The 286,060-nt window shown below is 43.6% G+C and overlaps 10 protein-coding genes, 1 long non-coding RNA gene and 1 other non-coding gene across 28 annotated transcripts; 4 read left to right on the forward strand and 8 right to left on the reverse strand.

The window, feature by feature from the left end:
• Positions 1-8,097: 8,097 nt before the first annotated feature.
• NELFCD (negative elongation factor complex member C/D) lies at positions 8,098-27,169 on the forward strand. Of its 2 annotated transcripts, none has more exons than XM_028735313.2 (15): positions 8,098-8,212; positions 11,613-11,725; positions 11,874-11,983; positions 12,486-12,595; positions 14,104-14,211; positions 15,383-15,535; positions 15,970-16,100; positions 17,230-17,395; positions 18,719-18,853; positions 19,509-19,648; positions 20,736-20,850; positions 22,467-22,562; positions 24,036-24,176; positions 25,390-25,519; positions 26,033-27,169. In XM_028735313.2, the coding sequence occupies exons 1-15, from the start codon at positions 8,150-8,152 to the stop codon at positions 26,065-26,067; spliced, it is 1,746 nt and encodes a 581-aa protein (XP_028591146.2). In that variant the 5' UTR covers positions 8,098-8,149; the 3' UTR covers positions 26,068-27,169. The 2 variants fall into 2 exon arrangements, with proteins under 2 accessions (XP_028591146.2, XP_028591145.2); XM_028735312.2 differs by lacking the exon at positions 8,098-8,212 and adding an exon at positions 10,230-10,386.
• A 1,268-nt stretch (positions 27,170-28,437) lies between these two features.
• CTSZ (cathepsin Z) lies at positions 28,438-56,157 on the reverse strand. Of its 3 annotated transcripts, none has more exons than XM_077929322.1 (6): positions 55,782-56,157; positions 34,929-35,092; positions 33,660-33,839; positions 32,736-32,886; positions 30,899-31,061; positions 28,438-28,930 (listed from the first exon to the last, which is right to left on the reverse strand). In XM_077929322.1, exons 1-6 carry the CDS (start codon positions 55,916-55,918, stop codon positions 28,817-28,819), a joined length of 909 nt encoding a protein of 302 aa, XP_077785448.1. In that variant the 5' UTR covers positions 55,919-56,157; the 3' UTR covers positions 28,438-28,816. The 3 variants fall into 3 exon arrangements, with proteins under 3 accessions (XP_077785448.1, XP_028591148.1, XP_028591152.2); XM_028735315.2 differs by lacking the exon at positions 55,782-56,157 and adding an exon at positions 39,634-40,020; XM_028735319.2 differs by lacking the exons at positions 28,438-28,930; positions 30,899-31,061; positions 32,736-32,886; positions 33,660-33,839; positions 34,929-35,092 and adding exons at positions 43,858-46,755; positions 47,594-47,756; positions 48,680-48,830; positions 51,687-51,866; positions 53,678-53,841.
• Positions 56,158-56,168: 11 nt separating this feature from the next.
• TUBB1 (tubulin beta 1 class VI) lies at positions 56,169-70,472 on the forward strand. Of its 2 annotated transcripts, none has more exons than XM_028735318.2 (4): positions 56,169-56,386; positions 64,554-64,662; positions 66,763-66,873; positions 68,221-70,472. In XM_028735318.2, exons 3-4 carry the CDS (start codon positions 66,813-66,815, stop codon positions 69,306-69,308), a joined length of 1,149 nt encoding a protein of 382 aa, XP_028591151.2. In that variant the 5' UTR covers positions 56,169-56,386; positions 64,554-64,662; positions 66,763-66,812; the 3' UTR covers positions 69,309-70,472. The 2 variants fall into 2 exon arrangements, with proteins under 2 accessions (XP_028591151.2, XP_028591150.2); XM_028735317.2 differs by lacking the exon at positions 56,169-56,386 and adding an exon at positions 61,243-61,704.
• A 2,386-nt stretch (positions 70,473-72,858) lies between these two features.
• ATP5F1E (ATP synthase F1 subunit epsilon) lies at positions 72,859-77,071 on the reverse strand. Of its 2 annotated transcripts, XM_028735320.2 has the most exons (3): positions 76,907-77,062; positions 76,663-76,793; positions 72,859-73,158 (listed from the first exon to the last, which is right to left on the reverse strand). In XM_028735320.2, exons 1-2 carry the CDS (start codon positions 76,936-76,938, stop codon positions 76,670-76,672), a joined length of 156 nt encoding a protein of 51 aa, XP_028591153.1. In that variant the 5' UTR covers positions 76,939-77,062; the 3' UTR covers positions 72,859-73,158; positions 76,663-76,669. The 2 variants fall into 2 exon arrangements, with proteins under 2 accessions (XP_028591153.1, XP_077785449.1); XM_077929323.1 differs by lacking the exon at positions 72,859-73,158 and having other exon boundaries at positions 76,659-76,793; positions 76,907-77,071.
• A 10,081-nt stretch (positions 77,072-87,152) lies between these two features.
• On the reverse strand, positions 87,153-96,008 carry PRELID3B (PRELI domain containing 3B). Its single transcript, XM_028735321.2, has 6 exons — positions 95,660-96,008; positions 94,024-94,192; positions 93,049-93,138; positions 92,469-92,539; positions 90,523-90,625; positions 87,153-88,912 (listed from the first exon to the last, which is right to left on the reverse strand). The coding sequence occupies exons 1-6, from the start codon at positions 95,689-95,691 to the stop codon at positions 88,793-88,795; spliced, it is 585 nt and encodes a 194-aa protein (XP_028591154.1). The 5' UTR covers positions 95,692-96,008; the 3' UTR covers positions 87,153-88,792.
• Positions 96,009-98,158: 2,150 nt separating this feature from the next.
• Positions 98,159-114,097, reverse strand: LOC114599693 (aurora kinase C-like). 2 transcript variants are annotated; one of them, XM_077929325.1, is made up of 8 exons: positions 113,006-114,097; positions 112,105-112,180; positions 107,791-107,860; positions 107,036-107,227; positions 101,899-102,037; positions 100,163-100,311; positions 99,753-99,927; positions 98,159-98,534 (listed from the first exon to the last, which is right to left on the reverse strand). In XM_077929325.1, the coding sequence occupies exons 1-8, from the start codon at positions 113,192-113,194 to the stop codon at positions 98,439-98,441; spliced, it is 1,086 nt and encodes a 361-aa protein (XP_077785451.1). In that variant the 5' UTR covers positions 113,195-114,097; the 3' UTR covers positions 98,159-98,438. The 2 variants fall into 2 exon arrangements, with proteins under 2 accessions (XP_077785451.1, XP_077785450.1); XM_077929324.1 differs by having other exon boundaries at positions 98,159-98,766.
• A 14,909-nt stretch (positions 114,098-129,006) lies between these two features.
• Positions 129,007-140,593, reverse strand: LOC114599695 (androgen-induced gene 1 protein-like). Of its 2 annotated transcripts, none has more exons than XM_028735345.2 (6): positions 140,291-140,593; positions 139,313-139,456; positions 136,308-136,409; positions 134,409-134,524; positions 132,022-132,173; positions 129,007-131,154 (listed from the first exon to the last, which is right to left on the reverse strand). In XM_028735345.2, the coding sequence occupies exons 1-6, from the start codon at positions 140,456-140,458 to the stop codon at positions 131,129-131,131; spliced, it is 708 nt and encodes a 235-aa protein (XP_028591178.2). In that variant the 5' UTR covers positions 140,459-140,593; the 3' UTR covers positions 129,007-131,128. The 2 variants fall into 2 exon arrangements, with proteins under 2 accessions (XP_028591178.2, XP_028591177.2); XM_028735344.2 differs by having other exon boundaries at positions 140,288-140,593.
• A 68-nt stretch (positions 140,594-140,661) lies between these two features.
• ZNF831 (zinc finger protein 831) lies at positions 140,662-186,165 on the forward strand. 5 transcript variants are annotated; one of them, XM_077929327.1, is made up of 9 exons: positions 140,801-140,884; positions 147,141-147,222; positions 148,528-149,545; positions 151,732-151,816; positions 171,831-176,051; positions 176,668-176,819; positions 179,043-179,215; positions 182,786-182,871; positions 184,237-186,165. In XM_077929327.1, the coding sequence occupies exons 4-9, from the start codon at positions 151,799-151,801 to the stop codon at positions 185,029-185,031; spliced, it is 5,445 nt and encodes a 1,814-aa protein (XP_077785453.1). In that variant the 5' UTR covers positions 140,801-140,884; positions 147,141-147,222; positions 148,528-149,545; positions 151,732-151,798; the 3' UTR covers positions 185,032-186,165. The 5 variants fall into 5 exon arrangements, with proteins under 5 accessions (XP_028591175.2, XP_077785453.1, XP_077785454.1 ...); XM_077929328.1 differs by lacking the exon at positions 151,732-151,816 and adding an exon at positions 156,298-156,354; XM_028735339.2 differs by lacking the exons at positions 147,141-147,222; positions 148,528-149,545; positions 151,732-151,816 and adding an exon at positions 156,298-156,354.
• Positions 186,166-187,322: 1,157 nt separating this feature from the next.
• Positions 187,323-194,856, reverse strand: LOC114599696 (large ribosomal subunit protein uL15-like). Of its 4 annotated transcripts, none has more exons than XM_028735347.2 (5): positions 194,743-194,856; positions 192,083-192,146; positions 190,410-190,485; positions 188,575-188,749; positions 187,323-187,496 (listed from the first exon to the last, which is right to left on the reverse strand). In XM_028735347.2, the coding sequence occupies exons 1-5, from the start codon at positions 194,743-194,745 to the stop codon at positions 187,368-187,370; spliced, it is 447 nt and encodes a 148-aa protein (XP_028591180.1). In that variant the 5' UTR covers positions 194,746-194,856; the 3' UTR covers positions 187,323-187,367. The 4 variants fall into 4 exon arrangements, with proteins under 4 accessions (XP_028591180.1, XP_028591182.2, XP_028591181.1 ...); XM_028735349.2 differs by lacking the exon at positions 194,743-194,856 and adding an exon at positions 194,398-194,643; XM_028735348.2 differs by lacking the exon at positions 194,743-194,856 and adding an exon at positions 194,093-194,115.
• LOC114599976 (small nucleolar RNA SNORA3/SNORA45 family) lies at positions 189,073-189,203 on the reverse strand. Its single transcript, XR_003707396.1, has one exon. It is a non-coding gene; the product is annotated as a small nucleolar RNA SNORA3/SNORA45 family (small nucleolar RNA).
• Positions 194,857-239,096: 44,240 nt separating the features above from the next.
• EDN3 (endothelin 3) lies at positions 239,097-278,161 on the forward strand. Of its 3 annotated transcripts, none has more exons than XM_028735350.2 (5): positions 239,099-240,013; positions 243,257-243,530; positions 270,831-271,007; positions 273,132-273,271; positions 275,306-278,161. In XM_028735350.2, the coding sequence occupies exons 1-4, from the start codon at positions 239,962-239,964 to the stop codon at positions 273,256-273,258; spliced, it is 630 nt and encodes a 209-aa protein (XP_028591183.2). In that variant the 5' UTR covers positions 239,099-239,961; the 3' UTR covers positions 273,259-273,271; positions 275,306-278,161. The 3 variants fall into 3 exon arrangements, with proteins under 3 accessions (XP_028591185.2, XP_028591183.2, XP_028591184.2); XM_028735351.2 differs by having other exon boundaries at positions 239,110-240,013; positions 273,132-273,240; XM_028735352.2 differs by lacking the exon at positions 273,132-273,271 and having other exon boundaries at positions 239,097-240,013.
• Positions 247,094-255,957, reverse strand: LOC114599699 (uncharacterized). Its single transcript, XR_013393026.1, has 4 exons — positions 255,854-255,957; positions 255,000-255,076; positions 250,851-250,969; positions 247,094-247,182 (listed from the first exon to the last, which is right to left on the reverse strand). It is a non-coding gene; the product is annotated as an uncharacterized LOC114599699 (long non-coding RNA).
• Positions 278,162-286,060: the final 7,899 nt, after the last annotated feature.

Below are 286,060 nucleotides of genomic sequence, written 5' to 3' on the forward strand. Positions count from 1 at the left end.
AGAAGCCGTGCCTCGGTTTCCAAACGTTTCGGAAGTTGGATGGATTTACGGAACGGATTCTGTTCGACTTCTGAGGTACAACTGTATTTCATCAGGCCTTTCAAATCAGGAAAATCACCATTCATTGATTTTTTTTAAAGGGAAAATAATGCTATCAAGCATTTAAATTAATTAAAATACTCCATTTGATCAAATTTACATTAAAGGTTAAAGTACATTTTTAAAAGCCTGAAAATGCAGTTATAGTGATACTGTCTAAAAAGCAGTCTGTTAACACATTCAGTAATAGGTTTTTTAGAAGTCAACAGAGATGGGATAAGTGCGTTGGATTTTTGAGAGCAACTGGTTCCACGGTTAAACATTGTTCCATATGGTGGGATCCTGTTCTACCTGCCATATAAGCACAGCAATTGAAGGAGGAATTCTAATCAGGGCCTTCACTGTTGGCGATTGGTTCTGTACTTCTGGGAGTAATGACAAAAACAGACTTCCATGCTAGCTGGTTGTGTTGCGTTTTCTTTGCCACCTATGATTCCTTTGCTATGATTCCAACATAAGTGCAGAGTCTTCTCAAGCACTCACCTTGCCACATAATACAGACCAGTATCCTAACAGTTTTCATCTTAATTATCCATAAAAGATAAAGGCTTACAAAAGCCCTTAAATTTAAACCACAGATAAAAACAACAGTGGCAACAGACAGTAAGAAAATAATAGAGAACATAAAAGATAACAACGAATACAGTTCACTCAGTTAAATGCCTTGGGAAATAATAATGATCTTGGAATTATAATAATAATTATTAATTATTATTTGTTCCCCGCCCATCTGGCTGGGTATGTCAGTATTGATGCTTCCCTAACCCATGTATGAAAGGATTCCCCAGATGGGGTGTCACCACTGAAAAATGTTTTTTGGGGGGGCTCAACAAGGTACAGTAACATTTGCAAACATCTGTTGGTGATGTTCCATGGAGAAGCTAGTCTTTTTAACAGGTGTTTGTTCATTGGCCCAGTCGGGTTGCATGGTGCTCCTGCCAAATTAATGCTTCAGGTATTGACAGGAGTGATTCCATGTGGATCTCCACGCAAGGTAATCTCAAAAACTAACAAGGAACTAGAGCGGATTGTATTCTGGTGCTTCCCTCTTCAGAGTAAATACTCTGAACCTCTGTAACAAGTTATGTATGGTTGAAACTGCAGTAGTAGTTTCTGCTGCCATTTCCACCATCTGCTTAGCAGCCACCAACAAACATGGCTTAATTCTGACCCTACTTGGATGTGAAATCAGAATGGCAACCATCCTATGCACAATTATTAGGGAATTGAAGTCCCATTTGAGTAAACCTTTTGGATGAGGCATTGGACCGGGCATGTCTGCATTACCTCATGTGGCATGCATGGTCCTCTTAAACCTTTGTTTTGGAAGGAAAAATTAGTACCGGGCTACCAAGAATACTACTTCAGTGATGCATGCATCAGGGATGTTTCTGGGCGGCAAGCCTTGGAATTAATCCAGCAAAAAAATGCTATTGAATACATTTATCAAGCAGAGCCACACACTGAAAGAGAACTGCTAGTAGCATTTCAATATTTGCATTCCTCCTTTCTGTTTAACAAGCATCCAAGGAGGCTAATAAAATGTATAAAATTCCCAAACAGTAAAATATGTCGAAAGAACGGTAGAAACACCCAAAATTAAATATGAAAGGGATATATCCCTACTTATTATATATTTTATCCACCCCCAAAGGCCCTCTAGAAATAAAAAAAATATGTTTTCATGAGTTGAAAGGCAAACGAGTGAGGGGGGGGCTGGGTACAAGTGAAGGTCCTGTTCTGTGTGCCCACATATATCTTTTCCAATTGCAGGGAAACCCCAAGTAAGGTCTCGGTCACTTACCTGAATGAATGGGTAGGTGGAGGAGGTTCTTGAGATAGCCTGGTGCAAGGGAGCTCAGAAACAAATTGGAAATAGAGTTAAGAATGGTGGAATTCTATGTCCCACATAGCAAGTCCCTATGTAATAGTCAAACAGCTGCACTTGGCATCCGTTGATGCTTCTGAACACTCTTCAGGGCAATGCCACATACAGTGGTTCCTCGGTTTACGAACTTAATCCGTTCCGGAAGTCCATTCTTAAACCGAGGCGTGCTTTCCCTAATGAGGCCTCCCGCTGCCTGTGCCCTTCCACCGTTCGGCTTCCATTCTTAGACCGAGGTAAAGTTTGCAAACCGGGACACTACTTCCGGTTTTGCGGAGTTCGTAAACTGAATACAGTGGACGCTCGGGTTGCAAACGTAATGCGTGTGGGAGGCATGTTCACAACCCATAGCGCCGCGTCTGCGCACATGCAGGTTGTGATTCAGGGCTTATGCACATGCGCAACCACTGAAACCTGGAAGTAACCCGTTCCAGTACTTACAGGTTTCGGTGTGTCCGTAATCCAAAAAAACACAACCTGAAGAGTCTGTAACACGAGGTATGACTGTAGTTTGTAAAGAGGGCTGTTCTTAAACCGAGGTACCACTGTAGAGTGTTTTGCTGTCCTCTAAGTTCAGTGTCACAAAGGCCACTGGAAGATCAGACCTCGCCAGGAGTAGGAGCAATTGGCTTGAAATGTGGACAGAACTGTTTGCCCAGTAACAGGCACACGTATAAACATGTTTTTAATGTGCACCTTCCTTGGTTCACTTGGGTGTTGCATCAGAAACGGGGCATAAAAATCTTGAAATTAAGCCGGTGTATTTCTGGTGCTTACTGCCTTGTTGATTTTTCTTAAAAAGGGCATGTGTGTTTTATGCAAACATTTATTGAAACATCCAGGAATTTTTTATATATATAAAAAAACTGAAGGCCAACTCAACACATCAAATCAGAAGCACAATAAAATAATTCAGTACCATAAACACATCAACAAATGTATTGAAATGTTTTAATAGGACCTTTTTTTTATTATTTAAGAAATAAAGTACTGGTATTTTCCCATACTTGATGCTTGTTTAAGATTATTTTGTCCTTCTAAATTAATCCAAGCTCGGTTACCTTGAAAGTGGCCAACAGTTGGTGAGTCCTTGGCAGTAGATTTCTCCTTGAATACATCAGATTAGGTAGCTAGGTAAGGCAGTTCACAGAGCTCCTGATCCGGCACTTTGGGAGCAGCTCCAACCTGACCTGGGATGATCTAGGACTAAAACTGTTTCGGGACCTAGCACAGTGCTTAATCAGGATTTAAAACCGAAATTAAATATGGTTTGGAGGGTGGAAAGCACACAGACTGCATGCATGCACTCCCCCCCCCCCCCATTTTCACAGGCTCATATAAGTTCAGCACAAACAGTTGGGCCTGGTGAACATTTAAGGTCCCCAAACCTAATCTGCAAGTTGCCATCTGATTGGATTTTATTCTGATCCTGATTTGATTTTAGGGTGTGTTTTAATTGATTGCCTGAGTTTATGTTAATGCGTTATACATTTGATGTTAGCCGCTCTGAGTCCGGTTTTGGGTGGGGTATGAATAAAAATTATTATTATTATTATTGCACACACACACACACAAATTCTGGGCAAACAAATGCTTCAGTTAAGTTCTGGAGATTTCTCTCTCTTTCTGGATAGTGTTAACAAAACTCCACTGTTATGTACTAAGCTTGGATCCTAGAACAATAGACAGGTACGATCCTAGAATGCAACAACTGATTGGCTTGCAGGAGAAGACCAATCAGGCTCCCGGAGGAAGTTAATCAGCTTATTAGGCTGGTAGGATCATTGGATGCAACAACTGATTGGCCTGCAGGTAAATACCAATCAGGCTCCAGGAGGGAAAGCAGAATCAGCCAATCAGATGGGACTCATTGTGTAAATAATGTATATAAAGGCCTGAGGTTTGGGAGGAATTCAACACTGTTTTACAAGCTGCAATAAAGAGCATGAAATCACTGCAGGACTCCCAAGTATATTTCATCCACAAAGCCCTTATACATTGATTTATTGAAGATAATCAAGGGGCATGTAGAAATATTACAGCCCAATAGGCTGTTCTATGGCTCTGAGTGAAGATGGTTCAAAGCTTTTTATGAAGTTCTCTGTGGAGCTCTTTAAGGACGAAGTGAGTTCTCCCTTTTTGGGTTTGCCATCACTAGACTGCCATGAGATTACAAAGGAGGAAGGGAGGTGTTTTCCTGCTCTCTGGCAGAGCCAATAGAAAGTAGAATATTGCTGTGCCTACATTTCTCAACCTCCCTTAGGGTCTACAAAGGGGGAAAGGCAGCATTGTTATTCCTTTTACCTAATACTAATACACAGGTTTGCTATCACTAACTGAACCCTGAGGGGGCAGAACAATGGTCCACCCTATCCATTTTCCCTCACGAGAAGAGAAGACTCCCTGATGTTGGGAAAGATGGAGGGCACAAGGAGAAGGGGACGACAGAGGACGAGATGGTTGGACAGTGTTCTCGAAGCTACAAACATGAGCCTGACCAAACTGCGGGAGGCAGTGGAAGACAGGAGTGCCTGGCGTGCTCTGGTCCATGGGGTCACGAAGAGTCGGAAACGACTAAACAACAACAACATCCATTGTCCCAAAACAGGCTATTGAGAAGGTTTAGCTAACCAAAATAGCTGACCCAGTTTCTTATTAATCTTTCCCAGTTCATGGCTTACCTGCAATGATTCGTGTGAATGTATGTGAAGGAGAAGGGGGAGGGGACACTTGTTGGTGAGAATGCCAAAGTTCGCATGCTATACTTCTGATCATTGTAGTTCTCTGTACTTTTATACTTCCACTATATTATTTATATGTGAGCAGGGTAGCCATGATTACCATGGCTTCTGTATTTGCTAGCCTTTCTCTGAACATCTCTAACGTTTTTACTTTTTTATTGCATTTCATAATTTCAGAAACATACATAACAATTTAACAGATTCTGGTGAAGATCCAAAGTACTATGAAGCTAGTTGCATGAGCCCAAGGGAGCTTGAAACAAACTGTGTACACACACCTGCTGTGTGGCAAATGGTGTGCAAAAGCTTTTTGCAATAGTGCATAGGGATCAGACGCTCAAGGGAAACAAAGCTGGTCAATAGCTCCACTGACCTAGCGCAAGCTCCTCACAGAAACCTAAGCAGTTTGGGGGTTGGTCCTTGAATGTTCGTATCTTGACATTCATGGTGGATCTACACACAGGAAAACCCCCACTATAAGAAGTAAGTCAGAAATTAATTTGTTAAAGGGGGGGGAGAGTTATGTCAAAAATGCTTAGTTGTTTTTTGTTTGGGTTGGGGGTTTTTTTGGTGTATTTTATCTGTTCTCTGGAGCCATCCAGTGTTGCATGTTTATAACAAATTCAAAACATTTTTTGACTAATGTAGCTTAGTCCTCATAGGAATCTGCCTTATTCAGAGTCAGACCATTGATCCATCTTTCTCAGTATTGTCTACTCTGACTAGAAGTTGGTCTCCAGGGTTTCGGACAGGATCTCCCCAGCACTGTTTGGAGATACCAGGGATTGAATAGGGGAGCCTTTTGCAGATAAAGCATGTCCTCTACCACTGAGCTGCAGAAGGCAATATTCTATAAATGCAGTTATTTTTGTACACCTTCCTTAGACTATAAGATTTTTAAAGTGTTCAAAATCTGCTTTTAAATTTATCCTAATGCTATTACGTATCTGCATTTAAATATATATATATATATGCCCTTTTCTAGATGAAAAAATATCCCAACAGATCCATACGTCACCCATGTGGGTGTGAATTATTGGATGTACAAAGGGTTCTTGAATCTGTAATAACTTTTGAAGAAAGCCCAGGATGCCTTGGAAAAGTTTGAAAATGAGCCCATGTAGTAGACACAATCTATACGTCGCCTGCAATGATTAGGGAGTAAAGGTATGGATTTCATTTGAGTTAATAAAAGTGTCACGGTGACAAAACCCCAGCTGTGTTGTGTAGATAAACAACAGGTTCAATTTCACAACATTATGCAACCTCCTTATTGTTCCAATGATGTTTTTATTAAGCTGATCCTATCCATCCAAGATAGGGACGCGGGTGGCGCTGTGGGTAAAAGCCTCAGCGCCTAGGACTTGCCGATCGTCAGGTCGGCGGTTCGAATCCCCGCGGCGGGGTGCACTCCCGTTGCTCGGTCCCAGCGCCTGCCAACCTAGCAGTTCGAAAGCACCCCCGGGTGCAAGTAGATAAATAGGGACTGCTTACTGGCGGGAAGGTAAACGGCGTTTCCGTGTGCTGCGCTGGCTCGCCAGATGCAGTTTTGTCACGCTGGCCACGTGACCCGGAAGTGTCTCCGGACAGCGCTGGCCCCCGGCCTCTTAAGTGAGATGGGCGCACAACCCCAGAGTCTGTCAAGACTGGCCCGTACGGGCAGGGGTACCTTTACCTTTTTATCCATCCAAGACAGAAGGCACAGCTGGGAGGAAAACCCAAACAAAATCCAAATGGTACTTTTCAGGAGCAGGAAATGTAAAAGCTGACCCAGTGATCACAACTAATACGCCATCGGTCTTCAGCGTAATCGCAAACTGCGTTCGCAGAACCTTAAGCAACAATTGTCCTGATAGGAGAGACTTGTAGGAAATGGAAATCATCAACTGAGGACTTCCACATACAGTGGTACCTCGGGTTAAGTACTTAATTTGTTCCGGAGGTCCGTACTTATCCTGAAACTGTTCTTAACCTGAAGCACCACTTTTAGCTAATGGGGCCTACTGCTGCCGCCGCGCCGCCGGAGCACAATTTCTGTTCTCATCCTGAAGCAAAGTTCTTAACCTGAAGCACTATTTCTGGGTTAGCGGAGTCTGTAACCTGAAGCGTATGTAACCCGAGGTACCACTGTAATCTCTTTATATATGGATTTTGAAAATAACACAGCACTTAAACCAGTAACAGCTGAGTTTACATACTAAGGCTTTGCCAATATGCTTATTTTGCAGACAGGCTAATATGGAAAGTGTTTCCAGGAGGGCCAAAACTTGAAAACTTCAGCATTAACAGAATGCAGGATATGCTGCATTCTTAATTTCAGAGAAGTGAAATGGCTTGCTCAACTTTTGCCATTTAGTGCAAGGCAAGCTTGGAGCTTTCATCAAAAAGCAAGTGACAAGCTATTTCAATATTCCTTGCTGTTTGGGCACCTTGATTATGGCATGGTCCATTCATTCTTGTTGTTTGGCAATGAAATATTAACAATCTGGATGTTACAAACTAACCTGTTAGCATTATTTAGGCTGTCAGATCCTGTCAGAGACATTGTGAAGCCATAAAGTTTAACTTAATTTTTAACTTAAAATTTTAAAGGGGGAATAAGAATTGTGTGGAAAGTTTTAGGTCCTGTGCCGGTGTTATCTCATTATTAATCATACAGGAAATATGTTGCACCATTTCATGCTTTACTTGTACAACTGAAGTACCAAAAGATTGTTGTTTGAATTGTGCACTCATATGTCCCAAAATAAGTTTGTGCTCAGAGGGGGGGACAGGGAGGAGACCATGGGGTCAGGTTGTTTTGGAGCTGGTGGTTTTTAACGAGAGGAGCCATAATTAGTTTGGGAAATTGGCCATCTGTCATGGATGCTTTAGCTGAGATTCCTGCATTGCAGAGGGTTGAACTAGATGATAAGTAAGTGATGTATATTCTCAGAAAGTAACCATTTAATATATTTTGTTAATTTAACGTAAGCATAACTGCGGAATCATAGAAATGTATAAGTTAAATGTTATGGATGTGCTTTCACTGTGTTATTTCGTACTCTATTTCAGTTTTGCTCTGAAATGTTCTTATTTGTTGTAACTTACATTTCAAAGAGGGTAGACCAAGACCTAGAGGAAAGAGCTTTCTCTGACTTAGCCATGAAGGCTGTGTACTCCCTCTGGTACCAGAGGTGGTGTGCCTCTAAATACCAGTTTCTGGGCAGCACAAGAGGGGAATGTAGGAAGCTGCCAAACACCAAGTCAAACCATTGGTCCATCTAGTTCAGCATTGTCTGCACTGATTGGCAGTGGCTCTCCAGGGTCTCAGGTCTCATTCTTTCCCAGCTAGGGATTTAATCCAAGACCTCCTGCATCCAAAGCTGATGCTCTGTCACTGAGCTATGGTCCTCTCCCCCCACCAAGCAGGAGCTGTGGGTCCATGGATGAGTGCATCCGTTGCAGTGAGAGGTCCCTTGGTCCAGCCCGTGGCATCCATCTCCAGGTAAGGAAGACTCCAACCTAAAATCCTGGAGAGCTGCTGCCAGTCAGTGCAGACAATACTGCCCTTCCTCCGTTGTGTGCTGCTGAGCTCGTGTCCTGCTTTGTAGGCTTGGGTGCTAAGAGAACAGGACAAGGAGCTCCATAAGTCCTTGGGTCGGATCCTGCAGGGCTCCAGTGCTGTTCGAAAAGCACCCAAGCCCAGCGCCTTACACATAGGGTGGGAGCAGCAGGCGTTTTTTTAATTAGGAGCGTTGCATTGCAAACCACGCGCCTGCACGGCAGGCAAACCAGGCTGCATCCATCCTTGACTCCCCTATTGCAATACCCGCTTCTTATCTCTATGGCATCATAGGCGACTCCGGAGAGGGAAGAGCTTCGCTCTACTCCCGGAAGTCTCGCTGGAAGCTCGTAAATGGGGCTAGAGCCCCACGTGGTCCTTACAGGCTTCCCCTCTCCGCCCACCATTACCCACAAACCACCTTGCCGTGGCACAGAGGCACAAATTGAAGAGGGAGCCACCTTAGTTTTGGATCGGGCTATTCTTGGTTCAGATCAAGAAGCCATTTTCAAGTGCCTCCTAGTTTACAGAAGGCAGGAGCGTGATGCAAACAACTTTAACGTGGCTGAGCATAGGAGCCAACTCCTAGGGGATTTATTTTATTTTTGTAGGTATGGACAGATATAGGGCTTTTTTTTCTGTGCTTGTTTTTAAAAGATTCCCCCCCCCCTTATTTTAATCCGATGTTAGCATTTTAACTTTTATATGTTTTTAAGTAGGGCTGTAGTCCCCCCCCCCGCCCTGCATTTTCTTCTTGGTTAAACCCACTTGTTGTCGTTTAGTGTGTCCGACTCTTTGTGACCCCATGGACCAGAGCACGCCAGGCACTCCTGTCTTCCACTGCCTCCCGCAGTTTGGTCAAACTCATGTTGGTAGCTTTGAGAACACTGTCCAACCATCTCGTCCTCTGTCGCCCCCTTCTCCTTGTGCCCTCCATCTTTCCCAACATCAGGGTCTTTTCCAGGGAGTCTTCTCTTCTCATGAGGTGGCCAAAGTATTGGAGCCTCAGCTTCAGGATCTGTCCTTCCAGTGAGCACCCAGGGCTGATTTTCTTAAGAATTGAGAAGTTTGATCTTCTTGCAGTCCATGGGACTCTCAAGAGTCTCCTCCAGCACCATAATTCAAAAGCATCAGTTCTTCAGCGATCAGCCTTCTTTATGGTCCAGCTCTCACTTCCATACATCACTACTGGGAAAACCATAGCTTTAACTATACGGACCTTTGTTGACAAGGTGATGTCTCTGCTTTTTAACATGCTGTCTAGGCTTGTCATTGCTTTTCTCCCAAGAAGCAGGCGTCTTTTAATTTCATGACTGCTAGACGCGGGTGGCACTGTGGGTTAAACCACAGAGCCTAGGACTTGCTGATCAGAAGATTGGCGCTTCGAATCCCCGTGACGGGATGAGCTCCCGTTGCTCAGTCCCAGCTCCTGCCAACCTAGCAGTTCGAAAGCACGTCAAAGTGCAAGTAGATAAATAGGTACTGCTCCAGCGGGAAGGTAAACGCGTTTCCGTGCGCTGCTCTGGTTTGCCAGAAGAGGCTTCGTCATGCTGGCCACATGACCCGGAAGCTGCACGCTGGCTCCTTTGGCCAATAAAGCGAGATGAGCGCCGCAACCCCAGAGTCGGCCACGACTGGACCTAATGGTCAGGGGACCCTTTACCTTTAAACCCACTTAGAGGCTGGTTTTTCGGGGGGGGGGGACACACACCATCAAACGGTGTGCAAAATATTCTGAAACGAAGGAGCGAATAAGCAGCAAGCGAGCAAACAAAACCGTAAGCCACTTTTTTTTTTTTTTTTGTCCCGGGGTATAAATGAGTCTAAGAATAGTAACCGACAATGGAAAAGAAGCCTATAAACCTGTAAGCCGCCCCGGGGGGGAGGGGCGAGGCGAATCAATAAAACCTTCAGAAGAAGCCCGGAATTCGTCCGTGCGCGTGGCCTCTCTTCCCTTTTCGTGCCTCTGCGGCCTCGGCGCCGGAGGTCCCTTCGAGGGAGGAGGAGGGGAGGCGGACGTGGCCTGCGGTCGAGCGGAGCCCATGGAGGAGCCCGACTACCTGGGAGGCAGCGCGGCCGCCGAGTGGGGGGACGACGGCGGCGGCGACGGAGGGGCGGTGAGAGCGGGGCCCTTGAGGGAGAGCTTTCGGGGAGGGTCTTCTTGTTGTTATTGATTATTCCCCAACCCCCCCTTTTTTCCTGAGGCTGTGCACAAGCCGGAAACCTTATTTCCCCCTCCTCCCCGGGGGATTGATTTATTTTCAGAAAAACTGTAGGTAGTAAATTATTATTAAAAAAATTATTCTTTATTGATTAAAAATTTACATATCTATACAAACATTGTATGCTATCACTTTACATACGAAGAAAAAGAAAATTTATAAAGAAGTAAAATAGAAAATAGAAAATTTATAAAGAAGTAAAAAAGAGGAAAAAATATAAAGAAATAACAAAGATACGAAATTTAAAAAATCAAAAGAGGAAAAGAAAAGACAAGACGACATTATTTACACAATGAAAGTGTTCAAAAGCAGCACCAAGAGGGCAACGGGGAAAGTTGCTCCTCATTTTATTGTTGTTGTTGTTGTTGTTGTTGTTGTTGTTGTTGTTATGTTATTGCATGAACACCATTCGGAACTCCCGTCATTCTAGGCGCGTTTTGCAATAGGGAATTTCATTAGGGTGAGAAGTTTCTGAGCTCTGGGCTCAGATTTCAGATTTAAACTGCAGAGTTGGAAGGAAAAGAGGACCTTTTTCTGCCTCCCCACTTCCAAAGACTGGAGAAGAGACTCTCTTAAGAACATTAGGGGAAGGACTACTAGACCATGTGGGAAATGAACATAATATTTTAGCTGCAGTTCATTCATTTTCAGCTTTGTCTTCTTGTCCTTAAAAGGGGGCACCTGGACGTTCTGTTGTTGCTCCCATGGTCTAGCCTCCTGCTAGAGGCTCTGGAGAACTGCTAGTTGCTAGAACTGCTAGGAGTAGCCTAAACATGATGCGGTCTGGATGTTTATTTGCCTCCAACTCCCATCATCCCAGACCATTAGCTTTGTTGTCTGGGTTGCACCCTACGCTGGCTAGGCATTGGTAAAACTGACCTAGACGGACCAATAGTCTTCCCCAATAAAAGACAGCATCCTATGTTCCTGTGCCTGTATGACTGTTAACGTTGTAGCCACAGGATGAAGCAGTGTAATATGTGTTGCTGGGTTTTTTTGGTTTTTTTTCCTAACCACATTCCTCAAAATTGGGGGGGGGGGGCTAACTTTGCCAACAAGTGTATTATAACAGAAATCCAGTGTGGTGGGGAAAATAACTGCTGTTCTGCACTTTCAAACAGCAAGATGATGAATATGGTGAAGAAGATGACGCTGGTGTCCAGCAGGAATGTTTGCAGAAATTTTCCACCCGAGATTACATCATGGAGCCCTCCATATTTAATACTTTGAAAAGGTAATGGCAGGGTGATTGGGGTGGTGTGGGTGGAAGAGGGAATGGTAGGAATGGTACCTGGCTCAGTTAAGGGGCAGTTTACTTCGAAATTTGATACTCCTTGATTTTTTAGAGTTTGGCTCAAAGTGGTGCCTGCATCTTTTAACAGGTATTTCCAAGCAGGTGGCTCTCCAGAGCATGTGATCCAGCTCTTATCAGATAACTATACTGCTGTAGCTCAGACAGTAAACCTTTTGGCTGAGTGGCTCATTCAAACAGGTATGTTCCCAAAAATTGTTGGGGTTTGTGTGTGTATGTGACTGCTACTTTTTTGCACAGCACCTTTATAAAATTGCTGATGGTGCATGCAAAAAAGACATGCCTGCTATAGCAAATTTGTCTCATTTTTTGAAGCATGACTAAAGGGCCTTCAGGTTCCAATCGTTCCTGCCTCTTAGTCACTTAAAAATATTTTGACTACTGCTTTGAGTTATCATTAAGGGGGGAATAGACCTATGATTCAGAATCGGCTGCACTTTAATGGATGAGTTAACTGAATAGCTAACACTTGGGATGCAAATAGATATGTCATATGAAAGCTTGCCGGCAGAATCAGAGTACTGTAAAATTAACATCTGACTGTAATTGCCTCCTGGTTAAGTTTGGTAGAGAGAGGGTGTACTGTATGCGCTCCCTTGTCACGAGGTTTAGTCACAGGAAGCATGAAGGAATTTCTGTTTGACAGACATAGATTCATACACAGGGATCTCTCTCATTGCAGGTGTTGAGCCCATTCAAGTCCAGGAGACAGTGGAAAACCACCTGAAAAGCTTGCTAATTAAGCACTTTGATCCTCGGAAAGCAGATTCAATTTTCACAGAGGAAGGAGAGGTAATTCACATAATGCTGCCAAGTATATCCTTCTCAAAGGCAGCTTAGACGAGTACCGTACTTTTCCATGTATAAGACTAGTTTTTTCCTGTAAAAATAATGCTAAAAAGTGGGGGTCGCCTTATACATGGGTAGTACATTGGGTGGACGTTTGATTGGTTGCTGCCGTGGCTGTCAGTGGCTATTGTGTGTGTTATTGGTTGCTGCGTCAATGGGTGATTGCGTCAGTGGGTGGCATCTTCTGCCACCAATGGGACAGATGAGAGGTGGATTTTGCAACACATGTGGGTGAGCGATTTTTGGCATTCCCCCCTAAAAAAGGCTTGACAACTCTGGGGAATCCTTCCCCAAAGAAGCTCAACAACTTTGTGCCATCTCCCCCCATTTTCTTATATTTTGGTCCCAAAAAATAGGGGGCGTCTTATACACGGAAAAGTACGGAATATCCTCTGTAAATCAGTAGATATAGATCACGAGTGGGATGGTGTTTTCGTGCTCATGCTTCCCAGAGGCATATGCATGTTTTGGAGGAAAACATTCTTTTGGGAGCTCAAGAAGCATGCAAGTCCTTTAAATTTAGAGACACCGCATTCTTAAAGAACCACCTTGAAAAAGTGGTAAAACAAAATTTATTATCATCATCAACTTTAATATTACTTATTAAAGTTGTATACCTCTTTTCATCCATAGATCTCAGGGTGGTTCACAGCATAAAAAATACAAGATAAAAACACAAAAATACATAATACAGTGGTACCTTGGGTTACAAACGCTTCGGGTTACAAACTCTGCTAACCCAGAAGTAGTTGCTCTGGGTTGCAAACTTTGCCCCAGGATGAGAACAGAAATCATGCGGCGGTGGCAGCGGAAGGCCCCATTAGCAAAAGCACGCCTCAGGTTAAGAACGGTTTCAGGTTAAGAGCGGACCTCCAGAACGAATTAAGTTTGTAACCCGAGGTACCCCTGTAATAACAAAACAAAACAATACCCCCCCCCCCCACGTTTATGTTGAACCTCTGCAGGCAAGTTCAAAATAGAGCACCAGAGCCTATTCTCCTTTTTGTTTTCTTGCCTTTCACTGAGCCTTGCCTTGTCTCACTGTGCTGCAGAACAGGATAATTACATAACTCTACCTAGAGCTGCTTCATCCATTACTTTTTCCAACCTGGGATTTTTGTACTAGCTTACATTTGACTAGACACACAAGTCTTGTTTTCTGCCATGGGTTCACAGACCTTGGGAGCCGTTCTCTGCAATGCCAGTTAATCTCAGTAAAAAAAACCCATGCAAGTTGTCTTTCACACTTTTTCTGGCTGCTTTGTAGGTAACTGATAGCAAAGTTGTGGTTGACTAGGCATTCGAGCTCCAAGGTGCAAATGCAACATTTCCCCCTGGTCAGCACTGCTTTTTCTTTAGGAAATTCTAAAGCTGTTTTGCAGCCTCAGGTTGATTTTTCTCAGCCTCTGGGACTGTGTCATTCTGTTGCTCTGCTTTTTTTCCCCTGGCAGACGCCAGCATGGCTTGAGCAAATGATAGCGCACACTACATGGCGGGATCTGTTCTACAAACTAGCCGAAGCTCATCCAGACTGTCTCATGCTGAACTTTACTGTCAAGGTAATTAATAATCTGTTTCAGTCAATTGGAAAACCATGTTATGAGCAAGAGGGGCAGGAAGAGAGTGAAGCAGAGCCATTTGCTGGCTAAACTGTCAGCAAGAATGCTCCTTCATATCAGTGCAGGGTGGTGCTCATAAGGAACAGCAGGGTGGGAAGTAGGGAGGCCAACAGTAGGTGGAGCCAACTAATTCTGCTTTTGCCTCCATCTTCCTCTCTTTTGAGTTCTACAAGGGCATTGCTAAGGAGGAGGAAAAGGATGACAGTCAGTGCCATCCACTAGGGCTGGTTGTAAGGAAGGAGGCCCTAACGGACCAGCCTCCTCTGCTTTAGATGAAAATGGCGTGTGGTGTGTGCTGGATATTAAGATACCAATTAGGGCTTGTTTCCTTTGTAAATCAGAGGTGCAAGCACATTAGCACTCTTTTTCATTTTTATTGGCACATTTTGTGATCAACAAAGATGGACCTAAGATTGTCACGGCGAGCTTTCCTGAAGCCGTGCTGCGAGAATTATTATTATTATTATTATTAATAATAATAATAATAATAATAATAATAATAATAATAAATTAATAAATTAATAATAATAATACCCCACCCATCTTGCTGGGGTTTCCCCAGCCATTAGACTTGAAAGAAGCATTCTGTTGCAGTCAGCAAACTAAGGTCCCATCATCACCATACATTTAATGCACTATTTACCACTTTGAAAATCATGCGAGAATCCTGGGAGCTGTAGTTTAAGGATGCTGGGAATTGTACCTCTGTGAGATCACCACAGTTAACAGCTATAGTTCCCAGGATTCTCTATGACTGTTACACATGTAGAATAGTGCTTAAAATTTATATGGGGTGTGACTTAGGTTGCAGTCCATGCTTGGGTGTGGGAGATGACTATGTGGTGGGCATGAAAGTCTCTCCAGTTTGCGAATATGTCCACAGGCCCCAAAATCATAGAATTGTATAGTTGGAAGGGAACCTGAGTGTCACCTAGTCCAACCCCCTGCAATGCAGGAATCTCAACTAGACCATAGTTTTGTTTCAGCTTCAGCCCAGTGAAAATGTAATGGTATCTGCCGAAATGCATGCATGAGAGGTTCTTCAGAGCGTGAACTTCCCTTTGGCCTTCAAGTGCTGCAGTTGACTCAGCTGCTGATGCTTTTGTTACAGCTTATCTCTGACGCTGGGTACCAAGGGGAGATAACCAGCGTATCAACAGCATGCCAGCAGTTGGAAGTTTTTTCTCGAGTACTGCGTACTTCTCTGGCTACTATCCTAGATGGTGGGGAAGAAAATCTGGAGAAGAATTTACCTGAGTTTGCTGTAAGTCTCTTTCCTACTCTAGTTCTTGTTTTTTATGATGCATCTGATGTCCCAAAGCTCCCTGATTTAGGGAGGATGTGAGGAGCCTTCCACAAATTGTGCTGAGACATGTGACACCTTTTGGATCCTTTCCCAATATGCCAAAGCTGCACGGCCAGATTCCCATTTCCCTGCCGACTACAGAAAATGAGTTCTGTACTCCAGAATATTTTGATGTCCTCCTAGATTCTCTGCTATTGTGCTTCCTCTGGCTGTGCTAAAATTGGAATGATACAGAGAAGATTCTCTCCTATTCCCATCTCAGCTAAGCATGCCAGACCACTTTTTTTGCTTGCCTCTACTTCCATAAATCAGAAGATACTGTTATTGCTACCTTTTGAAAGGGCTGGTCGTTCCTAGAGCAGCTGCTCATCTGTGTCTCGGTGTATTTGCAGAAAATGGTGTGCCATGGTGAACACACGTATCTCTTTGCCCAAGCGATAATGTCCATATTATCTCAAGAAGAGCAAGGTGGCTCTGCTGTACGCAGGATTGCTCAAGAGGTTCAGCGGTTTGCTCACGAGAAGTAAGATCTTGCTGCACTTAAAGCTCTTTTTCTGAATTTATCTGTGGCTCTGCTTGCCCTGTGCTCTCCCAGTTTAGATGTAAGCTTGGTGAAAAAGGAAACCTGGTACAACCCACTTGTGAAGTTCATTTTAGGAAGTTAGTTGAAACTAAAGTATGGCGTGAGAACATAGAGCTGGCAGAATACCTGGCGCCCAGGTTTTCGTGGTTTTTCCCAGAGCAGTTCTTCTCCCTTAGGTGCATCATTGGGCGTACACAAAGCCTTCTGACTCCTGGGAATAGGAGAACTTACAGCTGTGTTTCATGCACAAATCAGCAAATATTTCTGAACTGAAAGACTCCACAGTGTCCTGCAGCAGTGTCTTAAGATAGGCAAAGGAGGACCTTTCCATTCGTGTTTGAATTATGAGGGCATAAAGGAAGGCATTCTTAATAACTGACGCACAGCTGTGCAACTCCCTACTCCTAGAGGGGTCATTGCTGCCCGAACGTCTTTCATACGTTTTGTAAGATTGTTAGCTTGTGTTTTCAGTTAGCTGCTGGGGTTAAGCAGATCTGGGGCTTAGGAAATGGCAGGATAGGGATACAAGTGTGTGAACTATGTATTAATAATGGAAACAATCGTTAAAGTACAGTGGTACCTCGGTTTACAATCTTAGTCCATTCCGGAAGTCCGTTCTTAAACCAAAACTTTCCTTAAATCGAGGCACGCTTTCCCTAATGAGGCTTCCCGCCGCTGGTGCCCTTCCACCATTCAGCTTCCATTCGTAGATCGAGGTAAAGTTTACTAACTGGAACACTACTTCTGGTTTTGCGGAGTTCTTATAACCGAATAGTTCTTAAACAGGGCTGTTCTTAAACCGAGGTACCACTGTATAAGTAAACTTAATAATGCCATGCAGCAATGGGCTAGATGATAAGTAACTCTGGTGTATTTGATGATAAGCCCAAACCCAATCTGAAGGATGCTGCTCTGCATATCTTGATCATGGGGTTCTTTTGGGTCATTTTTAACCTGCTCAGCGCCCTTGGAATTCATTTAGTATTGTCTGCTCCTGTTGGCAGTCTAGGACCTCTTAGTCTACAGATCACCTAAAATTCTCTCTTGTTCTTGTTTTGACCTTCTCAAGAGGCCACGATGCTAGTCAGATCACTTTAGCTCTGGGAACGGCTGCCTCGTACCCTCGAGCCTGCCAAGCGCTTGGTGCCATGTTATCGAAAGGAGCGTTGAACCCAGCAGACATCACAGTCTTGCACAAAATGTTTTCGAGCATGGATCCTCCTCCGGTAGAGTTGGTAAGTATCAGTAGCTTCTTTTGAAGAAGCTTTTTTCCCCCCTGCTACCCTTTCAATGGCATCAAGGACTCTGCAAGTGTGTAAAACACCTCATTGCTCCCACTCCTTCACTGCACAGTTATAGCCTCTTCTTGTGAATTAACATGCTTTTAAGTATCTCATAAGGCACCTTTGCATCTTGGCTTGCTTCCTTTCTCTCTAACCTTTGCTGTTTTCCACCTGAGTTGCTAACAATTGCACAGACACTATGAATGTAAGGAAAAGAGAACTATCCCTTAGCACCTCTAATAGCACAATGCCTAATAATAATTGCTAGCATATTTTAGAAAGTTATTCAAAGTCCACAATGCTTCACATACACTGTCTCATTGCATCCCCTTCTACAGCCATATTAAGGTAGGCTATATACTAGTCGAGAGGCTGAGAGGCAGTGGCTTGCCTTAGATTACCTTCAGAGTTTGTGACTGAGACAAGGTTTCAGCCAGGGATTCATGACTTGCAGTTGTAAACTGCTCTATGAGCTTTCCCCGACTCCAAAAAGATGTTGGCATGTTTACCTTCCTCATCCTTGGTACTATAACACAGCGTGCCTTGGATAACGAGGACAAAAATAAAAACGAGTGTGTTCGCAGTCTACTTATTATCTAGGCCAAGGACAGGGAAATTTGTGGCCCTCGCAAGTGGTGCTGAAGTACAACTCCCATGATCCCAGATCGTTGGCCGTCTGGGCTGTGACTGATGGGAGCGCGAGTCCAACAACACCTTGGAGGACCACAAGTTTGCCCCCCCCCCCCCCCGCTCTAGGCCATCCTGTTGACCAGGCTTTTCGGTGGTTTGGGGGTACTATGTGATTTGGGTAAAATCAACTCTCTTGGTATTTTTAATTGAAGTTGTATTTTGATTATGGCATTAGGACTCTTACCAAACCTTGTCTATGAAATCCTTGTCTACGAAATCCACTTTACTAGAAACATGATCATGATACAGATTCTGCGTTTGGTGACTCTTAAAACCATGGTTTTGCATAAGCTGCCTCTTGTCTTTTTTATTGTCTATTTATTTATCCCAACCATATTGCATTTATATGCTATTTTTCTCCAGGGAGCTCACAGGTGGCCCACATGCTTATCCCCTTTCCTCATTTAATCCCCACAACAACCCTGTGAGGTAGGTTAGGCTGAGGGGCAGTGGCTGGGCCAAGGTCACCCTGTGAGATTCATGGCTGAGTAGAAATTTGAATCCTGGTGTCCCAGGTCCTAGTCTGACACTCTAACCATTACACCACTCTGGCTCATATAGATTTCCTATATTACTGTTTCTCAGATCAGAGTTCCCGCTTTCCTGGATCTCTTCATGCTTTCGCTGTTTAAGCCAGGTGCCAAGATCAATCAGGACCATAAACACAAATATATTCATATTTTGGCATATGCAGCTAGTGTTGTGGAAACCTGGAAAAAGGTAAGCTCAGTTGAGTTCTGTTCTATTGCTTTACGAGTAAACTGGTGCATTAAAGCAGGATAAAGGATGTGCTTGTGTTATGTTTCATCATAATTTAGAATAAAGCTGTAAGCCTGACTCCTGTCTTGCCAGAAGTGATAACTTATAACCAGCTTAAAAACAACAACTTGAGTTTCTTTTACAGAGCATCTTTAAAAATGCTCAAAGTGCTTTTTGTATAGTATCTCAGTATACAACAAGCCTGCAAGGTGGGTTTCTATTGGCATCCTTATATTACAGGTTTGGGGTAGAGGGACTGAGGATGAAAGACAGTAGCCAGCTGATAGCTTGAGCCAGTTTTAAGCTATCAAATGAACCTGTTGACCCATCAGCTATTGCATGCCTTCATGGCTCCTTCCCTTAGGATATAAATGGGTCATCTTCCACTTTGATCAATAAATTGTCCTTGCATATCTTCATGGCATCAGATTGGAAATTCTTCTGCACGTTACTTAATGGTATTATCTTGTTTGTGGAAAGTGAAAGGAAAGGCATGCAGAGAGCACAAAAACATTGACTCTTCAGGAAGGTTGATGAAATTGCAATCTGTACCATGGGCCAGTTCTACACTCATGACTCCTCTTGTCTCCCATACCACATTTTATCACACTTTTAGAACAAAAGAGTGAGCATAAATAAAGATGAACTCAAGTCCACCACAAAAGCGATTGAGACTGTTCACAATCTTTGTTGCAATGAAAATAAAGGCGCCTCTGAACTTGTAGCAGAACTGAGTACCCTCTACCAGTGCATCAGGTAAATCTTGGAAGAAGATTTTGAATAATTTGCTTGAGAGTAAAGCTGGCATTAATGTGGAAACACTTCAGTTTTTTGCTTTTCCTTGGTACAGATATTTATATGCCATATATTGTTTATATGCCAGCTAATAACATTTCTGGACAGCTTACAATAATATTGAAATACAAATGAAAAACATATGTTCACTGCAGCTGTTGATAACCTTAGGATGAAGGTTATTTCCATGGGCTGCTAACTGTTTGGACCTTGATCCTTGCCTGTTGTTTCTTTGTTTATTATTAAGTGGAATCCAACAGAGCAGTGAGTCTCTTGTTCTGTGAGTGAATTTCTCTTTGTGCAACAGAACATTCTTCCCTGCTCTGACCTTGTAACATAACCCCAAAGTTTGTTCTACGAGTTCCCCCAACTCTTTGGAACAAATTTAGAGAAGGTGTGGGGCAAAGTCCTGTTGTGCAAGTGGAGATCATCGTCCTGTTCAAATGCAGGAGTTGAATACCACCTATTAGTATTAATAATATCATTATCATTTTATTATTGTATTAGTTCATAATATACCGCTCAGTGCTGAGCTAGGCTTCTGTGTCATGGGGAGAGACTTTCAGTACCCTTGCTTAAAGCAAATCAGTTTCCTTAAAAGGTTAGGATCTGTTTTTCCAACATTAATTCACAGAAGAAACAACAAGCACCCCTTCCTGTGTGGGGGTCAGTATTGCTCTGCAGCTTAGGCATTTTCCAGATTGGGCCGACAGCTCAGGGTCACATGAGGCAATGTCAGACTGGAAAGACTGCAACAGCAAAAGAGAAATGGTGAGGTCATGGCAGACATTCAGATCTGGAAGCTTCCAATGGACAACAGGTTAAAGCATTCAGCTGTAGCTTGTTCGGGACAGACGGGCCTCTGCAAGATGAATTTTCTTTTTGAAACCAATCAGTATTAATTGATGTTTTCTTGTTTTATGGTTACTTCTGCTGAGTTTACTCTCTTGTGTTGCATACCATCGTGATTTTTTAAAAATAGGGAGTGCATACTGTAAATACATAAATCTTTAAATGCTATTTAGCATAACTTCCCTATATCTTTTAGGTTTCCAGTAGTAGCAATGGGGGTTCTGAAATGGGTTGACTGGACAGTGTCAGAGCCCCGCTATTTCCAGCTTCAGACTGATCATACTCCAGTGCACTTGGCGCTGTTGGATGAGGTAAGGTCAGGGCTGTATGTGTGTCTGTGCGCACGCACACTACATTTAATTCGACATGACAAATAATGTGTTTTGAGTGGTTTACTTCTGCTGGTCCTGGGGGGAAGGGGCAAAGAGTTTTGCAGGGCATTGAAGCTCCACCTCTTAACCACTGGAAATCCCCTCTGGTTGTTGAAAGTTCACCCGGCTTTGCATGCATATGTGTTCAGGTGCCCCATTTTGCCAACCATGAAGATAAAAGCTTTAGTTTGTTCTTAAGTGAAAGCTGGTGTTTGGGGGATGCTGAACATTTGATCCAGTATCAAATTCTTCACTTGCCCAGAATTGTGGGATAACTGCGTAGCCCTGGCTAAGATTGTCAGAAGCAGTATGGTTGAAAGCTCTGTGTGGGGGTTAAGGCCCATGCATTTATTTATTTTAATTTATTTATTGTGGTATTTCTAGACCAGCATATCATAAAATACCAGGCTGGTGATACAGTAATAATAGAGAAAAAAACAATAGAAAACAGTAGACATAATCATTAAAATGATTGGCTAATAATAATACAGTTGGAAGTTGGAATACAGTCTTGGAAGTCGAACAGAATCCGTTCCGGAAGTCTGTTTGACTTCCAAAACGTTCGAAAACCAAAGCATGGCTTTTGATTGGCTGCAATCAGAAGCTGCAGAAGCCCCATTGGACATTCGGCTTCCAAAAATAGTTCGCAAATCAGAACAGTCACTTCTGGGTTTGTGATGTTCGGGAGCCAAAACATTCAGGAACTAAGCTGTTTGACTTCCAAGGTATGACTGAAAGATCAGCTGCAAAGCCCTGTCAGCAGAGAAGAGACATCCTTTTCAGCAGACAGTTCCCATCCTTTTCCATCCCCTACACCCAGATTTTTTTCTACCCCTTGTCCCTGAGCATCGTGGAAGCATGTATTTTAGGAACAGCTTAGAAATGTGGCTTGCATTTACCTCTACAGTCAGCCACTAGCTGGTAACGGTACTGAAATGACTACTGTCTTGTCTGCACCTGCAGCAATTTGAGGTGTTAGGATGGATACCATATCAGACTACAGCAGGTAGGATCGCATTTTTTAACACTGCCCTTTAAACCAAAAACAAAAAAAACCCCAGTGTGTAAAAAAAAAAAAATCTGGCCTAGACTCTTCCTCTCTCATCCTAGTTTAGTCCTTTGTGTGTGTGGGAGCTTTGAAAATGAGGTGCCCTGTGTTCAGGCTGAAGTGGCAGAGCCTATGAGGCCACCTCTTTCTGCTGTGTTGTATGTAGACCTGGACTCTGTGTTTAAGAATTCCAAGTTGGGTATTTCCTAGAAGGTGAAATTTTTTGCAGGTGATCCATCTGGGTTAGTGAAGCTTGGAACTCTGGAATGAGCGGCTGTGATGTATATTAATATGTTTTCATATAATAGAATTGTAGAGATTGAAGGAACCCTGAGGGTCATCGAGTCCAACCCCACAACCAGGCAGGAATATGCAGCTGTCCCAAACCTGCAACCATAGTGTTATCAGCACCACACTCTAACCAACTGAGCTCTCCAGAATGTGTTTTAAGAATGTGTCTCTTAATAGGAGTCTAGAGGACCTTACGTGTTTGCCTTCTGGTTTGCAGATCAGTACATGCCATCAACTCCTTCATCCTCTGGTCCTGCAGCTTCTGGTCAAACTCTTTGAGACGGAGCACTCTCAGCTCGATGTCATGGAACAGGTGATGAAAATTCAGAGGTTTAGATTTTGCTCAGGCCTTTTTTCTCCTTCTCACTTCTGTGCTACAGAACTGAAGCAGGTTGCCCAAGCAATCCTGGGAGCTGTTGTTTTGTGAAGTTGCAGGTGGGGGCGTGTTCAGGGGCTGCAAACCTTTATGCCACTTTTGTAGCATAGGCAGCAATGTCTTCAGAGTGTTGGCCCCTGATCTTGGGGATTCTTCTCTTCTGCAGAATTTAGCAGGCATCTGCAGGAAAGTGAATGAAGGATTCTTGTGGGAAATAACTGTGCCTTGTAGTTGCTGGGCAGAATTCTGCTTTTATTTAAGGGACACTGAACAAATCAGAGTATGGGAGAACCCTGCAGCATTCCCCTTCCAAATGATCTGTTGCCAAATCCTATTCCAGTCATCTCTGATCAGACAATACTGCCTAGGGCTGAGGGAAGTTTTGAGTTCAGCAATAGCTGGAGACTGCTTTCCCCATCCTTGTACTAAGAAATGAAAGTTACATCTCCATATTCTCATTAAAGGAGGATATAATCTTCTTGTGGGGCCAAGAAAAGAGAGAATTTGTTCTTGTACATTCTCCTGTACATGGGTTCAGCTGGCAAGAACTAGACAGATGCATCATGAGTAAGGGATTTTCAGTATTACCTCCCATCACAGCTGATATCCTTGCCAATTGTCCGTTGTGCCAAAAATCAAGAGTTGCGTAACTTCTTCACCCGAGGCTATAAAAGTTTACATAACTTTGCTGGCATAATAGATTTAGGCCTTGAGCTGGCATTGACTGGCAAGTCAGTGGGCAGGCAAAAAATAGTATTTCACAGAACACTTATTCGTGGAATTCATCCTTGCAGTTTAGTGGTGATCCTGGGATTCAGAAGGGAAACAGATACAGGGAAGATAGATCAAGCAAATTGCCATTAGTTACGAGAGCTGAATGTGACCTCAGTGTTCAGCGGGACGCTGCCTCAGAGAACCAGGTGTTTGGAACATAGGAAGTGATTTGTTGCCGCTTGCAAACTCTCCAGAGACATCTGAAAAAGCAGCTAATGGCAGAAGGAGCAGCGAAGGCAGAACTCTCAGAAATGACAACCTGGTAGGACAAAGTGGGGCGTTGCTGAGGGCAGTCAGCAACCCTTTCCTTCTCCAGAGCAAGATCAAGAGGGCTGGATGTGTGTGTGGGGGTTCCATTCCTGGCACAGGCCTGCTGTTGGAACTCATGGCTGCCAAAGGAAGCTTCCTTACATCCTCATTCAGAGGCTACTCTGTGTGAATCAGACCCACGAGCAAGAGCAGCCCTTCTTCTCATTCAGCAAGGCAGGTCTTGTCTTCTTTAAATGGTTAATGCCTATGGTTAATGCAGCTTAGAATCTTTGCTAGGGAATGAACAGATCCCTCAGTTACACTATCTTAAGTTTTTACTTAGGCTGAGTTTCAAAGACAAACGTCCTGCCTTGTTTGTCCTTTCAGCTGGAACTTAAAAAAACCCTTCTGGACAGGATGGTTCACTTGCTCAGTCGAGGATACGTCCTTCCGGTGGTTGGCTACATACGGAAGTGTCTCGAGAAGCTGGACACGGACATTTCCCTGATCAGATACTTTGTGACGGAGGTCAGTGACTACGTGGAACCTGCAAAGCTGTGTTTATGCAGATTAGTTTGCACTTGCTCATTAAATTGGGAGCCTTAAGACTATGTTGTGGCCTTTTGGCTATTTTATTTGCAACACAGGTATCCCACCTTTGTCCTTAACAAGCCTTTCAACCGAGTCAGTAAAAACAAAAGATCCAACCCTATAGTCAAGTCATCCACTAAAAGGCCAGGAAAGCACCTAAATGATAATGTAGCCAAACTTATACTTCTGAGAAGGGAATATAGCCAGAGTGCCATCACAGAAAAGGCTGTTGGTGGTCACCACCCAAGTAACCTCTGAAGGCAAGGCACTTGGAGCAAGGCTTCGAATATCACATGGCTCTCAGGACAGTTTTGTTCTGATATTGTGTTGTTGTTGTTGTTTAGTCGTGTCCGACTCTTCGTGACCCCATGGACCAGAGCACGCCAGGCACTCCTGTCTTCCACTGCCTCCCGCAGTTTGGAACAAATAGAACTTAAACATACAGAAATGATTTGGAATCTATTCATTGCTGCTAGACTTATGGGATTGCGTCCAGTATAACACGAAACAACTGTCCTATCAGTTCAAAGATTTACACTTGTACAATGGAACATTCTCCTCCCCCACCTGCCCACCTGTTTTTGGTTTTTGATGTGGGGGGAGATTGGAGGTCCTGTTGCACAAGGGTAAATCCTTGTGCTGATGGGACAGTTACTTCTTGCTGTGTTGGGTAGAAGGCACAGTTGCCAGAAACTGAAGGAATAATGCTGTCCTCGTTTTGCTTCTCTCTACCTTTCCTGAAACATCAACTGCTATGTTGTATGCTGTGTATGGGATTCAACTAGCACATCCTGCCCATGCAAGCAGACATCATTGCACTATCTGCCTCCCCCCCCTCCCCCGGCAGACACCCTGCACCCTACCCAAAATCTTCCACGGGAGGTTGGGGGAACCCCAGAACAGATTGGTGGAGAGTGGGGGGAAGTCCTGTTGCAACAAGACACATTTGTCAGCACTACACTGCATGCAACTCTGTGTCCGTAGGTGGATGTCATCTGTGTTCAGAATTGCAGAAGCATGTTTATAAGTTTCCGTTAAATGACAAACTACTCTCTGAGATCAGGAGACAATGCATCAACCACTATGTCTTATTTCCACATGTTAGAACAGTGTAAGCCACAGCCTTCTGCTATCTCGGTTATCTCCCCAGGTGCTGGATGTCATTGCTCCTCCGTATACCTCTGACTTTGTGCAGCTTTTTCTTCCGATCTTGGAGAATGACAGCATTGCAGGAACGATTAAGACTGAAGGCGAGCATGACCCCGTCACAGAGTTCATAGGTAAATTGTTTCCCATGCTTTTGAGTTTCCATTTCAGTTTATTCAGCTCTCACCAGAGCTAACAAGTTGATTTAGCTCAGGATTTCTGAACAAAGCTCCTCATGAGTGTTGCAGTGATCTACCTTTCCAGGGCCTTGGCCTGCTCACCAGTGTAGAACAAATGTCACTGGCCAGCAGAAATTTAAGCTTCTGTAGCCTGCTATAATGCAAACCCATAGATGGGCTAGCAATCAACATTGAGGAACTTGAGCGCCAAAGTGCCTCATGGCATCCTAAAGCCCAGGTAATGTTTTGTGGCTTAAGTTTTGGTAACACACGAGAACCTCCTGCTTTATCAGTGTATTGAGTGGATAGCAGAGATGCTGAGTGTTCGTGCATGGGGACTGAAGGGCTATTTTGCAAGGAGAGATTGGCGTATAAATGAATGAATCAGTATTTGTTTTCTGTGTGAATTGATTTTAAAAAATGAGCCATGCAGGTCATCATGTCTTGTTTCATCTGTTTTCTTTAAAGCTCACTGTAAATCGAACTTCATCATGGTCAACTGAACCAGCAGAGACACCCAGTTACAGTTGCTGTGGATGAACTGCAGAGCAACCTAATGCAAATTGCATCAAAGAACTGGGAGAAAGAGCAGTTTGTTGGTGTTTTGCTGTTTTAGGTGGACCAGGAGTTTCACACTGCTGGGCTTCCGAAATGTTGAAACTAGGACAGAGTTTAGCTGAAATTAATTGGTTTCCCAGCCCCCAAACCTTGGAGCATCAGGAAGGACAGAGTACAGTTGCTTGTGACTCCATGTATAGGACTTGTGCTGTTTGTGTAGCAGAAATGAATGTATGTCAGGGGAAAGCTAGCACTAGGTGCTCCTAGCCTTAGTTCCCTGGGGGGAATGCATTCTTCCAGTGTGTGGTTGACGTCTTGCAGCATATAGGGCTAAATCTTGTGTTAATAATTTCCATCAGGGAATGATTCCTTCCCACACTCTTATGCATAAGCGATAGTTGTGCCTAGAAGGGTAGTGTGTGAATACCACACATACAGTTTGATCCTTGACAATCAGATAAACGAGGGATGGGGAACCTGCTGACTGCCAGAGGATGCTGGACTAAAAATCCCATCATCTGTTACCATTGGCCTTGCTGGCTGGGGCTGATGGGAGTTGGAGTCCAGATCTGAAGGGCCACAGGCTCCCCATCCCTGCTGTAAACATCTGCATGGGATGATTGACAAAATTACTTGTCTCCCCCAAGTTATAAATATCTTTGTGTGCATCTCGTCCTGAAAGTCATGGTAGTGTTCAGCCACTTAGTTGCCAGGTAGCTGCAGTATTGCTGATTCCTACTGCATTCCAGAAACCACTTATGAAGCCCTTTCTTCATATATAAATGATACACAATCTTGGCAGAGCTTACTTGTGTGTCACAGTGTTTACATACTACTGCCAGACCCTGGTGAAGAATCACTGGCCTTATTGGAAGGGAAATCTCAACCTTAACTGATAAGTTTCATTACTGTGTAAAAATAGGTCTTGTTAAAGTTATCTGAGTGCATCAAAATCAAAAAAGCACTATTTTTTCTTGTACCTGTAAGAGGGGAAACGACACAAAGTAGGTTAAGTTATATTTTTTATTAAATTCATTTTTTATTAAATGTTGTGTGAGTTTCTTTAAAGACATGGTCACAGACATGGTAGATGCCTTGGCGAAATGTATTTTTCTAAAGTTTTGTGGGTTGTGCTTGTTGGTTTTAAATGGTATTGTACTGATATGTTGCATATAAATCAATTTCATTCACACTTCTGTTTACTGCCCTGGAATCTTTCGATGAAGGGTGGTTAAGGAATATTTTAAATATAAATAAATACTGTGCAAAGTGTAATCATGGAACCTTAGCTAATGAACTAGACAAAATCTCCCTCACAGGTTGTGTGCTACAATCCAGAAAGGATCTGAATACCCAAAGCTCAAGGCTTTTTAGCTTATGAGCCACCAAACTCAACCTGCATTAGCTGTGAATTCTAGCTTACAAGGTACTTGGCAACCCTTGTTTGTGCTGTTCCCCATATGGAGCAAAAACAGGCTGTGATTGGCTGGTGGCGTTGCTGAGCTTGGTCATAGGTTGACAAAATCACACAGCCTGCCCTTCCCCTGACACCCTGGGGAGCTTGTGCAGAAATAGCTTGCAGCCGCTGTTTTACCCTTACTTGAAACAGCGGGTGCCAGAAGCCTAGGGGAACAGGACGATGGGGTGGAGGCAATGCTCAGCTGTAATCTCCCAAGGAGTGCTGGCCTGCTGCTGCTGCTGCTGCTGCTGCTGCTGCTAGTTTTAGCACAACCCTCCATAGTCAACTAGTGGATTCTGATCTGATCTGCAGCTTATGAGAAAGAGAATGGAGACTGCAGAAGGCAAGATAAGTAGCTGTGACCCTGCACTAAGCAGCCTTAAAGGCTGCACCCAGCTCCAGGGGAGAGGAGATAGGTCAGTGTGGGGTAATAACAAGAATGCCATGTGTTCAAAATATGAGCTGATACTGCTAGGAAGCTGCTCCTTAATGCTTACCAGCCAGTTCAGCAGCTTGTAGATGGATGAGTGCAAATCCTGAGCTTGTCCAGGGATGGAAGACCATAATGTCCATCAGCCTGAATGATCTGGGATTATGGGGGGGGGGGATGCAGACCCAGCAGCCTATTGGAAGATAACAGGTTGCCCACTTTGGGGCAAGACTGAAAGGAGGACCATCAATGGCTCGTCACATAACAGCTGGTTCTGTAATACCATCATTGTTACTGAACAGCTCCTGAAGACTTTCAACAAGAAAGCTTAGCCCTATAGAAAGCAAGGAAGCACTCACGTTTCCAAGCTTTTCTGACTCAAATCATCTTCACTATGCCTGTACAGTGAGAAATTTACGACCTGCATAATTTCATACAGAATTTAATTTCAAGTTATTTAAGAGCTCTGCTCCCCTGTATTACATTTTTTCAAAAACAAAAGTCTCTCCCTGCCCAGAAAGCTATAAAATAATTACGATAAAAATTAACTAATTTCCATATGCAAAAGTAATAAAAACTCTTTGCTTTGCTTCTCTCAGTGCAATCAGTGCATGTCATTCTTTGGGTCATTTCATAAACAACATTGAATTCTTTTAAGAGAAAGGTTTAGTTCAAGAAAGAATAAAGGTTCACCGTTCCATGATTAATGACTGCTGCAGAGTATTAACTCATCCCTTTGCGAAGCAGTGGGCTGGGACAGGCCTTGCCTTCTGAACATGTGTTTCCAGATCCTCCTCCAGCAGAGTTAAGGAAGAATTGGGTCTCCGTAAGCACATTGTTCTTCAACGCCAAGGTTGTAGGATGCTCCTTTCCCCCCTTTATATGCACTTGTTACGATTCTAAGCCAGCCCTTCTCGCCCTGGAAAGAGATGAAATTTGCATCAGTACACAGGTGTATCAGGACAACTTCACGTTCAGCCAACTTTTCACCTTACGGTGCTGCCCTGAAACTGCTCATTGCACAACACATGTCAGAAACACCTACAGGTAACTGCATGGGCAGAAACAGATTGTCTTTCCAGATCTGTCATGTGCATGTACAAGAAGGGATCTTAACAAGCAGCAGAAATCACAGGTCTCTGGATCATGGGCCTCTGCCATCTCCAGCCACAAAACACATTGATCTGGTTGGTTGGGTATTGGTTATTACTAACTTGGGCATACACTCCTGCAAATCACACCCTATTTCCTGCTCCAGAGCTCAGGAGAACACTGGCCTGTATCCTTGCTGGAGAAATTATTGCAATAATCAGCTTGAATCCAGTAGTGCCCTGTGTGCAAACAAAAGCAGTTCTTCTCATGCAAAGTGGGAGGGGGATTTCCCAGTTTTCCTGTATATCAGTCCAGAGCATCTCCCCTGCTCAGCTGTAGATACAGTGTGTAGAAGGCATTGCAGCTTGGAAGTGGCAAGGCAGGGAATCCCTGATCCATGAGCGGAACAGAAGGAATCCAAGCTATTGTCCTCATCAACTTTTAAAAATCAAAAGCATCTATTTTGACTGACTACTCATTGGCAAAGTATCTGCTTTGCATCTAAAAGGTGCCAGATTCAATCCCCGGCATCTCCAAGTAGAGAAGGTCTGCTTGAATGATGGTCAGGGGTGTGTGAGCAACCCTGGCCTCTGTCACTCTTCCTTCCCTCCCTCCTCTGATGCCCTCTTGCATCTCTGCCTCCCAAAGGCTTGCACAGCTGTTTGTTGCAGTTGCCCCGGCTATGAGCTCCCCAGGCAAATGGTGCCTCTGGGGCTGGCCAGGGGTGCTTCCCAGGCTCCTGTGGGGCAATGTGAGGAGATACCTATCTTTGGAGCAGCTTAAGAGACCAGGGGTGGTGGCAGTGGCTGCCCAGAGGACTCCCAAGGAGAGGGGAGAGGAGGCTGAGGGAAGTCTCAAGGGTGTTCGAAAAAGGGTGGAGAGGCTGCCAGGTCTGTAGGCAAGGGGTGACAGAACTGAGCTCCTGAGCTCCACAGGGGTGCCATAGAAAGACTGTAGTTGGTCAAGGGAGCCGTGGACCCAAAAAGGTTGAAAACCTCTGATTTAGGGAACGCGAGTGGTTCGGTTGCACTGGGCACAGAACCTTGGGGGCGCCACAACTGCAATATATAATGGAAGGTGAGAGACTTGCCCTGTCCAACGTCCCTCCACATTCTTACTCTTTATTACTTAGGACAGGGAATGTTATTTTTTTTCGGCCAAGGGCCACATTCCTCTCTAGCAAACCTTTCAAGGGCCATAAGCTGCTGGTGGGCGTGGCTAGATGCAAAAGTGGGCGGAGCAATGAATGAAAATTTTGCTTTCGTGTAGCAGGAGGCTCGTTTCCACGCCTGCTTCCCTCTATCCTCCAAGCAAGCAAGAAGCATTGTCAGAGTTTGAGCGCACATTTCACAGAAATGTGGAGTAGGAAGGGACCCACAAGGGTCATCTAGTCCCAACCCCCTGCAATGTAGGAATCTTTTTGCTCAACGTCGAATTTGAACCCACAACCCTGGGGTTTAAAGTCTCATGCTTTATTAACTGAGTTATCCCAGGGATTTGAGCCAGGCAAGAGTACCCAGGGAGAGCACAAAGCAGGGCTGGTGAAGGGTGTGGCCTGAGGAAGAGGGGGTGTGGCTTGGGAGGCCTGGGGACCGTTCTGAGGGCCAGACAGAAGGGTTTCATTTGGCCCCTAGGCACAAGGTTTCCCATCCTTGACTTAGAGGATCAAAGCCATCCTTCACCGTTTACAACTGCACTGCATCAGGGTAGCCACCACTGAGAAGGCCCTGTCTGCAGGACTCTCCAACCTCTCTTTGTGGAGAGATGTTGCTTGCGGTCTTCATCTCCTGCTTACCCATGGCTCGCCCCAAGAGTTCCGGACAACCCAATACTCGGTTCCGTTCTCGACACCCCAGCCAGCGACAGAAACGACATGGTTTATAGACGGCAGCAGACGATATTCAGCATAAAGTCCTCCAGTGTAATTGTGCAGCTTCGGGCTGGCCATGATCCCACAGCTGTATAAATTAAATTACATCCAATTAAAAATGCTAATGCAAACCAACAGCTTTTGAATAGCCACTTTGGGTAAAAACCTGGCAAGGGTCAACGGTTTTCAGTCTGGTTTTTTAAAATAAACAATGTGGCTTCCAGGAAAATGGTGCACGGTCTGAGCAAAGACTGGTTTGGGCGTCAGGCATGAGACAAATTGGCGCTTTCATAAGATAAACAGTACAATCCTATACATATATACTCCAGTGTCAATCCTATTGAGTTCAGTGGGCCTTGCTAACACCATGGGGAAGAGACTCTCAAAAGGCGGCGTCAGGGTCTGCTAGAGACTTCCAGACAGACTAGAGGTCATTGCAGTTTAAGAGAAAACATTTGGTTTTTAAAAGAGCAGTCACAAAGAAGACATGGGGAAGTTGTTGTTAGTCTAATTGCAACTGCAAAAACCGAGTTAGCTCGTAAATAGAAATCTGCCAAAAGGCACACATTAAACACATTTAATGGGCCACGTTAAACAGAGTGAAGTTTACAACGCAGTGTGTAATGTCTGTTCAGATGCAAGTCCCGCAAAGTTCAATGGGGCCTACTCCCAGGTAAATGCAAATAGGACTGAAGTCTTACTCATTTGGTAAGATTCTTCCAAGCATTAAATTGTAATTTTGGAAGCTATTCTGAACATGGGAATACGTCCATAGTTTACTGGAATAGGAGGTTCAACCAAACCGGGTCACTAAAGAAACATCACTTTTGCTTATTACATCAGCCTTCTCCAACCTCAATACCATCCAGGTGTTTTGGATGGCAACTTTCATCCAGCCAGTGGGGTGAAAGGAATTATAAACCAAAACATCTAGAGGGCACCCAGTTGGGGGGCTGAATTACATTATTTTCATACTACAGTGGTATCTCTGGTTATGTACTTAATTTGTTCCGGAGGTCCGTTCTTAACCTGAAACTGTTCTTAACCTGAAGCACCACTTTAGCTAATGGGGTCTCCCGCTGCTGCCGCGCCGCCAGAGCACAATTTCTGTTCTCATCCTGAAGCAAAGTTCTTAACCCAAGGTACTATTTCTGGGTTAGCAGAGTCTGTAACCTGAAGCGTATGTAACCTGAAGTGTATGTAACCCGAGGTACCACTGTACAGAAATTCCTTCCCGCCATGGGTGGGAGGCTTAGATGGCTCCTAAGCAAATTCTTAAGTAGATTTTTAAAACAGATTTATTTCAGGCAGTTTTGCTTCCGTAATTTAGGCCTAACCTCAATTAAGAGAGCTATTTTAGAAAGCGTATGCGGGTTTTCCACAGCACCTGCTAGAATCTATGCTGCCATTTTTACTTCATTAAAGAAATAAAAGCAAAACTGGTCTGTGTTTAAAATTACTTTGTTCTGTTGCCATATAGCTTCTCCAGTTTTGCTTTGAGTTGTGTTTTTACGCTTTGCAAGCAGACTTATGTGGGCTGGCACCTTGTGTGGGCTAAAACAAAGAATAAGTTGCTAACCAATTTGCTTTACAGTATTGCAAGGTTGTTTCACTGGTTTTTGTTTTTTAAAGAATAATACCATCCATACCACCCAAGGAACAGAGATGGGGAAATCTGTAGCCCTCCATTTGTTGATGAACTACAACTCCCATCATCCTTGACCACGGACCATGCTTATTATGCAACCTTGTAGTGCTTTACCTGATAGGACCACTTGCATAGATTTCCGCCATCATTTTTTCCCGCCCGCTGACAGTACCATGATCGGCAACTTTCCAGCGGGTGTAGTTCTTTATCATATGACATTTTCCAAAAGTATCACATGTTCCACACTGGTTAAACGTATCACAATCTGCAAAAACAAGCACCTACATTTGACATCAGGGATCTTGCAGCTAAAAGTACAAGATGAAATTTTGCTGCAGGAGAGCTGGTGCAGCCTAGTTATTTAGTTATTTGCATCTTTTTCTATCCTACTTTCCAAGTAACACAAGTCACTCTGGAATATTTAACAACCAAAATAAAGAAATGTAAAAATCACATTTAAGGCACATATTACTATTAAAAAAAAGCAAAGTGGTAAAAGGTAAAGGGACCCCTGACCATTAGGTCCAGTTGCGGCCGACTCTGGGGTTGCGGCGCTCATCTCGCTTTATTGGCCGAGGGAGCCGGCGTACAGCTTCCGGGTCATGTGGCCAGCATGAGTAAGCCGCTTCTGGTGAACCAGAGCAGCGCACGGAAACGCCGTTTACCTTCCCGCTGGAGCGGTACCTATTTATCTACTTGCACTTTGACGTGATTTCGAGCTGCTAGGTTGGCAGGAGCAGGGACCGAGCAACAGGAGCTCACCCTGTCGCAGGGATTCAAACCGCGACCTTCTGATCGGCAAGCACTAGGCTCTGTGGTTTAACCCACAGCGCCACCTGCATCCCGCAAAGTGGAGGGAAGGGATATTTTTTTAAAATCCTGTTTTCAAGGGCAAGGACAAGCTCTAGTTTTCCACTTTGGATTGCAGTGGGTGGCAGGCTAGTAAAATCTGGAGTTATTTAGCAAGGCTGGTGTAAAAAGAATGCTGTTGTTTTCCCTCTTTTACAGCCAGGTTCACGCAGGAAGGATCTCACACACCTTGGTCTTTAGCTTGGTAGTTGTTGCAGGTCTCGTCGGGGATGCCGTGCTCATGAGCATAACTCCAGACCTGCAAGTCATCCCCTCCGCTGCAGCCGCCAGCGTCGGCACAGTCAATCACATTCTGGACTGAGAGATAGGCAGAAGGCCAAATGCCTTTCCTCTTGATATTGATGCGATCTGGAAAACCAAGAGAAACACATAATTCACCATTCCATGTCACAGACCACATAATACGTGGGAGGAATCCCTCGTTGGCTATCTTAATAGTTTAACTTTGAAGTATTCAAGGGGTGGGGCTTTAGGATTGAATCACAGAAAGGAAGAGGTTAAATGCCTAGCAGGTTAAAAAGCAGCTTCAGGTGGGGGAAAGCTCAGGAAAACAGTGGGGCTGGGGGTTCAGAACCCATCCCTCCATAGGCTTGCTGTTAAAGTAATTTTTTAAAAAGAAAATTGGGAGACCCAATCCTAACACAGTTTATCTTTTTGTATAGAGCCATCAATGTGCACATCACAAGACAGATTACAAGGTGGCAGGCCGCTGCCCCAGAGAGATTACAATCTAAACCTGAACACAGGAGAGAAAGGGAAGGGGAGGCTGGGATTAAACAAGGAAGCAACGAACTCTTGGATAGCTCAGTTGGCAAAACATGAGACTCTTAATCTCAGGGTTGTGGGTTTGAGCCCCAGGTTGGGCAAAAGATTCACAGAATGTACAGTTGGAAGGGACCCCAGGGGTCCTCTAGTCTAACCCCCCTGCAATGCAGGAATCTCAGCTAAAGCATCCATGAGTGTCGGCCATCCAACCTCTGCGTAAAAACCTCCAGTCCACCACCTCTCGTGGGCGTCTGTTCCACTACTGAACAGCTCTTACTGTCACAAAATTCAGAATCTCCTGCATTGCAAGGGGTTGGGCTAGATGACCCTCACAGTCCCTTCCAACTCTACAATTCTATGTGACTGTTTAAGTTACATTTTGACCCCAAAGTTGACTTTTCAACCAATGTAGGTAAGTAATATTGCAAAAAAGAGTGCTCTACCATGGCTTCCCCCTCTGTCAGAGCCAGCAATACTGGACTCGATGGGCAAATGGTGTGAGCCAATAATGGGAATCTCCTTTGTTCTTTATGTACTCCCACCAACAGGACAGATCTCAAGAAGCAATGGTCCAATGCAAAACAAATTATCTGTTGACCAGTCATGGGGAAATGAGCCAAGAATGACAGAGAAGCAAGTCCTACGAAGCAATAATAGCTTACAGCTCCGTACCTGCTAAAGCGCTGGTGCTGCCATGAGCCCAGCAGGATCCGCAATACTGTGGGATGTGCTGGTTGCGTGTGGCACTCACATAGTTGACTCCTTTTATATTCCTCCAGTCCCAGCTCTTGGGCAGTTTTGAGGTGTCCAGATATTCATAAGGACGAGGGTAGGTTCTGTTTGCAAGGGGGGGAAGCAAGTGAATTAACCTATGCCTGGGGAGAAAAAGCTGAAAAACTCTCTCTCTTCTGAAAATATCCTACAGAGAAAATCAAGGCAACATATATTGCCCCTCGCTCTTATCATAAACAACCACCTCGCAAGGTAAGATGGGCTGAGAGGCTGCGTAAACATGGCCTCCCCGAAATCCTGAGAACTGTAGATTGCCTCTCACAGAGCAACAATTCACAGCACCCTTTAAAAAAACTACAGCTCCCAATATTCTTTGTGTGAGCCTAGTTTGTGAGTTGGGGGATCTGAACCTGGAGCAACAATCTAATCAGCAAATCAACCAGGCTTTGTTCAGCCTCCTCTCTTGCTTGGCAATCGCATGACTCATCCAGGCCAAATGACCTTAAAATTCCTCCCGGGCGATCATGTGATTGCCACAAGGCTGACATTTCTTCAGAGCGCTCAGGTGACCACAGCAGCTCTTGAAGTGCAGCTTAAAGTGGGCCTTGACATGCTTTCTGGCCCTTGTTGCAAAATTACCACAGAAAAAACCACTTAAAAGGCACCACAGTACAGTGGTACCTCGGGTTACGAACTTAATTCGTTCTGGAGGTCCGTTCTTAACCCGAAACCGTTCTTAACCTGAGGTGTGCTTTCACTAATGGGGCCTCCTGCTGCCACTGCTTGCGATTTCTGTTCTCATCCTGAGGTAAAGTTCTCAACCCGAGGTACTACTTCCGGGTTAGCGGAGTTTGAAACCCAAAGTGTTTGTAACCCGAAGCACCACTGTACAGTGGTACCTCAGGTTACATACGCTTCAGGTTACAGACTCTGCTAGCCCAGAAATATTACCTCGGGTTAAGAACTTTGCTTCAGGATGAGAACAGAAATCGTGCTCCGGCGGCGCGGCAGCAGCAGGAGGCCCCATTAGCTAAAGTGGTGCTTCAGGTTAAGAACAGTTTCAGGTTAAGAACGGACCTCCGGAACGAATTAAGTACTTAACCCGAGGTACCACTGTACTTGCAAACGCGAATAAAAGGAAGGGATCTGCAGACACTAGAATTCAGTCTTAGTACATAAACCCACAGGAAGCTCATTCTCTGAATGTGGATCTTTATGCAGCCCATCCACACCAGAGTGTATTCTGAAAAAGGGCATTGCTGGCTGGCTGGCATCCTCAAGGTGACATTTTTTCACGCTGCACCACTTCGTTGCAGGTCCCCCTGCCACTCCTTATAACTCACAGGACTAAACCTGGAGGGACTCCTTCTCCCACAGAATCCTAGAGTTGGAAGGGACCCCGAGGGTCATCTAGTCCAACCCCCTGCAATGCAGGAATCTCAGCTAAAGGCATCCATGACAGATGGCCATCCAACCTCTGCTTCAAAACCTCCGAGGAAGGAAACCTCCAAGGAACAGTTCTTCCTGATATTTAGTCAGAATCTCCCTTTTTGTAACTTGAAGCCATTTGGTTTGGATGCCATTCTCTGCGGCAGGAGAAAACAAGCTTGCTCCACCTTTCACGTGACAGCCCTTTAGATAGACTCACAAAACACACAAGCTGATTTAGAAAGCCCCACCCTTGCCATAAGGGTGTGTTGAAAGGGGGGGGAATAATCCTGTCCCCCATTGCCCCACAAGCACACTGGAGTCTGGAGCAGAGGCTCCAATGCCATCTCTCTGAAAAGTACGCCTCTATTTCTGCACTCATAAATGTTTCTGCTGCTCAATACTGCGATTCATAGGGGAGGCTGCCCTTTCCCGTAGGCCAGCATTTTCCAACCTGCAGGTCAGTGGTTCTCAAAATGTTTTTCTCTGAGCCACACTTTCGGAATAAAAATTTGCTCACGCCACACCGAAATTTTTTTATTGACAGGACTGGAAAACGAAAACAAAATAACACCTAGCAGTGCTTGATTTATAACAAAGCACAACAACTTTATAAGGTGATCATGGGACATCCAGAAAACATAAAATGACGCAACTCCATAGGAATATGAATCACTCCCAAAATATAATTATAAAGGAGCCTCTTGCATATGTTCCTTAAGTATGCATACAAACTCATGGAGAGGCGTGAGCTTGCTTTTGCAAAGGTAATCCCATTTATATTAGGACTAATTTGAGACCAAAAACAAACCTCTCCTCATCAACACATCCTTCCTGATCTTCGCTGTTCACAATATCCCATGGTGATCTGTAGGAGAGCAGCCAATACTATCAAAGAGACGCATGCATACTGTTTCTAGTTGCATATCCACAAATAATAATTTAGATACTATAATCTACTGTGCTACACCGAAATGTTTAGATGTGTCTTTGACCGTCCGTGAATCCTCTCCTGACACACCCTCTGAGAACCACAGCTGTAGGCTGCAAGCTACGAGTGGATTGTGAAGTCTATGCAACAGGCTTGATAAGTAAACCCAAAATAATTACTGTTTTTGATCCTTCACTGGTATGATTAATACCTCTTACAACTTTTGTTTTGTTGGCGTATTCTAATGAGACTTGCAACTGAGCATTGCAAAAGCCGAAGCCTTACATTTTAACCCTCGGGAACTGGCCTCTGATGGAGATCTGGTGATGGTTTGCCACAAGGTACTCGTAAGTGCTAAGTGAATTTATTTATTTTTGTTGGTTTCTTTATTAGATTTATATACTGCCCTTCTTCATAAGATCTCAGGGCAGTTCACAGAATAAAATACGGGATAAAAACAAGTAAATAAGTAAGACAAAAACAGCAAAACAATACCCACCCTCCTTCCCAAAAAATGCATTTAAAAAGGCTGCAGAATATTGATCAGCCCAAGGCCTATTCGAAGAGGAATGTTTCCGCCTGGCGCCAAAAAATATATATAATGAAGGCACCAGGCGAATTTCCCTGGGGAGAGCATTCCACAAAGAGGGAGCCACTACAGAGAAGGCCCTTTCTCATGTTGCCACCCTCCAGACTTCATATGGAAGAGGCCCACGTAGAAGGGCCTCAGAGGATGAAAGCAGAGTCATATGGGGTTTATATGGGGAGAGGCGGTCCTCCAGGCATTGCAGTCCTGAGCCCTTTCAGGCTATATTTTACTGTATCTTTGGTTTTTATGGAAGCCGCCCAGAGTGGCTGGGGAAACCCAGCCAGGTGGGCGGGGTACAAATAAATTATTATTATTATTATTATAGGTCAAAACCAGCACTTTAAATTGGGCCCAGAAACTACAGTAATGGACAGCCAGCGCAGTCGAGCCAAGATCACAGTAATATGCTCAACCGTAATATGCCTGGATGTCTCAAATCAAGGTACTTAGCTACCTTGGCAGTTAAAATCCACCAAGCCCAAAGCTGAGCCCCCCACTCGTGGGACAAAAACAATCAATGGGATCACCACACCAAGTGAATTTGGATGTGTGGGTTGCCATGGCAAAAAGGCCTTGGGCAAAGTGAGGTGGCCATCTTGGGAAGGAGATGCTGGAGTGGGGAGGGCAGTGGCAGCCCCCTGGCATTTCCTCCTGAACCCCCTTGCCCTGCCTCTCTGCAGGAGTTGTGAGTCTCTGGTCTGCTGCCCTCAAGTGGAGTGGAGGGCACACTGCCCCCACTCCCAATCCAGGTCATATTCACTCTGGCATTTCCAGCCAGGGTTGGGAGAGACCTCAGTCTGAACCCCTGGAGAGCTGCTGCCAGCCAGTGCAGGCAACCCTGATGGCCCAATGGTCTGACTCAGCACGTCAGCTTTCTATAAAGTTATCTTACACAGTGAGATCATTGCTTCATCTGGGTTTCAAGTTTCACCCAGGGATCTTTCTGAGCCCTGCCTAGAGAAAACAGAGACTTTCTGCATGTGCTCCTCCACTGAGCAACACCAGGCTAAAAAACCCAAACATGTTAGCCACCAAAGCTATGCCTCCCCCCCCCCGGAAATAGGGTGCTATTTCTGCTTTGCACCCTCCTTCAGCAGCTCAGGGTGGCTTGCAAGAATTTAATTTCATCCTCCAAACAGCCCTGCGAGGTAGCCTCGCACCCCAAGGCCGTGCTTGTGGGGCAAGCAGGAAAATCTCGGCCCAGCTTTTCCCTCTCCGGGTCCAAACACGCCGCTTCTGCCTGTGCCACCAACTTGCACGGACCTTGGGCCGTCTTTGGACGACCCTCCGCGCTGCGGGGCGCCGCCGAGATCTGCTCCTGCCGCGGTTGCAGCTCGCCTGCTGCCGGCCGGTTGTTTTTCAAGCGGCGTCCGGGAAACCAAACCACGCCTGCAGAAAGAGGAGGAGGAAAATCCCCGGGGAGAACGCGACAAATCCCCGCAGGGCTCTCGGGGTCTCCCCACAACAATCCGGCCGCCGGCCGGGTTCGTTTGGGGCAGCAGAAAGGAGAGCCGTCGGAGATCCCGGGCTGCAGCGGACGGCTGTCTGTAGGGAATCGCCGGGGGGGGGGGGAGCAGCTCCCCCAATTCTGGATGCTTAGCGAAGGCCATGCACTTTTCGCATGCTCAGGCCACCTCCCCTCCTGATGCGCATCCATGCTCCCACCCCGCCACTCCCAGGGACGAGAGCGCCCTTACCGGACGGCGTAGGGCCTGGGAATCCTCGGCTTGTAGCAACTCTGCCCGGCCTTGGCGTCGAGGAGCGGCAGCAGGAGGAGAAGCGCCAGGCGGAGGCAGCGCCCGGCCATGGTCCCGGCTCGACGGCGGCTCTTTGCGCTTCGTCCCGCTCCGTCGAACGAAAGCTGCGCCCCGGCCGGCCAGACGGCTGCTGCGGATGGCGGTGGGAGCCGGAAACGCGCGGGGCCGGTTGGGTGGAGGAGCTGCGGCGAAGTTCGCGCCTTATAACCCGCTTCGGCGCCGCCCCGGCGCGGGAAGGGCGACTGGTTCGCCCAGGGTTACGAAACGAGGGGTTGGCCATCTGATAAGAGCGGCCGTCGAGGGAGGCAGGAAGAGTTAAACGCCGCCGCCCTCGGGAGGTTCACCTGCGCGTCTCGGGGCTTTCATCACCGCCAGACGCACCATCAAATCACGGCTGGCATCAGCTCATTCATGCCCGCGGGTTGCAGGGGGTTGGGCTAGATGACCCGCGGGGTCCCTCCCAACTCTGCAACTTGGCAAGTTTAAGAAACAAACACACACAAACCCGGAATGCCCAAGCGCCTCTCCAGTGCAGAACACACAGAGCATGGTTTCGAGGCATGGGCACATTGCATAGTGCGGTGCGCACTGCTGCCTTTGAAAAACTGTGACTCCAGGAAGGCCGGGCCTTGAGGTCTGGGTTTGGCTTTGTTTTTCGCAGCACGGCTTGCTGCATGTTAATTTACCCGCACGTCCCTCTGGATCTAAACACCCGACAGTGGGCATCTTTGATCCTGGCAAGTGCCTGGGAGGCGAGGCGGAGCAATAGAAAACAAGACACAGCCGCCTACGCACCATGCTTTTAAAGGGCGCGCACACGTCCCGGTTCAGTAATCCTGAGAACTGTAGTTAAAGGGGCCACGAATTGCTTCCCAGTGACGGATAAGGTGTGGCTGCCATCATGTGTGTGTTTCTTTTAAATACTGTATATGCCGCCTGTGCAGAAAAAAAAAATTGCTGCTGGAGGCGTTTGGTGATTTGGTTTCTAATCATTTATGTATTTCCGGAGCATTAACAACACTGCTAAATTTATCAATCCACCCTGGGCCAAGCAGTGAATCAAAGCATTCTTCTGCAAATGCTCCCGTGCCCTTGCAGCACAGAACCCATCTGGGTCAGGCACCCAGAGTTTGTGTGGGCGATAATTGACAAATGCCCTCATGTTTCCTTAGTACATAGAATTGTGGACTTGGAAGGGGTTCCAAGGGTCATCTAGTCCAGCCCCCTGCAATGCAGGAATATTTTTGCCCATGCTGCCAACTACCGTTGTTTGCTGTGTGTTCATATCTGGTTTACTACACTAAAGGGTATATATTATGCCGAAAAGAATGCGTTTTCATGTTATGTTTCATTTGGAGAGCCAGGTGTAAATGGTTTGATCGGCCCAAGGCCTGGTGAATTGGGAACATCTTTGCCTGGTGCCTAAAGATAAGCAATGGGGAGCCACCACGGAAAAGGCCAGTTCATGTGTTGCCACCTTCCGGAGTTCACGTGGAGGCAGCACACAAATGATGGTCACAGGGTCCAGGTTGGTCCATATGGGGAGAGGCAGTCCTTGGGTAGCAGCCCTGGAGTGGGGCTGCTGTAGGAAAGCTGACATTTAAAAGCAGTCATTTGGGTTAGGTATGTGTTGAGCTCCTTGGAAGGACTGCGTGAAATAACGGAAAGCTAATCCAAATTCTGCCACAAGAAAACCGTATTCTGCAGCCTCTATACAATTGTAGGTAACATGCACCTAATTTTCCCTATAATTAAGTCAGCGTAGAGTCATAGAATTGTAGAGGTGGAAGGGATCCCAAGGATCATCTAGTCCAACCCCCTGCAGTGCAGGAATATGCAGCTGTCCCATACAGGGATCAAACCTGCAACCTTGGCATTATTAGCACCACGCTCTAACCAACTGAGCTATCCTGGCCTCAGCATCCAGCAGCATTTACTATTGTCATTATTTAATCTTGAGTTGTCTGTTGAACCTTTATGACTAACCCAGCCAGTGTTGGCCATGCAACATGTCTATTAAACATAGTTTTTATTGCACAAACATAGTACAGACCTGCAAATATTGAGCCCTTCCAAAGGATGTGTTTACGTGTGTATTTATACAGACCTGCTATGTATTCAGAAGACCCTAGAACTTAACTCTACTAACTTTATTTTCAGATGATGATACAGACTTGGAAGATAAACCCATCCTCGTTTGATGATAATAATAATAATTTATTATTTATACCCCGCCCATCTGGCTGAGTTTCCCAAGCCACTCTGGGTGGCTTCAAATCGAGTGTTAAAAACAATACAGCATTAAATATTAAAAACTTCCCTAAACAGGGCTGCCTTAAGATGTCTTTTAAAGATAGTATAGCTACTTGGCAGAAATGACTGGCAGAATCCGAGACCTGGGAGAAGAGTTGGTGGAAGAGGACTGGAAGAAATTTAAAGACTACTTGCAAAAACACTGTAAAATGATTGAATGTTAAAATGATGCAGGATATAAAGATAATATGGCATTAGTGACAAAGCTGAAAGGAATATGCAAAAAATACTCTTTAAGAAATAAGGGTGAAAAGGTTAGAATAACATTATGTCAGATTTAAATAAATGATATCAAGGGAAAAAATGGTGACATAATAGTTGAAATGCATAATATACAATAAGATTTGAAAGAGGGTAAGATATTGCTGAATGTGATTGTGTAAAAGGGAACACAGAAAAGGGAGATGCGAGGAAGTCAGGAAAGAGGGTTATGAAGGTAATAAGTAAGAAACAGGATTTCTATGGTTTTTTTTATTTTTATTTTGTCTTTTTATGTCTTTTTTCTTGTATTTGTTATAACTGTGAAGTTTGTTTAATTGTTTAAAATCTCAATAAATATCTTTTTTTAAAAAATAAAGATAGTATAGCTACTTATTTCCTTCACATCTGAAGAGAGGGCATTCCACAGGGTGGGTGCCACTACCGAGAAGGCCCTCTGTCTGGTTCCCTGTAACCTCACTTCTTGCAATGAGGGAACCGCCAGAAGGCCCTCGGCGCTGGATGTGTCCGGGCTGAACGATGGGGGTGGGGACGCTCCTTCAAGTATACAGGACCGAGGCCGTTTAAGGCTTTAAAGGTCAGCACCAACACTTTGAATTGTGCTTGGAAACATACGGGAGCCAATGCAGATCTCTCAGGACCGGTGTTATGTGGTCCCGGCGGTCACTCCCAGTCACCAGTCTAGCTGCCGCATTCTGGATTAATTGCAGTTTCCGGGTCACCTTCAAAGGTAGCCCCACGTAGAGCACATTGCAGTAGTCCAAGTGGGAGATAACTAGAGCATGCACCACTCTGGCGAGACAGTCTGCAGGCAGGTAGGGTCTCAGCCTGCGTACCAAGTGGAGCTGGTAGACAGCTGCCCTGGACAAAGAATTAACCTGCACCTCCATGGACAGCTGTGAGTCCAAAATGACTCCCAGGCTGTGCACCTGGTCCTTCAGGGGCAGTTACCCCATTCAGGACCAGGGAGTCCCCCACACCCACGCGCCCCATCCCCCCAAAACAGTACTTCTGTCTTGTTAGGATTCAACCTCAATCTGTTGGCCGCCATCCATCCTCCAACCGCCTCCAGGCACTCACACAGGACCTTCACTGGTTCTGATTTAAAAGAGAGGTAGAGCTGGGTGTCATCTGCATACTGATGAACACCCAGCCCAAACCCCCTGATGATCTCTCCCAGTGGCTTCATATAGATATTAAAAAGCATGGGGGAGAGGACAGAACCCTGGGGCACCCCACAAGTGAGAGCCCAGGGGTCTGAACACTCATCCCCCACCACCACTTTCTGAACACGGCCCAGGAGGAAGGAGCGGAACCACTGTATGACAGTGCCCCCAGCTCCCAGCCCCTCTAGACCATCCAGAAGGATGTTATGGTCGATGCTGTCAAAAGCCACTGAGAGATCCAGCAGAACTAGGAAACAGATCTCACCTTTGTCCCTAGCCCGCCAGAGATCATCAACCAGCGCGACCAAGGCAGTTTCAGTCCCATGATGAGGTATGACATTTATTGGTAGCTGCACATATGACTTATTGCCACTTTGGGGAGGAACTTGAAGAGGCTAATTGAAGAATGTGGGAGAGGAACTTAAATGCAGATTAAGTCTAGCTAGAGGAAATACACAGAGATGTGTTTGTGAGAGACTGGCGGAACTTTATTGCTTATGCAAATATTTCAGAGAACAAAGGGAAATTCCCTACTGTGTTTGCCAGTATATAACTTTGTAAAAGGTTGGTTTTTCAGTTGCTGTATGTATCAGGAAAAAAAATTCTGTGGTGTCTGCCTCTTACATTTTTGTTTCTGACTATGTTGGTCTTGGTCTAGATTTTGTAATGCCCTTTTTGTTTTATTTGGTTTTTTGATGGGTTATGTATGTTACACAAGTTTATATATAATATAATATAATTACAGACTTGCAGCAAGATTCCTCCTAGTGCCTGAGGATGTCTGATACGGACATGTATGGTACACACGTGAGGATGCAAAACATGCCCTTTTTAATTTTCAACATCGTCATGAGTGTACCAATTTTTTTATTAGTTACAATTTGTAAAAAAAAATAAAAATAGCACACTGAAAAAAAGAAGACCGTGGACTATATTTTTATATCAGTAGCACAGGCCCCTGGCTATTTCCCCTCCATTCCCACCTCTGGGATGTTTCAACAGAAAAACACTAAGTTTGTCACTTTAAAAAGTCCCTAAGTTTGTCACTTAAAACAAGAGCACCGGCCTCTTATTCATGACATCTACCTTTGTAGGTGCATATGGCTACAATGGCACGGCTGCAGCAACTCACAGAATAGGGAAAGGCTGTAGAGCACCTTGTACACAGAAGAGGGAAAGGTTAGACAGGGGGCAGCAACTTCTTTGGGCCTGGGGGGCACATTTGGAATCTTGATAAAGTTCCGTGGGTGCCCATGGGGCATGGCATGACACAAAAATGGCCACCCCTTCGAAAAGTGCAGGAAGGGGAGTCATGGTGCTGGCCTTTCACCCTCCCCAATCAATTTTTTTTTTTTAAAGGCACCTACATTAGCCATGATGGGACGCAGGTCTAACCTACTGAGCCTAGGGCTTGCTGATCAGAAGGTCGGCGATTTGAATCCCCACGATGGGGTGAGCTCCCGTTGCTCGGTCCCTGCTCCTGCCAACCTAGCAGTTCGAAAGCACGTCAAAGTGCAAGTAGATAAATAGGTACCACTCTGGCTGGAAGGTAAACAGTGTTTCCGTGCGCTGCTCTGGTTCATCAGAAGCGGCTTAGTCATGCTGGCCACATGGCCCGGAAGCTGTCTGTGGACAAACACTGGCTCCCTCGGCCTATAGAGCAAGATGAGCACGCAACCCCAGAGTCGTCCGCAACTGGACCTAACAGTCAGGGGTAACTTTACCTTTACCTTAGCCATCGCCACACTCACTCAGGGTGTCCTTTGCACCTTTCAGGACAGAAGGGATGGAGGGCGGGTGTCCAATCCTAGGACCCCATGAAATGTGGGCATGTTTAAGGGGGCATGCTGAATGTCGCAAAGACTGAGCTAGTGCGAACAGGAGATGAGCGGCAAGAGCGAACAGGCTCTCATCGAGGGGGTTTTAAAGGAATATTTTCCGAGATCTTTTGTGGGCGCTGCAAGAGGCATCATGTTGCCACCTTCCAAATTAGAGGGTGTTGGGACAAGCCAGGTTCAAATCCCCACTCGTGCATGAAGCTCACTGGGCGACTTGAGGCTGGTCACATTTTTCTCAGCCTCGTCTCCCTCACAGGATTGTTGTTGAGCAATTCCTCCCAGCAGTGAGCATTCCTGAAGGAATTATCCCCAAATGTGGAAAAAGCAGATTTCCTATTTAAAAACATGTATATCACACACAGTAAACAGTTCAGTAGCCAAAAATCCTATATTATCTCGCATATAATTCTGCAACTGGTCTGCTCCCAACTGCTGCACAATTTCTCCCTACCCCCGAAAAAAAAGGAAAGCACTAACTTGTATTCACCAATACTTAGCTGTGACTAGATGGGCACTGAGGCTCAAGTTGTGTCCCGTTGGTTTTAATGGGGCTTTGAACTGAACTGTGATACTGGATGCACAATAGCAACCAACCCGTATAGTGGACTGTGTTTAAACTGAATGCATAGATTTCCCTGGGCTGTGCATCTCCATCTCCAGGTATGCCAATGCGACACACAGTCTGATGTGCCATGCTTGCAGAGCCTGAACACAAGGATCAGGGATATTAGCCTCATTCTGAGGTTCTCCAGGGAACAGAATTAAGTATCAGTGAGAGGAGCTGGAAATCAAGGGCTACTTGGCCATACACAGCCTTCCAGAGGCCACAAGTGATGGTTGGGGCCAGAGTCAAAAGTGGCTGGAGCAACAGAGGCAACTCTTGCAATGCGCAGCAAGGAAGGGCACCAAGTAAGCATGCATTGAAGGCAACGAGTAAGGACAGACTCTGCCCCTCAGCTCTTCCCAAACCCTGTGTCCAGAAATAGAGGCAATGTGATTTAAACTAGGCACTGGCTGCATGGAAACACCATTAAGGTATTTTGCATATTTTGCAGGTCCAACATTTTGCTTAACACACAGACTCAGCCCACTTTAGCTGAATGGGGATCCATACGTCACATACACCACAAAGTCCTTTTCACCTACATCATCGTAACCGAGGAAAGCTTCCAAACAAAAAGAAATAAATGCCGTTTCTCTCTCCGTGTGTGCAATCAACAGAGATTCATTTGCTGCAGAAGTTATATGCAAACAAGCAGCCTGATCTTTGCGAATACTTCACCATTAGCATGCGTTGCCAAATATATAGATAGATCTTTCCCTTTCACGAGAAGGAGGGAAATCTTGCTGGGAGATACCTTTCGTTTCAAAATCAGGAGTGCAAATAAGGGGTCTGTGATCCATTGCAGAATTCAAGAAAGTATGACGTCTCCATAAGCACAGTCCTCTTCCACAGCCAGGTTATAGTGCCCTCCGCTGCCTCTTTTATAGGCACTCGTGACAATTCTGAGCCAGCCCTTCTCACCCTGCAAGATGGGAAACTGCATTAGTCATGGGCTCAAGTGACTCTTCTCCTGCTGCTGCTGCCGCCACCCTGGAAACCCTCACCCAACAGATACTGACTGTGTACAAGTTGGAAGGAATAAGGGCAATTGCCCCAGAGCATGCAGGAAGGGGTGATGCAGGATTAGGCAACCTGTGGCTCTCTGGGTGTTGTTGGGATGCCCATCAGCCCCAGTGATCAAGGATGATGGGAGTTGTGATCCAACAACCTTTGGAAAGCCACACCTTTTCGATCCCTGGTGCAGTGGGATATTTGGGTGTTGCATGCAAGGTATTGCACGACAGACACACAACTATTTATGTACCTGCCAGAGAGAAGGAAGGAAAAGGTGGGCTTAAGTCCCAAAATCCACCTCCCGAAATGGCCTGGTCTATTGCTAAAACACCAACACCCTTCTATTGCCTCTGGCTTGCCAGGCATCACACCATTTCCTGATCCCTAAATGGACACAATCCATTGGGGTTTTTATCAGCTCTGGTGGTCTTGCACCCAAACACTCCAGCAAGTGATCCTGTGGCATTCAGAAGATTCTCACACATAGGAGCGGGTGCAGATTTCTGGACCAAGTGCTTATACAGTTGTTGCAAAACACATTCCCGATCTTTGTACATGTAGGGTTTGCACCTACACAGAGTCGTGCAGCTCTTGGGGCCTGCCAGAAAGCTGTAATCAAATATGAAGGGCTAAATTCCTATTAGAGCAGGATTGGTGAATCTTTGGCCCTCTGGATGTTACACACACACACACACACACACACACACACACGAGAGTCTCATTTATGGCTGCTCTGTCCTTCCTACCCATGGCTGTCCCCAAGAGTTCCGGACGATCCAGAATTCAGTTCCATTTTCTACGCCCCAGCCAGCAATGGAGATTATGTGGTTTATCATGGGATGGGCGTCATATTCTTTATAAATTCCTCCAGTGTATGCTTCCAGCTTCGAAGTCGCCATGATCCCACAGCTGTTTTAAAGAATACAGAACAATGACATTAAAGCAGCCTTAAGATGCTATTGATAAGTTGAAACTTTCAACGTCCACTCTAGATAGCACCGCAAAAGTCAAAACCTGATATAAGAGCTTCAAGCTTTATCTCGTGAGCAAAACCCAGCCAGATGGGCAGGGTATAAGTAATAAAGTTATTATTAATAATATTATTAAATAGAAAGCTGCTGCAGAGGTTACTTTAACTTGCCCCTTGGTAGGTTGGAGCCATAATTGCCAAGGCTTTTTCTTGAAGCTTCACCCTTTCCTCCTGCCAGTGAAACAAACTAGCTTTGTGAGTAATATCAAAGCTGCTACCCGGTGCACCCCAAAGTCAGCTTCCACCTTTACCATTCCTTCTAGGAGGACAAAACTTATTGTCCTGTTAGCTAGTCACCTGCTGCCACATAATCAACAAATTGAGGCATTCCTAAGGCCACTAAATCAATTGGACAATGTACTGAATCAATGGACAAATTACTTGGTCCAATCACTTGACAAATCACTGTATCAATGGAACAAATCAAATCCACCCCATACATTTAAAGCACATAGCTTCCTCCAAAGAATCTTAGGAGTGGTAGTTTACTCTTCGCAGGGCTACAATTCACAGCACCCTTAATGAACTACAGTTCCCAGAATTCTTTGGGGGCAAGTCCTGTGCTTTAAATGTATGGGGTAGATGTGCCGGTCTCTTCTGAAGCGTTACGAAAGTTCTCAATTGTCAAATGGCACTGGATTAATAAAGTATAACATAAACGTGGCAAATTCCAAAACCAGATAAACAGAGCCACCGGTCTTTCTCCCACCACTACAATAGGCTATTTGAAATAACTGCAATTACTTGCATGCTTTCATGTGTTACTACCCAGACACTGGCTACAAACATTTAGCTTCTGTACCTGACGGGTCCATTCGCATAGACTTCTGCCATGATTTTCTCTCGCCCACTGACACTTCCATAATCTCCAACTTTCCACAAGGTGTAATTCTTTAGCGCATGGCATTGGCCAAAAGTGATGCATGTGCCACACTGGTTAAACTTCTTGCATTCTGGAAAATGAACAGGTACATTTAACTGAAATAAACTTGCCTTTCATCCAGTGGTTATAAACAAAGAAATGGAGGGTGGACTCGAATGCAGTGCTCAGCAAATGTTCCATCACCACAATGAGTTCTCCTTGCACAATGGAGCATGCTCCCCCTCTCCTCCCCGCCACCCCCCAAAAAAAATATGTACTAGGAGTCGTCCCCCCAATGTCCTGGAGCAGATTTAGGGAGGGCACAGGGTAAGCGCAATGGAGGAGAGGGAAGGAAGTCTTATTTCACAAGCAGAAATCTGTGCACCAACAGTTTGCATTAGCTGAATACTGCTCTAGGTTTCACCATATCCCCTTAACACACTGCTTGCGAGAAAAGGGGAAATGTGTAAAAAAACAAAAACAAAACCCAAACTGGCGCGCCTTTTGATGCTGTGCTTTTTGACCAAGTTGCATACTAGAAGAGATTGGAGGAGACAGCTGGGGGGTTGGGGGGTGAGTGAGAAAAACACTTTTGAAGATAGGGGCATTCCACCATATACCGTATTTTTCGCTCTACAAGATGCACCCGACCATAAGACGCACCTAGTTTTAGAGGAGGAGAACAAGAAAAAAATATATTCTCTCCCTCTCTGCACAGTGCCTCTCTAGCAAAGCGGGAGGAGAAATGGGGTGCTGCGGAGCAAAAGCAGCAATCCCTCTTGCTGTTCTGGCTTCTGGGATAGCCATGCCAAACCTCTTCAAGGCAGGGGGAGCGTTCCTCCCGTTGCCCTGAAGAGGCTTCGCGCTGCTATCCCTGAAGCCAGGAGCACAAGAGGGATCAGTGCGCACCGGTCCCTCTTGCTCTCCTGGCTTCAGGGATAGCTGCGCAGCCTGCATTCACTCCATAAGACGCACACACATTTTCCCCTTACTTTTTAGGAGGGGAAAAGTGTGTCTTATAGAGAGAAAAATACAGTAGCTAGAATTAGTCTTACCCAATATTTCTTGAGTGTGGAGCTTCTTTGGGTCTACTGACTAAAGAGGAAGGAGTCCAAGATTGGAAAGTACAGAGAAGCAGGGAAGGGAATAGGCTGAAATAATTACAACTTGCACTTTGGGAGGGGACGGGATTGATAGCAGAAAACAGGGGCAGGGTCTTTGTCCTCCTGATCCCTTTCCTATAAAAGATAAATTTTCCAGGAGCACCTTTCTTTCTTTCTTTCTTTCTTTCTTTCTTTCTTTCTTTCTTTCTTTCTTTCTTTCTTTTATATATATATATCTACTGTGTCAGACCAACACGGCTATCTACCTGAACCTTTCCTATCTGTGAGACCTTCCCAGTTCCTTTGCTAAACCTTATCTCTACCCAGACCCTTGGTTCTTTTTAAGTGCTAATGGTTTTCATGTGCAAGTCGCTTTGGGATACTTTGTAAGAAAAGCCACCAAGAAATATAATAAGTGAATGAATACTACTAGAGATGAGGGGGGAAAGGGCAATTGCATTTACTCAATAGGAGAACAAGGATAGAAGGGAAGGCCATAAACTGCCTTTCTGCACAGGCTACCTGCTTGAATACAAGCACATTGTAACTGCTGAGAGAAATCTGCTTTTAAAAAAGGAGAATATGGTACTAACCAATCCATCTCTCTCTTGTTTCCCTCTGATGAAGTGTGATTACACCACAGACTGTCCCTCTCTCTTTCTTCCTCTCCTCCTCCTTTTATTAAATGCATTTTCTTCTCCCTGCCATCCTTCCTCCTCTTTCTCATGTGATTAGCTTTGGTGATGGAAGCACAAATGCTGAAATTTATTTTTATCCTTGTGGTCTTGCATGTGTCTTCTTGTAAACAGAGGGCTGTACCCAAAGGTGAGTTCTATTTAGAGGAGACCCACTAAGATCTATTAATTTCAATGGATCTACTCTTGAGTATTCACAAGGAGACAGAAGAGGCTTCCTTCCTCCATAAGGACACATCCCCAGTTATTTTGTACCTTAGTGTGGGTTTTAATCATAACCCTCATCTTGCAATCTCAGCTGACAGGCAGGTTATAAATATTATAGATTAGACAGACCAGTGATTCTCAAAGGGTGTGGCAGTAAGATTCAAGGACACTCAAATTTTTGAACATTTCAGTGCAGTATAGTATAGTAAAAGTATCAGAATATATATTTAATTTGCAGAATATGGATAGATATCTTTTCAAAATTGACCGATCTTCTACAGTTTTACACGACATATTGTTGTGAACAGGGACTTTCAATTCTGACAAATATGAAAGATCAGGAAAGAGAATGACTTATCTGTGTTGATAAGGATATGAAAGTTTGCTTGCTTCAAGCCAGACCTAAGATAAATGAGATGACCTGGCAAAACAAGTGCACACCTTTCATTAAGGTACATATGTAAGAGGCTCGTTTGTAATTATATTTTGGGAATGATTCATGTTCTTATGTAGCTGTATTGTTTTATACTTTCTGGGTGTCCCGTGATCCCAGAACCATGTTATAAAGTTATAAATCAAGCACTGCTAGGAGTTTTTTGTTTTGTTTTCCAGCGTACAGTGGAACCTTGGCTAACGAGCACCTTGGGAGCCAAACATTCTGCCTCTTGAAAGTTCTTTGGAAGCCAAATGTCCGGCGCTGCTTATGCAGCTTCTGATTGGCTGAAGGAAGCGCCTACAGCCAATCGGAAGCCACGCCGCGGTTCCCAAACCGTTTTGTTAGTCGAACGGACTCCCGGAACGGATAAATATTGGGAACCAAGGTTCCACTGTATCAATTTTTAAAATTCGACGTGGCGCAAACAAATGTTTATTCTGAAAGTGTGGCCCAGGGATAAAAGTTTGAGAACCCCTGAGCTAGAGAAGCAGGTAAGATAAACTCACTTTGATCTTTAGCTTGGTAGTTGTTGCAGGTCTCATCTGGGATGCCGTGCTCATTAGCATACTTCCATACTGCATTGTGGTCTCCCCCATGACAGCTGCCAGCATCGGCGCAGTCGAGAACATGCTGGACCGACAGGTATGCAGAGGGCCAAGCAGCTTTCCTCTTTATGTTGATGCGATCTGGGGGATGACAAACCAGCAATTGGTGGAAGACAGCTTTTTTTTTAAAAAAATCAACTACTGTACCTTTTATCGAATTTAAAGAATAAACACATTAGCAATGTTTGGTTCCTCCCACTCCCACCGTAGCGGAACTCGAACATAACCCGTTGATACAAATTACAAAAAAGAAACAAAGTTCACTTGGTTACATTTTTTTAAAAAAATAAATAAATAAACATCATTCCACACTTCCCCATGAGTTTCTGGTGGTTTTGTAAGCGTCCCCCCCCCCTTTTTTTTTTTTGAAGCGCATGTAACAAAATTAAACCTGGTGTTGGAAAAACCCTTAAATGTCTTGTGTCATCTTCTTCTTTAATGCACCTTGCTAGTCAATTTCTCCATTAATATTAAGCCCCAAACATATACAAACTGAAGATCTAAGAGGTTTGTGTCCAGAGATCATCTCCAGTATTTAACCACTATCAGACATGAGTAAGGCATGAGTAAGGCAAGTTTTTTGGGCTTGGGGGCACATAAGGAAATTTTTGCAGCTTGCTGTGGGCAACGCAGAATACTCTTTCGGCGGGGGGGGGGGGGGGGAGGACCTACTCTGAAGGTGCACATTGGGGAGCCCAGATATACCCTGTATATATAGGGACCTGCAGCATTCTATAGTTCAGAGAACGTTTTAAGTTGACGGCTCCAACAGAACAACTGAGCCCTGCGACAAAACGTTGTAGCCTGGAATGTTTATCCTCCAAGTTCCAGCCAGTCAGCTATGGCTGCCCCCCAGAATATTCCATTCAATTCCCCTTCCCAGCTTTTTCTGCTTCATCTCCCTTCCCCAACTTGGGTGTCCTCCTTGACTTTTGGACTACAACACCCATCATCCCTCATCACCGTCTGATCTGCTGATTGAAGGCATAGTCAAAAACAGTGGAAAATATCTGGAAGGTAGCAAGCTGGGGAAGGCTGATCTATAGAGGGGGGGGGCGTATTTTTGACTGCCTCATTGTGGTTTGCAGAAGCGGAACAAACCACAGTTCCTGGTTGAGACACAGCATTGCGCCAGTGATCATGGTTTGTTTTTTCCGCACACTATTGAGGAGGAGACAAACATCTCAGAAGGGGGTTGTTGTTGTTTAGTTGTTTAGTTGTGTCCGACTCTTTGTGACCCCATGGACCAGAGCACGCCAGGCACCTCTGTCCTCCACTACCTCCCGCAGTTTGGTCAAACTCATGCTGGTAACCTCGAAAACACTATCCAACCATCTCGTCCTCTGTCGCCCCCTTCTCCTTGCGCCCTCCATCTTTCCCAACATCAATGTCTTTTCCAAGGAGTCTTCTCTTCTCATGAGGTGTCCAAAGTACTGGAGCCTCAGCTTCACGATCTGTCCTTCCAGTGAGCACTCAGGTCTGATTTCCTTAAGAATGGATGTGTTTGATCTTCTTGCAGTCCATGGGACTCTCAAGAGTCTCCTCCAGCCCCATAATTCAAAAGCATCAATTCTTCAGCGATCAGCCTTCTTTATGGTCCAGCTCTCACTTCCATACATCACTACTGGGAAAACCATAGCTCAGAAGGGGGAATGCATGGTAAATCATTAACTAGGTTAGCAATTAACCATTAAACCTGGATTAAATAAGTGGGATGGGGGGTTAATATGGGCTGGCTTTCTGATGACAGCAATCTCACGTGGATGTTGCACAATACTTTATTGCTCCAAACACCATGATAGATGGTCACGTGAAAGCCTCTGTACTGGATGTGGGAATGGATAAAGGATACCCACCAGATGCATTGCCAACCATCCCACGCATCTCCATACCTGCAAAGGCGCTGGTGCTGCCATGAGCCCAACACGACCCACAGTACTGTGGGATGTGCTGGTTGCGTGTGGTGCTCACATAGTTGACTCCATTTATGTTTCTCCAGTCCCAGCTCTTGGGCAGTTTTGAGGTGTCCATGTTTTCATGGGGACGAGGGGAGGTTCTGTTGGAGAATGGGGAGAGGACAGAAAAAAGCAAGTGGCTGTTTTCCTCCCCTTTATCTGAGAAAAGGTGTCAGGAAAATCCTTCACTGCTTTGTCATGATTCCCTCCAACTTTTTGCTGGGCAGTCACACGGCAAACTTCCTCAAAAGAGACACGCTAACCAGTCTGGAGCACTTAATGCAGCCTCTTGCCATCTCCTTATGGGAGCAACAGCATTAAGAAGTAAACCCTGGAGCAGTGACGTGTGAACTGCAGGGGGGAATTTAAGATACAACTCCCAGGTTTTGCAGTTGGAACATGGGAAGCTGTCAGGCCATCTAGCCCTGTCTGCACAGACTGGCAGCAGCTCTCCAGAGGTTCAGGCAGGACTCAGTTCCCCAGCCCTACCTTGAGATGCCGGGGATTGGAACCCGGGACCCTCTGTCTGCAAAGCAGATAATCTATGGTGCTTCCCCAAAGTTAGGGCACTAAGAAGAGACCCACCAAATTGAAAGCAAGCCCCCACCCCAAACGTGCATTATTGTGTAGCCTGCCCAGGCATTTTAATTTTAATTTATTTCCCACTTTTCCTCCAAAGAGCTCAAGTTGCCCCCATGGGTCTCCCTCTCTCCATTTTATCCTCACAACAACCCTGTGAGGCAGCTCTGCTAGAGACTGTGCCTGGACCAAGGTCACCCAGCAGGATTCATAGTTGTGTGCAGGGACGCGGACTTATAAAAAATATTGGGGGGGCCCGGGAAAGCTCATGAATAATAAATAAGCTCATGAATATGCAAATAAAGTGGCGCCGCCTCCTCGTGAGCGAATAGGGGAGAGCGTGCTGCGCCTATTAATCAGCTCCAAAGGAAATTGGGTGGAGCTTTTGCTCGGGAGGGAGGGCAGGAGGCATGCAGCCCGCCCCTCCCTGTGCATTTTGGGCTGGGGGAGGGGCGGCGATGGCGCTCTGCTGGAGGGGCGCCGGAGATTATTGGGGGGGCAGAGCCCCCCCAAACGAATTTTTGAGGGGGCTCGGGCCCCCTCAAGCCCCATGGAGTCGGCGCCTATGGTTGTGTGGAGACTTGAATCCTGGTTTCCCAAGTACTAGTTGGACACACTTAACCCCTACACCAGTGGTTCCCAATTAGCTAAGTACGGCAGACCCATCGTTTTTCAAAAGCCAAGAAGAAGAAGAGTTTGGATTTGGTATCCCGCTTTATCACTACCCTAAGGAGTCTCAAAGCAGCTAACAATCTCCTTTTCCCTTCCTCCCCCACAACAAACACTCTGTGAGGTGAGTGAGGCTGAGAGACTTCAGAGAAGTGTGACTGGCCCAAGGTCACCCAGCAGCTGCATGTGGAGGAGCGGAGATGCGAACCCAGATTACGAATCTATCGCTCTTAACCACTATACCACACTGGCTCCCCAAGACATGGACTTTTGAAAATTTGGATATCGCTATTGTAGTTTTTCTTATGTGAATGATGCCGCAGACCCCCTGAACATAGCTGTCACTGTTTCCCTTTTTTAAAGGGAAATTCTCTTATTCCGAATAGGATTCCTCGCAAGAAAAGGGAAAAGTTGACAGCTATGCCCCTGAGTGGGTTACATGGACTGCCTGGGGTCTGCGGACCACAAATTGGGAAGTACTGCCCTAAACCACATCTCCTGTCTGTTAAAGCCACAGAGAGGCTGCAGAACCAGGAGACCGCAGGACCTCCGTGGAAAGGAAACAGGACAAATTCGTGGAGGCTATTTGCTTGGCTCTACACGTGACAGCCATATGCTGCCTGCGGGATCAGAGACAGCTGGGAAACCACCACCCCGTAATTCTTTATGTAAGGCCAGACGAAAGAAGGGCGCTCCAAGGCGCGTTTGGCGTCTCCAAATCTGGCCCGCGCCTCTCCAAGCCGGCAGGATGGAGATCCGGGTTCGGAAGACGACTGGGCGCTTGGCGCCTTACCTGATCCCCGGAGGTCTCTTCGCCATCGGCTTGTGGCAGCTCTGCCCTTCCTTGAAGTAGACGCCGGCTGCGGACGCCGCGCACAGGAGGGCACCCGCGGCGAGCGCCAGGAGGAGGAGGCGCCCAGGCGGGGTCATCGTGGCCGGACTCCTGGGTCCTTCTGGGGAGAGGAGCCGAGAGGTGGCTGCTGCTGCTGCTGCTCGCTGCTGTCCCTGCGGTCGCCGGGTCTCAATCTGCGCCGGCAATTTCGAAAGGGGAAGTTTTTGAGGCAAGGCTGCGCAAATCAGAGGAGGAGGCGGAGGCAGCAGGCCGGCCCCTGCGGGAGGGCAGCCTCCGGGCGACTCCCCCGACGGGGTGGGAGGGGGGGAGCGGGACTAGCCGCCTGGGAGAAGCAGCTGCCCCGCTTCCCCCTGGAGGGTCCCCGCAGGGGGCATGGTGGGTGCAGGAGTCGCCCTGCCCTCCGCCTGCGGGAAGCCACACCCTGCAGCTTAGAGCCCAAAGCAGAGAAACTGTACTTTCGACGAGGAAGCCCCGGGAGGGACGGAGCACTGGACGGAGCCTGCGCACGCCCGACGTGGACGCGCAAAGGACCCCGTCGTTCTCACGTACGCAGGCTGCGCGCCCCCGCGGTTGGTTCCTTTCTGTGCGCTAGACGCCTGACTTCATGGGAGTGTCCGGGGCGCCTCCCGCCTTGATCTCCCCGTGCACGTAACGTCTGGAAACGGCAGAGCTGGGAGCTTTTCTGGGTCCGGTTTTAGCTGGAGGGGAAGCCCAGAGGACTGTGGGTCAAGGGAGGAGGGCCCCACACCATGGGCGTAGCCAGCTGACCCCCCTCCTAAATCAAGTGAACAAATAAGCACACTTAACTAAAACTGCGGGAATTGTAGGAAGATTTTGACATATTCTGTAAGTTAAAACAACTGTTGTTGAGATATTTCGGTATACGGAATATTGCGGCGGCGGCAGTGTCCGGGCGGAAGACCGGTCAAATGTCCGGGATGCTGCTACGCCCATGACACACGTTTGGGTTTTTTTTTTTTGAAATCGGAGTAGGGATCAGCAGTTAAGCACCTGCCATATATCTAGTCAGGCTTGTCAACATTGCCGGGCAGTGGATTTCAGACGGGAAGTCCTACTCACCCGTGTCTGTAGACTGAACCTGGGACAGTCTGCATGCAAAGCAGTTGTGCCGGCAGTCATGTGAAGAAATGCACGTGACTGTTTAAAGGGCCGGAGGGCTTCAAGGTCTAAAACAACCCCACGATAACCACAGCACTTCATCCGGATGTTTACTACTTTACTTTGAATTTTGTAATCAACGTGTCGGGAACAGGGGCTATTACTTCATTTTATTTCATATTATTTCCTTCCTTTCCCCCTTCCTTCCTTCCTTCCTTCTCCCTTTTCCTGTTTTGCTCTTCTCTTTTGGTGTGCTCTTTTTTGCGATGTCGCTGCTGAATAAGAAGTTATTTATAAAGGAAAAATAATAACTGTCCCACTGAGAGTTCGTGGTTGCTTCTGCTGTAACAGCACAGATGCTGCCATTTCCAGATGGCGGAACCCTTAGTCTGCTGCTTGTGGCACCTTAAAAGACTTAACACATTTATTATAGGATAAGAAGTTGTGGACTGGGCTCCCCTAGACTCTTGCCCATGGATAAAGGACACTGGCTTGTTGATGGTATTGATGTAAGATTCAACTGTCAATCTGATTCACTTTTCTATTTAGAACCAGAATATTTATGTGAACCAAGTATGGGCAACCTTGACGCACCAGCTGTTGCTGAACTAGAACTCCCCTCATCCCTGGCCCTTGGCCATGCTTTCTAGGGCTGCTGGGAGTTGTAGTTCAGCAACATCTGGAGATCCAAGGTTCCCCACTCCTGTTATGGACGAAGAGTTCAGCCATGTGTGGGTCCCTGAAGGAGTGAATCTTTCAGGAATATCCATACATATCTTCAGGAGTTTTGGGGTGCATGATAGTCTGGGTCCCTTCCAGGCCCACTTAAAATCTAGAAGAGGCTGGGGAACCATTCAAACCGGTCCCTCTGCTAATATCTTTGCTAGTTACCTTATGCAAAGAGGTCATTCTGTTGCCATAGAGAGAAATGGGTGGGCCCTATCCCACCTCACCTGGCTGCAGGGGTGGACTTTGGTCTTGCAAATTTCAGCAGCCCCCTGTGCAAGGTCGAAATTCAGCAACCCGCCCCCCCTTCGCCTTCTGATCTGCTCAATTCATGACATCACAGTTGCAACTCCCTCTAGGCTTGGCACCCAGTGTGGCAGAACCAGACATCCTGCCTTAAATCCACCTTTGCTGGCAGCAGAACAACAACAACAACAACAACAACAGTTTTATTATTTATACCCCACTCATCTTGCTGGGTTTCCCAAGCCACTCTGTCATCCTGGGATGGAGAACATTAGGCCAGGGAGGGCAATATATAGTGTGTGTGAGAGAGTTTTGGCATATGCTGGAATCTGGAGACACAGAGGCATGTATTGCTCTGTGCCGAACCTAAGCTGAGACCTGGAGCTTCCCTGGAAACCTAATGGGGAGGCATTATCTGTTGGGGTGCGAATGCTGTGAGCCGCTCCATCCTATGCTCAGGTTGTATATATGTGTAAGGGAATATAGCGAAACCACCTCTTCAGCCATATCCTTAAACGCACTGTGGTTTTTTGATGATGTGAAGTCCCTGTTCCTTATCAGCTGGCAACACATGGGCAAAGTCTGCATATGGAAAATTTGTGTTACTCAAAAGGGGGTTGCCACTAAGAAATGACAGGGATTAAAAAAAAAGGGAGAGTAAAGAATGTGTTTTGTGTGAGAGTACTAAATAAAAACATAAAAAAGTAAAACCTTTAATTCCTGCGATCCTACACAGCACCCAAACTGAATCATGTTGTACTGCTGACAAGCCTGTATGTTCCAGTTGAACCAGTCCAGATGTTCCAGTCATTACAAACACAAGCCATGATTCTGAATTCCAAATGGAGCAGGGGCACTTTCAAATGTTGGAACACAGCCAGTGCTTGCACCAACAATAGCTCATGGACAGTTCTTACTATTATCAGATAAGTGACTGCAAGGGTGTGTATTTCTTCTTAGATTGTGGGTTTTGGCAGGGGTCAGTCTGGAAGATGCCCTTCCCATTCCTGGGGTCCTGTACTCAGAAGAGGTTGCTATACTAGTCCATTAAGTTTCTTTGTAAGATGACAAGGGGGGGTTAAGCTGGCCCCTTAAGTGCCCTCATCAGCATCCCAAAACAATGAGCTACTTTGCAAGTGCTACAGCTAAGTGATGGTGCCCTCCAGGCTAATGAGTGAGTCTTTCCTCCACCCCGCCCACCTAGCTGCTAGGTGGGAGGAGAACAATAGCCAATGTTCTGTGTGTGAGCTGAGCTGGAATCAGGCTGGAAACCGGGGACACAGAGACATGCTTGATCTGTGCTGGATCTGGGGAAGAAATACCTTCTGGTGTGTTAATGCTGCGAGCCCCCTGACCTCATGCTTATATTGTATATATGTGTCAATAAAGCCATCTATCCTAAAGGGATCACAGCCTTCGTTGACCTTCATTCCAAGGAAACCAAACCCTGGGTAAATGCCTGGAACCCCTGGTCCCCTCCCCGCTTGGATATTGGGGTGGTGTACGACACGCAGCATCTTGGAGCTAATCCTGCACTTATTTTGCATAGCTCATGCTTAATCTGAGTGCCTTGCTTTTATCTATCTGCCTGCCCCATTCCAGCTATAGCCTGAGCCATTGACAGATTTCCCTATTTGTATCAGAATTTGGCCTCAATTTGGGGTATCCATCAAAAATGTGCTTAACCTCTCCTTCACCTAACCAAGCCGCGGCAGGAACAAAAATTTCGCCATTGTGTTGTCACACAGTGCTTTGGACCTGGTGTTCAGAGGCGTCTCCTTCCACCCTTCTGACGGAGAAAGACTGCTGGAGACTTTGGTGCACTCAAAGATACAGAGAAGCTTACCTCTATCAGAAGGAGACATATTTTGCTGTGGCTTCCCCGGCGTCTGTGATGCAACATCCAAGGTCTCAATTAAACTTTGTTTTCAGGACCACATTCAAATGGTGTGGGAAGACAAAGGCTGTAAGGTGAAACTTGTGCAGCTAGAAAGGTTTTTAAAAAGGAAGCACCTGATAGCAGAACTGCTCATATGACTTAGGTTCAGAAGCACATTTCCCGCTCCCTCCCACGGTCCAACAAAGACCCTCTCTCTGAGGACACACCTTACCTTCCAAGCACATTCTATCCCTCAAACAATTCTGGGGACTGCAGTTTGCTATGGGTTGCTGGGAATCGTAACTCTGTGACGGGTTAACTACAGCGCCCATAATTCTTTGAGGGACAGAACATGCTTCGAATGTGCATTAAAGGTATAGCGTGCGCGCAACCTGAGTGTTCACAGCTGGAGAGTGTTCCTCTCCCCAACCCCATCTGCTTGTCTTATAACCACCCAAAAGGGCAGGGGGTGGCACCAGTGGTGGACTTTGGGCCCTCAAATTTCAGCGGCGCCCTGTGCAACGCTAAAATTAAAACACCCCCCTGCCTCTTGCACTCCATTCTACAGCATTGTTGTGGTGTCCGCTGCAGCACAGAGCCTGGAGAAAGATGGAGATAAAACTAGAATTATCTGCCTCCACCTATCATTGACTCTGGCACCACCTACTGTTGGCCTTCCATTCTACCGGTCCAAAATGGGTGCCAGCACCACTCGCTGCTGACCTAACTGCGGCACGGGGCAACCAGCCTTCCTTTGCACGAGTACTTGATTCAACAAGACCGTCAATCACTTATTCTGATACCTGCGGCTTCCCTCCACCCTCACCCCAGCATGTCTGTTTGTGAAATGCCACAACGTAGGTTACTCTGTAAGGAGCCTGTGTTTCACCGCAGGAAGGTGGACCAGATAATCTTCATTCATGTCTCAGCCAACCCTTTGCTTCCCATCTTCTGATATAGTCTATCCATCTGGGCCGCTCCTACCCTGGTTTGTGTTTTGGAGGGGTGTGTGTGTGTATGTGTTGCCCCATAATGCAACTCAAGCATTAAAAACATAACAATAGCAACAAAAGCCAACAAAACAAACTCAAAAGTATTGATAATGAAATATACTCGGAGTCGAGAGTGGATTTCATGCTCTTTATTCAGCTCATAGTGGTGAGGAGGAATGGAAGTTCCCCCAGAATGTCTGCCTTATATACATTATTTATACAGTGGGTCCCACGTGATTGGCTAATTCCGGGATTCTCCTGTAGGCCAATCAGGTTGCGGATTCACTTCCATCTGGAGCAGGATTGGGTGGCTCCTGTGTACCAATCAGACTGCTGCATTCTGGATCCTATTGTTCTAGGACCAATCAGACTGCTGCCTTTTGGATCCTATTCAATTCAGTACATAACAGATAAACTGTGGTTCGTTATCTATATTCCAGAGCCAGATTCGATCCCTGTTTAGGACAACTGCATATTCCTGCATTGCAGGGGGTTGGACTAGATGTTCCTCAGGGTCCCTTCCAAGCCTACGATTCTGTGATTCTATGAAATGCAACCCTTGGGGTGAAAAATGTTCCAGACCCATCGCGTAAAAAGAAGGCTTTAAGGGAGTTGCTTGTCAATGTCCTATCAGAACTCTTGTGAGTCTGCAGGGTGGGAGTTCCAGGAACTCCCTTGGGGAGCTGTGGGGTGGTTGGGTTTATTTGTGTAGCATTCGCCTATACAAGCTGCATTTTGCCAATGATAAGAGCAGCTACAGCTGACAGTACGAGAGCGATCACTTATTCCACAGAGCACATCTGGGAAAGCTGGAATCTACTCTCCCCACCAAATCCTGTTCAAAATGCGTGAAATTGTGCACCTTCAGATTGGCCAGTGTGGAAACCAAATTGGATCGAAGGTAAGAAACTGGTTTTTAATAACGTTTCTAAAAGACAAGGGAATGCTACCTTTAATAACTGGATTTAAAGCGAATTTGGACAAAGCTGAATCGGGATGCTACTGAAATGCCCTCCTTGGGCAAACTTGGTTAAAATAAAATCAAGCCTGAAGTATGTAAGAGATACCTGTCATCTCCTCATACTACTACTAACTTTTATTTATACCCCTCCCTCCCCAGCCAAGACCGGGCTCAGGGCAGCTAACACCAAATATAAAACGATTGAAATACAGCTTGAAAAACAAGGTTAAAATACAACATTAAAATGTAACCTGAAATAGCCATGAGATAGCCAGCCATTTCATCTAGATGCATATCACTGAGTTCAAACAGGAAACAGGTTTTACAGCACCATTTGATACGCTGAAGATCCACAAAGAGTCAGTGGTGTTCATTCCTTTCCTTGTACATATATTTAGGATAACAGCCATTGTGAAAGAACCTGATGTTTTAAAGTTTATATTTCTCTTGTCCACAAACAATTTTACTTGGCAGAAGGGCATTGTGGGGAAGGTGAGTTGGAGAAATACTTTGTGTTGTTAATGTTTCCAGGAAGCGGTCCAGAAAACCTTGTTATGTAAATTACATAAATAAATATGTAAGATGTCAGTAAGATGAGCAGCCAAAGGTCTGGCGGCACTTTTGTTCCACATATTATATACCCTGAGGAACCTTGTTGTTACTACAGCTGGTGGGAAAATGGCAGCGTAGGATTGCACACAGAGGCTGCAGTCTTAAGAATTCTCAATGGAGTAGCAAACAGAGGATTTACATGAAGGGTCTTTCATTCAGTGGTTAGTAGCCATGACAGCTAAATGCAACCTCCACACAGTCAGAGGGAGTGTATACCATGTTTGTGCAGGGGACAAACAGCGGAGCTAGTCTTCCATGACATGCTGGGAGGTTTTGCTCTGTCCCAGCGAGGCTATTTACATGGACATAAATGGAAGCATTCTAAACACAAATGGATTGTGAAGTAAAGACAAGAGGCATTTAAAAGGCCGGTGGCTACAGGAGAAGGGTGTGCCCACATGCATGATGCCTGCTGTTCCAGATAAAGAGACAGCCGGGCTGGATGTGGGGAGTGGGGAGGCTAGATATATGTCTCCTGTTATTCTGGTTTTGTATGTTGCTTCCAGTTAAAAGTCTGCCTGGTTGCTGCCACATACGGATTCTGGGTTGCAGGACTGGCTCACGTGTCATGCTCTCCCTACAAGGATATCTCCTGGTGTAGGAAGAAAATGTGGGACACTACCATCACCTGGGAAGACCTTTCCCATGTTGTTGTTGTTGTTTAGTCGTTTAGTCGTGTCTGACTCTTCGTGACCCCATGGACCAGAGCACGCCAGGCACTCCTGTCTTCTACTGCCTCCCGCAGTTTAGTCAAACTCATGCTGGTAGCTTCAAGAACACTATCCAACCATCTCGTCCTCTGTCGTCCCCTTCTCCTTGTGCCCTCCATCTTTCCCAACATCAGGGTCTTTTCTAGGGAGTCTTCTCTTCTCATGAGGTGGCCAAAGTATTGGAGTCTCAGCTTCAGGATCTGTCCTTCCAGTGAGCACTCAGGGCTGATTTCCTTAAGAATGGATAGGTTTGATCTTCTTGCAGTCCATGGGACTCTCAAGAGTCTCCTCCAGCACCATAATTCAAAAGCATCAATTCTTCGGCGATCAGCCTTCTTTATGGTCCAGCTCTCAATTCCATACATCACTACTGGGAAAACCATAGCTTTTACTATACGGACCTTTGTTGGCAAGGTGATGTCTCTACTTTTTAAGATGCTGTCTAGGTTTGTCATTGCTTTTCTCCCAAGAAGCAGGCGTCTTTTAATTACGTGACTGCTGTCACCATCTGCAGTGATCATGGAGCCCAAGAAAGTAAAATCTCTCACTGCCTCCATTTCTTCCCCTTCTATTTGCCAGGAGGTGATGGGACCATCTTATTTGATTAGGTGGGATTTTTTTTTTTGCCAATTGTGGCACGTGCAGGCTACACCAGAGTTTACACCTGTCTAGAAAGAATGTCATGTGTGTGCTGGGCCAGGAAAAGTTTCAGGAAAGGCCTACCAAGACAATTAAGGGGCTAGAGCATCAGGGAGATTTTAGACATCAGAAAAAGCAAGTAAAAGGAGACATGCTATAGGTGACCAAAAGAATGTGTGGTGAATAGTTATATATCACATACAGAACTTAGGGACTTTATAGGTAAGATAAAGGACCCCTGGACAGTTAGGTCCAGTCAAATTCTACTATGGGGTGTGGCACTCATCTCCGCTTTCAGACCGAGGGAGCCAGCGTTTGTTTGCAAACAGCTTTCCGGGTCATAGGAGCCAACTCCTAGGGGCCATCAGCCCCCGCAATAAAATATTTGAGTGGGCTGGGCCTCCACAAAGTTGATGGGCATTCCCATTCAAATGGTGTGTGTGATCGATTATGTGGGGCGGGGCTTACCTGACCCCCCACAATATTTTATTACAGTTGGCACTCCTATTCCAGGTCATGTGGCCAGCATGATTAAACCACATGTGGCACAATGGGATACCAGAGCGCATGGAAATGCTGTTTACCTTCCCAAGCTTATTACCCGCTTGTGGTAACAAAGAGGCAGGCTTTTTCGAAGGTGGCACCAGTATTGCAGAAATACGATAGAGTCCATAGCTGTCAACTTTTCTCTTTGCTTGCGAGGAATCCTATTCAGAATAAGGGAATTTTCCTTAAAAAGGGGGAAACGTTGACAGCTATGATAGAGTCCCATCAGTATTGTTATTGGCATGTGATTACTATTCTCTGTTTTTAACCTTCCTCTTTCAGTTCTGGGAAGTCATAAGCGATGAGCATGGAATTGATACCACGGGAAACTACCGTGGAGACTCACCACTGCAGCAGGAAAGAATTAATGTTTATTTCAACGAAGCGTATTGTAAGTACATGGGTTGTTGATAACTGGGTGGGGAAATTAGATTACAAGAGCAATAGCAGCGGATGAAAATAGAAAAAGCCTTGTCATCTTTCACTGCCACAAAGTCTCTTAACCATTTATAAAGACTGTTGGCTAGGCTGCAGTATTAACTATCCGATACTGTGTAAGAAACAAGGATATGAGAAATGGTTTCTTCAAGGAAAAATAAAATAGGTATAAAAGGAGCATTCCCGGATGCCAAGATCCAAGCTTGGGGCAAGTACACTTTGGTGAGAGAACCCCAGCAAAGACTGAAAACCACAAAAGATGCAGCAAAGTAAAATGTGGAAATATAGGCTGTTAGACCTTTAAAATATGCCCTTCTAGGTTCCTTCCAAAGTTCCCCTCTCCCCCAACATTGAAAAAGATCACACGTTTGGGAAGTTAAAAATAGTTTATTTACCAACTCTCCAAATGTGCTTCCCCATACAGCATTCAGAAAAAGTTGTTCAGGTGGTGAAACTTGACTTAGTTACTGTCAGGGGCTCAGGGACTGAGCCACAGGAGAAGGAGGAGATGGAGAGCGAAGGGGAACAATCGGAGGGGAGCGCAGGAGGGTGTGACAGTGACCAGAGAGATTCCCTGAGTCTCTCCAGCAAATCAGAAGATTCCCAGAAGGAGGCCCCCAGGGTCAGGGCAAGGGGGGGCAGTGGGGAGTCGCCAAGTGGCAGCTGGAAATCAGGGGCAGCTTCCCCACCAGAGCGCAGCGGGGGGGGGGGGGGAGAATCCCACAGATTAGAACAAAAGCCTCCTCCTGCAGGAGGAGAGAGTGAGGCAGGACTGACCACGCCTCCATCAGAGAGTGGAGGGGCGGAGGAGAGAGCAGGGCCGGCCAGTCTCCCTGAAGGAGAAAGCAGTGAAGGGAGCAGTGTAGCTGTTAGGAGGAAAGTGGGCGGCTGGGCGCGCGCGCCAAGTTCAAATGTAGAGGCGCAAGGGACAGCAGAAAATCCGGATTGGGAGCCAGGTCCCAAAGCCCGCCGGAGACAGGGGGAGGAGTCAGAAGAATCCGCCTCCGAAGAGTCCAGGAGGGTTGGGACCCCAGAGGGCAGGAGGACCCGGAGGCGAAAGGAGCAGAGGGAGGAAAGGAAGAGGTGGAGCAAAGCTCGGGTATTGAACTGGTGTAAAGGAGGGGCGGATTCAGACGGGACTTCGCCGGTCTAAGGACTCAGACGTAGCGCTGCGCGCCACGGATGTCAAACCAACAATGAACCACAATAAAGACTTTTGTTTATAAAGAGCAACTGGCGTTGGTCCTTTGTGAGCTGGGACCTGAGGCAGCCGCTGACAGTTACGCTGGTGAAAGTTCCTAAATTATTGGTATAGTAACTCAAGAGTGGCTTTGAAGAGCCATACGGTCTGAGATGCAGCACCGAGCTCAGACCTCCTCACAATTTACCTTCTCTGGTAGAGTGAGATACAACAACAGCCTTATTTACCTTCCTCCCAAGGTGAGGGGGAGTGACCTAGCTAAGCCTAGCAGGACAGTTTACTCTGTGGCATTAACTCCTTCGTGCATTAAATAGCCTTAAGCATGTTGGTTATATGAGGCTGGTTATAAGATGCAAAAGAGGTTAGTGCTGCAATCCTATCATAATTTTCCTAGGTAGATACTTCTGAGTAGATACTTACAGGATTGCACTCTACATGACATTTTTATTCATATCTGGAGTTGTAACCTGGACACATTTACTCAGGAGTAAACACCATTGAACACAGCAAGATTTCCTTCTGAAGTCCAATAATGGTGAAAGGACAGTGTCTTCTAGTGCACTTGAGGGCAGCAGCCCAGCGTAGGGGGTACAGGGCACACCATGAGGCACTCACAGTTCTGTTCCTTGCCTGTACCTCAGCATCTGCCACCTGAGCTGCCTCATGGTAGAGCCGGCCCTGACTGAGGGTTGTACTCTGGCAATATATTCAAGGACACAGGTTTTTTACTTCTGTGCTATAGTGTTCTAAATGAAATATGTACACCAAAGAAATGATTTGTGAAGGAAATACATGCAGAAGATACTACTTGCCTCAATCATGACCCTCAGCTTTCCCCCTTTTTTGCTGTAGCCCACAAGTATGTTCCTCGTGCTATCTTGGTGGACTTGGAGCCTGGAACGATGGACAGCGTGAGGTCCAGCAAAATAGGCCCACTCTTTCGACCCGATAACTTTATTCATGGTATGTGTGCCGCATTAATAATATGGATATAATTTAATAGATGATGGTCTCATAAGAAATAAAGTTGTTGTGTATCAAATGGGGCCTCTGAGGAGCTAGCCTCTCTATTCATTGCTTCAGAACACTTAAGAAGCCACTCGTATTTATAAAAAAATAAATATTCATAAGTCTCATGATTACAGGGGGGGAAACCTAAAAGATCTAGGATGATTTTTTTAAAAAATAAAATGTTTAAATTGCAGAAGAGTTCTGGAGAAGTGGGATGTCTTCATTGACCACATCTTGTTCACTCAGAGAATCAAGGATTGCTTCAGCTTCCAAATAGTTAGCAATAACCACTTTGCACACTCATTCTAAAGCTTGTTCTAGAAAGACAATTTGGGGTTTGCGGTTGCACATTTCGTCAATGTTTAGCATAAGTTTTGAAACCCTTGATAACATGAAGGCAAGCCTAGATCTGAATTTCCTGAAGATTTCTAAACTAGAATATTTCCCCCCCTAAAATATATAATCTAGCAGCCCACTCCTATGCATGTTTTCTCTATATAAAAAGAGAGAAATTACGCAGCACAGTACATGTCAGCCTTTCTGCATGTTGCAAACACAAGCTGTTCTCAGCACATTTAGGGCAGAGGGACGCCAGCCAGTTGGGGCCTGTTGGCCACATTGAGAATTTTAAGATAACAGGGCAGGTACCAGTCTCAGCAAAATGGCTGCCATGTGAAAACGGCATATTATAAAATGGTTGCCACAAAAAAAGAGACAGGACCACAAAATAATGCAAAAACGGAAAGTTTAAAACAAGAGTATAACAAGCCAAACATGTTTGAGGATCCTCCTTTTCCAAACAAAACAAAACAAAACAAAACAAAACAAAACAAAATTCTGGCACGATTAAGTTTGTAGTGGAGTACCTGCGAAGTTATGCAGAACAATAACATAATACCACAGCCTCCACTCTTAGCTCCATTGAAGACTAGTATCCCTTTGCTTTATATTTAGATCTAGTCATGTCCACTTTTAACCTAAACATGCGCTCAGTGTTTCAGCAGCATTTTCTGTTACAGTTAGCCCTTTCCGTTGTTTCTAGAGAGCCAATGTGGTGTAGTGGTTAAGAGTGGTAGTCTCGTAATCTGGTGAACAGGGTTCGCTTCCCCGCTCCTCCACATGCAGCTGCTGGGTCAGTCTTGGGCCAGTCACACTTCTCTGAAGTGTCTCAGCCCCACTCACCTCACAGAGTGTTTGTTGTGGGGGAGGAAGGGAAAGGAGAATGTTAGCTGCTTTGAGACTCCTTAGGGTAGTGATAAAGCGGGATATCAAATCCAAACTCTTCTTCTCTTCTTCTAGGAAATTCTGGCGCCGGGAACAACTGGGCAAAAGGCCATTACACTGAAGGGGCCGAATTGATTGAAAGTGTGATGGACGTCGTGAGGAATGAGTGTGAGGGCTGCGACTGCCTGCAGGGCTTTCAGCTGACCCATTCCCTTGGTGGTGGGACTGGGTCTGGAATGGGCACCCTTCTGATCAACAAGATCAAAGAAGAATACCCTGACAGGATCATGAACACCTTCAGCGTAGTACCATCCCCCAAAGTTTCGGACACCGTCGTTGAGCCATACAACGCCATATTATCCATCCACCAGCTGATAGAGAACACGGACGAAACCTTCTGCATCGATAATGAAGCCCTCTACGACATATGCTTTAGGACGCTGAAGCTTCCCTCGCCGGCCTATGGGGACCTCAACCACCTGGTGTCCCTCACCATGAGTGGCGTCACCACCTCCCTCCGCTTCCCTGGCCAGCTCAATGCAGACTTGAGGAAGCTGGCAGTCAACATGGTGCCTTTCCCTCGGCTGCATTTCTTCATGCCAGGATTTGCGCCACTTACAGCCCGGGGCAGCCAGCAGTACAGAGCCCTCTCCGTCCCAGAGCTCACCCAACAGATGTTTGATGCAAGGAACATGATGGCGGCCTGTGACCCGCGTCACGGCCGCTACTTGACGGTGGCGTGCATCTTCCGAGGCCAGATGTCTACCAGGGAGGTGGATGAGCAGCTGCTGGCCGTGCAGACGAAGCACAGCAGCCAGTTTGTGGAGTGGATCCCCAACAATGTCAAGGTGGCCGTGTGCGATATTCCGCCCCGTGGCCTCAAGATGGCGGCCACCTTCATAGGGAACAACACAGCCATACAAGAGATCTTCAAGAGGCTGTCCGAGCAGTTCTCAGCCATGTTCAGGAGGAAAGCGTTTCTGCACTGGTATACCGGAGAAGGGATGGATGAGATGGAATTTTCTGAAGCTGAAAGCAACACTAATGACTTGGTGTCTGAGTATCAGCAGTATCAAGATGCCACAGCCGATGTAGAAGAATATGTGGAGGTGGAGGCAGAGGCAAGCCAGGAAGAAGAAGAAGAAGAAAAGGAAGCTCCTTAAAAATAAGAGTGATGATTGAAAGGAATGCTGATTATTACCGTCAGTGAGGTGGCTGGACTTACCGGTACCTATGTTTCTAAAATAACCCTTTAGTCTATTGAATGCAGGAGCAGCCATTTTTGTGCATTGAACCAAAGCATACACAGCCACAATGTTGGCTGCAATCTCTCTCTCTGAGAAAATCCTCCTACTGAAAGCCAGTGCTATTTTTCTAGAAAATATGGTGCTGGAGCTCACCATGAACGCTTCCCTTGTTCTCTTATAATGGTAATGGCGCCCACCTGAGAGGTGCCGGAACTGAGTTCCAGTGAGTTCCAGCTGGAAAAAAAAAAGCCCTGCTGAAATCTGTTTAAATTAAGTATTTCTTCTGAATTAGTGCATCTAATGCAAATAAGACATTTTAGACAAGTGGGGAAAATTATACCAACATGCTGCTTCAAAGGACATATCCCAGGGCTTCAGTTGATGGAACAGATTACAAAGGATGACACGGTGACCGACAGCAGCAAAGTAGTTAAGGACAGACAAAAGGCTTCAATTCCCCTCTGGTCAGATGCAACCATCTATGGTCCTGGAGGAAGTTGCACACCTCTGTCTGCATCATAGACACATCAACCTAGTTTAATGGAGCCTGGATGAGTACCCTGATGAAGATGTTCGGCAGGATCAGGGTGACTGTAATTTTTGCCTTTCTTGTGTGAGCATCCTCTTATGCACATTTGTCAGATGAGTTTGTTAATTACCAAGGAAGGTATTCAAATGTACATGGCTGTTTCTATCATACTTCATTATTCTGACCAGTGTTATGTTCTTACTGGGCATATTTCTACACCAGTGAACTTCAGTACAACAGCATGCTTACATACCTTGTATTTGGAGTTTTGTGATGGGCAACCGAAGGGATGTGGCCTGAGCCCCACAGCAGCACAATGCAGAATGGCATTTGATTCCAAGGAACAAAAATGGCAGCTCCTTAGCTGACTTGCACTTTAGGTGGTATTACAGCTATGTTAATTGGAAAGCTGTTTTTAAATTTCACTGAGAGTCAGGCCTCCAATCTATAATATGAGGAAGTATGTAAAGGGATGAAATTTCTGATGAAACCAGAAAGGTACATCAAGTAGTCCAGCATTGTTTGTTAACCAACTAAATTTATTTAAATCTATTTATTTAAATCTATGTATAAAACATTTCTTTACTGCCTTTTGACTCTAAAAATAAGAGCCTCAAAGGCTGTTTACAACAATCAATAGCAGGCATAGGCAAACTCGGCCCTCTAGATGTTTTGGGACAACTCCCATCATCCCTAGCTAACAGGACCAGTGGTCAGGGATGATGGGAGTTGTAGTCCCAAAACATCTGGAGGGCCAAGTTTGCCTATGCCTTATCAATAGACTCAGCTCCTATTAATTTGTCCAATTCTTTTAAAAGCCATCCAAGCTATTGGCTATTACCATGTTATGATCAGTTAATTTAACATGCTCTGTACTGTGTAAAGAAACACGTCTGTCTACCCTAACTCCAACCACTAATATAAATATGGATTAATATGGCTTCATTCCACCACTGAAATCAAAGAATGAATTACTTCCATGGGATCAAGATTGGCTTACCCTGTAAATGGCAAACAGATATCCATTTGAACTAGGTGCATAAGTGGTTTAAGAAGTAGTTAGCCTGCATGTATTTTAATTATACTTAAATATTACCAGAACATGTATTATTGTAATAGGTTTTAAATAGCTATATCTTTGCTTATTCTTAAATGTACCCTTGCTTTTAATCAAGCTGAGAATCCTATTATACCTGTAAGATTTGAAACACATTTATAGTGCACTCCAGATACCATTTTATGAATCTGATGAAGGCTGCAGTCCTATGCATTTTTACATTACGAGTAAGCTCTACTGAACACACATGGGGACTTACCTCTGAGTAACAGTGACATGGCTGCAGGCAGCAAGTGTATATAAACTTGTGCATGGAAGAAAAGCCAAAAAATGCAAGGAGCAATAGGCTATCCCATTTCCACCCAGAACACAAATGCGCATATGGAAGTCAACAGGGGTGTTTGTGTATCACATTCAACAAGTCAACAATCCACAGATAAAAATAGTTGGCGCTGCATACTCATACAAATATTCACACTCAGTGAGTGTAGTCTGTGTTCACAATGGCTGAGCTGTTACAAACCACAAAGTCCACTGTCTCACAAACATGTGTAGTCAGCCTACACTTGAGTTCACTGTAGCATGTGAACAAGCCAACTGCACCTTAGAAAGCAGTATTAACACACATGGAAAGACAATAGTTCCCTGTAGTAAAAGATTATCCTGCAATTTTTCTGTTAGCCTTAAAGATGCAACTGAACTTGCTTTGCAAAGACTAAACAGTTACCGGTGACTCTTCTGAAATCATTCCTAGTAACGAACCTACATTTATTTAGAAAGTCCCTATGACATAAACAGCAGCACTGAATGAAGCTTTGCTACCACCCATACTATTCTTTCCCAGGAGACATTCAGAGGGTACCAGCTAGACTTCCAGTTTCACTCCACATTATGGAGGATCTTTATTTCAGAGTCTCATTGCTTTGGGGCTGTAAAGTCCAGTATTTACAGAGGATTGTTTTGAGCTTTTTGTGCAAATTTCTCTTGAATGCTTATGCAAAATGTCTAATTCTTTTATTTAACTGGTTTTACTAATGGGGGGGGGGGGGGAGATGCAGAGCTGCGAGCATTTTCTCCAGTGTGAACGAGAACAAGTATTTAACTCAGCTATCATTTTACTCACCATAACATTTTCACTATATATCTATTTGTTCACTGCAAGTACTATGCAGTACCAAATAAAAAGCGAGCTAAAACTTGCATTTTTATCCAGTTTCAACGTTCTATGCAAGGGGAAATAACTCCTTTCACTTTTTTGTGTTCATAACCTTAAAATGCAATTATCAGTTCCTTGTGTTTAAGTTTACTGAGCAGGCCTTAAGCAGTTGTTCACTTGGCTAGCTAGGAAAGTTTATGTCAGTTGGAAGAGAAATTTTATCCCACTTTACCTCCAAGGAGTTCAGGGTGGCAAACATGCTATTTCCCTTCCACTATTGTGTCCTCACAACTAGCCTATGAGGTAGGTTAGTCAGAAATTATGAACAGGCCATGCAGTGAACTTCAGTGTTGAGCAGGGTTTGAATTTGGGGTTCCTTAGTGACAATGATCAGTGAAGGAACTTGAGGATAAAGCTGATGGTGCTCAAGGCTTCTGCTTGTTTTTCAGCAAAGAAAAGCTACTTGATGCTCTAGTAAAGAGATAACTTCTGTAGCTTGTGCATTGCCTTGCTCCAAATGCCTTTTTATTCACATTTGATCAGCAATTCATTTAGCAATCAGCCAGTTTAAAAGAGCATTTACAGTGAAATTCTACACATGCATACTCAGAAGTCCCGAATTCTGGGCAATGTCACAAGGCACCGCATACATATCCCTGTATATTTCCTGTAGGCTCACAGCTTTATTTTCAAAGTATAAGCAATCATTCTTTCCAGAAAAAAACCACTTTATTATTAGTTTATTTTGCTTTTAACACTGATTTGTATTTTGTTACTTTAGGTTGTGAAAGACCAAATTCATTGAGTATTTACTATAACCTAGTAAAACCCAACTGTAGGTGAAAATGCTGTACAAGTTCGCAAAGTGTTTGGTTGTTCTTGCTCAACAAAATAATTAAAGAACATGTTCAACACATTCTGTTTATTGGCATAGTGATTTTACACATATACCGTGAGCAGGAAGCAGTTATGTTGCGTACAAGCACACTCATGAGTCTTCATTTTGCCTGTTATAAATCAAGTCCTGTAAGACAATTAAGACAAGCAGTTAAGTGTCATATTACAATATACAATTTCAATTAAAACTGAGAGCCCCCAAACTAATATTATTCCTCAAACTTCTGAGGTATAACACCTATTCTGGTATGTATTTACAGTGATATGTAAAAGTGGCAAAACAGTTCTCATTCCTGTTTCACAGTTATCAAAGGACTTATCTGGCATTGTTTTAACCACGTGTAAAAGCTAAAGGACACCTGAACAGTTAAGTCCAGTCAAACCTGACTATGGGGTGTGGTGCTCATCTCGCATTTCAGGCCAAGGCAGCCAGTGTTTGTCCACAGACAGCTTTCCGGGTCATGTGGCCAGCATGACTAAACCGCTTCTGGCACAATGGAACACTATGATGGAAGTGAGAGTGTACAAAAACACTGTTTACCTTCCCACCGCAACGGTACCTATTTATCTACTTGCACTGGTGTGCTTTCAAACTGCTAGGTTGGCAGGAGCTGGGACAGAGCTGAGGAGCTCACCCCATCACGTGGATTCCAAACGCCAACCTTCTGATCAGCACATTGGTAGTACATGGCACTACAAAAAAATAGCTTCCTGTTAAATAGCCAGCAATGAGGTTTCAAATGTTATAAGGTCCACTATCTGAAGGTTCTAATTCTGTAGCTGTAGTCACAAGTTGTTAAGTTAGTGTAAAGGGAACAAATTAAGAGTACTTAAATTATCAGGAAATAAATTTAGTAGTTGCTGCCATACAAACATAGCAATTCACAAATAGTACATTCTGTCATAAATGTGACTGAACAAAAGAAAAGCCAGATGGCTGGATGGTTATGTGGGAGCCGGTTGAAGTTAAATCCTTCAAAGACAGAGGTCCTTTGGCTGGGAAGGGACAATATGGGATTGGGGGGGGGGGGAGAGACTCTTGCGGGGGTGCAATTAGTGCCAGCACCGTCCGTTAAGAGTTTGGGTGTAATCTTCGACACCTCCCTTTCCATGGAGGCGCAGATTGCAGCTACAACAAAGGCGGCATTTTTTCATCTCCGCCAAGCTAAACAGTTGGCTCCTTACCTCTCTCGCCCTGACCTAGCCACTGTGATCCACACAACGGTCACCTCCAGACTGCATTGTAACTCGCTCTATGTGGGGCTGCCCTTGAGACTGACCCAGAAACTCCAGCGGGTGCAGAATGCCGTGGTGAGACTCCTTACGGGGTCCTCGCTGCGAGATCACATTCACCCGGTGCTATACCAGCTGCACTGGCTCCCGGTGGAGTACAGGATCAGGTTTAAGGTGCTGGTTTTAACCTTTAAATCCCTTTATGGCCTAGGACCCTCGTACCTAAGGGACTGCCTCTCCTGGTATGCCCCACAGAGGAACTTACGGTCTTCAAATAAAAACATCTTGAAGGTCCCAGGCCACAGAGAGGTTAGGCTGGCCTCAACTAGAGCCAGGGCTTTCTCGGCTGTGGCTCCAATCTGGTGGAACACTCTGTCACAAGAGACTAGGGCCCTGCGGGACTTGACATCTTTCCACAGGGCCTGCAAGATGGAGCTGTTCTGCCAGGCCTTTGGTCGGGGTTCAGTCTGACTCTCTCTCCCCTTTCGTAAGAACTTGCATGAAAGTGGCCTCCCAATTTTTCTCACAGGCCCATATAAGTTCAGCACAAACAGTTGGGCCTGGTGAGCATTTAAGGTCCCCAACCCTAATCTGCGGGTTGCCATCCGATTGGATTTTATTCTGATCCTGATCTGATTTGAGGATGTATTTTAATTGATTGTCTGATTTTATGATAATGTATTATACATTTGATGTTAGCCACTCTGAGCCCGGCTTCGGCTGGGGAGGGGCGGGATATAAATAAAATTTATTATTATTATTATTAATTTCTTAATTAGGGTAAAGGTGGATTTTTTCCCCTAGTACTTTTTTTCTCTGGGATAAATTTCCCTTTTTATAAAGTCATTAGTAACAATGAATGCATGCCAATTACAAATACAGTATTAATCAAGCATGGCATGTTCAAAGCTTCAATTAAAGTCTTTTTGGGTAATTATCTCTAGCATTGTCTTCACATATTTACAATTATTCCAATAAAAATGTCTACAGATGTATAGCTCAGTTGGTTAGAACATGGTGCTGATAATGCCAAGGTCGCAGGTTCGATCCCCATATGCGACAGCTGTATTGTGCGGGGTTCGACTAGATGATCCTCAGGACCTCTTCCAATTCTATAACACTTAAACCACACTGAGTATGCTTCAATTTCCCCTCTCAAATATTTCAGGTCAAATACTTGTGGTACAATGGAAAAAAACATCAGCATGGGGACTTTGTATAGCTTTGTTTACTAAAGCAAGTAAACTCAGCCTGCTAAGTTAGATCACTCTCTGGGCCATAAGAAAAATCTCCAGGCCAAATGTAAATTATCAAATTCAGGATTTCCCAGAAAACCCACACCCACAAATAAGGGAACCAATGAATCTTACTTGTAGAACATTGGCTACTGTTTAGCCTCTTCCAGTCCCATGCCTTCAGTGATATTTAGTTACTTAGCAGAGAATAAATCACATAGGAGCTTACAGGACTGGATATTTGAAGTTGTTAAAGGAAGAAGAGGAAAAATACGCAGCATCAAATATGAAGAAACAAGAAAGAGGCAAGCCTCAAAATAAAGTGTTTAATTCCATAATGTGTTTCAGTAAAAGCTTTCTTCAGGGGTATGAAAAGAACCATCAATAATTGAAACAAAATAAAAATAGAATACAATTACTAGTTTATAAGCAGGCAGGACATTAAAAAAAAATCTTATAAAACATGGAACAGACCTTAAAACAAACCAACGTAATTCATGATTTACATCATCACATGTCTATTTTTCACTGGGAGACAAATACTCCCAAGCTTGCATTTTGAAGCTTGCCTCTTTTGTTAAAGGGGACACCCTACAGAACATAGGCTGCAAAAGCCAGGTGCTTTTACAAGAAGATACGCTCCCTTTAAGAGAGGGCTGGAGTTTAATGGTAGAATAATATGCTTTGCAGGGATGCAGGTGGTGCTGTGGGTTAAACCACAGAGCCTAGGGCTTGCTGATCAGAAGGTTGGCGGTTCAAATCCCTGCGACGGGGTGAGCTCCCGTTGCTCAGTCCCTGCTCCCGCCAACCTAGCAGTTCAAAAGCACGTCAAAGTGCAAGTAGATAAATAGGTACCACTCCGGTGGGAAGGTAAACGGCGTTTCTGTGCGCTGCTCTGGTTCGGCAGAAGCAGCTTAGTCATGCTGGTCACATGACCTGGAAGCTGTACGCCGGTTCCCTTGGCCAATAAAGCGAGATGAGCGCCGCAACCCCAGAGTCGGCCACGACTGGACCTAACGGTCAGGGGTCCTTTTACCTTTAATATGCTTTGCATACATCTCCAGACACTTCCAATTAAAAGGGTACCAGGATTGAGAAAGGCCGCCACCTGATACCGCAGCTTCGTTGCAAAACAACCCAAAACACCAATTATCCCTACTTACTTGCACATCATTCCTTTTTTATTCTGACTATTTTCACGTTCGCTCCCGCCGTTTTCTCTGCCTCCGCTTTAAACTGCGGTTTCAGCGCTGCTCTCACGGCCTGGGCGCAGATCTGGGAATAGCGGATGTAGCTGGAAGGAGAGAGAAAGAGACGCTCAAAAGTCAACGCAAACACCGCGCAGCCGCCCGGAGCCACCAGAGGAGGAAAGAAAGAGGAGGCCCGGCTCGCCTCAGCCAACCCTACCTGAGCCCGGCCTGCCTCCAGTAGGACACCATGTCTGCCCAGCGGGTGGACCGTGACTCGCTCGCTTGCTCCGCTTCAGGCCGCAAGGTCGGCAACCGCACAAGCCCTCAGACAGGCCGGCCTTGGTGTGACCCGGAAGAAGCTGAAGACCCGGAAGCGGAAAAGCCAGTCCGACCAATCGCACGCCGTCCCCCCGAGCCCGTCCGCCAACCGAAGGCAAGTGCTCGCATCACGCCCCGCCCCCTCCACCTCCTCCCGTTCGATCCCCGTCTATTTCCAGTGAGGAGGAAGCGCCCAATCAGAGCACGGGGCGCCGGGACGTCGGGCGCTCCCATTGGCTGCGTGACGCCGCCGCGCTGACTTAAGAGGGTTCCGCACTTTTGCAGCTGGGCAGGTGGATCGGTTGTAGCCGTTCCTTGGTCTCCTGTTCTAGTACACGGCGGATCCGTCCGAGATCCAACAGGCTTCCTGGCACACAATAAGATCAGGGCTCTTGGGCTGCTGGCGCGGGAGGCAGATAACCCAGCGCTGTGGAAGCTGCACCTGTTGGTCCCCCTCCCTCCGCTTGCTGGGATGTGTGGCACGAGGAGGAAATCTTTCTTTCCCCTTGTATAAAGTTACCATATGTCCTCGTTTCCCGGGATCAGTCCCTGGATTTGCAAATCAGTCCCCATACAAAATCCATGGGAATTGAAAAGGTTCCCCAGATCACAGCTGTCAACGTTTCCCTTTTTTAAAGGGAAATTCCCTTATTCCGAATAGGATTCCTCGCAAGAAAAGGGAAAAGTTGACAGAAATGCCCCGGATTCATTGAAAAAAATCTGGTAACCTTACCCTTGTAGGCATCTCATAGGCGTCTGGCTGGCCAATTCTGAGAACGGGCCTTTGGCCTGATCCGGCAAAGATCTCGTGTTCACCATATATGCTGAACGTCCACTGGGTTGCAGATTTACTACGCAGCAGGGATTCTCAGATGGTTACTAGGAAGCCTCCTCCCTCGGAGGGCGGTGGTTGTTGCCAGTGGAGAGCACGTTGATTTGGAGATTGAGGGCACCTCTATTTTAAAAGTAGATGGTCTTGTATCTGGAGTCAGAGGTGCAACTTATCACTTCCTCTAGAGGCAGCATCCATTTCACCCCTGTATTAATAAATAAATAAAATTGTCAAGTAGCACCTTAAAACCAACTAAGTTTGTTCTGGGTATAAGCTTTTGTGAACAAACTTAGGTAGTATCTAAGGTGCTACTGGACAATTTGTTAACTTATTTCAACTGCATCAGACCAACACGGTTACCTACCTGAATCTAGAACCTTGTACGGTATTAACTTTGTGATGGTCCTAGTATGATGGATGCAGTGATGTAAAGGACCTGGGGAAAGCCCTCTTTCTCCTGCCACACACATCCTGCAGGCATAGGCAAACTCCGGCCCTCCAAATGTTTGGGACTGCAATTCCCAACATCCCTAGCTAAGAGGACCAGTGGTCGGAGTTTACCTATGCCTGATTAAAGGCCTTCACATCTCTAGGGGTTTGCATGTGGTGTGTTGAAATCTGAAACAGCTGAAGGTTTTCTTTTACTACATCATGCTTCTGTTAAAGAGCCATATCTCTGATCCATTTCATAGAATTGGAAGTGACCCCAAGTGAATCTAGTGCAACACCCTGCAATGCAGGAATATACCACTGGCCCATGTGGGGATTGTACCTGCAACCTTGATATTATCAGCACCATATTACACATTGTATGTGTTTACTTCAGCAAACACTGGCATAACAACAGCAGCAAACATGACTGTCACATAAATTGTGGTGGATCTGAGTGATCTGTAGATGGGAGCATGGAGTTTTCCTAAGGCATGCCTTTGTCTATATCAGTGCCCTGTTTGCTATCAAATCTTTGCCGTCTCTTTCAGCCCTACCTGTGGGTAAATGTTCAAATGTGTCATTAAAATCTGTACAAACAAGCATAATTTAAAAGCCAAGCTGTGTTTTTTATGAGGCATATGTGGTACAGTATATTGAAACATTTTTTCCAACTCATAAAAGTATTGTACACATTGTTTTTCAGGGTCACACAAGACTTCAGATTCAGAGCCTCAGAAGCAGTCAGTTAGTTGTATCATCACAACACATTCAGTCAACAACATTCAGTTATATTTTATAAATCAGAGAAAACCTTTTAAAACAGGACTTGTGAGAGAAAAGACGAAGGAAGTGGGGTCCTGCAGATAATATTGCAGTGTGGAGTGCTTTTGTTGAGGGTTCTCGCCATTCTCCATTTCATTCCCTCTCTGCCCAGTTTCCTTTTTTCTAACAGTCTGCCAGTATTCTGTGCCCAAAGAGCATGCTAAGACGGTGTACACACTATGCATTTAAATCACATTACTCTCCACAAAGAATCCTGGGAATTGTAGTTTGTTAAGGCTACTGGGAATTGTCTATGTGAGGGGTAAACGATAATTTCCAGTATTCTTTAGGGAAAGCAGTGTGTTTTAAATGTGCTTTGAATGTATAGCGTGTACACAGCCTATATCATCATCATTGGGTAGATTTAGGTTTGCCCTTCCATTTGGGGATTTCCCCAGCTCCCCATTTGGCAATTTATGGGGTGGAGGGGGAGTGCATGTGCCTAAATCTAGCTACATTAAAAGCTTGAATTTCCTCAATGGGCAGCTCCCACTTAAATCCTTGGAACATTGAAAAATAGCTTTGGAACATTGAAAAATAGGCCACATATGTACAATACATTTAAAATTTAAAGCACTGTTATACCGCTATAACAGTCAAGGCTTCCCTTTAAAAATCCTGAGGACTGTAGTTTGTTAAGGTGTTGAGAGTTGTTAGGAGACATCTGTTACCCTCACAGAGTGACTTTCTTTTCAGACACTCTGTTCCATTTCCACTTCCACCCAGATGGATTTCCCCCTCCCTGCTGCCCCAGTCATTCAGCATTTCTTCAACACTGAGTCCTCATTCAGCTGATTGGGACGCTTCTTTCCCCCAATTCATTTTTTATATCCCAATATCTTTTGTATGCCTCCCAACCTCAGGAGTCTGCTAATACCCTGTCTTTGTATATGGTTAGTGTGGTTTTGGCTACACTTGCACGAGTACTCAAAGGCTTGACTTGGAATCAGAGGGAATTGTATCCGGCATTGTTTAAAAAAACAGGACAATGATTCCTGAAAACATGGTCTACTGTATTATAGTTTAACTCATTCCACTGGTTAATTCCAAGTGATTGTGATACTTCAGGAAATAAATAGGGGTTCCATTGTGTTTTTCAAGTTGCAATCCTTTACATGTCTAGTCAGAAGTAAGGCTCACTGGATGCAATAGGTCTTACTCCTGGGTAATTGTGTATAGGATTACAGCCTCAAATTGTACAAGATGAAAAGGAAGCATGAGGTTGAGAACCTTAACATTAACAATAGCCACAAGGAAACCAAACTGTAAGTACCGTAGGTATTGTAATCGCATAAGGTGCCTATATCAAGGCACCTTCATACATTTGTACAAACTGTTGTATAGGGTTGTCAACCTTTTTAAGGGGGTCCTGTGCCTTAAGGTATTAAAATTCAGATGTTGAATTTTCTCCTCCCCTGAGGTCAGGGAAGACACAGGAGCCTTGCCATAAAAAGTTGGTGGCCCTATTATTAATTCTTCCCCATTTCAGTGTACATTTTGTAGTTCTGAAGTTTTCCCGGAGATGGAATGCTTGAAATAATGTTGTCTTTGTTCAGAAAATATGGACATGGAAATAAATAATTATACTACAAATCCCCAAACATCAAGCAAACAATCTGTGGAGCTCTGCATTATAAATATTAGAGAGGGTAAACTGGAGTTGATGGTAAACTGAGATTATTGCAGCAACTGAAAGTTGTAGACGAAGGGCGGCTGGACAAATCCAAAGGGAGATTGGATCGCTGCTGCTCAGCTGAAGATGTGAAGTTTGAAATCTCCAATGATACAGAGGAGGTGCAGTAAGGAGTGTCTTCAACAAAAATATTGGAAGTGTCCAGAGATGTTGGAAAGACGAAATCAGAAGCATCTAAGGAACTAGAAGATGATGAATCAGAGGAGTACTGAGATGTTAACGTGTTGATGTTAGTTAGGTCTAATGAACCAGAAGAGGATGAAGAGGAAAGATCAGAAATATCCAGAGAGGATGAAGAAAATACATAATGGAGATCCGAGTCTGAGAATGCGTGGCTAGAGAGATCCAGGGAGGCTGGTGATGTGGGAAGGTCCAGTGATGCAGAAGAAGAAAAACTGGATAGGTCTACGGAGACTGTAGAGCTCAAACTAGAAAAGTGTGGCGAGTCGGAAGAGGTGAGGCTGGAAATGTCCAATGATATTGAAGAGCTTCGACTAGAGCGCTCCCAGGAACCTGAGGATGCAACGCTGGAGAGGTCCAGAGAAAGAGATGAGATACTGGAGGAGTCCAGAGGGGGTGAAGAACAGGGACTTGAGAGCTCTGGAGAAGACAAGGAGGCACAAACAGAGAGGCCCAGGGAGGATGAAGCAGTATCACTTGAGCAATCCCAAGACTCTCTTGAGCTAGGGCTGGAGAGGTCGAGGGAATCTGAAAAGACAATTTTGGATGCAAATTCCAAGGAGGCCAAAGACTCAAGGCCGGATTGGTCCAGGGAGGCAGAACAGACAAAAGCAGGCTGATCCAGGGGGGCAGGAGGTCCAACTTACAGAACAAGATAAATCCACAAGATTATTTGGCAGTCCAAAGACATTCAGTGTAGTTTCAGCCTTGTCCTTGTTTGAGAACTTTTCTTTAGCTAGAAAAAAATTAAACAAGAACAATTATTTTTTTTAAAAAAAAAATCTTACTATTATTGAAGTGGATACATCCTATTTCTCCTACTGTTTAAACAGGGGGAAAATGGAATTATTACATTGCGGTATGATAGAAACATAATAACAAATAAATAAATATACAGTCATACCTCGGGTTACAGACGCTTCAGATTACGTGTTCTGGGGTTACAGACACGCCAAAACCCGGATGTAGTGGAACTGGTTACTTCTGGGTTTCGGCACTCGTGCATGCGCAGAAACGCTAAATTGAGCTTTGTGCATGTGCAGAAGTGCCGAATCGAAATCCGCGCATGCGCAGCACTGTGGGTTGCGAATGTGCCTCCTGCACGGATCACGTTCGCAACCCAAGCGTCCACTGTACATATTTCAAGGAATACTGTAATTTATTAAAATGGTCAAACAGTTGCAGGTTGGGAAATTGAGTAATATTTCTCACTCAGTCTTATATCCAGAGTCTAGAACAGGCATAGGCAAACTCGGCCCTCCAGATGTTTTGGGACTACAACTCCCATCATCCCTAGCTAACAGGACCAGTGGTCAGGGATGATGGGAATTGTAGTCTCAAAACATCTGGAGGGCCGAGTTTGCATATGCCTGGTCTAGAAGCGGAGTGCTCTGATAAATAAATGCTTTTATTGATTATTTCATTCTTTATTCTTTTGGTAAACCACTTTTGAGGTCCCCCCTGCAATCAAGTTGTAGAAACATTTTATGAAATAAATAAAAGTAAATAAAGTGTGTTGTGAACTGCCCTGTTATCTTCGGATGAAGGGTGGTATACAAATTTAATGAATTAATAACAACAACCATCATCCACCCTTTAAAGCTGCCTACGAAAAGCACTTTCCACATAAGTTTGCTTTTTGAGGAGGAGCCTTGCTCTCCCCAAACATCCCCCTTGGGTACCCAATGTACAGCAGAGGATTCTGGGAGATATTCTATTGCACAGACTCAGCACATGCAAAGTGAAGTACAGTAAATCCTACTGGGCCTCACATTACCCCATGTGAACTGAAAGAGTGTCGTCTGTTTTAAACACACACAGTATTCCCCTGCAGTTATTCATCACAGGAAAAGATTGGGAGTGGTGGTCAGTCTGTCTTTTAGGGAAGCATATCTTTCTGTAAAGATCTTTAAAGATCCCCACCCCCTTGTTATGATAAGTAAAAAGCTGCTATTACTAAGCTTCTCATTGAACGAATAACTCCTGATAAAAACTGTTGAGAAACTATAAGCTTCCCAGGAACGAAGAGAAGAGAGTTAATATATTTTACTGCAATAAGGCACAGGATAAACTATCCCATTTTAAAAACCACTTTAAAGGTGGATTTCTTTATCTGTGTGGTTCAGCAGAAAGGTAGGTCTCAGAGGGCAACACTGCGTACTCTAAGGTGACACTTCTTGTCCTAGGACGTCACCGTTGCATTGTCCTGGCACAGCTCGTGCCCAGATGTATTTATAATCGATTTAACATAATCACCATGGACTGAACTCCCACTGAGGTCACTCTTTATACTAGACAGGTGCCTGCTATCCTTCTGTTGCTGGTTAGAGTTGCCTTCCATCCCTTGATGCCTTGACAACTGTAAGGATTTAGCTTTTGTGTGTTAAAATAGTTTTGCAGTCACGACAGCAAAATTCAAGCCATATCATATGATGGCAAAAGCGTTGAAATTATGTCTGTTTGAGCACATAACACCAATCCTGGCTGCCAATCAGTTTCCAGGTCCAATTCAAAGTGCTGGTTTTGATCTGTAAAGCCTTCAATGGCTCAGGACTGCAATACTTCAAGGTTCACCTCTCTCCATACAAACCAGCCTGGACCTTGCAATCATCATCGGAGGCCCTTCTTCATGTGCCTCCACTGTGAAAAGTGCAGTGTGGCAACAGGAGAACAAGCCTTTTCTGCAGTGACTCCCCACTTGTGGAATGCTCTCCCCAGAGAAACTCACCTTAGTACCATTGTCATATGTCTTTAGGCCTCCAGGTATAGGGTGTTATATAAATTCAATAAATAATAATGATAATAGGCACCAGGAAAAGACATTTCTCTGCTCTCAGGACCTTGGCTAATTAACAATACTTTTAAATTGTGTGTGTTGGGGGTATAGGTTAAATTTTATTCTTCTTTACTATGTTCCTTTTTTTGTTTTTATATTGTAAACTACCCTATGATTCTCAGATGAAGGGCGGTATATAAATTTATTAAATAATAATAATTATAACTTATATTTTGGAAGCAATTTAGTATATTAGGTGCCTGCTATTGTTCCATCCAATTGCCTGTAATTTACACACCTTCTACCCAATATTCTTTAGAGATATTTAGCATTGAACCCGTGACATTCAGCATTGCAAAGCATGTGATAAGACTGTGGAACTATTTCTCTGACCTCTTGTCAAATGTAGGACAGCAGATAAAAGGAACATAATACAAAAAAAGCACTTAAATCGTGCACTGTGATGTTGCATTTATCGTAAGTGATGCATGCCAGTGAATTTTTTTATCCGTTTCTAGAACACACAATCCAGTAAAAGTCAAAAGGCATTTAGGACCCCATTAACTTAAGTGGAAGAGATTTATGAATGGATCATGGCTCTAATACCGACAGCAACCTGAAAGAGTACAAATGGCAAACCATCTTTGCAAGGGCTTTTCCTTCCTGGTGAGAAATAACCTTGGAACGGCTGTTGGAAAGCAGCCACCTTGCTCACGTGCTTAGTAAGATAGAAGAGCGAGTAGCGCCCACCAAATGCATCATTTATTATATACATACTGTACTACACTAGCTGGTAAATAATTACAGTAATCACACACATCACCAAATCTCAGCTCTAACAAGGTGAATATTCCACTGGCTCTTTTCATCCAATTCTCTCAAAGCAGCACATCTGCACAGCTATCTGCTGAAAAATTGCATGCTGTGAAGAGACATGGGATGCAACTGCAGCCATTAATACAAAGCATATATCGAGGTTTAAGAATAGTACATACCTTGGATAGCTGTGGATTTGCTTGCTTTCCCCTCTGAGGCAAGCCATATTCAGCTGGGCTGCTAAAGCTCTTCTGTACTTCTTCCCACTTAATGACCCTAATCTTTCCGCAGCTCCTGGAGTGGAAATTGTTGCATGCTGATTTAAATACAGGTCATCGCCTAGCAAATCTCTAAAGGCTTCAGGACAGCACTCAGCATGGAGCAGTAGTAGAATACTCATTGAAATCAGCTGGAATAAGCACTCTGGCATCTTCTGTTACACAGAGCAATACTTTTGAGGCTTAAATACATGTAAAATGCAGTTCATAAACGTTCTGCAAACCTTATGAACTCAGCTTCCCAATGCCAGGCTGTCATTCTGCCAGATCAGGATGTTAGTTCTCCACAGAAGCATTAAATTGGGGCAGGCAGTACTGCAAATTAGGACACCGACAGCAATGGAAGCTTGTATTATTTATTATCATCATTTAGTATTACTATTAAGAACATTTGTACACCACTCTTTGCAGAGTGGCTTACATAATTAAAACAAGACAGTCCTTGCCTGCAGGTTTACAATCTAGAAGGCATGGCTCAAAAGAAGTGGAGGGAAGAGGGGAAAATGCAAACCCAGCAACCAATCTGAGCTGGAAACAGTTCAGGGTTCCCCTTGCAGTGCTTGCTTAGTAGGTAAAGGCAGGTGGCTCTGTCATTTCTGCTGGCATACACTGAACAGGATGCATTGTATACATTTCAGAAAATCACTAGAGCCTTGAAGCATTGGAAGTTGATTGCACTTGTTTGGAGCTTACAGCAGAAAATAAATTGCCAAGTATTGCTAGGAACCACCTGCTTGGGAAAAGTCTCGGATAACTGCCTCTTTCCCCCCATCCAATAATGCATTATTGCTCCCTGCTCTATAGCTAAGTGGATTCCTCTCTTCTCCTGGTCCTATGTTTTCCATCCCAGCCTGTGACATCTTAATCTTTTCTTCCTGCTCCCACTTTACCTTTTAAAATTAACTGCGTATCTAGGAATGTTGCAGGGCACGTAGAATCCCTAACACAGAGAGATGATTGGGTGTTGCTCTCATCGTCTTTCGACATCAGCTTCTATTTGGAAGTCATTGTAATGAGGACATCAAATTACTTGGTGGAACACCTTACTCTCAAGTAGGACTGCAAATTGTTGGCCTGGATGCAGAGTCCTGAGGTCACCAGTCAGACAACACCAGAGGTAATGTCATGAGGCTGCAGGCAGCAGTGCTCCTGCTGGAGCAGAGGTGGAGAACCTGTGCTCCCCCCCCCCCCCGACGTTGCTGGGCTCGAAATCTCATCAGCCTCAGCCAATATGGCCAATGGTTACAGACAGGAATCATCGCATAAGAACATCTCAAGGGCCACCCCCCCACCTGTGTGCTAGAGCAAAAGCTTTGTCAGCAATGAATCACAACTCTCTCCTATCACTTTCCACCTGCCATAGATTGGCCGAGCTTAGCATGGTGCCCTCATTTTTACAGGTGTGCAAATGTTCTTTTTAAAGTAGAAGCCACAAGGGCTTTGATCCAGATCAGGACCATGACACGGGTGAAGGTTCTCTTCTCTCTCCCCCCCCCCTGCAATGAAATTTTGCTAAAGCTATTAGCATAAAGAGTGAATTACCTGTTATCTCTGAGCAACCATTCATGAATTTTCTATTGTATCCAGGTTATAACAGGAAACATAGAAGATGCTTGTGTGGCTGCCAATTCTCCATACAGTCTTGCCCCCTCCCATTTCCCCCTTCTGTTTCTTTCCAAATTAACCCCTGCCTTACAGAGCATACCTATGTGGCTACCCCACTGCCATAACAAAACATTTTCCTCGTGAGACAAGAAGACTGGGACAGGAATTGCAGTGATGACTGATTCCTGATTGCTCTAATGAAATGTACACTTTGGTAAATTTTAAGAAGGTAGCTTCTGTTGATTTCGGAAATCACAAGGCATGTAAGAGAAACTAATTTGAGCACAGCTGCAACTCTGACACCATCCTCTTTGCGGCTGTGCTTTTTTCTTCCCTAAAATGAAAAAGTAGCACCTACAAAGCAAGAAAGAGGGGATGATCTCCACATAAGCACTTTCCAAGGGCTAAAGGAGGTTGGGGATGACTTTTTAAGGATAAGAATCTTGCATACGCTCAGCATATACTTCAGTAGAAAGAGCGTGCTATACCACAGTTTAGGAACTGCTGCTCTAGAGAGTAAAGTTTGCACAGGCTTTTGCAGGCCTAACACCTAAGAATTCTAATCTCCATTCCCACAATTCCTCTCAAATTATGGAAACGATCATAGCAAATTAAAGATAAAATATACAGGCTTTGAAATAATTACTCAATATTTAAATGCTGTGACTTTTTTTATCAGAACAGTTACTATGCACCAAAATTAAAACACAGTTTTGAATATCAAACATTGACAACGTTTTAATTAAGTTAAGAACATTCTCAAATATATAAAAAAAACTGATATGCTTTTACAAATGCAATAAAGAAAAAGTACAAAAATATTTAAAATTTAAATATGCAAGTAAACATTTGTAACCTTAGGCATATTCACAGGTTTTCTTCCTTCCGCTTTCCCCCATTCGAAGATTCAAGGATACATTTCTATCTAAATAAGCGCTCAAAACTAGTGCTAGTTCTGTATTACTGACATATGCTTACTGGCATAGAAAATTGCATGCGCAAGCAGACTTCTGTAACTGTTCTCAATCTATAAATGAGAAGATCTACAGAATTAGAGATTGCAAAATGAACTTGCAACCCATTAGTTCTGCCAATTACTACTTGGTGTAGTATCTTCAGGGAGATAATAGGCTTCTACCTCGCCAGTCCTTCATATGAAAGGTACCTTATACAGAAATTTTAATGGGCCCTCTTCTACAACAGGATTACTCTGTTTCCACTGCTATTTTTATTTCACACAATATCCATGTTAAAAAGTCTTCCGTTTGGGTTTTATATTCCATTCTCAACTTTCACCTCTAGAAATATTCCCCTGTGAAGAACAGGAAGAATATTGCAATCTCACCATTATTTTAGATATGGAATTAAAGAATACTAAATGACAAGATTAAGCAACCTGTCACATTTTGTTCCTTATTGGAGACAGAAGCACAAATTACTATTTAAGAAATGTTAATAATCCATGATGTCCTGCTGAGCAAGCATATAAATCATTATGCAATTCATTTAACAATGTTACAGTACACTTGAAATGGAACAAATACTTCTGTCTCAGAGTTGACATATTTATATTACTTCCAGTTTCTTGAAACTGCAAAACCAAAGAATGAGCATATAACAAAATTACATTTTGCAACTGTTACAGTACCTTTTTGAAGTCGATCTACAAAACTAAAATAGTGGATTTCTGAACAAATTTACCCCCTTAGTTATATATCATGCAGCTTCTGCCAAACTCATAATTTGCCTAGTACAAATCTTTAGCTGGTTAATCCTTCAAAATTATGAAGCATTTCTTAAACAGAGCAAAGCTTTAAGGGAACAAATGCTATGTACCACACTTTTCATGTTAGCAAATTGTAACACTCATGACAGCAGCATACAAAGCAGCATTTTAATATAAACAATCATATTTCAAGTAATAACCAATGTTCTGCCAACACAAACTACCCAAGCTACTGTGCCCAGGATAATTCATCTTAATTTGGGTCCCAAAAGTAACAGAGTCTATGAATTCTATCAAAGATGGGGTTAACAATAGATTAACCTTCCAGTTTGTTCTATTGGAGGCCTATTATAGGTTGTAACTTTAAGATACTTCCTGTGTTTGCAGGAATTGAAAGTTCAGATTATTTCAGCTGAAAGTAATACAGTTGAATGGAACTGAGTCCTGCATATTACCTTCATGTATGAACGTATGCAACTTTTCTCCAGGTTTTTAATTTAAAAATCTAATCTACAGGTCCTCTTTCTTTTCAACAGATAGAAGAATAAATATTTCCATCTTGAAGGAAGTTTACAACAGCTTGCTTCATATGTTCAGGCCTGATATAGACAAATATAGCTATATTTTATTTCTCCATAAAGGCTGCGGCTGCCATAGAAGACCTCATGTTTCCTCTTGCTGAAGAAGTGAATTCCTCTATTTCGGCATTCAGTTTGTTGATCACCCATTCTAGTGCTTCACGTCCCTGAGAACACACACATCTTGATTAAAAATGTTCTAATTTCCTATCTAGTCAAGAATTGGAGGAGACATGCAATATATCTAGCTTGCATTGCAAAAATGTATCTAACATAAATGAAGTAATAAAATACAAGCAGAGCAATTTTATTCTAACCTAAAGTTAATTGTCTTGCCTAATACTTAATGATTTAGTGCCAGCTAGGCCTTGTAATAAACACACCACACATGGCTTAAGGATTGCATGCTCTAATATTAGACAGCAGCTCTATTCTGTGCCTTTCCACCTAAAGAATAGGGCCTTTTTTGTGGAAGCTACCAGACTTTGGAACACTCTTCCTGGATGCATTAATCAGGTGCAATTTAAGTTTTAGATGCAATTTCAAAAGACTTTCCTGTTTGTGGAGGATTTTTTGGTTGTATTTATCATAGGTCAGGCAGATCAGGTCAAGGAAGAGTTAATATTGTCTTCCTGCAGTTTCCAATGGCTTTTGGATTTATTCCCTGAGCAGAACTCACTTAGGCTACATACTAAATGGTTTTTGAAAGATGGGGGATTAACTCCTATGTGAGGCAATGCACTAAATACACTAGCGCTCAAAAAGCTCTTTGAATTTGAGTTTTTCACCTCCAGCTAAAGAGCTCTTTAGTCTGCAATTCACCTATATACACTTCAGTTAACTATTTAACTGTTAACTACAACACATTATACATGGGGCTGCCCCTGAAGATTGTTTGGAAATTGTAACGGGGGCAGAATTCAGTAGTCAGGTTGGGCAAGATGGTTTCAGCACTTAATACCAACCCTGGCCCAAAGGTAAAGGTAAAGGGACCCCTGACCATTAGGTCCAGTCGTGACCGACTCTGGGGCTGCGATGCTCATCTCGCTTTATTGGCCGAGGGAGCCGGCGTACAGCTTCCAGGTCATGTGGCCAGCATGACTAAGCCGCTTCTGGCGAACCAGAGCAGCGCACGGAAAAGCCGTTTACCTTCCTGCCAGAGCGGTACCTATTTATCTACTTGCACTTTGACATGCTTTTGAACTGCTAGGTTGGCAGGAGCAGGAACCGAGCCACGGGAGCTCACCCTGTTGCGGGGATTCGAACCGCCAACCTTCTGATCGGCAAGTCCTAGGCTCTGTGGTTTAACCCACAGCGCCACCCGCGCTTGCTAATTGCTGCCAATTAGTTTCTGAGCCCAGTTTAAAGTACTGGTTTTGACCTGTAAAGCCTGATTTATTTTTTACCAGAGTCCCTGATATGGCTTAGAACATTCATGGATGTATTAGACCCATTGACAACCCAACACTTTAAACTAGCCAATCAACCCACATTTCTCAATCTAGCTGGAGCTGGAGCCTTCATGCTCCCCACCGTCTATTGGTTCTATCTCCACATGGTAGTTACAGCCAACTAAGGTAGATTAGTATTATCTCCATACTGCATTATCAGGGCCTAAGTGATTGGTTCTTTGTCTACAACTATGTAGTACACTTACTGTCAATTTGTCCTAGGAATTCTGCAAGTTCTCACTCAGCTGCAACAGCACTGCATTGCATGCAAATTCTAAAAGATCTCCATCTCCCTTTTTTATACCTCATAAAAGCTGACTACATACTTTTTTAGCATTAGAAGAGATTGTGTTCTCCATTAGTCCTTCCAGGTAACTGCTGACACTAACACCTTTCACACAAATCGTTGCTTCTTGGGTCAAAATGGTTCTAAGGAAAAAAGAATAATGGTTTACCAACTTACTTCTCAAATTTCTGTTACTGCAGTAAAATCTTCCAAAATAGCACAGGTGCATCAAATTATAGTTAGGTGCTCTGCTATTAACCAATCAACCATTTTAAAAAGGGGCAAATAGTTTTACAACAGCTGGAGCAAACAAAAACGAAGTGGTCATGAGGAGATTAAGCAATAGTTTGCTCCGGAATACTGAAATGCCAATATCCCACAAAAGTACACATTAATGGTAAGAATGGGAATCTGTGGGAGAAATTTAACCACCACTTTTACAGCACCTTTTCTCATTTCCTCCTTTCCATAGAACTGAGCAGTTACACACAACCACGGAACCAGATTGCTGTGCACAGCTCTGCAAGTTTTCAAGGTGAGTAATTGTTTGAAGTCAGTTATAGCAATCAAGAGAAAAATGGAAACAAGGAAATGAGAATGAGGTTCATTTAGGCAGAGGCACCTATATCCTTTAAAACTAGATAGTAGACAATAAAAACAGGAGAACAGTCAAGGGGTGGCACGATAACGTAACAGGTTCTTATCCTACCTAAAGAGACATTTATATGCCATTACTGAAAACACCCAGCGCCAGCAATCCTAGCAAATGGGATTACGTTCATTACAAGAAATCATGGTAGAAAAAAAGCTTGTTTTGGTCATTTTGTTTTTTTGTTTTTTTTATAATAATATTTTATTAGAGTTTTCCAGAAAGTTAACATCAACAAAAATCAACAAAAATCACAAAAAACAAACAACAGACATCGAAAATCCAAACAGAAAAACGAAAAAATAGAAAGGAAAAAATTTAGCATAAAAAAACTCTTTCATATTATAACTTTCAAAACCTTATTCTCTTTGCTTCCACCCGCCTTCCCTTCTTGTATTCTACTTTAAAAATCAGTTCAGCAAGATCGTTCATTATTCATTTTAAACCTTTGTCCCTCCCTTTATAATCTTATTTATCTTAATCGCTAGAACCCCTTCATTTCATTTTCAGAGCCTTCAGCATTCATAAATTTTACAGTATTTTTGTAGATAAACTTTAAACTTCTTCCAGTCCTCTTCCATCTGCTCCTCTCCTTGATCTCGGATTCTGCCAGTCATTTCTGCCAGTTCCATATAGTCTATTACTTGCATCTGCCATTCTTCCAAGGTGGGTAAATCTTGCGTCTTCCATGTTTTGGTCATTTTGAATGTGACTTACAATCCTCAGACTATAAATTTAAATGAATGTCTAGAGCAGTGGTTCTCAAAGGCTGTAGCGTTCCTCACTGGTGTGGCAGGAGAGGATGGCAAGTTTGGCAGGAAGATCAAAGAGCAATCACTACTATATTTTGGGAAAGACTCGTGTTCCTATGTAGCTGCATTGTTTTATACTTTCTGGATGTCCCAGGACCGTATTATAAAGTAGTTGTGTTCTATGTTATAAATCACACATTGTTAATTGTTTCTTTTTGTTTTCCGATGTATTTCTTATCAATTAAAAAACAGTGTGGTGCAAGCAAATTTTTATTCTGAAAGTGTGGCCCAGAGAAAAAGGTTTGAGAACCGCTGGTCTAGAGCAAGAATGGGGAACCAGATCCAGCCAGTGGGATAAAATGGGAGCTCACTTTTAACATTCTGAACTGCGCACTGGCAGGCACATCTCCACTTGTTCCTTACCTGATATCACATATGATGTCAAGAGTGAAGCAGGTAGGTGTGGCTTGGGGAAAATTGCCTCATGGGCCCATCTGGGGCCTGTGCTGGGCCTAATTAGGCTTGTAGACCATAGATTTCCCACCCATGGTTTAAAGTAAAACTCTGAAGAAATCAATTACTTACTTTTCTGGCTTTTCAGGATGTGGTTTATAGATTAATCTCTCATCTACTGACACAAGATTTGTAAATGAAATCTAGAAAAAAATAATAATTTATATAGCAAATCTTCCTGTTATAAAATTCAGTAGGATATGTAAAGGGCTGTGCACTTATGGCATCTGAAGCCACAACAACTGAGGCACAGTATTTTCATGATAGTACAACAGTCTTCTCTAAGGTAGACATTACTACATTCCTCCCAACTCACATATAATGCAGCAGGAACTGGAAACAAATCCCTGATGCTAAATGTTGCCAGTCACAAAAGACTGTCATATTGACAGTCCACAAAATAAGTACAAGTCAGTATAACATGGCACAAAAACATCTGAGGGAAAAGTCGCATTTGTGTGTAGCACTAAGAAGTGTCTCCCTTCTTCATTCAGTTTATGAACAAGAACTGTCAGAACAGCTCCACAAAAATTCTAAGTATGTTTTATATGTTCAAATAAAAGACTACAAAATAAGTCTACAAAAAACTTCCAATAGATTTTTGCATGCATGAACTAAAGTGTAAAGATTACACAGTTTTATTAATACTTACATTAGTAGAATTGAGCTCCAGTACTTTCTCTACTGGGTCAACTATGGAGTGTTCTTGTACATATGTCCTTGTTCTACAAGCACCAATAAGCTAGGAGAGAAACATCAGGCATTATATATTTCAGGACTATTTTCATTATCAACATGAGTACAAGACAGGACAAAAATTAAAGATATCTAGTCAGATCTTGAGATGTATATTCAATAGTTGCCAGTTGTTCCATTTCATGTGCCTGAATCACGATCTGATTTCTGCTCCTTGTATTGTTTTTCCCCTTTACCTTCTTCCCTTTCCTTATTCATGACTAGCTGAAAAAGCCTAAGGCTCATGCAGTCCTTTTCTCATAACAGGAAACTATGGGCTTTCTGTTACATCTGAACAGAGCCATTCACTTAACCCCCCCCCCCCCAAAAAAGCCCCTCAGATATTAAAATGATTTAACCAGCTGAATCTATTTATTTTAATTAAGTGGGAACACTCAGGCTATCTATCAATCAATGCAAATGAAGTGGATAAGTGCTTCCTGAAATATGCTGACTAGAACATGATGGAGTGGATGACACAAAGAGGTTCTGACTTCTGTAGGAGGCAGCAGTTTGGAGTGCTATTGGATTGATGGACTCTCACTTTATTAATTTATTAAATATACACAGATTTATCAAATGCTTCAGCTGCTATTATAAAATGCTAAATAAATGGACAGCACCTTTCAACGAAGCCACCAGTTCCTTCCAGGTCTAAATACAATGTAATTATGGTGTAAATAAACCCAACAGAAATTACTAATTTGCACCCTGAACAGTTCAGGAAAATCCAAATAATGTATTGTGAAAGTGTGAAATGCAAAGTTAACTTGATCCCCAAATACCACTTTCAGAGAAGGTCATTACACTGTATTTTATAAAAACCAAGGTCAAATGCATGTAATTTCAAAGTAAGTCAGATATTTGTCCTGCATCCTGAATGGACACGTACTGATTTTACAATTGATGGCATCCCCCATTCGGTACTGAGCAACCTGTGGCTATGTAACTTTCCATTGGGATCTACATGCCGGTCCAGAACATCTACTCCAACCACACTGGGATTCATGGGATTTGGATATTTCTGCATAGCAGCTGTAGTAACTGTCTCCCAAGGGTGGCTGTCAAATAAAAACAAAAACGAAGATAAGCACTTTTCAGTTAGTTACATAGGAATAAGCTCTGCAGATAGTCTCAGATTTAGCTAAGAACCTGAGCCAACCAACTCGCCACATACTATTGTCACTGAATTCTCAAGGAATTCTCTTTCAAGTACTGTACTATATAATGTAAACTGTGCAAAAAGCATCATAAAAATAAGCAAAAATGAAGAGTCTCAAAAGCAGCTTAAAGACCAGGTTGGTCACAAAAGAAAGAAGAGCACTACAAAGCCTAAGACACAACTCCAAAATCATATACATTCAAATTCTGGGAGAATCAAGACCCAGCCCTGGATCAATTTCAACCCCAAATGCTGCTTGGATCCTTGGACTTTTATAATGAGCAAAAGAAAACGCAATAAAATCAACACATGGCCAAACCCAGCAACTGCAGCAGTCGGTGAAAAACATGTTTTTCAAACAGCAACTGCTGGAACAGAGCATGGCTAAACACGTGCTGCCTGCACAGAATGAAAGGAAGGCCTTTCACTGCTTGCAGAGCGGGGGAGGCGCCTGACGCGGTTCTTCTGCACCCATTTTCTAGCCTGAATTTCCTTACACCAAGGAGCGGGAGAAACCATAAGAACACTGCAGAAGAGGACTTGGCCATGGCAGACCCAAGAAGGCAGCAGGCTACCATCAGCATAGAAAATGTGGACAAGAAAATTGCACTAATCCTCAGGACAGTTGCTTAGCTGCAGCCACATGGGAAGAAAGATACCAGCTATGCACTGCAAAATATGATGTAATGCTTCTTCACTGAAATAAGCATCCAGTGGAGTACCTGTGAAAGAAACAAGAAGGAGCCCACTTTTCTTCTGCATTCAATTCTTCCTCTTAAAACCCACATCGTTGCAGCTTTTTTAAAATAAATAAAATTCCCTAACAGGTTTTTTTTGGGGGGGGGGGGCGGAGTGGAGAGAAGAGAAGGACAAGAGAAACGAGATGGGTGCTGCTGCTACTATACCCTCAAACCAACCTTGGCGATGGAAAAGGTTGTCAGCAGCGCCTGAATACCGACAATAGATTCCCCCCCCTTCTTCTTCTTCATGCCCCATTTGAAAGGTTTCCATAGGTGACCAAAACAGAGCTGGGGACAATCAATTCGCGACGCTGGGGAAATGGGGGCAAGAGAGGGAGAAGAAGCGCATGCACTTCTGTGGGGTAGTAGGAACCTTAACCCCCCCAAAAAAAAGATTATCAGACGCCCCCTTCCCCAAGGCAGGTATTTCGGGGGTGCGTGTGGGATAAATAGGGGATGGAGGGGGAGCCCCTTAAAGGACAGCGCGCCCCTGCGCCTTTCCACCCCCTAAATGAAGCCAAAGCAGCCCGCGCCTTGCCCCAAACGGGCTGCTCCTCGGGGGTCGAGTTCCCGCTGCGCCCGACCCCTCCCCGCTTTAACCCGGCACCTTGCCGCCCGCTACTCACTTGAAGGTGTGCTCAGAGGTCCAGATCTTCATCGCGGCGGCCGGAGAAGGAAGATGGAGGCGTGGGGGGGGTTGCCTCTCGGCAGCCTCGGTTTCCTTCAGACGCCCCCCGCGCCTCGCGACGCCCTTCCGAGCCGCCCGCCCGCCCAGCCTGACTGACGGATCTGAGAAAGGACTGAGGCGGAGGGGGAGGGGACGAAAAGAGCCGGGTGACCGTTCCCCTCCTGCCCTCAAGTGCGCCTGCTCCGCCCGTGAGGGGGGGGGGAGAGTGGGAGGGGCGAAGCACCTAGGGAAACGTCTGATAGGGCGGCGTCCTATTCACCGGCTGGGCGACGTCAGAACTGAAGCCATCCTGCCTTCGGCTACCTTGAGAGCGAAGGGGGCCTCGGGCGCCGGCGGGGCGCGAGCCGCACTAGCGCGCGTGCGCACCATCCCAACGGTTTCTACGCCCGCGCGCCTGCGCGGTGGCAAGATCCTCGATGACGCCCCCCCCCCGCCCCATTTTACTGAGGTCCTCAGTGCTGCATCGGGGCAGGGGGAAGCCTGGCACCACCACGATTATGTCTGCAACTGTAGTATTTTATTTTTATTTTATTTATTATTATATTTATAATATCTGTTTCATTCAAGGAGCTCAAGGTGGCTTCTTTCACCGCTTTTCACCCCCCCCCCCGCCGCAACAACCACCATGTGAGGTAGGTTAGGTTGTGCTACTGTGACTGGAGTGAGGTTTTTAATAAAATTGCAGGTAATGGTGTTTCCCAGTCGGGGAAAAATAAATAGGCCCAGAAGCAAGGGTGGTGCAATGTCAGTTTGATGTCGGGTCTGAGTGTCTGGCAAATGACTTTGAATGGTCGGTGACCCTTTTCTGTGGCACTTAATACCATTTTTGTACCTTATTTTGAAAGAGACCACAATTAGCTTTATTTTGATACCAAAATGAGCCAAATTGGTTGAAAAATAAGAGAAACAGGAGGTTTTTTCTAAACTGATGCAGAAATTGCATTAGCCTAAATCGTGCAAAAACCGACATTAAAAAAAATTTCTCTTGTGCCCAATTTTGGACCAAAAAAATCTTACAAAATTAATTTGAGGTTATCTCAATTTATTTTTTAAAAAACTAGGCCAGTACAACTACCATTTGTTTTTAAGATGATATTCAGGAAGAGATAGCAGACCTTGGCCACTTCTAGCATCTAGTAGAGAGCACTGACAGAAAACCATTTTTACTACCGTAAGTGCTGCAGTCCTTCCAGACTATCATCCGAGGACCACATGCCAGAGGTGCATAGGGCAGGATTCAAAAGTGAATGCAAATTTTTGCCTTTGAGTAGTACACTAGTTTCTACACACATTCCACTCTAGCCTGCACCCAGGCAAGCAAGTAGCATTATCAGAGTTCAGTGAAACATTCCAGGCAGGCAAAACCAGTCAAGGAAGATGCAAAGGACTGGTAAGGAAGATGCAAAGGGTGGTGAGGCTGGAGAGCCTGAATTTTCCCATTCGTATCAGAGGTGTACCTAGGATCTCTTGCACTGGAATGCTGAGCAGTTTGTGTGTGTGCACACTCCAGGTGTTGTGGAAGGACTCAAATGCCTAACAGGGAATTTTTGCATCCACTCTGGCCTGTGCTACCAGCGGGGTCCAGTTTTCTAACCTCTAGGTATGCCTCTGCCTGCTATACAGCACCTTAAGACTCTGAGCAACATAGATGGGTGTCTTCACTTTCCATCTTTTTGACCAGACACCATCCCAGCAGAAAGCTGTCATCATTAGGTCCTAATCGACCAGAGAAGGTGATCATACAAAATGAAAATGACTGAAACACACATCTAGGTTTAGGGAGCCAATAGTTCTTCCTTCTGATTCTTTGCTTCTCACTTTTGTAAATATCCGATTTATTGCTGGCTTTGTATTTTCAAAGAAAGAGTGGCCAATTGTCCCATCGCAGTAGCCCTTGATAGAACCTAAAATCATTTTGCACCTAGTACAACCTGTTCTAACTAGATACACATAACACCTTGTGTCTTCCATCTTAAGACTGTCGCAAAGCAAATGTTTGGCCTTTTCATTATATCTTGAACCCTCCACCTTTCCTTGAAAACCGAACATCTAATTCTGACATAAGTGTTCTGGAGCACTTGAAAGCTTTCTCAATACAGTGGTACCTCAGGTTACATACGCTTCAGGTTACAGATTCTGCTAATCCAGAAATAATAACCTCGGGTTAAGAACTTTGCTTCAGGATGAGAACAGAAATCGTGCTCCGGCGGCAGCAGCAGGAGGCCCCATTAGCTAAAGTGGTGCTTCAGGTTAAGAACAGTTTCAGGTTAAGAACAGACCTCCAGAACGAATTAAGTACTTAACCCGAGGTACCACTGTATTAAAACACTTAAGTTGGCCGCAGTACAATAAGGTACAGTATGTGCTTCGACATCAATTCTTCAACATAGTGATCCTGAGAAAGCTCTGCATACTTAAACATTAGCTCTGGACCATCTTTCCAACTTGCCGCTAGACTGAGATTTATTAGCAAGTGTTTATTTCTTTGAAGTTAAAAATTATACAAAGTTTAGCTTTTTTTCTTCCTCATTACATCAGTTCATAAAAGTTCCACAGTTAACAGTAGATTTAAAAGCTAAGTAGCAACAATAATTCTTTGTGAAAGAGTGGTTTAGGAGGGATGGGAATTTGTGGCCTTCCAGATGTTGTTAGGCTCCACCTCCCATCTCTAGTCAGTATGGCCAATGGTCAGGGAAGATAGGAGATGGATTCCAACATCAGCTGCTGGGGCACTGGCTTCTCACACCTGGTTTAGCAGAAAGCAGAAGCTTGATATTCTGGTTCAGCTGCTGTCTGACATTGCAGCCAACTATCTAAAAAGACAGATGCACATGTGGAGTAATCAACAGCCTTCTGGATATACACAGGCATTTACTCTTCTGTTTCATTGTAGACAGGTGGCAAGATTCTCCTAGAGTTGGTCTTAACCCATGGGTGTGCTATTATTTCTTTCAAGGGAAGCCGCAGGGAAGGTGTACGGTTGAGTACTTTGGATATTAGGTCCTTGGCTCCATCTGACACCCAAGAAGGGAATGAAAAGTTAACCTTGGAAGAAAAGAATGTTTTAAGTTACATTTTCTTATGAAGCTAGTTGTGTCTTCTCCTTTTTTAAAAAAAACAACTTGAATGCATTACCCAAGTGCCAGTTTATCTGCTTCTCCACCCCCATGCAGCTTTCCTATCTGCACATCAGCTTTGCCCTAAGATGCTCATACTGTTGGACAAGGACACTGTCAATTATGTATCTTGTACAGCACCTCTAGAAACAGGGTTATGTTAACTGCCATCCCTCAAAGGGTGACATGTCTGTGGGGCTATGGTCAGGGTATAAAAGGTAAAAAAAGGTAAAGGACCCCATGACAGTTAAGTCCAGTCAAAGGTGATGATGAGGTTGCGGCGCTCATCTTGCTTTCAGGCCGAGGGAGCTTGCCTTTGTCCACAGACAGCTTTCCGGGTCATGTATAGGTACCAGCAGCCACACACTAGGCATGTGCATTCATTAAACAAGCAGTACACAAACACTCACCAGACACGAAGTCTCTCATAACTCTGGTATACACACACATTTCTTGCTCTTTCTACTCCAGTGTTGCGGGTGGGAGGAAACCCTGCCTTTTACTCTTTCAAGAACAGGCAGAGGGCTCATCTTCAGTCTTAGCACTGTGGTACTTAGTGCTAAGATCTGAGATCAAAGAACTTATCTAAAAAGGGGGCTCTCTTATTTCCTAATTGGAAGATTAAGCACTCTGTGTGCCCTTTAAAAATTGTTCTCTGAATAATAGAGGATGTTATCTCCTAACAAGATTTTGAGAAAAAAGCATCAGGGGCTGGCAGCCCACATGACCTGGCAAGATGGGGGCAGATCTTGATTGTGGGTTAGCTACCCTGGCTCATGGCTCTTAAGCTTGATGCTATAACCTAATGTGCCCATTCAAGTCTCAAGGATAAACCATCAAGATTTGGGCCCAAGTTTCAAGCTGTAGATTGCAAATTCCATTTAATCTCAAAGCTTTTTGTTCAGAAGAACATACCTGTTTTATTCTTCTGAAAGTCTCCATCTGTGTTGGTGCTTCAAATGGTGCATATCCTGTAAGACACTCGTAACAAAGGACACCAACGCACCACACATCGACATTCTCACTGTGTGGACTCCCCTCTATCATTTCTGGAGCAAGGTAGTCTGCAGTGCCACAGAACGTTGTCCTCCTATTTTTTATTTTATTTTTAAATAAATGGGTTCAGTTTAAAATTGCCAGTTGAAATCCAGTTTAAAATAGGTTCACTTTTAACAGGACACATTATTCTCCCAACCAAAGCATGAATTTTACTGACCCTATTCTGCATTTCACAGTTGCCAAATAGAAATTTAGCAGGTGAATTTTTTGCTCACATGACTCTTCCCAACAGTATTGAATTCTTAAAAATATATATGTATACATACCTAAGCGATGGAGCATGCACTGACCATCCAAAGTCTGCCAACTTCAGCTCCCCTCTTAATCCTAACAGGAGGTTTTCTGGCTTAATATCTCTATGGATCACTTTTAGAGCATGGCAGTACATCAGAGCATCAGATATTTCTTCCATATACTGTAGATGTATGATGCGCAGAAAATAAAAAAAGAGGTAAGTTAATTCTGGCTGTTAACCAAGACTGCATGCAACTGTACATAAATTTAGCAGTGAGACTGGATTAAAAGTGCACTCACTGCTACTGTAATGCACAATAAGGTTTCCTCTATGAGTCTGGGGAGAAAACTTACGGTTTTCCCACTGTAGAAAGAGTTGGGTTTACAAAGCGCTGATTGGCCAACCATTGTGTCAGTAGCAGAAAAAAATCCCTGGAATAGGGTGTTGCACAGGAGAGTTACAAGGGCAAAATAGGCTTGGAGGGCTATATTTTGTCCCGTGGCGTAAGGTACTTGACCATTGCACGTGATGCTCTGACCCCACCCACTTGTGATTTGTCTCCACCTGCCACTGGTAGGCAGACTCCAACCTCCCCCCCCCCCCCCCCAGCCAAGATAATGTGGCTTTTGGTGATTCTCATCCTTAGGCTAGAACTTCATTTGGAGAACAACTAATGGGGTCTGGAAGTAAATATTAAATTCAATGCACCCCCTCTTCTCAAAAGGAATCTCTTCAGTCCACTTCTTCAACTGAAACAAAGTCATAAGAAACTTAAATCTGTGGTCACAGGGGATGACCTTAAAGTCTGCTGTGTCTGAAGTTTGGGTGCAACTCAGCTTGCAGAAAGAGGTTTGTATGGAGTTTGAACAGATAAAAGGACCTCCAGATTCCCAGACTATCCCTGTACTTTTAACCTCTTTGCTAACCTCCATATCCTTTACAGTTTAGATTGATACATTTTAGGTTGCAACCTGTTTACAACTTCTTTCTCACACTTGCATTGAGTATGAGGCCATCCTTGATGTATCTTCTGAGAGCAAAGGGGCAAGTATGGCTTCTTTGTTTCTCCAACTAGTTATTCTTTGTTTCTCCAACTAGTTAGTTAGCTAGGACTATAGAATTCTTCCCTTTCCAGAATGTCCTTCTGTTAATAAGCATAAGCTTTCTTATTTTATACTCTGTCTCAATCTGATTACCTTCCAATGAAAGGCATGCTCTAGTCAAAGACTCCTCTCACTAAAGGCAACTTCTGCTGTCGCATAAAAACGCCATATGCTAACAGGCTGGACCTTAAGCACTGGTGCAATGGGCTATGCCATCCTTTATGCCCAAATGTCCTTCTCCATCTCTGAAAACCATGGCTTGGTTATTTCACAATGTTTGGGGCCAGTCAAAGCTGCTTCAACATCATAGACGGTATGTTGGTTTGCAGCTGCAGAACCAAATCAGAAGACAACAGACAGACAGACACACATAAACGGGCTTTGCTTTGCTCTCCTCACAATACATTTACCTACCAGGTTTTCTTTAAGGAATATCTACACCCTCTGAGGCACATTAGGCCAACAAACAGGGTTGGTTTACCCATGAGGTGGACTGAAGCAGCCACCTCGGGTGACTGAATCCCCAGGTGGCAAAACGGGAAAGGCTGCCCTGCCAATAAATATTGACTACTCCAAGCTCACCAGCTATATGTTCTATGTTTTGCATTACTTCGTCTCCAGCCAGCTCCTCCCATAGAGCAGTAGCCTTTGCATTTGTACTCACAGTGGCTGTTCTGATGTCATCAAAGTGTGTTTTCTTCTGTAGCTCCTTGTACAGTTCTCCTCCTGGAGCATATTCCAACATGAGAAAAACCCGGGTCTGGTCATGGAAGTAGTTATACATCCTTAAGATATTTGGGTGTCTAGGCAGTTTTTTTGTTTAAAGGAAAAAAGGAGAGGACCTGTGGTTTAGGTCACATAAGAAGTAAGCCCCTGTGATAGGTAGACAAAGTATACAAGGTCTACAAATGAATGTACTAAGCAGATACCCAAATTGCCCCATCCAGGAAGAAGATACTATTGAGATACAAGTTGCATTTGGATCAATCAATGCATGCTCCCTTGGAAGCAAATCTCCATTATGTTCAGTGGGGCTTACTCTTAGGCAGGTGGCGGGCATAAGATTGCAGCGGCAACCATGGGTTGCACCAGGGGTCTGCAACCCGCGGTTCCGGAGCTGCATGTGGCTCTTTTACATCTTTGCCGCGGCTTCGGGGTGGATACTAGCCAGGGGAGGAGGCGCATTGTGCGCCCCGACACTCCTCACTGTGGCAGGCGCTGTACTGGCTGTGATGTCGCATGGGGGCGGTGCGTGCATTAGTCACGCACCGTCCCGACGTCACCTTCCCGCCCGCTGTCAGATTGTGGCTCCGGAGATATATTTGTTTTAAATGTCGCAATGGTTTTGCGGCTCCCAGTTGTTGTTTTTTCTTTGGAAACAGGTCCAAGTGGCTCTTTTTGTCTTAAAGGTTGCAGACCCCTGGGTTGCACCAACCTGGTGTCCTCCAGATGTTTTGGACTACATAACATCTACATAATGTTTAGAGGTGATAATGAGGCTTTCCATGTTTTGACAGATTTAGCATAGAGCAGGTATGCAGACCGCATGGCCCTCTAGATCCTGATGGACTACAATTCTTCAACATGCTCAACCATAGCAAGGTTCCTTAGCTCAGTGATAAGCATCTGCACTGCATGCAGAAGGCCCTACCTTGTAGCTGTTATGATGCTGATGCTGATGATTTAATTACCGTATTTTACGCCCTATAGGACGCACCGGCCCATAGGACGCACCTAGCTTTTTGGGGCGGCAAATCAAGGAAAAAAAATTTCTTTCCCCCCCAGGTTTGCGCAGCCATCCCCAAGCTAGAAGAGGGAGACGGAGCGCTCCGTCTCCCTCTTCTGCCTTCAGGGACAGCCTCTTTAGCCTCCGTGGGGCAGCGGCTTGCCCCACTGTCCCCCAAGCTTATGGGGCGGGCGATGGGGAGAAGCAAGCTTGCTTCTCCCCCCCGCCAGCCGCCAGATCAGGTCGGGGAATAGCGGGGTGGCCTCCCCACTATCCCCCGAGCTTGTGGGGCTGGCGGGGGGGGGGGGGAGAGAAGTAAGCTTGCTTCTCCCCCCCCCCCAGCCTTCAGATCAGGTCGGGGAATAGCGGGGTGGCGGCGTTCCGCCTCCCCGCTATCCCCTGAGCTTATGGGGCTGGCGATGGGGAGAAGCAAGCTTGCCCCCCGCCAGCCTTCAGATCAGGTTGGGGAATAGCGGGGTGGCGGCGCTCCGCCTCCCCGCTATCCCCCGAGCTTATGGGGCTGGCGATGGGGAAAAGCAAGATTGCTTCTCCCCCCCCCCCCGCCAGCCTTCAGATCAGGTCGGGGAATAGCGGGGTGGCGGCGCTCCGCCTCCCCACTATCCCCCGAGCTTGTGGGCTGCAGGCTGCTGCCCGCAAGCTTTGCGAGCCGGCGGGACCTCCCGCCGAGCTTGCAAGGCTTGCGGATAGCTTCCTGAAGCCTGGAGAGCGAGAGGGGTCGGTGCGCACCGACCCCTCTCGCTCTCCAGGCTTCAGGGAAAGCCTGCATTCGCCCCATAGGACGCACACACATTCCCCCTTCATTTTTGGAGGGGAAAAAGTGCGTCCTATAGGGTGAAAAATACGGTAATTAAATTTGTTAGCCACTTTATCTTACCCAAGGAAACACAAAGTGACTTACAACCAACCAACTCACCAAACCACACAGATACATTAAAACAAAAGGGGATGGGGGAGGATACATTAAAAAATCTGCCTAGCATCTTCAGGTGATGCTAGGAAAGACTACTGTCTGAAACTTCAGAGCTGCTGCCAGTTAACACAGACATAGTACTGGATGAACCAATCATAGAGTTGGGAGGGACCCCAAGGGTCACCAACTCCAACCCCCTGCAATGCAAGAATCTCAGCTAAAGCAGTGTTTCCCAACCTTTTTTGGGCAAAGGCACACTTGTTTGATGAAAAAAATCTCGAGGCACACCACCATTACAGCCCCGTGATGTCAGCGCGCAGCGTCACGCCGGGAGGGACGCACGAAAGTGTAAGTTTCAATTTTTTCCCCTCCCCCTTGCCGGGGAACCTCCAAGCAGTGGCGTAGCGTGGGTTGTCAGCACCCGGGGCAAGGCAAGTAATTTGTGCCCCCTAACCCGTGGATTTTAGCACTTGAGTGCGAGCGTGCGCCCCCCAGATGTTGCGCCCGGGTCCCCCTGCACCCCCACGCTACGCCACTGGGGCTGGGGGCGAGCGAAGGAGCCAAGGACCCCCCCCAAAGGCTCAGCATGAATTTATTAAATTTATTATTTGCGGAGCCCCCGCGGGCCGAAGCAGCCGAAGCCCCCTCCCCTCGGGCGCCTCCCCGCCCCCTCCTCTCCTTGGGCTGTAGGTGGAGCTCCAGATCCGGGCTTGGCGAGCGCCTCTCCTCCTCCCGGCCGGTCCGGGGGCTTCCAGCTGTGCTCCGTCCTCCCCCCACCCCTGTGGCTGAGACTTGCGCTGAGAGCCGGAGCCAGCGGCGCCCCCTTCCGCTGGGAGACCCTCGCCCGCCCGCCGGCTTCCTCTCAGAGGGTTTTGGGGAGCGCAGGGCGCGGCGAGGCCCCTCGGAGCTCTCCTCCCTCCCAGTCGGCAGAAGCAGCCGCCGCCTGTGGCTGGGCCGAGGGGATGGCGTTGGCGTCGGGGTGCGGAGGCTGCCTGTGCCCGGCCAGGCGTCGGTGGCGCTACGCCACTGGATGTATGGAAAGAAATCGGTGTCTACATGTATTCACAATCTCCATGTGTTGTTGTTTTTTAATCACTATATGGTGTTTCTCCCTTGCTCCCCTCTAGTTAGTTATTTATCCTCCCAAGCACTTCAAGTTGGCATGCATGGTTCTCCCACGCACACAGCCTGCCCTTGAAGTAGGTTAGGTTTAGCGACTGAGGCTCTGTGTACCATACATGTAAAGCAACATGGCTTCCTCCCCCAAAGCATCCTGGGGGCACAGAGCGACCCCCTCACAGAGCGATCCTTCCCAGAACCCGGCGATTTATATCCCTGTACACGTCTGGCGTCAGGCATGCAACTATCTTTTAACATTTATTTTTTTTAAGCACTCACACTCGCACCCATGCACTTGCTGTCTCTCACACACAAAATTCCTCTCTCCCTCTTTTCACATCCTCTTTGCCAGTTTCAACACACATGCTCTATGTGTGTCTGTGTGAGAAAGAGAGCGAGAGCATGCATGTGCATTGATTATGCTTTCATTTCACAACATACAGACACACATATTTGTAGTGTCCCATCTCATTTCTCTCTCTCTCTCTCTCTCTCTCTCTCTCTCTCTCTCACACACACACACACACACACACACGCTCACACCTGCCCTGCTTCAAGCACACAGCCTGTTTGTCTTGCACTATCAATTTTCCCTAGTGGCTCCCACGCACACACTTGCACTGCCCCAGGCGCTGTTAAAGGTTCACTATTTCCGACACTTCCTCTCTCACACTCACACACTTGTGCTGCCCCCCCCCCCCCGTGGCTCCTTTTCCGCCTGCCTCTTTCTCACCCCCCAACCCCATCCCTGCTCCAAGCCCCCAACTTTGCTGACTCAGCCTATGTCAGCCTTGCGCTGCTGCTGCCTCTCCTGCGCGCTCCCTCGCCACCCTGTTTCCACAAGGCACCCCTTGGCATGTAAACAACATGCTTCGCAACGGCGGCGCCTCGCTCACACACACTTCCCGCTGCCTCGCCCGCTGCCCAGCCTCTCGCTCTCCTTTTTCCGCCTACGCTGCTTTGCAAAAGCAGGAGAAGCCACTCCAGCAGCACAAACCATCCCTGCTTCTGCTTATACACACAGCGTCGGCGCTGCTGCAGCGGCTGCTCCTCCTGCGAGCAGTGAGTGGAGCGCAGCCGCAGCGGCGGCGGGGGGCGCGCACGCGCTAGGGCGCAAGGCTGGTGGCGGCGGCGGGGAGCCCGGCGGAGGAAGGAACTTGTCCCTTCCCTCTGGACTCGCGCCCCCCCCCAGATGTTGCGCCCGGTGCGGCCGGCACCCCTCGCACCCCCCACGCTACGCCACTGCCTCCAAGCTTTGGGGGTGGGGGGGGAGGAGGCAGCAAAGTGAGGGACTGAGGGACTCCTCCAACTCCTCCTCCTGCTCGTCCACGGCCGGGTAGAGCCGCTTGAGCTCCTTCTCCTGCTCGTTCAGGGCCGGGTTGCCGCCGTGAGGGAAGGGCGCCGGGGCGCTGCTGCTGCCGCCGCCGCTCCCGGCAGGCATGGGCCCAGCTGAGGCGGCGGCGATAGCGGGCGGAGGAGGGGGCGGCGGCGGGGCCGAGGTGGCCGGCGGCGGTGGAGGAGGCGGCGGCGGGTGGAGCAGGAGGGCGGCCGAGGCCGGTGAGGGAGTAGGGTTGCCCGGGGCTTGAGGAGCCGTCGCCGGGAGTTGCTGCTGCTGCTGTTGTTGCTGCTGCTGCCCGGACATGCCGGCCTCCTCCTCGTCCGCTGTCTCGCGCTCCTCCCTTTTGCGCGCGCTGCCCCACCGCCGCCCCATTGGCCGGGTCCTGTCAGCTGATCCTGTGTTATTTCCTGTGTGTGTGTGTGTGAGGGGAGAATGGAGAGAGAAACCTCGGCACCACCACCGCGGAGCCGCCCCCGGCTCGACGTGGATCCTCGCCGCCGCCGCCCCGCCTCTCGCCGCCCGACTTGCCCGCCTCCCTCCCACGGCACACCAGGGAACGTCTCGCGGCACACTAGTGTGCCGCGGAACACCAGTTGGGAAACACTGAGCTAAAGCATCCATGACAGATGGCTATCCAATGGTCTGATTCTGTATGAGGCAGCTGCCTCTGCATTCAGTTGCTTTACCTGAGGTGACTTAAGATTTCTATTTCTCTTCTGAGCTGGTGCTCTAGCTGAGATTTTTCCAGCAATGATTTGAAAATGACTTTCAAGGCCAAGATGAAGTGAGTCTTTTTCTCCCGGGCCAAGTACACCGCTCCAAATCTCCCCTTGCCAAGTGGCTTGCCAAATTCAAAGTCTGAGGTGCCCCACATTTTCCTGTGAATCAAAGGCGGCAGTTAAAATCAATTACTAAACCAAGAGAACCATACATTTCCTCTACCAGCATGAAAATATCTGGACAATCCCCATCTCTGATGCAGCACTGCTGCCCTCCAGGATGATGAACCCACGTCAATGTGCTCAGGGGCAGGTTGGCCAATGTGCTCAGTGACCATGCTCGCATCATCTGCACAGGTGCGTAGCATGTAAAGGGGGAGAACTCTGAAGACTTGGGCAGAGGTGTCATAGGTAGTCCAGCAGGACATGCTGGAGTAGACTGACACGTAAATGCAAGGCAGTTTTCTTATGACTGATCAGGAGCATTATGATTCAAATATGTCACTGAGAAAATTAAACAAACATCCATCAAGATATTGCACCTGTAAAGAAACTAGAAGAAAGGCAAAGGTTGACAAAAGGTACAGAACCACAGAAAAAAGCACGATGTGTGTACAAGATACACCTAGTTTCTAATTCAATATCAAAGCCATTCTTAACTGCAACATGGCAGAAGATTCCTCCAGTGTAATAGTCATCACCAGACACTTTTAAATAGTTACCTGGGAAGCAGAGAACCAGAGTCACGTTTGGCATTTGCTTGAGATGCATTTTCTTGAGATGCATTTTCTTCTGCAACAACAATTGCACCAACTTAGAGGCATAATGTGATGGGCAGTAGTTATAGATCTAGTTAAAATAATTTTCATGTAACTGAATTGCTGTACAGTGGACCCTCCAAATACGAATTACAGTGGTACCTTGGGTTACATACGCTTCAGGTTACATACGCTTCAGGTTACATACTCCACTAATCCAGAAATAGTGCTTCAGGTTAAGAACTTTGCTTCAGGATAAGAACAGAAATTGGGCTCCGGCGGCGCAGCGGGAGGCCCCATGAGCTAAAGTGGTGCTTCAGGTTAAGAACGGACCTCCAGAACGAATTACAGTGGTGCCTCGCAAGACAAAATTAATTCGTTCCGCAAGTCTCTTCGTCTTGCGAGTTTTTCGTCTTGCGATGCACGGTTTCCCATAGGAATGCATTGAAAATCAATTAATGCGTTCCTAGGGAAACCGCCTTCAGACCAGGTCCGGGGACAGTCTGTCCCCGGACCTCTTCTGAAGGCTGGGGGGGGGGACAAGGGCTTTTCTTCCCACCCCCAGCATTTTAAAAAACCCCGGGACAGCGGAGGACTTCTCCGCTGTCCGGGGCGATCTTAAAATGCTGGCGGCATTTTAAAATCGCCCCGGGACAGCGGAGGACTTCTCCGCTGTCCGGGGCGATTTAAATGCCCCTGGGAAGGCAGGCAGGGGGGACAAAGACTTTTGCCCCCCGCCAGCCTTCAGAAGAGGTCCTGGACCTCTTCTGAAGGCGGGCGGGGGGCGAAAGTCTTTGCTCCCCCCCCCGCCTGCCTTCAAAAGCCCTCCGGGACAGGCAGGCAGGGGGGAAGCCGGGCGGCGGGAGGAGGTGTTCCTGCCCCGCCGCCCGGCTTCGGAGCATCGTTCCGAAGCCGGGCGGCGGGGGCAGGTGTTCCCTCCCCGCCGCCCGGCTTCGGAGGGCAGGTGTTCCCTCCCCGCCGCCCGGCTTCGGAGCATCGTTCCGAAGCCGGGCGGCGGGGGCAGGTGTTCCCTCCCCGCCGCCCGGCTTCGGAGCATCGTTCCGAAGCCAGGCGGCGGGGGCAGGTGTTCCCGCCCCACCGCCCGGCTTCGGAGGAGGTCCGAGGACAGTGGGGAAGACGTGCTGCGCTTCCCCGCTGTCCCGGATATTTCCCTATGGGCTGTCGTCTTGCGAAGCAAGCCCATAGGGAAATTCGTCTTGCGAAGCGCCTCCAAAACTGAAAACCCTTTCGTCTAGCGGGTTTTCCGTCTTGTGAGGCGTTCGTCTTGCGAGGTACCACTGTAAGTACTTAATCTGAGGTACCACTGTAAATTCATTCTGGGGGTCTGTCCACAACCTGAAAAGTCCATAAGCAGAGGTGCCACTTCTGTGCACACACATGGCATGATTGAGCGTGCATGCGCATGCGGCAAAACCCGGAAGAATACACTTCCTGGTTTGCCGCATTCATAACCCGAAAGTTCCATATCCGGAGCGGTACATAACTAGATGGTCCACTGTATACTTAACAAGTCCTTTTTCAAAAGCTGTTCAGACTATGTAATTGAACTGCTTTTGTTCGTCCTTAACTAGCATAATTTAAGAATTATTTTCCTCCATTTGGGAGGGGGCAAACTTGCTTATATAACTCACTATCATACTGAAAGCTCTATATAACTACAAACAGAAATACACAAAACCAGTCACTAAGAAGAAAACAAGCATGTTTGAAATTATCAGCAGAAAGGTGTGGCGATCTCCACCCATTCCATGACTACCACTCATAGTTGCTCTGCCTACAATAAAAACACATACACGCATAGTGACATAGCTTTATAAAAGAAATCCAAGACTAAAGGTTGCCCATGTTTGCTGCTTCACACTTGGCATCTTTTTTCAGGGTGTTTTTCTACATAAGCAGCTAAGGAGTTCTTGTTTCAATTAGCTTTATCAAGTGAATGCAAAAATCTAAATTACAAATGTTTCTCCTCCACAAACAGTGCAAGAGGCTCCAAGGTGATTTAAGCCTCCCGAGGAAACACTAAATTGCACTGCAGTGGTTTTACAAAAGCATTACAAACCAAACATTACTGTTAATATGCTGGAAGGTATGCCGTTGTTTCTCTGCTTACAGGATTGCTATCGTAAAACACAGCTTAAGAGAGAAGGGAGCAATAAGGAAATCCGTGTACTGGCACATAATTTTGTACTAAAGGAGGAGAGAATTAGAGAAATATAAAAGCAATCAAGACAGAAAAAAGATCTCCAGTTCTGGAAAGAACTAGTAAGTGCAGCACTAAGAACACAAGGAGTACTGGATGAGGCCATCGGTTTCAGCATCTTGTTCTCTATAGGAAGCCTGCAAGCAGGACCCGAGGGCAACAGTACTCTCCCTTCAGCTTCCAGCACCTGGAATTCAGAAGCTTAATGCCTCCGACAGTGGAGATTGAACATAGTCATCAGAGTTAGGAGCCATTGATTGCCTTATCCTCCCTGAATTTGTCTTTTCCTTTGTTAATGCTATCCAAGTTGCTGGCTATCACAGCCTCTTATGGGAGCAGATTCCATAGTTTAACCATGCTCTTGGGAAGCAGGACAGAAGAAAGATATCCTAAAGAAGACATGAAGAAGCAGAAGACAAGGAACAGAGCCAAGAAATGCAAGAGTGGACCTCAAATTTCCTACACAGTCCTCAGGAAAGGAGTAACTAATTCATCTTGCCTCTTGCCCTTGAAGCACAAGGGAAGCCATCTTTTCCTACTAAGTTTGGGGCCTATTGGGATGAGAGGTGGAAGTTGCATCATAAGGGGGAGGAAGCTCAGGCAGAATGAGGCAGTTACCTCAGGAAGCTTATTTTGAGTATCATGAAAAGGCAAATTGCTCATTATTGCATTTATTATTGTTCCCCCAATGAGATAGGTTTATGAGATTCTCTGCCGCAAAGTGCTGAAATAACTTTTTCAGCCACGACATTGATGCAACTGATTAGCACGATGTCTCCATTTTGCTTAACAGATACAAATGTCACTCATTGACAGCCACTCCCTCAGTGAAAGGGGGCAGGACTAGTGGGGGTCTAACATGTTTCATCTCCACAAAGTTGAATGCAACTACAGCAGCCATGATTCCATGCAACCCGTTTGCAACTGCTGTCTTGGTTATAGTTCTGAAAGTATGTTTAATGCTGATTAACATCTACATACCACCTTGTCAACAACAACAAAAAACTACTGTAAATACTATCTGGACAGAACTAGAAAATTAGACAGAATACATCGAATCCCTATATCCTACTGCAGTGTTTATCATTGCAGGGTATTTTAGTGCACACATGGGAGTCAACAATGTAAATTTGTACACCCATTACAATCGGATTCTGGAACCAGATATTTACTTTGCCAGAGGTGCTTCCCGTCTGTCTAAAGATCATAGATGTAATTATTCAGGGCTTTGTTTAGCCCAAGTTGTAAGGTGGAGTGACTTGCTAATATTAAGTGGTATGACAGAGGGAGATTGGCCCGGGGAATATACCCACTTTACAAAGCATGGAAGCAGTGTGATACATTATATTGCAACCTTACAATATGCATATTGGTTTGTCATAGAGTTTGAGGTGGGCCATAATATTGAAAGCGATCATTTACCTCCAACAATGGTACTAGTAGGCCCAGTATTTAATCATTCTTCCCCCAAAACTCAATCTGTAATGCAAACCTAGGTGTGACTGTAGGCAATAGTATTAAGTGGACCCCAGTACTCAATCTAGCACTGACCCACTTTCTTCATACAGATGACTTAAAGGCTATTCATACCGCTATTTTAGCTACCTCTGCTGCTGAGGCTATGGATTTATTTAAGATCTTGAATGACAGGTTGCAAGACCTCTTGAGAACTGAGATCAAGAACAGTGGCTCAAGAAGATCAGTGGGATCTTCCAGGTGGTTCGACAAAGAGTGCAAGCAAGCTAAAAGCCAGCTGAAGAGAGTTTTCAGTAAACATAGGAACTCTAATTTACCCCTCTTAATTAATGAATATGTTTCCCTCAGACAGAAGCATAAACTTCTGCTAAGATGGAAAAAACAGAAAGCCTCTCACGATAAGGCCATCTCCCTCTTCTGGCGTACAACTGATTGGTGGAAGGTTCCATTTGTATTCCACTTCTGACAGCAAAATATCTCAGGCCAGTCCAGAGAGTTTACCAGGATACCCGACGCTGGCTCTGTGTCAAAAGTGAATGGGATGCAGAACAACATACAGTATAAAACGGCAAGCAACGTACCTTTTGGCTCCAATCTTCCTTTGTCATTGTTGAGTTGTTTTCTTACAGGTGTCTGCTGTACCGCTGATCTGGCCATCTTTGTTTTAGGAATAAAAGCATAAAGGGATGAACCAAGAGATTATCTGGCTGCCTATGAAAACAGGATGCTGGACTGGATAGGACTTTGGCTTGATCCAGCAGGGCTCTTAGACACCTTCCCCAGGGGCAATTGAATCTTAAAAAGGTAAAGGTAAAGGTACCCCTGCCCGTACGGGCCAGTCTTGACAGACTCTGGGGTTGTGCGCCCATCTCACTCAAGAGGCCGGGGGCCAGCGCTGTCCGGAGACACTTCCGGGTCACGTGGCCAGCGTGACAAATCTGGCGAGCCAGCGCAGCACACGGAACGCCGTTTACCTTCCCGCTGGTAAGCAGTCCCTATTTATCTACTTGCACCCGGGGGTGCTTTCGAACTGCTAGGTTGGCAGGCGCTGGGACCGAGCAGCGGGAGCGCACCCCGCCGCGGAGATTCGAACCGCCGACCTTTCGATCGGCAAGCCCTAGGCGCTGAGGCTTTTACCCACAGCGCCACCCGCGTCCCTCAATTGAATCTTACTTAAGCACTAATTACAGGATAGTATAATCCACTGCACTTCAGGCAACTGGATGGTTTGGGTGTGGCTAGGCAGGCTGTGTTGCATACAGACAGCTCTGTTCTCCAGACAGGAATATACCCAGGGGGCTTCCTCTGCCTGCTCCCAGCATTTGCCACTGTGGGGGGGGGGGCACTGTCTCAGTTTGCCAAACGGTAGGGATGCCCCTGCACCAACTTGTCTGGAATTTGGGTTGCTATATGTTGGAAGTTTGGTACTTGGGCAAGGCCCGATACACCCCAGAACCTGAGACACAAAGAGCAAAAACTTACGATTTCTTCCTGAGCTGAGCTTTGACTGTCACAACAGGCTATGCTGGGCTTCCAATGCAGGAAGAAGGAGCTACACAAGGAAAAAGTAAACAAGTCTTGTGGCATCTTACAATTAAGCCTTGCTAATTTATTATCACATACGTTTTTGAGGACAGTTTTCGAATCTCCTGATGTCATGTCACTTGACATTAGGTGATTCAGCTTCAAAGGAAAAACTGGGAGCAGCCTCTAAATGCATTCCAAAATCTTCTTTTGTAGCCCTGGCTTTGATTTATGCCCCGCTACCACAATTCCTACTAAATGGAAGCCCCACTTTGGGCAGGGATTAGTTCTGCTTAGTGCAAATGCTGCCAATTCCAGTTTCTATTCCTGCTTGCAGAGACACAATCAGAAGTTCACTCTAAGGCTGCCACTTGTTCATTTGAGCCACACCTTTACCTGCCCTACACTTGAGATCAGAGATATGCGTCAGATGGGGGGGGGGGGAGAAGATGGCCATACATACAAATACCTGAGATTGCCCAGACCCAGTCTACATTGACCAGCAGTGTCTCTGCATGGTTTCAGGTGGAAGTCTTTCCCAGTACTATCTTGGAGATGCCTGGGAGAAAAGCTGATGACTCCTAGGGACTGAAGCAGTTTTGCCCCCCCCCCAAGTATTTTTTGAGGGGGCCAGCCCCTCTCAGTTTTCATAGGATGTTCAGCTCTGCCCCTACCTCTATACAATATCTCACTGGGCCCTCTCAATCCTCTGGAGAAGCTGGTACCTCTGCCTAGGAGAGACTCTCAGACCTCTTACATTCAAAGCAGTTATTCTAACACTGAGCTACAGCCAATCTCCATAACACTTTTATTTTTTTGCTGCATTACATCAACACTGCTATCACTCTGGGAATTGCAACAAAGGAAAGCACCAGGAGTACCTGTATGGAGTTGAAATGCATTGTTGTATGGAACAGGAATCCTTTGATTTACCTTCTCATTTAAATTGGTTGAGGCAGGATGGGGAGTGAGAATCTGGTTAATACCCCCAGCAGCTTATATACCCTCTTTGTTGAACGGGAATTGGTTCAACTAGAGCAGGAGTCAGCAAATTTTTCAGCGGGGGGGGGGGGGCAGTCCACTGTCCCTTAGACCTTGTGGGGGACCAGACTATATTTTGAAAAAATAAATGAACGATTTCCTATGCCCCACAAATAACCCAGAGATGCATTTTAAATAAAAGCACACATTCTACTCATGTAAAAACACCATACAGGCCCCACAAAGAACCTAGAATTGCATTTTAAATAAAAAGACACATTCTACTTATGTAAAAACACGCTGATTCCTGGACTGTCTGTGGGCCAGATTTTGTAGGCGATTGGGCCACATCTGACCCCCGGGCCTTAGTTTACCTACCCATGAACTAGAGCAATGATGTCTAATCCCAGGTAATTGAAAGCCCATCACATAAAACAAGCAATTATGCCAAAATATCAGCCCCAAAAACTTTTCAAAATGCATCATTTAGAAAGCATTCAATTATCTTTAAATTAATGTCCTTCAGAAAGTACTTGTTCTCTTAAAATCTACAGAGCTAGGTTACTTGGCATAGCATCCCACCCACCCTGCAACTCCTATAGTCATAGTTCATTACCTAATAGACCAAACCAATTTGCAGAGTTCTTTGGAACTCCAGAAAAAAAGCAGGAATTCAGTAGCAGCCTTAGTGCAGGCTTTTTCTACAGTCACTGTCCTATCAGCTCAGGCCTTTCTCCTCCTCTGCATTGCAAATGGATTCAGGTGCAAAGACTAGAGCCAAGATCAATTCTTAAAGTCACACAGTTTCTGGGAGTTGAACAACTAGGTGCAAAGGGTTTCACGGCTCCAATACCTTTAATACAGTGGTACCTCGGGTTACATCCGCTTCAGGTTACAGACTCCAATAACCCAGAAATAGTACCTTAGGTTAAGAACTTTGCTTCAGGATGAGAACAGAAATCATGCTCTGGTGGCATGGCGGCAGCGGGAGGCCCCATTAGCTAAAGTGGTGCTTCAGGTTAAGAACAGTTTCAGGTTAAGAACGGACCTCCGGAACGAATTAAGTACTTAACCCGAGGTACCACTGTACAGGGATGGGGAAGCTACAGCTCCCATTGTGCCTGACTGTTGGACATACCTGGCCGGGGCAGAGGGAAGTTGGGAGTCCAACAACATCTGGAGGGGCTGCCCAGCCCTGCCTTAAATAAAACTCATAATATAGCTACCAGTGGCAATTGTACATGAAGCAATTGTGAACAAGCTTACTAGAGAGTAAGTCACGTTGAACTCTATGGGACTCACTTGTAAGAGTAATCAATTGCAGGGCCATGGGAGCACATGTGGTCTAGAGCGGCATTCCAGTATGTAATTTCTCAGGTTTGCAGTTAGAAATTCGTTTTGGTTTGAGACAGCTCAAATTCTTTATGCCCTCTGTTGGTTCTGGTCAAACAGCTTTTGCAGGTTTTTGAAACACTACAAGAAAAAGGTGCAACTCCTGTTTTTTAAGGGCAAAAGTGGAACTGGTATGCATTGTATATGCAACCACCTTTTAAAAGGGCTTCAGCTAAAAGTGTATCCATCCTGTGTTAATTTATGGCTTAATTTGAATGCGGCCTCATGGAGTGTTCTCCACCAGGGGGCAGAACAGTGCTGTGAATGGCGCAGGACGGACATAATTCATTGTGGAAAGCCACTGTTGGACTGATAACTAATGGCTTGCCATTATTTATAGCTGTTCATCAACTATCATACCACATTCTGCCCAGAATGACTCTTCAGTCTTGGCCAACTCGTTTTGTAACGTTGTTGGCTGGGAACGGTTTTATAACAGTTATAAAACAGATATTGGCTAATGCCAGTATCTTCTGGTGTTCTAGATCGAAACAGGCTTTGGCGTCCCAATAAATCCTACATACCCTTAAAAGTAAAACTACACAAAAACATTGTCGAATGCGGCGGGGGAGCGGAGATTTGGATTTTTCTTTCATGGGAAATCCTTTTGGGAACCACCTAATTTCCACCTCTGCTATTTCATTTGCTTTTTTATTTTTGTTTTTAAATAAAGAGCTTTCCTTTTTAGGGCTAATTCAGAGTGCTTGCATGCTTTGGTCCTGTAGGACAAATAGCAAGCTTTTAGGGTGTGTGTGTGAAGGTTAGATTTGGGGGAACTGCACAAGGAAAGCTGCCTCCCCATTTAGTGTCATGGCCCGGATCTAATCTCAGGCCACACTCCTAGAATGGCTGCTTTTAAATTTAAACAAACCAAGAGATCCTATCTTGACTCTCCCACTGTTTCATTTAATATAAGCCCTGAATTATTCAGATATTTACAATGCAATCCTAGGCATATCTGCTCAGAAGCAAATCCTACTGAGTTGAATGGAACTTACTAAGTGTGTAGGGATAGGAATAAACCCTAAAATGGAATCTGGGTAAGGAAGGGATCGTGGCGTTTTAAAACTATTTCTCTTTTCCCCTTATCCCTTGCCTTCTTAATTAATATCTGTGGCATTTCTCATTTGCAGTGCCATTTCCCCATAAAAATAGCTGGAAAACAGCATTTTTTTGGGGGGGAGCAATACTAAAACAAAGTATTTGGCCCCCAAAATCAAAAGGCCCCAAAAGAAAAGCTCAACAGCTTTTCTGTCTGGATTTTCACTGTTTGAAATATGGCTAATAATAATAATAATAATAATATGGTTGTGGGCAAGATTCCTGCATTGCAGTGGGTTGGACTAGATGACCAAAGTGGTCCTCTTCAGCTCTGTAATTCTATGCTTCTATAAGCAACAAAAGCGGTTAAAAAAAAAGGTAGAACTTTTGCGGCATGAAAAATAGCAAGATTTCAACAGGAAGTAACTGGTGGACACTGATTATAAACAAAATAGTATGTCTGCCCTGAAACTTCTGAAGCTGCCAGCTATATTGAAAACAGGACTGTGTATAACTGCCTTGATACCATCATGAGCACAGATCACAATGAATGCACAATAAAAAGGATATCTGGAGGGGCCCTTGGGTGGCTGTATGTCACTGGTCTTCATCTGGTGGGTTGTATCAGGCCTGTAGCCTGATACAAGCTGGGTTGCAACAGGAGCATGACCACCATGCAAAAATGTGGCAAAATATTAAGAAATGGGTCCCCCAAAATGCAGGTTTGGGTTAAAAGTAGGTACTGGTTCTTGAAGAGGTTCAAGATAACCTGCTCTATGCGACCTCATGCCGGACAAGTACAGCGGTTTGAAAAGTGAGATGTTCTTGCAGCGGAAGGAATGTGAAGGAAGATGTGAGAAAACTAACAAGCGTTTTTGGTGCAGTTTTTGGATCATACTTGAGTGGCATATGGAGGTCATTGGGTTCAGTTAGGTCTGCATCCTCATAGACAGGCAGAGTTTTCCATTTAGTCTTTTCTTTGCTCCAGTAAAGTTCCTGTGCTGCTGTTATGAGCTGAATGCACATTCCACGCTGCCAACGATCTGTACAGAAGTTGCTCTTTTATTTGAGTGGAACCTAACAGAAACAGCTGGCTCTGGCTTGGGCTGGGGAATAGAGCCACTCACGGACAGAGGTGCCAGCCTGCTGCTCGAAGTGGCTGTCAGAACGTGTTCGCTACGCCAAGGGCAGCGTCTGGCAACTGCTGAGTTCGCACTGTCACAGCCAATGTTAGAAAAAGGAAGACGAGAGGTAGATCAAGAGGTGCCATGTCTTCTCCCATCCTGTTCCTGCAAGCGGAGATGATCTTTATCCTGGTGCACAAGAAAATAATAGCGAGGACTAGGGAAGCAGCTAGACCCCCACTAGAGCAGCAGCCAAGGAGAACGTGAATTATGTAGTTATGAGAAGGGTAATAGGCTCGATATGGACAGGCCTGGTCCAGCACATCTTTCGTTAGGCATAGATAGCTGTTTTGGACTTAAGTAGTTATCCAAGTACACTACAGTACAGGCAATATGTTGCTATGGGAACTAACCATATTAGGAAACTCTTTTGGAAGGAGAGAGCCTTTTGGGAATCAAGATTTGCCATCCCTCCGCTGAGGCTGATGTCATCAGGCTGTCTGTGGGTGAAAAGGAAGACGGCAGTTTGAGACAGACTAAGAATAAGACTAAGAATAGACTAAGGCAGACTAAGAACAGGGACGCGGGTGGAGCTGTGGGTTAAACCACAGAGCCTAGGGCTTGCTGATCAGAAGGTCGGCAGTTCGAATCCCCACAACAGGGTGATCTCCTGTTGCTTGGTTCCAGCTCCTGCCAACTTTATAAAATTCGAAAGCACTTCAAAGTGGAAGTAGATAAATAAGTACCACTCTGGTAGGAAGGTAAATAATATACAGTAGTACCTCAGGTTACAGACTCTGCTAACCCAGAAATAGTACCTCGGGTTAAGAACTTTGCTTCAGGATGAGAACAGAAATTGTGCGGCAGTGGGAGGCCCCATTAGCTAAAGTGGTACCTCAGATTAAGAACAGTTTCAGGTTAAGAACAAATTAAGTTCTTAACCCGAGGTACCACTGTATAATTCCTGTTGGTCATTTTTTTAATGCCACTCCGAAGACACATTTATTTATACATTGGGCTGAATTGGGCTGTACTTGAAAAATAAAACCTTTAGCTGCTGCAGGATTGCTGTTTTGTGGGGTTTTTTTTGGGTAATTGTGTTTTCATGCTTTGTAAATCACCTTGTGAGGGCAAAGTACTCAGTAAGGCATCATCATCTCTCTCTCTCACACACACAAAATCACATGTGATCTGGAGGGTGGGAAGGAGTAAGGTACGCTCACACTCATTGGGGCAGTTGTGATTGAGCAGAAGGACTGGTATTTTAAAACACATTAATGTTTTGTTTAATAGCAGCAGTAGCAGCAGCAGCAGCAAACCTGCTCTTTCAAAGGCAGGTTTGCGTTTTACTAACTTCTGTTTTACTAACAACTTTCTGTTGGGAAAGATTGAGGACACAAGGCGAAGGGGACGACAGAGGACGAGATGGTTGGACAGTGTTCTCGAAGCTACCAGCATGAGTTTGACCAGACTGCAGGAGGCAGTGGAAGACAGAAGTGCCTGGCGTGCTCTGGTCCATGGGGTCACAAAGAGTTGGACACAACTAAACAACAACAACAACTTCTGTATAGTTTATCATAATATTTTCTCTTCTTGGCAGTTCCACACAATTTTATCTTAAATTTTGTGTAAATGCAAAACCAGCATATAAATCTGTGTCTTTATACAGGATATCATCAGTTGGTTCTGAAGGCTGATGGAAGGCAAGATGGGACAGATGATGATGATGATGATTACCAATCATCAAACAATGTGAAAAAGAACATGATTCAGAAGTCATTATAAAAATACTGGGATGGGTTTGCTTTGGAAAAGTTTGCTTTGGAAAAACATAGCTGTGTGTCTAATCTGTTTCCTTCCCATTTGCTTCAACATTTTTAAAATTGTTTTTAAAAACGCCAATCATGAGCTGTTGGTTTTGTAGCCTGCATTCTTGTAGGCGTGTTTTTCTTCTGTTGCAGGCAATTCAAATAAAAGTAATAAATTACACTTGTTTGGCTGTTGCAATCCTTTCAAGATGTTGCATTTTCTTCAGTAGATGTAAGGAACATATGGTGGAAGAAACATCTGTGGTGAAACATTTTTAATGTTCAAATTCTGCACACAGATGATCCCCAGATGGAGTGATGTGTGTCCTTTTGAAGGCAGAGTCTAGCCCTTTATGGAAGGAAAGCCTGTTTAAAAATGCCCAGTTCTTTCTTCTTCGTGTAGGCCAAAAGAGCAATATTTTCAGTTTATTGAAAGGATGGGGAGCTTGTGACTCCCCAGGTGCGGTTGGACTGCGGTTCTCATCATCTCTGTCCATTGACCACGCTGGTTGGGGTTGATGAGAGACAGAATATTGACTAGATCTGGAGCAGGGGTCAGTAAACTTTTTCAGCAGGGGGCCGGTCCACTGTCCCTCAGACCTTGTGGGGGGGCCGGACTATATGTTGCCATGATTATGACCTGCATTTTTGGCAAAAACCCTTATTGGGACCAACCCCAACGTTGCCCAAATGTGACTTGGGGGTATTATCAGAAATATGAATTTGGAGAACTGTTATATAGGTGATATAATGAAACTCAGTTAGAGAGGATTCGAGGAAGTCAGTTATCAATGTGATGAGAATTAGGTATTTGAAGAAACAATTTTTCTTTGTGTTTAGTTTATTGTAGTGCAATGTGTTTTTCTTTGTTGTGTGTTTTGTTATGTTATTTTTGTGATAAATGTGGAAAATCAATAAAAAAAATTTGGGGGGGAAAGTGATTTTTTTTGGGGGGTGTTCCCTCATACACCCACGCTGCTTCCTTTGCGTTTTACGCGATGACAGTTATTTCTCTCGTAAGGCGGGGTAGGGGGCAGAAGTAAGCGCACCATTCCTGTCAGCCCTGGAGAGTGTGTGCGCATGCATGGGTGAAGGGAAAAGCTGTTGGCCACACTAAGTCAGGCTGGCACCGCTCAAGCAAAAACGTTCTTTTCCCTCGTAAGGGAAGATGAGGCGGTGGCGGCTGTTTACCTTTCCATGGCTCGCACCGTATAGCTAACAAGTGGCCTCCCCAGCAGAGCGCAGAACTGCTTTGGAGTGCAGCCACCCAGGTGCTCCCCGCTTCCCCCTGCAGGGAGCACCACCACAGACACTGGCAGGCGTTGCTCCTGAGGCGCCTCTGAGCTCCTGCCACTGCCCTTCCTGAGGTCAGTCGCCAGCAGCTCCATGGTGGAAATCCGAACTGTGGCTCCCTTCCCTCTTCCCCACTCCCCACCCCGGAAGAAAAGATTGCTGCGTGCACGCAACGGAAGGAGAAGGGGCTTGCCTTGAGCAGCCACCCACCTCACTTTTGATCCCCAAGCCTGCCATCGCGAGCGCGCAATGTTGGCTGCCTGGATTCCTGGACCGTCCGTGGGCCGGATCTAGAAGGCAATTGGGCCTGATCTGGCCAGTGGGCCTTAGTTTGCTGACCCATGATCTGGAGGGTTACACAGGCTCCCCACCCCTTGGTTATTGCCAGTGACTGCTGATGCTACATTGGTAGGGTGGAAGGCAGGGTGACCAAAAGAATAGATGGAATCATCAACTTTGATGGCCAACAAATCAGATGGCTTTAAAAGAGGATGGGATATCATTGGCTGCTAGCAGGGATGGCTATGCTCTGCCTCCAGAGGCAAAAGCTCACCTGAATGCAGAATTGCATGAACTCAAGAGTTTCCATCAATTAATGACATCTGTTAAGTCTAGCCAGGATGTAATGTTTTCAAGTGAACCAATTCTTTCACATTTGGCCTCTGACTTCTTTAAGACATTAAGTGAAGAGACAGCAGATTGTGCTCACATGCATTTATATTCCGTACATTTTTCAGAACACCAAAATGTCCTATGCAGATGGCACACAACTTTCTTAAGTGGAGGTGTTTTTTTAAAAAAATCTGCTCATGATAGATGCATCATTCCAATTTAAAAAGTGATTCACCATGTTTGAAATGAAGCACACATATTGCATGACTCATGCTACCGGCTGCAGCTTTTTCAAAGAAATTTTCCAGAATAACGGAAATTCACTGTTAAGGGATGTATTCCAACCTTCACTTTTCATTCCTGGGGCAGCGGAGAGAGGAGTAAACAACCCTTTTAACAAAAACAATTAGGAGTGCGGTATCTGGTCAATTTGTGCTACAAATGATTGCAGAGATTAATCAGGTGCATTTGCAAGCTGAAACTCTCAATATTCACCCTTCTACTGCAAGATGCACTCCAGTGGTGAGCATCCAAAGGTCTCTGCTTGGCACCCATCCTCTTAAGGGTGGCCCATCACTCGGTCGCTAATGAGCTATGGAAAAAGTGGTGTCTGTGGCAACAGAGCCCACAGGAAGGCCACTGCAGGGGATGAAGCTGAAGTACTAATCTGCCACTTCTCAAAAAGAAGAATTAAAGAAGAACATTGCTTGATCAGATCAATCTAATTCAGCACTGTATTTCCCACGGTAGCTGTAAAGCAAACTATGAATGCAATAGCTTTCCCCTGCTGTTGTTTCCAGGATGTGAGAGTTATCATTATGGCTCTACAGTAACACGGCTACTTATCCTCCATGCATTTATTTAACCCCACTTGAAAGCCGTCCAGTGTAGCGGCTGCTATCACACCTTGTGCAGTGACTTCCAAAACTTAATTATGTGCTTTGTGAAGAAGCACCTCCTTTTGCCTGTTCTGAATTTGCCGCCAATCATTATCATTGGGTGAACCCAAATTCTAGTATTAGAAGAATGCATCTCTTTCCATGTGCCCCCCTCCAGTGTACACTGCATTCTCCTTGGGGCAGGTAACTGAATTTTTGCTTACGCTATTCTATAACGCATCATACACCTTGAAGGCACTGCATAATAACAATCGCTAAATTTCTTGGTCATTAATGAAACACATTCTTGCTGGATATTATTTGGTAATTACCAATACTGCACAGTGGACATAAGCACACATATAGCTTTGACCTGAAAAAGCTTCTTATTCCAACACCAGTTCGTGAAACTGCAGTGGCACAAACAATGACCACTGATAACATATGGAAAATTCCTGGTGTGTGTGAAACTATTTGGCTGTATGCATTTCATACTGTAGATTTGTCAGTACATGTGCTCTTATCTGTGGGTGGACTATTTTTGTCACTCAAGAATGTGATAGTGTGAGCCCCAAGAAATAATATATCAGCTACTGCAGATGACTCACATAATTAGATAATTTTGTATCAGGATGATTGCTTGATCTCTGAATTTACTATGAAATTATACTTTCAACTGAGGGCTTGTCCACATGCTTGTCCCATGTTCGAGTGGTTTCCTGCTTGACCCACAATTTCTAGGCATGGGTCCAAGCCTTTTCCACTTGTCCCGCTCCTTCCCAGGGAAAATCTGCTCTTTGGCGCTATATTGTAGCAAACGTCAACCTAGAGAAAATCCAAATTGCTTTTTGCTCTGAATGAGTGCTAAAGAGCAGTTTCCCCCAGGCGAAAGCATCAGGACAAAAGGGACTGTGGATAAGCCCTGAGTTGAGGAACTTCCACTGATTTAAATATATGAATGTAGAAGAAACCATATAAATAAATAATAGTATTATGAAGTGGTTCTCTGTTAATAGAGGAAAGGCCTACATTTAAAACAATATGACTGGATATGAATAAGAATACATCTGTGTTCTGCCACAACAAAAAATCAGGTTGGCGTTTGTATATCAAAAAACCAATCTAGTTCTATCCATGGCAGAGGAAGATATCGGTATGTACTTGGATGCAGCCATACAAGTTTTCAAAACTGTGCAGCCAGATTTCTTCCCTAAAGCAGATCAAATAAATGTGGCCTTATGCCTCGTTTGTGTCTTATTCTAAAGCCAGATGAGTTTGCATCCCTTCATAAAGGAAAAAAAGAGCTATTTAAAAAGCTATTTAAAAAGCAGTGTCAGCCAGCCAATAATCATCCCAGAGCACTGAGACAACCGACTTAACTAAATATTTATCTGAACAGGATGTGAAGGTGCTCAACTGACAACCCTATAATATACTTTATCTGATCTATGAACAGTGAAGTGAATGGTCTTGACAGGCTGAATCCTGCAAGCCACGACTGAAAAATAGTTGGAGTAGACACTAGAATTTTCAGCTTAAAGGTAAATCAAACATGGTTGAAAATAATGATTGAAAGGGATGTATATTTCTCAGATCATGTATACAATGTACAATAGATAACTAAGAACACCATGTGAATAGCAATCCAGAGTTGTTAGTCTTAAATGTTAGTTTGATGTTCCTGCACAATTCTTGAAGTATACATATGGCTAAAACATCCTGAAGTTCAGAGACAGAAGTCACAAGTAAAACAAAAATGGCTAAGTTTACTGTTCTGAAAGAATAAACGAGAGTGAAATGTAGCTGAAATAAATAATTACGAAGAATACTTTATTATTTATACCCTGCCCATCTGGAATTCAAAACTGACACCTGTAGTTATGTCCTCAACATGCTAGCTCTCTCCACATACTCTGTTTATATCACACAAGATTTCACTTAAAGGAAAATGATTCCCCCTTCCTGGCTGGAGAATATATGGATAAATGGTAGAATGCTGTAATGAAGAAAGATTTCTAACTGATAGTTACAGGGCAACATATTTGCTGTGGAACATTCTCTTAATGATTCATTCTCTCAGGAATGAGTCATAATATCCCTTCCAAAACTCATGTAGTTTATGAAAACATTTTGGATTCTAACAATGGATATCCTTGTACTTATAATCGTTTTTCTGGTAGACTAATCTTAAATATTCATGCAACAGTAATGTATACTTAATATGAAGAATACTGTACCAAGAATCACTGCAGGACTTAACATTTTTATACCTGATGCAAAATGACTGCTCAGGACTGGAATTCATTTAAAACAAAACACCACGATTTAGAGATGGAGGACAATGGAGGCAAGAAAATGAGAACCAGCTGCCTGCACCAAGTACTTCACAATGCTTCATGGTAAGCCTATCATTAACAACAACGTGAAACAATTAGCAAGATGTCAAAAACCTGATGCTGAGCTGAAACTGCCATGCATTATAACAGGGTTGAATGCAGAATGTCCCAATGGTCAGGGTGTTAAATCTATGGCTTTGATCTGAATAATGTGTAAAAATGAGATTTGTTTGCTCATTTGAGAATACTACACTGTAAAATTTTCTGTGAAATGTTAACCTGAAAATAATGTATGATTTTCTTTCTTCTAGTTAATTTATTGAAATAGTGGGTGTGATCCAGACCCAAGTTAAGCTCTTTTAAGTCCAGCTGGTTGAAGCAGGAGAGATGTGATCACTTTCCCTCCTTGGAAATCAATGGAATTTAAAAGTTTTTACTTTGGGGCCAGGCAGGTAACTCCCACACAGTCATCTCATACAGGGCTATGAAGTCAGACTCCTTGCTGAGGGAGTGGATTTGTGTGAATTGCTTCTTCCACCAAAGGTTGTGCCAAGGTTGCTTTTAGAGTGGCAACATTTCTTCAAGCTGCTGCTGTTGCTGTCACACACACATACACCCTCCCCTTCTTCCTATAAATAAAATGTAAGGCTATTATTGTGCAACCCCTTTGGAAGATGTGCGGTGACATTATCCTAGGTTTGCATGAAGTCAAGGTGGGGTAGGAAAGCAAAAGAGAAGGCAGGTTAAACAACAGTGTTGACTATGGCATGGGAATGAGAAAGGAGGGACACAGAGAGGAAACATGGTGGCTTAAAACAATGGAAGTTTGGGCAAAGAAGGGATGGAGAAGAAAATGGCAGTTTTAAACAAGGGCAGATGTTTGGATACAGTACCTTCATGCAAGAGAATATTTTAGAGCTACACATCTCTGTTGTTTAAGGCAGTGTTTCCCAACCGGTGTTCCGCGGCACACTAGTGTGCCGCGAGACGTTGCCTGGTGTGCCGTGGGAGGGAGGCGGGCAAGTCGGGCGGCGAGAGGCGGGGCGGCGGCGGCGAGGAGAGGCCGCCCAGCGCGGGGCTCTCGCCGTCTGCCTGCCTGGCTGCCTGCGTGGCGCTGACGTCACGGGGCTGTAACGTGCCCCACATAGGCACACGCGGGGCGGCGAGCGAGCTCCCTCCCACATCCCATCGCCGGCTCTGCACCAGGCGGTAGAGCTCGGCGAAGTCGCCGCGCTGGAAGGCCAGCAGCGCGCGCGCCTTGGCCAGGCTCTCGCCCGCCTGCGCCTCCAGGCACGGCGCCTCGGCGTCGGGCGGCAGCGAGCCCAGGAAGCGGCCCAGCCGGCCGGGGTCGCCCGCCTGCAGCAGCGCCTCGCACCCGCATGAGACCTGCTCCGCCGAGAAGCGCGGCGAGCGTGGAGGATCGGGCGCGGCGGAGGCCAGCCCCGCGCTTGGAGAGGACGCAGCAGCCGTCGCCAAACCCGATCCTCCTCCTCCTGCTCCGCCGCTGTCCTCTGGCTCTCGGCCGGGAGGAGCCTGCGGCGACGGGGCGGGCGCCGAAGTTGGCAGAAGTTGGCGCGCCTCTTCGGCAGCGCCTTCGTCCTCCTCCTCCTGCCTCTGCTCTCCTCCGGCGGCGGGGGCGCGCCGCCCTCCCCGGCCGGGGGGCTCAGCGGGGCCCGCGGGGAAGGAGGCCATGTTCGCGGCACGCGGGATCGCGGCCCCCCTCGCCCGCCTCCAGCCCGCTCCCCTCCCCCTGCGCGCTGCCCTAGCCGTGCGGGTCTCCTCCCCCTGCGCCGCCGTCCCCTTTCCACATCCTAGGAGCCACGGTCCGCCTACCGCCCCCGGGCCGTGGCGCGGCTCCCAGCCCGGGCTGGCCTCCGCCTCCTGGGACGCGCGCCCACCCCCGCAGCCCCCCAAACTTCGGAGCAACTCTCCAGACGCTTCTCCCCCGCCTCGGTCTCCCTCCTTTCCACTTCTCTTCCCCCCTTCCTTCCCTCTTTCTTTCTCTTTCTCTCCCACCCGCCTTTCCTTCTATTAACTTTCCTTTCCCCTCCCTTCGTCCTTCCTACTTTTACTCCTGGGCTCCTCCCCCCTTTGCGCAGCCACAAATCAATCTCTCTCTCTTTTTTCCCCTCTCTCTCTTCTTTGCTCAGACGCAAAAAAGCGCCGCTTTTTGGAAATCCGGACTGCTGTCCCCGCTGAAACGATACTTTAAAAAAGGAAGAACCCACTGGCTCTTATTTCTGTATAAAGCAGTAGATCCCGAACTCTTTTGGCCCACTGCCCCCTTGGTTCCACATCCCCCAGTGTCCCCTATGCTTACTCTATAGAAAGCATTACAGGGGTTAACGCGGCTCGCTAAGGAAGATATTAATAGAATTCTGCATTTGGGGGGAGACCCTAACAGTCATCTACCATTACCTTCTATGCTGTTACTATTTTTTTATTTTTTTTTACATAAGTAAAAAGTGACCTTTCCCCATCTGGCATGGTGGTGTGCCTCGAGATTTTTTTCATGAAACAAGTGTGCCTTTGCCCAAAAAAGGTTGGGAAACACTGGTTTAAGGCAGCTGAGGAATGGAAAAGGGAGAAGTCTGAGTACAGTGAGGATGAATAAAGAGTTAGAAAGAGGGGAGAGAGAGAATGTGTGTGTCTGATCATCGGCATAGCCGAGGGGGCCAGTTGCCCCCCCCCCCCCCGATCAAGTGAAACCATAGAAATAACTAACTGACCAATCACATCAGTTCTGCCCCCCCAACAAAAATCCTGGCTACGCCCACGTGCATGATTACATCCATCCATATGAGTTGGCAGTTCAGACCAAGTAGGTCTTCCATGTGGGCAGAACCCACCTGGAAATGCACCCAAGGAGAAAAAAGACCAATGGCATGCAAGGCTGTCATCAATACTTTATTTTCGATCTTCTAATGATTGTAAAATCATTATAAAAACCTGATCCAAAACACCCACCCACCCCACTCACACAAAGAAAACAAAGACCACCACAGCCAACCACAAATGAACAACCACACCCTAGGCCAACCCCAACCTCTCTCATCACCAAAGGAACACAAGTGAACAGCAAAGAACCTACACAAGCAACGCTGACACCAAACCCTACACATAGTAAGTAAAATAGAAACATCGCCACCCATCTTTCCCTCCCCTCCACCTCTTTCCCCCTTTTCTTCCCAATGTCTCAACAAATGAAACTGATTTGTAAAAATGTTACATAAATATATATATATAAGAGATATTGCACATACTTTTGTAAATCAAGAAAATCTTTAATAAAAGATGATGATAAAATGAACACTAACATTTGACTTTTAAAATATGAGTTCTTAATATAAGGTCAGAGTTTCTGACAGATAAGACATCACATCAAACAAAGCTTTGGTTATTATATATTAATTAGATGGAACTAAAAGTTCTTTCGGCCCTTTAGTCCAAATCTCAGGAGGCAGCAGGTTCAGCAGGAGTTCTGAAACATTTCAGATATGTTACCACAAAATAGAAGTTCTAGGAGTATTCAGCCTACTGCATGCTCTTAGTGATTTATAGGCTACATTTGGCTAGAAGATTTTTATTACCGCTGGGGAAAAACACAGCAAGATTTTACAACAAGAAATATAATCTGAAAGGCCTGGAAATGGTGCACCGTCAAACATAGAGGAGAATGCTGGCTATGCCTGTACGCTGCCCTGAATTAACAAGTTAAATCCACCACTGTAAGTAGGTCTTTAATTAGTTTGTTCCACCTGCTTTGTACATTCTGGACACTATGCTTGAAAACATTTAAAAACAATGTCCAAAAGATTTGTCATGCAAAGAAAGTAAGAAAAGCCTGCTGGATCAGGCCAATGGTGCATCTAGTCTAGTATCCTGTTCTCACAGTGGCGAGCCAGATGACTGTGGGAAACCCATAAGCAGGACTCAGATACAAGAGCACTCTCCCTCCTGTGGCTTTCAGCAATGGCTATTAAGAACACTACTTCCAACCGCGAAGAGCACAGCCACAATGCCTAGCAGCCACTGACAGACCTTTCCTCCTACACGACTCAGCATATTCACATCCAAGGTTTTAGTTCACAAGACCTGAGATGAAAGGGATATTTGTTGAAATTAAATATTCAAAAGTCTCATTCTGTATTAGTTCTAAGGGAAAGGTTGCCTAGCTTTCATCAAAAAGAAAAGACTTGATTTATCCAACTGGATTTTGTTACATGCCACAACCCTGACAGCCATAATTATTTAAAGAGAGGTAAATTGCATCCTTAGTCCTATACAGATTTGTGATTGATTAAGACTGACACATTTATGGGAACGTTTAGGATTGTATTTTTGGAACATTTAGGATTGTAGTTCACATTCACCAAGATTATTTATGCGAATTTGTATTTGGGTCTTGCTCACAGGCTCAGGGAAAGGAACAGAACATGTCAAAACTTATTAAACTGCAACACATATAAAGACCCACGCACCTTCATTAAGTATAGAGCTGTATTTATTTTAACCTTTTAACTAAGGGCTTGTCCACATTGGACTCTACTGTATGGTTACCAGATTTTTTTTCAAGGAATCAGGGGATACTTTTTAAATTTCATGCTTTATTATTTTAGGAAAGGGTTGCCAAGAGTTCTTCACCTTTTTTAGGGGGGGGGAACCCCAAAGTTGTCAGGCGTGCACCTTGATACAAGGCAGGCGGAGAAGCCCATCTACAAACACGCAAACGCCCCCAAAAAAGAGGTGGTGCTGGGGAGAGAGAGTGAGTAAAGAAAGGGACTCACTGGGCTTGGGAAAACACGCATTAAAACACACACACAAGGCTCCGTCTCTCTCTGTCTTGCAACGCAGCACAGCTCTTTTCTAGGCTTATCCTGTTCTTCACCGCCTCACCCAACTCAGGTGCGCAGAGCCCGCAGCAGAAGAGCACCGCTGGCTCTTCTGCTGCGGGTGGCTCCACGCAATTTCAGGGCGAGCATTGATCAAGGAAGTGAGCTAGAAGGAAGCTCTCTGGCTCGTGCCTTGGTTTAAATAGCCTTCCCCCCAGCCAGTGGATTGGCTGGCTGGAACTTTAACGTGGCTGGGACCTCCAGTGCTGCTCACTGCCATGGCACCCACCATGTTGCCTCGCCGGAAGTCCCCAGGCATAAATCAGGGGACATTAATTAAAATCCGGGGACATTCTGGGGACAGACTTTGTCCGGGGACAGATTGGTGAATCTGGGGACTGTCCCCGGGAACCGGGGACATCTGGTAACCATAGTCTACTGTGTGTTTGCAGCTGTATGCGTTCCAATTTAATTTGCACAGTCCACAGTCAAACAACACAAATCTCAATGCTTTCCCCCTGTAAAAGTGGGTTTACCCAATATGGGGATAATGCAATAGTGGGAAATCAGACTCCACACTGGTGAACTAGATGTCGCAGATGATTTGTTTCAGTGTTTTGAGGTGACTGGATCAATTGCCACTTTCTACTACAGTGGTACCTCGGGTTAAGAACTTAATTCATTCTGGAGGTCTGTTCTTAACCTGAAACTGTTCTTAACCTGAAGCACCACTTTAGCTAATGGGGCCTCCCGCTGCCTCCTCAGCATGATTTCTGTTCTCATTCTGAAGCAAAGTTCTTAATCTGAGGTACTATATCTGGGTTAGCGGAGTCTGTAACCTGAAGCGTATGTAACTCGAGGTACCACTGTACTTCCCTTTCTATGCCCACTACTTTCTCCCCCCTACCCTTATTCTCATAACTATTTCTTGTTATGTATTGAAGTTCTTGCCCTGGCCACCAGGTGTATCGTGTATATAGTTTTCACTCAGGTCCACATCAGTTACTTTAGGCAGGAAACCCTGGGTGGTTGTTGTTACAATGTTGACAGCCGGCTGCCTATAAAAGCAGGCCGGCTGAGCTGTTTGCTGTTCAGTTCTGTTCTGGCCTGTGAATAAACAAGAGCTGTTTGAAGAATCGCTGTGTCGTCTGATATGTTCACCCACAACTTAACATTTCTGGTACACTCTTGCTTTCATTTTTCCTCCAGTATGCTATTAAGGGTGCACCAAGAGCTTCTATATATTTCTTTTGATCTCCTAGAGTTGTAAATAACCAGAAAATTGCACAAGAACATTTACAATTGCCTGACTGTGTACACTTCTTGGGTGGGTATTTAAAATACATACATACATACATACAACAACACGTGCAACTATCTGTGCATATGCTCTGTCTGTACTTAACTGGCCTATCAAAATCAATCAATTACAAGATAGGGAAAAACACAAAAGCACAAGATAGGGAAAAACCTACTGCCTTAAGGTACCAGGTATAATGCACGTATTAAATATGTATGTAATTCACTTATATATATACCCAATTTTCCTATACAAAAATTAGTAATTTTGTTTAAAGCACTGCACTGTTAATCTGATTTGGTACATTTCCCCACTTTCTATTTTGATAGCACTATATATTACGTGTCTGAGAAAAAGCCATTTTCAGTATACTTGATCTTTAAGAAGAGGTTGTTACGAATGCTTTTATCTTGATTAAAGTTTCACTCTGTTCCATCAGTGAGCTTGCACTTTTAATGACCTTATACTTTTCCCAGGTTCTTCTCTATGTGCATTTCCTTTTACGTTTTGCTGGAAGGGAAAGAAAAGAACACTAAACTTTAGAATATTTTCCTACATATGGGAATGTAGAGCCCTCCCACAAATGCTCCCCTGGAGAAGTGCTCCGTGTTTCCAGACCTGGAACTCACTTCCTTTAACATGAATTTAGGGAACCATTTCTTAATTTTTGTACCATATATTTGTATGGTGATAGTGCTGATGTTGTGACCCAACTCAGGCTAAGACCAGGCAGTGTGTCCTGACCCACTAACTGACAACCTATGCTTTTCTGGGTTCTCTGCTTCCCCCACTTGTAACTGCTGATGCTGTGATATTCATGTTAATGTGAGTTCCAGCTGGACCTCACATGCAGCTATGTAGTGACATACTTTTCTCCAAGTCCTCAGTGCACTGAGTATTTCAGATGACTGTGGAAGTGGCTTGTGTGCCGGGCTTCTAGATAACTATGTGTACTGTGGGAGCACCTCATGACGTCTGAAATGGTCAAGCTGTTGCAAAGCATTTAGTACAGTGGCAGAGTGGTTGGCCAAGAATCTTTGGGGTGAAAGGGAAGGCTCAGCAAAATGCCTGTGGGAATCCCTTCAGTGCACAGAAGTGCACCCAGAAGGTACTGTATTTATCACTATAGTCTTCTTACAAGTGAAACAGAACTTGCTTCTGACTGAACACATTCATAGCTCAGTCTTAGACAAGTCATCTCAAAAGTTCATTGAATACATTGAAACTACTCCCAGGTTAAGGGTCTTTATGACTTCAGCCTTTCTTGGGGAACCAACTTAAATGACTCTTCTCCTCACTTATGCATTGAATATTGGGAAAGTCCATTCCTTGTGCCAGCTACAGCACTGAAAATACAAACAAAAAAATCCTACTTACCCCACAAGCGTTTTGTTAGTTGCTCCCCAACGAAGTAGAAGATTACCATTATAAGAAAAGATATGGAGATAAATATTGCTCGTCCTAATGGACTGAGCACTCCTAAAACTGGATATGCCCAAATCCCACTTGCATGGTTTACCCACATTATCCTAGAAACAAGGGGAGACAGAGTCACAAATAGCCATAAATTTTATAGGTAGATAGTTGATTTCTGAAGTTGCATGGAAAAACTATTCTATATTTGCTGATAATTACAAATATAAAACTGTAAGTGCATAAATTTTCATTTCCTTAAAAATATAGAAGTACAATTCATACTTGAAAGCAATATTGATTTAAATGGAGGACCATATGACCTATGAGTATTTTACTTTTGCTAGATCATCTCCGTTTACTTTTGCTAGATCATCTCATTTCCCAAAACAACTAATTTTTCTTCATCAAAAAATAAAGATTATTCAACAGAAATTTCTGAGTGAAATGGGGCTTGGTAAGTATTTGTGAAGACTTTTTAGCATCTAGAAGAGGTATAAAGCATGTGAAATCCAATGTAATGCTTCCCACCATGTATAGTTGGTTTATAATTAATGCTTGACATGGTTAAAAATGGGTTTGCAGGTTGGATTGAGGTAGCTATGGCTATAATCTCTATCAGCATACCAGCCACAGAACCATAAAAACACCAGACAGCAACAAGTACTGTATTTTTCGCTCCATAAGACACACCTTTTCCCTCCTAAAAAGTAAGGGAAAATGTGTGTGCATCTTATGGAGCAAATGCAGGGGGAGGCAGGCAGGAAAAGCCCCCAAGAGCCGCACACAAGCTCCATGCAGCTCCTGCGGGCTTTTCCCAGGAGGGAGAAGGGACTGATGCGGCCAGTCAGTCCCTTCTCCCTCCTCGTAGAAAATGGATAGCGCTCGCTGCCTTGGCTTCCTCTTTAGCCTTGCGCAGCCTCTACCGGCTGGAGAGGCTGTGCAAGGCTAAAGAGGAAGCCAAGGCAGCGAGCGGGATCCATCCAATTTTTCCCCCCTTGATTTCCCCCTCTAAAAACTAGGTGCGTATTGTGGTCCGGTACGTCCTATAGAGTGAAAATACGGTATATAGCTTCCTCTTCAGAGCTCCAGCAACTGCATGCTAAGGAAGCTAATGTAATGGGCACTGAAGGGCAGCTTTATTGAGCCCTCAAGCTTCTATTCTTAGGAACCTAAAGGAATGATATGCAGTTTCTGAACTGTGTATTTACACCAGCTACATGTGGCATCTGTTGTCAAAATTTAAGACTAAAAAAGCTATTTGCCTGTGCGCTGCTCATGATAAATTAATTTACCTAGTCAAAAATACTAACTAAATGGCTGCACTAGAATTAATCTGTGCCTGCTACCACAGAAATGGTATTTTAAGGTCTTGCATAAATGGATCAAAGTAATGATAATAGGACTATGCTTATGGTAATTAAAGAAATGGTAATGGAGCAATAGGCATTAGCAGTGTAATATTTACTTGCAATATTTTATGGCTGCATAAACATTTCAACGAATTACAGAAAATTAGTTCAAAGAAGCCCAAAATTGTTAGAAATGTAATACAGTGGAACCTCGGTTTTCAAATGTAATCTGTTCCAGAAGACCGTTCGACTTCCAAAATGTTCTAAAACTGAAAGCAGAAGCCTCAAAACAATAGGGAAACTCAAAATGGCATGTTCGACTTCCGAAAATTGTTTGAAAACCAAAGCAGTTACTTCTGGGTTTTTGGCATTCGAAAGCCAAAATGTTCGACTTCCAAGACGCTCGAAAACAGAGGTTTCACTGTATAATTACACTGCATCAATTACAAATTCTTTTAGGCTATTTTGAAAATGATGTGTGATCAGATCATCATAATTTATTGAGAAATTTGATAACAGCAAAAATGTTAATAGCTGCTAAATGGCACATTCATAAAATATCAACGAAACAAGAGTTGCTTAATAAGATACCAACACTGCCATAACCTTTAAACTTGTTAAAATTGTATGTTTAAGAGAAAGGAGACGAAACCAATAACAATTTGGTCTAATCTTTTTAATTATATGAAACAAATAGAATATTGAATATAAGCATTTTCATATAGTTTTATACTAGATGAGTTTATCAGACAATTTATGATAAAATGATGTTGTACGTTTAAAGTATCTTGAGATCAACATGATAAATATATTAAAATAGTTATTTTAAAGAAGCCATTAAACATACGGATTCCAATAGGCAGCATGCACAATATGCTTCATATGCTTTTTAAAATTTATTTTAAAAAAGATTTGCTAATATAAAAGGAACAATCCAACTAAAATGATTAAAAATGCTTTATATTTGAAGTGTGTTTGAAAAAGATACTTGATACCTACCATGAGAGGTATACAACTGCAAAGGCGCAAAGTCCCAAAATTCCTCTACATCTACGGGGATACTTATGATCACAAATGAACAATTCTATGAAAAGCAGTGGGAGGATGGTGGTATGCTAAAAAATAAAACACAAACACACACAAATATAAGTGCTGGAAACATATGGCAAATCAAAACAAAGTTTTATTGTTTGTTGTATTGTTTTCAGTAGTTGTATTAAATTACAGTTTTTTGAACTTCTGTTCCATGTTTTATTCCAAGTACATATTTTTATAGTCTAGCTTAGCGGTTCTCAAATTTACTACCCGTAGGGCCCACTTAGGATGGTTGGAAATGACTGAGGTCCACTGTCATATGCAGGGGTAGCAGCAGTTACAAAATAGTAGCAGATGAGAGCATTTTCAAGCAGCTGGCAATTACTAGCATCATTTTCTATGGCTGTCTGATCCATCTTGGGAAATTATTAATTCTTTGCCACAGTGGTTTCCTCCCTGACACAAGCAGTTCCTTAGCTCAGTTTCCTCAAGCTAAGTCTTCTTCTTTGGCAATCACTCGTAATATCACACCCTGAGTGAGGACAAAATTTGGTCCCCCCCCCAACTTTGAATAGGTACCTGTGTAAATATGGGTTAGACCTTATTATTAGTCCCCTCAGCTCAGTAGGGGAAGGATCTGCACTGCCCTAAATCCGCTGCTGTCATGACCTGCTACACCTATTATTCTGCTGTCTCTTTCAAAAACCCAGGAGTTCTGTTGGGGTGACTGGTTGTCAACCACATACATGTGTGTTTTTGCTTTCAGAGCCTATTCTAGCCCTGAGAATGTCCAAAGGAGGTTTTGTTGTTTAGAGTTAGCATATAAAATAACACTTTCCCACACTGTAGTTCAATTTTGCTTTGACTGGTGGAGTGGGTGGGGGTAGTGATCCCTCCACCACTCTCTTTTCATGCAGGCTCTGGGGAATGTCAGGGAATAGTCTCAGCTTGCACAAGTGAGACAAGGGCTGTCATGGTATAAAAGGTAAAAGGTAAAGGACTCCTAGACAGATAAGTCCAGTCAAAGGCGATGATGAGGTTGCGGTGCTCATCTCGCTTTCAGGCCGAGGGAGCCGGTGTTTGTCAGTAGACAGTTTTCCAGGTCATGTGGCCAGAATGAATAAACCGCTTCTGCTGCAACAGAACACCGTGATGGAAACCAGAGCACTTGGAAACACCGTTTACCTTTCTGCCACAGCAGTACCTATTTATCTATTTGCACTGGCGTGCTTTCAAACTGCTAGGTTGGCAGGAGCTGGGACAGACCAACGGAAGCTCACTCTGTTGCGGCGATTCGAACCACCGACCTTCTGATTGGCAAGTCCAAGAGGCTCAGTGGCTATATGAAGCAGCTAGCAGCGGAGGAAGGGTGAGTGGATGATGTTGTCTGTTTATAGTGGGAATAAGGAGCTATACATCTTAAATGGGGCTATCTGAATGATGTGCTACGTGCCCTCTCCTTCCTTCCCTTTGCTGTAGAGTCCAAATAATGTATGAGAGATATGTTTGCATAGTGGTATAAGGGGATTCAAATTCCTGTGTGCAGAGATTCCACAGGATTCAGTGGCAGCATTCTTGCTGTGTACCCCACAGTAGTTTGGACATAACAGGGTGGTCCATTTAATTTAATCCTAGAAGCATGTACTTCTGATCTCATCTTTGGCATGCTCCAGAAGAGGAAATGGGAACACATGACCCAAAGGTTCACTGCAGCTTATGCACACAATGTTAAATAATCATTTCACCTATTACATTTGAACTGACCCTTATACCTAAGTTCTGCAAAATATTATGATCAGATAAACAATAAATGAACTGAACACAGCAAAAGAGATACCTGAAAAACAAATGGTGTACACTTACCATAGTATGATTAAGCCAAATTGGATTAACGTCATCCAGCTGTAAAGGATACACTAGTTCTCTGTCATATAAGTAAAGGCTCCAGAAAGCAACAGGTACAAACTGTCATTAAAACATTTGACAATTAACACTTGTATCCTCAGACAAATAGTAACAATAGACAGTTAATGTTTTTCCAAATCAAAGTATTTGTTAACCTTTCTTCTTACCGCAGCTCGCTTTTTCCAGTGAATAAAACCTGACCATTGTGAAGTTTTATTTTATTTCTCCAGATAAAAATAATAAAAAACCTTAGCATCAAACACTCTGTATTAAGGTTCAAGCTTTCTTGTTTTGCAAATAAATAGCTGTAAGGAAACCTAAGTAGTGAGTTTAAGTGTTTGTCCACATTTGAGCACCATTTAGCCATGAATCCCTTTCCCTCTCACCCCATTTGAATTAGACTGGAGTAGTCCACATCGAAACGTATTTGCATTTGTATATGAGGTACAGCTTCAGACTTTCCCCTTCATACCAGCAGGTGCTCCCTCCTGTGTTTGTCACCTTCTAATTTGTTTATTATGTTATGCCAATTAAGTACTGAAAGGGCCTGTAGGCAGTTAGCTTGGTGTGAACTTTTAAGTTTTTCCCAACCAGGAAGTGGGGGCGGGGGGGGGGGCGGGGAGGGGAGGGGAGCAAGCAGCACAGTCATAACTGTAAATTCTCAAAGCACACTTATCAGATAGCTGTACAATATCTGGTGCAGAATGTTTAATGTACAGTTTTCTGGTTTTGTGCAAATCTTGAGGGAGCAAAAGAAAATATACACACACAGATAAGGCTACAACCCTACATTCAGTAGCATACTGGAAATAGTTGTGAGCACAGCTAGAAAAGAAATTAAAATACAGTCAACAATCTTCAGTAGACAAAATATTGAAATTCCATATAAGGAAATGCTTGCTTTTTTGTTTGTAGCAGCGCATTTGCTAGTTGTGCAATCATGCTGGAAGGACTCATTATCTATTGTTACCTATCATTAGAAGCATAGATAATTATATTGACTAGTCAGAAAAACTACTGTATTTTTTGCTCTATAAGACGCACTAGACCATAAGACGCACCTAATTTTTGGAGGAGGAAAACAAGAAAAAAAATATTCTGAATCTCAGAAGCCAGAACAGCAAGAGGGATCACTGCGCAACGAAAGCAGCAATCCCTCTTGCTGTTCTGGCTTCTGGGATAGCTGCACAGCCTGCATTCACTCCATAAGACGCACACACATTTCCCCTTACTTTTTAGGAGGGAAAAAGTGAGTCTTATAGAGCAAAAAATACGGTAACTAGTCAAGTTCAGGCACAAGGACAACAACAATTTTTTTTTTAAGAAACTTGGTCTGATTTTATTGATTTTATTATTAACAGGATGAGAGGATGAACCCATCAAAGACTCAGAGAATTGTGAAAATATATGTTTCAATAATATATGAACAATAACAATTTAATAATATTCAGTAATATGAATGGCTGTCAAAGTTTTCATTAATGCATTATGGTGATGGAATTGATTGCTTTTACTGCCTGTTGTTCAAATTCTTAATAAATAAATAACATTTTGGAAGCAGTGGATGTGAAAAGGGGAGTAGCAGAAAGTGATGAATGATGCACCCACATTAAAACACAGAAACAAATTGTCTGTAACCCCAAGCAAAGCATCTTGAAGCCCAATTTCCCAATTTACTGGATTATCTCCTTAGCAGATAGACCTAAATTTATAGGGGGAACGTATCAAGATTGGTGTTGTCTGAGAGTAACATGTATGCTTTGCAAATTAAATGGGCAAACAGTTGCAAACAGAACAGTAAACTCATGTGGCCAAGCCCTTATACACACTTTTTCTCCCACACAGTCCTGCCAAAAATGTTCTCTGAAGTTGCCAGAGATGCCAATGCAGACTTTCATTGAAATGCAAATAGTTGCTTTGGACAGTCTATTCTTGTTGAAACCAGGTTTCCCTACTGCTTCTGTTTACCCAGTTTTTCTGCCCCAGGTGAAGCCTCCAGAGGGATGCTATTGAGGCTCCCAGCCTCAATGGTGAGGGGATACCAAACTGGGAACTAGATGCCTGGAGGGAGTCTTGAACCTACTAGCCTTTCTCCAGTGGCATCTATGAATGCTCGTGCTAGACTATCATTAACTATTCTATAGGTCTGTTAACTTCATTATTAAAAACGAACTATCTGGGCTCTTCTTCTCAAAACAAAGTTTCTCCTGATTTAAATGATAATTTGGTAGGTTTTAAGAATGGGATTTGTAAAGCCCCACACTCATCTTAGATTCAAACCATTTGGAGGGAATTCATCCCTTTTTAAATATACCAGGTGACAATCTACTCAGCATCCTTGGAATGCAGCAAGATAATTAAATGAAAACAACACAACAACAACAACAACAACAACAGTTACTTCTTGTACAGTGGTACCTCGCAAGACGAATGCCTCGCAAGACAAAAAACTCGCTAGACGAAAGGGTTTTTTGTTTTTTGAGCTGCTTCGCAAGACGATTTTCCCTATGGGCTTCCTTTGCAAGACGGAAACGTCTTGCAAGTTTGTTTCCTTTTTCTTAACACCGTTAATACAGTTGCGACTTGACTTCGAGGAGCAACTCATAGTGTGGTAGCCCTTTTTGAGGTTTTTAAAGACTTTGGTGATTTTTGAAGCTTTTCCAAAACTTTCCCGACACCGTGCTTCGCAAGACGAAAAAAATCGCAAGACGACAAAACCCGCGGAACGAATTAATTTCGTCTTGCAAGGCACCACTGTATTTTAAGAATGATCAATGCTGTTGGTTTCATTTAGACATGCCAGGCTCTTTGTGACAGTCTTTTAGAAATCTGGAGAACATCGCCCATCAGACCTAGCCAGCAGGGATAATGGAAGTAGTTCCAAACATCAGGATGCATCAGGTATGAGAAGCACTGTTCTATAGTACGCACATATTTCAATAATAGAAACAGTAGTTACTTACTAAGCCAATAGGAAACACATACGAAGAGAAGATGAAATCTCTGAGAGGCACCACCAGTGATGATACTCTTTTTTCTAATGAAGGCATGCACAGAGCTACAGTATCAGATATGACACATAACAGATACAGGATTGTCTGCAGAACCTATGAAATCACAAAGAAGCTATTAGAAATACGCATGGGGCTCAGTATGTATATTTTCTCCTTTTCTGGTTTAGTTTCTTAACAAGGGATGCACACACCATACATTTAAAGCACATTGCTTCTACCCACCCCCTCAAAAAAGAATCCTGGGAACTGTAGCTTACTCCTCACAGAGCTACAATTCCCAACACTCTTAGCAAACTACAGTTCCCAGAATTCATTGGCTGCGCTTTAAATGTTTATTAGGCGTACTCAGCCAAGGAAAATAATTTGAAGCATATTACTGGTTGGTGCAGAGTATCTATTATCTAAAGGCATTTATATTTCCCTCACCAACATTGTATCTTAACGTAAACAAGATTTTATGTATCTATTATCTAAAGGCCTTTATATTTCCCTCACCAACATTGTATCTTAACGTAAACAAGATTTTATGTGTTAAAGTTGCTCTGAGTCCTTTTTGCGGGGGGAAATCATCATTATCTATTTATTTATATCCGCCTTTTCCCCTGACAGGGACTCAACAAATAACAACAACAACAATAATAAACGGGGGCATGCGAGTCATAGCGTACTTAGGAGTAACTGATGCCAGTTAGGGTGATGTATAACTAATTATCACTTTTTGCTATAAAACTCACGGGGGGAAGGGGCACACAAAAGAAACTAAATTTACGTCAGCGGGTTCACCCGCCCTAACCTATTTCAACTCTCTTTCTCCCCCTCCCCCACCTTCCCGCCCTGCACGTGCGGCCAAGGAGCGCTCCGTCTGCGCACGCGCGGCGTCCTCCCGCTCTCCCCTCGTTCCCTTTTCGCAGCCGCCGCCACCACCACCTGGTTGAGGAAGGTCAGGTGCTTCCAGGAGCCCCCGTAGGTGACGTCCGGTTCCTTGCGGACCGACCTGGGAAACCCCGCGTTCTGGCTGACGGCGAAAACCGCCCAGAGGAAGCAGAGGAAATGTAGGAGCGCCGCGGCCCGCTGGCCCCGCAGCGGCACAGCCATTGTGGCTCAGCCAGCGCTGCGCCGGGCGAGGGGACTCGTATGGATTTGGTGGAGAAGCGGCGGCGGCTGCCCATCCGCCCGCGCTGGCTGGAATGGCGGGTCCGGGCCGCAGCCCCTCGAGGCCGAGGCGCCACCAACGGCTGCCGCTCGCGCCGACGGTGCCCACTGCGCAGGCGCTGCAGGAGGTCGTCGGCGCTCAGCCGCCCGCCGCCATCTTTTGGCGCCTTTCTGCCTCCACGGAGGGGAGCCTGACTGGCTCCTCGCGACGCCTCCTCACCTCACAGAGGGTGGACCGTACCATGTCAGCGACTGCTCTGTCTTTTTGCCTGTTTATGCTTGGGTGGGGTAGTGGTAACACAGTGAGGTGGTCAGGGCCGTCCCCCCCCTCCTTCGCCCCGTGTTTTCTTCGAGAAACCTTCATGGCAGGTAGGCAGTCAAAACACTTGATCCGTGGCAGAGGCAGACCTGGGTTTCCCGCCCTGACAGCGCTTCTCGGATCCTCACCCCCACCCCCAAATTGGAAATGGTCCTGACCTCGCCTGGATGCTGTGGGCGGGGCTTGAGCTGTGACGAGGGTGGGCGCGTCGTCATTTGGACCCTGTTTGACATCTGCAGGGAAGGATGGGTTGCTCACGCCAGAGGCTGCCAGTGCAAGGTACCTCTGCTGAAATCGCCTTTTAAATTTTTTTATTTTAAACACAGCTATTAAGTGTCCTGCTTTTTTCCACTTGGACCACGCTACCTCCTAAAGAGTTCTAGAATCTTTCGTCATAAGAAGTTTTAATAAAGTTTCTATACCAGTTTGATTGTAGAAAAAATATATCAAAGCTGTTTACAGAAAAAGATAGCAAAACAATAACATGACTCTAAAATTTTTACAACTGTAATTTTAAAACATACAGAAGGTTAAAACCACAATAAAATAGACTTGAGTTTTATCTTGGTGCAGTATATCTGCAGAAGACCCAGGGGGTATCTCATTGCTGAACATGCTTTCACCTGTCCTGTCCCCAGTACCAAAATTGGCAGCAGTTTCGAATCAAGTTTGAGATGCACATGGCTTTAAATACCACTTATCAACCGTAGATTTTTAAAAAGTGCTTTTGTAATCTGCATTTTTCCTCAGAAGTGGGATGGGCTTCATTTGTTTTCTTAACTATTCCATTTTGTATTTAGCATATAAACTGAATGTATTCACTTCCACAAGACTTATTTATAACACTTGTATCTTATCACTCTTAAGTATAACTGAAGGCAGTGTAGGATGATACACTAGGACGATCCTTCATCCAAGCATTGATTAGACCCACGGATTTAGGTGACTTGAAAAGGGAATTAGACAAATTCTTGAAGGATGACAGGCATTATCAATTAGCATTATTCCAAACCTCCAGTTATTAGTGCAATGACCTAAAGGATGAGCAGTTGCTGCCCGTGATAATCCTATGCTATTGAAGGTGGACAGGTGGGTTGCACTGCCTGCTGATTAAAATGAATGTGTTATGCTGGACAAGGCTTGTTCCAAGCCTTGGCTGAAATCTCATGATGGTTGGGAGCCTTTTCCAGTTTGTAAGAAAGAGACAGACACTGATTTCCTCAGTTGTCTTGTAAAGCAGCCCTAGCTATCCTGTCCCACAGTTTAGTATTAGATCCCACCTTTCAAAATAATGCCTAATAACTTGTCAACAATCTGTAAAAATAATGTTCATAGCAGTATAATTTCTGCTAAATAATGGCTTACATGTTAGGGGTTATAAGAACCAAAATAGCTAAAACACTCTTCACACTCAATCATTTTGATTTAAAACTAAAACAATTAGTTTTTAATTCAGTGGTGTAAGTGTCCAAGTATCTGTCTAATCTCAACCTCTGCATAAGTGATGTTTGCTGGAAATGGACTAACTTTGCAAAATAGCTGTTAACAGGTTCTGTTACTTTGATGCTGTTCTTCACATACAGTTATGATGTATTTAACTATGATCACAAACGTCTGGGTATATTTGTACTTTAAATAATTATCTGTTGTGTTTAAGTCAGAAAAAAGTGATGTGTACAATAATGCTGACTTCAGAACAATAGATATACAAGACTTGTCAGCATTCTTCACTAAAGGACCATCATTCAAAATTTTGAAAATATGGAAGAACTGAAAGTATGGGAAGGTGATGTGAACCATACAGTCGCTGTGGCTACCATGCTGCTTGGCTCTCTTGTTATATAGCTTTTTATAAGAAACAATATATAACTTGTAAAGAAGTAACGAAAGGTGGATTTGTTTTATTTGTCTAATTCAAATGATATTTGCACTACAGGGTATCATGAGCTTTAATTCAAACTTCTGGGGATAACTAGATTTTTACTTTATATTAAATCTTGAGTCTTGTTATTTAGCTACTAATTTTTCCTCTATCTGAACATTCTTGGTGTTAGGTTTTCATCTTTAAAAATATAATGGGCTTGTATCTATATGCAGGAGCTGCTAACATTCTGTGATGCACGTCAGTGTCCCGTGACTTCCAGATACATGTATTTTGTATGAAACTATCAAGCATTAATAATCTCTTGATAAGGCTTTTTTCCTTCTTCTCATGACCCGTGCCTTTTTCCAAATATTGTTACGGTATGCAGATTACCTAAGTGATTTCTTACTGATAAAAGAAATATGCCACATAACAACCGCACACTAGAGGGTGCTAAATAGCAATGCAGAATTGGTTTCCGTGGTGACAGACATAAACGTTTGTGAAATTAATGACAAAGTCAATCTTAACTAGTGTTCTTGTATAACTGACTATGTGCTGATGAGTAATCCATTGCATTTTTGTACATATTTATGGTGCGCTCTGACTGAACTTCCAGAAATGTTTATCTTTCTGAGATTTTTCATACTTTAACTATACCCAACTATTGCAAAGCTGATGGAATAATACCTGCCTTGAGCATTATGCATAATGTAATTCTCCTATTTAAAATTATTTTAAGATTTTACTAATGGAGTGAGTCAATTACCAATTTACACAAGTGTATTTCTGCTGCTGTCAATATAACAAATACACCAATGTAGCTGCCACTGAGTCTTACTAGACTTGTTAGTACTATGTTACCCAAATTTCTTACATTTAAGTTGATTTATGTTGTTGCATTCCCAACTCATATTAGCCCCAGCCAGCATAGCCAATGAGCAGAGATAATGAAAGTTTTAGTCAACCATATTGGTTACCCTTGCTGTGTAAGCCTGCTAAGGAAGCATCATAGCTCTAGGCAAACAGTGAACGGTTGGATAGAGGAGCTTGCAATTGGTGGCAGAGTAGTCTGGCTATTTGAATTGCTCCCATTTAGTTTGCAGTTTTTGTCTCGTGGTTTGGAGCAATGCACTCTATAGAAACACTCCAAATCACCCATATATAGTTTCAAATCGGGGAGTATTGTTGTTCGCTATGAAACAATAAATTGTGTGGAGCCCCCCTTTTTAGCTTACTCTTTAAAAAATAAAAACAAAGATTATGTCTTCTAGAACTATTATTCAAATCTGTTAGTTTATTTCTCATTTCCATATTTTCAGCTGTGAAGATGGGTAAATTTTTCAACATGTGCCTGTAATTTTGTCATTGTTGTAGATTCTGTCAGAGCTTCAAGCTTGGTGTTAAATCCCTGAAATAGCTTCTCCATAGGGCACAGCAGGGTCTTAATTAATTTCTTAAGTGTCTCCTGTTGATTTGCTAATAGACTTGTAAGTTCTGTCCTTGTCATATCCGCAACAGAGTCTCTTGCTGCAGCCTCCTTAGGGCTTCATTGACTTGTGACCCCAAAATTCAGGATTCCCCCAAAACTGATGCCATAGTTTTGTGCTGTGAACCCGTGTTTTGTGTGACTACCCCAGCCAAATAACTTCTTAGAACTTCTTACTAATTGGATGTGTACTGCTTTTGAACAGCTACCTATTAATAACATAAACTTATCCTGTACAAATTAGTCTAATCCTTTTTTAAGGTATCTAAATGATTCATAGTAATGGATTTTGTAAGTTAATTATATACAGTGATACCTCGGGTTACAAACGCTTCGGGTTACAAACTCCGCTAACCTGGAAGTAGTACCTCGGGTTGAGAACTTTGCCCCAGGATGAGAACGGAAATTGCATGCTGGCAGCGTGGCGGCAGCAGGAGGCCCCATTAGCAAAAGCGCACCTCAGGTTAAGAACAGTTTTGGGTTAAGAACGGACCTCCGGAACGAATTAAGTTTGAAACCTGAGGTACCACTGTATTGTACAAATGAATACTTTCTTTGTCCTGAACCTATTTCTGATCATTTGGCTGACAAAGATAACTCATTTTTGGCACATTATACAGTGGTACCTCGGGTTAAGTACTTAATTCGTTCCGGAGGTCTGTTCTTAACCTGAAACTGTTCTTAACTTGAAGCACCACTTTAGCTAATGGGGCTTCCTCCTGCTGCTGCACCGCCGGAGCATGGTTTCTGTTCTCATCCTGAAGCAAAGTTCTTAACCTCAAGCATTATTTCTGGGTTAGTGGAGTTTGTAACCTGAAGCGTATGTAACCGGAGGTGCCACTGTAAATCTCTGTCAAGTTCTTCTAAGTCCCTGCTAAAAGGCCTCATTTTCTTATGCCATTACTTCAAACATAAGACACTGTTGTTTCTTGATCTCACTTTCTCTAAGTATATATGCCATGGTAAGTGTGAGAGCGTTGTATTGGGGTTGGTTTATTTATTTGTATGAATTTCTGTACTGCTCAATATATAAAATACCTTAGCCATGTGCATTTTAAGACCTGAAAGCAACAAGCAGAATAAAATAAACGAACAACTGTAAATCTTCTTTAGTATGTACGTGCTTTCACAAAGTACAGCTGGGTGACACATAGAGAAATACCATGCAGGTATCAGTTCTTGTTTCAGTCTACAGCTGAGTGAACAAGGAGACATAATGCTCCTTGTTGTACTGAGAAGTGCATTGAGTCGTAGTTCCTCCATTTTGCAGCAGCTTGTAGTGCTGCTGTTGGGGGACCGCTCTCTGCCACTTGTGAAGTTATCATGGATTGCCAGATTCTTTAGGAGTTTATGTACCTTGTGTACAGTACCGTCTTTTAAATGATGTTGAACAGTGTAACCCTATACATACCTTTCAAAAATAATTCCCACTGAGTTCAGTGAAGCTTTCTCCCAAATTACTGGGTATAGGGTTGCAACCTAAGCACATCCATTGCTTTTAGTCATGAGGGCCATATACTACCTCCAGAATCAAAGTCATGCCTTTAAGTACTGGTCGCTGGTAAGCAACAATATAAGCATGAGAGAGCTATTATCCTGCCTGTGAATTGGATTGAGCAAGAGGAAATGGAATTCTGGGCTAGGTAGACCTTTGATCTGATTTTGCAGGGCTCTCTTTATGGGCTAATTAGCTGAGTCATGGATCAAATCCTGCAGGGTTCTTCTAATGGCTAATATTTTAAATTTTCAGCTGTGCAATGCTTTAACAGAGGAGGCGAGATTGCCCTTTCCTCATTCTTTAGCTAGTGCTATCAGCTGGCCCCCAAGCTGTTGATGACATCTTTTGTAAAACATACCGTAGCTATTGCTGGTAGTGATAAGTTAAAATAAATGCTGTTATAAATCTCAGCCGAATTACTAAGGTTTCTCTGTAACTATGGAAACATAGTTCTAGACATTAGAGTGCAAAAGGGAGAATCTTAGTGTTACTGTGACAACTGATAAGTACATGAAAGCTAAAAAAGTGACAGAATTTTTACAATATGGTCATATACAAGCCCGGTAAAATTGTGTATGCTTGAGTACTGAGATACTGTACTGCACAATCATGTGTGTATAGGTATCCTTACAAGGGTTTGTTGTTTCACATTTCATCTGATTATATATACAGTTATAATAATATAGCTTGTATTCTTCAAGCATATGTATGTTCCTGGCTGACTGCAAATCCTCCTCAAATTAAGAACCAGGGAGGGACCATCACTCACTACATGCTTTGTGAACAGAAGATCTCAGGTTCAAACCCTGGCATCTCTCCATTTGAGGATTAGGCAATAGGTAATGCAAAGTTCCCTACCTGAGACCCTGACAATCTACTTCTGGTCAGAATAGAGTCACTGGTGGAGGAAGAGGAGTGCAGGGGGAGGTCACCACCCCCGGCAGCGCGATCCCAGCAAGGTACCATTGCAGCTGCCCCCCCCGCAGCCCACGCAAACAGCTCACCACGCCCCCAGGATGTGCGCCAGCCCCGTCCCCACCTGCTCTCCACCCCCCAGTGCTGGAGCATGAAGCTCTGCTACTGAATAGAGTAAAATGGAGCTGGACTGGAGAGATAACTTGTCTGGCAGTGGTATAAGGCAGCTTCCTATGTTCCTAAATACGCAGAAATAATATTCATTGCTGCTGGCTGTTCCACTTCTGACAGTGTTTGAATGTGTAAAAAAATGTCATCCTGTGAAGGAAGCTTTTACACAAGTGGAAAGCAGTTGAACCTCTTTCCTTCCTTCCTTCCTTCCTTCCTTCCTTCCTTCCTTCCTTCCTTCCTTCCTGATCATCTAGTTTTCTGTGTTTGGGGAATTTCTTGATGGATCATTCAAACATGATTCTCAAACCAGCAACCTCAGTTGTACAGTTTAGGAAGTGAAGCACATATTTGCATTTTTTCTGTTTTCAGATATAATGGGCCTTTCTGACCTGGATTTGCTATCGGCATGGAAGTCAAATGGGGCCACCCCAAAATAAGATGGTTTCAAGAGGTACAGAATGTTGAAGGGGTTGGGGTTGAGGAGAGGAGAGGAGAGGAGAAAGAATTAGCCCACTCAAGCCTTCTCAGTCTGGAAGCGTGGGGTTAGGTTGGGGAGAATGTGTGTTGCCCAGAGTGGCTGGGGAAACCCAGCCCAGATGGGCAGGGTACAAATAAATTATTATTATTATTATTATTATTATTATTATTATTATTATTATTATTATTAGACTTCAGGGTTTTACCATGGCTTCTGATCAAGAACAAATCATGGCTTGTTGGTTTGGGTGCAGTGGTAAGCTGGGGTTTGTTTCAAAGCAGGAAAGGAGGGAGAGTATCACTAAACAAGAGTAAGGAGAAAGAGGAGGAGGAATTTGTAATAGTGAACCTTCCAAAATTCCCTGATAATGAGTCAGATTATTATGACTGTATGATACATCACCTTGGTTAGCAGTATGCAGTATGAGACAGCTCTTGACTTAATTTTTACTTATTAAATAAAATGAATCTGCTTTCTGAAATGTGTATGTGTTTGCTTTTGGAAAAGGTAGTTTCATGGTAACATCTTTCATATGTATTATTTGGATTAAATTACAGGCTTAAAATAGACAGCATTGCTTATATGTAAAAAAATTAAAGCTTCATATAGACTGAAACATTCAAACAAATTTTCTGTGAACTTAAGCTCTTTCAACTCTTTAATAATGGAAGAAGATTGCATAGATGTTAGAATGATTCCTGGCCTCTAGGCAAACAGTGAAATTAAATGAGTTATATTTCTAAACCATTTTGTCTGTAGTAATACTGATCTAGATGCTAAGCTGCAACAATAGAAATTGTAGTGTTTCCCTGACAACTGAGAAAAACAGACATGCATAAAAACTGAGGTTGAAGGATGCAGCACTCATAGATAGTGTGGGTTGGGATGGCTTCTTGCCTCGCTTGAGATAGCAAGTAAAGAGTGGGGGAAATATTATGAGAAGAGTAGTTCTAAACTCTTTGGCATCTGGATGGGGCTTCAAGAAAGCAAATGAGAATGCAAGATCCTGGCCAGATTTGACCATAATTTGGTGAGTTCAGGTAAGTTTTCCTTTTTGCACATTATATGTAGAAATAATCATAAGTCAGACTCTTGTCAGTCCATTCCATTCTCAGTGCAAACCCATATTCTTTCTACTCCCAGACCCTTTCCATCCATGCCACTAAAACTGACATCTTAGTCTATAAGCAGCTACTTCCTAAATTTGCAGCAACTAATCATAATTTTTGTTCAGTTCATTTTAGCCTCTCCTATCATCTTTCTCTTACTTATACACAGTTCTCCACTAGCGGATGTGCACTAAAAGCCCAATTGAAGTAAATGAAACAGATGTGTGGCTAGGTACAAAATTGTATTCTTTTAAGTTCAGTTTTTTCTGACCATGGATTGTTGGGAACAAATGAACCCAGTCCAATCATGACTTGTTGGAGCAATGTGAACCTATGTGGCAGGAGGGAGGCACTTTCATGATTAAACCATTATTTTAAATGCCCTGTGACTTATTGTGAATGAAGCCAGTATAGGCCATCTGAGCAGGAATTGTGCCAGTTTTGTGTCTTGTGCAGTATTCTTCACACACTATTAATATGGAACTGGCAATTATTTAAAACGTATACATCACCTTTTCAACCTTGTCTCAGTTTTTAAGTTTTAAAATACTGAAAAATATGTAGTAATTAAAAATTGTGTTGCAGGCTGCTTTGCTGTTTGTTGATTTTTTGTGAATTAAAAATGTAAACCTCAGTGGAAAGAAGAGCTCTGTGAGCGCAGCAAGGTGAGTGATATAGGAAGCACAGAATTACTGTGCTTGCTCTTGAGTTACAGTACTCTAGCTGCCATGAAAAGTCTGTGTGCTGTAAATGGCTACATGCAGAAAAAAAGATTTGCAGATGTGATAAGAGAAGTCATCTGGAAGGAATTAGTCACAGTAGGCTGTTGTGCAGGTGCTGTTACCATAGCAAGGAACGTGTGCACATGTGATCCTTTTTTGAAATGCAGTATAGTTGCTGAGGAACAATTAGCTTCCTGTCTTTACCATAGGGATATAAGTGAAACAGTGGGCAACTCATGAATGTACCTGCTGTACTAATGACTGTTTTCACTATGAAACAAAGTGTTATCTATGAATTTAACTGATGTCAGTTTAGATGTTTTGACTTTGTATGTTTTTAGGTGCACACAAGATGCTCCTGGGTGGGTTTGACTTTCCTGCTAACTTTAAATTAACTTTCCTTTCTCCAGCTGAATGTTGTGTTGCCTGCTCTAGATGGGGATCATACTCCCTCTGAAGGATCAGGTTTGTAGTTTGAGGGTTCACCTCGATCCATTGCTGTCACTTGAGACCCAGGTAGCCTCAGTGGTAGAGTGCCATAAGCTTAGGCTGGTGGCCCAACTATGACCCTATCTGGACAGGGATAACTGGGCTACAATGATAACTGCGCTACAGTCTACTAACCAAGATTGGATTAGTGCAACGTTCTTTATATGGGGCTGCCTTGGAAAACAGTTTGGACGTTTCTGTTAGTGCAGAATGGTGCTGTCTGACTGTTGACTGATTTGAGAGGAACAGTTCATATAGCACCAATTCTGTTACAAGTACACTAGATTGAATGAATGATTATGGAATGAGAAAACTACATGTTTTTGCTGCAGGCAGGGTGTACAGTTTATACATAGTGTATACACAGCTCTGTGTGTGTTTGAATGAACGGTAGGTGTTTGTATGAATTATTTTAATGTTATAATTTATTTATGTTTGTTTTTAAATATATTGTAAGTTGTTTTTAGGCCTTCAAGTAACAAGTGACTAACTAGTCTAAATAAATGCATGTCCAGAGTGGTCACAGATGTTACACTGAATGTGGGACTGTCTGAAAGTTGAGAATGGGCATATTCCATGTGTGTACTGGAGATGCCATGTTTCATTGGAAAGGGGAGACAGAAGAGGAGGTATGGGAAAGCCTGCTTCAGCCACCTGTCTTCCCCACTCAATCTGCTGGCCTACCCATTCATACCTTATCTCGCAAAGCAACCAATGGCAGTGATGGAAAGTAGGATGGGTTGCAAAACACACTGCACACTGATCCGCCTGCCTGCCTCTGGTTACCTCCTCAAGACCAAGGCTACTTGCCTTCTGGGGCAGCTTTCCAGTGACAGGCCTGCTGTAGTGCCACTTTCTTCCTCTCTGACACCTGATGCTGCTGGGGCAGACACTGTGTTGCTGGAACGAGGTATGCAGCAGCAGCAGCAGCAGCAGCGCAGTAAGGTTGCTCAGGGGCTGCCCTGGCTTGCCTTAGCTGTTCCTTTGCAGCTCATCTGGGCCCACTGCTTGCCTGCCTGCCTGCTGCTCTGTCATCATTGGTGTGGCTGCCTACTGGCGACCATGGGAACTGCAGCATTGTGACATTCTTTGATTCAAAAATATAGTACATGTAGGGCCTGCCATCCACATGCTCGTTATATGAAAATTCACTTATCCAAACATGACAGGTGCTGTCTCCAATCCTATTTCAGTAGCTGAAACCTCTGCTTGTGCAACTGCAGCTATATTAGTACCATTGGATCTGGTTTGTCATCATACCATGATTGGAGATCATGGAGCGTTAACAGTGGAGCACCACTTCATCTTCGTGACTTCCAGGAGAGATTGTATGGATGCTGTTCCCTTTTGAGAACTGGCTATAGGTTTTTCAAGATAGGCATGACCTGGAACAAGTTTGGCCACTGCTAAATGTAGATCAGTTCATCTGTATACAGTAATGATATTGTTTCTCCAAATCTTTTTAATACATTCTCCATAACGACATGTTAGAATAGTTGGGCTTATTTGGTGCCAGTGACTTCATTTGTTTCCATGGTGCTTTGAATTTTTGCCAAGCAAAATTCTTAGCAGTATTGAGCAATTTAAGTGTCTTTGCTAGCTGTGTCTTTAATCCTATGTACACAACTATCAGTTTTGCCAGGACTTGTTTATTCTGTTTGCTGGTAGAAAGTTTTTCTGTAGTCCTCTTTGCTAATATATTTTTGATTCTCTAAATGGAAATACAATTATTTATTTTAAAGGTAAAGTGAACTCAAAAGGGAACTATAACCTCATTTCCAGCAAGATTCACAAAGATGCTTCATTTCTGCTGAGCAATTAAAAACTGATCTCCCCCCCGCCCCCGAAGTTAGACTGATGATAATCATGGGAATACCTGATTTTGTGGATATATTTTATGATTACAAGTAGGTAGCCATGTTGGTCTGCCGTAGTCGAAACAAACAAACAAACAAAATTCCTTCCAGTAGCACCTTAGAGACCAACTAAGTTTGTAATTGGTATGAGCTTTCGTGTGCATGCATGGTTATCTGAAGAAGTGTGCATGCACACGAAAGCTTATACCAATAGCAAACTTAGTTGGTCTCTAAGGTGCTACTGGAAGGAATATTTTATGATGCTTTCTTCTTTAATAATAGTTAACAGTGTTTCTATTCTTTCAGATTAACACTCTTATAAACAGATAATAGCAAGGACTCTACTTTTCAAGAACCCATTATTTGATTATGCATGTGCAGAACACAAGTGGTAAAAATTAATCTTTATTCATGAAGTGCTCTGAGACCTTTATTCATGAAGTGCTATGAGCTGTAGGAGTACAAAGAATTATTAGTGTGTCAATGGGAGAGTGAACATACTCAAGATGCCAGTGTAATGGAATTAAGATGCTTCACCTATTAGGTTGCTTTAGATTAGTTAGCAAGAGCCTGAAATTTTCTTTCTTATATTTAATTGCAGTGATTCGTCAAATTGGGGTGGGTGAAGGGAGGGAAAGTGAGTATTTATGATTCCTTGAATCTTAGTGAGCTTGAGAGCAAATCCAAGATAATGGATATTTGTAGCAAAATAATTTGCTCTTTGGGACGCAGGTGGCGCTGTGGGTTAAACCACAGAGCCTAGGACTTGCCGATCAGAAGGTCGGCGGTTCGAATCCCCACGGCGGGGTGGGCTCCCGTTGCTCGGTCCCTGCTCCTGCCAACCTAGCAGTTCGAAAGCATGTCAAAGTGCAAGTAGATAAATAGGTACCGCTCCGGCGGGAAGGTAAATGGCATTTGCGTGCGCTACTCTGGTTCGCCAGAAGCGGCTTAGTCATGCTGGCCACATGACCCGGAAGCTGTACGCCAGCTCCCTCGGCCAATAAAGCGAGATGAGCGCCGCAACCGCAGAGTCGGTCATGACTGGACCTAATGGTCAGGGGTCCCTTTACCCTTTTAATTTGCTCTTTAATGGCAGCTAGCAACTTTTGTTGGTTCCAGTGCTATTAAAACTTATCATCCTTTCATCGTGAGAACTGTTGATTTTATTACTATTCTCTGCTTCCTGTTCTTTGACCAGTTACTGATCCATAAGAGGACCTGTCTTCCTATCCTGTGACTTGCTGAGCTTGATGAATGTTTTCCAAGGGTTGGATCCAGTGGCGTATATGGCCACAACCGCACAATACATTTAAAGCACAGTTTTATCCCTTTAACAGTCATGGCTTCCCCCCAAAGAATCATGAGAACACTTGTTAAGGGTGATGAGTTTTTAAGAGACCCCCATTCATCTCACAGAGCTATAATTCCCAGAATTCCCTGGAAAGGATTGATAAACTATGGAGAGCCACTACCAGTCACTGTATAGTATTGAGCTGGATGGATCTATGGTATAAGGCAGATTCCTATGTCATTCCTAAATCCTGTTTGGATGCCAAATTCCACATACAAACCATTACAACTCTGACTGTGGTTGTGCCAGTCTGGTGGCTATGATAAAGTGGCATGTATGCATTGATTTGATGCAGTAAGAAAGTCTGACAGGTAATTATTTGTGCAGCAGCTGAGCACTAGCAGCATAGTACATGTGAGATTTGCTGCTTTGAATAATAAGGTATCTTGTGGAGTTTCAGCTTCATCACAGGGCTAGGAACCCTGTGTTCCAACCCTGTGTTCCAAGAGTCACATGCAGCTCTTGACCTGATTTCATGTAGATGGAGGAGCTGGAAGGGAAGGAGGAAGAGAAAAATTGGGGTGGGGGGGGGGGGAGAGTGGTTGAGAGGAATAAAGTTGAAGGGGCTATTTGAACAGCGTCTGCTGTAGAGAGCATTTGTATATTGGTTTAGAATAACCAGAAAGTGTAATCATAATAACAAAATGTTTTCCAGAAGACTTTTAAAATGAGGGAATATGATGACTGTGCGCTAAACAGAACCATAAGAAGGAATTTAATTTTTGACTTGACAAGGCCATGTGATAGTCTTAATGAAATTGTACCACCTGAGATATATCAGTGAGAGACTGCATGATGAAATAGATACCTCCCCATTTAAAAAACTCCCACCACGTACAAAGCTAGCACCTTTGGTTGAACACTTCAAGCTTCGTTTGAATTTTCAGGTGCTTTTTTAAACACACAATTCCTCATGTGCAGAATGGAAATGGCATGATTCTCTGTGCACTGCTGAAAGTTGGATTAAGTTATACTCTCAATTAACAAAGATAGTGGAGGAACTTGCCTCTATGTGAGAGGGGGAACAGTCAGTGTCCTCTCAGTCTGAAATCACGTTGAATCATTGCAGTCCTGACATTGGATTAAATATCTCAGAACTCTGAGGCAGTAAAATGCACTTCGGGTTCAGAGACTTGCACACTCGAAATGTTCTCACAATTGTTATAAATGGCCTTGATACACATTTCACCAGTAGAAATTTGAATGAAGAACTCTATAAAGTGTTTTTTTTAAAAAAGAATGGGCTCCATTCCTCATTTATGAAGGTCATTATTTATCTGTAGACACAGCTGCTTTACTTTGGGGAAGCTACTCTTAGTCTGAGAAAATATTTTTTGTGGGATGGGGGGCACACTCTAATCTAGACCTTTGAGGATATTTACATAATTGCATGTTGCGGGCTACCTCCCCCCAATAACGTCCTTATTCTACACCTGTTCTGCACCATTTCCTGGGAGCTTAACATAGAAATTCAGGTTTGGTTTTTGAACTGTTAGTTGCTTCTGTTTCTGATTTCCTTTCATCTTTGTGGTTACAAGCTATTAGCTCTTTTTGATCTCAGGGTGGTTCACAGCATTGAAATACAACATAAAACACATAATAAAAACAAGAACAAAAACAAACCCCAAACCCTCTCACAAACATATTTAAAAGGGTATCAGATGTTAATCAGTCAAAAGCCTTGTTGAAGAATAATATTTTTGCCCGCTGCAGCCATGGAGGAGTGTTGAGGGTTTCATTAATTCAAATTTCAAAAGTATTATTTTATATTATCCAATAAATATTTGTATAGTTCACTTTTGTGCACAAGTGGAAAAACTTCATAATTCTTTAAAAAATATCTTTATGCACATGGGACCTTCAACAAAATGTATTAGTGTGGAACATCCCTGTTCATCGGTGGTTGAAACCCTACCCTCTTCAAGGATACTCAAATTCCATGCCCCGCTCCAGTCCTCAGCATTCAATGACCACTGGGCATGCTCAGTCCTCAGTTGTGGTTTTTTCGGGGGGAAGGGGGATTCTCCCCCCCCCTGAGATTTTTTCCTAAATATTCTTTGTATTTCTGTAAACTTTGAGCTTCTTCCAGTAAGCTAGCTGATACCTCTCTCTGTGTGGATAGTACTGTTTTGGCTACATAAGAACAGGCACTCAGAGAATTAAAATTACTGTTAGCACTGTATATAGCACTGGGACCCTGCAACAAAGGAAGTGTATGTGTATGTGCTGGTGGAGGAGGGGGAAGCCTCCCTTTTCATGTAGGAGACTCTAGGATTGTGAGAAAGTGAGTGGGGGGCACTATATGTGTGTGTGTCTGTGTTTTTGACATCTTCCTACTTTTCCAGCTATTCCATTGCCCATCCCTCCCCTACCTCCCCTAATTGCCAGCATTCTATGAACATTCTATGAGCAATCTATGAGCAGGGACGCGTGTGGCGCTGTGGGTTAAACCACAGAGCCTAGGACTTGCCGATCAGAAGGTCAGCGGTTTGAATCTCCACGACGGGGTGAGCTCCCGTTGCTCAGTCCCTGCTCCTGCCAACCTAGCAGTTGGAAAGCACGTCAAAGTGCAAGTAGATAAATAGGTACCGCTCTGGTGGGAAGGTAAACAGCGTTTCCGTTTGCTCTCTGGTTCTCCAGAAGCGGCTTAGTCATGCTGGCCACATGACCCGGAAGCTGTACGCCGGCTCCCTCGGCCAATAAAGCGAGATGAGCGCCGCAACCCCAGAGTCGGCCATGACTGGACCTAATGGTCAGGGGTCCCTTTACCAGTTAAAGGTAACTGAGCACACTCAGTTCTCACTAGACTCTCTTTGGAGGGGCCCTCTCCCCCAGTTATGCAAACCTTGAGATTACCCTCACTCAGTCTGCCGATGCCTCTCTTTTGTATGGGGCAGTTACTGTTTGGGCTATGTAAGTAAGGGCACTTGGAGATTGGAATTGGAATTAGAACATAGGGCAGTGACTACAGAGAGCATAATGGAACAAATGGCTGAAATGCCATCTGAGACACCTAACAAAGAGCTCACAGAAGTAGTCCATACAACGTTTATTACATGAAAAAGTTCCCAAGTCTATTCCTATGTATTGCAGCTGATGCTTGTGTTTTACACGACCAGAAGGAGGGTTCTGATGGATTGAAAGGGTATTAAGTCCTGCTGTATCTTTAAAGTGAAAAAAAAAGGATTTTTTTTCATTTGTACCTGAAGGTTTTTTTTTATCTGTTTGCAAATGTTGCTCTAATGGTTTGAAACCCAGTCGTGTCATTTCTTTACGCCCACACAGAGCTGCAGTAGTACAGACACTGTAGCAGGAAAACCATATTACCAGCTAGAGCCATTAAAACTCTTCCCACGCCAAATGTGGGTTGAAATCACCCTCTTCTTCCCTCCCCACCCCAAAGCCCACTGCCCACCACCAAACCTTCTGTGCATCGGTTTTTTTTTTAACACATTTTTAAAAAGAGAGCCAGAACAATTGAAAAGAAGACTCTGAATCCTTTGTTGTTGTTGTTGTTCCAGCGCTTTCCCAGAGAAACCTGAAGCACACCTCTGGCCTATGGACTTAGCCATCTAAAGGTTAGCAAGAGCTTTGTTGTTAATTTCTCTGCTTAGCTTTGATGAGAGACTGCAAAGAACGAGAAGGGCTAAGTTGTGGGTATTTTAATGCAGTGACTGTTAGGATGGTTGCTTTTCTCTGACACACACAGCACTTTTTTTTTCCAAAGCAAAGAACCTTAAATAGGGCTTTATTACTGGTATATTTTGCACCTTTTGCTCAAGCATCAGAAACTTTGAAATGTGGACCACGTTTGTTTCTGTGCTTATAGAAAAGCAAGCCTGTTGATGTGTGGTATGCATGCTAAGGACAGTTACCTCTTTTCTGGCACTGTAAAGCACAAGTGATTTTGACCAGAATAACATGAAACTCCCTTTTATGCACATTTGCAGGAAGAATCTTGTTTGTGCAGCTTATTACGAAAATGCTGAACACGTGTAAGATTTGTTTTTCCTTTAAAATAACTGATCTAAATTTAATTGTCATGAAAATAACCTAAATTGTGCATACTTTATGTAATTTAGTTTTCATGAATACTGTTGCTAGAATTAGTATGGGAAATATATTCATATTGAATTAACATTGGTCAAGGAGAAGGCAAGTGCTCTAAACAATATTTGCTTTAATACTTATTGTGCAAAGGGTGTTTTTACTGAGGTCATCTTTTGAAATTTCCAGCTTTGCAAATGATCAGAGTAAAAATAAAGAATGCTTTTTTTTCTTCCATACTGAGATGAATCAGAGATTCTTATTTCCTTTGCTTTGAATTTTTAATGAACGGCTTTAGAATCTGCTCTGTAGCCCTTTGTACTAATTGTAATAATTTGCTCTGTCATCCTATTGCATGCTCTGAAGTGACTTTTATTACTCTAGGATAAGAGTTAAGTAATGGATAAATGCTTTTACTTTAAAATAAGAACTGATGGGACTGTATTGTGGCACTAGCAAAGGTTGTTATCAGATGTTTGCTACAGTATCTATAGAAAGTCTTGCCACTCCCATGACTGAAGCATGTTTTGTAAACTTCCATAAGCATGTATATTTTACTAGAACAAAATACAGTTTCTAGCACATTTTGATATTACAAGCTGTCTCGGGTGAATCATAGGCAAGGCTAATTAATTATTCAAAATGGTTTTAACATTTACAGATATATAAAGTCTGTAACCTAGATTCAAATGCGATAAGGACAATGAGCTTCCTTGGTTACTGGTAATTTACAAATAGAATGCTGGGCTGCCAGGCTTTGTTAGCAAAGGCACTGGAGACAGCCAAACCCAATAATCTCATGGAAGTATGGTTTGTTTAGTACCACAAATCAGGCCCACAGATTGGTCCTGAAAAGAGAATATTATAGCAATTGGTCCATTAATAAGGTTTGGGAGGTATTGTCAACAACTGCACTGAAACTTTTAGCTATATGGTACTGGAGGATGAAACCAGTTTCAACAATGAACAAAAAATGGGAAATGTCAGAAGAAAATTGTTTGTAGTTGAAATAGATAGCAGGGGAAATATTTCTACTCCAGCTTAGAAATCTGCAACTTTATTTTTGAATATTTGCTCTGTAGATTGCTTACTGTGTTGTACCGTATTTACTCGAATATAATGCTCACTTTTTTGGCCAAATGACATTGCAAAAATTAAGGTGCGCATCAGATTCAGTGGGGCATTAGACTAGAGTAAATACGGTACTAAAGACAAAACATACTTCTTGATGCCCTGTTTTTGCAGTGTTCTGGTTGTATCATGGTTCCACTATTGAGGTTGTGCGTTGTGCCTTAGCACTCGTGCCCTGATCCCCTCCTTCGCTTTATAATTTGTAATAACTTGTTTGCTGTTGAATCCAAATCAGACAAACTATGTTTGCTTAGTATTACCACAAACCATAATTTGCGCACCAGAATCCCAAGCCCATTGCAAACTGTACATTCCAACTGTGGCATGGAAACAAACTATGGATTTCAGTAGTGGTAACGATAGTTATTGTAAGTGAAGGAGGAAATTGGAGGGAAGAAACTGGAATGGCTGATCTGTTTGACAATATTATACTTCTTCAGTTGCTCCTTCATGTGTATTAAGAAGCAAGTCACAAAACTGACCTGATGACAATGTATGTAGTTATTCTAGGCTGATTTTGTGGCATCTATAAACAACCTCACAGGACTTCTTTTTTTTTTTTTTTAAATTAAATTTTTATTAGAATTTTAACAAACATCATAACAAAAAAACAGAAAAAAGAAAAACAAAAACAAGAAAAAAGAACATAACATAGAAATACAAAAAATAAAACACATATAAGCTCAATTGTAACTTTCTTTAAGCTTACTTTCGCGACTTCCTCATACCTTCCCTTTCTGTATTCTAATTTCATACTCAATTTTCAGCAAATCTTTTCCCTATTCTTAAAGTAATTTCAATATCAGTTGTTTTCTTCCAATTATCCCTTGCTGCTTTTAACCCCTTAATATCCAATCCAACATTTTTCTAAACTTCAATTATCTTACAATATTTTTTAAGATACTCTTTAAACTTTTTCCAATCTTCCTGCGCCGTATCTTTTCCCTGGTCACGGATTCTGCTCGTCATTTCCGCCAGTCCCATATAATCAATCACCTTCAGTTGCCATTCTTCCACGGTGGGTAGTTCTTGCGTCTTCCAGTGCTTTGCGATGAGTATTCTTGCTGCTGTTGTAGCGTACATAAAAAATGTTCTATCTTTCTTTAACACCAATTGGCCGACAATGCCCAGGAGGAAGGCCTCTGGTTTCTTAGAGAAGGTGTACCTAAGTACTTTCTTCATTTCATTATAGATCATTTCCCAGAAGGCCTTGATCTTTGGGCACGTCCACCAAAGGTGAAAGAATGTTCCTTCAATTTCTTTACATTTCCAGCATTTGTTGTCGGGCAAATGGTAAATTTTTGCAAGCTTGACTGGGGTCATGTACCATCTATATATCATTTTCATAATATTCTCTCTTAAGGCATTACACGCCGTAAATTTCATACCTGTGGTCCACAACCTTTCCCAGTCAGCAAACAAAATATTATGACCAATGTCCTGTGCCCACTTAATCATTGCAGACTTAACCATTTCATCTTGTGTGTTCCATTCCAACAGCAAACTATACATTCTTGACAAATTCTTAGTACTGGGTTCTAACAATTCAGTTTCTAGCTTTGATTTCCCCACCTGGAAGCCAATTTTTCTATCTGTTTTAAACACTTCCATTATTTGATGATAATGAAGCCAATCTCTCACTTTCCCTTCTAATTTTTCAAAACTTTGCAGTTTCCATCTGTCCCCTTCTTGTTCCAAAATTTCTCCATATCTTGGCCATTTAGCCTCCATATTAGATTTTTTGATGGCCTTGGCCTCCATTGGTGACAGCCACCTTGGAGTTTTACTTTCCAACAGATCTTTATATCTAATCCAGACATTATATAATGCTTTCCTGACAATATGGTTTTTGAACCCTTTATGCGCTTTAACCTTGTCGTACCAAAGATATGCATGCCACCCAAACATATTGTTATACCCTTCCAAATCCAAAATGTCAGTGTTCTCAAGAAGCAGCCATTCTTTCAACCAGCAGAAAGCTGCTGATTCATAGTAAAGTTTTAAATCCGGCAGGGCAAACCCCCCTCTATCTTTTGCATCAGTTAAAATCTTAAATTTTATTCTGGGCTTTTTGCCCTGCCAGATAAATTTAGATATGTCTTTCTGCCACTTCTTGAAACAGTCCATCTTGTCCAATATTTGCAAAGTTTGAAACAAAAACAACATTCTAGGCAACACATTCATCTTAATAACTGCTATTCGGCCCAACAAGGAAAGCTTCATGTTTGACCAAATTTCTAGATCTCTTTTGACTTCACTCCAACATTTCTCATAATTATCTTTAAATAAATTCAAATTTTTTGAAGTCATATTAACACCCAGGTATTTCACTTTCTTAACCACCGTTAACCCCGTCTCATTCTGAAACCTTTCTTTTTCCACTGATGTTAGGTTTTTCCCCAATACTTTCGTTTTTAATTTGTTCAGCTTAAATCCTGCAACCTGACCAAAATCTTGAATTAATTCTAAAACTTTCTTTGTACTAGATTCAGGCTCTTGCAAAGTAAGTACCAGGTCATCTGCAAATGCTTTCAGTTTATAATGTTTCGCTCCGACCTGTACACCTTTAACCAACTGGTCCTTCCTAATCATATTTAACAGCACCTCCAGGACCGATATAAAAAGCAATGGAGAGATTGGGCACCCCTGACGTGTCCCTTTTTCTATCTTTAGTTCATCTGTAACCACGTTATTTACAATAAGTTTTGCTTTTTGTTCTGAATATATCGCACCTATACCATTTTCAAACCCTTTGCCTACCCCCATTCCCCGAAGGTTCTTCATCATAAAATTCCAAGAAATGTTGTCGAAGGCTTTCTCGGCATCCACAAATATCAAGACTGCTTTAGTGTTAATGTTCACTTCTAGCATTTCCAAAATGTCTATTATATTCCTTACATTGTCTGATAAATGTCTTTTCGGTAGAAAGCCTGCCTGATCTCTATGAATCTCCTCCATCAACACTATTTTCAACCTTTTTGCTAAAATGTCAGCAAAAATTTTGTAATCCACATTTAATAAGGAGATAGGGCGGTAGTTTTTAAGTTGGGTCTTTTCCGTCTCTATCTTCGGTATAAGGGTGATATATGCTTCTTTCCACGTATCGGGTGCCTTTTTTCCCTCCAAAATCTCATTGCATACTTCCAACAAAGGCTGTAGTAACCCCTCCTTCAAAGTCTTATAGTATCTGGAAGTTAGTCCGTCACAACCTCACAGGACTTCCTGTTGTTCAGGAAATACTGTATACTGTAGTACAAACTTGCTGGAACCCCAACATGCTGGAGAGCTGTATTAATTTTTTATTTCAGATTTTTTAATTTTAATGTTTGTTTATTTATTTTCAACTTTTGACAAGAAAGATGATGAGGACAACAGTATATGCAATGCCAGTAGGTACAAAAAGCAGGACATGTGCTTAAAATATCCCAAAACTTCAAAATTTAACTGTTGCCCCTCCTAAATACCTCAAGTATTACTTCATATATCTCTAGCACTTAGTTTTTGGAAATGGCCTTTACATAGAAATATATAGGAAGCTGCCTTATACCCAGAGTCAGATCTGGCCCATCTAACTTATGGTTACCAGACGTCCCTGTTTCCCGGGGACAGTTCCTGGATTTACAAAGCTGTCCCCGGACAAAATCCGCCTCCGGAATGTCTCCAGTTTTCATTTAATGCCCCTGGATTTATATTTTAAGTGTTATAGATTTATTAGGGAATGAATGTTGCGTTCAGTGGCACAAGACACATCATATGGGGACTTCTGGCGAGGCAAAATGGCGGGTGCCACAGCAGCGAGCAGCTCCTAAAGCCAGCCAGAGCCAACTGTGCTACCAGTCTGGCTACGGGCTGCTGAGACTGCCTCTGCCACCACCACTGCCGAGGGGGAACCGGGCTCGCCTGGCTTGTCAACTGGGGGAACCGCTGATCCCCCCCCCCCCGCAACCCAAATCGAGCTGGGAGCGAGAGCGCCCGGCCGACTGCCCAGCGGCGCTCCTGGCCAGGAAAACCTGGAGCCGACACGAGGAGGAAGAGAGGAGAAGGAGAAGGAAGAGAGAGAAAGAGAAGGAGAAAAAAGAGGAAGGAGAAAAAAGAGGGGAGCCCTGACCTTGCTGCGCCGCCGCCGCTGAGGAGTGGTAGGAGAGCACTGGGAGGGCAAGGACATGTGGCCAAGCCCAGGACCGACCTGAACATACTCCACGGCAGCTAGCACTCCCAAGAGAGCAGGGCGGGGCCCAGAGGAAGGCTGCATGACAGAGGAGATCACAGAAGAGATTACTTTTTAAAAAAAAACTTAAAAAAAAACTTTTTTCTCTCTCTCTTTTTAAAAAAAGTGTCCTCAGATTCTTTGAAAAAAATCTGGTAACCTTAATCTAACTAGCAGTTGCTCTCCAGGGTTCCAGGCAAGAGTTTTTTCTAGCTTTACCTGAGGCTATCGGGGGGGGGGGGGGGTTGAACCAGAGACCTTTTTGCATGTTCTCTGCCACTGAGCTGTGGCTCTTTCCTTTAGTACGCGTGATTGAGTTTCAGAGCATGAAGTCTCCCGTTTCATTTTGAAATGTGATATAGTACTCGTAAAGGAGAAAGTGACTGCAGTACAATACAAAAGGTGCTTATTGTCCAGCTTGGTGGATCCCCATGCATTTTGAATGCTCATTTTTCTATGGCTGCGTTTGAGTGTTAAAACCAAAATCATAAGCTTCAGATGCTTTTAAAAGTTGTGCTCCTAATGAAGAGCACTGCCCATTTGTTTGCCTCCAAGTCTACAGGGCCCTCATCTATACTCCAAGAATTCTCAAAGGTTAGGGGAACATTAAAGAATTCTCAAAGATTAGGGACTTGGTGTGAATGCAATACAAAGTCAAACCATGGCATAGCATGAATGAGTTTGTTCCCAAAGTAAAGACAAACCATGACCCTATGTTCAGCTGTAACCTGGACATTTGGTTGATCATGCTATGGTTTGTCTAAGCATTAAGTCTGAACCTGGTCATAGCTTGTATCACTAAAACTAGGATATGCCACTCACTAAAAGGTATGTTTAGGTTTTATATCTCTTAGTGACAGCTAGAGGTCTTGTTCATGGTTTTGTGCAACCAAAAATGCACAGGTCCCACATGAAATGAAAGTCAGTAGGTTCTTTGCATTGCATTGTTTGAGCAGTGAAAGACAGCAAGCCTGGATTCAGACTTAACAATAAACCATAGTTTATCATGAGGATGAATCTTCATAGGGTTTAGAATCGTGTGTTCCCATTTCCTCTTTGTTTACATTCACGAAGAGGTGATAGCAGTTAGTTACGAAGCAGAAGTTTTCATTTTCCTGCAATGTCCAAACTTGGGGAAGCATAGTTTGTTTTAATTATGATCACCTAAAGGAAGTAAGGATCAGATGACTAAAAATTGACAAGGATTCAGAGGGTTGCATTTTGCCTACTACAGTATATGTACACAAAGGGCTTTTCAGACCTTTTTTGCTGGAGTCTCTTCAGGTGAGGTGCAAGGGAAGTAATAGTACCGTTTTGCTCTGCATTGATCAGACCGTACCTGGAGTACTTTGTCCAGTTCTGGGCACCACAATTTAAGGATATTGACAAGCTGGAATGTGCAGAGGTGGGGGACCCAAGATTTTAAAGGGTCTGGAAATCAAGCCTTATGAGAAACGGTTGAAGGAGCTGGCTATGTTTAGCCTGGAAAAGAGGAAACTCAGAGGAGTAGCATACACATCTTTACCTATCTAAAGAACTCACATGGATGATGGTGCGAACTTGTATTTATCAGGAAGAACTTTCTGACAGTAAGAACTGCCCAACAGTGCAACTGAGTCCCTCGGAAGGTGGTGGTTTTTCCTTCTATTCCATGGAGGTTTTTAAGAAGAGGGTGGATAGTCACCTGACATGGATGCTTTAGTTGAGATTCCTGCATTGCAGAGGGTTGGACTAGATGACCCATTGTGCCCTTGCAACTCTACAATTCTATGATTGTATAAGAAGCCACTCTCCTCTGAGTCCTGGGCTTTATAGACTCGTCTACCCATGCAATTTCTGAAAGCAAAGCGGCACATGGGCTGCCAGATGTGAAATATATTGCCGTTATTTTCAACTCACCCACCCCACTGTGTAACCTTTGTCTCTCTGTGGCCTTATCCACACTTCGTTTGCCCCACCGCTTTCCCCCAGGAAAACCAGCGGTTTAGCTCTGAATCGGAGTAAACGGCAATTGGGTTTTCTGTGGATTGCCGTTGGTTCTGATTTATTGCTAAAGAGTGGGTTTTCCAAGGGAAAGTCGTAAGGCAAAACCAAAACCACTGGGACTCTTGCCTAGAAAGCACAGTACAAGTGGAAAATCCCTTGAACGCATGCTTTCTAGGCATGAGAGAAGCTGGTGTGGATAAGCCCTCTTATCCCTCGCTTTCTCTCTCTCCCTGCCTTCTGTTTTTCTTCATACCCCTCCTTTTCAATTTAAAAAGACATTGTCCTGCATTTAGGATCCCTGCACACCAATTTAGGATCAGTGACGAGACTCACAGAGTATGAGGTGGTTCTTCAGCAGAGGTGTGAGATTTCCCCCAATGTTTTTGTCTCCAACCCATGGCTGTCTTTTACATTTACCACTGTGCAATAGTGTACATATAACCTTTGTGCTGATCTACATCAATATATAAAGCTCTGGTTGTCCAAATAGTTAGGTTGCTTGCTGCCTTCAGATATTCAGCTGTGAGATTTCTCAGTATGTTATTCACAGTGTGTGCTTTTAAAGAGGTATTCAGATATTCAGCTGTGAGATTTCCCAATATGCCATTCACAGTGTGTGTGTATTTAAATGTGAAAAAAGCAGAATGATAGTGTGTGCATGCATGTGCAAAGCACTGAACATGTTTTCTGAACATGAAACTTTGCCAAAAAATGAGGAATCTCAGCTGACTCTAAGATGCCTGGACTAGCTTTTGAAAACAACCACCCAGACACCTGAACATTTAATGTTTGTGTGGGTTGTATTTGCTAAGGCCTGTTGGAACAGTCATTATTATTGTCTGTCAAACAGCTGAAGAGCACTTACTAAGAACATCAAAATAATTCTGCATGCAGCCAAGAATTGACTGTGGACATCCTAGGCTAGAACTTCAACACAGGCATATCTCTTATGCTTATTCATGAAGGACCCTCTACTTATCTGGAATTGCTGGAGAAATAAACACTGGTGCTTTTTGTGCATTATCCAGAGTTTGCAGCACAAGACAACTTCAAATATTTTCACAAGTGCATAGGTAATCCTATTTTCTTGCATTTGATGGGGGTATTTGGTACATTTGTTTCCCACCTTTCTTTTAACTAGTGCAGGGTACAAACATTGTTCTCCCACCTCACTGGGATAGGCATCACCACCTGCCATCATTGTAGGGTGCTAGTGCCCTTGCAGGAGCCTGGTGCTGATTGCACTGTTGATGGTGCTGTTTCTGCTCACCACTGTGGAGGGCGGACATTTTGCCATGGCTCTCTCAAAGTTAGAGCCTACAGTGATCCTAATGTGAAATATGATAGATTTCTTCATGATAGATTTAGGTCACCCAGGGAACTTAATAGGTGAGTGGGGATTTAAATTTGGGTCTCCCCCGTTTGAATCTGACACACAAAGGTCTGACGCAAGTCATATATTTTTATTTTTATTTTAAATTGCCTTTTCACTTTTAGCACAAGCTTCTACTTTCCCTGTGCTGTGGAGCCCAAATAATTTGGTGTTGGTTGGGCTTTCAAAACCTGCTGTTTGCTTTCCAATCCAACCCTGAATGCTTGTGCCCTTTATATTCTGCATTATTATGGTATGCTCTGAAGTGCAAATGCAAGATTTTTCCAGATAAATTCGTCTCAGTGTGGAGCAAAGCTGGAGATGTTGCTGATTAAATTTAGGACAGCAGAACAGAGCACACTGTGGCTGAAAGATCAAATGAAAATGCTCTGTTTGTTGCTTAATGATGCCATTTGCTTGGCTGGTTAAATAAATAAACAAATGGAAGGCCTGGAACGGAGGCGGGAGAAGGAGAAACCACAAGGAAGAATAGATCAGCGAGTGACACTCAGGTCTCAGCAGGGTGTCTTTTTCTCAGCTGTTTGTTCCCCCCCTGTGCCAACCCTGAAATTAAAAGTGCATGTAAACGTGAATGTTTTCCAAACATTCCTTACAGAGAGATTCACTTGGACAAGAAAATAAAGTACCAAGAAAGGCAAAGGCATGATGGAACTAAAGAGGTGCAGTGCTAGGCCAGGCAGCTGGGTCATGGCAGTCCAACTTTTCATATTGGGCTGCCCAGTGCCTTGTCACGCGGTGGGCCAAAATTCGATGCCCCCACCAGTCTTTATGCTGCCTTGCTAAGGCTGGATAAGTGAGGCACTGGGCTTTGGGAAGGAGGTGCAAGGCTCCGGCAGGGGCCTGTAGCCCTCCCAGTTCCTTCCCAAAGCTGGGAAGTACTAACTAGGCTTTGGGAAGGTCTTCAAATAAAAACATCTTGAAGGTCCCAGGCCACAGAGAGGTTAGGCTGGCCTCAACTAGAGCCAGGGCTTTTTCGGCTGTGGCTCCGATCTGGTGGAACACTCTGTCACAAGAGACCAGGGCCCTGCGGGACTTGACATCTTTCCGCAAGACAGAGCTGTTCCACCAGGCCTTTGGCCAGGGCACAGCCTGACTCCCTCCCTCGGCAATCTTCGCGGAGCTCTGGCCCAATGGTTGCCAGTGGCTTGAATTAATTAATTTTATAATGAATGACTTTAGAATGTTGTTTATGCTGTACTTTTGTACTGTTTTATTGTTGTTAGCCGCCCTGAGCCCGGCTTCGGCTGGGGAGGGCGGGATATAAATAAAATTTATTATTATTATTATTATTATGGGAGGACTTTAGGACCTGGTCAGAGCCCCCAGGCCTCCTTCCCAGAGCCCAGCACCTCGCTTACCTGACTTTGGGAAGGCACTGTGAGTGCTTTGGTGGCGGTGGAGCATCAAATGTTGCAGAGGGCCGCCAAAATGGTCTTAAGGGCCACATGTTGGACTGCTCTGAGATAGATTATTAGACCTCCTCCCTGCAAAATATGGAAGCTAATCACTTCCAGTATATCTTTCTGGGCAAAACTACATATGATATTTCAGTTGTAGGACCAGTTTGGAAGTGTTTTACCAAGACTTCTTATCTCCTGAGGCAATTCAAAAATGGTTCTGTGCGTATGCAGGGCAGGTTGCTTTGAACTGGGCAAAAGCTTGCTGCAGAGCACTCTGATGTTTTAAATATGCTCCATTTTCAGTCTTTTTGGTGATGCGTGGAATAGGTTGTATATGAAGTTTCAGCTGACTGGCTTGGAAGTCCCATAAATATTAGAGTACGATTTCACCCTCAGTTTGAGGAAGCTACATTCAGAAAGTTTCCTTTTAAAAACTTTTCCAAAATAAGTAGAGTAGATTGCATTATGTATGTGCAAAATTTATCTTTCCCCCCCAGTGGCCTGAAAATATCTTAAATTTGGGGACATACACTTATTGGCCCCTGTTTTGAAGGATAAGTTTACAAATGCTCTTTTTAAAGACTTACTAGGGTACCAGACTCTGTGTGCACCAAAGCTCAGTTTCCTAGTTACAGTAAGAACTGTTCCGTCATTTTCAAGTTCCTTGCTGCGAGTGGGTGAGATATATACAAATGGCTTATTTTGATTTTTTTCTAGTATTCGGGGCCCATTGGACTATTTTTTAAGGGTCTAGCTCATTGCGAAGAAACAACAATGCCTCCATGAAAATATTATTTGTGCTTTTATATCCATAAGGACACTTCAGCAGCTCCAACGTATACATGAAGCTCAAGGTTGCCAGCTCCTGAAGTGCTAAGATTGGAGTTGGGGCCAGGTTCATACACACCTGCAGAAAGTAATGACTCAGTGGTAGAGCATTTGCTTGGCATGCAGAAGGTCCCAGGTTCGGTCCCTACCATCTCTAGGTAGGGATGTTTGAAATGCTGGAGAACAGCTTCCAGTCAGTGTATACAATACTGAACTAGACGGACCTTTGGTCTTCCCATAAGGCAGCTTTCCATGTTCCTACTGCAGCTGACAAACCCTGGTAGTTCTTGAAAAAAGAAAAGTCTACCAAGCAGGTTTTGCAAGCACACCAGGCTCCAAAACCTCCTGTGCTGTTGGTGTAGGAACATCACATCCCCGAGGCATTTGATTCACAAGTTTAACATGGCTCCACACACTAACCATGATAAGTTCCTTGCAGAACTGAAGCGGGACCAAGCAACAAATAAAAGCGTGTTCCTGGCAGTCCCAAGTTAAGCTAGCCTAAGAGCATCCTGGCTGGATTGATCAGGAAATACCTTCCAATTAACACCCAGCTCCTGAGAATCTTTTTGGTTGTATTAAGTCCTTATTAGTAATTTTCCTAGTAGCAAATAATTTCTGGTCTATAGGTTTTGCAACATCTTGGCTTTGTGAAAAACTCCTAATGTTTGGAAACCAAATGGGTGCATTTAGAACAAACCTTTTTTGTGAAGTTTTCTAGGTTGCATTTTTTGGTCCCATTGAATAAAAATGTTCTGAACAGACCATATATGGTGTATTTGGTTCATCTTTCCAAACAATTAGAAAATCATCCCTTATTCAGTAAATTCTGGGCTTATGGGAAATGTTTAAATGAACGCTTTGCAATTGATTTTAAGGGGTGCATTGCTGATAACTTTAAGCTCGACAGAATTAATGATGTATATGAATGATGTACGTTGGCCATAAGCCCAGCATCCTTCTGTCAAAGAGAAACAAATTCAGCTTCTTGCTGTATGTTCCCATATAGGTACAGTCTGTGCCTGTGCAAGCTTAAAATGTACTTGGGGCACACTTTGGCTGGGATTCAATATGCTGATAATGCATCTTTCTTTAACTGAAGAAACCTTGAAGAAAAAGCATAGGCAATCCCCTTTTTCAGATTTTTTACAGCAATCATGAGGGAAGGAAACTTATTTTAAAATAACATTTGGCCTTTTTCAGCATGCAGATTCTCCACTTGTGCTGCAGAGAAGGGGGAAATTCCAGAGATAATATATCTTACAAAATTACTTTTACTGCCTTTATCTCATAATTCAGGGCCTTTAGCTAAGAGTCATGTTATGCTAAATGGTAAATTACACTTACAGTAGGGCACAAGTGTATTAGGGAGAATCAGTAACTGGACAGAGACCAGTGCCTAGAATAAAAGAATGTACAACTTATTATGAAAGACAACGATAGTTTAAACTATAGGTTGTTGCAGGATAAAAAGGATGGTTCAAGCTGGACTGGCAACTTTGGAATCAAATTTACGAGATGGCAGAAATTGGAGGGATCAGTTTAACAAAATGTTAAACCACTGAGCATTGCTGGGTGGTTTACAGTATAAAAACACAGAAAAGCATAAAGTAACAAACAAAATACGTTCTTGGGTTAAACACATTCTTTGGGAATTAAGTTTTGTTAAGTAAAATAAATGAACAAACGGATATGCTGTACTGTTTTTACATTTTATACATAGAGAATTGGATGAATTGTCAGCCTAGTAGCTCATATGAAACTTACAAGATATCAGAAAAACATACAAGGATTTCTGTGCAAAGTGTTTTCACAGTTGGTTTGGTGTTTTTTTTAAAAAATGTGACACCTATAATGTAATATAAACATTCAGAAATATCATACTCCATTTGCAGCTGGAAGCAGTACAGTCCACTCTTCCCCCTCATTCTGCTGCATATGTAGACCATGCTACAGTTTCCACATGTAAAGGAGCACACTGTGTCTATCCTGTAGAATCTTCAGAACATCGAGAACAACAAAAAGAAACAAAAATGTGAAAAACACCGGATGCCACAAAGCAAGATAACATCAGCTTGTTTTGGAAAACATTGAACTGCTGGCATCAAGTAGGATGGCTGCTTCACGCCATCTGTGTAATATTATATTCTATATTATACTATTACCCTTTGACCTTTAATTAATGCCAGTCCTTCAGGCTGGGAGTCACATTAAAATGCATTTTTCCAGTACATGTGTCGTGTGCATGCAGTGATAGTGGCTCGCTTGAAGCCATTGTTTGAGTACTTTTATTTATTTATTTACATTTCTCTGCCAATATACTCCCAAGTGGTTTGCAAGCCAAAATAATGGTTAGTTTAAAATCTAATAATTGGAGGGTAGGGGGGGGGGGCATGATAAGCAAATGCAGATAGCAACTCATACATAAGACCTCAGATAATATAATCGGGGCAGGAGACAGTTCTGAGTGAAGAAAAGCCAAATGGCAGGTAATATTAGCTAGACTGTTGAAGGGGGTCTTGGTAGAGGGGGCTGTTGATAGAAACAGTTCTGTGAAAACGTTCAGTGCAGTAGCCATGCTTAGGGCCAAAAACTACATGTACACTTGCAGAAGTGACATGGTGTTACATGTATATGTGTTAAATTGCACATAGCAGCTGGCAGGTGCCCTAAGAATTGGGGATACAACCTATGGGGAGGGAGGTGTTAACCAATTATTCCTCTGATACTGTTGAAAAGCCCTTCCCAAGCTGGTCTTTGGCACAGGTAAGGTAAAGGTAAAGAGACCCCTGACTGTTAGGTCCAGTCGTGGCCAATTCTAGGGTTGCGGCGCTCATCTCGCTTTATTGGCCAATGGAGCCGGAGTACAGCTTCCAGGTCATGTAGCCAGCATGACTAAGCCGCTTCTGGCGAACCAGAGCAGCGCATGGTAATGCCGTTTACCTTACCGCCGGAGCAGTACCTATTTACCTACTTGAACTTTGATGTGCTTTTGAACTGCTAGGTGGGCAGGAGCAGGGACTGAGCAACATGAGCTCACCCCGTTGCGGGGATTCGAACCGCCGACCTGATCGGCAAGTCCTAGGCTCTGTGGTTTAACCCACAGCGCCACCCGCGTCCCTCCCCTTTGGCACAGGAGGAAACTCCTATTGGCGACTCCAATAGAAGTTGAGTATCAGAAGCTTCTCACCTCTGTATTCCATGCTTGACAAAGGTTTTCCTTTTCCACTGCTCTTAAAGACACAGGCGCCCTGCCCTTTAACCTGACATTTGTGTTGCAAATTAATTTTAAGGTCAAACACTAGAATATATCTTGTCTACTTAAAATAGTTAAAACTGATGTGTTACCAATTTGTAAGGACACACAGCCATCAGTATTTAATATTATGAGTTTTATGGGGTGGCTAGTGTCCTGCCACTTCCATGTTGATTTTACTTTATGCACTACATTGAGCCTTGGTCCGTGAAAGCTTGATATTTTCTACTTTATTAGTGAGAGTGCATGACAGATTTATAAGCAAAACCAAGTCCCTGAATATCTGTTGGCTCATGTTTCCTGATAATTGAGGCCTGCCTTCATTCAGTTGTTTTTTAAACCAGCAGGTGCTGATTAAAATGTAAGTTTTGTTAGTTCGTTTTCTGTGGGATCGGGACATTTGGCTTTCTTTTTAGGAATGTTTAGAGCATTGTTTCCCAGAGTGACAGCTAAATTAAATATCAAAGTTAACACTCAGCTTTCTTTAAAAAATGACTCTGAATTGTCATAAGAAGAGCCCTGCAATATTAGATCCATCTAGTCCACTGTTCTCTTTACCGCAATGGCCCAGATTCCTATGAGAAGACCAAAAACTACAGTTGACATTTAACTTCAGAGTGTGGGAAATAAACAGGGGGATGGATCCAGACTCAGTTAGCTGTCTCTTAGGTCCCTTTGATATCAGTTGGACTTAAATTTTGACAAGTTTTCAGAATGCTGTCAATGAGATCTAAATTGAACTAATTCTTCTTCCAACCCATAGTGTTGATTTCAATTTAACGGCTTCTGTTTTATTTCTTCTACAGACAATTGAACAGTTGTATAACATAAAGAGAATGGAGGCGCAGAGACTTCCTTGTCCTCCGGCGTCACTAAAAGACCAGCCAGTTCAGCTCTCTTGCCTTCAAGCAGTGCCAGCAGCATCAAATCTCTCACTGAGTCCGGTCGTCCTTCAGCCAGAACAAGGTGTCTCCCAGACTATATATCTGAAAGCCCTTACCATACCACTTTATCAACCTACCCAGGCAGAATGTCATCATCCAAACAACAGGCTGCCCACAGGCCGAACCAGTATCAACTTAGACAGCACTAATATGCCTTTAATCGTAAGCCCAGTTTTACGCTCAGAGGGGACAGATCAACTTCAGGCAGTCATTCAGAAGCAACCTAGGACAATAAATATAATTAGTGGTTTATCGGTTTTGCCACAAAATCCTTCTCCATGCCTGCCACTTGGAAGCCCAGGGAAATCCAAAAGTGCTGGGAAGTACCTCTGTAAGCATTGTGGCCGTGATTGCCTAAAACCAAGTGTTCTTGAGAAACACATGCGCTCACATACAGGTGAGAGACCTTTTCCGTGTACTACGTGTGGCATTGCATTTAAAACTCAAAGCAATCTGTATAAACATAGGAGATCCCAAACACATGTAAACAATGCCAGGCAGCCCTCAGAATCTGACAACAGTAGTACATTAGAAGAGAACGAGAAGGTGTCTGAAAGTGTTGGAGCTCTCCAGACAACAAAAGCCAACGATAGAAACTGTGACCAGCCAAGGACATTGATTAAACAAGCCATTTCAGAGTCCACAGATGTGTTAACTAGGGAGAAGCACCTTCCTGATGCTTCTTTGCCAGCAGTGAATGCTTTATTCCTTGGATCTGAAAACCAGTGGATGACAGCGGACAACTATCACGGAGGGCTAAGTCAGAATGCCCTTGAGAAAGAGACCATGAAAGATCCATTGAATTCGCTCCAGAGAAGAAAGATTCAGGAGCAAAGGTCTCCAACTGTCAGTAAACACAGTCAGCTACAGAGGCAGCAAGCCACGTACTCGGAGAAGCTATGGGACAGCAGGTCTCCAGACTACAAGCTGAAGAAATGTGAAAGCACTGACTCAGGGTACCTGTCACGCTCTGATAGTGTGGAACAGCAGATGCTGTCTCCCAGCCCTCTGCACAGTCTTTGTGAGCACAGCATAGAGTCAGAAAGCGATACAGCCATTAGCAACCTCAGGTACACAGCAGGAAATAGCTCAAAAGTAGATTTGGCTGAGAAAGCACCAGGAGCCTTAACATTTGAGAAAAAGAAATTGGAGGAGCATATCTCAAAGCTAATATCTCAAAATAAAGCTGTGGTGGATGACACCCAACTGGACAATGTTAGACCCAGGAAAACAGTCCTGTCCAAGCAGGGCAGCATTGACTTGCCGATGCCTTATACATATAAAGACTCGTTCCATTTTGACATACGGCCTGTTGACATAAACAGAAAAAAGAACCTTTCTCTGTTCTCAGCCAAGTCTATATTCACACCTGTGGAAAAATCAAAGCCATTGTTTTTTCACTCGGTCCCCACTCAGTTCTCTACGACAATTGATTGCGTGCCTGTTACCAGAAGTAACTCTTTACCTTTTGTTGAGAGTACTAGGAGGGTACAGGATCAAATAGATAGTTCAAAATTAACTTCTTTCACTAGAATGTCCCCAAACACAAGTTTTTCTGGTTTATTGCATAGCAACAACTTTGCTGCAAGTACAGCAGGCTTTCCTAACAGCCACCCCCGAGCACTTGTCAGGCAGGTGGCAGTAGATGACTTACTGCTAAGTAACGTGATTGAATCTTCATCTTCTTCGGAAGAGATGAAAGGCACTAAAAAGCCTGGAGCTGGGGGGGAAGGAGCAAACGCAAAGTATAAGAAACCCAGTCAAAGAAAATTCAAAATGTTCTCTCAGGAAAAATGGCAGGTTTATGGGGATGAGACATTTAAGAAAATCTACCAGAAAATGAAGAGCAGTCAAATGAGCAAGAAACCAAAGGAAAATAAGACAGATACTTCAAGCATCCATTTGGATGCCAAGGAAACAACTAGCCAGGAGGGAGTTACTCTGCCAAGAGAAGGCAGAAGCAACACAATGGCAGCCATTTCTGCAAAACTGAATACTGAAGAACTGAAAGGCCATTCTATCAGTAGTCCTATATTGCAATGTGTTTCCTTACAGGAGAGTTCAAGGAGCTTTGCAGAATCAATGGAAACATCAAGTACTGTCAGTGATTGTGAACACAGTGATATGACTAAAACACTTCTGGAACACAGATGCAAAGAATTGGGTGTTTCAGAGGAAGAATCAAACAGCAACACTCAGGTCCAGCCTTTAAGTTCCAGTTGTGAAGTGAAGTTCCCACTTCAGCAAGCCACAGATCAAGAGACTGTTACCTCATTAAACACTGCTAGCTTGCATAATACTGGCTCAGAGGAGACAATTACACAAGAAGAATTTATTAAACTTTTGCCCCCATTACATGACGATATTTTGACCTGCAAAGGAGAAGATACTGGTGGAAAAGAAAGCTTTCAACTTAAGCAGGGGGGCTTACCACCACACCAGTGCGACAGCAGTGAGCCAATGCAGGCACTTCAAAAGTTACCCTCAGAGAGAAAAAAGTTAAAAGTGGATAAACTGAAGAGCAAAGAAAATACAAAACTAAAAGTCAGTATTGGTCACAGCAGCTCAGAAGAGAGAACTGTGAAACCACTAGACCATTGCAAACTTCTTAATATGGTTGCTCCAGTATCAGTAAGTCACTCAGTTAAAGGAGAAAAGCAGACAGGAACAGTAGGAGCAAATGCATCAGGTGGCAACATGGAATATGAGGAAGCAGTCAAATATCCCATAATGGTTTCTAGTAATAAGGGTGATGTCGCTAATCTCACTGATAAAGCAAGTGTACCAGCATTTTCATTTTCTGAACAACTCAAGGCTGGGATAAAAAAGGAGCACACCTGCAATTCATCTGCTTTGCAAAAACTGACAGAAAACCCATGTCCGATGATAACGGGGACAGAAATGTCATATCAGAGTGGAGATACGGCACCACCCCACACACATCATATAGCAGTTGATCAAACAGCTCCACATCTAAAGAAAAATGAATTTCTCCCAAAGTATATCCTAAAGTGTGCACAAGAAGCGAATAGTACAGACATGCCATTAATTCTAGCAGGAGTGTCAAAGGAAATGCCCTGTTTTTCACTGCCCTGCACGTCAACTGACTCCTCTTCCCTTGCCAGTAACAATAGATCAGTTGGAACCAGCTCCACAGATGTCTTTTTGTGCCCTTTGCAATTGGAACTGAGTCATCCGAACAGAACAAAAGAGCTAAAAGGGGAAGTACATACAACGCTGAAGTCTCTGGTAGTTTGCTCACCAGCTATCGTAGAAACCACCAGCATCACAACCAGGTTAGACAGAAGATGCCATCTTCAGAATGTCAGGCAGAAGGAGAAGACGAAAGATGAGGGGAAAGGAGCCAATAACGGAGACCATTTAGGTGATGAAAAGCTACCACAGGAAGGGGATGGACGTGTGATTGTTTGTACATCACAGATGCCAGGGGGGAAAATATGCTTTACATCTATGTACAGAGGAGGGTTTCTTATATCTTCGGACATGACAGGGCAGAGTCCCGCCCTTCAGTTAATACACTCAGGGAACAGTTCAGTTCTATCTGTGTCTTCATTGGTGGAAAGGGCAGTTTTTTGTGGAAACACAGACACAAAAATCACAGAATGGCAGTCGGCTGTTAACCCTTTTCCAGGATTTCAAGATCTCCCCAGCTGTTCGGTCGATAGTTCCAAATGCCTTTGCCATTCCTCGGACACGCTTTATTGCCATGTGCTCTGCACCCAACAAAAGGAAGTCTGCACTCTTTCCCAATTAAGTGCAGTTTCTCGTGCGGGAAACTTGAAAGTTCCGAGCTTGAATATATCCTTCCCAACTCTAAATGCGGAGCCTCAGCTAACGTGGTGCTGCTTATCTAGAAACCTCCCTCTTCCTGTTGAGCAGATGGAGAAGAAATATTCTGCTTATTCTTCCCTGCATACCTGCAAAAATGAAAGCATGGTGTCAAAATGTAGTCTTTCCTTTTGCCAAATGAAAAGTACCAAGAAGGCTGCTAGCCAAGGCTTGACGGCTGGGACCCCCAAAGCACCAGTCACTTGCTTTTCACAGAAGCAGCAGATAGAGAAGGTAATTCCTTTACTCCCTTCCTTCCCAAATAGAGGAATGTCACATTGTACCTAGAATAAAATGGAAGAATGGTGGTTAAGGAGCAGGCTCATATGTTTTCTTGTTAGTACTTAATACTAGCAGCGTATGATCGATTCATACTCTGATATCCAAGGGCCATGGGGCCATCCATGACAAACATTGGTTGATACCTTCAAAACATGGGGTGATCACCTACCTTAATAGAGCTCTCAGTCACGGTTATGACATGCTTTCCATCGGTTGTAGTATCTAACTAAGAGGTTTTCAACCTTTTTCAGTCCACGGCTCCCTTGACCAACTACATTCTTTCTGCAGCACCCCTGTGGGGCTCAGGAGCCCAGTTGTGTCACCCCTTGCCTGCATAACTGGCAGCCTCTCCCCCTTCTACGAACACCTTCCCTTGTGGAGTATTCCCTCAGTCTGCTCACTTCGCCCCCTCTTCTTGGGAGTCCTCTGGGCAGCTGCTGCTACCGTCCCTGATCTCTGAGCTCTCTCGCTCTCTAGCGCTCTATATATGGGTTAAATTCTTCCATAATTTTGGTGGTTTAAAAAATCACATTTATCTTGCCATTTTGTTTTATTTTTATATTTGCAGCAGTGCTTTACAACAACTGGATTTGATGTGCTGTTAAAAGACATTCCAGAGGCAGAAGGGGCAAAAGAAAAGCTTAACAAAGTGAGAGGACTCGCAACCAGTAAAGGAAAGAGAAGCCGTAAAAGGAAAAAAATGAAGATCAGTCAAAAACGGTGAGAAATATCAGGGTTCAATCTAATAGAAAAATATTTTTCTCTGGATATGTGTAGTATTTACAAACATGGCATGGTGGTAGCTCCAGATGTACTGTTCTTGATGTCTTTTTCTCTTAGAACAAAAGTGCATGTGTGTATCTCTGTGGGTAGAAGTTTCATTGATGGTGTTCTCTTTGCAACAGCAACTAAAATGTTGAAAACCGGACTTTGTACCTGGTCAGGGCTGGTCTGTCCTGATGTGGCTGCCTCAGGTGCCCCCCCCACTGCCACCTCTGGAGAGGTTCCTGTGAGCTTCCTAAGACCATGGTAAATGAGGTGCTTCAGCAACCCCAGTAAGCAAGGGAGCCATGAACAAGGCGGTACATTCCTATTTTGCCTCAGGTGGTGAAACGGGATGGGCTGCCCCTGGTCCTGGCTATTTATGATTATATTTGTCTCCGTAACTATTCTCTACTGGGACACGGGTGGTGCTGTGGGTTAAACCACAGAGCCTAGGACTTGCTGATCAGAAGGTTGGTGGTTCGAATCCCTACGACAGGGTGAGCTCCCTTTGCTCGGTCCCTGCTCCTGCCAACCTAGCAGTTCGAAAGCATGTCAAAGTGCAAGTAGATAAATAGGCGGGAAGGTAAACGGCGTTTCTGTGCACTGCTCTGGTTCATCAGAAGCAGCTTAGTCATGCTGGCCACATGACCCGGAAGCTGTACGCCGGCTCACTCGGCCAATAAAGCAAGATGAGCGCTGCAACCCCAGAGTCGGTCACGACTGGACCTAATGGTCAGGGGTCCCTTTACCTTTAACTATTCTCTGGCTCCCCCGTGAAAACAAAATGATTGAGTTCGTAAAGGAGAGAGAAGAAAGAGAGGTGACAAAGAAGGTGGGAGAGGAGAGCAAATAATAGATGCCAGAGGAAGTACAGATGAAGGTATCTTCTCCCTTTATACCTCAGCATGGCTGATAAATCCTGAAATTTGACAAGCACTGTTTAATTGCAGTGCTCATATAATGTTACATAAGAGCTGCCATAAAACACAATGTGATTAGCATGGGTGTAGTCCTGAATCTCATATCTGTAGTAACATCAGATTAGACCACGCATGAAGTCACCCTTGCCATTTGCAATATGGTTAAAAGAAAACTGAGTTAGGCCAAATGGTTTTTGGAAGAGAATTTGCTTTCTGATCGTAACTGACTGAACTCAGACAAAACAGATGGTATCATCAAGAACACTTAAAGTGAAGAATACATATGGAGCCACATTGTGACTTAGAACACATGTTATGTGGCTACCCTTGTCCCAAGTAGAAGATTAGCTGGCATTTTTGGCGTCATAGGCAACTAAGTTCAAGAAAGAGTTATGTGTGGGTTTGATTGGTCACCAAATTTCAGTTTACAATAATGAAGCAAAACATATGGGTCTTGAGGCCAAGTCTTCAGCAGGGGTAAATTGCCTCTTTGGTGGCATTAACTGGATTAATGTTAAATTGCAGATATGCTTTCATATGCATCATTATTGATTTCAAGATATTGGCAAGCACTACAGAACAAATGATGGCTTCATTACAAAACGGGAAAGGCAATATTTTCAGTATTAGTCATTAAAGCATATTTTATCCTGCTTTTCAGTCATTTTAGAGTCTAAAAGGTGAGAACTGGAATGTTAAGAACCTGTTGTCTCATACAAAAGCCACATAAGACAGATGATCCACAAGATGTATGCTTCCCACTCTTGCTTGATCTGCTTCTGTGAACTGTTGTATATCAGGGGCTGGAATGTTGCTTAGAGCTGGAATCTCCACTTCAGCCACTAGGTTTCGGGGTGAACGTACTGCTGTGTTTCCAATCTGTGCATGTCCCATAACTTCCTGCTGAAATCCAGTAACTTTTTATACCATACATGGTTGGGTTGGGTTTTTAAATTCCTGGTTCTGGGTTTTTTTTTTGTTTTTTTTGCACTTCAGTGCAGGAGTTCCCCTGCAGATGGCAATAATGTGGTAACATTGGAGAAGCACCACAGAACAACTAATGAAGTAGAACCATGTGTGGATGGTCCAGTGTAGATCCATCACTAATGCACAGTTATTGTGTGGCATGTTGCAGAACACACCTGCACAAAAGCACCAATCCGGAAGGGCCCTCCAATGCTTGTGACGAGATGTGGCCCTCGGAAAACAAGGTCATAAAGCATTCTAAAGACATAAACCTGTATATTTTATTTTGTAGATATAAGGGGAGTTATGGACATAGACACATTCTGCTGAAAACCAACAGACTGGGCAAGCAACGCTGGCCAGCAAACAGGCCCCTGGAGACCCCCAAAAGGCGTCCCAATTCCCACACATCTGACAGCCATGAACCTTGTGGGAAATGGTCCTGTCTTCCAACAGCCTCTCAAGGTAAGGTTAGCTCTCCATGGCTTATGCTACTACTTCTTCCTCTTCTTCTTCTTCTTCTTCATTTTATTTCTATGCAGTGGTACCTCGGGTTACAGACGCTTCAGGTGACAGACTCCACTAACCCATAAATAGTACTTTGGGTTAAGAACTTTGCTTCAGGATGAGAACAGAAATCACGCTGCGACTGCGCGGCTGCAGCAGGAGGCCCCATTAGCGAAAGTGGTACCTCAGGTTAAGAACAGTTTCAGGTTAAGAACTGACCTGCAGAATAAATTAAGTTCTTAACCCAAGGTACCACTGTACTGTTTTATATTTTTAAGAATAAACTCAAAGCGGTCTACAGAATATTAAAACATCAATAAAACACCAATAACACAATCAGAAGAAAATCAAATATAGAGTATACAGTCAAAGCGACATAATTAACAGAAAACTAAAATATTAGCTTAAAGATTTCAAAATAAAACATTACAGAGGAGGTCAACTACAGAATACATATTGAACACAAACAAAGTTAACCAAAAAAATAATCTTAAACATTTCCAAAAAAAATTAAAAATTTCTAAGTGAAGTCAAATTTAAAATGCACATTTAAAACAGCATGATTAACAAGAGAATAAAATAAGTGTGACACGGCTCTTTGGCAGGCACAAAAAAATGGGGCAAAATAATCCAGTAGTTACGGTTTGTTGTCAGGCATAGCAATGTCCCTCTGGTCTCACCAGGAGCCTCTTTGGTGGAGCTGGGTGAGTCTGGGCCCCACCCCCTAGGCCAGATGGAAAGGGCCTTGCGGGGAGTGGCCTTCACGACTCACACCCAGGCGATGTCCCTCTGGTCTCACCAGGAGATAATAATTGGAAGCACATCATTACTCCAGTAATGGTGACTGACCCCAGACTATTCTCAGGTCAAGTGCAGCTGCTCCTTACTGCTTCATGGGCTTTTTTTGCAGCTCCCCAGCAAGCATTCATGTGTACTACATGTGCTTGGGAAGGGCTCGGTCAGTGGGAGAGTAGCTGCTTTGAATGCAGAAGTTCAATCTTTCTCACAGACAGAGGTGGGGGGTACTCTGCCAGTGGTGCGTGTCCCAGGGGTGTGTGCCAGCAGCAGGGAGCATCTGGTGGGGTGCCACCTGCAGCGATGTCACCCCCTCAGGTATGGAACCTGGGGCGTACCGCACCCACCTTGCTCTGCCTCTGCTCACAGAGGGATGCTGACTCCTGCTAAATACCTAGGTTCTCTCTTCCTGTCAGCACAAGAATTTTCACTTGTGCAATAGGACTCCCCATGTGTTCCCTACACCCTTCCCAAATAAGTCTTGGAGGCTTGGGGAAACCCCTAGAATAGATTTAGGGGACATTCAATGGCGATAAAAGCCCAATGTGCAAGCTAAAATTGTTGCGCTGGTGGGAGGCTTACATAGCGCTACATAGGTCATGTTCAAGGGGCATTCCTCCACAGCTCCCTTCATGGCAGCTTCACTGTCTTTCCCTCTTAATTCATGGTTCATATGAAAGATAGCCCTGGCACAAATGGTTACATGCCACATTCTTAATTACGTCAAGTAAGCATCTAATAGAAGGGACGCGGGTGGTGCTGTGGGTTAAACCACAGAGCCTAGGGCTTGCCAATCAGAAGGTCGGCCGTTCGAATCCCCACGACGGGGTGAGCTCCCGTTGCTCGGTCCCTGCTCCTGCCAACCTAGCAGTTCGAAAGCATGAAGTGCAAGTAGATAAATAGGTACCGCTCCGGTGGGAAGGTAAATGGCGATTCCGTGCGCTGCTCTGGTTCACCAGAAGCTGCTTAGTCATGCTGGCCACATGACCCGGAAGCTGTACGCCAGCTCCGTCAGCCAGTAAAGCGAGATGAGCGCCACAACCCCAGAGTCGTCCACGACTGGACCTAATGGTCAGGGGTCCCTTTAAGCATCTAATAGAACATTTGCTCTTGGATGCAGGTGAAAATTTTGGAAGATGCCAATTCTTGGCCATGCTGTCTAAGTTGTCAAGTCTTAAGTCTTGTATGTACTTACACTACACTCCTTAAAAGGGATGAACAAGATTTGAAATGGCATGTCAAGGTGTCTGGTACCAGACAACCGATACCAAGACCGTGACAAATGTACTTGCATTAATTTTGAGTCAAGTGCAAAAGTACTTTAGTTCCCATTGGGCCACATATGGTGCTAGTACAGGGATGGGAAACCTGTGGTCCTCCTGCAGTTGGACTACAACCCCCATCATTCCTCATCATTTACTGTGCTGGCTGGAGCTGATGGGAGTTGGGATTCAATAACACCTTGTGGGCCACAGGCTCCCCTTCTCTATAGCAGTGGGACTTCATGTGTCCCAGGGCCCCCACTTAACACTGTCTGTCTTTGAATTAAAGTAGAGGCTTGGGGCAGTTTCCATTTCAGCAGATTCTCCTTGCTTCCACATCTTTCCCTTTTTAATCATCTCTGTTTAGCTCTTTGGTACCGGTTTCCTTGGAGACATGAACTAGTAATTGCTGCACTAAGGAGTGTAAGCTGTTTTTCAAGGGATGAGTATCTACGAGGCCCAGCTTTTCTATTGCTAAAGGATATATCGACGCCAGCATAGCATTTGTTTTCCAGCCTTTCTCTTGATCATTTAGATTGAAACTATAAGGCTGACAGGTATTACACAGGTTGGATTTTACAATAACGTGCTTTCAGCTTCCATGGATGGAAGTATGAAAACATGGACTATAGAGCTGAGAATTATTACACTATTATTTCCATCATGTTAAAAAAAGGGTATTAATAGGTTTAATCATACGTTCCCTGGTTACTTTGTTTCTCTGTGTTATTCCTTTAGGGCATTCCATTTTTCCTTCTCTGACTTCCAACTCATCTGTCATCTGTGAGGGCTAAAAGGTACCATACCCAGATGTGACAACTCTTTTCAAAGCATGAAACATGTTTCTACTCCCCTTGTTCCTAATTCTGGACACTTTCACCCACATTTGCACTCCCCCCTGCCCCCACTTCATTTACCTGTTGGTCTGCAATTCAGAATTCTCATTCCTCTTCAACCAAACTCTTTGGCTGACTGAAATCTGATGCCCTTTTAAATGTGTTGTGGGAGGGGAGATTATTGGTTTGTGTTTGTATTTGTTCTTATTTTTATTATGTATTTTGTGTTTATATATTGTAATTTTAAGTTGTGAACAGCCCTGAGATTTCTGGATGAAAGGTGGTATACAAATTTAATTGATGATGATGATGTTGCCATTGAAGTGCAGATAAATGTTGGCTTTGGGCATGGTAAACTAAATCTGATAGCCCAGCCTGGCTCACAGAGATGTTTAAATACATTGATGTATTTAAAGACATAACAAGCAGTTAAGGTGGCAAAAACATCTACATAAATAAAGGTTTAAAATATTAAGCAACTGCTTGTAAAATTTCATTTGTCAAATGCGTTCTGTATATCACTAACTATGAATTCAAATCTTAAGTGGAACCCACCTGGAACCTATTTGCCCAGAAAAAGTGGAAAACGAAAATCAGCCTGCTAACCACGGTGTCTCTGTTTTCTTTCCAAACAGGGAATGACCAAAATCTACAGCAGGAGACATCTTATGCCCCAACTGACAAAGCTGCTTCCTCTGTGAAAAAGAACCAGATGAAAGAAGTAAGGAGTCATTTGGGAATACCTTTTCAACTCTTGGTAACTCAAGTAACATTGGACTAATTGAAAGCTGAAAGGACAAGTAGTTGATAAACCAGCCATTCCCCCCTGCATAGTTTTAATATTCGCAAAAAGCAATGGGATATTTTGGGCAGTACTCAACTTAATAATACTTAATTAAATCATTAAACAAACAAGTTAAAAGTACAATACAAAAAATAAAACATCAGTTGAAACTATAAAATCAAACTTAAATTAAAATGGCTACTGGAATTTTAAAAAAGTCTTCAGTAAGTACCAGAACTTCAGTAGGGAAGGGGCCTGGCTGACCTCAACTGAGAGTTCCATGAAATTGGTCCCACAGTACTAAACACACTGTTCGTGGTGGAAATGAGTTGTGCATCTGAGCCATGAGTTATAAGAAAGACTTCAGTGATCAGGCAGGGATCCCAGAGTTATCCTCTACCCAAATTGTTAAGCACCTTGTAAAGTAACACCTGAACCTTGGAACTGGCCCTGTAGTGTAGGGCAGCCATATAGACTTGTTAGTGCTAGAACTATCACACAATGGAAGTCCCCCTCTTCTCTCTATGCACCTCCCCTAATTCTGATCCAAAGGGTTGGAGGAACTCCAGAACAGATTTGGGGGGGGGGGGTAGAAGGAGGAGGGGAGAGGGAGAAGTTCATTTGTTCCGTGAAAACTTATTGAACTAACAGAACTGCTTATCTCTTAATATTATGACAAGAAGAGGGGAAACGAAATGGTAGTCGTTTGCGATGGTCAGTGATCTTCCATTTCCAATAAAGATATTTGTATTACAAGATGAATTTTGGCAGGCACCATGGCTATCCATATGAAAACTTATCTCATGAATGTGCCACCCCCCAAATTTAAACATAGATGCCATTTACAAGAACAAGTTGCATGACATTCCTTTTCCAGAAGGTGCCTACTTACTGCAAGCTGTTTTGCAGTGAGAAAATAACCTTCAGCATAGGCCCTTAGTAGACTTCTTGACGAAATAAGACTTTAGCGCAAGTATTTTAATTTGTGCAACTTTCCCTTCCTCTCCTGCTGAATGCTTCACACCAAACTCATAACAGTGAGTTGGGGGAAAGAGGAGAGGGAGGGGAAGTTCCATTACACAGCCAGATGTCCCTGCACTGACAGAAAGAGTGCACTGAATACTGCCCAGCAACAGCAATCCTAACCTCACTTACCTGGGAGTCATCACCATAGAATTCTGCGGGACTAACTTCTGGGTAAGGCTGCAGTGTATGAGTTATTTAATTTACACAATGCACCTGGTGGCTTTGGATTTGAAAGTGAATTCAATGAATTGATAATTTCATCTCCTTCTCTGGTAGGAAGTTCCTGGGTCTGCTAATGAACACTCCAGGGGCAGTCTCTCTCTTCAGATGATGCCTGCAGTTCCAGATGTTTCAAAAGCAACATATTCCTTTACACTGGCCACTGATGCAGTAGAGGAAAAAACAAACACCTTTGATGTCAACGCCTTAGGAATATTTAAGGAAGAACCACAGCCCGATGTTATTTCTGACGATTGTTGGCCTTCCATTGAGCATTGCAACTTTGAACTGATAGTTTCAGGCAAGAGCCATTCACACAGCATTATGGATTCAAAGGTTATTAGTCCTATATTTGTGGGATCAAATGCAGACTGTGATAATGTAGAATCAAAGTATCAAAATTTTACCGACTTAGAGCCCTCTGTCCACGTCACAGGAAGAAAAGAAAAACCCACAGGTGGGGATTTATACCCATCTCTAAAAGAGCAGCTTGCCCACACCTTCCAAACTCCATGTCCTGCTTTGTTCGGATCCAAGTTGCTTACTGGTACATCATTTTCAAGCGATCCTTTACATAGTTCAGGGCTTGTGCAGGAGACCAACAGCTCTCCTGGCCACTGTAGCTGTACAGAGAAGAACGTCCACTCTACAAAACTAGGCAATGATCAAGGAAAGCTTTCTAAGCCTGGATTTCCTCCTTTCAAAAACCCCTCTACTTTCATAGCTAGCTCTGGAACACTATCCAAACCCTACAAAAAACAAAGCTTAGAAGTGATGAGCAAACAAGCTCACGTGGAATATGACGACATAAGCAGCAGTGATGATGAAGACAGGCTGATTATAGAAATATAGTGACACTAGCCCATCTGCTGTTGAAGAGAAGGCAGGAGTGGGAAACCTTTTCTCAGTCAAAGGGCCACATTCTCTCCTGGGCAACCTTCCAGGGGCCACATACTAGTGGTTGGCAGGGCTAGATGCAAAAGGTGAGTGGAAGCAAAGGCTAAATGGGCAGAGAAATGGGTGTACGACACTCACCTCTGTACAGCAAGCGACATTCCAGCCATGCAGAAATCAGGTTTCTACATCCACGCCTCTGTCCTGGCAAGCAAGAAGCATTAACTACCCCACCAAAAGGACTTGACATCAGAGAATAGGGTTGGCAATGGAAGTGGCTTGGGGAAGAGTCCTGAAAGATGGCCTGAAGGCCAAATTCAGAGTCTAGACCTGAGGTTCTCCACCCCTGATATAGGGGCATGATCAATAGGAAGTCCTGCAAGGACCAGACAATTGTCATTCTGCCTTTATCCTCCACCTTAAGCGCAGGGGAAAAAAACACATTCCTGACCTCAGTTGGGTTTCTTTAGATGTGTTAATACTTTTATATGAAGCAAGGAAACAGTTGGTCCCCGCACAGTAAACCAACATTGCCGTAGCTCCTTGCTTCAAGTTTTGTTGTAAGCTCAATGCTATTGGTCAGTCTCTTATGTTGATACAATAGAAGGCAGAGACCATGTGCAATCTGAGGGTTGACACTTGAGTGTCACCAACTCGAGTTGTTTTCCCTGCTGCTGCTTTTCTGCAAGTTTTTCCATCTAGACTTTTGCATGAGATCTGCACCTTTAAGACATCCTACAGCTTTTCCATATTGCATAAATATTCTGTGCTCCCTTGTGACAGACAACACAAGCATGTTTTGCTTTGTGTTTTGTGCCTTCTGAAATAGAATTTAAATATTTTATATCCCCCACTGCTCTGGTAACATGGCTCACCAGTGTTGAACATTTCCTGAGGTTTCTGAAATTGGAATATTTTGAGTTGTTTTCTGGGTTCAACAGGGTTGTTGTTCTTTTGTTTAAGCCCCAGGACTTGAATGCAAAATACCAAAACACATGTCCTTCCCCAGTTTTTGTGCTAGTCCAGTCTTTGAACTAGTGCAGCAGCAAAACACACTTCACTGAAGATTCACCAGCTTCTATGTACAAAGTCCAATTGAATTTTTCTAAACTGAACCCAATTTTGTTATAACACTAATTTGAAGTGATGCCAATTTTAAAATGCAATTGCACTATTGTATTATATTCAGGTTTTATATTTAGCATTTCAAGAGAGTTTTGGAATACTTTTCGATGCTATGTTACAAGGCAATGAATCTTTCATGTGAAACTAACTGCTTGCTGCTTGCTCAAAACAAAATTTGTAAAAATGAAACCTTGTAGGCCACTTATTCCTGCTGGCCCCAAGTCTGCATACCTAGGAAAGGCACGCATTACTGAACAATAAAAAGCAAACCAACACATCCATAAAGATATGTAGGGCTGAAAATGATCAAACTTCTTATTGTTCCTTTCAACTTTGTAAATGCAGACTTTTTATACTTTGCCAAATTGGTAACCACATTGTAAGAGCTTTGTATTGATTATTAGTATACTGAATGTTGCAGGGTGGAAAAAAACCTACCAAACCTAAAATATATTTTTTTTACTACTACTGAAGAACTAGTACAGAATTGCATAAGCTCTGTTGGAAGGTGTGTAACAGAGGTGTGCAGTACCGTCTTAGAAACTTTCTAGTAGGTGTTTCTTGGTGGGTTTTACATATGCTCTGCAAATAGCCTTTCTATCTTCATGAAATCTTGTGCTTATTAAAACATTACCATAATTCCAAGTGAAGACTACAGTCATGGATGTTGGTATTTTTTCAGAGTGACAATAAGAGTCAATTCAGCTCCACTTGTTAATTGTAGGCATTAACGATTATGACTGGATGTGAAATTTGCCCCCTTTATTCTTAAATGACAACTGTGCATCTTGCCGTGATGCATAATGTACAATGGTTGGTCGACAACGTTTGTTGAGCCTTCTGTCCTTTTCTTGCTGAAAGAAAAGAATGCCAGGAGATGCTGCATTTACGCAAATCTAATGCACACCTCAATTTTCAAAACCTTGAAACCCAAAAAGTATTTGCTGGCACCATCAAATCTAATGCACACCCTAATTTTTGTGATGTCATTTGGCCAAAAAAAGGTGTGCAATACATTCAAGTAAATCTGGTACATTAGAAAAGGTTTTGTCTCCTGTAAACAAGCCAGCAGGCACTAGAATCAGCAGTCTTTCTCAACAGCTTATTAAAATGAGAATACAAGGTAGCAGAAATGATGTTTATTTTAATCTGAGCACATAGAGAAGTCCTTATGCTACTAGCACACAAGCTCCACCAACTGCTTTTATTTTTTCTTCTGCTTTTCTGCTGAAGAACTTTGCTTTCACAATTACAGGCTGTTTGGGCAGTTTCCCCTTGCCCAGGACTTTATAATAACCCTAAAAACATAAACAGATAGGAGAATCGTCAGCAAGCCCAGAAGGTACCAAGTTTTTCCCCCAACCATCACTGATCAGTTCTAATAAAACTAAAAAATTATGTACACTTTGTGAAATATTGCAAGTAAACAAACTGTGCCTAGCAGGGAAGTGGTAGAACTAGAGACTACAAGGGAGGGAACAGAAAATAGCAACTTGACAGTATAAAGGAACATGTGCAATTTAAAGTGTGCTTGCTACTTCATGATATTCACTATGCCCATCAGCATGAGTCTCAGCATTCTTTAGCTGTGCATTCCAGCCAACAGAATATTTGGGTAATATGGGGCAATTAAAGTAAAAAAAAAAGTTGTTTGAAAGTGTGTAGTTAATGTAAAGAGACAGAGAGACGTTCCATCTTTTTACCACACCCCCTTTGGATATACAATATAGTGTCTATAGACATACAATGAAGTCTCACCATATTTTCAGTATATGAGTAATAGAAAGAGCCAAGTCTATTGAATGGGCACTGCCTTTGTTTTGTTAATTGGAAAATTAGCTGTTCAAACTCCAGGGTTATAGGGTTACCAGTATCCTACAACTGCATTTTTACAATACGCAAACATATGTCTATTTCACTCATAATGCTGACACAAGCCATGGCTTATTGCAAACAAGCAGGCTCCCAAAGTGGAGACTGTTGTTCCTTGGTCATTTTGCCCCTACACTACATAACACCATGGCTTATCATCCAAACACAGGCTCATGGTTTAGCTCCTTCTGACAAACCAACAAACTGTAAAACTCACAATAAATTTAAGTAATGCAATCACTTTTGAAATGAAATATAAAAATGCCCACTCTACAGACCGTACAAGCCTGGCCTATAGCTTGGTCTCCACAATCTATGCCCCATCAAGCCAGATGCAGCCAACAGGTAGCAAAACCAAGAGGCTGGCAAACTCTGGGCAGACCTACTGCAGTCAAATTATGCAGACCTTCCTTGGTTTTTACACGATAGGAAGCAAATATAAAAGCAATATTTGGAAGCTCTGCATCATTATAAAAAGTTCACCCAAAAGTTTTTGACACTTACTGAGCGCACAACATCAATTACAGGTGATAATCCGGCTGGATTTTTGGCATACTTGAGCCTTGTCTGCTCACTAACAAGTGTCCACAGTTTATCCAGGTTGACTGTGGGACAGAAGTGCTGGTTTTTCTTCAAGTGGTAATGTCTCATACCAACCTTTCCAAAATAACCAGGATGGCTAGAAAGAAAAATCACAAGCTGAAAAATCACTGCATGATGCATTTTTAAATGCATGAGCAACAATACTTGGGTTTATTGGATGACCGTGTCTAGGTTTACTGAGAAAAATATCTGGCACAGGTTAAGAGCAGAAGGTGTGAAGCAAACATTCTTAGTTCAAATCTGAGGGCAGCCATGAGCTCACAGTGCTTTTAAGTAAGCTGCTTTCTTAATACAGGGTACAAAGATGAGGCAAATATTGAGAAAGGAGAAAGCTCTACATGAGACATTGTTGTCTGCACCCTCGTGCTGACCCACATCTCTTACTCTGAGGTAACCTTACTCTGTTACTAACCTGGTGGCTGACTGTACTATGCGGAGCACAGTCAGTGAATAAAAGTCAGTTGTCACTCTCTGAGCACTATAGCACACCATGATAACTGACAATATCTAGATGTGACTCTAGTCTCAGTTATTTGTAAATATGCAACTTCATTGTCTTACCAAATTCTCAGGGGAACAGATAAAAGCATGAAAAAGATTGTGCATGACAGTATATCATGGACTGGAACAGATAGATTATTGCTATTCTACGTGTCTGTGTACATTTGAAATAAGCCAGAATCTAGAAGCTAAAAAAGAAATTTGTGTTGAGCCAGTTTGTTTTATGATACTAAGTGCACCTGAAGTCCAAATACAGTGGTACCTTGGTTCCTGAACAGCTTAGTTGTCAAACAAATCGGCTCCTGAATGCTGCAAACCCAGAAACGTTCTGGTTTGCAAATGTTTTTCGGAAGCCGAACATCCGACGTGGCTTCCACTTGAGTGCAGGAAGCTCCTACAGCCAATCAGAAGCTGCACCTTGGTTTTCGAACCGTTTCAGGAGTCAAACGGATTAAGTTCAACAACCAAGGTACCACTGTAATAAAAAGTGGGCTAGCACTTCCATTTTCTGGAAGGGCCATAGGTAGCTCAGTGGTAGACCATCTGATTTGCACACAGAAGGTCCTAAATTCAATCCCTGACATCTCCAGGTAACACTAGAGGAGACTCCTGCCTGCAACCTTGGAGACTCACTGCCAGTCAGTCAACAGTACTCATCTAGATAGACCAATGGTCTGATTCTGTATAGGGTAGCTTCCTACATTTGAAAACTACCATTGTAACTTCTTTGGAAATTTTTCTAATGCCCCGTATTGACCTGAGGTCCTATTTAGCATATTTTGCTAATATTTACTAAATAAAACAAGGGGGACCATCCAATCGTATTGGCCTCCTGCAGCACACTTCTGATTGTGCAAATTGGGGGGATTCTTCTCCCCTTGCAGCCTACTCCACCAAAAGAATTTGCTCTGAAAGGCTGGGGGGGATCCCACTGTATTCCCCAAAACTATTTGAAATAAAATGCATTAGGAAAGCCAATACTAAATATACTTTACACAGACTTGTACTTACTGGCTTCCATAGAGCTCTGAGAAGCCACAAGTGATGAAAGTTCAAGCTTTCCACAGCTGTTGCGATAAAATGCATGTATACTTTCCTTAAATATGGTTCAGTATTTGAAAACGGTATTTCCTAACTGCTGAATCTATATAGGTAGTTATTTTTTGGTGCCAGTTTGGGGGTGGGGTTGATGAGGGAAGAAATGAAGGGAAGTAAAGAAAAAAGGGCTAGCTTACTATTTATCAAAGTTAATTCTGTGGTGGTGCAGGCCTCCAGCATTACCACGTCCTCCAGGATGCTTTCTATGCTTACCTAAAGAGAAACATCAAACAGAAATATTTTTTAAAAACTTTAAAGCAGAGAAACACAGAAACACGCACACACACTGCCAGCTTAAATGTTTATCATCACCAGTACTTAAAGACCACAATCCAACACAAGATTTAGGCAAGCTTAAGCCTGCAGACACACCCATACTATCATAGAGGAGTTAACTGTCCAAGAATTTAGAGCAAAACTTTAAACATGTTTACTCAGAAGTTCCATCGTGTTTTCCCTCTAGTAAACATTTAGGAGTTCAGCCTTTGTATGAATCATAGTGAACCTGCAAAGGATCAGGCTACAGGTCTGCTGTGTGATTAGCTGCACCCCTACTGGCCTTAACAGTCAAAGTCGACTTCCAGTTTATGGCTTTAAAAAGCTCAATTTTTTTAATCAGGCTAGCAAAGCACTGAGATCTACTTTCTTCAGACCACATTTCTAGGAACTTGGAATTTCCACTTTCTAAAGTTATGTCATCATTCATGCTACACTAGCTCTAAGCAAACTGGAAGTATAATTAGTTACACAAAGCAGGACTTAGGACGGTAGTTCTTTTACCTGTTCATTGTCCCCAATGCCTGCCTAAAAATATATGGTTAGGCTACAACTGCTCCAGAGGCCATGTAGTGGATGCCATTTTGGGTTTAGAACAGGGCCTGAAGGGATGTGGGAAACCTATGCAAGTTTAGGCACCAGGTATGGTAAATTCATTTGAGTCAATGAGTGAAGCAGAACTTGTTAATAAGCAATCATATATTTATTATTGATGCTTTTTATCTCTGCTTCTATACAATAACCATATTGCATTTCATAACAGTTCTGACTCAAGAGCTACGCTAAATACACTTATTAAAACTTCTCTGTTACCTATTTTCCTGCAAAGAGCTTCAACCTCAGATTAGCAAGGGGAAACCTTGGCTGAGATAAAGTAGGTACTAAGGAACTTCTTCCCCATTGCTTGTATTCATTCTGGAATGTGCAAGCTGGACCTCAAAGGCATGCTGGTTGTAGCTATGGAAAGATAGCCTTTGCTAGCAGCTAACACCTCAAGGACAATCTATCCCCATATGAACTGACCCAGATCATCGTTTGAGGTCCTTCTTCGTGTGCATCCTCTGCCAGAGGTCCAGAGGGGAGCAACAAAAGAATAGGCCTTTTCTGCTTGCCTGACGCCTTTGTTACCTGTCTTTAGAAGCCGGGCAAAAACATTTCTCCCAGGCTTTTGGCTAATTAAACCATCTATGGCCTTTTAAACTGTGTGTGTGAAGGGGAGTGTTATTGTTTTAGTTTGTAATTATGCTATATATTTTTGTGTTTTTATATTGTAAACCATCCTGTGATCTTTGGATGAAAAGCGATATAAAAAATAAATAAATCATATGCTTTACTCCCATGCAACTACACTCAGGAGTTTTTTTAAAAAGGGGGGGAGCAAGCAGAAAACTACAAGTGTCAGACACCAAAAAGCCTTTTTCCCCTTTAGGTTTAAGTCACCTGATAACCAGGGGAGAAGATTCCAAAACCCTGTGAAGCAACAATAGATTTAAGTAGCAAAATAGTTCTACATGGAAGCTGCTTCTACACATACCAATACGACCATGGCCGTGGCTGACGTGACCTCGCAGTTTCCTGGTCTTCCTCAGTCTTGAAGGCTTAAGAAAAAGACAATACGACAGCATATGTTATATTAGTGCCCAATGAAAGAAGAACAAATGTAGCATGATGTTTCAAAAATCAACAAATGATTAGAATACACCAGTGGAGGATCTCCAGCTTGGAACAGTTGCTTATGAACCTTAATCAGATTTACAGGCCTGATTAATGTGTGCCTCCCATTTACCTTTCCTGAAGACACTGGCATTTCAATGTTTGGTGTGTTTTGACTGTTTAATTCACTTCAAGTGGTGGTTACCGGTAAATAAGTAATCTCATATTTTTTCCTAATAATAATAATAATAATTTATTATTTATACCCCGCCCATCTGGCTGGGCCTCCCCAGCCACTCTGGGCGGCTTCCATAAAAACCACAAATACAGTAAAATATCACACGTTAAAAACTTCCCTGAACAGGGCTGCCTTAAGATGTCTTCTGAATGTCAGGTAGTTGTTTATCGCCTTGACATCTGCTGGAAGGGCGCTCCACAGGGCGGGCGCCACTACCGAGAAGGCCCTCTGCCTGGTTCCCTGTAGCTTTGCTTCTCGCAATGAGGGAACAGCCAGAAGGCCCTCGGCGCTGGACCTCAGCATCCGGGCAGAATGATGGGGGTGGAGACGCTCCTTCAGGTATACTGGACCGAGGCCGTTTAGGGCTTCTCACCTCAGGATGGCATATACACCATTATCCTCATTTTATCCTCACAAATTCTTGTGTCTACGTTAGGCTGTGATCAGTCCAAGATCACCCTGTGAGCCACAGGGCTGCATGGGGATTTGAACCTTGGTCTCTGCAGCCTGAAACTTTAACCACCATACTAGTACGGATACCATACTGTATATGCATCAATATGCTATAGCGCTAGCCGTACTAAGCTAGCAAGATAAGCCACACTAAAAACTATGTAAATAAAATAAAATAAAATAAAAACACCTATAAATAAAATAAATCCCTTCAGGTCAGCGGTCTTTTCAGGCTATTAAGACTGGATTCAATAATAGTATACAGGCATGTTCAGACATTTATCTGAATATGGGAGTAGAACCCTCTGCAACCCCTAATATTCCCACGTGCACCAGCCCTGCCCGTTCATTTCCTGACCTTCCCATGTTGAGCTGAGGTCTGAAGCAGCCTTTCACTTGAATGTGCAGCTTGGTTTCCCGATTAAAATTGGGTTCCCAATCAAGCAAACATGACTAAAATCCCCCTTCAGACCTTCCTCACTCAACGTAGAAAGGGCCCTAGCTCCATGGTAGAGCACACAGAAATGGCTCTTAGTTCAATCCCTGGCATCTCCACCTCCAGGTAGGGCTGGGAATGATTTCTCCCAGTCCTGGAGAGCCACTGCCTGCCAAAAACCCCAACTGAACTAGATGAACCAACCATCTGACTTGGTGTGTGTTTTCTATCTGGCATGTGGTATATTTCCCAGTATACCTGAAGAAGCGTCTCCACCCCCATTGTTCAGCCCAGACACTGAGGTCCAGTTCCGAGGGCCTTCTGGCGGTTTCCTCACTGCGAGAAATGAGATTACAAGGAACCAGGTAGAGGGCCTTCTGTTAGCGGCACCCACCCTGTGGAACGCCCTCCTATCAGATGTCAAGGAAATAAACAACTAACTTTTAGAAGACATCTGAAGGCAGCCCTGTTCAGGGAAGTTTTTAATGTTTGATCGCATTTTTAATATTCTGTTGGGAGCCGCCCAGAGTGGATGGGGAAACCCAGCCAGATGGGAGGGATATAAATAATAAATTATTATTATTAAAAGCAGGCAAAGCAAAAATTACAGTGCAGCTCTCCCCAGAGGTCAACTAAGCAAGCCTGTTCACCGACACATAGTGGGACACCCATGTATGACACATTGCAAAGAGCAGAAACATAAGGCATTGGAGCAGCCTTCAGAAAGAAAACACTTTTGGACCTGTGCGCAAATATTTTTATACCATGAAACACTCGAAAATTGCTGAGGGATCTTGTCAGACCACTTGATGATGGTCTTTTTCCTCATTGGAGCAATGGTAAAGTGTTGCGGTAGATGCTGTACGATTTAAAAGTTTTATTTCTACAGACGTGCTGCATACAGCAGGCCGCCTGAGTGAACCTCACGAGCCACTTTCTAGTCCGGAGTTTAGGAGCCCCTGATCTAAAGGGCACCCCCCCCCCCAGCTATCCCTTCGACTGAGAAAGGAGATCAGTAACAGATATTTGGGGGGGGGGGGGCGCGGCTCCATACAACACCCAATCTCACCATGGGCCGGGTGGCTTTAAAAAGAAAGCCGTAGGGAGAAGCGCCTGTCCCGATGAGCTGGAGGAGGCAGGGAAGCGTGTCGTGGATGTTGTCTTTCCAACAAGAACCCTGCGAGGTAGGACAGGCCGAGAGCGAAGGGGGGGCTCCGAGTGCAGAGCCCGGCCATGACTTCACTGTTATTAAAAGTCCCCCAGAAACCTCCCCCCCCCCGCCCCGAGAGGCAGCCGCCATTCCCTCGCGGCCAAGTCCCCGGCGGCCACCCTCCGTCGCGAGAAACGGCGTCTGAGGCGCCGGACTACCAGGCCCCGCTCCTCAGGCGGCGCACCCGCCTCACTCGTCACCTACCATCTTGGCGGCTCCAAGAAGATAAAAGGGAAAGAGCGCTCCTCTCGCGAGATTTCAGGGAAAAGAAAAAAGCCCTTCTATCGCGAGGCCTCAAGCCCGCCTCGGGGATGGCCCTTGTAAACGACGCGCGCACGCGGAGAATGAGAGAGAGAGAGAGAGAGAGAGAGGGCGGAGTCTCGCGATATTCGGGGTGCCGGCTTTCGCGCGGCGGCGTTCTGTTGATCACGTGGCCCCAGAAAAAAAAACCAAAAACGCGTCGCGGTCGTCAATAGCAACTGAGAAGACTCAGAAGCGCTTGTTGCATAGATCGTGGTTTTATTAGAGGTGTGGGGGGGGAAAGTTTAGAGCGGCACATGGGGAGGTCTTTCGGTTCTCTATGGTTTACATGGTGCCAGATGCTGAGAACTCTTGTCCCCTCCCCCATAGCGCAGCCCCGTGCACGTCTGCATACGAGTGCAACCTCTGGTCTGTGTGTTCTTACTCCCAGATATGTCCCCGCCGGGGTAAGAATCATCTATCGAGCAGATGGAAAGCTCTTTAATCTGAGCAGGCTGAAAGCAAAGAGTAAGGTAACTTCTGTCATAGAGCTTCAGTATGCTGATGACAACGTAGTGTGTTCCCACACAGATGATGACCTCTTAACCATCCTAAATGTCTTCGCAGAAGCGTACAAAAATCTTGGCCTATCGCCCAGCATCCCCAAAAAACCCAAAGTGCTGCACCAACAAGCACAAACCAACCCCTCTGCAGCGCCACAAATCCAACTCCATGGTGTACTGTTGGCAAGTGCCAATTACTTTGCCTACCCTGGCAGTTATCTTTCCACAGTGCTGAAATCCAGCATTGCCTGAGCTCTGCGAGCGCAGCTTTCTCCTGATTGAAGTGCAGAGTGTTTGAGGACTGGGACATTCGCAGGCAAATAAAAAAGCTTGTTTACAAAGCTATTGTATTACAGTGGTACCTCTGGTTATGAACTTAATTCGTTCTGGAGGTCCATTCTTAAGCTGTAACCGTTCTCATCCTGAGGCGCGCTTTCGCTAGTGGGGTCTCCCGCCGCAGAGGCACGCAATTCCCATTCGCATCCTGGGGCAAAGTTTGCAACCAGGAGCAGCTACTTCCGGGTTAGAAGAGTTCCTAACCCAAAGCGTTCATAACCAGAAGTGTTCATAATTGGAGGTACCACTGTACCAACTTTACTGCATGCTTGTGAAACACGGACCACTTATAAATGTCATTTCCAACTCCTCGCAAGATTCCATCAGCGGTTTCTCTGAAAATTTTTACACATCACTTGGGAAGACAGGCGAACTAATGCCAGTGTACTGGAAGAAGCAGAGATTGCCAGTGTTGAAGCAATGATTCTTCAACATTGTTGAACTGGTCATGTTCGGTTTCCTGATTATTGTCTTCCAAAACGCCTACTCTATTCCGAACTTAAAAATGGAAAGTGTAATGCTAGTGGTCAACAAAAGAGGTTTAAAGAGTCTCTCATGGCAAATCTAAAAAAAGGTAGGATAAAAACCAACAATTAGAAAACATTGGCCTGCATGTGCTCCAGCTGGGGAACAGCCATTACCAAAGGCAGGGGTAGTAAACCTTTTTATACCTAGCACCCACTAATGCATCTTTCTTGATGGTAAAATTTCCTTACCGCCCACCAGTGCTCGATGGAAGGAGGGTTCCACTTGTGCCGTAGAACCCCCTACTGCCCACCTAGAATCCTGAAATGCCCACTAGTGGGCGGTAGGGACCCCTGACCAAAGGTGTCATAGTCTTTGAAGACACTCAAACTCAGGAAGAAAGGGAGAAAAGTGTTAAGAGGAAGGCACTTTTGACAAACCCTCACCATGGTCAACTCCCACCCGGAAACCTATGTCCCCACTGTGGAAGGACAAGTGGATCCAGAATTGGCCTCCACAGTCATCTACGGACACACTGTTAAGACCGTGTTCATGGAAGACAACCTTATTTGGCTTTGAGTGATCACCAAAGAAGAGAAGAAGACTCCCAGGTAAGTGTGTGTAGGGTTGTGTTAGGAAATCGATGCTGTGATAGACAAGCACCCGCAAGGACTGCAGTGGTGTGGCAGGTTCTGCTCTCTGTATCTTCCTCTTTTTTAAAAAATAATAATATTTATTGCTTTTACAACAATTTAAACACTTACAAAGGAAAACACAAAGAAAAAACAATACACAATACATTATAATACACATGTATCTTCCTCTTTTAGGCGGTTGGTAAAAGCTGCTTTTAAAATTTATATACACGCACGAATATTGCCATTATATTGTTTTAATGTGTGCAACTTTCTTCCTTAAAAAAACAAACAAAAACCTTTGGTAATCCACTTTAATTATTATAACAACAAAAGGCAGGCTATGGATAATAAACTGAACTGTTTAAATTCCAAGTATTGCTTCTTTATCCATTGATGTTTCTTTCCCCCTCCATTTTATTTATCTGGGCATACATTAGTCTCAATGTTTTTTCCAACACATTGTAAGAGCTCAACCCTAAGGCATTTAAGATCAGTCTATTTACGCACCTAGAGATATCAGAGTGAATCAGTGCCAGACGGCAGTAGAACCTTTTATTAATTTCCCCAGCATTCTGCCTTCTGGGTAGAAGAATGACATGATTATTAACCTTCCTCATTCAGAATACAAATTCAGCATGCTTCATTTTCATTAAACAAGTTTATATTCTGCATTTCAAGGAGATAAAAAAATATATACAGGGTTCTTCCCTTCACTCCATTTTATCCTCAGAACCGTGTAAGTTTGAATGATAGTGACTTCTCCAATGTGAGTTTCATGGCTGAGTGGGGATTTGAACCTGGGTCTTGATTCCCTACTTTAAGCACTACGCCTCCTCTCATTTATTTACTCTCTATTTCACCCGCGTCTGCAAAAACAAGCTATCATTTTTAAATTGATTTGCTTGATTATATTTCTTTTTTTTTAAAATAATTTTTATTAACCGACCAATCAAATCAAATCAAATCACATCACATAAATTCCGAATTACAAAGCCGAATTTTAAATTTTGTTGAGTGGACCCATATTTCAAGATCCGAAGGGGGATTCTGATCATCTTCTTGCTACTGTGTTAATCTCCAAATCAGTCCAAACAAAGTTCATAATTCTATCCAGTCTTATCTTGCTGTTTCCACATCTCATCTTGTTCGTATATTTTCTCTTTTTTCTTTATGATCTCTTCTGATAATCTCCTTAAGCCGATAAACACCAATAATAATCCTGTGTGAATTTTTCCGTTCGTCCAATCCTCAAATCGAGATGGTTTCCATATATCATCGCATTCACAGATAACATCGCTCTTTCCATCATTAATCACAGAACTGTCGTTTTTAAGTCCCTCAGAGGAGTTTCACCCACAATATAAAAACAGCTCTATTTCTCTATTTCTCCTCCCAGACTTAAGTCCTCCGACAGAACTTCCCAATATGGCGACGGTATTTTTAACTGCATCATTCCAAAGCCCTTATACATTCCACGCTCTTCTTAAAGCATGCTTTGGTTAGAAAGTTTATCTCCACACAGACATAAATCCACAGCTTAAGTCCCTCAAACGACATTTCTGACTTGTGAGGGGGGGGGGGATTCTTGTTTAATCACATAGAGAAAAGAAAGGAAAGTCCCCCCCCTCCCCCATGCAGTCCCTTTGCCATACCGAGTCTTGGTGTATCTTCATCTGGTTAATTCTTGTTCCTCTGACTCGTCTTGTTTATCAGAGATCTCTTCTGTTAGCAGTCTTTACTCCCCCTCCTTCCTTGAAATATGTGCATTCGCTTCATCCTAATCGTTTCTTTTGAAGTTCTTGCAGCTAGAGGCGCAGATCAGAGGCAGCGTCCGGGAGCGTCGAAATCCACAGGAGGGCATTCTGCCTAGTGCCCCCATCCCCACAAATTCGGGGGTGGTATAGGGCACAGCAGGCAAGGGCATCCCCCCCCCCAATCCTGGGGGGGTAGGGAGGCTATTTACTCCCATCACAGCCTCCAAATTACCTCGTGTGGGTCGGAGAGATGTTATTGTCAGCCATCAAGCAAGGGGCCTAGTGGCCCCTTGCTTGATTATATTTCTATGCCACTTTTCATTCACATGAATAAAAAAAAGCTTACAAACAAAAAACAACAACAATGACATAATTTGTTGTTGTTGTTTAGTCATTTAGTCATGTCCGACTCTTCGTAACCCCATGGACCAGAGCACGCCAGGCACTCCTGTCTTCCACTGCCTCCCGCAGTTTGGTCAAACTCATGCTGGTAGCTTCGAGAACACTATCCAACCATCTCGTCCTCTGTCGTCCCCTTCTCCTTGTGCCCTCCATCTTTCCCAACATCAGGGTCTTTTCCAGGGAGTCTTCTCTTCTCATGAGGTGGCCAAAGTATTGGAGCCTCAGCTTCAGGATCTGTCCTTCCAGTGAGCCCTCAGGGCTGATTTCCTTAAGAATGGAGAGGTTTGATCTTCTTGCCGTCCATGGGACTCTCAAGAGTCTCCTCCAGCACCATAATTCAAAAGCATCAATTCTTCGGTGATCAGCCTTCTTTATAGTCCAGATAATAGGACATCACAAATGCAACATAAATCATATAAAATAATTGATAAATCATAAGTGAAACAATTACAAATCATTAGTAAAACAATTACAATCTATAAAACACTATTTACAAAACAACTTAATAAATAAGCTAAACATCACAATTATAACAAAAGTCATAGGATTCACAATTAGCTACAGGGGAGCCTTGAGACTTATCTAAATCCCAGACTCAAAAACTGATTTAATACTTCTTAGGAAGAGTCCCAGCGGAGCAAGCCAATATACGGTCTGGTTTAGTGTCCTGCTTTCAACAGTTGCCAAGCAGTTGCTTTTGGAAAGCCTTTCCCCAACTCAATGCCATCCAGATGTTTTGAACTACAACTTCCAGAAGCCACAGGCACTGTAGCTGATGCTTAGGAGCGACGTAGAGAGCATCAGGTTTGCTCAGAAGCAGGGTGGGAAGGCAGTAACCATAGTTGTCAACCTTCCCTTTTTTTTGCGGGAAATTCCCTTATTCCAGCGCCGTTTCCCGCTGCTTCCCGCTGCTATCCCGGATTGTTAGATATCCTGTAGACTGTCTCCGGGACAGGTGAGGCTGCTGATCCCTTATTTTCAAATCTGGAAGTTGACAGCTATGGCAGTAACATGTCCTTGTAGCACCCGCCCTACAGCAACCTAATGTTCTGTGCCTCTGGCCATGGGTATTGCAGCTGGGGGCCACAGCAAATTGATTTGTCTGATCTACATATAAAGCCATAATTGCATCTTGTGGCCATGGACTTGATCAATCAATTCCCAAATAGTGCAAGGCTTGAAAAAGGAGAATATCCAAATAAAGCTTGTCATGTGTGTCAGAATTCCATAAAATTTCAAAGAAGGAGCAAAGTTCATTCTCTTGCAGCAAAAAAGAAAAATGAAACCGCTGGCATCTTAAAGACTACAGTAAAGGTAAAGGTAAAGGTACCCCTGCCCGTACGGGCCAGTCTTGACAGACTCTAGGGTTGTGCGCTCATCTCACTCAAGAGGCCGGGGGCCAGCGCTGTCCAGAGACACTTCCAGGTCATGTGGCCAGCATGACATCGCTGTTCTGGCGAGCCAGAGCCGCACACAGAAACGCCATTTACCTTCCCGCTAGTAAGCGGTCCCTATTTATCTACTTGCACCTGGGGGTGCTTTCGAACTGCTAGGTTGGCAGGCGCTGGGACCGAACAACGGGAGCGCACCCCGCCACGGGGATTCGAACCGCCGACATTTTGATCGGCAAGCCCTAGGCGCTGAGGCTTTTACCCACAGCGCCACCCGCATCCCAAAGACTACAGTAGGTAAAGGCAAACTTAAAGGAGCCCTGGATGGTTAAGTTTAGTCAAATGTGACTATGGGGTTGTGGCGCTCATCTTGCTTTCAGGCTGAGGGAGCAGGTGTTTGTCCACTAACAGCTTTCCAAGTCATGTGGCCAGCATGACTAAACTGCTTCTGGCACAACGGAACACGTTGACGGAAGCCAGAGCACATGGAAACGCTGTTTACCTTCCTGCCACAGCAGTACCTATTTATCTACTTGCATGGGTGTGCTTTTGAACTGCTAGGTTAGCAGGAGCTAGGGCAGAGCAATGGGAGCTCACCCAGTCACGTGGATTCGAACCGCCAACCTTCTGATCAACAAGCCCAAGAGGCTCAGTGGTTTAGACCACAGCGCCACCCATGTCTTAAAGACTACTGTGACAGGAATCTACTTCATCTCTGTTTGAAACTGTTGAATAGTGGAAAAGATGGACGAAGGACACAGCTCTGTTGGATTCACAGCTCTTTATTGCAGCAGTTAGAACTGCTCCTGGAATCAGACTGGCTGCAACCTAGCTGGCTGCTTTATATAATACTAAGTAACTTGAAACAGCCCCTTCATGGATCACTGCCTTGCCGTGGCGAGAAGCTATGAACTCAGAGAAGCTATGAACTATGCCGTGCAGGACACCCAAGATGAACAGGTCTTGGGCTCCATGATCACTGAAGATGGTGACAGCAGTCACGAAATTAAAAGACGCCTGCTTCTTGGGAGAAAAGCAATGACAAACCTAGACAGCATCTTAAAAAGCAGAGACATCACCTTGCCAACAAAGGTCTGTATAGTAAAAGCTATGGTTTTCCCAGTAGTGATGTATGGAAGTGAGAGCTGGACCAAAAAGAAGGCTGATCACCGAAGAATGGATGCTTTTGAATTATGGTGCTGGAGGAGACTCTTGAGAGTCCCATGGACTGCAAGAAGATCAAACCTATCCATTCTTAAGGAAATCAGCCCTGAGTGCTCACTGGAAGGACAGATCCTGAAGCTGAGGCTCCAATACTTTGGCCACCTCATGAGAAGAGAAGACTCCCTGGAAAAGACCCTGATGTTGGGAAAGATGGAGGGCACAAGGAGAAGGGGACGACAGAGGATGAGATGGTTGGATAGTGTTCTTGAAGCTACCAGCATGAGTTTGACCAAACTGCGGGAGGCAGTGGAAGACAGGAGTGCCTGGAGTGCTCTGGTCCATGGGGTCACGAAGAGGCGGACACGACTAAACAACTAAACAACAACAACAAACTTGAAACAGTAACAACTCACAACTAGCTAACCAATCAGGAACGACAGTTTTCAGTCCTTCATTTACATACTGGTGGCCCTGAGTGAGAACTGCCACCAATCTTAATACATAACAGAAACATAAAAAGAAGAGTGAAGGGCTGGTGCTGCTGTGCCGGGCAGGGACTGGGCACAGAGGCTGCTCTTCGGCCAATGTGCCTGTCTGGCAGTGGCAAGAACTGAGTTAGTACACTCTGTCCCTGCTTGGGGGGTGGGGCGCAGACACCTGCCCCGGGCACCAGCAGACAGCGCTACGCCCCTGCCTAGCAGAACTTTAGCATGTCTTGGACCTGGGAAGCAAGAATCAGCTGCCTGTCCAAAGAACCTGTCTACAGCATCTCTCAGCACTATGACAGACTCCGGCCTTGGCAAGACTAGAAGACAGAAATAGGCTCTTTTATGGCATCTAGTCTGATACTCAGCAGCTTGGTTGGCCCTCCACTACACATTTTTAAGCCAGAATATTATAAAACTATCTGGGCAAGGAACACTGTCATGCTGACTACACTTCTTGCCCTGCCTTTGCAGTGAAAAAGTGTGCACAATTACACAATGAAGATATCTGGATACTTTTCTTTTTTTTTTGAAGGTATGTTATATATCCAAAATGAAACCAGTTTTATTAATAAGTTTAACTACATTTATAGTAACTCTTATTTTCCTGGCAGTGACTGATAAGTGACTGCATTTCAATTTGGGGAATGCAATAATCGGCTTTTGAGGGGTAACCATGTTCCTTAGCTGTAGCAAAAATACAACCCCCCCCATTGTTGGGGAAACCCAGGTTTAAAAACAATATACACACTGTTTCTGACAACCTTAAGGTCAGGAGCAGGTTTCTTCCAGTTCTTTTTGCTACACTATAGAATAAATGGACACAGTGAAAGAACGTTTCAGCTATCAGAACATATTGTCACTGACCTTAATGTGGTCAGTGAAGGAACTTCAAAGAGAAACTCCAGCATGAAACTGCTGAATTACACCTTACCCAGATGTTTAGTTAGATGTGTTTGGGTATAAATAGAGACAATGGTTAGCAATCCCATTGCAGATGCTGATTTACTCAGCAAGGCTGTGATGTACTGCTGTCCTGAAGGGTCAGTGTGCTTACTTTGCATACATTTAAACTCTTAATCGAATAGTTAATGTCTGTACTTTTTGTTTTTCACTGTCATTTATCTCCAACCTCTACATGTTTTCTTACTTTGTACCCATGGGTTAATAAGGATTATACTTTACTCATCTGAAAAAGTGGACTCTAGTCAACAAGGGGTTATGACATGGTAACTATGTTAGTATTGTTTTTAGCCAGGTTGTACACTCAGAATAGACCCACTGAAATTAATTAACCTAAGTTAGTCATGTCCGTTAATTTCAGTGAGTCTGCTCTGAGTGGAACTGACGTTGGATACACAATTCTTAGTATTTAATAATAATAATAATAATAATAATAATAATAATAATAATAATAATAATTTATTTGTACCCTGCCCATCTGGCTGGGTTTCCCCAGCCACTCTGGGCGGCTTCCAACAAAGATTAAAAATACATTAAAATGTCACACATTAAAAACTTCCCTGAACAGGGCTGCCTTCAGATGTCTTCTAAATGCCAGGTGGTTGTTTATCTCTTTGACATCGGGTGGGAGGGCGTTCCACAGGGCGGGCGCCACTACCAAGAGGGTCCTCTGCCTGGTTCCCTGTAGCTTTGCTTCTCACAATGAGGGAACTGCCAGAAGGCCTTCGGCGCTGGACCTCAGTGTCCGGGCAGAACGATGGGGGTGGAGATGCTCCTTCAGGTATACTGGGCTGAGGCCATTTAGGGCTTTAAAGGTCACAAGACTCTTTGTTGCCACAAGATGCCACAAGACTCTTTGTTGCTTTAAATTCAAGCTTCTTAATTTGTGTGCTTGAAAATATGGGAAATAAGCAACAGACTTAAATGACCCTGGTCTAATTTGAAATTAAAACACCCAGATGCCCCCCCCCCAATCCGTTTACTTAAAGTCCAGAGAATGAGGCGCCCTCACGAAGACCCCTTACATCCTCTTCAGATCAGAGAAATTAAAATTTAGTGTATGTACTCACCTCTCAATTTGTAAAGAAATTATTTGTAGCATTGATGATAGAAAGCAGGGTGTGTTATTCTGACTTGTCGACACGTCCTAGCTTATGAAAGAGTTTGCATAAGCATGTTTGATTGAATTGTATAAACTTGTTGGCTCGGAAAGTGAGCGAGGAATTCAAACTGGACAGAGTAAACACAGTTAGGAAAGAAAGCAGCAGAAAAAGAAAAATAGAAGAGGTTTTATCTAGGGAAATAAGCATGACGCTTAAGGGAGTAAAGGAAAAAAGTTGGCGAGCTTTAGCCTGATTGAAGAAACCTGAGTGAAAGGCAAATGATCATTATATTTGCATGTCTGATATGAAGAGCATAAAAATCAGATCTTTTGCTTTTATTCATACCAGATGTGAACTGTGGCGTCATGGGTCAGAAAAAATGGAACTTGAGGAACTATCCATAATTAGCACCATACCTGAGGGGACTTGCAAGTCCTATACTGCAAGAAGAGTCCACATCCTGTCAGAACCGATGCTCCCTTGACCCCACAAAGCTGGCAAATGGTGTGGAAATCAGAGCAGGAGAAACACAGAATGGTTGAGGAGAGGCGTGGTTTAGTCAGAAAGGTTAAAATAACCTATATTCTGAACTCAATTACGAGTCGTGGGTGGGTGTACTTCGTGAAATTCAGTGAAGCAGCCCGAGCATAAATAGTAAGGAAATTTACAAGGCAGCAATTACTTGGCAACGCATTCTAAGGGCTTGAGATAATGTCTATGTTACAGGCACCGAAAAAGGACGTATAACGTTTGAGTCCTCTTGGGAAAGGGATGCAAAACACGGGGGGGGGGGGGGAGAAGAAGAAGAAGAAGAGTTTGGATTTGATATCCCGCTTTATCACTACCCAAAGGAGTCTCAAAGTGACTAACATTCTCCTTTCCCTTCCTCCCCCACAACAAACACTCTGTGAGGTGAGTGGGGCTGAGAGACTTCAGAGAAGTGTGACTGGCCCAAGGTCACCCAGCAGCTGCATGTGGAGGAGCGGGGAAGCGAACCCGGTTCACCAGAGTACGAGTCCACCGCTCTTAACCACTACACCACAGTCACACTGGAACTGGAAGCAGTTGCAGATGAGTCTGGTGTTACGAGTTTGAGGGCGCTAGGCATGTCTAAATTACTGGATTCAGTAAGTGTTAGAATTTAATGAAATTCTGGGTTGTGCCAGACTAATCCCTGGATCTAACAAGTGTTAAAAGCTAATTAAGCCACACTAGCTTCCTCTTGAGGTGATAAGCCCCGGATGATGGGACATTAAAAGAACAAAGCATCAAAGGACTCTGCAGATGGATAGGCCCCTGTCTCAAAGCCAGAGTTTAGAGTAGAGATTTAGGAGCAATGTGAATTAGAAGCTTAGTGATGGCACTGGGGAGGGGGGAGCAATATGAAAAGCTAGAGAGACAGAGCAACGATTGATCTCGGTTTGAACCCAAGGCTGCGACTATGGGAGAAATGACCCCTTTGGGGTGTTAATGCCATGAACCCCTCAATCGCAAGGTCAGGTTGTATATATGTGTAAATAAACTATATATCATAAAGATACCGTAGTCTCTGCTGTGCTTGATTGTTCCAAAAGGAAACACAGACCTTGGGTGAGCTCCTGGGACTCCCAGAATCTTGCACCGCTTGGAGAGTGGGGTCGCATCCATCACTATCTATGACAACAGATACACACAGTGGTGGATGCATTCCACTGCCTAGGGGCCAACCAGGAAGCGAGATTTGTAGGACATGATTTTGCCAACAAACAACACATGCGAGAGTAGAGGATGGTGCACCAAGTCAGATAATGCGTTTAGCATTTATAGAGCACTATTTGAAGGGCAAAAAACTCCAACAACTCTCATAAGCAGTTGGTCCCTTACCTTTCCCGCCCCGACCTGGCCACAGTGATCCATGCGGCGGTCACTTCCAGGCTTGATTACTGTAATTCGCTCTATGTGGGGCTGCCCTTGAAGCTGTCTTAGAAACTCCAGCGGGTGCAGAATGCTGCAGCGAGGCTCCTCACAGGGTCTCTGCCATGGGAGCATATTCACCCAGTGCTTTTCCAGCTGCACTGGCTCCTGGTGGAGTACAGGGTCAGATTTAAGGTGCTGGTTTTGACCTTTAAAGCCCTTCACGGCCTAGGACCCTCGTACCTATGGGACTGCCTCTCCCGGTACGCCCCACGGAGGACCTTAAGGTCCATAAATAGCAACACCCTAGAGGTCCCGGGCCCTAAGGAAGTCAGATCAGCCTCAATCAGAGCCAGAGCTTTTTCAACACTGGCTCCGACCTGGTGGAACGCTCTGTCTCATGAGACCAGGGCTCTGCAGGATCTGATTTCTTTCCACAGGGCTTGTAAGAAAGAGTTGTTCCGTCAGTTTGATTCCCTCCCCCTCTTTATTTTTCCTTTCTCTTACTGTGATGAGGCTGCATTTTAATTGTTTTAATGTTTTAATGTTGTATTTTAATTTTGTTTTTAAGTTGTATTCATTCAACTCGTTTTTATTATTGGTTGTCAGCCGCCCTGAGCCTCACCTTGGCTGGGGAGGGCGGGGTATAAATAAAATTTATTATTATTATTATTATTATTATTATTATTATTATTATTATTATTATTATTACCATGTTTGCAGATCACGGTTAAACTGTAACTCCTGCTTTTGCTCCACCCTGTTTGCACTGGGAAGAAACAAGCCTCAACCTCTGCCTTAGTGTTATGTCTCGGACCAGGAGTTGCGGTTTGTTTCTCTCCAAGCAAACCACACTGATAAAGCCGATGGCTTATTAGTTGTAATTTGTCTGGACAAAACAACCCGCAATCCCTAGTTTGGATGCTATCATCGAGCCTCCATGCGTTAGCGGGCAGGAGCAAAACAGCCCAGATGTTCACTTTCTCAGTGAACTGTTAACTGCTTTGCTGTTAATAACTCTATTCCGAACTTAAAAATGGAAAGCATAATGCTGGTGGTCAACAAAAGAGGTTTAAAGACTGTCTCAAGGCAAATCTAAAAAAAATGTAGTATAAACACCAACAACTGGGAAACACTGGTCTGCGAGCGCTCCAGCTGGAGAACATCCTTTACCAAAGGTGTCATGGACTTTGAAGACACTCGAACTCAGGACACAAAGGAGAAATGTGCTAGGAGGAAGGCATGCTTGGCAAATCCACACCGTGATCATCTCCCACCTGGATACCAATGTCCCCACTGTGGACGGATGTGTGGGTCCAGAATTGGCCTCCACAGTCACTTACGGACTCATTGTTACAACAGTGTTTATGGAAGACAAACTTACTCGGCTATGAGTGATCGCCAAAGAAGAAAGAAGAAGCTTTGCTGTGACATGTGGAACAGGCCATTGTTTCAGTAATCCACTATTCTTTAAATCAGATACTTCTCAACTCAAGACAGCCAAGTTTTCTCAGGCGTCCACTCCTACTGTGGTCCATGGGCTTATTCCCAAGTAAGTGTGCACAGAATGTTACTTCCACAGCTGTGTCACTTGCAGCTCCACTAACCTATATCAGTTGCCCAGAAAAGGATCCTGCACCCCAAGATGCTTCTTTCTCAAATCTTTCTCAGATCTCTCTAAACTGCTATTTTGCCAAACTCTGGTCTAGGAGACCTTACCCTTACAGGCAAAATGCCCACGCAGGAAACAGCCACAGCCATTAAAAGAACATTAAGGTTTCTTTGTGTAGAATCTCTGGCTCCCATCCGAGTCACTCCTCCCCTTAGGGAAATACAGACAATCATTTCCAGCTTCACTTATCCCCAATTTTTGCCAGGCAGTTCCAAAAGTTCAGTTTGCATGTTGTGGAAATATTGTGTATCTTGCTTTCAGTAAGGTCATTGACGAAGTCCCTCATGATACTCTTGCAGAGAAGCTGTAATATGTGAGTTGAACAAGGTAACTGTGAAGTGGCTTTGTAGCTGGTTGGCTGACCACACCCAAAGAATGCTAATGAATGGTTCCTCATCATCCTGGAGTCAAGTGACAAGTGGAGTGCTACAGGGTTCTGTCCTGGGCCTGTTGTTGTATAATGTCTTTATAAAAGACGTGGAGGAAGAAATTGAGGGGATGCTAATCAAATTAGTGGGTGACACCCAACTGGGAGGGGGCGCTAAGGCTACAGAAGAAGGAATTAGGATTCAAGATAACCCTAACAGATTAGAGGACTAGGCCAAAATGAACAAAATGAATTTCAATATAGGCAATTGCAAGGTTCTAGACTTAGGCTAGAATAACCACTGTACCGATATAAGATGAGGGACATCTGACTTGCCCGTAGTACATGTGAAAAGGACCTAGGGGTCTTAGTAGACCACAAGCTCCGCATGAGTGAGCAGTGTGATGCAGCAGCAGCAGCAAAAAAAGCTAACATTCTTCTAGACTGCATCAACAGAATTATGGTGTCCTAATCAAGGGAAGTAATAGTGCCAGTCTATTCTGCCTTGGTCAGACCACACCTGGAGTACTGTGAGTACTGTCCAGTTCCAGGCACCACAATTTAAGAAGGATATTGACAAGAGCTGGACATGTTCAGAGGAGGACAACCAAGGTCTAGAAACCAAGCCTTGTGAGAAATGGTTGGAGGAGTTGGGCATGCTTAGCCTGTCCAGTGTTTCCAAAACTTGGGTCTCGAGCTGGGAGTTGTAGTACAAAAACATTTAATAGAAGAAAAACTCTAGTAGATAATGCTCAAGAGCAGGTAGTGTTGCTGGTGGATTTTGCAGGACCTATGAAATTCCTTTTGCAGGACCTAGATAAAAGCAACCTGGCCTCCTTCTGTTTCTGATATGCAGCAATCAACAGACTTTTTTTTCTCAGTATGAAGGTACATATGCTAATCGCGGCAGAGCAAACTAGTATTAAAGGAACCGTTACAGGATCTAGTTCAAAAGCTGGGCCAGCCTTGTTTCCAGCTCTTGAGTGGGGTTCTAGAATCCTTTGGGAGACGTATAATCAGGACATTGTGGCAATAGCTGCCAACATGGTATTGTCTCTCATCAAGTGTTCATTATGAGAGGCCTAGTTTCTCAGACCCTGAAGGCAATGCATAGTCATCACGGAAGTACTGGTTGCCAATGCTACTGACCCAGTCCAACGAAGACCCTGGAGATCTGGGCTTCTGAAACTCTTCCCAAACCAAGCACAGTACATACCAAATAAATAAAGTATAAAGATACATTTTCTTGTAATTGGCTTCAGGAGGCTGTTGTATGTTTCTGTGCTCTGCTCTTTGTCTCCTCTCCACAAGCAAATATGTGACAATTTAATTAGCTACAAGCTACAATATGAACAAAAGCAAAGCTATATGAAGCATTGCAGCAGTTACTTAAGAGAACACACACACAGAATCCAGTGGCTTGGCAACCATCACAGGCTCATCTATCTTTGGGTTCTAAATCTGGCTGTGAGTGAAAAAGACTAAAATTCAGTGCAGACATACTTTGCAGTAGGACCCATTCACCGCCTTGTACCCAGGTTTGGGTGGGTGGGTGGGGTCCCAGTGCATGTTCTGCGCATGATGTTGTTTGCCTGGCATGCACCATGTGTGTGTGGCGTGTGCACAACATGTATCACACGTGCAACGCTGCATCATCAGGAGGAGACCAAGCGCAGAGCCCAGTATAGCGCCGCTTCCTCTCTTGTGCTCAGGAGGTGTGAGACGCTGAACTGTGCTGCATTTGGCTCTGCCCCTCAGATATTGAGGGGGCCAAAGACACCTCCGCTCCAGGAGTTGGGGTGCCTGGTCCCCTCAATCTTAGAGGCATTTACATACATAAACCTGCATAGCATACGGCAGCAACTGTCCCAGGAACATCCCCCCCCCCCCCCCACTGATGGAAGCTTTTAATTTCATCCATCATAGGCTCTTTGGTAGCAAGCAAAATGCTTTGCATTCTTGAATCTGCATCAGACCAGCGGCCCATCTGTCTGGCCCAGCATTTTACCCTTGTGAAGTCTTTCCTGCTTGTGCTACCTGAGATCAATTAACTGGATATTGAATCTGCAAAGCATGTGCTTTGCAACTGAGCAATTTATCCTGTGATCTTCCTGTGAGTAATGTATTAGTTTAAAGATGAGGATCTGTAGTCAGGCCACCCTATGAGTTTTTGGATGGGCGAAAATTTGAATACAGTGGTTCAACAATCAAAGCCAACATTCTGGCCACCAAATCTCATGCTACCTCTCGTGGTATTACTCTGCTTCTTACATTGGGGTTAAGTGACTTCTTCTTGCTCTTTAGTGGTTCTGGAGTAAGAAAGAGACAAACTCCCACTCCCGCCCCTTATGAATTATGGAGGAAAACGGATCCTTTTTACTTCTCCCTACAAAATGCGCCTGGACTGATTTGTCTGAAATTTGGCAGGCTTAGTCCACTCTAGAGGAAGTGTGTGCCTGTAAATTTTATCCACTTTGGCCCAAAGGGAGAAAAGTTATTGCTTTTATACAGAGTGGCTCAGAACCTACATAGAGACTGAAGCAGAGAGAACAGAGAGCAACTGAGAAATAGATCATATTTTTAAAGGCATAGAGATACAGCAGATTTTGTGCCTTGTGCATACTCCTAACATGTACATCTGAGTAACTTAAAGATCAGGGCTTCAAGGGGGAGGTTGGTTGCTGCCATTGTTAAGCACTTGGGAGTCAGAAACCAACTAGATCCTGATATACGTTCTTCCACCACACATATTAGCTTAATGGTAGCTTGTTAGGGACACGGGTGGCGCTGTGGGTTAAAGCCTCAGCACCTAGGACTTGCCGATCGAAAGGTTGGCGGTTCGAATCCCCGCGGCGGGGTGCGCTCCCGTCGTTCGGTCCCAGCGCCTGCCAACCTAGCAGTTTGAAAGCACCTTCAGATGCAAGTAGATAAATAGGGACTGCTTACCAGCGGGAAGGTAAACGGCGTTCCGTGTGCTGCGCTGGCTCGCCAGATGCAGCTTGTCACGCTGGCCACGTGACCCGGAAGTGTCTGCGGACAGCGCTGGCTCCCGGCCTATAGAGTGAGATGAGTGCTCAACCCTAGAGTCTGGCAAGACTGGCCCGTATAGGCAGGGGTACCTTTACCTTTACCTAGCTTGTCATATGGAAGTGAGAGCTGGACCATAAAGAAGGCTGATCGCCGAAGAATTGATGCTTTTGAATTATGGTGCTGGAGGAGACTCTTGAGAGTCCCATGGACTACAAGAAGATCAAAGCTATCCATTCTGAAGGAAATCGGCCCTGAGTGCTCACTGGAAGGACAGATCCTGAAGCTGAGGCTCCAATACTTTGGCCACCTCATGAGAAGAGAAGACTCCCTGGAAAAGACCCTGATGTTGGGAAAGATGGAGGGCACAAGGAGAAGGGGACGACAGAAAAAGAGATGGTTGGATAGTGTTCTCGAAGCTACAAACATGAGTCTGACCAAACTGCGGGAGGCAGTAGAAGACAGGAGTGCTTGGAGTGCTCTGGTCCACGGGGTCACGAAGAGTCGGACACGACTAAACGACTAAACAACAACAACAAAGCTTGTCATAATAGCATACCATACCATATTCAGCAACTGTACTGTATTTGAGGAGTTGTCTTCAGTGTTGCCTCCTGCAAAAGTCCCAGGCTTCCACAGCTATATGTAATCTGTGGCAAGAAGAATCTGATCAGGTTTATGTTCCCTTGTCTGACACTGCGCGAAGCTGACCCAACTCCAGTCAGCAGACAAGACAAAGAAGGTGCTGTGAAATTGCAGGCTTGTAAGGGAAACCCCCCTGATAAATACCAGCCCCCCCCCTCAGGAAAGGACGGGATAACATTACATACTAAATTAAAACTACGGGAAAGCATATTTAGTCCTGTGGCTAGAGTTTTGCAATAGGCAGACCATATTAAAATAGGAATGGCTCCAAAATATTCAGGAACAAACTTATTGGCTGAACGGGGAGGGGGAGGGATGGGACCAGTCAAAAGAACATTTGTGAGTACAAAGCTCTAATTTTTGGTCACTTTGGTGTGTGCGCTACTTAAAAGTAGAAGAACATTCCTTTTTATCACGAATCAGTGCTGTTTCCTGTTGAAACAGGAAAATGGACATGCTGTACCAAGTAAGAGAAAGGTACGAAAGTCTGCTGTACCATCTGGTTTCACAACACTGCGTATACAGTTGAAGCAATGGCAGTAGCATTTTAGGGTGCGGGGAGAGAAACCCAACCTCTTGCAGCTTCTGCTGTGTCTAATCCCCTCCTTCAAGCACCCACAGTCAGAACAGCACTGTCTAGTAACTGGCTGCACCCCTTCTTTAAATAAACAGATACTTGAGTCCCCATCATAGCACCCATGGGCACCAGTCCCCCCTGCCCCAAGATCTGTCAGGGTGCCTGCCATGCTCCCTAGTCCCTCTCGTGCCAGATTGTGAACTAGAATAACCATATGAATTCCTCGTCACTCTCCCAAGTACAGTGGTACCTTTCTGGAGGTCCGTACTTAACCTGAAACTGTTCTAAACCTAAAGCACCACTTTAGCTAATGGGGCTCCTGCTGCTGCTGCGCCGCCGGAGCACGATTTCTGTTCTCATCCTGAAGCAAAGTTCTTAACCTGAAGCACTACAGTGGTGCCTCGCAAGACGAAATTAATTCGTTCCGCGAGTTTTGTCGTCTTGCGATTTTTTTTCGTCTTGCGAAGCACGGTGTCGGGAAAGTTTTGGAAAAGCTTCAAAAATCACCAAAGTCTTTAAAAACCTCAAAAAAGGCTACCACACCGCATTCTATGAGTTGCTCCTCGAAGTCAAGTCGCAACTGTATTAACGGTGTTAAGAAAAAGGAAACAAACTTGCAAGACGTTTCCGTCTTGCAAAGCAAGCCCATAGGGAAAATCGTCTTGCGAAGCAGCTCAAAAAACAAAAAACCCTTTCGTCTAGCGAGTTTTTTGTCTTGCGAGGCATTCGTCTTGCGAGGTACCACTGTATTTCTGGGTTAGCGGAGTGTGTAACCTGAAGCGTATGTAACCTGAAGCATATGTAACCTGAGGTACCACAGTAGTAGTAGTAGTAGTAGTAGTAATAATAATAATAAATTATTTGTACCCTGCCCATCTGGCTGGGTTTCCCCAGCCACTCTGGGCGGCTTGCGACAAAGATTAAGAATACATTAAAATGTCACACATTAAAAACTTCCCTGAACAAGTACTGAAAATGCTGCCTCCTTATAAGTCTAATTGGCCAGCAGACCAAAAGAGAAGGCAGTTTTCTCTGCTGGTAGCATCCTATTAGAAGAGACAGGACAGTTTTAATTGGATTCTACCAGCAGGAGGGAGCATGGGCTCAGAGAAGAGGAGATAGCAAGGCCTGGCTGCATCTGTGCTTTCATAGTGGAAAGAAAGGTACATAATGGGAGAATGAAAAAAACCAAACAGCCAGGGCCCATGGGAGGGTTAAAAATGGATCAGTAGAGGGGTTGCAGGGGGAGGGAGTAAGAATGGAACAGCTGAGAAAGGGACAAAGGACAGAGCAGTCAAGGCTGGTGAGAAAGATAGAAGTTTGCGTATAAGAATGATCCAGGAGAGAAAGTGTGTGTGATGTTGGCTGTCAGACATAAAGTCGTCCTTGCATGAAGCCGATATTTTATGTTCCGTGAAATGGGCAGTTTGCCTGCCAGACAGAGATGGAGGGGAAATAGTTTATGGCTTGTGTCTGGCCATGCATTTCAGCCTGGATAGCTCAGTTGGTTAGAGCAGGGGTCAGCAACCTTTTTCAGCCATGGGCTTTTTTCAGCCATCCCTCAGACCACGGGTGTCAAACACAAGGCCCGCGGGCCGAATCCAGCCCGCCAGACCTCATCATGTGGCCCGTGTAGCCGCCGCCGGCCGCCGGCCGCCAGCCGCCAGCCTTCACCTTTTATTCTCGCTTTTTTTTTTTTTTTGACACAAGAAAGCCGCCTCTTCGGTGCATGCGCGGTAGCCTACAAACCAGAGAACGTCTGCCCTCTAGTGGCGCCGGCCGTTCTACACAGGAAACCTCCACTTTACATGCATTCAGGAAACCTATGTTTCTGCTTTCAGAGCTAGTTATTACTTACATTATTACAAAAAACAGTAATAATTGAATGCAGTGACAATAATTTATGATAATAAAGAGTGGACACATAGTCCTACAGATACAACCGGCCCTTTGAGGGTGACCAAACTGCTGATGTGGCCCCCGATGAATTTGAGTTTGACACCCCTGCCTCAGACCATGTGGTGGGCCGGACTATATTGGGGGGGGGATGAACAAATTCCTATGCCCCACAAATCACCCAGAGATGCATTTTAAATAAAAGGATACATTCTACCCATGTAAAAACACGCTGATTCCTGGACCGTCTGCAGGCTGGACTGAGAAGGCGATTGGGCTGCATCCAGCCCCCGGGCCTTAGGTTGCCTACCCCTGGGTTAGAGCATGGTGCTGATAATGCCAAGGTTGCAGGTTTGATTTTTTTATGGGACAGCTGCATATTCCTGCATTGCAGGGAGTTGGACTAGATGACCCTCAGGGTCCCTTCCAACTCTATGACCATCTCAGCAGCTGTTGAGTGGCATAAGGACACAGGAGGAACCATGCTGGAACAGATGAGGAGGCCATGGTGTACACCTGGCCTCCCACCAGCGGAAACACCACACTTGCGATGAGGGAGAGGGGCAAGGAGGAGGGGAGTTTGGCGCTGTGCGGACGCACTGGTGGGAATGCAGGACTGGCTCCGCCAGTGCACTTGCACAGCACCAACCTCTCACGCCTGATAAGTGCAGCAACGCTGCTGCTGGTGGGCCAGGTATGCACCAGGATCCGTCCCCTTTGTCTGCTCCTGGATCAGACCAGAGACCTCTCTAGTCCAGTATTCTCACAGTGGCCAGCCAGATGCTCATGGGAAGCCTACAAGCAGGCCATTAGTGCATCAAAACAGTCCACAATTTACAGTATAGTGATGTTGACCACAACAGCATCCAGTATTGTGGACCCTATTTCACAGAACTCTCTTCTAGCTTAGTCAGACAGGCCCCACTCTCTCTTGAACTCCTGGCACGTATGGAATACTTTTTTATTTTAGCAGGCATTTTGTCTTCCGCTATGGGGGATAATGTGGGTGGGAGCTCAGGCACTGAATTCTGGCGTGGGAAGAGATATGTCGCAGGTTTCTAAGAATTTCCTATGTTCATAGAATCATAGAGCTGGAAGAGACCCTGAGGATCATCTACTCCAGTGTTTCCTAAACTTGGGTTGCCAGCTGTTTTTCAACTACAACTCCCATCATCCATAGCTGGCGAGACCAGTGGTCAGGGATCATGGGAATTGTAGTCTGAAAACAGCTGGAGACCCAAGTTTGGGAAACAAACCCTCTGCAATGCAGGAATATGCAGCTGTCCCTTATGGGGATCGAATCTGCAAGCTTGGCATTATCAGCTTTCTTTAGCAAACAATGAATTACTTGGCACATTCTTTATTGCACTTGACCTACCCTTTCTTCTGCCACTCTCCCATGTGAGCCACAGCTAGGGCTTATCCACACTTCCTCTCCTTCTGCTGCTTTCCCCCAGAGGGAAACCGGGCTTTAGTGATCAGTTGGAGTAATTCGGGTTCTCTGTGGCTTGCCATTTGTTCCAATTTAGAGACAGAGAGTGGGTTTTCCATGGGAAAGGAGCAGGGCAAGGGGAAAACTGCTCAGACCTGTGCTTTCTAGGCTTGGGACAAGTGGCAGTGTGGATGAGCCCGTAGTCTGTGTCCCCTTTTCTTCTTGGTTCTTCTGTAGAGGTTTCTCATCCTGGCTGTTGCAAATTCTTCTGCTTCTCTTGCTTAGGAAACACATTATGCGCCCTGCAGTCCCAATGATATCAAATGACTTTCACGTGGCATTGCTTCTGGTGTTGTGAAACTTAATTATAAAGTGACTTGCATAAGCTGCTGCAGACAGAAAAATATGCATGTGCACCAGCCTGCTCTTTTGCAGGGCCTTTAAAAAATAAAAATAAAAAACCCAAGTCCTAGCAATTAGAGTCACTGGAAAACTTCCTAAATAATGAAGTTTGTAAGTGCGACACAAAACGAAATGAATCGGTTGTACACGTGCTGAGGTGTTTCTGGGGTGGGTGTGGGTGAGGGGATAGCTGCTCTGGACTCCTTCTGGCATAACAACAACAACTTTTTTTCCATTAAAAATGAGATGCTGGTATTCTTATAAGCGTCATAGCACAAAACGGCTATGATAGGCAGCAAAAAAAAAAGGAGGATGTGCCCTCCATATCAGTAAGAACTATATAAAAACACACATACACTAATGATAATATTTTGTGCTTCCTCCAAAACAAAAGCACTAAAGATTGAGTAGTAAACACTAGAGTTAATTGGCATTATGTTTAATGCCATTGTCAAGCCTTTCTTTAGGACTAATACTTAAGAGATCTATCTGCACACAGCAGGCCCAGCAGCAAAGCACTTGAGGAGAGGTTTCTCCTGCTAAGTAGATAATTGGCAGGGGAAGCCTGCAGTTTGTCATAACAAAACTGTACCTCAGCAGGAGGCCTTTCCTGTCAAAAAATTTCCTCTGCTTAGCTGTGTGCCTCCCAATCTTTTCTAGTTACTGTTCGGGCTAACAAGTGGGAAAGGGATAGGCTCCTTTTGCTCCTTCCCAGCTGCACAGCATGTTTGCAAATAACAGGGGGCTTTTAATAAAAGCAATCTGGATATAAACACAAAGGCAGCTAGCACACTGGAGATTAAAAGAAAACGAAAGCCACAAGACTGAAAAAGCTGGCCTTCACAGTACCCTAATGATGTATCATTGAAAGGGGTGCATCTCTCACAAGCACTAGGGGACTGTTGCCTGTGTTGTTGTTTTTTTACATGAATTGCTGGATCACACATGCACATGAGGAACAGGGACATGAGCACTATTGGGCTATAAAGGTAAGAGAGTAAAGAAAGGACGCCTGTAACTCACAGGAACAGAAACTGATGAATTAATCCGGATCCAGCTCTGCCATTGGAGGGTCAAGTAGCCTCTCTGGCTAGAAACCTGGAAAGGAGAAAGTCAATGGGAAATAATAACCCATGGATACAGACTCTGTGGAATAAAGGCGAATGAGGGATGTACTGAGAGGTGTAACTCTATATGCGAGAGGGCATAGAAGCTGGGAAGAAAAGAATTGAGAAGGGCACCCTCCTCCTCCACAGAATCACCAGGGTAGTAATTCTGGAACCAAATACATAGTTTGGTACTGTAAACATTGTCCTGAATTTTGAAGGTGTGCTCCTGACAACAGTGTGATGGAAAACAAAAAAAACTATGAAGAAGAAGAAAAAATAATTAAGGCTACAAAACGGTACATGTGGTTCAATGTAAGTATGTGAAGTTGTGTGTGGGGGGGAAAATAAATCCCTATACCACAACTACGGCAGGAATGTTTGTAAAATAAAAAGAAAAAAGGTTTCTCTTGTGTTCTTAAATAATTACCAGGTAAGTTTTTAGCAGGGTCCTCATGTTTGTGTGCATTTTTAATGTTGTTGTTGTTACTGCAGCTGTTTGGAAATTTTCTAGCTCTGCCTAAATTAGATTAAAATAAAGAAACATGGAAATGGGTGGAAAGGTCTCCCTCCCTCCCTCCCTCTCTCCCTCCTCTCTGTGTGTGGACACCTCTTTTCAAGGGGGCACATTTCCATTCCTGAGGCTGAACGGGAAGAATTTTGATGGGGCAAGGAGGAGAAGCGGGTTTTTTCAGTGCCCCATTTCAGAGGCCGGGTGAGAGGAACGTTTAGGTGTGGAGAAAGTATTTCTGAGGGGGTGGAACAGGAATGGTGGTTTATTTGGCCAAGGCATTATAAGGAAAGCATGCGCAAATGACCGAAGAAGAGAGAGCAGCTAGGTTGTATTGTTGAGGGGGAGATGGACTGTGTATACATTGTACATTTAAAGTACAGTATTTCCCCCCCCAAAATCCTGGGAACTGTTGCTTGTTAAGGGTGCTGGGAACTGTAACTCTGTTAGGGGTAAACTGCAGTTCTTATGATTCTTTGGGGGAAAGTCAAGTGCTTTAAATGGGTGGTGTGTATGCAGGCAGGGCCGGCCCTCTCATGAGGCAAGATGAGGTGACCGCCTCAGGTGGCAGCATCCACCAGGACATCAGATCCCGATGTAGATTAGGGTTACATTACTAACAGTGCTCATCCCATGAATAAATATGGAGGGACTGTGGGGGCAAGACAGTCTATTCTGTATCCTGAAGGGTTTTGACTTTTCTAGACGGAGCTACGTCAGCTGAGTTTAAGCAGCTTTGGAGATTGTTATGCTTTTGCATGCTTTGACAGACTACTTGTATTGAATTTGGAAGAACCTGAACATATGTCCTGGAGCAAAATTACCAAGATTATTTACTCAATTTGATGTGGGTCCAATGGGCCCTCTTATAGGTTGCCTCTTGGCTCTTGGCTCTCATTTTGTTTCATTAAAAATCCCACTTGCTTCAAATAAACAGCAAAGTTGCCGGACTGACTGAAGTAAGCAAAGGGTTACTACGGTGACAACAGCACAGCATCCCTCCACCCTCCACTGTTTAGATTTTTGGAATGGGAACAGCTACTTATTAAGGCTGTTTTCATAAGCGATGCTGTCTTTTTGTGAATGCTGTTAGCTTATAACGGAAAGCAGATGAGAACAATACTTAAATTAATGCAGCTATTGCACATTCAATTTGCAAATGCAGGGAACTCATGCGTGGTTTTTAGAGTAAATAATTTGATGATGAGCTGGGGAATGGATGTTGGCTGGGTCTTGCTGGCTCTGTTTTGTTTCAGTTCCTCAGCCCTGTCATTTACTTGAGGACCAGGTTTGTCTCAGCATCTAACCAGTTTCCACAGCAATTCAGATAACATTTTTGCATCAGAACCACCAAGCCTGTAGTAGTTAAAGGGTGTTGGACAAGGTCCTGGGAAACCAGGGCTCAAATCCTTGTTCAGAAATAAAGCTCACTGGATGACCTTGAGACTGTTACAGCATCTCAGCGTAACGAAACACACAGGCTTCTCGTGAGGCTAAAATGGTATCATGATGCTGTCAGCGGCTCCCAGCTGGTTGCCCAGGAAAGTAAGGGAAAACTTCTTACAGTCCTTTTTGTCATACATTCTACTCATATTGATCCAGAGCAGATTCCAACATATAGTTATCAGATTAAAAACCTAAACATGTTGCAGGATCCCGAAAAAATAGACCAGAGGCAATTAATATTTCATCCAGCAGAGCTTTACTGCTACTGAAGGCAAATGAGCAGAATGGTCACAAATCCAATACATTCCAGTTTGGCACTGTCCATAAGAAATCCAGTTGCAGCAGACTTAACTTAAACTTACAATAACTTGTAATAAGACTAAAACCTTAACACTAAGCATACGATGTATAGAACACCACACCAGAAGGAAGAGAGAAAGAGAAAGAGAAACCCAGGCTCCTTCTGACCTTACTATTATAGTCAGCATGACCTGGACAGAAGAAATAACAGAACCAGTTTAAGCCAGCTGTACTCAGCTTCTCTGAAGGAATAACCCAAACATCATGAACCTTCTGCTTGTTTCTAGGCAGAATAGAAACTTACGTGTCAGCTAGAAACTTCCAGCTTGCACCAGATTCTTTCACACAGAGAAGCTTCCAGAACCCTCTTGAATTAATTAGAATAGGAAAGAGCTCTACACATCAGATCAATACTCTCTTCACCCAGAAATGCAAACTAACTCTTTTTTTATTTCAAACTTTACAGAGAGAGGCTATAGAACCCAGCCTCTTGGGCAGGAGCCAGCAAACTTTTTCAGCAGCGGGCTGGTTCACTGTCCCTCAGAACTTGCGGGGGGGCTGGACTATATTTTTTTTTTGGGGGGGAATGAACGAATTCCTATGCCCCACAAATAACCCAGAGATGCATTCTAAATAAAAGGACATATTCTACTCATGTAAAAACACGCTGATTCCCAGACTGTCCGTGGGCCGGATTTAGAAGGTGATTCGGCCGGATCCGGCCCACGGGTCTTAGTTTGCCTACCCATGCTCTTGGATAATGGTGTTGTCCTGAGTGAATCTCCACTCCACTTCTCTCCCACTTCCTCATTCGTCATCATCACCACCTTCTCTATGGGTGCCGCTAAGTGCTCTCGGTTTTTGAGCTCTTTGCTCTCCTACTTTTAAGGCTCGCCAGGTTCTGAGAGGTGGTGGGTCTGGAATGCTTTCTAGTGACAACATGTCAGCCAGCTGCTGCTCTGGCTCTGTCTGCTCTTCCTCTCCCATTATTTCCCAGCTTTCCCCCCTCATCTGCCTCTGATCTGTGACCTCCCGCAAGTCACTTTTGTACATCTATACTGCCTCCCTCTTCCTCCTCCCTGGAAGGGTAAGGATGAGGAGGTGGTCTCCACCATTCTTACTTCTCTGCCCACCTCCTGACATCACCCCCCTCTCCATTGTTCTCCTCCTCTGAGTCCCTGACAAATGGGCAGGAAGAGAACCACATGTGCCACCTTGAGGTCCATGGAGGAAAGGTGAATAATTAAAATGAATAGTGGGGCTGCTGGTTTAAAGTCCAGATTGGTTTTGTGGATTACGTAATCCATGCTGACATGTTCTCTGGAAAATGGCCCCACAGCCAGCCTGCTAGCTCTCAAAAGCTTCCCATTTGGAACCTTGGAATTGTGTTCCTCTTGTGGGGTTTCACACTTACTTTGGTTGCCTTTCTGACTACCACAACTGCAAAGGCTGCAGGATTTGCTGGGGGAACCACCAAATGTGAGCTCATGTTGGGTTTTCTTCCTGAGATTAGCTCTAGTTCATGACTTAAGTCCTGCATGCATGCACCTGGCAATAGGTTGTCTTCAAAGATGTGGTGTAGTGGTTAAGAGCGGTAGACTCGTAATCCGGTGAACCGTGTTCACTTCCCTGTTCCTCCAACTGCAGCTGCTGGGTGATCTTGGGCTAGTCACACTTCTCTCATCCTCATTCACCTCACAGAGTGTTTGTTGTGGGGGAGGAAGGGAAAGGACAATGCTAGCTGCTTTGAGACTCCTTCGGGTAGTGATAAAGCGGGATATCAAATCCAAACTCCTCCTCCTCCTCCTCTTCTTCTTCTTCAGAAAATATAATTTCAGGGGTGGTGGTCTAGCTTTATTAAGAGCATGAGGTATTTCTTTGTTCAACTAAATTACCCAGTGATCCCCATAACCTTCCCCTGCTATTCTGTGCCAGGCTAAATAGAGAGGTTCTAAATAGTGCAGTGCTACCGAGGCTAAAGTCAGGCGGAATATGAAAAGAGAATGCACATCCCTAAGCTGTTTGGTAAGCCTGGCTTCCTTCCAGCCTTGAAACTAAAATGAAAGATCTGCATACCAGCGAATCAAATGTTAGTTTTATTTTGTTTGTTTAATGATCATAGAAAATAAAATCCACTCTTCAGTCCAAAGGCTTGCTGAGCAGCTTACATTCATTAAAACAAAATAGCAATACAATGAAATGAAATTAGTAAAACCAACAGAACGTTAGCATAAACCAGAGGTCGGCAACTTAAGGCCCATGGGCCAGAAGCGGCTCATGAGGGTCGTTTAACCGGCCCATGAGCTGCCCCCAAACCGAGCCGACCGATCGGCAATTCCATGCGCGCTGTGCTAAACTGGTGCAGTGCAGGGACTCTCTTCTGTGGCTCTGGAAATCGCTCCTCTGCACGCCCAGACGCCGAAAACCACTTCTGCGCAGGCACACTTTTCAGTGTCTGGGCATGCGCAGAAGTGATTTCTGGAGCCACAGACATGCGCAGGCGCTATTTCCAGTGTCGCACTGCGCCGGTCTGGCCCACGAAGGATCTCCACGGGAGTGATGTGGCCCATGCCTGGTAAGCCTTGCCGACCCCTGGCATAAACACATAACAAATGCTTAGTGATCTAGAAAGGTCTGAGAAAATTAAAAGGTCTTCAGCTGGTGCTGAGAAGACATCAGAGCTTCAGGTGACCATACTGTACCTGAGGAGAGCATTGCAATGAGATAATTGTATTAGGTAGCAGGAACGTGAGTGCTGAATTGGCAACTCCTAGATCCCTTGCTCATCTCAATTATTCTGCAAGGCTGCCTCCTCCACCGCTCTGTCTCATCTATTCCATTGCGTTACCTGCTACTTCACAAATTCCTCATCCACAAGAGGACCTCTCCTCTTTCCATGACTGCTAAGATTACTCAGGAGAAAATAAAACTGCGAGTATCATGCTGGGATAGAAATCTATGGCCAACCACACTAGATACACAGAGTAGAGTTCTGGTTGCTGCATCTCAAAAAGGATACAGTGGTACCTCGGGTTAAGAACTTAATTCGTTCCAGAGGTCCGTTCTGAACCTGAACCTGTTCTTAACCTGAAGCACCACTTTAACTAATGGGGCCTCCCGCTGCGCAACCACCATTTCTGTTCTCATCCTGAAGCAAAGTTCTTAACCCGAGGCACTATTTCTGGGTTAGCGGAGTCTGTAACCTGAAGCGTCTGTAACCTGAGGTGCCACTGTATTGTTGTGAATTTTGTGGGGTTAGTCGGTATGATGCCTGAATCCCTTCCAGTTCTTGATTTCCTGGGTCCAGCAAGGGTTAAAATATAATGGAGGAGTTACTTGTTGAAATGGCCAGGCTAGCTTCTTGTTGAGTTAATGGGCCTAAGCCCATTAAGAAGTGACTCTGTGGCAGAGAGCAAATGGGTGGAGCCCCTTCCCTCACCTGGCTGGAAGTGAGAAAAGCAAAAGCAGAGTGGTGTGCAAAACCTGGGGTAGAAGCAGGCAGAAGACAGAGAGTGAGAACCATGCTAGATTTCTGTTTGATTCCAAGGCTGTGACTGTGGGAGAAGCAAGACCTCTTGGGGTGTTAGTGCTGTGAGCCCCTCCATCTTAGGCTCAGCTTGTATATATGTGTGAATAAGCCATATATCATAAGGACACCATAGTCTCCACTGTTCCTCATTCCAAGGAAACTGAACCCTGGGTAGGGGCCTACAACACCTGGAATCTCTCACCACTCAGAGATTGGGGTGGCATGCAGCAATATCATACAGCTGTAAACTGTATGACTGCCATCCTATCCAGAGAAAGACTCAGCACCACCTCCAAAGTCATATGAACAATCATTAGTTCTTCTGTGTTGCCAAGACTGAACTTCAGCAAAGGTGAGTCCTGCATGCTGGCTCTCTTGCTAAACTTGCCCCAACCGCTCACAATTTAAGTTGTTTTAAAAAGCATTCCATGAATGTTTTGATGTGTCTACTCAGCTTAATTTTTTAAAGCAAACTTAAACAAACAAAACGGCTCTTGGGATGAGAGAAGAGAATATTTTTTCAGTGGCATGGGACAGCCCATTAGTGCCACAGACAGCTTCCGACCCGTAATATGAATTTTCAGAACTGTTCCTCCTTTTCCCTTGCCCATAAGCTTGACTGCGGAAGAGCAAGGTATGTTTGTACTAAACACGCCAAATGCCCTCTCAGAAAAGCCCTATTGTTCTAAAATTTCGTGGCATTCTTTGCCTTTGGGTGAGCAGATGCCAATTAGGGCATGGCTGCTGTGTCTTCAACAGTTGTGTAGAAAAGGATGTTTTTGTCACATTTTCCTGGCAACTACAGTTTGTGGTTTGGATAGAAAATGCAACTTCAGAAGTGCAATTGATTGTGGTAGTGGTCGGCATTAATATATTCCCCCTAGACAAAGGATTAGAAGAATGAAGTGGTTTGCTGAAGAAGAGCAACCTCTGAGCAGATGGCTCTAGCCAATCCAATTTTCCCTTCAAGGACCCAAGACTTGTGGAAATAATTAATTAAAATGGCACGCATACACAAGCGAGTTCCCCAATGACTTTTGAGAGAGAGTATCCACCCTTTTTTGACTGAGCTATGCTTGTATAGAGGAACAGGCTTCAAGAGCCCTGTGGACTCCTGGGAAGTCTCTGTAGCCACGTGTCAAGCACACATGGTGCTTCTTTGGGTTCTGAATGGGAGGGTGAATAGCTGAGACCTCGTTTGACACAGCTTGTTGTTCTCAATGGGTACAAAGTTTCATTTTTCTGGTTTGGGAAGCCCTGCCAAGTGGTTGGCTAAGTGCAACATTATTATTAAATTTTTTTTAAACTTTCCCTTCCCTTCTCTGCTCCCCCACCCCATTCCGGTCTCTGTGTCATGGAGCTGGAGTTACGACCAAGCTGTTGGTGCTTAAAGTTCTATCTGCATAACTACTCACCTCAAGTCACTCACTTTTTTTTTGTACATGAATATTTATTGAATTTTATAACAAATAATGATACAAATCTCATTCATCATGTTATTTACAATTATTCTCCCTCCCCTCCTCTGGACTTCTCTCAACTCCCCCTCTGCTGAGTTATTTAGTTTTATTTATTGTTTCCTGCTTTTCCTACACAAAAATAAAATCCCTTATCATTTCTCTGAAATATCTGTTACTCAAATGAAATTGTGAACGTTTGTTCAAATCCTGCCAGTGAATCCAGTCCACTCTGTTGTTTCTGAAAATAAACTGTAGATGGTTCCCAGACTCTTTTGAAGTCCTTTTTGTCTTTCTCTCATAGTTTATCTGTTAGCTTAGCCAATTCTGCATAGTCCATCAATTTTTCTTCCTATTGTTCCTTTGATGGTATTTCTTCCGTCTTTCAGTATTGTGCAATCAAGATTCTTGCCGCTGTTGTAACATATATAAATAATGTCCATTTTTCTTTTGGTAGTTCTTGATTTGAGATACCTAACAAAAAGGCTTCAGGGTGTTAAACAAAATTCATTTTAAACATTTTTTTCAATTCATTGTATATCATTTCCCAGTATTTTAAAATGCATTTGCATTTCCACCACATATGATAAAAGGTTCCTTCCTTTTCCTTACATCTCCCACATCTGTTATTTTCTTTCCTAAACATCTTTGCCATTTTCACTGGTGTGATATACCAGCTATACATCATTTTCACGTAATTCTCTCTTAATAGTATGCAATCTGTGAATTTTATATCAACTTTCCACAATTTCCCCCAACTTTCAAACTGAATGTTGTGTCCCTCATCCTGAGCCCATTTAATCATAACTGATTTAACCTCCTCATCTTTGGTTTCCCACTCTAATAAAATACTATATGCTTTTTTTAACACCTGAAGTAACTCACTGAAACTCCTGCTGTTCTGCATACTGGCATGTTACCGGTTGCACCGCTACCCCAATTCAGAAGAAGCTACTCTCCTTGCATTCCAAAAATGTTCCACCCCCAGAACTTTGTGCATTGGGCAAAAGGGGAATCTGCATGATTTGGGTTGTCAGTCATGTGGAGAACCCCATAGGTTGAAAGTACAAAGTTGTCAGTGTCTGTCTGTTAAGGCTTCATAAGACTCTTCCCCCCCCGCCCCCCCCCATTTTTGCTGCAACATACTGACATCGCTGCAGCCTTGGAAATAAATTTTTAATTTGTATAGTACCTTTCTACACCACTCTTTGTCAATTCTATGAGCTGTAAACTGCCCTGAAAATCTGCCCAATGTACAGTGCTGTTAAACTGAAGGATTTATGCGGACTTTTAATTGGAAATAAAGTAGCCACTTGTCTCGCCTTAGAAACATACATTAAGAAGGCAGAAGGAAGATGTGAGAAGCAGAGAGAGAAAAATTAAAAGCAGCTTCATAGAATAGATTCCAGGAAACAGCCATAACAAGATGCTTATGCCTCGAAATTCAAAGGGAAAATAAAAAACTTAGAGCTCATCTTAAGGCTGGATAACTCATTGACTTCAGGAAGAATTACAAACTGGTAATTCATCTGGTTTTGTGACTGGTCCAATGATGCGCCATGAAGTATAAATTAAAGCAATGATATTACTATCAGCCCACATGCTGAGGGGGATTTCACTCCAGTACATGTTATGCATGTGGCTGAGTATCATAGAACCATAGAACTGTAGTAGAGCTGAAAAAGACCCCAAGTGTCATCTAGTTCAACCCAGTCCAGCTAGTGTACTTCTCTAAACAGAATCCAGACATGGGAGATGGCTGCTGAAGACCCAGCCCAAGCACTTAGGGCAATTCCATCCATTTTTCTAAACTACACCAACTTCATATAAAGAAAGCTGCATAAAGATGGCAGCTCACTGGTATTGGACCCCATGGAAAAGCAAACAAATAGGTAGGCAGGTGATGGAAAGGGCTGGCTATGTTGAGAAACCACATGGGAGCTTCATGCTGGGGGCCGAGAGCAGGTGGGGCGGGGCTGGCGCACCTCCCAGGGATGTGGCACGCGCCCTGGGGGCGTGGCATGCCACCCACAGGGGCGTGGCACCCAGCACGGGGGGGGGGGAGCTGCGATGGCACCCCACCGGGATTGCGCTGCCAGGGGCGGTGCGCTCCCCCCGCACTCCTCTTCCTCTACCACTGGGTGGGTATGCTCTAAAATGCAGGGGAATTCTGGGAAATGGTGCTGGAGATGGTGGGTGATACATTTAACATCCAGGTAACTCTTATTGGCCATTTGTTAGGCTTATTAAATTATACACAGGTCCAAGGGAGTGGGGTGAAAAACCCCCACCAGACAGAGATTTTATATATTATGACCATATCCAGGATACTCTACGGCAAAACGTTAAAACATTATAATGAGCCAAAGAAGCTGGATGTGGTTAGGAACATCTGGAAACACTTGGAAATGATTAATCTAACTGCAATGCTGCAGTTAGTTAATTAAACAGTGATTAATTGAAAATCCACAACAATCTCTCCTTGCGCCACAGTTCTTGCCCTAACCATCCAGAGTCGATGCGGAGGGAGAGGAAGGGAGGGGAAGTTCTGTGGCACAAGTCGTCCTACCCTTGTAGTGACTTTGTTGGATTCTGCCCCAAGTGAGGTATGAACAGTTGCAGGAAACTCCCTTTCCCCTTTGTTTTGTTTATTAATAGGCAGGCCCCAGTCCTATGCCCAAAGCCTCTCATTTGTTCCCACAGCAGTGTCCCATCAATCTAGCAATCTAACACTTGAATATACGACCTTTCCTTTCCCACCCACCAAAGAGAGGCCCCCAAAGAGACCTAAACAGCATGTCACCCGAGAGAAGAAATAAAACAGATTGATTGAGCCTCATGCCAAGGGTTTAATTTATAAACAGAAAGTTGTTGCAGGTTGAGAGGCCTGTGTGCAAATGATGCCCACAAACTGGAAAGCTGTGTTTTCGTTCCAAAGGGATGGGAGCTCGCTGTGGCTACTGGATGGTGCTTGTGGGGCGGAGAGCTATTTGCACTGTGTTTTGAAATAACAGGATGGTTTTTGCAAGGTTTATATAATAGAAAGTTGATCAAATATATTCAGTAGTTAAATGGAAAGGGGAAACATTTCGTTAAGCGTTGCAATGGATGTTGCAGAAAGAAACACTCAAACCTGGAAATTTGTCCTTTGATGGGTGTTGTGCATGCTGAGAGAATCACTTTATATGAATGGAGAATGGGGCATTATATATTATAAAAGTAAACAGGCCTGCCTGGTACTTGCAGCAACTTAAGCTGATGAGTGGTTTATTACCAAAAAAGACTAACTGTGAACTGATTGTGGGAGAGTGCTCTAGTCTATAACTATGCATAAAATAATATGGGAAATGTCCTATTCTCCATAATAAAATATTTTGACTCTGTGACCTGAAAATATGAATGAAGGCAGCATAATGAAGACAGGTACAGTTTTCCAGTGTAGGTCTGGCAACAGAAGGGCAGTTATCTTTTATATATATAATTAACACAGAAATAGAGTGACCTGTATTCAGGAAAGAGATGCTTGTGGGACAACTCTGATATAGCAACTTCTGAATCTCTGTTTTGTAAACAAAGGCCAAATTTGACGAATACATTTTAAAGAAATCTGTGGGGATGAATATGCATTGCCATTCTATGATATTCTAAATATAGAAAATGGAATGTGTTGAAGTCACTTGTCTTGGGGAATCCTACTACAAGTTCAGTTTGGGTATTCTGGTATCACCCTTCTCAGCTGTTCCACTTCCCACATTGTTTTGTCCTTGTCTCTGCTTTAAATGGATACTGCTCCCCTCTTCTCATTCCTTTTGCGTTGTTCAGCTGATGGAAAGAGAACAGATTTGTAACTTCTGTCTACAGCTGGGAAAACTTCAGCTGAGTCCTATTCATAGGGTCTGACATTGGCTATCACCCCTAGAGAGAATAGTACCAATACGATTAGCTACTCTGTTACCTGTCAGGTTTAGAATTTGGGGAATGGGCATTGGGCTTAGGGACCTAGCAGGGGAGCAGTTATGGCAAATGTCCCTGCAGAATTCAGAGTTGTACTGAAGATAATAAAAACAAAAAAAATTCCTTCCAGTAGCACCTTAGAGACCAACTAAGTTGTGTGCATGCACACGAAAGCTCATACCAATAACTAACTTAGTTGGTCTCTAAGGTGCTACTGAAAGGAATTTTTTTATTTTGTTTTGACTACGGCAGACCAACACGGCAACCTACCTGTAACTAAGATAATAAAGTTTAACATATGGCAAGTGTTTACAGTACCCTAGAGTTTGCCACAATCCCCCAGGAATTTCTTCCGCATACAGTCATACTTCAGGTTGAATATGCTTTGAGTTGAGCGCGTTCGAGTTGCGCTCAGCGGCAACCCAGAAATAACGGAGTGCGTTACTTCCGGGTTTCGCCGCTTGCGCATGCGCAGACGCTCAAAATGACATCGCGCGCATGCGCAGAAGTGTGTGCAGACATGCCATCGCTAGTTACATTTGCTTCTAGATGTGAACGGGGCTCCAGAACAGATTCCGTTCGTATCTAGAGGTACCACTGTATACCCAATTGAAATGAAAAGTGAGCTGGGCCAAAGAACAAGTGTTCTTGTGTTGCTCCCATTTGTTACAAAGGGGTGTGCAAAGGGAATTTTGTTTCAAACATCAGTTTCAAAATGGGATCTTTTGCTTTGCCTTGTCTTAAGGGAAATTTGATGCCCTCTGGGTACCATTTACATCTTTGAAAAAGCTACCTTTCCAACAACTAACCAAACACATCCAAAGCAAAAACTAGTGACAGTTATAGCAATCTAAGTTTCTGGCTCTAATTATGCTGAACCTTCTCAGTTTTTTCTCCACCATTATGATGTGTATGGGATGGCTTTATTTTGTGAAGGATGCTTGTTTTATTTCTAGATTTCAACCATTAGAACCTCATGCTCTCAAAAGATTTTTTTTTTAAACTACAAAAGTCTTTAATCATATATCAAAAAGCAACCAATCTAAATTTATAAATGATGAAAGAGAGAAGAAATACCACCCATCTCAAAATACTTTAGAAGCTGCTATCACAGTAGAATTGCATGTGGTAACAATATTTCTTTCTGTCTGATTACAAAAAGGGCCTTTTTATCCATGTCACAGAGCATATGAAATTAATCATTAATCTCAGAATTAAATGCGCATGAACAGAAAAGCTTACTGTTAGTCCATTAAAATAAAACAGATTCAGGAAAGTATCAAATACAAAGTATTTGCTTATGTCAAGCTTTACAACTATTTACAAGGCAGATAATTTCCAAGCACTATCTGCAAATTATTGTCATCAGCTAATTTCCAGACTGGATACAATTGATAGTATCTAAAAGTAAGTAAGTAAATTTTTATTTATACCCTGCCCTCCCCAGCCAAGACCAGGCTCAGGGCGGTTAATATCAAATACATTAAAACACAATCAAACAATTGATTAAAATACAGCTTAAAAATTAGAATCAGGATGAAATTAAATGACTGCCCACGAATTACAACCAGAGTTGATGTTGATCCAATTAATAGGTGTAAGTTCTATTCGGGTGTTATTTTTTGCTATGTGCATTGAAAATGGGCCAAGGAGCATGACTGTCCCTTCAGCAAAACCCACATATTCAGCATTAACGTCTATAGAGAAGGGGCCCTTCATGCTTATGGTTATATGCACAAAAGTTTCCTTGGGATCGGTAACACTGAAGAATCCGGGTTCTAGATCCCAGAGAAGTTTTCCCATGTCCCACCATACACACCAAGGTCCCTTCCCTTCAGATATTCATGTTGCAGATGCCGGTGTCAGGTGGGGCTACTTTGCACAATCCCACTCTTTCCTCCCATGTTCATGTACACAGAAAGAAATAATATTGTACAGGGTTATAGTCGCCCTTGGTATGCACACTAATATGTGTTCCTTGAGGTGAATTATTATTATTATTATTATTATTATTATTATTATTATTATTATTATTATGAAGCTCTGTAAACAAAGGTAGAGGCATACCTAGGCTCTCTTGTGCCCTTGGCAAGGAAAATGGGTGGGTTCCTTGCCACTCCGAACCAGAGTGAAGAGGCACAATTTTTGTGGCCTCCTGGGCCTGTGCCCTTGCTGGGAGCCAACCTGATCAACCCCTAGGTACTGTTGGGATACTGCCAGGGAGACAAAGTCCATCATGGCCCCACGTCGCCTCCGGACGTCCATCGATCTCCCGTAGACATGCAGTATCAGCAATTAGCGACACGAGCTCCAGAAATAGCTTGCCACATTCCAGAGCTGATGCACGCTCTTATCAGCAGATAATGCACAGCGAAAGATGCACGCAGGAGAGCATTATTTATAAGTTTATTCTGCGTTAGTCAGAACAGAGAAAAACATGACTGCCTGCTTCAGTGTTTCAGGCACCGAGAGAGAGAAACGAAAGCAACAGAAAACATAAACTTCCTGTGAACAGGAAATATGCAGACTCTGTGACTCACAAAGCCTGCTCCCTTTTAAGGTGGAACGGAAATATCCTAACAGGTACACCCCTGAATAGAAGTGATAGCAAAATGAGCAGGTACGGCATGAACAGGTCTGTTAACTCTCTCTTGCTGTTGAAGCTAGAGTTGCTAGATTGTAATGCAGAAATTCCTCCTGAATTTAAATTTGCTGCTGAGTTGGGTAGATGAGGCATCTAGGCTTTCCTTTTCCCATTCCCCTTTAATTTATTGTTTTTATCTGTTGCTTCCCCTCAGTGGCGTAGCGTGGGTTGTCAGCACCTGGGGCAAGGCAAGTAATTTGCGCCCCCTAACCCATGGATTTGCGCCCCCTAACCCGTCCCGTGGATTTGCGCCCCCTAACCTGTGGATTTGCCCTAACCCCAGATGTTGCGCCCGGTGCGGCCGGCCCCCCCTGCACCCCCCACGCTACGCCACTGCTTCCCCTACAGTAGTATGGCACACTTGGAGTCTGGTTTCTTCTTCTTCTTCTTCTTCTTCTTCTTCTTCTTCTTCTTCTTCTTCTTCTATTAAATAATTCTTGGTTTACAAAAGGATGTGCAATGTCCCTGGCATGAAAGAGGAAGGACAATAGGATTCGGAAACAAAAGTAGATGCTTCCTCAACTTCCTATTAAGAGGCAACGTTAAAGATACAGGGCCCGGGCTTGTTTCCATGCAATAATCCCAAGAACTGGTGAGAGGCTCTTCTAGTAAATGCATTAAAGCAGACAGAGCCTGTAGTCAGGTTTCTCAGAACAAGCCTTTGGGCATCCATGGCTCCATTTTTCAGTTGAGAATCTGAAGTTTAATACTGTAATGGCGACTTGCCTAAGGTGACTAGACGGCTTCATGTCTGAGTCAAAATGTCACAGACATCAGAGAATGACCTATTTACTTTGAGCGATGCCTTTGCACTTTGAGTGATGCATCTGCACATTCAGCATTCTTTATGCCCGTACATTTGCTGATATTGCCTTAATGACTAGAAATAATGGGGAGCATGAACTTTGCACTATTCATTAGCATGGTGCTGAGGAAATGTGGGCTGTTGCTTTCTGATATGTTCAAGGTTATGGGTGTGACCCAATGGTTAAATATTACTTAATATATTTTTAACTTGCCTTTTGAACCAAATACAAAAGTGGCTTACAAAACTAAAATTGTTGTGTTGCAGGGGTATCCTGTTGTCACAACAGAAAAGGCCACAGTTTTTTGTTGTTGTCTTCTCTGCTGCAAATAAGGAAACATCCCTGAACACATGGAGATGGGAATCACTCTTTCTAGGGTATTTAATACTGCACCACTTCTGCCATAGCTGTCAACTTTCAGATTTGAAAATAAGGGATCAGCAGCCTCGAAAATAAAAATAAGCTTGACCTGTCCCAGGGAGTCTCGAAAATAAGGGATCAGCAGCCTCACCTGTCCCGGGGACAGTCTACGGGATATCTAACAATATTGGATAGCAGCGGGAAGCAATGGGAAACGGCGCTGGAATAAGGGAATTTCCCACCAAAAAAGGGAAGGTTGAAAGCTATGCACTTCAGCTATTAGGAACAACTGTTAACAATCAAGGAAACAAAGCACTTACTTGGCTATAGTGATAACTCTTTCCTAGTAGCTCTCAAAGAGAGAGCCCTATGAAACTCTGATAAATTTGGAGAAAGAAAATTGGTTGTTTTTAGAAAACTGTTATTCCTTTTAAAATTTATGCTGTTAAATATTTCAGAACCATTGTTTTATTTTCTGATTGTCTCAAGCATGAGAGACTGCTGGGAGATAACATTAATGCACATGTGTGCATTAGTTCACTGAGCTGTTAAGCGGGCAAGCTGTTTCATTAATTTAAATGGAAGGAGTAGATCCATGTGTGCAAAATTATAATAATAAGCTAATCACCTTTCCCCATTGTGAACATAACAGTGGAATATGTGCACCAGGATGCCCATGCCTATGAAAAGCTTGCTTACAAAAATATATATAAATAAAATGTTTTTGTGGGATTTAAAAAATAAATAAATATTAGGGTCCTATCTCATCGCCCCCCCCTTCATCCTGATCCTATGCAGAACCAGGCATATTGAACAATGTGCTAAGATGTGCCATACTCTATGCAGAATTGGACTGTTGTTGCTATGCTATAAATTGTAACATTTGCACAGAACTAAAAAAATGCACACCCAACCTTTCTTATGACAATAGAAAATGAGAGGCATCGTCCATCGACTTAACCCTCTTGGGGAATTAATGGATGGAACCATTTAATTATGTTTGGAACTCCCAAACCAAGCTCATTTGAATGAACAACGAAGAGTCATGATATCACAACTGTATTCAAGTTATCACTTTAAATGGGATTACTTTGGAAATGTCCCTGATCATTGACATTTGAGAGACTCCTTCTCTTCTCAGAGCTTTTGATGGTCTGATTAACCTAAGCAACCTAACTATATGTAGCATTATGGGTACAATACGGCCAAAATTAAGCATTTTGAAGAGTTAAGTGTATGCATACATCTCTTCCACTGAGATCAATGGGGCTTCAATGGGTGAATTGTGCCTTTTACACACACACACACCTTTTTTGCCTCAGTAAAAAAAGACTGCGTGAAATTCCTGAATTCACTTTAATATTGCTGCTTGTCCAATGAAAGAGAGCATCTATTTTGGGCTTCATGGGATTTTTCCAGCAACAACTATCTGAAACAGAATAAAGATAGATGGCGCAATCTGACAAAATTTAGTTCTTATTTGTGGGGCATTGTCACACATGAGGCTTAAAGCAATTCTTGTTTCAATCAGTAAGGAAAATGTAACAAACAGGCATCTAACTATTCTCAAGTTACAGGTGACATCCATCTCTTGGCAAGTCACCTCACTAATGCATTACAGTCAAAACACAGAAATGTTTAACCCAGCCTTGATTGATAGCAGCCAGTCTTCTAGAATTCAAGCTGTTTTATTCACATATTTAGCTAAGGGCTTCTTTTGGCGTTGGAAATGCCATTTGTATTATATCCCGAAGAAAGCTGCTAGATCAAAGCATTGGCTAAGATGTTCCATTCTGAACTTTAATTGCTGTTAAGTAGGAAATATATTTTATGACTGTAAGCTGACTTTGCACTGGGTGCAATGACCAAGCACTCCTTGGCTCTTCAGCACATGATGAAATGTAAGGGAACATTTATTTTATTTCTCTCTCTCTCTCTCTCTCTCTCTCTTTACAAAATCCTGTCCTTCCTCCAAGGAATCCAGGAGAGGATTCACTCTCATTTCGTTGACTTAATAAGAAATGAATAAGTGGATCATTGTATGAATGTTCATTTAATGTTTTTTTTAAAATAAAAAATTATTAACTTCTTGTTTTTATTATGTATTTTGTGTTTTGATCTTGTATTTTTACGCTGTGAACTACCCTGAGATCTTTGGATGAAGGGCAGTAAATATACAAACTTAATAAATTTAATTAAATTCAGTAAGTTCTATACGGTTCTTCATCTGAGGATCTCAGGGTGGTTTACAATATAAAAACACAAAAATACACAATATAGTAACAAATGAAAACAACACACACACACACACACACACACACACACACAGAGTTTTTTTAAAGCGAAGAGGAAAGGAAATCTGACAGCCCAACCAGTGTTTGATTCTCTGGTATTCATGTCTGATGTCTAAGTTGCACTCTTACACTGCAGCTGAGGAATTAGCTGTCATTTGTCTATTTTCGTTTGAAGACAAAAGAACCAAAGATGGATGTGGAGAAAGAAGTGGATTTTAAAGCCCTGGGCCACCTGTGTCAGGGCCAGAGCTGCTATTCAGCATACTCAAGCAGCAAATTTGGGTATGCCATTAAAAAGCAGCATAGTGCCACCTGCCTAGTTTATTATTTTATTTTTACCACTCTGGGGTGCCATTTAGATGTTCAGCTTCAGACGACAAAATATCCTGGACCACCTCTGTCTGATGCTGCCTCTGAATCAAGGATGGCTAACTGTGAACACTCCAGCATGCTTTCTGGATATATCCTTACATATATTTATTATATCTTATTTTTTAAAAACTTGAGCAATCTGAAAATGGTGATTAGAGTATCTGAGTGAGAATGTCTTCTCAGTACAGTTTACATGATATAATGGTCTCTAGCCTATGAAGGCTTATGTCACAATAAATTAGTTAGCCTTTAGGATGCCACAGGACGCTGTTGTTTTACTACAACAGACTGATGCAACTATTCCTCTGGAACTGAGTCAACAAGAGTCCATAACTACAAAATAAAATTATGATTTGTTCCCTTGTTCTTCCTTATTGCTGTATGAAGATTTCATTGCTTGGGAAAGAGAATGAATTTTGCAACATCTGAACAAAGGAAATGATAAAAACCAAGAACCATAGCCCTCATAAATGTCTCATTGGTTGCAATGATGCGTTGCAACAGGAAACTGTCTTGTTAGTACATTTTAATTTACTATGAATAAGTGAAATACGGTACTTTGTGCCGTGAATCAGTGCAGTATCTAGAACATCCAGATATAAAGCAATGCATTTGTGAGCTGTAAATTATTCTGAATATTTTCCAACAGTAAGTTGTAGTTTGAGGTGTTGGCCTACAGCCTGACAACCGCTAACAGTATTGTGGTTTTCAGAAAAGAAAAGAAGAAAAAGAAACTGTACTCTGACAGAATATGCATAGTGTCAATGATGTGCCAGTACACAGAGGTCAGTTTATTGTATTATGGCTTCAATCACACAGCAATTCCTCCTGTAATGGAGCCATTCCCATGTCAAGGGCACTTAGCCAGACCTGTGAATTATAGCACTCTAGAAGCTGCTCTTCAGTTTATTACAGTTCAGTCAGGGCGTTTCACACACATATTACTTTGCTCACCCAGCAATGGCCCCACCTGTGACTTTTAGCCAGAGTCAACTGTCCCAGGGCATAACATATTGCAGGGTTATAGTCTACCTGTGTAACTCATCTACCGTAAAGAAGAAAAAGGCCACAATAACTGTAAATCTGCAGTGCAGCATATCAGTGAGGAATCTGCAATGTGCTATTGTAATGCAATGAATTTGGTACTTGTGTTGGGAAGTGCTGGGAATATTTTTAGTTGCAGCTGAAATCTGGCTTTCACCTACAATAAGGAGGAATTACCGTAACCTTCCTTCCCAAGTTGTTCTCAAATAAACTTTAATAAGCACAACCAGTACTGAATACCCTTGTAAACTGCACATCATTTCTTTATGGTCTGGAAGCAAGACTGCCTGGACCTTACCCAAAGATAGTACCTCCATCTATAAAAGTTTAGAGGCACGGAGGCTATTGCTGCTGTGGCTTCTGTCCTGTTCCTCAGTTGTTGAGGAAGGAAGTGGGTGGCAGCTGCTTCTAAGCGCCTCCCAGCATTTTGACGTCCCTGAGTACTGAGCTGGCTACCCAACAGGTACCACTGAAATCAAAAGTGATGCTTTCTTAGTAAACTTGTTAGGGTTGGGGTGCTTATCCCCCCCCCAACCTTACTTATAAGTAACAATTAGACAGCTTTAGAGCAACAATTTTCTAACTGTGTTCTGGAGGACCTTTGGAATTCCTTGGAAGGTTATCTGCTTGTTGTGTATTGAGTCAAAGGATTTTATATCTGTATTTTATTATTGTCTGTATTCGCATTAGGGTAAAGTAACTGCCTTTTGGTTCCAGAGGGTACAGCTACTATTGGTTCATTTAAGCTGCTGTATTTGGATCCTCTGTCTTACTGGTTTCCTCCAAAAGGCAGGACTGTGATTGCCTGATATTGTTCCCTCCAAAATGTATCCTTTCTAGCTAGTTCCCTGTCCCTATAAATGTAGCTCTTCCCTCCTCAGGTCTCAGTCTTGTTTGCTTTAATAAAGAAGTGTTACTAGAGAACTGACTCCAGCATAGTATGTCAAGAGAGCTGAAATCACAAACCCCACGTCACAACACTGCTATTGTGGGGATGTTCAGGGATGCAGGAGAGGATATATCATTTGATTATATCCTTTCCAACTTGTGTTAACAAGTTCTACAATTTAGCAGAGTAACATTCCCCTTTTTAAACTTGCACAGTGGATGCGTTTGCTCAGGCTCGCTAAAACCTTTAAAATAAGTTACCTGGTAATTTCCCCTTTGTTGTGGAACACTTAGTCGTGTCCGACTCTTCGTGACCCCCTGGACCAGAGCACGCCAGGCACTCCTGTCCTCCACTGTCTCCCGCAGTTTGGTCAAACTCATGCTGGTAGCTTCAAGAACACTATCCAACTATCTCGTCCTCTGTCGTCCCCTTCTACTTGTGCCCTCCATCTTCCCCAACATCAGGGTCTTTTCCAGGGAGTCTTCTCTTCTTATGAGGTGGCCAAAGTACTGGAGCCTCAGCTTCAGGATCTGTCCTTCCAGTGAGCACCCAGGGCTGATTTCCTTCAGAATGGATAGGTTGGATCTTCTTGCAGTCCATGGGACTCTCAAGAGTCTCCTCCAGCATCATAATTCAAAAGCATCAGTTCTTCGGCGATCAGCCTTCTTTATGGTCCAGCTCTTATTTCCATACATCACTACTGGGAAAACCATGGATTAACTATACAGACCTTCGTTGGCAAGGACCTTTGTTGGCAATTTCCCCTTTAGTCCCTCATAAAAGAAATAGACATGACACAGTCTTCTATAAAAGTATAAAAAGAGTTTACTCACTTATTCTGTTCACAGATGGATCTCAGAAGGCAGACTTAAGTTACAAAAGTAATATACCTGGAATCTATCCCATAAAGAGATAGTCCCTTTGACCTCTCTTGGCTGGAAGCCAAGAGAGCATCTTAGGCTAAGCAGTTGTTGCTTCTTCGACGAATGTAGTCAGAGAGAGAAAGAGAGAGATGGCGGCCAGTCCTATGCTTTTGTTACCTGCACAGGTGAGGCCACGCCCACCTCTGGTCACATGTAGCCTGTCCCAGCCTAGGAGGAAAGAGGAAGTTCTGACTGGCTGGTCCAGACATCCCCTTTCTATGTCCACTCTAGTGATGTTGTACTTGACTGCTCTGTGTTTCACATCCCACAGCTATTCCTTAATGATTAGTGCAGTAACAGCAGACAAACTTCCTGGAAACACAGCTTATCCAACCATAGAAATCTTCTGCAATGTGCAGCTGAAAGAGATGGCTTCTCAGTTGACAGAAGGAGGCCTTCCTCAGTGCCTTCTATGAGCGGAGAGTGTGCCCTATAACATATGTAACCCAGAATCCGCTGTTGTGGTAGATGACATGGGAAGGATTCTATCAAGTTAGGAAGCTGCCAAACCATTGGTCTAGGGCAGGGGTCTGCAACCTTTAAGACCAAAAGAGCCACTTGGACCGAAGAAAAAAAAACTGGGAGCCGCAAAACCATTGTGACATTTAAAACAGTGGGGAGTGTCGGGGCACACAATGCGCCTCCTCCCCTCGCTAGTATCCGCCCTGGAGCCGCGGCAAAGGTGTAAAAGAGCCACATGCAGCTCCGGAGCCACGGGTTGCTGACCCCTGGTCTAGGGGATAGGCTTAGATCTGGGTTCAAGTGCTCTCAGTGCCTGAGAGCGGTCCTCCTTGTTCTTGAACTCTTAACTCCCATCAACTCCAGTCAGCATAGCCAATACTCAGGGATTATGGGAGCTGCTATCCAGTGATATCTGGAGGGCCACAGCTGGTTCCCCATCTTTGATCTATGCCAGAAGTAGGCTACATTTTTCACTCTGAGGATTGCATTCCCTTCTAGACAACCTTCCAAGGAACACAGGCAAAAGTGGCTGGAGCAAGAAATGCAAATTTTGCCTTTGGACAGTAGGCTCTTGCTACTCCCTTGCCCTGAGTCTCAGGTTCACAACCCTGATCTATTTCCTAGTAGTCTTATAGTCTTAGTTTACGACTTTGGCATAGCTGTCAACTTTCAGATTTGAAAATAAGGGATCAACAGCCTCACCAGTCCCGGGGACAGTCTATGGGATATCTAACAATCCGGGATAGCAGCGGGAAACGGCGCTGGAATAAGGGAATTTCCCGCAAAAAAAAGGGAAGGTTGACAGCTATGGACTTTGGTCATACAGCATTCCTGTCTCTCAGCTCCAAACAGGTCAACTGCTGCTTCTGGCCCCGGTCCCTGGGTGTTGTAGGGCGGGGCAGGTACGCTCAGGATAGGATAGCCAGCAAAGATTCAAGATTGCTAAGCACTTTGCACATTAAACCGTTTCTGTATATGATACATGCATGGGCGTAGCCAGGATTTTTGTTGGTGGGGGGAAGGCTTTTGTTAGGGGGGGTAAGAACCTCAGAGTTGTCTTGATTTTTTATTGAGTTAGGGGCTTGGCTACGCCCATATGGCCACATGCTTTTTATACAAGCTGCGTAACACGCAGTGGCTGTGGACGGAGCAGCGCATTGACGACCTCTCCACGACGCAACCTGCGAGCTAATGCCAACTCTCTGCTGCTCCGTATGCAAAACCCGGGCTGGGGCGGAACCAATCAGGACCAGAACCAGCTCCCAGGCCCCGCCTTCATCCCTAAACCCACCCCTCCTCCGACGGCTCGCTTAACAACTCGGCGCAAGTGATGGGATGAGAAACGCGCGCAAAACCCCGTTTTGGCGAGAGGTGGCTCGCCTTGGCGGAGGAGCGTCCGGCGTTGCTGCTTTTCTCGGCGCTTACCTGGGCAAAGCTGCCGTTGCAGCAGGATGCGGGAAACAGGAGGAGACGGAGAAAGACCATAGCAACTCGGCAATCTCGCTTGGAAGCGGTTTGTGCCGGTGCGCGCGTGGGAAGCCCCGAACCCGCGTTTCGGATCGAGAGGTGCTGAGAGAAGGAGGGAGAGGAAAGGAAAGGCGAGCTATGGAGCGCGTCTTGGCTTTGCAACGCTTTCTTCGGGACTAGTTCTGCAAAGAGGGAGCTGGAGGGCAAGCGGGGTAGGGGCGCAACCGGCAATCCAAGACCCCAGGCGCCATTAATTCCTCGGCGCGTGGAGGAAACACGTCCGGGAGGAGAACTTCCATGTAGCCGCGACCCGGGATTTTCCCTTCCGTCAGGGGTATATTTGCACGCGCAAGTCTTACGGGGGTTCCCCGCCCCGCCCCGCCAGCCCCTTCTTCCTCGCCGTCTGTGTTTGCCTGCAAGTTGCGAAGCTTCCCATTGGATTTCATGGAGCTGGGATTCCTGGTACTTGTTGGGCTTACAGTTATCTCGAGTACAGGTAAAAAAACCAAACAAAGGTGGTGAAGAAAGAGATCGATTGTATTGGTTATTTCTGATCGCTTTCTCGGGAGGGATTCCCGGGAGCGGCGATACTGAACAAGAATTCGATTTTGCAGCGATTAGCCGCGCGATCCGTAACTAGTTTACTCAAAACCCAGCCCTTGAATTGGCTTACTTCCCTAGTAAATGTGGATAGGTTGTGAGCTATGCAATTCTATCACGTCTCAGAGGTAAATCTAATTTAGTTCTATGGGTCTTATTCCTAGTCGAGTGTTGGATTGCAGTGGAAGATTGCAATCCTATACCCACATACCTGAACGTTAAGTCCACTGAAGTTTCAAATCCTATGGGCATTAGTGCCTCCTAGTAACTGTAGAGTCAAGATCAAAGATACAGTTCTCTTAATGGCATTAGAGAAATTCTAAACACTGTTTCTTCTGTTTAACAATAACAGCACTATTATTAATAATACAATATAATAATTATAAAACTTAAAGAACAATGTGCTCTATGGAATACCAAACAGAATAAATAGGAACAACAAAATCTTGCCAGAAGCTTCTAACTTCTGAAATGTTAAGTAATTATAAAATTTAAATGGCTACATCAATGACTATTCCCTTGGTGACTTAAAAGCAAGACAGTATTAAAAAATACACTGTACAATAATTAAAAACAACAATTAGCAATAAAAAATAGAAACAAACCAAACACCAAACATGTAAAATTGCTTTTCCACCCCCTTGCTTTTTAAAAATAATGCTATTTGGCAACAAAAAATTATGAACCCACCTTTCCATATTAACTGTTCCTCAAATGAAATATGTAGGACTTTCTGGAACAAGGAAATCTGACAATTTTTCTAAAAAATAAAAAGCAGAGACCTTTCCAAAGTATTATATTGATTATGTGTACTTTGGAGCTATGCACGTTTGCTGCTGAACAAAGAAGAATGTTTTCTCGTGCTGTGGCTGTGATGAACAGGGAGCCTGGGAATAAATCCCTGGCTGAAATCTAACCTCAGTAACACATTCTCTTCATAGCATCAAGGATAGCAAAACCACTGTCTCTTGGCTGCAATGGTGTTGATCATTCTTGCTTGCCTTACCAAGGGGTTGTGAGAATCATCTTAGTAGTCTATCTGAAATGCTTTGAAGACGCAAAAAGTCCGGTATTGTCTCCACCAGGAAGTTCTCTGACGGAAATAATAGTGCATTATTTTGGGCATCTCACATGGTTGTACTGCACTGGTTGCACCTAGGATCTTTTGCTTGTAGAAGTGAGGATGCCTGGAGTGCACTTTTAAGATTGCACTGTCATCCCTGCAGGTATTGCTCTGATCTCCCTTGAAATCCTGCATGCCAGATGACAATAAAATGTGCCTCTAACTTGCATGCTATGGCTTGTTGCAAGGCAGCACGCTTTTGGTGAGAGGTTTTCTCACAGTGTAATATGGCACTAAATTATTCAAGGAATTTTTGGAGTATTTCCTGCATTTCAGGATCTAGAAGTTGCACAACTCCGAGGGATAAATTGCACATTTCTAGTGGCCAAGAGCAAATGTTGAAGCCTGTGGTCCTCCAACATCAATAAAAGACTTCTGATATCTGTATACTGGCAGCTTAGGAGAAATTAGTGCTTGTTATACTTGGCAAAGTAGTGCAGTTTGACAATCAATGTACGACTTTGTATTCTTTTTGTCCATTTGCTCAACTTTTCCCTCATTGGCATTGTTCTCAGGTAAGCCATAGTTGATATTTTACCAGGAATGCATGGATCAGTCTCATTTTGCTCCTCCCCTTGCATGAGCAGGAGCAACAAAACTGCCCTTGGTTTATGGTGTCCAAATTGTTGACTGTGATTTGTTTTTAACAAACAAACTACAAGCAAAATTTGGCTTCAGATCATGGTTTGTTGCATGAGCATAACCAGGACTTTTTTTTGGGGGGGGGCAAGCTTTATATGGGGGGGGCAGAACTGAATTATCTTCAATGCAATTGGTCAATTAGCTAAGTATTTTTATTTACTTGATATTGGGGGAAGCACCCTGGCTACGCCCATGGTTTGTTGGGATTGAATTTAGCCACAATCCCTGGTTTGGATAGTGAGTGGTTCTCACTAAGCCAAGGATTGCGGTTTTATGTTCCCACTAAGAGAGTGCTGTTGTGCTCAGGTCCTGCTTTCAGACTTCCCATAGGCATCTGGTTGGTCACTTTAAGAACAAGATGCTGGACTAGATGGCCCATTGTCCTGAACCAGTAGACTTTTCTTGTGTTCTTTTTAGCAAAGTGGGAGTGATCTGCTCATTAATGCTAGACTGTGGCTTAAAATGCCATGCAAGCCATCCTACTCACTTAGTGTCCTGCTTTGCAGACCATGGTTTATTAAACTATGATTTATTAACCATGGCTAAGTGATATGCGTCCATTGGCCATGTTCAGATGGTATGATAAACTGGTTTATTATGAGATGGATCAGCCTGTGCGAGCTTTCAGCTCGTGAGCTTTCCACTCCTCCAGCGTGACTGTGCGAAGTGGATTGGAAGTTTCACTTGTGTTCCTGATTAATAGCTGTATAGTGTTACACCCTGTGGTTTGAAGCTCTCTTGTTTCAAACAAACCCTAGCTATCATTAAGCATAGTTTTTCTTTGTTCAGATGGCATAACAGGTCATGGTGAATCAAACTGTAAGAGAAAGCTTCTGAGCTCCTCGTGGCCTTGACAGAGGAGGTGAGAGCGGTGTGTGCAAACCAAGGCTCACACAGGCTCATTCCTGTCATAATCACAGACTCATAGAATTGTAGAGTTGGAAGGGACCCTGGAGGATCATCTAGTCCAGCCCCCTGCAATGCAGGAATATGCAGTTGTCCCATACAGGGATTGAACCTGCAACCTTGGCATTATCAGCACCACGCTCTAACCAACTGAGCTATCCAGTGTGTCAATAAGCTGTGGTTTATTATGAGGTCTGAACACATGCAATCATAGGTGGAAGTCTCAGTTGTTGATTAGCATAAATAGATGTTCATGATTTATTGCAGTTTCCATTCCATATGTTAAAAAGTAATCAAAAACAACTATTAACTTAGAGCAAACATGCTAAGGATTGTGACAGTCAATGGTCCTTTAAATCTTGTTCCAGATGTTGCTGTCTTTTTATTGGTCTTAAATGCCTTACTGCAGAAATAGAAGCTTCCCCTTCTGATTAAACTTTGTCTTTTATTTTCTCCCCGACTTTGCAGGCTTCTCACTGCCCGTCTCTCGCCCCCTGCTGCTCTACAGTGGTGGCAGTAGCAGCAACAGTGAGCTGAGGTTTCCAGGGCCCCACGGGAGGGTCAGCAAAGAAAACGAGACAGCAGTAGGAGGGCTGCTTTCAGCCGGCAACGCCACCGTGGGGAAAGTGGCTGGCCCACCGGAGGTACACCACAGAGCCAAGCGCTGCACTTGCTACACCTACAAAGATAAGGAGTGTGTTTATTACTGCCACCTGGACATAATCTGGATCAACACCCCAGAGTGAGTGAGGAGGTTTGCTCTGAATAATGTGTGAAAAGTGAATCTCCCTGCTGTTTTATATACTCCACATGCACTGTTGCATGTGGAGTATACACTTTAATCTGCATAACGGTATAGTCTGGTTATGCTGAATGAATAAGATACGGTATTAGTTTGTATACATGTCTTAGATGTTGTTTATGTAGCTCTTCTGTGGAGTTTGGCTGCGCTTCCAATGGCTGTGTATAACTGACTGTGTGTGCACCTGTTTATACACAGTTTGATTTGTATCGTCTAGCTAGTGTACCAGAAGCTGAAAATAGGATAAGATAAAGTGAATCAAAGTGGAGTAGCCTCCAAGCAAGGAACCAATGAGTAAAACTATTCATATGATAGCCCTAGTGAATTGTGCAAAGGCAACTGTTGGATAGGAAGGCAAAAATGGAACAGGGTCAGTAGCTGATCTTACTGGCATGAAAATTCCTTCCAGCTCTGAGTCTGCAAATAATGGCTTGGCTTTCTTACCAGTCACTACTTATTCTCACCCACAGTGGCATAGCATAGGTTGCTGGTGCCCCAGCAGGGCAAGTGCCCCCCCGGTGGACTGGGCAGCCCAGTGGTGCTGGACCACCATGCAAGGAAGCTGCCTCTGCAGCTCCCTCACATACCAGACTCCAACGAATGAGTGGCGCACCTCCTCTCCTGCCCCTGGGTCAGCCTGAAAGCTCTGGCATGGCAGCGTTGGGCCATTGTGTGAGGAACTTCCTCATGTGCCGGAGCCCAGCAGAGGAGAGGTGTGGTAATGCTGGTTCTTGTCTTCTCTAAGTAGAAATACAAATGCAGTTGGCTGTATTCCAGTGTGGAAGGGAGAGGGATTGTGAGCTGCTGGATGTCCTTTTTCGCCAGAGTGCCTGGGGTATTTAACTGAGCAAGTGGATTTGTAGATGCCTGCTTCCTACCCTAAATATTGCAGTGTCTTCACCAGATCCTGGAGTATGAAGTAAGTAAAGTAAAAGTAACGGACCCCTGGACAGTTAAGTCCAATCAAAGGCGGGTGTGGCACTCATCTTGCTTCTCAGGCCAAGGGAGCCTGTCCACAGACAGTTTCTGGGTCATGTGGCCAGCATGACTAAACCGCTACTGGCTCACGGAAGACCATGATGGAAACGCCGTTTACCTTCCCGCTGCAGCGGCACCTACTTATCTACTTGCACTGGTGTGCTTTCCAACTGCTAGGTTGGCAAAAGCTGGGACAGAGCAATGGGAGTTCACCCTGTTGCACGGATTTGAACTGCTGACCTTCTGATTGGCAAGCCCAAGAGCAGGGGTAGGCAACCAAAGGCCCAAGGGCTGGATGTGGCCCATTCGCTTTCTCAATCCGGCCCAAGAGGCTCAGTGGTTTAGACCACAGTGCCACTGAACCTATAGATGGAATTATTTTTGTAGCTGACAACTAATTTGACAAAAATAATTAAGATGCTGAAGTATTACCCCAATAGTGTTTACATAAAAATGGAAATATTTTTTTATTTTTCATTTTTACAATGAAAGTGAGTGCTGGAAAAGGTTCCCCTTCTCTTTTTTGGAGGAAGCTGCTGAATTTTTGCATCTGGCACATGTTAAAGTTAGGAGTTAATTTTTATATCCCAGTCTTTTCATTAGACATTTCAAGAATTCCACAAAAATCTATGGGCAGCATAGTCTGGCATGCAAGAAATACACACACACACACACACACACACACAATTCCCTTACTCTTTCCCCCCTTCTTATAAATCTGTAATATTACTGCTCAATTCTGCCTTGCTCAGACCACAACTATGTCTAGTTCTGGGTGCCACAATTTAAGAAGGATATAGACATGCTGGAACGTGTGCAGAGAGTAGCCAAGATGATCAAGGGTCTAGAAACAAAGCCTTATGAGGAACGGTTGAGAGTGTTTGGTACGTATAGCCTGGAGAAGAGGAGACTGAGAGATATGATATGCTACATGAAAGATGGAACAAGCTTGTTTTCTCCTGCTCTGGAGGAGCCAAACCAATAGATTCAAGTTATAATAAATATTCTTTGGGGTTTTTAAGCAGAGATTGGATGGTCATTTGTCATTTATGCTTTAGTTGAGATTCTTGTATTGCAGGGGGTTGGACTAGACGACCCTTGGGAATCCTCCCAAATCTACCATTCTGTGATTCTACGATTCTAGAACCTCTATCACAAATACTTTCTACTTGGGATATTCTTTTCTGGTGGTTGGTTCACTGGAGTTACACTGGGCTGCTAATGATATTATTACAGGCTTATAACTAGCCACTTATCTAATCATCTGTGGTGAAGCATTGCCTTCAGGCAACCAGGGAGGGAACACTGTATTTATTTTTCTTTCAACCATCCCTTGGCTGACAGTGGCTGCTTGGAATGTATAATGTTAGCAGGTAGGCTAGAAAAAGGGTTGTAGGTAAGCATCTTTTGTAAATTTATTTGCAGGGCTATATTTATTATTACTTTGACATGTGAATTTGCTAGGTGCTTACTATAGTAGGAATAATAATGTTATGCATTTAACATATTAGGCACTGTATGAAAGAAAAAAGATTCCTTATTCTTATTTCATCATGTGACAAAAGGTAAAAAGATGAGTATATTCAGGTTAATTAAAGTTTTTAATTATTGACATATATTCTCTCCCCTCTCCGAAAGGTTTAGCCTGTCCCCTTCCCCTGTCTTGCCACTCCTGTTTACAATTTTGGACTGAGTTTCTTGGGGCAGGCCTTTGTATTCATACAAATTGTAAAACACCCTGCACTTTGTTTGCATTATTTAAATAAACAAGTGAAACAAACAATGGATGGGCCATATAACAGTTGTTTCCATCTTGGCTTGGACTACATACAGCTTCAGACTGCAAAGGCTGCATAGTGCTCCCTCAAGAGACTAGTTAATCCCTGCCCATAGAAAATGAGCGTGTTGACAAGATTCTAGCATACCCTTCTCTCTTGTGTTTCTACTAGGTTTCTCTGTGTGAAAAGACAGTATGGCTTGGCTTCTTGTTTTAGACTAAGAACGAGTAGCCCTTTATGCATCCTCCAAACTGTTGCCATTCAGTTTGAAGATTTATACCCTACCTTTCAGTCAAAGGTTCCTCAAGATCGCTTAAATCAGATTTCAGTACTATAAAAGATAAAAACCCAAACATACACACATACACACATAAGCCAGCATCCCACAGGCTGAGCCACACCTTGGAAGGGCTTAGAGCTTCAAACTCTGCATTGTATCCTTCAAAATAATAATAGTGCATTTTAGCATGTGCAGAATGCCATTTCCATTGTTGTTAATAGACCACGTTTTCCCCAGACCAGGAATTAATGCGGTTTATAGATAAAGCAGATATTTATCACTGAGTATGAGCTATGCGAACCTCTAAGGTGGGCTGTGGTTTCCAGGTGGTTTCTAAGCAGGGTGTCGTGTCCTAAATTGCACTTCTTTCAGAGCATTAGTTTGGAGTGGCTTAAGCTGTTTTATGTACCTGAGAAACAGGCAAGTGGAAGCAGGAAAGAGGAAGCATTTGATTATTAGATGTTACTTGCCTTGTTTTTTAACAGCATTCCATTCATGGTGATCCGTGGGACAACAATTCGGAAGTGCTAGTGTAGAGCCTCTGCAGTTCAACATGCTGCAAGAAAAATATTGTGTCAAGGCACACTGAAAATGTGTACAAACTGTGTTCTGCTTGAGCAAATGGCTAGAGCATGCTATACAACTGTTGCCTTTCTGAAAAGCTGGATTCCTGAGCTCTTGGGACATAAGACTGCACTACTGAACTTTTATTGAGTTTATATCTGTTTACTAGTCATGATCTTTCCCATTTGATCCCTACAAACTATGATTGTAGTTTGATGGAAAGCAGAGAATTCCCTGTTTGATAGGCCCCTTGGCTATTTCATAGAGCTACAATTCCAAGAGGTGTTTGAGAAGAGGCTATTGCAGTTTTACTTCTTGGAATTTGTAGTATCAATACAAGCTTAGGTTACAAAGATATAAAATCGGAATGTACTTCATGTTTTTGTTGTAGCTTAACACAGATCACAATGCCACCTTGCATTCTAATGCCAAAGCATTGTGGAATAGATCAGTGGTTTCCAAACCGTTTCCCCTATGGACTACTTGAACATGGCTGAGGGTATTAGTGGACTGATTCTTCTGCCTGTTGTAGCAATTGTAATATGCTGTGTTATATGCTATATGATTTTTATTTTGTTTCTTTATTGCTTATAATATTTCTTATATATTGTTTACAATATGAATTCCATAGAATTCAAATTGTAATATGTTAAAATACATTATAAGAAACAAAAGCAGCACTAGAGTTAAACTGGAATACAGATTACTTTGACCCCTCATGAAGATGCCAGTTGCAAAAACACTGCAGTCCTTCAGATCCATCCAACTTTAAAATACACTTGATTTGTGGCTTGAATAGTTAGCATTTAAATTCCATATACACAGAAAATGTATGACACCCAGATGCATGTTTTCCACTTTAGTACCCAGTTCTCACAGATGAACGGCAGGAATTGAAAACAGTGCCCGCTGTGTCATAAAGAACTATATAAGCATACATTTTCAATTAAAAACTCCTGTGTAATAGCAAATAACTTCATAAGAGAAATCCAGATGTTACAGGATTTTTTTTGAAAACTGGAAATTGTATGTTTCTCTGGATCCCATCATGTTGCACATATGGATTTTCTCAACTGCACTTTTTGTCAGATGATAGATTGCTTAGTTTTCCATGTTGCATATCTGAAAAGCTGTAATAGTTGCTCCAGGACACTTATAGTATTTTGCTCCAGTACACTTTTATAGTATTTTGCTTGTACTAGTAAGTGAAGGTTTTTGCTAGATATTTTGATAGGATATGCTTCTATTGGCTTCCATATCACTTTAGTTCTCATATATATATTTTCAAATATTGCTCCAATAACAGCCTCATTATGACAATACCAATTTTATCCAATTGATACAAATATTAATGCCAATAATTCAAATGTCAAATTATAAAGTTTAATTAAACTGGCCCCATTGCATGCTAGAGTTGATAAGCTTATTCTTCTACATTTTTTTCTGTGTTCCAAAATTGTAATAATTTTCATTCCTTTCTATTCAGATATAAATATCCCTTATATAACAGTTACAATTTTGTGATTTCAATTCGTGTTGGTATAATAGGTAATTTATAAAATTTCAAGTGAGGAACTTTAGCTGTAATCGTTATTCTTTCCTGTGTGTGACGATGTCTTTCCATCCATATATGGTGTTGTATCCTTTATTCCTGCAACTGTTGATGGTTCCAGTCATGTCTTGGGAGAAGTTGTTATCTCAGAGTTTTCAAAAGTCACTACATCACTTTGTCCTGTGATTTGGTTTCTAGTAAACAAGCCATCTTTGCCATTTTTCCAGCCTAGAAAGAACGGTTTGTATCCAGACTGCAGATAGTTACCGGTAATCCAGAAACTTCTGTTCTTGCAACTGGCAGACTCCTTTCCTCCCTGCCACTGATTTATGGCCATTTATCCTTATCTCAAACACATTCTTTTGTGGATAATGGAGGTTAGGGTAGATTTTGCTCTATATTTTCAAAGCATAGCCTTTCTTCCCTGGTTCCCGCTCAGTTCCTTTCTCTCTCTCACACAGTTTCAATTTTGTTAAATTCCATATTATATTCCAATGTCTTCCATCCTTACTTGTGCAGATATTTAAAAATAAAACTTCCATTTTGGGGTGGGGTTGGGGTGTGGTTGCTGTATCATAAAAGTAGAGAAAACCCTTAAGTAAGCAAACCGTGGGCTCCCCTCCCTGCATTGTCTCTTTCACTGAATGAAATCTGCTCTCAATCCAAACCTTTCGCATCCTTGTAGCTGGGTTGTTTTCGCAGTTTCTTATCTCATCGTCTCTGGCATATGCCTGTAGTTTTCTCAAATTAAAATCCAATTAACAGCATAACCTGTGTTTCCAGGAACGGGATGGGGGGCGGGTTCGCGGCAGCTGGAGTGCTCCGTGCACCCAATACCTTTGCCTACCCTCGCATTCCATGGGGAAGCGAGTGCCAGACTGCCAGGCAAACTGCGGGTGAGAGCCTGGTTCCTCTTCCAACCAAAGAGGAATGCAGATAATGAAATCCCCTTATCATCATCTGATTATCTCAGTCTGTTTCTCTCTTGCAGTGGTGGGAGAGACCCCATTCCTGGTGCACCGGAATCTGGAAGCTATATCACTGTGATTCTTGATCCTAATGCTCCTCTTTGGCACAGAGATGGAATGCAGAATAATTGCCACACCACATACCACACAGTAATGTACTGAGTGAATTGTTGAAAGATTGGTGCGGCTAATGCTGGCTCTCTAGGTGTACCTGTGCCATACATTAGTACATTTGCCTAATTCACAAATTGCATTTTTTTAGAAGTAAACCTTTAAAATGCTGTGAGTGAAGTGGCTTAATAAAGGAATATGAATTGACATTCTAAACTCTATTTCTCTTTTAAAATGCAGGCTAAATCATGACCCAAATAATAAGACATTATTTCAGTATTCACAATTTTTGTGCATTGAATATGCCACGTTTTGAGCTTCTGTTTATCTTTATTTATCTGCTAAAGGAAGATGACATGGATAAGAATGCATTTGGCGTTCTCATTTTAAAGCAAACTTAGGGTTATTTCAAAGTATTGTGTTTTGAAATTTCTGATACTGCTTTTGTAAGGAACCTACATAAACAAATTGTGGCTGTTCCCTTCAAAACATTAATCAATGCGACCCAGGACATCTGCTGTTTGCCACTTGTAATTTTTCAAAGGAGAAAAGATTAGACATGTGGTTGGTTTTCATACCACATATGATAAGCATGTGTTTCTTTCTTGGGAAACTGTTATTGGAAAACTGTTACTGGCTTGCACACTTCTGTCCTTAGTCTCTGAACCTTTTTTTAGTATATATAAAAAAGAGGTACTGCTAGGGAACTTTTAAGGTGAGGACCTTTTCACACAATATAGATTTCTGTAAGTTATTGCTTTTGTGTAGATGAGCTCCTCAAACACATGATAAATGCACCCTTCTCTTTAATAGGTTGCACATTGCTGCCACATTTCTGTGCAATAAAATACAACTGAATATTAAACTCTTATCAATGTTGTTTTGTACCAAAGCATTATCTGTCTAGATAAACCTTCTTGCCTGAGGCAGCTTAAATTTGAGATCTGAATTTGGGAAATAAACATCTCACATCATAGCATACTATCAATCAATCAATGAGCCAGTTATCCTTGATCAAATTCCGCTCACCTTAGTAGGATTATACGTGCAGAATTGCTGGTTCCAGTCCTTAATGTTGAAAAATGGGCCTTCTGCAATGAATCAGACATATGCTTTCCATTTTTAAATTGGCAGTGCTTTCTAATAAACTTGTGAAAGAGTGTTAAAATAGAAAACACTGTTTTGAATTTGATTTGCCTTTTCTGCTATGCTGAATGACTATTCAGACTCAGGCAGCCAAATTCTCTACTGTAGTTGGTCTAGCCACCAACTACCTCTGGTGTTAAAGATAGGAAGACATGAAGTTCTGCCCCACATGCCATTGTTATTTCCTGCAGATTCCTTACTCCTTCTTTTTGCTAGTGCAACACTGGCAATTTGGTTGACAGTGCAGGCTGCTGAACCTGGGAGGGTGATGCATGGGTTCAAATAGCTGCTTATGCATGAAACTTGCTGGGCAATACTGAGTAAATCATTACCCTACATCAAAGGGTTGTTGTGAGGATAAATTTGGAAAACAGTGGAGACTTGATTCTGTCTCCCTAATATTTACCTACAAATTGACAGGATGTTCAATTTTTCTGAGGATTTATGCACTAAGTAAATCAAACTTAGGCTGATTTCAGAAAGCTTAAGGCACTAGTGGGTCAGAAATACTCAAGAGAAGGGAGTCCTAGATGAATGAGTCAGCTAATGAAGGCACAAAGGCAGACAATTCCAGCAAGAAAGAAAAGGTCGAGGCATCTCTTCTTCCTTCTTCGGCGATCACTCGTAGCCGAGTAAGATTGTCTTTCATAAACACGGTTTTAACAATGAGTCCGTAAGTGACTGCGGAGGCCAATTCTGGATCCACATGTCCTTCCCCAGTGGGGACATTGGTTTCTGGGAGGGAGCTGATCACGGTGTGGATTTGCCAAGCATGCCTTCCTCCTAGCACATTTCTCCTTTGTGTCCTGAGTTCGAGTGTCTTCAAAGCCCATGACACCTTTGGTAAAGGCTGTTCTCCAACCAGAGTGCTCGCAGGCCAGTGTTTCCCAGTTGTCAGTGTTTATACTACATTTTTAAAGATTTGCCTTGAGATAATCTTTACACCTCTTGTTGACCACCAGCATAACGCTTTCCATTTTTAAGTTTGGAATAGAGTAGTTGCTTTGGAAGACGATCATCTAAAGAAACTGGTGTGGCTGCATAAGGAGCTTATGAATGAGCTGAGAGTTAAGAAGGGCATGTGTAAGAAATGGAAGAAAGGAGGAGTATACACGAGTAGTAAACAATTGGAGGGTGAATGCCAGGTGGGCTAAAGCTCAGAATGAGCTCAGGCTTGCAAGAGAGGTTAAAAATAATTCTATGTTCGAAGCAAGAGGAAGAAGAAACAAGTGGTAGGTCCTCTGCATGGAGAAGATGGAGAAATGCTATTGGGTGACAAACACCCACTTTGCCTCTGTCTTCACCCAAAAGGAAAGCGATGCCCAGCCTGGTGATAGCATAATAAACTGATGTAAGGAGGGAGCAGTTCTGTTATTCTATGATTAAATGTGGCATGGTTGCTGGTATAATATAGAATCATAGAATTGTAGAGTTGGAAGGGACCTGAGGATCATCTAGTCCAACCTCCTGCAATGCAGGAATATGCAGCTGCACCATAAAGCTATTGAACCTGCAACCTTGGTGTTATCATTCTCTACCATTCTCTAGCCGACTGAGCTATCCAGGCTTATATACGTGCTTATTTGTAGGGAATGGGAGTTAACTAGAATAATAAGGGTGGGAAAGTGTTTTAAATGTGCCAGCCCGCTGATGTGTTGGAATCAGTAAGCATGTGTTGCTTATTGGGCAGTGTTACTCAATGACATTGGTATGCCAAGTTTTCCTCTTCATATGCTCTGCTGCATTAGCAACATGCTGACAGACTGCTAGCTGGTTTATATTTTCATTCCTTCCTACCTTTTTTTTTTTATTCCAAAGCTTCAAGGCAAGTAACATATTTAAAAAGGAATTTAGGTATACAATATAATTGAATTCAAATAGATTCCTTCCTCATTAACTCTTGCTGCCAAATGGGCAGCTGCCAATCTGCTAAAGGCTGAACATTTTCCAGAAGCACCACAAACCTTTCCACCCTTTGTTTTCTCTCCCTATTAAGACGAAAAGACTTCTAATGGCCAGTGCTTGATGCCTGGACATTTTAATTCCCTGCTGTTTTGCGGGTTCCTGGCATGTTTTAAACTTTACTAGCACAGAAGGTTTGGTGTAATTTCCAAGGGGTCAGACCAAATGAGGCAATTTAATTAAGCAATGACAAACCTAGACAGCATCTTAAAAAGCAGAGACATCACCTTGCCAACAAAGGTCCGTATAGTAAAAGCTATGGTTTTCCCAGTAGTGATGTATGGAAGTGAGAGCTGGACCATAAAGAAGGCTGATTGCTGAAGAATTGATGCTTTTGAATTATGGTACTGGAGGAGACTCTTGAGAGTCCCATGGACTGCAAGAAGATCAAACCTATCCATTCTGAAGGAAATCAGCCCTGAGTGCTCACTGGAAGGACAGATAGTGAAGCTGAGGCTCCAATACTTTGGCCACCTCATGAGAAGAGAAGACTCCCTGGAAAAGACCCTGATGTTGGGAAAGATGGAGGGCACAAGGAGAAGGGGATGACAGAGGACGAGATGGTTGGATAGTGTTCTTGAAGCTACTAGCATGAGTTTGACCAAACTGCGGGAGGCAGTGGAAGACAGGAGTGCCTGGCGTGCTCTGGTCCATGGGGTCACGAAGAGTCGGACATGACTAAATGACTGAACAACAACAAAATTATGCAATAAAAGGCTGTTCCAACTAAAGGGCTTGATTTACATATAGAAAATGGTCTTAGGAAAGGGTTAAGTCACCCCAGCAGCTACTTTTATGCAAAGGGAGAAAAAAAACTTGGGAGATATGTGACTCTCCTTTCATGTTTCATGTTTTTTTTTCAGCCAAGTGGTGTTACCCACAGGAAGGAACTTAAAAGTTTCCCTAGCCACAGAATTATGTCAAGCAAACTCTCTCCCAGGCTGTAGGTGGTTAAAATCTTCTTGTTTTGCAGACCAGGGGTAGGCAGATAATTGTTCTGGAAACGGGTCTTTTTGTGGCCAAGTTGATGCTCTTAACTTAGTGTGTATTTCCTTTATTTTGGTTTTGCTGAGTTCTACTGTTCTTGATTTCTAATTGAAAATATATATGAGAGCATGGTTTATGACAGGGATGGCGAACCTTTTGCAGTGTAACTGTTGCATTCCTGCATGGGAGACCTTTCAGGGACCATATGCTAGTTCTGGCAGGGCCAGATTTAAAATATATGACACTCACCTTTGTATAGTAGGCTACATTCCAGTCACAAACAGGTTGGCTTTCTACACATCCACAAAATCTCTCCATCCATCCATCCATCCATCCAGGCAGGCAGGCAGGCAACTGAGGTATTATCACAGTTCCAGGACACATTCCCACCTCTACCCTGGCAGAATCACTCAAAAGGAGGGCCTGGAACAGAGCCAGTAAATATTGTGGCCTGGGGAGGGTCTGGGCAGCCACATTTAGCCCCTGTGACTAAGGTTTCCTACTCGTGCTTTACGAAGCAGGGTGGATATCTGAATAGAAATAAAATACGAGTCCATGTTGCTACGTGACTGAGGTCTTGGCGAACACTGAGTTATTCCACATTATGCAGGGTGTGATAATAAAGATTATCTGAATGCCTATTTGAAATACTTAGGGTGTAAAGTCCCTTTGGAGGAGGAAGATGTCAGCTGTGTTCTTTGTAAAGCACTACGTACATAGATGGTTCTATAAAAATTCACTAGTAATAATAAACATTGCAGATGTTTATAACAAACATTTACACATTCCTTTCTGCAAGACCCAGTTCTCACTGAAGTAGTAGAACTGCAAGTGTGTCTCGCATGATTGTTCTTTGACATGAAGAAAGTTCCAGGCACGTAGAAAATTAGTTCTAGCAGATAGATTGATGAAGATGTCAACCTAGGGTGTGGCAGCTGTGGAAAACGTGAATTCCGAGTTAGGAATCATTAGTCACAGGAACGAAAATGAAACTGTCAATATCATGATGCGGTTATACAAATCTTTGGTGAGTTTTGAACACCATCCTGGAAATACTGTGCACATTTCTGGTACATTTCTTACCTCTAAAAGGATATCATAGATCTAGCAGAAGTTCAGAGAAGATCAACCAAAATGATCAAGGGATTGGAGCAATTCTCCTATAAAGAAAGGTTACTGCATTAGCAGCTTTTAGTCTGGGGAAGAAAGGTGAGTAAAGGGGACATGATAGAGTTGTCTAAGATTATGCTTGGCATAGAAAAATTGGATACAGAGGCATTTCTCTTCCTCTCTTGTAATCGTAGAAACGGGTGCCATCAAATACAGTACTGAATGTTAGTATATTCATGGCAGCCAAAATAAAGTGCTTTCCCCACACACTGCACAGTTAAATGCTGGAATTCATTCCCAGAAGATGTTGTGATTGCCATTAACTTGGATAGCCTTAAGAGAGATTAGGCAAGGTCATAGAGGGTAAGACTATCAGTGACTACAAAAATGATGGCTATTTTCTGTCTTCCATTGTCGGGAGGCATTATACCTCTGAATACCAGAAATCACAAGTGGGGAGAATGCTGTTCCACTCAGGTCCTGTTTGCATGTTTCCCATGGGCATTTGGTTCTTCACTGTGAGAACAGGATGCTGGGTTTTGACCTGATCCAGTATAGCTTTTCTTACATTCTTGCCCAAATCACAGCACACTGGTAATGCTCAACAAGATACAAAACTTTTTTTATCATTATTCTCTCCTGATTAAATTGTGTGTGTGTGTTTGTTTTGGAGAGGGTTGTATGTTCTCTGTACTGATTTTGTGACGCGAAATCATAGTATTAGAGATGTTACAAGAAGCCCTAAAGTGCAGTCTTGAGTTCTGCATTAAAATTGGTTATGAGAGTGATGTAATTTTGAGTCACCTTAGAATGTAATGAACACTCACCCTTTGGAGCAGACTGTTTAATACTCAGAGGCGTCAAGGAAACACAGCTGCCAAGGGACATACGAGGCTTAATTCATAGTTCTGTGAACTCCTTTTGCTCTCTGTGGTAGAATTTGACATCACAGTTACCTAGAATTGGAATTGCTCTAGGCCAGGTTTCTGTGCTCTGCTGCTTTACTTGAGAATGTCTTCATATGTATCTTCATAAAACAAAAAACAGAATGTTAAACTACTACATATGACTTTAAAATTATAACGGCAGAACAGTACAATGGAAGTGGAAGACTCCTCACCACTAAAGGAATACAGTGGTACCTCGGGTTAAGCACTTAATTCGTTCCGGAGGTCCGTTCTTAACCTGAAACTGTTCTTAACCTGAAGCATCACTTTAGCTAATGGGGCCTCCTGCCGCCGCCGCACGATTTCTGTTCTTATCCTGAAGCAAAGTTCTTAAACTGAAGCACTATTTCTGGGTTAGCAGAGTCTGTAACCTGAAGCGTATGTAACCCAAAGTACCACTGTACTTGTGACAAAGCACATAATGAACCTGGGGAATTTGCTGCCACAAACGTAGAAGGGGACTGGAAAAACCATGTACATGTCAGACAATATTTACAGCCTTTGGCTATAAAAGGAACCAACCATGCTCAGAGTTAGAAACCAGACAGTTAATATGTTTGTGTGCAGGGCAAAGCAGATTTAAACTGTTCTCACAATAGTCTCTTAAGCACACTTTATCTGTGCTTCTAATTTAAATATAAAACCTACTTTGGCTATAATATAGAATACATTTTAAAACAGCTCTTTCACGTCTCCCCTGTTAACTGCATGTACAACTTAAGGGAAACCACATGCATGTAGCCATTGAAAAGAGGCCTACTTTGGTGAGCTATTCCCAACCAGCTTACAATGTTTGCAAATACTTGACTTCCCGTGTGGCTTTTTGTTATTTTAAGGTTCCCTTGGGACAATTTCCCCGTATCTGCTTCACATTTACTTGCTTTTCTCTTCCCTGCCCATTCTTCCCCACCTTTTTTGTATCATGTCTGTGGAATTGGAAGTGTGTGGGCAGGAACATCTTTTAATGTTCTGTGCAGCACCTAATCTGTTAAATTTAATCTGTTAAATTTATTTATTATAAAGCACTTAATTATTATTTTTTAACATCAACTACATTGTGAATACAAAGTGAACCAGAGTATGGTGAGGTTTACTTTTGCTGGTGCAAACCCATTTAAAAAAGACTTCATTCTGAAGTGGTCTCCTGCCATGAGAGAGGAGCCAAATGAAATGTTTGCCATGTAAATCCCCCTTCAACTCTTGACACAATCTGAGTAACCATTTCCTTCCAAGTCCTCTTCCCTCATGGCTGGTTGACAGTTACTCCCTCAAGTTGGCAGTTGGAACCAGGGTGGATAAAAATCAATGATTTTTTTTAAAAAAGAATTTTTTAAAATTCATTTTTTTTATTTAAATCAGATTCTTTTGATTTAAATTGGATTTTTAAAATAAAATGCTTTTGGAGGGAAAATATTTCTATAGATAGTTTTCTATTTAAGTTACGTTATAGTCCAAAGGCTATTCATCAGGAAATAAGGATTTAAGTTTTTCATGTGTGCTAAAACTCAGTAGGTGTTTTTTTTTAAAAATTGTTTAATCACCATTGTTAACATGGATACATATGCTATAATGTTATTGTTTTAGTTAAATAAATTGCTTAAATTGTTACTAATGATTATTTTTCTCGTTCCAATAAAGTACAGCAGAAAAGTTGTGCAAATATAAACAGTTAACTTATTAAACCTCATAATTATTTCATAATTATCTGTCTATTTCTGATAGTATAACCAAATCAGTAATTTGTGATATAACTGTAAAAACTACTCTGAAAATTTATTATTCCAAAAATGATGCCTTCATCTGGTTGTAAATATTAAGATTATACCAGCAAGAATGAGTCTTTCTGTAAAAAAATATGATTTACATCAAGTCTTACTGACTAGTGATTTAAATCGTGATTTAAATCAAATCCACCCTGGTTGGAACTGACAGTTACTCCCTCAAGTTGGCAGTTGGAACTGACAGTTACTCCCATGAGGTGTTGCTTAGCAATGGTGGAGGGAGGGCAAGACACCTTCTTTGAGATGGCGCTTAGTAATGGCAGTAGAGAGTTAATGAGGAAGAGATTAAAAAATAAAGAGCAAGGCCCTTTCTGCACTATACATTTAAAGCAGCATTGTACCACTTTAAACAGTCATGGCTTCCCCAAAGCATCCTGGCAACTGTAGTTTGTTAAGCGTGCTGTGAGGAGACTCCTGTCAGTGGCGGAGCGTATCTAAATAGCGCCAGGGTCAGGAGAATGGGCGGCAGCATTGCCACTAATAGCCTCATCATGCTTCAAGATTTTGGGTATACTGAGTATCTGTATGTGTGATGATCAGATTATGTTTGTAGGACTACAAAAAGTTCTGTGAGGAGTAATTTAAGAAATATTGTAAAAATGGAAAGGGAGAACTGATTTGTTAGAAAAGGTAAAGGCAATATTAAGTTAAGAATTGCAGGAGAAATAATCAAGACGGAAGGCTATCGGAGATGCTGAGGGAAGTCCAAACAAGGACATATGTATAATAATTTGTGTGGTATGTCTTAAAAAATTTTGTATGCTAAAAATAATAAAAATGTTATTAAAAAAAGAAGATTTTGGGCTCATCCAGACTTCTGCTTGTCTTGCCGCTTTCCTGCCGGGGAAAAAAACACTCTTTAGCGCTGAATCAAAGCAAGCGCCAATTGGTTTTTCCAGTCGTTTGCTCCGGTTTAGTGCTAAAGAGCAAGTTTGCCCCTGGGAAACCCTCTCAGACTGTGCTTTCTAGGCGTGGGATAAGCAGAAGCAGGTTTGAGCCCTCAGTCAAAGCCACCTTTTAAAACCACCCAAGGAGACCCGTATTTCATATTCCCCTCACAGGATTTGTGGCTTTGGCAATCAATTCCTCTTTCCAGGGAACTCTGGACAGCTCTTGAGCAGCTTTTATTGCAGTCCTGTGCATTTATGTTCTGAAGTAAATCTACAGTAACTGTGTTGAGTGGCCTAGTAAATGTGTTTAGGATTGCAACCCCAGAATCTCCCCCCCCCTTTTAATGCAGATTACTTCAAAATGTTTTACCAGTTCACACCCTCCCCCCTCAGTCCACCTAGAACAGTTACAAAATAGTTGGTGCAACTAGGAATTGCTCTGGATAAGTGGCTAACTATAGAATTGCTCATTAATACCAAGGGCAGATGCACTAAATGCCTTAACAAATCAGTGTCAATGTTCATTTTTGGAACACGTCTATGGCCTTTTTGTGACAAAGACAATTCCAGAATCACCCGGTATACTCTGGTTCTTTATTTGCTGTGGTTAACTTCAGTAGCTGATTTTTAGCTCGGGTCCTTCACAAGGGAACAAAAATAAAGAAATGTTCCCTTCTCACTTTAGCCCACTGTGCTACAAAAAGTATAGTTTCAATTGTTTTCTGAGATCCTGGCTGCCGAAATCAAAATGCAGTCAACTTCTGCCTTCAGCTGTTGCCACACAGCTGTTTCACATTGCTGATTGTAATATTGTAATATCTCCCGTTGAATTATTATGCCAAAGCCACAAATTATCTGAAAATTAGCTGAAAATTATCCCCATTACTTCCAGTCTGATTACTATTAGGGCATCACTAATAACATGTTTTTTTGTTGTTTTTTTAAAAAAGGGTTTTAAAACTAAAATTATTCTTGTTCCTTTGCGCTCAAATACTGAGTTTTCATTTTGTAGTGTGGAGCAACCTGTTGCTTTTGGTCTGCCTTTAAGAATTAGTAATGTGGTAGGTTTCTTTTTTTTATAAGTGTAAATTCTACAAAATCTATTTTCCTCTGTCCTTGAACTGGACAGCGGCTTTGTCTCAGACTCCTCATTGTTGACTGACACTCTGCTGGAATGTCCGGAGCCATAATAACGTCCTTTGCAATGAAAATGCTGCTGCGTAAAGGGCAGTGAGAGTGTTCTCTTATAGCCTGCTAATTGACGGGGAACAATAGTTGTTTCCTTAATGGACCGTTAAGCAGATGTTAAACTAAAAAAAAAAAAAGCATGGGAAAAGAAACCTGAAGCCACAGCTGTCTCTAGAGGTCCCTTTGGGCATTCTCTGAACACACAGAGAAAACATCTTTGATGTCGTGGAGCTGGCTTTGCGTCTGTGGGAGGGGTTTATTATAATTCTCCTTCTGGTGACTGACAGTTCTGATAATACTAGCATTGCCTATCTGTGCACCTATCTACTTCTCAATTGCATATGTAAAGGAACACCTTTAAAAAATACAAACTTCCAGTGGACTGTAAAGTGGTTCTGGAGCTTCCTACCAGGGCCGGCCCTCCCATGAGGCAGACTGAAGCAGCTGCCTTGGACGGTGAAATCCCTGGAGTCGCTTGGCAGCAGCTTCACTTCAAGATCTTGCAATATATATAATAATTTATCATTTATGCCCCACCCACCTGGCTGGGCTTCCCCTGCCACTCTGTGCGGCTTCCAACAAAATATTAAAATACGGTAATACATCAAACATTAAAAGCTTCCCTAAACAGGGCTTCCTTCAGATGTCTTCTAAAAGTCTGGTAGTTGTTGTTCTCTTTGACATTTGGTGGGAGGACGTTCCACAGGGCGGGCGGCACTACCGAGGAGGCCCTCTGCCTGGTTCCCTGTAACTTGGCTTTCTCAAAGCGAGGGAACCGCCAGAAGGCCCTCGGCACTGGACCTCAGTGTCTGGGTAGAACGATGGAGGTGGAGACGCTCCTTCAGGTTACTGGACCGAGGCCGTTTAGGGCTTTAAAGATCAGCACCAACACTTTGAATTGTGCTCGGAAACATACTGGGAGCCAATGTAGGTATTTCAAGACCAGTGTTATGTGGTCTTGGCGGCCGCTCCCAGTCACCAGTCTAGCTGCCGCATTCTGGATTAGCTGTAGTTTCCGGGTCACCTTCAAAGGTAGCCCCACATAGAGCGCATTGCAGTAGTCCAAGCGGGAGATAACCAGAGCATGCACCACTCTGGCGAGACAGTCCGCAGGCAGGTAGGGTCTCAGCCTGCATACCCTGGAAAGTGAGGCTTTGGTGGGGGCGACACTTTCCTATTTCACCTTGGGTGGTGAAACAGGATGGGCCACACTTCTTTCTACTATGCAGAAGTGGGCAGCACGGGACAGTTTTGTATTGAGGATTTATGTAAGTTAAGCATCCAAAGAGACAGGAGAAAGGAAAAAAAGTTGGCGGAGATTTATTACCTGACTTGAGAAGGCTGTATTTATTTAAAGATAGAAAGGCAATATACACATGTTGTTGATATATATATATGTATATATATATATGTATATATATATATATATATGTATATATATATATATATATATATATATATATATATGTAGGTTTTGGTGTCCTCGGGTGTCTTCCCGTGTAAAAGTTGGGGTGTCTAGGCGACGTTTCGACGAGGTCTCACTCGTCATCTTCAGGCTGGTGCTTTCGGCTTCTTGTTACTGGAACAAGAAGCCGAAAGCACCAGCCTGAAGATGACGAGTGAGACCTCGTCGAAACGTCGCCTAGACACCCCAACTTTTACACGGGAAGACACCCGAGGACACCAAAACCTGCATTCCTGTACCCGTGAAAATCTACGAAAGCAAATATATAAACGTCGCCTAGACACCCCATCTTTTACACGGGAAGACACCCGAGGACACCAAAACCTGCATATATATGTATATATATATATGTATATATATATGTATATATAGTATTTTTCCGTGTATAAGATGCCCCCTTGTATAAGATTCCCCGTATTTTTGGAACTCCAAATTAAGAAAACACCTCTCAGCACTACCCATATATAAGACGAGCCCCAATTTTAAATTATTTTTTTTTGGGGAAAAACCTAGTTTTATACACGGAAAAAAATTGTATATATAATACATTAGTATTTGCTGATCTGGATATGGTGGTCTTTAGTAGTGTTGTCCAATCTGCCCCTTGCATGCTACTTTCCACTGGCATTGAACTTGTGCAAAACCTTTGTTTAGGTTTCTGCAGCTGCTAAACTTGCGTTATTATCCAACATTACATGCAAACCCTTTCACATACTACCCGCTGAAAACAACAGGAGGGTAATTCCATTAAAATGTCAACCCACAGACCCATTTTTCATTTTCATATATACCGAACGTGCTCTTTATAATCTTAAAGAACGTGCTCTTTATAATCTTAAAGAAAACTTTCCGAAGTTCCATCTGGTAAGCAGCTTTTCAAGATGACATTTTACATACAACTTAGAATTTTTCTACTCCTCTCTCAAGTATTGATTTTTCTCTAATAGAGCCCCCACTCTTTTTCTTGAAGTATATACAAGTTCCTACCAGTTTCCACTCAGATGGGTCAAGGAGTGGGAGGCCCAGCCTGATGAGCCGGGCTGAACAGGTGGACTCATTTACAAATCCAAAACTTCACCTTCGGAGCCAAAGGCTTCTTACCTTGCCTCACAGGGTGACAGTACAAATGTAGAAATGTTGAAGGCAGTGTTGAACACAAAGTGTAAATGGATATTTCACATATTTTAAAATGAACACAGGGGAAGATGTCCTCATAGGAAATATGATTATCCTGAAAGAAAGCACAGATGCTGAAGCAGTCACTGAAGTACTGGTTTCAGTTGGCAAATTTGTTATTGTTGAGTCTGAGATGGAAATTGAAAAGAAAATGGTTGACGGTATGATGATCTTGAATATGAAATCCTCGTGTTAAAAAATGGGACTCCTCTGACATTTGTCTTCCTTGCAAATGAAGATGAAGATTAGGTTGAAAAGAAACAAATAGTTTGGGCACTGCCACAGCAAATTCCCATGTGCAAATTCCCATGGGCATTATAACTTCCCACAATGACTCTGTGCAGATCTGCAATTTGTTAACACATAATAAAGCCTTATATGCACGAGGCCTTGCTTGGGAGTCCTTTATTTGTGTATCTGTCAGTGAATAGTCACCTGTTGGTGACAGGTCATTTATCAGAAAACTTTCTTTCCACAGTTTCCAGTAAACATTCCTGTAACATTGACACCTGCTCATGAAACATTAGCTGTTCATGTATTTTTTGCTGCAGGCAGATATACAGGGCGAGTCCTTTAAAAGAGGCCCTGTAGATACAGAGTACACATGTTCCATGGGGTCTCTTTTAAAAGATTCACCGTGTGTGTGTGTGTATGTATATATATATATAAAGAGAGAGAGAGAATACAGTGGACACTTGGGTTGCGAACGTGATCCGTGCGGGAGGCACGTTCGCAACCCGCAGTGTTCGCAACCCGCAGCGCCACATCTGCACACGTGCAGGTTGCGATTCAGCGCTTCTGCGCATGCGCAAAGCACGATTTAGCGCTTCTGCGCATGTGCAACCACCGAAATCTGAAAGTAACCCATTCTGGTACTTCCGGGTTTCGGTCCGTAACCCAAAAAAATGCAACCTGAAGCATCTGTAACCTGAGGTATGACTGTACAGTTGTCTTAAGTTGCAGATAAATTCTCGAGGTTGCGAAAGTATTGTGCTGGCAACATCTTTCAAAACACAATAAAAATAAAGGATTTAAACTTTGTTGGCATACTTATTCCTTATATTTGTAGGGAAGATCAATCCAGCTAACACACAAACGGTTTAATGTTAATTGCAGTTCAAATAAAATTAGCTAAACACACAGAATATTATGTAAAGAAGCTTATAAATGCCATTACCAAGGATTGGACTGTAGAATCTGATTTTGGATAGTTCCTGAGCCTTTGCTAAACTGCCATGGTCTTCTGGGAGATTTGCGTGAGAGAATTATACAGCACCGGGTTGTATACGCATTTGCTTCCAACTTTGCATGAGAGAGAGACAGACAGAAGGATTAAGAGTGAATCAATGTCTCAAGCTATTAAAAGTAAATAATGGAAAGATTATAGTTCTAATCGCTACAGGGAAAAAGGGCAGGCAAAACAGACAGCGGATAATCCTTTTTGGAAGCTACTAGTTCTGCCTAACTGTTCAGAGACAGACATCATTTGCCGTTTTACATGCAAATTTTAATGTTTGGTGGTTCTCAGACGTTTTTGAGAAAAATAAAATTGGATGAGGTTTAAGCCTGCACATCGTAAGCAGCAAAAGCTTTCCGTTCCTCCTTGAATGGGAAAGTTTAGTTTATCTTTTAAATTTATTTATTTTGAAAAAGTCTAAAGTGTACTTGCATCCTAAAAATAGATTTCAGGGAGGGTGGTGGTGTGGTTAAGGACAGTAGCCCCATGGTTTGCTTTGGGTTTAGTTTCCCTAGTCTTAGTTGATGCAGATTTGATTAGTCTTACAGTCTTTGGCCAGTTTTGCATGTGTTTTTTTTTATCTTAAAGGGTATAACAGCATGGCATCCTATGTGGGCAGGTCCACCTGTTCATGCTTTAAATAAAACATTTGAAAGTGCAATCCTATGCATGTCTGCAGAGAGGGAAGGCCCATTGAGTTCAATGTGGCTTCTAGGTAAGTGGATTTTGGATTGACTGAGAAAAAGGACAAGTTTCTGAAATAGACTGAAGAAGAAAAAATGAAACTGCATCGCTTCTGTTAGAGACAGTGATGGCCACTAACCTAGATAGACAAATCCATGATGACAATGCAAATTCATGATGGCAATGCTTCTGAATACCAGTTGCTGGAAACCACAACAGGGGAGAGCGCTCTTGTGCCTGAATCCTGCTTGTGAGCTTTTCACAGGCATCTGATTGGCTACTGTGAGAACAGATGCTGGGCTAGACTGACCATTGGCCTGATAAACAGGCTCTTCTTATGTTCTTCTTGCCATTTATGTACCATATTTTCCTCCAAGGAGCTCAAGGCAGTGTACATGATTCTCCACTACCCATTTTATCTTCACAACAGCCCTGAAAGGTGGGTTAGGCTAAGAGGCAGTGACTGGCCCAAGCTCACCCATTGAACTTCATGGTTGAATGGGGAATTCGAACCCTGGCCTCCCAAATCCTAGTCCAACACTCTGTCTAATGCAGTGTTTCCCAACCTTGTGCCTCCAGCTGTTTTTGAACTACAACTCCCATCATCCCTGACTAGCAAGACCAGTGGCAAGGGATGATGGGAATTGTAGTCCAAAAACAGCTGGAGGCACAAGGTTGGGAAACACTGGTCTAATGGTCCTTTTAAAGAGGATTGAATGGCTTCATGGAAATTAGTAGCCAAAATAATGAAAAATGGCATATTCAGGGGCAGTACACTCCTGATTTTCAGATGCAGTATGTAAACAATACAGAATGGCTGTTTCTATCAGGTCATGCTTGTGAATGACATAAATGGACATTCACAGTTGGCTGGCCAATATTAGAGCTAAAATGCTGGACTGGGTACCAGTTTGGTCTAAGGTGTCTTGAGGCATTTAATACTGGTGTACATTTATTCATGCTGCTGAATATTAAAATGCAGAAGAGTAAGTACTAACTCCCATATGCTGTGTTTATTGCTGCAGAAAATGCTCTGCATTATTTCACATTCTCTACCTCTATATTGATGTTTATTGATGCCCTTCTTCCCTTCCTTATTGCGGGAAGGTCTGTTTTGTTTTAAGAGGCAGAAATTAATTTCTCACGCCTTGTTTTTGACCCAGACACAGGAGAAGAGGTGGTTGGGAGAGAATAACATTTTTCTTGTGTGCTTGTGTGTGTGTTAAAGAAATAGATGGAAAACAAGTGGCTTGGTGAGCGAGAAAATATTTTGTACTACCTTCCTTGGAGCTGAGATTTCTAGTGTAGCATTCAATTCAGTTCATCTGAATAAAGTTTGAATATTTTAGAATTTTGTATGGTTCCATATTAAACAACATTTATGCTGCATAAATTTAGAATTTTCCTCCTTTTTTCTGTGTGTATGTGTGTACAAAACCAGAGAAAATAAAACTTAATTTTGATCAGACTGCTCGCTGTACTATGTGGGGGAAAAACAGGAAATGAGACACACATCCAACCAATGCCTTTGAGATGGGGAATTTTACTAGTCATACGCATTGGTGTGAAACCCTATTAATTTTTCCAAGATTAGTGTCAGTGTTCTGCAAATTCTTCCCCACTCCCATTTCCACTCTAATAAATTTTTCGGTAGTTTTGTTGACGTATTGCTTTTCACGGTCAGGCTAATATTTACGGGCACTTGGGGAGGAGCACATAAACCTAAAACATGTAATATAAAATTCACTGTGTTCCCTTGCCTGTGTTTGGCTTAAAAAAATAATTGTAATAAGTGAGAGTTGACTTTTTCAGTGTAGGCTGAAGCCCAAAAGGATTGTGCTGGAGTGCAATTACTTACCAATTTATTCACAGTTAGCCCATTTAAATTGCTTAATTTTCTCTATTGCTGCAATTTTTCCATGATTTTACACTCTTCTTCCTCCTTTCTCTTCTGCCTGTTTCACTTAGTGCCTTCTTATCTACTTCCATTTCTTTTTGCAAATACATGTCTTCTGTACCAATCTTTCAGGCCATTCCTAGGCCTTGATGCAACCTCCTACACTTTCAGCTGTCAAACTCCTTCTTCCTCTTTCCTTCTTTCCTAATGCCTCTTCTTCAGTCATAGGATTTCTGTAACCGCTATAGCCAATCAACGTTGCCATTCTTTGTATTCTTGTGTACATATGTAAGCTTTCAGTGCTGTTTGGATTAACACTGAAGACTCATTTGGCAATTCCAGCAGAATGTAATCATTCTTGATGACTGAGCTCTTAGAATCATAGAATCATAGAGTTGGAATAGACCACAAGGGCCATCGAGTCCAACCCCCTGCCAAGCAGGAAGCACCATCAGAGCACTCCTGACATATGGTTGTCAAGCCTCTGCTTAAAGACCTCCAAAGAAGGAGACTCCACCACACTCCTTGGCAGCAAATTCCACTTTCGAACAGCTCTTACTGTCAGGAAGTTCTTCCTAATGTTTAGGTGGAATCTTCTTTCTTGGGTGGAATCTTAGGTGGAATCTTCTTCCATTGCTCCGTGTCCGCTTCTCTGGAGCAGCAGAAAACAACCTTTCTCCCTCCTCTATATGACATCCTTTTATATATTTGAACATGGCTATCATATCACCCCTTAACCTCCTCTTCTCCAGGCTAAACATGCCCAGCTCCCTTAGCCGTTCCTCATAAGGCATCGTTTCCAGGCCTTTGACCATTTTGGTTGCCCTCCTCTGGACACGTTCCAGTTTGTCAGTGTCCTTCTTGAACTGTGGTGCCCAGAACTGGACACAGTACTCTAGGTGAGGTCTGACCAAAGCAGAATACAGTGGCACTATTACTTCCCTTGATCTAGATGCTATACTCCTATTGATGCAGCCCAGAATTGCATTGGCTTTTTTAGCTGCCACATCACACTGTTGGCTCATGTCAAGTTTGTGGTCAACCAAGACTCCTAGATCCTTTGCACATGTACTGCTCTCAAGCCAGGTGTCCCCCATCTTGTATTTGTGCCTCTCATTTTTTTTGCCCAAGTGCAATACTTTACATTTCCCCCTGTTAAAGTTCATCTTGTTTGTTTTGGCCCAGTTCTCTAATCTGTCAAGGTCGTTTTGAAGTGTGATCCTGTCCTCTGGGGTGTTAGCCACCCCTCCCAGTTTGGTGTCATCTGCAAATTTGATCAGGATGCTCTTGAGTCCATCATCCAAGTCGTTGATAAAGATGTTGAATAAGACCGGGCCCAAGACAGAACCCTGTGGCACCCCACTAGTCACTCTTCTCCAGGATGAAGAGGAACCATTGATGAGCACCCTTTGGGTTCGGTCAGTCAGCCAGTTACAAATCCACTGAGTGGTAGCATAGTCAAGACCACTGAGTGGTAGCATAGTCAAGTCTTCTTGGACATACAAGTGGAGGAAGGAAATGGTTGTGATGACATTGCTGGAACCAGTCTTGGGCATTACTGAATAGTTACATTTTCTCCCACCCTTCCTCCGAGCATCTTAGAGCTCCAATTTTATCATTGTTTTACTCCAATGAGCTACATGATTCAGTGGGGACTCATGACTCTTCACTGTCCCTTTTGGACATAATGCTAAATGAGTTTGGATTCTCCCTGAAGGAGTACTGTACTGGAGGTACTGTGGTACCTTGGGTTACAGATGCTTCATGTTACAGACTCTGCTAACCCAGAAATAGTACCTCGGGTTAAGAACTTTGCTTCAGGATGAGAACAGCGGCAGCAGTGCGGTGGCAGTGGGAGGCCCCATTAGCTAAAGTGGTACCTCAGGTTAAGAACAGTTTCAGGTTAAGAACGGACCTCCAGAACAAATTAAGTTCTTAACCCGAGGTACCACTGTACAGGTGTCCTTAGTGACTAGGGTGGAATCTACACACATATAAAAACCATTTCTGAAAATGCTTTTTCAGTCCTTTCTGGATCAGGATAACTTGATCATAGTTGTTCGTGCACCAGTAACCTCATGTTTGGATTACTACAATTCTCTCTATGTGGGGTTTGGAGGCTGCAAGTGGTGCAGAACATGGCAGTTAGGTTGCTTGTGGGTGTAAGCTACCCCTGGGCATATAATTCCTTACTTTCAGAATTTGCACTGGTTGCCAATTTTCTAGCAGGTTGAGGGGATTAGTGCTAACATAGTCTTATAATTCCCCCTGTAAGTCAAGTCCAGGTTACTTGAGAAACTGCTTTTATCTCTTATAAACCCAGTAAATTGCTGCGGTCTGTAGGAGAGTTTCTCCTGCAAATTCTAAAGATATCAGAAGCCCACTCTGCACTAATTCAGAGTAGGACTTTTAGGGCGGCTGCCCCTGTTCTGTGGAATGACATTCCTGCCGCAGTACGACTGGCACCCGCTACCCGCACCTTCCAGAAACAGTTCACAACAGTTTTGTTCATTCAGTCTTTCCCAGCTGATTGGGCTGGGTCTTTACTCATGAAGGTCCACTTTGTCAGGGTTTTAGTCTTGTTTTAAATTTATTTGCTGCTGTTACTGTGTTATAACTTTTTAATTAATGTGTGTGTAAATTGCCGAGAGACAGTGTTTTAGAAGGGAATTAATAAAATAATTGTGACAATAATAAGAAACAATAAACTATGGCTTAGAAGCGTTACTATCTACACCAGAGCTTTCCAAATTTTTCATGTTGGTGACACGCTTTTTAGACATGCATCATTTTGCGACACAGAAATTCAGTTTTAGTTGCAAGCCGGAGGTTAAACTAACCCGTTTCCAGCCCTGGGAGGAGTGCGGGGAGCACACCAGCACACTGCAGCCAACACACTAACGTGTCGCGACACACAGTTTGGAAAGCTCTGATCTGCACTGTTCGTCTCCCTCTCTTGATACTTTTTGGCATTTACTTATTTAAGAGCATCAAAATCTCTTAAGTGGTTTACGTACGTGATAAATTAAAATCACTGATAAAATCAGATGTTTAAAAACAGGTTGAACAACTCTTTCCCCAAAATACAAATAAAAGCAGCAGTGTTAACAAATATACATTATAAAATAATGTTACATATTAAAATACTGGTTAAATTTACATGTCTGGGTAGGCTTGCCTAGACAAAAAAGTTTTTACCAGGCACCGAAAACAGTGCAACAAAGAAACCTACCTACACTGAAGCGCTGGTTCATTGTAAGTGTTTAACAAACATTATGTGGCTCTTGTAAAAGTGCCAGTTCTGAAGATCAAAGCATTGGAGTAGGCATATAATTGGTGAATGATGGTTTATTGTTGCAGAAACAAGCCTCGTTGAGCCTTTGGTTTGCTCATTCCTCCCCTTATGAGGAGGATTTTGGAAACTTTTGCTTCTACTTTTGCTTAACCGCACTTTAGCGTTAAGCCCAAAGCCATGGTTTATTATCCTTGCTTATTTGCCTAAACCACATTTAAGGTTAACCATACTTTGAGTTCAGTTAATTGAAAACGGAAGTGAAAACTACCAAGTTTCTGTTTGCAGCCATATTGGAAGAAGTGCACAAGCCCAAAGTTTGTGCATTTTAGCACTTAGCCATAGTTTAGCATTGTCTCCAAACCAGATTACTGTCTGTGTCTCTTAAGTGAACTAGTGCATGCAAATTGATTTGTGTGGTATAGCTGAAAGCTGCAGCTACTTTCGTTAAGTATGTATGTTGACATAAAATGTCTTGTGAGGCCATTTGGGGGGGCTCTTACATGAATAGATAGATCCATGTGGACTTTATATGCAGCTTCTGGCTTTTTTTTCAGTTTTCCTTCTTCAATGCAGAACTCTTATTTCGTTGAGGCTGAAAGTGAGTTGTTGAAATATGGGAGGGGAGGAGGGGAAATCATCTGGTTTATTTCTTCAATTTTAATTAAAGTCATTCAGCTACCTTCCCCCTCTCTTCTATAATTCCACAGCATGTCCTTATTTTTCTCTTTCCACTCTGATCGTCCTCATGCGATTCTTACCAGGTCTGGAGTAGACTCCCTTTTTACACTCCAGGATGTATTCTAAAATTATTTCGCTAATTCATTTTATATCGTCATATCTTTTGGATATAAATTTAGGAAGTTTATCACTCCAGTGAGGATATTGAGGCTGCTTGTGTTGAGGTGTAAGTTGGGAAGCAATAATACAATACGGCCTGCGGACGGTCCGGGAATCAGCTTGTTTTTACATGAGGAGAATGTGTCCTTTTATTTAAAATGCATCTCTGGGTTATTTGTGGGGCCTGCCTGGTGTTTTTACATGAGTAGAATGTGTCCTTTTATTTAAAATGCATCTCTGGGTTATTTGTGGGGCATAGGAATTCGTTCACCCCCCCCCAATATAGTCTGGCCCCCCACAAGGTCTGAGGGAAAGTGGACCGGCCCCCTGCTGAAAAAGTTTGCTGACCCCTGATAGCTTCCATACGATCTTGAAAATGCTAAAGCATTCTTACGTTTTTGTTGCAGGAGGATTGTTCCATATGGACTGGCAAATTACAGGGGAAGTTTCAGAGGCAAAAGATCTACAGAGCGGCATCGTAAGAGCTTGCATTCATCAAAACAGCCTCCATTGCGCTGCTCTTGTGCAGACAGATGCGACAAGCAGTGTATGAACTTTTGCAGAAGGACCCAGGATGGCCAATGGTAAGATTGTTCATCTTTGACAGGGGTGAGAAGCCCTTTTTTTTGGAGGGACGCCATACTGATGGTAGGTGGGGACAGAGTTTATGGTGGTTGGGGCTGTCCCCTCTCCTCTCTTGCATAGCCCTCTTTCCCTCATTTCCCCCTTCTTACCACTCACATGAAATTAGCCCAAGGATAATGCATGTTGCACTCTCCTGCTTTATGGTATTTGTGTATCTAAAAGGAAATGAGAATAGCGTGGGTATAATTTTTCTCCCTCTCTCATATAAGAGAAACCAAATGATGCAGTAGCAACAGGAAGTAACTTTTCAGGAAGTACTTAATTCAGTGTACAGTCGTACCTTGGTTCTCGAACAGAATGCGTTTTGGGAGTCAGTTCGAAACTTCCGGAACCGTTCAAAAACCAAGGCACAGATTCTGATTGGCTTCAGGAGCGTCCTGCAGCCAGTCAGAAGCCACACCAGACATTCGGCTTCCGAAAATGGTTCGGAAACTGGAACACTCCCTTCAGGGTTTTGATTGTTCAGGAGCTGATTTGTTCCGGAACCAAGGCGTTTGAGACCCAAGGTATGATTGTATAGAATTCCCTACCACAAATGTGATGATGGCCGTTAGCACTGTCCCCTTTCAAATGCATCCACAGCTAGCTGCATTCTCATGGTGCAGATGGGTAAGAATGGCCCATGTGTTATGCCACTGTTAATTCGTTGGAAATTGACCTCAGCCAGTTCAGTTGTTTGGTGTATCCATATTCAGAAGTGTTACGGATCTCTATAATTTTAACACCTTACATGTGAGCTGTTGAGAATCATCTGGCTGTGACACCATTGGAAACAGAATACAGTGGTACCTCGGGTTAAGTACTTAATTCGTTCCAGAGGTCTGTTCTTAACCTGAAACTGTTCTTAACCTGAAGCACCACTTTAGTTAATGGGGCTTCCTGCTGCCGCTGCGCCACCAGAGCACGATTTCTGTTCTCATCCTAAAGCAAAGTTCTTAACCTGAGGTACTATTTCTGGGTTAGCGGAGTCTGTAACCTGAAGCGTATGTAACCCGAGGTACCACTGTAGTGGACTAGATTGATCCTTGCTATGATCCTACAAGGAAACTCAGATGTTTGTAAGATAGCACCTAGACAGCATCTTAAAAAGTAGAGACATCACCTTGCCAACAAAGGTCCATATAGTTAAAGCTATGGTTTTCCCAGTAGTGATGTATGGAAGTGAAAGCTGGACCATAAAGAAGGCTGATCGCTGAAGAATTGATGCTTTTGAATTATGGTGCTGGAGGAGACTCTTGAGAGTCCCATGGACTGCAAGAAGATCAAACCTCTCCATTCTGAAGGAAATCAGCCCTGAGTGCTCACTGGAAGGACAGAACCTGAAGCTGAGGCTCCAATACTTTGGCCACCTCATGAGATGAGAAGACTCCCTGGAAAAGACCCTGATGTTGGGAAAGATGGAGGGCACAAGGAGAAGGGGACGACAGAGGATGAGATGGTTAGACAGTGTTCTCAAAGCTACCAGCATGAGTTTGACCAAACTGCGGAAGGCAGTGGAAGGCAGAGTGCCTGGCGTGCTCTGGTCCATGGGGTCACGAAGAGTCGGACACGACTAAACGACTAAACAAGCACCAGAGTTTGTCCTGGAGGGGTTTAGTGAATGTTAGAAACATGGAGAAGAGCCCTTAATATTTATTTGGGATGTAGCGTTGTGGAAATAGTGTCAAAAAAAGTCGTGCTCACTTGTCCAGTTAACTTGTTAAGCAGTTCTTGCTTTATTCTAGCATTCCTTAAAGGCAGACGCTGGAAAAGCAATGGGCATGTTTTGAACTTGTTCTTTGAAAGAGACAATCTTTGGATTGTATTCAGTGCTAGTCCTACTTAGTGCAGACCCACTGAAATTAAGGAACATGTCTATTAATTTCAGTGGATCAACTCAGTACGTCTTGCATTGGCTACAACATTTTATTTTTAAAAAACCTTTTAGGATAATGGTGGTTTTCAACAACGGATACAAATAATAGAATAAAATACAAAATGCAAATTAAAAACTAAAGCTAGATAAATATTTGGGATGAAGAAATTGCGTGGTAATTTAAAAGCCCCAACTTTCTTTTCCATAGTAATAATGAGCAACTGAACAGCAGAGAAGAAACAGATCCCCATCGAGAAAAGGAGCATATATCTCACTCTGTAGCCCAGGAGAATTTTCAGCTTCTTCAAAGTGGAGAGGTGCAGTCTATGTTTTAATTATATTGTGCGCGTAAGTGGCTAAAACGTTTGGAGGGCAAGTTAATATTTTGATAATTGTCAAGTCTGTTAGTTTAAAGAAAAGGCCTAGAAGCAGGTAGCAGGCATGTTTCTACCTGATCATGTGCATATTTAAGGCACTTTTTAATCATCGCTGTTCTTCCAGCCAAAAAATGAAATTGGTTTGCCTCAAGGCAGAAGTGTTGTATGCAAAATGTAAAGTGTTTTCTGTTGACTCAAATGTGCAACCAAACTCAACTCAATAGCTTTGTTTGGTGCAAACCAGAAAGCATAACCTAAAATAATTATTTGGTGATTTTAGAATTTTTTAATACTGTGTTATTAATAGAAACATATAGCAGCACTTCAGAGTGTTCAAAGTGCTTCCTATACCTTATTTCAGTAAGCCTTACAAATGCCTTATAATAAGATGGATCAGTTTTGTTACTCCTACAATTGAAGTTGGAGCGGGTACTAAGAAACAGGATCTTGCTCAAAGCCACCTACTGAGTTCATGGCAGAGATAACATTTCAGCCGTGGCAGGGGTTTCCCACTCCACATCTTGGTCTTTTTTTGATTCAATATGACCTAGGCTGAAAAATTAAGACTTGATGACAGCCAGCCAGTCACACTACCTCACGACCCAGCAGGGAACTGACACTGGGTTTCCGACGTGCACAGCTAACCTTCCAAACATTGCACTAGACCAGCATTTCCCAAGCTAGTGCTCACATCATCTGGAGGGCACCAACCTGGGGAAGATGCCCCCTCCATCACACTAATTTCACTAATCTAGCTAGGTCGACCCAAGGGTAAGGGTAAAGGTACTCCTGACCATTAGGTCCAGTCGTGACCGACTTTGGGGTTGCGGCGCTCATCTCGCTTTATTGGCCAGCATGACTAAACCGCTTCTGGCGAACCAGAGCAGCACACAGAAACACCGTTTATCTTCCCGCTGGAGTGATACCTATTTATCTACTTGCGCTTTGACGTGCTTTCGAACTGCTAGGTTGGCAGGAGCAGGGACCGAGCAACGGGAGCTCACCCCGTCGTGGGGATTCGAACCGCCGACCTTCTGATTGGCAAGTCCTAGGCTCTGTGGTTTAACCCACAGCGCCACCCGCGTACATTACGCTAACTTCATGTTTGTGGGATTATTCCTGAATGAAGTAAGTAGAACTCCATCCAGCTGGAGACTGGGCCATATCCAAGCCCCTACCCGAAGGTCTAAGGAATATGCTGGCCCACCCAGATATGAAAGATGTGTGTGAAGATAGTGGCAGCAATTGCAGTAGGACTTGCTGGCAGCTCATTTTGAAGATGGGTGGGGGAGGCTTGCTGCAGCACCCTCCCTTCCCTGCTCAGAGCTGACCTACTTTAAAACTAGTTGTGGACTAAGGCACTATGATAACTAAGAGCAGTTCCTTCCATACTATGATGCTTACTCCGATTCCATTCTCTTTGCTAGAATGGCAGTTGATTTTTGTGGTAACATATGGCTAATAGTTCTCAGAAATTTAATTTTCTGCCTGTTGCCCAAACATTTCCTGGCACTGCTTGCTACATTTCTGGGTATATATATTTATAAGTGAAGAATTATTCCACAGCAAATGGCGCAAAAGTTGCATAAGCATTCTGTTCATAGTTTGTCCCTGAAAAGCCCATGTCATCAATCAAAACAACAACAAATTGGTTTGTGTGGGGGAAATTGGAGCCAAGTCTTGTCTTGCAGTAACCACCAGAAATGAGCTGGATGGCTTGACAACACTTTGCTTTGCAGTATGTCCAGACACCTGGTAAATATATATTTTTCTTGAAGTCTTGTATGGAGCAGGGGTCTTGTGGGATCTGTAGCTGATCTGTGTAGACATCACATTGAGGAAAGCAGCTCTAACCACTCCACCACACAGGCTCTCAGTGCTTGTTTCATTTATTTATAAAATAACCGTTGCTTTTGGCCCTTAAAAATAATAATGGTTTCAGAATACAAAACAAAATTTCAACAGCATTTGGAAAAGCCTTTCATTGTGCATTTTTCTTCCACAGGTATGAAGTTGAGTACCTACCTACCTAAGATATGAAACTCACTGAAGATGAACAAATGTTCAAGACTCTCAAATGGATTATCTACCTGCAGGTGCTTCCTTTTCCTGAACTGATGCAATCTTGAAAGTGGACAATATACCTGCCTGGAGGAAGTGTTACTGAACTGCAATGCTCTGGCTAATGTCTTGCTTGAGTCTTATACACCCCACATGATGGTGACATCCATGATGGCATCCATCAATTTTGGAAGGCAACATTTTCGCTGTTTACGGTCCCAAGAACAGCCCCCACTGGCTAAAAAAGAAAAAAAATAAAGATTCAAAGAGTGAAAAACTTTCCTACTCTGTCAAGATGCGGGACAGGAAAAAAGAATGCTTCACTTGTGCTTGTCATATGTATGAATGTCCAGCTTTTCGCATGCAGTTGTCATGGGACAAGTTGGGACATTGGAACAGTACCTGTATTTGATATTCTGGTCACTTCTTTTTTTTTTATAAAAGGCACCCTTTTCTCCATAATGTTGTTCAAACCTGTCTTCCTATTGTAATCTCAGTGGTGAAGAAATGTAAATGACAATATCTATGCAGATTGAATATGAATGGCTAATATTAATATAATTATAACATATAGCAAGCTAACAGTATACTGGGAGTATTTCATAGGCTATTGGATTTAGGCACCAATTATTCATGCACTGAAATGGAATTTTACAACAGATCTACTGGATAGATGTTGAGAGAGAAGAACACTAGTTTATCCGTCCTATTCACTCTGCTGCCCCGGGGTGAAGAAATTCTGAAACATTAAAAATGCATTTGAAGGACATTCAAAGCCATATATTAGCCCTTAATTCAAATTGCTAGAAGGACTGGCTGGGAAAATACAGTGATGGGAACTGTTAATTGCAATTATGAAAGTTCATTTTTGAGGAACAGACAAAGCAGAAGAATTGGATCTATTTCTACACAATCAATGGATGGCCTTTTTGAATTAGTTGGGTGCATGTTAAGAAGACTGCGGAAGAACATTCACCCAGTGTTTGCTAATCAGAAAGAGGAAAAAGACATTCATTACTGATAGTTGAGAATCTTCCAAAGGATACTTTCATAAGAATGGATTTTTCTTTAAAAGTCTATTATTTTACAAGAACATAGTTCTGGAGACCACAGTTAAGACTGTAGGCTGAACTGATGAACTTTTGGGCTTATTCAGAAAACGTGCAAATCCCCAAACCAGCTATATAAAATTTGCAAAATAAGTAACGGACATTGTTTTCAGCAAGAAAGGAAGAGATCTTTTGTCTATATTATATATATATATAGTATATATATATGAATATATTACATAAATAAATTATTCTACTTATAAAAGTAAAACACCTCTCTCCATTATCACATATATACTAGTTTTCTATTTTCCTGGCCCAATTTGGTGTATTTTGTTGAGATGTAGTCTATTTATTGTACTGGCAAATAGCTTTTCTTACTGTGTGTGTTTCTTTTAATTAACTCAGTGGAGAAATCAATCTTGTTTCAAGGAACTAACCTTTTATTATGAGGTAGATTGGTATCTGAGGTATATGTGGTATATTTTAATAACCACAGATTTCTTTTAGAAAGTCACAATGTGTGTGTGCAATGTGAGCATATGAAACTCTTTGTAAATCAGGCCCATGTCGTACAGAATAAGGCCCAAATCCAGCTGCAGCTTTGCCTGCTTCCAATTGTAAGCAAAAGAAAAATGATGCTCTTCGTGTACTTCATGCATATGTTATTCTATCGCTATTTTCTACAGACTCGGAAAATGCAGAAAGGTACACAAATCTTTCATCTGGCAAACCCTCAGCCCCACCCCAGTCAGTGACTTCATAGAGTTTGAGTTCATGCAGTCTCTACCCAGAAAGTCCTTCATCCTAGACAGTAACCTTATCATGGAATATAACTGTCCACCAGGTGTGTCAGTGTGGATCAAACAGTTCTGGACCTCAGACTATCATCTAGAGTCATGGTAGTCAACTCAGTGTCTTCCAGATGTTTTAGACTACAACTCCCATGAGCATTGTCCAGCATGGCTCATGGTCAGTGATGATGGGAGTTGTAGTAGCTCCTGAGAATAAGTTGATCATCTTTGATCTAAATGCTAGGCACTGGATATGTTGCTTGTGTCCTTACCTCTTTCAAAAAATCCAGCTGTCTTCTGGAATAGAAACATAGGAAGTTTGACACTGTTGTAAGGATACTTAGGCAGCTGAGTATTTTCTATCACAACAATTAAATCTTTTGACCATATGTAAAATGTGCCAACAAAATGTCCAACATTATGGCCCCAAATTTCCCCAGTATGTGGCCTTCAACATATAAAGAAATCTGTGTCATCAGGTAATGGAATTAAATACATGTCAATGGTTTAATTAGAATATCAGTTTCCCCAAGGTTCCTTACAGTCCCAAATGGTTTGATAGGGGTTCCTATAGACAATGGAAATCCATTTTCTGTAATCTAGGCATTAATTAGTGTAGCAAAAGATCTAATTGAGCAAATATGGTGTCTCCAAGCCAGGTAATTAGTTATACTTGCATCACATAAGAAGAATGGAGACTCAAATTTAGTTGTGATTAATTTATTCTGTTAAGTTTGATGAGGCTCAATGATGAGATTAAACTGGCTCTTTATTGAGCCTAGGTAAATACAGGTCAAAACTTGCTTCAACTCCTATGGAATCTGTTTTCAATTTTAACTTATGGATTGTAGCAAATTTCTGCGGTTTGTTTAGTTTGGCCTTGTCGGATTGCTACCCACCTCTACTTGAGTAACTTCACAACAACATATTGCAAAATAAAAGGTTTGTGAATACCCAGATGATATTAATCTCAATATTTTAGGCTACAAGTTCTTTGCATCACACTTGATTAAGCCTAAATTGCCAGCAGCCACGGCAACTTTCAGCTTTGGGTACGGATTCTGCTGTTGCGTGCCAAGCGCTTTTGAAGATGCTGTTATGTGGTGGTGCTGCTTCTGGGAACCTTGGCCAAATCATGGTTCTGGTACGTAAAGTCTTATTATCAGCCACATAATTAAACCAAAAACTGCAAACATTAAGAAAAAAGTTGCAAAACTTCTCTAGCGACTGTTGGGAATAAAGTATGCTTTTTAAAAATAAAGTGTTATTAGCTTCTCCATAAAACGTCTAAAGTAAGCAAAAAGTTAAAATAGCCTTGTTGGTGATGTCACAGATGCTAGCCAACAGGCCCTTTTTAAAGTCAGCTTTCCTTCAGTTCAAACTGATCTAAGTCCGCCCCCCTTCCCCATTTCCAGAATTCATCCCAGTACATTTTTTGAAGGGTAGTGACAGAGCTATCAAATTATTTCCATCCTTCTCAAAACGTTAGGCCGAGTCATAAAGAGAAATTATAGAACTTACTATTGAACAAGGATATGCCTAGTTTTGATTCAACCGAAAGGAATGCTAGTTTGTTAACCCTGGCTCCTGTTAAATGAGATAAATATGAAGCTGAGTAGATTTAGTCTGCATCTGAATGAGTAGCTTAGCAAGAAATTTCAAAGGATGCCATGTCTGTAGACAAACGCCAATGGTAAAAACCCACAAAGTGATTGAAACATGATTCTCTTCGTTGCTTCTGGGTTAGTGATGCTTCTGCCTGGGTAATTTATCAGCCAAGTTTCTGAAGGATGCAACACTTGCCGCATTACAGTGCCATAATTCATTTTGTCTTGGATATGAATGGATCAAAGGCATCTGAAACAGTTCAAAGCACAGTGATTGGCTGCAGCTTTGCGATTGCCTTCCAACTATTTATTTGATGCAGGGAAACTAAACTAATAAAGACTCTTCCGTACCAGCAACATATTTGATTCCTTCGCAGGCTAGCCACAAACAGGCTGAAGGAAGTTCTTTTGGCTCTTCGGCTGCATGATGCAGGCCTAGCGGTGCTCGTTTCAATTTGGATTTGTAGCTCTGTTGAGGGATAAACTGTAGTTCCCAGGACTCTGTGTGGGGTGGGTAGGTGCTTTAAAAGGCACAATGGCCAGTATCTCACTGTAAGTGGCTGGAGGACTATTTCTTCTTTTTGCCCCAAGTGGGGAGGGGGCATATGAGTCCAAACCTCACCGGAAAGTGATCCGTCTATGACACAGAAACATAGGAAGCTGCCTTATACTGCATCTGACCATTACTCCATCCAACTCTGTATTGTGTACATACCAACTGGCACTGGCTTTCCAGGAGTTCAGATGGGACATTCCCAGCCCAATCTGAAGATACCAAGGGTTGAACATAGGACCTTCTTAATGCAAAGCAGATGCTCACCCCTCCTGGCCATTGGATTACTCCCAGTTTGTCCTGTAGTAAAAAGCAGACCAAGGACATGACTATGTGTGGACCTATGATCAATGTATTGAGGCAGCCCAGTGGTTGACGTATTGCCCATGAATCTCTGAGCTGGACTTGAAAAAATGACAAGCTAAAATCCCACAGTTCTCCAAACCACACTCGAAGACTGTCTGTAACACATGAATCAGGGGAAGCGGTATCTGCTGGTCACCCAAAGCTTGATAACAGCCCTTGACATCTGGCACCCAGCCAGATTGGTTTCCTAGTGATTATGATGGAACCCCTGTGGTCAATTGCGACTCCTCTGACCCTCCAATCTGGCCAAGTACTGTATTTTTCGCTCTGTAAGACGCACCAGACCACAAGACGCACCTAGTTTTTGGAGGAGGAAAACAAGAAAAAAAATATTCTGAATCTCAGAAGCCAGAACAGCAAGAGGGATCGCTGCGCAGTGAAAGCAGCAATCCCTCTTGCTGTTCTGGCTTCTGTGATAGCTGCGCAGCCTGCATTCACTCCATAAGACACACACACATTTCCCCTTACTTTTTAGGAGGGAAAAAGTGAATCTTATAGAGCAAAAAATACGGTACCTAATAGGGCACAACTGGCTTACCCGCTAAGGCCTCTGTAATGCATGCCAGCCCAGCCCCCTCATCCATGATCACATCCTGGCTGAGCAATGTTTTATTATGGACCGACTTGGTATTCACCAGCAACACCACCAGATTTGAAGGGTAAGCCAGCATGACTACTCAGGGCTACTTGTAGGCTCTTGGGTGCTCTGGAGAGGGAAATAGGAACCAATTGCCTATGCCCTCCCCTCTGATGGTAAAAGTCACCCTGAGATCCCATACTCCCCATATTAGCCCAGATCAAAAGGCCCGGGGAAATTACAAAGTCTTTTAGTACTGCCGAAAGGACACCAAGGTGGGTGCCAGTTGCACCTGTCTAGGAGAGCAGAGATGAGAGGGCCTTTTCTCCAGTAACCACACCTCACTAGGATTACTAAACAAACAACACTCTTCAGATTGTGGGGTTGGAAAAGTACTTCCAAATGTAGCAGAAAACAAAACATCAAAGGGGAACTGGGTCCCTTTGGCCATTTCCCCAAATCTTGAATTCCATCCCTCTTTGAAAGGTTTTGATGCTCAGGTGTAAAGCTTAGAGGGCCTGTCCCAACTGATAAGAGTTTCTTAGTGCCTCCGTAGTATGGGGGGAGGGGTTTGTGTGCATTTTACAAGGCAATTGCATTATCATCAGTAAAAAGCTGAGGCTAAATTGCTTGAGGATTATTTATGGAAACCTATTTCCCTGCACTTATGTATCTAGTGCCCAGATCTTGTGAGATTTGCTGTAGCCTATTAGAGGCAGTGTTAGAGCAGAACAATCAGCATTCTGAAGGAGCAACACAGTGCAAGCTCATTGATCCCAGGGATCGCAAGAATCAATGCTGCTAACAGAGTTTACCGGCCCCATATATATAATAAAATCAAAGAGTTGGAAGAGACCAGGAGGGTCATGCAGTCCAACTTCCTACAAATCAGGAATATATTGCCCAATGTGGGGCTCAAACCCATGACCTTAAGATTAAGAGTCCCATGCTTTATCATCCAAGCTATCTCAGATGGTAATCTCAGCAAGTAAATATCAAGTTGATAGACCCACCATTCTACTGGGGCTGGCTACAAATAAAAATCAGGTATCTATAAGCATGAAAAGGTTGGTTAAGTAAAGGGAACTAAGGAAGAGGGTTCAATGTCTGAAAGAATGCTTGAGAGGGCCTGATCCTGCCCATCAACTCATGGAATTCCCTGCCTTTAAAGCCTCCTCTCTCTGGGTTCTGAGGCTGCCCTGTGCTAAAACAAAACAAAACAAAACAAAACAAAAAAACCATGAAACTCTCTGGTCCAGGAAATTTGGGTCAGAATAAAGCTCCAAAGAGTGTAATCTCAGCCACTATTAAGCTGAGTAAACTAACACAAAAGTGTTTCCTGACCAACGGAACAATGTGCCACCCCTGTGGACTTTAAAACTTCTTAATCCCTTTGTTAGAATCTGCTACGGCAGCAGTCGAGGAAAATGTTAAATACACAGAACAAGATCTGTTTCTGTAGCTATGCTGAAAAGAGAAAAGAGATTAGAAATACATCTCTCTCTATGTATGGAAAAGGTTTATAGAACAGCAAAATCTTTCAGGATTAAGTGGTTTACAATATACCAGGCAATTTAAACAAAGAATATTGAAACTCTCTGTTTACATTATTTTACTGAGCTGCTTTTTTTTTTTTTTTAAGCACTTTCTTCTAATGAAAGCTCTACTTGCAGTGTGTTTGTGTGTTTGAGGGGCAGGGGAGAAGAGGAAGGGAACATTTGGGTTGTCCTATATTTCCAAAGCTTCTTAAATAATAAATTGGCAACACCTAGGCCACTTTTCACACTATACAATTAAACAGCCCTAGCTTACCCCAAAGAATTCTGGGAGCTGTAGTTTGTTAAGGGTGATGAGACATATTGGGAGACCCCTATTCTCCCCACAGAGCTACAATTTTCAGAGTGGTTTAACAGCCAATCCTTCTTCTGAGGGAACGCTGAGAAAACCACCGTCACCTCTCCGCTGGGAAACGCTGAGCAAAGGTGAGTCCAATTTGATCGGCACAAGGCATGCAAGCTCCACCCCCCAGTCGTTCTTAGACTCCTTATTGGGTGAGCAACGCAGCCAAGCAACACAGTTGGCACCTCCCTCCTCCCTGGCCAGCAGGGAGGGAGGGAGAGGAGCTGCTTCTTTTGAAACCCGGGAAATTTAAGGGACATCATCAATAAGGGACAGCAGCGGGACACGGCGCTGGGATAAGGGACTTTCCCGCCAAATAAGGGATGGTTAACAGCTATGGTTCTGGTTAACCACTGTTATCTTCTTCAGTGGGCTTATTCCATGACAGAGCACCACACCTATACAGCATCTGTGCTACTGATGGTCGAACTTTGGGATTGTAGAAATATATACAACAAAAAATTAATCAATTTGAGTCGTGCCACTCACTAGACCCAAAAGTTTTGAGCAATGTACGCTAAAGTTGTTTCTGGGGCCCCTTTGGGATTAGGGGCCCTGAGGTTTAAGCTTCATTAGTTTCATAGTAGACTTGCCCTTGGCCGGCCCACCCATGAGGCACGGTGAAGCAGCTGCCTCAGGTGGCAGATTTGACTTCCAAGGAACTGCCTCCTATGTTTGTCAGCCTCCTCTTCCACTCACCACTGCTGGCTCCTCTCCATTTACTCTGCCACCAGCTTCCCTGGGTTGCTGTCAGAGGCTGGCTGGACACTGAGGAGTGGTGGCTGGGCCCAAGCACACAGGCATATTGTATAAAGGTGCAAAGCCCTTCTTTCTCACCCTGTGAAACATAAATGCGCAGAATTTTTTTTAAAACATGGCAACGGCACGCCACCCGCCCATGACCCCCTAGCCTTCCCCAATCTCCTTTCCCCTTCCCCCTTCGTTTTGACAGATCAGGGGAGGCTTGGGAGTCACGGTCAGGCGGCTGTTGCCCAGGAGGGGCCAGCCTGGTGGTGCAGTTGGCTCTGGCTGGCTCCAGTAGCTGCTCACTGCCATTGGGTCCACCATTTTTCCTGAGCCACGGCAGCGAGCAGTGAGCAGCTCCTGAAGCCAGCCAGAGCCAACTGCGCTACCAGGCTGGCTCCGGGCTGCTGAGGCTGCCGCTGCCACGTTTCCAGGGGACAGATTTGCAAATCTGGGGACATTCTGGGGATGGAATTTGTTCGGGGACAGATTTGCAAATCCAGGGACTGTCCCCAGGAACCGGGGACGTCTGGTAACCCTAGACTAATGGATACTATGCTTTTCCCTAACTTGCAGGTGCACTTTTGACAATACAGAGTTAATTCCTCCCCTGGTCATTCCTTACCTGTCATCACCATGATAACTACCTCCAGTTCCTCAAGTGGTGGTTGCTGCAGAGGAAGGGCAGTATTTTCTGTTTTGTCTTGGGCAGCAAAACGCCCTGGGCTGACCCTGCTATGAATTCATTTTACCAAAAGGAACTATTGACATGGACGCCGGCAGCTGACAGGGTCTCTATAGCACAAGTCTGACTATATCCTTATGGCATAAATATCTCTGGAGTTAGTTATTGCAGAAAAAAGAACACATATGTTAACTGTTCTCTAAGGGACAGGAAGTTCCTGGTCATTTCTATTCAGTATGGTGGGATTTTATTTCATATAGTTTAGGTTCAGATTTTCATGTATCTCTCCCAACCATCTAGAGAAATAAGGTTGCTATTATTTCAGTGGTATTAAATAAAAATGTGTTCAGGTTTTGTATGCTCTGCCTTTAGTTGGACATATTATTGAATTTTTGTTATTTTTGTCTCCATAATAATTTGAAAACTAATAAAAGATAATTTAAAAAAAGATAATTTTGGGATGGGATTATTTTATTGTCCCGGCACAACTATTCAAAAGTAAACTCCCTGCTCCTGTATTAAGCTGTTTACACTGCTGCTTCTTTAATCAGAACTGAAAATGAAAGAATAATTTGTGCAAAAAGTTCGCTAAACAATAATAAACTTGTCCCAAGATCTCAGAATGGCGCCCTGACTGAGACACTGAAAACAAAACAGAAGCCCGTCCACAAGTACAATGACGGAAAATGTTCGTATAACCTTGCATCAAAACAGGGAACCAACAAAAGCACTGATAAACATCAGCATTTAAATCCAGCATTTCAAGCTAAGCTATTAGTTCCACATGGAGGAGGGAGCAAATTCTACAGAGTAGCCTGTATCTGTTTCTTATAAAATATAAAGCATTTTGGGCCTTTCAGAATTTCGCCAACTCAGTATGGAATTGATTAATGAATTAGAGTCAGTTAATTACAATTGGGCTTAAAAGGCCATTTAGTCCTGAAACATCAGGACTGTTTTGCTTGATCCAGTCAAGGCCCATTAACCCAGTATTCTGCTTCCATCAGCAGCCAGCCAGAGGTTTGGAAACTGGGTACTTTTTGCCATTTTCTTGATAGAGTTAGCATATAGCCAGTTAACCTATTTTTGAGATACAGAAAGACTTGTTCTGGATTTACTTTGTCAGGCCATTTACTTTGAGGGTACATGTATTGATGACCACAATATCAACTGATGGCATGGCTTTGGGAATAAGGCATTGCAGATCTTACAACACAGCTAGGACTTTCATCTGGTGTCAATGGAGTTGAATCACAATCCCACTACAAGCGAGCAACTGTTGGCTAATCAAGTGATGACATGAACCAGCTTTCAGTAAGCGGTTAAGTGGGTAAGAAACCAGCTTCTTGGAGGAGGACGGGATGGCTGGGCCAATGCCTGCCTTCAAAAAGACAAAGACTGATGAAATATACTCAGAGTCGAGAGTGGATTTCATGCTCTTTATTCAGCTCATAGTGGTGAGGAGGGAATTAAAGTCCCCTCAAAGTATCTGCTTTGTATACATTATTTACACAATGGACTGCATGTGATTGGCTAATTCCGGAATTGTCCTGTAGGCCAATCAGGTTGTGGATTCACTTCTATCTGGAGCTGGATTGGGTGGCTCCTGCCAACCAATCATACTGCTGCATTGTTTTAGGACCAATCAGACTGCTGCAGTTTGGATCCTATTCAACTCAGTACATAACACCTGACATTAACCAGCACTCCAGTACACAACAGGAGCCTGGTGAAGCGAAGCCCTTTTTCTTTCAGCCAGCAGCCAGCCCTACTAAAAGCGCAACATAAAAAATGGACCTGCTGCAAGGGGAGGCAGGGACTGACAGTTTACCTTGCGGGAAGACAAGGTCTGTGCCCTTGCAACCCCTCATTCAGAATGCTGAGCACTGGGTCACAAAATAATAATGCAAATAAGAATAGGTTGTGTCACATGCCAGTAGTGATGTTATGGGAATTGTGCAGTTGGTGCCTGCGATATCTGCATAAGTATCCACAGTCCAGACAGCTCATATAATTGCAATGGTCTTTTTAGCTGGGACAATTTTCTTTTCTTTTCTAAGCAACAATATAGCACAGTTTGACTGGTGGGAGCAAAGAAAAAAGGTATGCCCCAAATAGATGGAGTTCTTTGTGGAAAGTTCTTTGGATTTCATGCACCAACTGTGCTTTTAATGTTGCAAACTGATTGTCTAGCAAAAGTTCTATAAATCTAATTCCATTTAAAGTAAGCATATCAAACCTAGGGAGTGCTGTATTTTAATGCATTTAAAATGGAAAATATCTCAGGGAAAATTCTTCCACCAGAGTGCAATTCTACCCCCAAGAAAACCAGTGGTGAAATCCCCAATGGATATTAAGGCTGCAGGATAGCAGGCCAGGAGGTATGTCTGCTGTGCTAAGTCGGCTACAAACTCACATCTGGCTG

Source organism: Podarcis muralis, chromosome 5 (assembly GCF_964188315.1).
Source record: "Podarcis muralis chromosome 5, rPodMur119.hap1.1, whole genome shotgun sequence".
NCBI classification, from domain to species: domain Eukaryota; kingdom Metazoa; phylum Chordata; class Lepidosauria; order Squamata; family Lacertidae; genus Podarcis; species Podarcis muralis.

Bases quoted from the DNA above. Each gene is read 5' to 3' on its own strand.
- NELFCD (XM_028735312.2), top strand. From the start codon at position 10,312: ATGGAGGAGCCCGACTACCTGGGAGGCAGCGCGGCCGCCGAGTGGGGG. The intron at 11,726-11,873 runs GTAATGGCAGGG...ATCTTTTAACAG, and splicing joins ATATTTAATACTTTGAAAAG to GTATTTCCAAGCAGGTGGCT. The intron at 15,536-15,969 runs GTAAGTCTCTTT...GTGTATTTGCAG, and splicing joins AGAATTTACCTGAGTTTGCT to AAAATGGTGTGCCATGGTGA.
- CTSZ (XM_077929322.1), bottom strand. From the start codon at position 55,918: ATGACCCCGCCTGGGCGCCTCCTCCTCCTGGCGCTCGCCGCGGGTGCC. The intron at 35,093-55,781 runs GTAAGGCGCCAA...CCTTGCAAACAG, and splicing joins AAGAGACCTCCGGGGATCAG to AACCTACCCTCGTCCTTATG. The intron at 31,062-32,735 runs GTAAAGCACTAC...TAATTTATACAG, and splicing joins TATGCAAGTGGTCCTATCAG to CTGTGGGATCATGGCCAGCC.
- TUBB1 (XM_028735317.2), top strand. From the start codon at position 61,648: ATGCGTGAAATTGTGCACCTTCAGATTGGCCAGTGTGGAAACCAAATT. The intron at 61,705-64,553 runs GTAAGAAACTGG...TTCCTCTTTCAG, and splicing joins GAAACCAAATTGGATCGAAG to TTCTGGGAAGTCATAAGCGA. The intron at 66,874-68,220 runs GTATGTGTGCCG...CTCTTCTTCTAG, and splicing joins ACCCGATAACTTTATTCATG to GAAATTCTGGCGCCGGGAAC.
- ATP5F1E (XM_028735320.2), bottom strand. From the start codon at position 76,938: ATGGTGTCCTACTGGAGGCAGGCCGGGCTCAG. The intron at 76,794-76,906 runs GTAGGGTTGGCT...CTCTCCTTCCAG, and splicing joins TGGAGGCAGGCCGGGCTCAG to CTACATCCGCTATTCCCAGA.
- PRELID3B (XM_028735321.2), bottom strand. From the start codon at position 95,691: ATGAAGATCTGGACCTCTGAGCACACCTTCAA. The intron at 94,193-95,659 runs GTGAGTAGCGGG...TTTATTTGACAG, and splicing joins ACCTCTGAGCACACCTTCAA to CCACCCTTGGGAGACAGTTA. The intron at 88,913-90,522 runs GTATGTAGTCAG...GTGTGTTCTCAG, and splicing joins TCTCTTCTAATGCTAAAAAA to GGACGTGAAGCACTAGAATG.
- LOC114599693 (XM_077929324.1), bottom strand. From the start codon at position 113,194: ATGTCAAGTGACATGACATCAGGAGATTCGAAAACTGTCCTCAAAAAC. The intron at 99,928-100,162 runs GTATGTATACAT...AATAAAAAATAG, and splicing joins GTGCATGCTCCATCGCTTAG to GAGGACAACGTTCTGTGGCA. The intron at 98,767-99,752 runs GTATGTTCTTCT...TTTTCTTCCAAG, and splicing joins CTTTCAGAAGAATAAAACAG to GTTAACTTTTCATTCCCTTC.
- LOC114599695 (XM_028735344.2), bottom strand. From the start codon at position 140,458: ATGGCTGTGCCGCTGCGGGGCCAGCGGGCCGCGGCGCTCCTACATTTC. The intron at 139,457-140,287 runs GTGGTGGCGGCG...GTGATTTCATAG, and splicing joins TGACCTTCCTCAACCAGGTG to GTTCTGCAGACAATCCTGTA. The intron at 134,525-136,307 runs GTAAGTGTACAC...TTTATTTTTTAG, and splicing joins TTTGGCTTAATCATACTATG to CATACCACCATCCTCCCACT.
- ZNF831 (XM_077929327.1), top strand. The intron at 176,820-179,042 runs GTGAGAAATATC...TTTATTTTGTAG, and splicing joins ATGAAGATCAGTCAAAAACG to ATATAAGGGGAGTTATGGAC. The intron at 182,872-184,236 runs GTAAGGAGTCAT...CTTCTCTGGTAG, and splicing joins AAAAGAACCAGATGAAAGAA to GAAGTTCCTGGGTCTGCTAA.
- LOC114599696 (XM_028735349.2), bottom strand. From the start codon at position 194,628: ATGGCGGCTGCCTCTCGGGGCGGGGGGGGGGAGGTTTCTGGGGGACTT. The intron at 192,147-194,397 runs GTGAGATTGGGT...CTTTTTCTTAAG, and splicing joins TTAAAGCCACCCGGCCCATG to CCTTCAAGACTGAGGAAGAC. The intron at 190,486-192,082 runs GTATGTGTAGAA...GTTTCTCTTTAG, and splicing joins CCACGGCCATGGTCGTATTG to GTAAGCATAGAAAGCATCCT.
- EDN3 (XM_028735350.2), top strand. From the start codon at position 239,962: ATGGAGCTGGGATTCCTGGTACTTGTTGGGCTTACAGTTATCTCGAGT. The intron at 240,014-243,256 runs GTAAAAAAACCA...CCGACTTTGCAG, and splicing joins TACAGTTATCTCGAGTACAG to GCTTCTCACTGCCCGTCTCT. The intron at 271,008-273,131 runs GTAAGATTGTTC...TCTTTTCCATAG, and splicing joins AGGACCCAGGATGGCCAATG to TAATAATGAGCAACTGAACA.